This window comes from Cucumis sativus, chromosome 5 (assembly GCF_000004075.3).
Source record: "Cucumis sativus cultivar 9930 chromosome 5, Cucumber_9930_V3, whole genome shotgun sequence".
NCBI lineage: Eukaryota > Viridiplantae > Streptophyta > Magnoliopsida > Cucurbitales > Cucurbitaceae > Cucumis > Cucumis sativus.
The window spans coordinates 26328780-26601216 of record NC_026659.2 but is presented as its reverse complement, the minus strand read 5'-3'; the positions used below and the strand labels follow the sequence as shown (position 1 = coordinate 26601216).

At 33.1% G+C, this 272437-nt stretch overlaps 48 protein-coding genes, 1 long non-coding RNA gene and 3 other non-coding genes across 74 annotated transcripts; 27 read left to right on the top strand and 25 right to left on the bottom strand.

Moving 5' to 3' along the window:
- The first annotated feature begins 800 nt into the window (after positions 1 to 800).
- On the top strand, positions 801 to 4238 carry LOC101214453 (probable WRKY transcription factor 4). Its single transcript, XM_004135108.3, has 4 exons — positions 801 to 1341; positions 2408 to 3132; positions 3238 to 3396; positions 3593 to 4238. Exons 1-4 carry the CDS (start codon positions 1030 to 1032, stop codon positions 3873 to 3875), a joined length of 1479 nt encoding a protein of 492 aa, XP_004135156.1. The 5' UTR covers positions 801 to 1029; the 3' UTR covers positions 3876 to 4238.
- Positions 4239 to 8229: 3991 nt separating this feature from the next.
- On the top strand, positions 8230 to 13411 carry LOC105434394 (probable protein S-acyltransferase 22). The gene is made up of 9 exons (XM_011657397.2): positions 8230 to 9090; positions 9181 to 9294; positions 10018 to 10419; positions 10581 to 10649; positions 10745 to 10816; positions 11245 to 11373; positions 11582 to 11662; positions 11803 to 11991; positions 12094 to 13411. The coding sequence occupies exons 1-9, from the start codon at positions 9049 to 9051 to the stop codon at positions 12874 to 12876; spliced, it is 1881 nt and encodes a 626-aa protein (XP_011655699.1). The 5' UTR covers positions 8230 to 9048; the 3' UTR covers positions 12877 to 13411.
- A 1610-nt stretch (positions 13412 to 15021) lies between these two features.
- LOC101222691 (hypothetical protein) lies at positions 15022 to 17445 on the top strand. The gene has a single exon (XM_004135396.3). It carries the CDS (start codon positions 15428 to 15430, stop codon positions 16511 to 16513), a length of 1086 nt encoding a protein of 361 aa, XP_004135444.2. The 5' UTR covers positions 15022 to 15427; the 3' UTR covers positions 16514 to 17445.
- Positions 17446 to 21356: 3911 nt separating this feature from the next.
- LOC101215335 (protein argonaute 7) lies at positions 21357 to 25250 on the bottom strand. The gene is made up of 3 exons (XM_004135112.3): positions 24478 to 25250; positions 23117 to 24335; positions 21357 to 23002 (listed from the first exon to the last, which is right to left on the bottom strand). The coding sequence occupies exons 1-3, from the start codon at positions 24857 to 24859 to the stop codon at positions 21544 to 21546; spliced, it is 3060 nt and encodes a 1019-aa protein (XP_004135160.1). The 5' UTR covers positions 24860 to 25250; the 3' UTR covers positions 21357 to 21543.
- Positions 25251 to 29056: 3806 nt separating this feature from the next.
- Positions 29057 to 32749, bottom strand: LOC105435575. Its single transcript, XR_004217046.1, has 4 exons — positions 31302 to 32749; positions 30623 to 30812; positions 30404 to 30429; positions 29057 to 29413 (listed from the first exon to the last, which is right to left on the bottom strand). It is a non-coding gene; the product is annotated as an uncharacterized LOC105435575 (long non-coding RNA).
- LOC116404179 lies at positions 32571 to 32733 on the bottom strand. Its single transcript, XR_004217116.1, has one exon. It is a non-coding gene; the product is annotated as a U1 spliceosomal RNA (small nuclear RNA).
- A 677-nt stretch (positions 32750 to 33426) lies between the features above and the next one.
- On the bottom strand, positions 33427 to 40526 carry LOC101222927 (CSC1-like protein At1g69450). 2 transcript variants are annotated; one of them, XM_004135397.3, is made up of 10 exons: positions 39451 to 40526; positions 38802 to 38957; positions 38401 to 38464; positions 37824 to 38033; positions 37437 to 37628; positions 36017 to 36315; positions 35302 to 35578; positions 34356 to 34631; positions 33996 to 34229; positions 33427 to 33910 (listed from the first exon to the last, which is right to left on the bottom strand). In XM_004135397.3, exons 1-10 carry the CDS (start codon positions 39729 to 39731, stop codon positions 33761 to 33763), a joined length of 2139 nt encoding a protein of 712 aa, XP_004135445.1. In that variant the 5' UTR covers positions 39732 to 40526; the 3' UTR covers positions 33427 to 33760. The 2 variants fall into 2 exon arrangements, 1 of the variants encoding a protein (XP_004135445.1); XR_004216828.1 differs by having other exon boundaries at positions 33887 to 33910; positions 33996 to 34545.
- On the bottom strand, positions 40381 to 40542 carry LOC116404177. Its single transcript, XR_004217114.1, has one exon. It is a non-coding gene; the product is annotated as a U1 spliceosomal RNA (small nuclear RNA).
- A 1665-nt stretch (positions 40543 to 42207) lies between these two features.
- On the top strand, positions 42208 to 47863 carry LOC101215575 (integrin-linked protein kinase 1). Its single transcript, XM_004135113.3, has 11 exons — positions 42208 to 42761; positions 43595 to 43669; positions 44096 to 44212; positions 44833 to 44927; positions 45290 to 45410; positions 45503 to 45582; positions 46414 to 46473; positions 46570 to 46691; positions 46780 to 46865; positions 46953 to 47068; positions 47253 to 47863. Exons 1-11 carry the CDS (start codon positions 42420 to 42422, stop codon positions 47377 to 47379), a joined length of 1341 nt encoding a protein of 446 aa, XP_004135161.1. The 5' UTR covers positions 42208 to 42419; the 3' UTR covers positions 47380 to 47863.
- Positions 47864 to 50174: 2311 nt separating this feature from the next.
- LOC101216054 (rhamnogalacturonan I rhamnosyltransferase 1) lies at positions 50175 to 56602 on the top strand. Its single transcript, XM_004135115.3, has 8 exons — positions 50175 to 51012; positions 51652 to 51719; positions 51839 to 51927; positions 52011 to 52173; positions 54536 to 54825; positions 55114 to 55318; positions 55717 to 55874; positions 55989 to 56602. The coding sequence occupies exons 1-8, from the start codon at positions 50748 to 50750 to the stop codon at positions 56260 to 56262; spliced, it is 1512 nt and encodes a 503-aa protein (XP_004135163.1). The 5' UTR covers positions 50175 to 50747; the 3' UTR covers positions 56263 to 56602.
- Positions 56603 to 64386: 7784 nt separating this feature from the next.
- On the top strand, positions 64387 to 70198 carry LOC101215812 (phosphate transporter PHO1 homolog 3). Of its 2 annotated transcripts, XM_011657391.2 has the most exons (14): positions 64387 to 64818; positions 65022 to 65408; positions 65674 to 66058; positions 66452 to 66500; positions 66620 to 66691; positions 67299 to 67428; positions 67530 to 67650; positions 67792 to 68050; positions 68137 to 68241; positions 68330 to 68374; positions 68479 to 68628; positions 68726 to 69007; positions 69099 to 69235; positions 69345 to 70198. In XM_011657391.2, the coding sequence occupies exons 1-14, from the start codon at positions 64548 to 64550 to the stop codon at positions 69442 to 69444; spliced, it is 2493 nt and encodes an 830-aa protein (XP_011655693.1). In that variant the 5' UTR covers positions 64387 to 64547; the 3' UTR covers positions 69445 to 70198. The 2 variants fall into 2 exon arrangements, with proteins under 2 accessions (XP_011655693.1, XP_031741724.1); XM_031885864.1 differs by lacking the exon at positions 64387 to 64818 and having other exon boundaries at positions 65280 to 65395.
- Positions 70199 to 71645: 1447 nt separating this feature from the next.
- LOC105435574 lies at positions 71646 to 72767 on the bottom strand. Its single transcript, XM_011657390.2, has one exon. The coding sequence runs from the start codon at positions 72556 to 72558 to the stop codon at positions 72061 to 72063; it is 498 nt and encodes a 165-aa protein (XP_011655692.1). The 5' UTR covers positions 72559 to 72767; the 3' UTR covers positions 71646 to 72060.
- A 728-nt stretch (positions 72768 to 73495) lies between these two features.
- LOC101223160 (phosphate transporter PHO1 homolog 10) lies at positions 73496 to 79020 on the bottom strand. 2 transcript variants are annotated; one of them, XM_004135398.3, is made up of 13 exons: positions 78005 to 79019; positions 77415 to 77763; positions 77258 to 77306; positions 76861 to 76932; positions 76446 to 76575; positions 76189 to 76309; positions 75831 to 76089; positions 75587 to 75691; positions 75455 to 75499; positions 75202 to 75351; positions 74512 to 74790; positions 74292 to 74428; positions 73496 to 74003 (listed from the first exon to the last, which is right to left on the bottom strand). In XM_004135398.3, exons 1-13 carry the CDS (start codon positions 78546 to 78548, stop codon positions 73901 to 73903), a joined length of 2343 nt encoding a protein of 780 aa, XP_004135446.1. In that variant the 5' UTR covers positions 78549 to 79019; the 3' UTR covers positions 73496 to 73900. The 2 variants fall into 2 exon arrangements, with proteins under 2 accessions (XP_004135446.1, XP_031740834.1); XM_031884974.1 differs by lacking the exon at positions 74512 to 74790 and having other exon boundaries at positions 78005 to 79020.
- Positions 79021 to 79907: 887 nt separating this feature from the next.
- LOC101216290 (hypothetical protein) lies at positions 79908 to 82069 on the bottom strand. Its single transcript, XM_004135116.2, has 3 exons — positions 81713 to 82069; positions 80940 to 81013; positions 79908 to 80249 (listed from the first exon to the last, which is right to left on the bottom strand). Exons 1-3 carry the CDS (start codon positions 81971 to 81973, stop codon positions 80171 to 80173), a joined length of 414 nt encoding a protein of 137 aa, XP_004135164.1. The 5' UTR covers positions 81974 to 82069; the 3' UTR covers positions 79908 to 80170.
- A 1705-nt stretch (positions 82070 to 83774) lies between these two features.
- LOC101216541 (galactoside 2-alpha-L-fucosyltransferase) lies at positions 83775 to 86785 on the top strand. Its single transcript, XM_004135117.3, has 2 exons — positions 83775 to 84425; positions 85138 to 86785. Exons 1-2 carry the CDS (start codon positions 84161 to 84163, stop codon positions 86586 to 86588), a joined length of 1716 nt encoding a protein of 571 aa, XP_004135165.1. The 5' UTR covers positions 83775 to 84160; the 3' UTR covers positions 86589 to 86785.
- Positions 86786 to 87308: 523 nt separating this feature from the next.
- On the top strand, positions 87309 to 89757 carry LOC101217717. 2 transcript variants are annotated; one of them, XM_004135122.3, is made up of 5 exons: positions 87309 to 87460; positions 87660 to 87792; positions 88244 to 88366; positions 89068 to 89170; positions 89248 to 89757. In XM_004135122.3, exons 2-5 carry the CDS (start codon positions 87698 to 87700, stop codon positions 89488 to 89490), a joined length of 564 nt encoding a protein of 187 aa, XP_004135170.1. In that variant the 5' UTR covers positions 87309 to 87460; positions 87660 to 87697; the 3' UTR covers positions 89491 to 89757. The 2 variants fall into 2 exon arrangements, with proteins under 2 accessions (XP_004135170.1, XP_011655691.1); XM_011657389.2 differs by having other exon boundaries at positions 87327 to 87460; positions 87657 to 87792.
- Positions 89758 to 90434: 677 nt separating this feature from the next.
- Positions 90435 to 92470, bottom strand: LOC101217011 (mitochondrial uncoupling protein 3). Its single transcript, XM_004135119.3, has 2 exons — positions 91840 to 92470; positions 90435 to 91282 (listed from the first exon to the last, which is right to left on the bottom strand). The coding sequence occupies exons 1-2, from the start codon at positions 92197 to 92199 to the stop codon at positions 90740 to 90742; spliced, it is 903 nt and encodes a 300-aa protein (XP_004135167.1). The 5' UTR covers positions 92200 to 92470; the 3' UTR covers positions 90435 to 90739.
- Positions 92471 to 93003: 533 nt separating this feature from the next.
- LOC101202892 lies at positions 93004 to 95054 on the top strand. Its single transcript, XM_004135399.3, has one exon. The coding sequence runs from the start codon at positions 93188 to 93190 to the stop codon at positions 94808 to 94810; it is 1623 nt and encodes a 540-aa protein (XP_004135447.1). The 5' UTR covers positions 93004 to 93187; the 3' UTR covers positions 94811 to 95054.
- Positions 95055 to 98555: 3501 nt separating this feature from the next.
- Positions 98556 to 100162, top strand: LOC101217253 (NAC domain-containing protein 1). Its single transcript, XM_004135120.3, has 3 exons — positions 98556 to 98944; positions 99044 to 99324; positions 99425 to 100162. The coding sequence occupies exons 1-3, from the start codon at positions 98779 to 98781 to the stop codon at positions 99848 to 99850; spliced, it is 873 nt and encodes a 290-aa protein (XP_004135168.1). The 5' UTR covers positions 98556 to 98778; the 3' UTR covers positions 99851 to 100162.
- A 2839-nt stretch (positions 100163 to 103001) lies between these two features.
- LOC116404024 (casparian strip membrane protein 1-like) lies at positions 103002 to 104044 on the bottom strand. Of its 2 annotated transcripts, none has more exons than XM_031886170.1 (3): positions 103731 to 104030; positions 103502 to 103625; positions 103002 to 103361 (listed from the first exon to the last, which is right to left on the bottom strand). In XM_031886170.1, the coding sequence occupies exons 1-3, from the start codon at positions 103964 to 103966 to the stop codon at positions 103140 to 103142; spliced, it is 582 nt and encodes a 193-aa protein (XP_031742030.1). In that variant the 5' UTR covers positions 103967 to 104030; the 3' UTR covers positions 103002 to 103139. The 2 variants fall into 2 exon arrangements, with proteins under 2 accessions (XP_031742030.1, XP_031742031.1); XM_031886171.1 differs by having other exon boundaries at positions 103251 to 103404; positions 103731 to 104044.
- Positions 104045 to 105081: 1037 nt separating this feature from the next.
- On the top strand, positions 105082 to 108147 carry LOC101217483. 2 transcript variants are annotated; one of them, XM_004135121.3, is made up of 7 exons: positions 105082 to 105253; positions 106008 to 106202; positions 106649 to 106711; positions 106795 to 106842; positions 106990 to 107046; positions 107583 to 107646; positions 107740 to 108147. In XM_004135121.3, the coding sequence occupies exons 2-7, from the start codon at positions 106056 to 106058 to the stop codon at positions 107838 to 107840; spliced, it is 480 nt and encodes a 159-aa protein (XP_004135169.1). In that variant the 5' UTR covers positions 105082 to 105253; positions 106008 to 106055; the 3' UTR covers positions 107841 to 108147. The 2 variants fall into 2 exon arrangements, with proteins under 2 accessions (XP_004135169.1, XP_011655690.1); XM_011657388.2 differs by having other exon boundaries at positions 106628 to 106711.
- A 241-nt stretch (positions 108148 to 108388) lies between these two features.
- Positions 108389 to 110918, top strand: LOC101216778 (methyltransferase-like protein 7A). Of its 2 annotated transcripts, none has more exons than XM_011657387.2 (6): positions 108389 to 108811; positions 108946 to 109027; positions 109118 to 109336; positions 109759 to 109855; positions 110270 to 110332; positions 110454 to 110918. In XM_011657387.2, exons 1-6 carry the CDS (start codon positions 108606 to 108608, stop codon positions 110645 to 110647), a joined length of 861 nt encoding a protein of 286 aa, XP_011655689.1. In that variant the 5' UTR covers positions 108389 to 108605; the 3' UTR covers positions 110648 to 110918. The 2 variants fall into 2 exon arrangements, with proteins under 2 accessions (XP_011655689.1, XP_004135166.1); XM_004135118.3 differs by having other exon boundaries at positions 108398 to 108811; positions 108932 to 109027.
- A 128-nt stretch (positions 110919 to 111046) lies between these two features.
- Positions 111047 to 114434, top strand: LOC101203371 (methyltransferase-like protein 7A). The gene is made up of 6 exons (XM_004135401.3): positions 111047 to 111483; positions 111590 to 111685; positions 111780 to 111998; positions 113581 to 113677; positions 113818 to 113880; positions 113977 to 114434. The coding sequence occupies exons 1-6, from the start codon at positions 111199 to 111201 to the stop codon at positions 114168 to 114170; spliced, it is 954 nt and encodes a 317-aa protein (XP_004135449.2). The 5' UTR covers positions 111047 to 111198; the 3' UTR covers positions 114171 to 114434.
- A 715-nt stretch (positions 114435 to 115149) lies between these two features.
- Positions 115150 to 118990, top strand: LOC101203618. 3 transcript variants are annotated; one of them, XM_011657385.2, is made up of 4 exons: positions 115150 to 115358; positions 116220 to 116679; positions 117667 to 117707; positions 117794 to 118990. In XM_011657385.2, exons 2-4 carry the CDS (start codon positions 116292 to 116294, stop codon positions 118673 to 118675), a joined length of 1311 nt encoding a protein of 436 aa, XP_011655687.1. In that variant the 5' UTR covers positions 115150 to 115358; positions 116220 to 116291; the 3' UTR covers positions 118676 to 118990. The 3 variants fall into 3 exon arrangements, with proteins under 3 accessions (XP_011655687.1, XP_031741887.1, XP_004135450.1); XM_031886027.1 differs by having other exon boundaries at positions 116192 to 116679; XM_004135402.3 differs by having other exon boundaries at positions 116010 to 116679.
- Positions 118991 to 130983: 11993 nt separating this feature from the next.
- LOC101217956 (expansin-A1) lies at positions 130984 to 132698 on the top strand. The gene is made up of 4 exons (XM_004135123.3): positions 130984 to 131133; positions 131274 to 131405; positions 131519 to 131831; positions 131934 to 132698. The coding sequence occupies exons 2-4, from the start codon at positions 131276 to 131278 to the stop codon at positions 132235 to 132237; spliced, it is 747 nt and encodes a 248-aa protein (XP_004135171.1). The 5' UTR covers positions 130984 to 131133; positions 131274 to 131275; the 3' UTR covers positions 132238 to 132698.
- Positions 132699 to 133247: 549 nt separating this feature from the next.
- Positions 133248 to 137396, bottom strand: LOC101203859 (agamous-like MADS-box protein AGL30). Of its 4 annotated transcripts, XM_004135403.3 has the most exons (11): positions 137096 to 137389; positions 136585 to 136641; positions 136207 to 136225; positions 136050 to 136114; positions 135945 to 135960; positions 135812 to 135873; positions 135623 to 135719; positions 135107 to 135154; positions 134752 to 134879; positions 134253 to 134595; positions 133248 to 133691 (listed from the first exon to the last, which is right to left on the bottom strand). In XM_004135403.3, the coding sequence occupies exons 1-10, from the start codon at positions 137278 to 137280 to the stop codon at positions 134253 to 134255; spliced, it is 1020 nt and encodes a 339-aa protein (XP_004135451.1). In that variant the 5' UTR covers positions 137281 to 137389; the 3' UTR covers positions 133248 to 133691. The 4 variants fall into 4 exon arrangements, with proteins under 4 accessions (XP_004135451.1, XP_031741305.1, XP_031741307.1 ...); XM_031885445.1 differs by lacking the exon at positions 133248 to 133691 and having other exon boundaries at positions 133900 to 134595; positions 135945 to 135957; positions 137096 to 137392; XM_031885447.1 differs by lacking the exons at positions 133248 to 133691; positions 136585 to 136641 and having other exon boundaries at positions 133900 to 134595; positions 135945 to 135957; positions 137096 to 137396.
- Positions 133301 to 141410, top strand: LOC101218193 (transcription termination factor MTEF1, chloroplastic). 2 transcript variants are annotated; one of them, XR_004216682.1, is made up of 3 exons: positions 133301 to 133659; positions 137988 to 139046; positions 139989 to 141410. XR_004216682.1 is itself a non-coding variant. In XM_004135124.3 (3 exons), the coding sequence occupies exon 2, from the start codon at positions 138010 to 138012 to the stop codon at positions 138934 to 138936; it is 927 nt and encodes a 308-aa protein (XP_004135172.1). In that variant the 5' UTR covers positions 133319 to 133659; positions 137988 to 138009; the 3' UTR covers position 138937; positions 139989 to 141410. The 2 variants fall into 2 exon arrangements, 1 of the variants encoding a protein (XP_004135172.1); XM_004135124.3 differs by having other exon boundaries at positions 133319 to 133659; positions 137988 to 138937.
- A 4557-nt stretch (positions 141411 to 145967) lies between these two features.
- LOC105435573 (transcription factor MYB117) lies at positions 145968 to 148687 on the top strand. The gene is made up of 3 exons (XM_011657384.2): positions 145968 to 146719; positions 146800 to 147318; positions 148305 to 148687. The coding sequence occupies exons 1-3, from the start codon at positions 146329 to 146331 to the stop codon at positions 148502 to 148504; spliced, it is 1110 nt and encodes a 369-aa protein (XP_011655686.1). The 5' UTR covers positions 145968 to 146328; the 3' UTR covers positions 148505 to 148687.
- A 2700-nt stretch (positions 148688 to 151387) lies between these two features.
- LOC105435572 (cyclic dof factor 1) lies at positions 151388 to 153388 on the bottom strand. Its single transcript, XM_011657383.2, has 2 exons — positions 153059 to 153388; positions 151388 to 152930 (listed from the first exon to the last, which is right to left on the bottom strand). The coding sequence occupies exons 1-2, from the start codon at positions 153179 to 153181 to the stop codon at positions 151755 to 151757; spliced, it is 1299 nt and encodes a 432-aa protein (XP_011655685.1). The 5' UTR covers positions 153182 to 153388; the 3' UTR covers positions 151388 to 151754.
- Positions 153389 to 160511: 7123 nt separating this feature from the next.
- On the bottom strand, positions 160512 to 161102 carry LOC101204105 (E3 ubiquitin-protein ligase MPSR1). The gene has a single exon (XM_011657382.2). The coding sequence runs from the start codon at positions 161100 to 161102 to the stop codon at positions 160512 to 160514; it is 591 nt and encodes a 196-aa protein (XP_011655684.1).
- Positions 161103 to 163546: 2444 nt separating this feature from the next.
- On the top strand, positions 163547 to 165406 carry LOC101218434 (50S ribosomal protein L18). The gene is made up of 5 exons (XM_004135125.3): positions 163547 to 163768; positions 163951 to 164179; positions 164316 to 164404; positions 164873 to 165025; positions 165110 to 165406. Exons 2-5 carry the CDS (start codon positions 164032 to 164034, stop codon positions 165260 to 165262), a joined length of 543 nt encoding a protein of 180 aa, XP_004135173.1. The 5' UTR covers positions 163547 to 163768; positions 163951 to 164031; the 3' UTR covers positions 165263 to 165406.
- LOC101218666 (beta-1,3-galactosyltransferase GALT1) lies at positions 165398 to 170212 on the bottom strand. 2 transcript variants are annotated; one of them, XM_004135126.3, is made up of 8 exons: positions 170025 to 170212; positions 168616 to 169488; positions 167619 to 167845; positions 167251 to 167532; positions 166744 to 166872; positions 166491 to 166670; positions 166021 to 166128; positions 165398 to 165935 (listed from the first exon to the last, which is right to left on the bottom strand). In XM_004135126.3, exons 2-8 carry the CDS (start codon positions 169364 to 169366, stop codon positions 165720 to 165722), a joined length of 1893 nt encoding a protein of 630 aa, XP_004135174.1. In that variant the 5' UTR covers positions 169367 to 169488; positions 170025 to 170212; the 3' UTR covers positions 165398 to 165719. The 2 variants fall into 2 exon arrangements, with proteins under 2 accessions (XP_004135174.1, XP_031741938.1); XM_031886078.1 differs by lacking the exon at positions 170025 to 170212 and adding an exon at positions 169861 to 169997.
- A 2971-nt stretch (positions 170213 to 173183) lies between these two features.
- Positions 173184 to 175796, bottom strand: LOC116404120 (pentatricopeptide repeat-containing protein At2g02980, chloroplastic). Its single transcript, XM_031886354.1, has one exon. It carries the CDS (start codon positions 175335 to 175337, stop codon positions 173523 to 173525), a length of 1815 nt encoding a protein of 604 aa, XP_031742214.1. The 5' UTR covers positions 175338 to 175796; the 3' UTR covers positions 173184 to 173522.
- An 87-nt stretch (positions 175797 to 175883) lies between these two features.
- Positions 175884 to 176869, bottom strand: LOC101218904 (ribonuclease 3). Its single transcript, XM_004135127.3, has 3 exons — positions 176712 to 176869; positions 176481 to 176639; positions 175884 to 176391 (listed from the first exon to the last, which is right to left on the bottom strand). The coding sequence occupies exons 1-3, from the start codon at positions 176814 to 176816 to the stop codon at positions 175969 to 175971; spliced, it is 687 nt and encodes a 228-aa protein (XP_004135175.1). The 5' UTR covers positions 176817 to 176869; the 3' UTR covers positions 175884 to 175968.
- A 1173-nt stretch (positions 176870 to 178042) lies between these two features.
- LOC101204589 (ribonuclease 1) lies at positions 178043 to 181255 on the bottom strand. The gene is made up of 4 exons (XM_004135406.3): positions 180300 to 181255; positions 180041 to 180196; positions 178571 to 178769; positions 178043 to 178486 (listed from the first exon to the last, which is right to left on the bottom strand). The coding sequence occupies exons 1-4, from the start codon at positions 180441 to 180443 to the stop codon at positions 178263 to 178265; spliced, it is 723 nt and encodes a 240-aa protein (XP_004135454.1). The 5' UTR covers positions 180444 to 181255; the 3' UTR covers positions 178043 to 178262.
- Positions 180855 to 180941, bottom strand: TRNAM-CAU. Its single transcript is given in 2 exon segments — positions 180855 to 180890; positions 180904 to 180941. It is a non-coding gene; the product is annotated as a tRNA-Met (tRNA).
- Positions 181256 to 181624: 369 nt separating the features above from the next.
- Positions 181625 to 183383, bottom strand: LOC101204828 (amino acid transporter AVT1I). Its single transcript, XM_004135407.3, has 3 exons — positions 183212 to 183383; positions 182475 to 183127; positions 181625 to 182371 (listed from the first exon to the last, which is right to left on the bottom strand). The coding sequence occupies exons 1-3, from the start codon at positions 183303 to 183305 to the stop codon at positions 181850 to 181852; spliced, it is 1269 nt and encodes a 422-aa protein (XP_004135455.1). The 5' UTR covers positions 183306 to 183383; the 3' UTR covers positions 181625 to 181849.
- Positions 183384 to 184829: 1446 nt separating this feature from the next.
- Positions 184830 to 188151, bottom strand: LOC101219143 (probable UDP-arabinopyranose mutase 5). Of its 3 annotated transcripts, none has more exons than XM_004135128.3 (3): positions 187877 to 188151; positions 186289 to 186418; positions 184830 to 186027 (listed from the first exon to the last, which is right to left on the bottom strand). In XM_004135128.3, the coding sequence occupies exons 1-3, from the start codon at positions 187988 to 187990 to the stop codon at positions 184976 to 184978; spliced, it is 1296 nt and encodes a 431-aa protein (XP_004135176.1). In that variant the 5' UTR covers positions 187991 to 188151; the 3' UTR covers positions 184830 to 184975. The 3 variants fall into 3 exon arrangements, with proteins under 3 accessions (XP_004135176.1, XP_004135177.1, XP_031741956.1); XM_004135129.3 differs by having other exon boundaries at positions 184830 to 186193; positions 187877 to 188142; XM_031886096.1 differs by having other exon boundaries at positions 184830 to 186193; positions 186289 to 186421; positions 187877 to 188123.
- Positions 188152 to 188887: 736 nt separating this feature from the next.
- LOC101205076 lies at positions 188888 to 192401 on the top strand. Its single transcript, XM_004135408.3, has 7 exons — positions 188888 to 189612; positions 190016 to 190087; positions 190886 to 190953; positions 191109 to 191265; positions 191556 to 191636; positions 191754 to 191843; positions 191941 to 192401. Exons 1-7 carry the CDS (start codon positions 189319 to 189321, stop codon positions 192064 to 192066), a joined length of 888 nt encoding a protein of 295 aa, XP_004135456.1. The 5' UTR covers positions 188888 to 189318; the 3' UTR covers positions 192067 to 192401.
- A 3130-nt stretch (positions 192402 to 195531) lies between these two features.
- LOC101205317 (zinc-finger homeodomain protein 8) lies at positions 195532 to 196762 on the top strand. The gene has a single exon (XM_004135409.3). It carries the CDS (start codon positions 195778 to 195780, stop codon positions 196423 to 196425), a length of 648 nt encoding a protein of 215 aa, XP_004135457.1. The 5' UTR covers positions 195532 to 195777; the 3' UTR covers positions 196426 to 196762.
- Positions 196763 to 198131: 1369 nt separating this feature from the next.
- Positions 198132 to 200782, top strand: LOC105435571. 2 transcript variants are annotated; one of them, XM_011657380.2, is made up of 6 exons: positions 198132 to 198456; positions 198547 to 199400; positions 199612 to 200001; positions 200070 to 200160; positions 200256 to 200296; positions 200386 to 200575. In XM_011657380.2, the coding sequence occupies exons 1-6, from the start codon at positions 198371 to 198373 to the stop codon at positions 200424 to 200426; spliced, it is 1503 nt and encodes a 500-aa protein (XP_011655682.1). In that variant the 5' UTR covers positions 198132 to 198370; the 3' UTR covers positions 200427 to 200575. The 2 variants fall into 2 exon arrangements, with proteins under 2 accessions (XP_011655682.1, XP_011655680.1); XM_011657378.2 differs by having other exon boundaries at positions 200070 to 200296; positions 200386 to 200782.
- A 2081-nt stretch (positions 200783 to 202863) lies between these two features.
- On the bottom strand, positions 202864 to 204762 carry LOC101205554 (protein FEZ). Its single transcript, XM_011657377.2, has 3 exons — positions 204391 to 204762; positions 203997 to 204298; positions 202864 to 203821 (listed from the first exon to the last, which is right to left on the bottom strand). The coding sequence occupies exons 1-3, from the start codon at positions 204569 to 204571 to the stop codon at positions 203132 to 203134; spliced, it is 1173 nt and encodes a 390-aa protein (XP_011655679.1). The 5' UTR covers positions 204572 to 204762; the 3' UTR covers positions 202864 to 203131.
- Positions 204763 to 207795: 3033 nt separating this feature from the next.
- On the bottom strand, positions 207796 to 211479 carry LOC101219539. The gene is made up of 10 exons (XM_004135130.3): positions 211122 to 211479; positions 210818 to 210909; positions 210626 to 210733; positions 210367 to 210449; positions 209974 to 210107; positions 209528 to 209577; positions 209294 to 209386; positions 208555 to 208646; positions 208254 to 208360; positions 207796 to 208148 (listed from the first exon to the last, which is right to left on the bottom strand). Exons 1-10 carry the CDS (start codon positions 211371 to 211373, stop codon positions 208107 to 208109), a joined length of 1053 nt encoding a protein of 350 aa, XP_004135178.1. The 5' UTR covers positions 211374 to 211479; the 3' UTR covers positions 207796 to 208106.
- A 3927-nt stretch (positions 211480 to 215406) lies between these two features.
- On the top strand, positions 215407 to 217013 carry LOC101205784 (protein PHYTOCHROME KINASE SUBSTRATE 1). Its single transcript, XM_004135411.3, has one exon. The coding sequence runs from the start codon at positions 215505 to 215507 to the stop codon at positions 216846 to 216848; it is 1344 nt and encodes a 447-aa protein (XP_004135459.1). The 5' UTR covers positions 215407 to 215504; the 3' UTR covers positions 216849 to 217013.
- A 1982-nt stretch (positions 217014 to 218995) lies between these two features.
- LOC101206018 (sphinganine C4-monooxygenase 2) lies at positions 218996 to 221999 on the bottom strand. The gene is made up of 2 exons (XM_004135412.3): positions 221378 to 221999; positions 218996 to 219836 (listed from the first exon to the last, which is right to left on the bottom strand). Exons 1-2 carry the CDS (start codon positions 221597 to 221599, stop codon positions 219297 to 219299), a joined length of 762 nt encoding a protein of 253 aa, XP_004135460.1. The 5' UTR covers positions 221600 to 221999; the 3' UTR covers positions 218996 to 219296.
- A 267-nt stretch (positions 222000 to 222266) lies between these two features.
- On the top strand, positions 222267 to 226421 carry LOC101219780 (ran guanine nucleotide release factor). The gene is made up of 8 exons (XM_004135131.3): positions 222267 to 222373; positions 222467 to 222564; positions 222678 to 222713; positions 222844 to 222981; positions 223551 to 223637; positions 224480 to 224527; positions 224610 to 224686; positions 225851 to 226421. The coding sequence occupies exons 2-8, from the start codon at positions 222490 to 222492 to the stop codon at positions 225996 to 225998; spliced, it is 609 nt and encodes a 202-aa protein (XP_004135179.1). The 5' UTR covers positions 222267 to 222373; positions 222467 to 222489; the 3' UTR covers positions 225999 to 226421.
- An 8472-nt stretch (positions 226422 to 234893) lies between these two features.
- Positions 234894 to 236826, top strand: LOC101206263 (transcription factor TCP15). The gene has a single exon (XM_011657376.2). It carries the CDS (start codon positions 235262 to 235264, stop codon positions 236363 to 236365), a length of 1104 nt encoding a protein of 367 aa, XP_011655678.1. The 5' UTR covers positions 234894 to 235261; the 3' UTR covers positions 236366 to 236826.
- Positions 236827 to 237232: 406 nt separating this feature from the next.
- Positions 237233 to 239843, top strand: LOC101220261 (HVA22-like protein c). 2 transcript variants are annotated; one of them, XM_011657373.2, is made up of 5 exons: positions 237233 to 238084; positions 238202 to 238228; positions 238370 to 238492; positions 239204 to 239450; positions 239567 to 239843. In XM_011657373.2, the coding sequence occupies exons 1-5, from the start codon at positions 238029 to 238031 to the stop codon at positions 239630 to 239632; spliced, it is 519 nt and encodes a 172-aa protein (XP_011655675.1). In that variant the 5' UTR covers positions 237233 to 238028; the 3' UTR covers positions 239633 to 239843. The 2 variants fall into 2 exon arrangements, with proteins under 2 accessions (XP_011655675.1, XP_004135181.1); XM_004135133.3 differs by having other exon boundaries at positions 237262 to 238084; positions 239564 to 239843.
- A 650-nt stretch (positions 239844 to 240493) lies between these two features.
- Positions 240494 to 242547, top strand: LOC101220020 (40S ribosomal protein S9-2). Its single transcript, XM_004135132.3, has 3 exons — positions 240494 to 240652; positions 241087 to 241468; positions 242045 to 242547. Exons 1-3 carry the CDS (start codon positions 240625 to 240627, stop codon positions 242226 to 242228), a joined length of 594 nt encoding a protein of 197 aa, XP_004135180.1. The 5' UTR covers positions 240494 to 240624; the 3' UTR covers positions 242229 to 242547.
- A 2199-nt stretch (positions 242548 to 244746) lies between these two features.
- Positions 244747 to 247931, top strand: LOC101220492. Of its 2 annotated transcripts, none has more exons than XM_031886215.1 (2): positions 244747 to 246016; positions 247543 to 247931. In XM_031886215.1, the coding sequence occupies exons 1-2, from the start codon at positions 245147 to 245149 to the stop codon at positions 247675 to 247677; spliced, it is 1005 nt and encodes a 334-aa protein (XP_031742075.1). In that variant the 5' UTR covers positions 244747 to 245146; the 3' UTR covers positions 247678 to 247931. The 2 variants fall into 2 exon arrangements, with proteins under 2 accessions (XP_031742075.1, XP_004135183.1); XM_004135135.3 differs by having other exon boundaries at positions 244805 to 245992.
- A 2158-nt stretch (positions 247932 to 250089) lies between these two features.
- Positions 250090 to 250935, bottom strand: LOC105435570 (histone-lysine N-methyltransferase SETD1A). The gene has a single exon (XM_011657372.2). It carries the CDS (start codon positions 250850 to 250852, stop codon positions 250328 to 250330), a length of 525 nt encoding a protein of 174 aa, XP_011655674.1. The 5' UTR covers positions 250853 to 250935; the 3' UTR covers positions 250090 to 250327.
- A 13515-nt stretch (positions 250936 to 264450) lies between these two features.
- Positions 264451 to 268027, bottom strand: LOC101220882 (F-box/kelch-repeat protein SKIP11). 4 transcript variants are annotated; one of them, XM_031885576.1, is made up of 2 exons: positions 267665 to 268027; positions 264451 to 266484 (listed from the first exon to the last, which is right to left on the bottom strand). In XM_031885576.1, exon 2 carries the CDS (start codon positions 266363 to 266365, stop codon positions 265058 to 265060), a length of 1308 nt encoding a protein of 435 aa, XP_031741436.1. In that variant the 5' UTR covers positions 266366 to 266484; positions 267665 to 268027; the 3' UTR covers positions 264451 to 265057. The 4 variants fall into 4 exon arrangements, with proteins under 4 accessions (XP_031741436.1, XP_004135184.1, XP_031741435.1 ...); XM_004135136.3 differs by having other exon boundaries at positions 264451 to 266452; positions 267665 to 268024; XM_031885575.1 differs by lacking the exon at positions 267665 to 268027 and adding an exon at positions 267302 to 267625.
- Positions 268028 to 272437: the final 4410 nt, after the last annotated feature.

Here is a 272437-nt window from a genome sequence, read left to right as displayed (position 1 = left end):
ACCCATTAATTTGGTGCCATCTCATCAATTAAGGCCCCACTTTTGTCCTCCTTTTGAAATTACAAAATCAACCTTCTTCCTACAAAATGGGTGGGTGCTTTGTTTGCTCCTATTTAATATGTTATCAGCTTTGTGTTGTGCTTTGTTGTCCTTTGCCATTTCATCTCACCCACTCCCTCATCCAATTTCCCCATTCCTTAATTATTTGATTTCAGTACTCTCTTCCTAATCTCATTTAAAACATTAATAAATTACTTCAATTTTTATGAATGAATCTGTATGTTGTTCTTTTTCTTTCTATGGTTAAAGAGGAAAACAAATCTGTTCATGTTTTACAATTCTCTTATTGATGTTTAGTTATTAAGAAAGACACTTATGGTGATAAAGGAATCGCCTCTGTAATATCATAAGCCCATGTATGAGGGTTGACGCATGTCCCAAAAGCTGAAGGAAGTTGGTGATCTAATGATAGAGAAACCGACAACCAAGGCCATGATGAATGACACGACTTAAAGATAACGAAATTTCTTGTCTAGTAAGTCACCGCACACATAAAAAGGCGGCATGATGATTATAGTAAGTTTATATTGAATCGGTAAGAATGTGAAAAGTTATAATTACGAAAAGTGTAAGTATTATAATTGAGTACAGTTAAATGTAACAGAGTGAATTTAAAGTTTTAAGAGAGAGAGATTAGATTGAACTTGGTTTGGAGTTATGGCGATGGAGTGTGTGTCTTGAAGGTTAATTTTGTGATATTTGTGGGCTTAACGTGGAGGCCTACATGTATCGGTTAATCAGAGCTATGAGCACAGAGATTATAGAATATGGAAACAAAAAGAGGAAATAAAAATTTCTCTTTTTTCTTCTTTGGATTAATTTAATTACACCCTTTTCTTTTTCGCCCATTGCGGCGTGGACTTTTTGTTGTTTCAGCTCAATTTTCAGATCCCGATATCCAAAAAACCCAACTTTTGGTATATTCCAGAAACCACTGTTTCTGATTTCATTACTTTTCCGTTTGGATTCATGGGTGAGGATGATGAACAGCCGCCGCCGCCGCCGCTGCCCTCGAAATCTAAGTCTTTTCCGTTGAGACCCACTATTAATCTGCCACCACGGACTTCTATGGAGTCCCTCTTCAGCAGTGGCCCGGGTTTGGGATTTGGGTTCAGCCCAGGTCCGATGACTCTTGTCTCCAGCTTCTTCTCTGATTCCGACGACTGCAAGTCTTTTTCTCAGCTCCTCGCCGGAGCTATGGCATCTCCGGTGACTGCCGTTCCTTCGTCGTCGTCTGAGTTTAAGGCTTCTCCCGGTTTGCTCGATTCTCCGGGGCTTCAAGTAATTACTTCAAAAGTTCACTTTGTTGATAATCTTAACGTTCGAATACAGATTTTGCGTTGAATTTAGTGTAGTGTATTAGGACAGAGTAGTTTTAATAGTTTTTGGACAGTTATGAAAAAAATTCGGATCACGTCTTCTTTAACGTTCTTTAATGGCCTTTTTTTAGGACAATTGATTATTAGATTCTTCTTATTAAGCATGTAATGTCATACTCCTCATTTCTCTCAAATGAGTGTTGGTTTCTCCCAAATGGGTGTTGGTTTTTTTGGCATATGTTTTTGTTTCATGCTTATTCATAGTTGAAGAAGCAAAATGATTGTATTAATGAAGACGGTTTGAGTGGATGAGCGAACTATTGACCTTTGGAATAATAATCAGCGTCTTATCTATTTAGCTATGCTCAAATTGGCAAATTTTAGTCTTCATTATGATGTTAGATGGTTGGTCTCTTCCTTTGCAGTTTTGAACTATACTTTCGTTTGAAAATTTCACGGTTTGAATTGTTGTAAAAGAAATAAACCTGAGTTTACAACTGAATGTTGATCTTTGTAGTTTAATCAATGATTAGTTAAGATGTTTAGCTAAGGTTACTCCATAAAGAAATCTGGTCACCTTCTTTTGCAGGCTGAAAATTTTCCTTTCATGTTTAGAACTTTATATTCTTGGAATGCCTTAAATTCATTATGTTGCACTACGAACGAGTTGAGCATAGGTAGTTATTTACGTTTTTAACCCTATAGTTTAGAGGGGTGCAATATATGAACTCTCTAATTTAGAGGTATCACATTATATTATGAAACATTCTTTCTAATAATATTTGTTCTTCATCTACCTGTGGACGTAGCTAACACACGGTTAATAAACAACATATATCTGTCTGTCAATATTTACGTTGTTTGTATTGCTTAATTGTTGATTTCGTGACCTAACTTATTTTACATAGACGTAATAGTAATGGTTTTTGGTAGTGAATGACTTTTCCATACAAAGATATAAATGTTGTTCTATAAGACATAGTAAAGTGTTGGCTCTCACTTTTTTTTCTTCCCACGGCTTGTTATAGGGACCTTTTGGAATGACACATCAGCAGGCTTTGGCTCAGGTTACTATGCACGCTGTAGAAGCCTATTCTCTTAATCAAATGCAAGCCTCGTCTTTTTCTTCATCGGTAGCACCTTCTGCATCCTCCTTGCAGCTTTTGACATCCTTACCGGGAGAGAAGACTAATGATCAGCTGATGCAACTTCCATTCCAGAACTCTACAGTTGCATCCAAGGAGATATCGGAGAACTCTCAATCAGAGCAGAGATTGCAATTGTCTTCGTGTAATGTTGATAGACCTGCTGATGACGGATACAATTGGAGAAAATATGGACAGAAACAAGTGAAGGGCAGTGAATTTCCTCGAAGCTACTATAAGTGCACGCACCCGAATTGTCCTGTCAAGAAAAAGGTTGAAAGATCTTTGGAAGGACAAGTTACTGAAATTATCTACAAGGGTGAGCACAACCATAAACGGCCTCAACCAAATAAGCGAGCAAAGGATGTTGGAAATTCTAATGGATATTCAATTATTCATGGAAATCTTGAGCTATCTTCTCAAGTTCAGAGTGGATATTTGAATAAATTGGACGAGGAGACATCTATCTCTTCCATTAGAAAGAAGGATCAAGAATTAAGTCGTGTCACAAACGATCAGTTCTTGGGCAATAGTGATGGTGAGGGAGGGAGTGAGACAGAAACTGGAGTGAACCGAAAAGATGAAGATGAACCTGCTGCCAAGAGACGGTAAGCATTTTCATGTAGAAGCATCATACCTTTTCAACTTAACGAGTGTGTAGCTAGTTCTTGTTTCTTGATTGATATGCGGAATAATCTACCTCTATTATGCAGGAATATTGAGGTTAGAAATTCTGAGCCAGCATCTTCTCATAGAACTCTAACAGAATCCAGAATCATTGTGCAGACAACAAGTGAAGTTGATCTATTGGACGATGGTTACAGGTGGCGTAAGTACGGGCAGAAAATTGTTAAGGGAAACCCTTACCCAAGGTCAGTCACGACTCAACGAGTGTGCTTTGTATTGAAAAACAGAATGATCTTGGAAATTCAAGCACTTCAAAACTAATATCTTCCTTGGTTGTAATTAGAAAATGCCAAGACTGATTTGACTGATGGCTAATGACTGTTTATTCCTATGTGTGATCGAGATTGTTTTTCTAATTTTATCGAGTGATCTTCATTGCAGGAGCTATTATAAATGCACAACTCCAGGATGCAATGTTCGTAAACATGTAGAGAGAGCTTCAACAGACCCAAAAGCTGTCATCACGACATACGAAGGTAAACACAATCATGATGTTCCACTTGGTAAAACCAGCAGCCACAGTTCAGTCAGCAGTAACATTTCTCAGTTAAAATCACAAAATATAGTTACTGAGAAAAAAAATTCAAGTAACAACACCGATCGTGGGAACTCTCGTCAACAGCCCACCGGACTCTTACGGTTGAAGGAAGAACAAATAACATAGTTTCATCAACTTATGAGCAAAAGAAATCAGAAATCATCATGATAATATAACTTCACTGGCAGTTTCTCTCTGCTTGTTTTATATTTCCCACTTCAAAAGCCATACATTACATCAATACCATTTTGTTCACTTGTTCATATACAGTTAAAAAGGAGAAGAGAACAGAAGAATTTACAATATGAGGAATTAGATTGTAATGGTTATTGTATGTAAGATAGATACCTGAAAGAATATACTGTATCAAATGTACCTTTGCATTCTTTTGTAAATGGAATACAGGTATATGAATCTATATTATTCACTCATGATTCTGATCTGTTCCATCTTAATTATAGTGTGAACAAACTCTCTCTGGTTTTTTTACTTGAAGCTTGCAAAGTTTCCCTTTTGGGTCTTGGAAATTTTAATTTTTGTTTCAAAGATAGATGATCAAGAAATGCATTCATCTCTAGCCTGACTTGCTTGTCTGATTGACTTGATTCAACAAGCAAGCAAGGGAATCCCTCTTTCCTCTACAGTCTGCATTATGGTATGTATTCAAAAGGGGTCAGAGGATCATCTTCATCAAATTCTTGACCACATAGAAATGCAACGTTAGGATTTTGACCATCTTATTTGTTTATTCAGTGAAAAGTCATACTCATTACCTACATTGGTTGCAGAAGGGATCGGGTCAAAATGGTTTGAGTGAGATTAATGAACTGTAATTGGGGTTACATCTCAAATGTTAGAATATTTGCTATTCGTATTTATATCAATTACGATTTTGGCTCTAAGTTTTAGAGAGAAATTATCATATATACTCTTTGGGTATTTGTTGTTTTGATGGGTTAAGATTTCCAGGCTTAAGATTGCTTACCAGCATGTCAATTTATATCATTTGATATTTTCTCTCTAATAAAATTGGATCCCTCCTTCTTGTTGACGCAACTAATACATTAGTCTAATCACATAATTTTTTTACTGTTTATGCTTTCTTACTTTTGTTTAAATTGTCGATTTCATAATATCCAAACTTTCAAATGGATGGTCAAAAGGAAGGTAGAGTTGAAAGTTGTGAAAACATCCAATTTGATTTGCTTAGCTATAAGCTATGGCTAGAAGTTCCAATGTGAAAATGAAAGCCAACATTCTGATTTGTATACATTATGAAGCTGCATGTTATTAATGTTGCCTCAAGGTTGAACACTAAAGCAGAGACATTTCCTTCCAACATAGGTAAATAAATATCTCATTCCTAAGCAACTTGGAACTCATTTCTTTTAAGTATTCTTTTTAAGCATTATTTAAAAAGTTATTTTTGATCGATACCCATACTCATGAGCTACTTGATGGCATATTGGATCTTGAATCTCTAATAATAACATATCATGATTGGATGCCTTTTATTTAGTAAAAGGTATATATTGGGAAGGAGTTAGTGAAAGAGAAAATTACAGAAGAGAGTGAGAAACAGCAGAAAGGGATGTGTTATTGTCAAGAGAAGAAGTGGAAATTGGTGGGGACTTGGTTTGAGGTCCCATTAATGTAATAAAAGCATCACATGCTTGTCCATAAGTTACATAATGAAATACACCCACCCATTTCCCTTTATAGTTTCCATCATTTATAAGGGTGAAAATGTGTCCCTCAACCTTTAAATTTGCCTTGTCCCCACTTTTCCCTTAACCATACATACATCGAAAACCTGTGGCATTCCTTTTGTTAAATAAAGAAGGGATAGGAAGCTTGAATTTTTTTCCTTTTGGGTCAATGGAGAGAAAATATATCACTTCAAATAATAAAACTAAAGTGTGTTTAAATCCACTTTACCCTTTTCTTTGTATGCTATCTTATCTCTAAGTCTCTCCTTGTTCTTAGGGTATAGTTTTTGTTTGTTTTCTTTTAATGTGATTGTGTTGAGTATAGTTTAATATATGAATGCTAAACCAAGACTTAGACCAAATAGTATTAATAAATAAATTCAAATCATAAAAATGCTTTTACAACTTTTAATTTATAAAATAAGTTATTTTAGAAATAACTAAAGTATCTTAAACAATATAAATTTATTGAAAAAACATAGTGGAGTAGGTAGTAGAAAATTTTTACTCCCATGCGAAAATAAGAATATTTTCAAAAATAATAATAAAATATTAAGTATTTACACATTTCCATAGAAAATTAGAAGACTAAATAGCTTGTCCATTTTGCCATTTTATCATTTTTTACAATTCTACATTTTTCTATACTTATAGAAGAAGGGATTATTATCTCTTTATTTTTATGCGAGTTTTCCTTGCTAATAAAATATAAAAATTTACTATATAAACATTATATTAATTGAGTTATACTCATTTTAAAAATACAATACATTTAATATTCTTTTCTACCCTAAATTATTTTCAAACAACAAATTGGCACATGCCAATTTTTGATTAGATGGCTTGGGGGGTTTCTCATTATTATTTTAGAGATAAAGAAAATTGAAAGATGAAGAAAAAATCACTTTGACCTCTTTGCTTAAGATAGTAAATCAATATTATTTGTTTTATAGTGAGAGAAAACAAAATTTGTTTTGGTTTTTGTGAAAATGGCATTCTCTGTTATGAATTAAAAAAACTAATTGGAACAATGTCCACCAAACAAGTCCTTGAAGTGAAGCAGTCTGTCAACTTTTCCAATCACTCACTGCCTCTTGAAAATCCAAATGTTTCTGGCAAACAAAAATAATAATTTGGACTCAAATCACAAGAAAAGGTCCATACCTTTTTCATTTTTCTCAACTTTGCCCCTCATTTTATGTGTTCTTATCAAAATCAAAATACCAAAATCATTAAACAACAATGTGATTCAAAACAATTATATTATATTAGATTACTGTTCTCAATTCCCCCCAACACTTTATTTTGCTCCCCATCCAAGCAAAACCAAAGCAAACCAAACTCTGTTTTCCATTAATTAATTCAATTGTTGTGCTTCTCAACCTCCTTTGACCTTTTCCCTTTTCCCCTTTCAATTATTTTTCATTTCCCATATTAATTATTTGTTTTAGAATCTCGTCCAAAACACTAAATGCCATTCAGAAATTCCCCTTTCTAACTCTTAATTAACTGCACTTATTTTGAGATACTCACTCACCCACCCCTTTTTAATTCTATATATCTATGCTTTCCCTATTTTATATTTTAACAAACCCTACTTTACTACTTCATATTTTCCATTCCTATTCACAATTATGAAAAAAATCCCCTCCCATCTCTACTTATAGATTCAATTTTGCTAGATTAGTGAACTTTAGCAAAATTGAATTAGTCTATCAAAGATAATGATGTGTTAGCTATCATTTCTATATAGAAGAAAGAACGTTTTAAATTCTATGGTCAAAATCGTAAATAACGTAAATAGGGTAAATATGAGTACAATTCAAAGTTTAAACCACTGTGATAGTATATATATTTGATTTACTAAAGGATAGATTTACGCTATTGCAATAATATGCACGAAACACTCCAACTTTTATTTATAACACTTCTCATATCTAATTTTGAAAAGAAAAGGTTAGAAATTTCACTTAGACCATAAATTTAGTATGCATTTCTTGAAGATATTATAATTTATTTAAACTTTCTTTTGTAATTCATATTCACTTTAAATCTAAGTTGGGTGTGATCCTGCTAAATTTTGTATACATAATTTATATTAATTCTATGGACTTTTTTTCTTTTCTCTCTTTTGATAAACATGGAGCCCAATGTCTGACAACGAAATGCCAAAATTCATTTCCAAAACTTTGCTTTTTTTTTTTTTTTTTTAATTTCTTTCTTTCACAAGAGAAAAAGGGAAAAAATTAGTCAGTAATCTCACTGCACAAAACTACACCACAATCCAGAGAGCCATTGACCCACATCTCACGTTTCCTTTATTGTAATGTCATTCTCTACCTTTGTAATATATTCAAGTTCAAGTTATTTTTTCCTTGAGCTCACTTATTTATCAAGTTTCTTTGTTGGATTTTCATCACTCAGATAAGATTTGACTAAGAAAATGGTGTAGGAAGTGTAAAATCAAGACTCCAATGGCATCATTTGTAACTCAAAATCTTGAATTTTTTGCCAAATCAATCTAGTATTCACTGTTTTATACTTGTACTTTCTAGTTTTTGCATATAATTTTTGAAAAACATGAAGAAACAGAATGGAATTGGCAATACAAAAGATGGGTGTCGAATCGTTTTCTAGGTACCAACTACCAATTCAATACAAAAGGACAGATTCGAAATGAAAAAGCAGAAGAACATTTAATGGAGCAGTGGAGTGGTTTTAATGTTTTGGTTCAATTCAATTGCCTTCAAAAATAGTGAAAGTAACAGCAGCTAAGAGGTGTTTGGGCTTTTAGGCTTAAGGGGTCCAATTTCCTATAGTCTACTTTTGTTTGTTTTGTTGGTCGAGAGAGAGAAAGAGAGAGTAAGAGGAAGAAGAAGAAGAGGAAGAAGCCAGAAAGGGAAATGGGTTTTGTTATTTGAGAGATTTTGAAAAGGAGAGAGCTATGAACATCAAGCCGTTGCATTGCTATTTGCAAATGGCAGTGGCTTCTCGTCTGTAACACATGATTTGCCCATGGAAAAAGGGTATCGCTAGAAACAAGAAAGATTAAAGTAAAAGGGGGAGGTTGCGATGTAATTATAGGCTTGAAAAGCAAAACCCAGGCCTGCTTCTTCTATCCCTTTTTTTAGTTTTTCATTTATCTTCTCTCCTTCACGGGTTCACAGATTCCATTTACTTACAGAAGCTTTTACAAGCAACCAAAGAAAACCCAGAGCCAAGCCAAGCCAGACCCCTCTTTCTCTTCTTTCTTCTTTGGCTTCCATGGCTGCTGGATAGCCAGGCCAAATTAACCAGGCAAATCAGACAAATCATCCTTGCTGTCCATTCTTCTAATGCCCACATTCTCTTTTCAGTAATACCCTTATCTTTCCCTTTCTCTTCCTTGTTTCTCTTCTGATTTGAAGCCCAAATATGACTAAACTTCAGTGGCAAATCTTTGTAGTTTCTGTGGGAAATGGAGATAAGGGGGAGTTAATTATCTGAATTTCAGGCTTAAGGAGGAAACCCCGTCTCGTTTCCTTATTATTTTCTTGCTTTCTTCACTTCCTTCATTTTGATTATTCTTTGTATTCTTCTGGGTGTGCCCAATGAGGAAGCATGGATGGCAACTTCCTTACCATCCTCTCCAGGTTTGTAATCCACCCCCCCCCCCCCCCCCCCCCTCTTTCTCCTTTTGTTCATTATACATTCTGAGTGTGATTCTCTTTTTCTTCTTAAAGGTTGTTGCGGTTGCTGTATTTCTAGCTCTGGGGTTTGCTTTCTATGTCTTCTTTGCTCCTTTTGTTGGGAAGAAGATTTTTCAGTATGTTATGATTGGCATTTATACTCCCCTTGTAAGCTTTCTCTCCATTGTCCTTTTATATGTATTGTTCTACCTGCTCGTCTGTTTTATGGTTCGAACGGCTGAGATCTATACCATCTGGGTTTGCTTGTCTCTGATTTAATCTTTTGGTTCCTCGATTTTGATCTTTCCTCACTTATGGAAGATCTATCCTTTTACTAGATCTCCCTTCTTTCAGTCTCATATGATCTGGTTTTGGCTGTCCTTCAAGTCCACATTGAACGATTGCGAGGAAACTTTTTCACTTCTTCCTGAACTCTGAAGCTAATGTCGCTTCTTAGGGAGGGCCAATATTTCTAGCTGAAATGCTCCTGAACTTTACAGGTTCTGGGCAGATGTATATACCAATATTTCTCGTGGTCTTGTACCCTGGAAGAATGGGTTGTTTCTCAAATTTTATGGACTGGTTTCAAACTCTGTTTACTGTAGTGCAGAAGACTGATGGACATGATATTTGGGTTTGGGGATTATGTCTTTGGTGGATGGAATGAGTTTTAGAACTCGAATCCTTTTCATGACGTGTGTATGCTATTTGATGTCTTAAGCATTCAGAGGCGGAAATACAGGGCTTGTGCTGATAATGAATTCCAAAATCTGAAAAATGAATTGAGTCACTTCATTCTGCCTGTTCTTTATCATTGTAATCTTTTTGTGGAATGTGGTCTTCCATTTTGTTCTATTGTGAAAGAGCTCACTAAATCTATTTTGCTTCCAGATTACATCAGTGTTTGGCCTATATATCTGGTGTGCGGCAGCTGACCCTGCAGACTCGGGAGTGTTCAAATCGAAAAAGTATGTCAATATCCCGGATGAAGGGAAATGTTCTCATAAAAAATGTTCTAAACTTGGTGGGGACTCAGTGTCATTCACCCACGATCCAAATGCTGCCTCCGTGGAAGAAAAATCTGTTGATAAAGATACGACCGGTGCAGATGCAAATTCCAAGGACCTTTTGCAGACACAAAAGGATAGTGCACCATCAAAGAAATTATCCTTCCTTTCGTTGGCATGCTTCCCTTGTGCATATGTGTGCAATTGTTTGAGTTCAAAAGAAGAATCTTCCGAGCAACACATGAGTGAAGATGGCATGTTTTACTGCAGTTTGTGTGAAGTTGAGGTGATTGAGCATTCAAAGAGCTCATTGTTTCAGAAAACATGATTTACTGCAGTTTGTGTAGTTGTATTCTCAATCTATTGCAGTTAACCTGGCTGTAGGCATTTTTACTGAATGTTTATTGAGGCGGTCTTTAACTAATATAAGCAAATATTCTGGTTCAGGTTTTCAAGTACAGCAAGCACTGCAGGGTTTGTGATAAATGTGTCGATCGCTTTGATCACCACTGCAGGGTATACAAAATGTTTGAATTTTGCACCTCATTTCCTTCTTCAGTCCAGCTACATGGATAGTTTTTTCACCATTTATGTACTTTGTGGTTCTGCAGTGGCTTAACAACTGTATTGGCCGAAAGAACTATCGACAATTTTTCACCCTCATGGTTACCTCCCTTCTCTTGGTAAGTTTGAGCGTCCTCTCTGTTCTTTATTTCCAAAGCATAGCTTTGTCACGTCTTTTTGACCTTCGCCCTTAGCCTTCTTCTCAGAGACTAACTAATTGGATGGCAGAGAAATGTTTTAATATGCTGAGATTTGAAAGAATTATGCCCCTCAACCATAAATATATCAATTTTTTTTTTTATTATTATAGGAGCTTTTAGGTTTCTAACGTCTTTTCCAATCAACCCTACTATTCACATCCAAAAAAAAAAAAAGACCCCACCTACTACTCTTTAGTTCTGTGATATGACTCTAATCCCTCCTTGCAACATGACAGCACCTCAAGACCATCCCATCAGAGTAAGGATTTATTTTCATGTCTGTTTCATTTTAATTAGTTATTGACAGGTTTATACATGGTTTGTGCACCTTGGGCTTGAGATTGCAGCTTATTGTACAATGGTCGAGTGGAATCCTTGTGCTGATCTGCTGTTTTGTCGAGAAGAAACGGTTTTCTGTGGAGATCTCCTCAAAGTTGGGTAGCAGTTTTTCTTTGGCACCTTTCATTATTGTAGTGGTAAGTGATTCTGACCATTGCCTGGCTTCTGTGTTTGGCTTGACAAGTCACTCTTTACTCTGAGCAACAATGTAGACTGATTCCTTTTTAGCATGATTGGTTCGCTTGATGAAGTTGAAATGCTGTGCAACTTGTATTGTTTTTCTGCAAGAAGCATAAATAACATCAGCATCCTTTGTGTACTGATCATTATAACTTCCATTTTCAGGCGGTTTGTACGATCTTGGCTATGATAGCAACATTGCCACTTGCTCAACTCTTCTTTTTTCACATCCTTCTCATAAAGAAGGCAAGTATAACAAATAACATGTTTCCTTTTCTCTGCTTTCTATTGTGAGGTTTTCAGTTTTCTGAAGGGGGATATATATGGTAGCTTCTTTACTCAGCATTATGATAGATTTATTGCTTACATCAATACATTTTAAACAGGGAATTACAACATATGATTATATCATAGCTCTAAGGGAGCAAGAGCAAGAGCAACAGGGAGTAGGTGGCCAGCAAAGTCCTCAAATGTCTGTTGTCAGCTCGTTAACTGGACTGAGCAGTGCGAGCTCGTTCTCTACCCTCCACCGAGGTGCATGGTGCACTCCGCCACGGTTGTTTCTTGAGGATCAGGTAATGTAAACCAAGTCTATCTTTTGTTGCTTATTGAAGCTTGTTCTTAACTTCGAACAGCAGTCGCATTTGCAGTTACCTTTTTTTCTTCTTTTTCCTCAGTTTGATGTGATTCCACCAGAGACGGGGTCTGTTAGTTCTCTAGGAAAGAGGACTGTTAGTGAAGAAGCAACAAAGAAAAAGAACCCTGCTGCTGTGAGGATCAGCCCATGGACATTGGCTAGACTAAATGCTGAGGAGGTTTCAAAGGCTGCTGCAGAAGCAAGGAAGAAGTCCAAAATTCTGCAGCCCGTGGTTAGATCAGGAACTACTTTTGAACGAGAAACAGACAGTGGTTTCGGCAGTAGTGGTCACCGAATGGTTTCACGACCTGAAAATAATAGAAGGCGGGGGAATAAGCGGGTGCGACTTCCAGCTGATCTACCTATGCAACGCCTGACAAATATTCCAGCAAAAGCTGTTGAAAAAGGCTTCTCTGGCACATCAACCAGCCTTGGCCCTCTTCAGCTTGAAGCACGCAGTGCTTTCCAAACAAGCAGAGCAATGTCGAGCTCCACCATGGTCGCCTCTTCTCCAGAAAGTAGTTTGGACTCTCCTGACATCCATCCATTTCGAATATCCTCCTCCGGAGCTGAAGAGTCTAAGAGACTCACAGGCTTATCTGCAGCTAATGCAGCTGCTCAAAAAGGACTTCCACTATCAAGGTCGACTAGTGATGGATATGAAGCTTCAGGCGGGGAGGACAGCGATCGAGTTCCTTCGAGGATAGTTCAACGACCAATGAGTTGGAACAATGTCTTGTATGGTTCAGATCAGGACGAAAGGCTTGCCCAACTGCAAGCATCATCTTCTAACCAGATTAACAGCAAACATACCCGATTATGAGGTTTCCGAATAGGTTTATCTCAACATCGACGCGGTGCAAAGTTGGTAATTCTTTCATTCTCCATCCAAGGAATTCAAAGCACCAATCAAACAACTTATTCTGTAAAGTGAAATGTAGTCTTGGCTTTGCAATCAGTGAATCAAAGGCATGACAGAAGGTGTGGGAAAATAGAAAACTCGCCGAACTCGGCAGGCAGTCGAATTTATTAGTTTATTACTTGCAACACCCGGATTTACCTTGTTTGATATTAAGTGAATTCCTTGGATTGCTTTTGTTGAACTTGTGTTAGTTTCAACAGATGAATTCTTGTTTATCATCCATCTTTTGTCATGCGCTTCAACCTCAACACTACAGGTTTTTTTTAGCAATGTCGTCAATTCTGTACCCATACATTGACCTATTTGATGAACTTTGACATCACCAACAGTCCAATTCTTAGGAATGGCCAAATTCCACCTTTGTCATTCTACATTTACATTTGTCATTTGTGCCAGTTGTCTTTATATTATGCAATTCCTAAACTTTCAATGTCAAGTTTTAGTCCTCTTTAATAGCTCTTCGATTATTCTATTTTATATTATACCATTCTCTAAATACCACATCGAATATATAAAGAAATTATCACAAGGACAATTATCTCTAATGGTATGAAGTCTTTTAGATGAAACAAAGTTAGGAAGGTTGATACTAAAGTGGTATCCTTAACAAGTTGTATACGATTCAATCTCCTAACTTAGCTACAATAGAATTCTTGAGTGTCAAACAAATAAAGAGAAGCCTGTATAAGATGTATACATGGTGGAGATCAGTGGTTAAATTCTACCGGATTTAGCTGACATGACGATTTGAGGTGAGCAATATTTGAGAAATGCAACCAAAGTACATCAACGAGAGACAATAATTTTATAGGTATTCGGTCTTCTAGGTAGGTTTACATGCAAAATCAAAAGGATTTATGTTCAATATAAACAATATCATACTATTTGGAATATAACTAGAGGTTTCGCCGTATGTTTGTCCGACACTGACGATTTTACCTACCCAACTAGGTCTAGACTATCGATTCATAAAAAGAGATGTTACTACGTCATTTCTTTCAATAATTGAAAGGTGGTAGATCAAACCATTTCCATAAGTTCGAATTGGTTTATTATATATATGGTTGAAACCATAACTAAATCAGAATCAATGCTTACTTGTTGCTTGCAACTTGATTTTTCAATCTTCCTCTACATCTAAATTTGATGCCACCACTTTTGCATATTCTTGTCATGCCAACCCAAGAAGAACCTTTCCTTACTTTTTTAGTTTTGTGCTTATTTGTTCCCCATTTTCTTAAATTACTAATACCTTAAAATTTTAGGAACTATATAGAAAAAATTTAAAGTTTAAAGTTTAAAATTAAAAGATAAATTAATGGAAGTAAATTGGTGAAGATTGTTATTATGATGTAAATCTCATATAATCTCTATTTACACTATTTTAATTCTTTAAATTCCAAATTAAAATTTCGGTTAAGTTAGAATAAAAACATCTTCACTATATTTCTTTAAAAAAGTTTAGTTTAAAAGCACCTATTTGATCCTTACACAGAACACATATATAAAGTCTTATTGTTTTACCTTATAACCATAAACCATATAACTCTTATGATTTAATTTATAAGATTCTTTTTCAGTGATGTTAATTACTACAAAGTTTGTAATGAATTTTTCCTTTTGGAAAAAAATGGTAACAATTTAATTATTATTAAAAGTGGAAAAATGATTATAAATGATAAAATTATTAAAAATATTATAAAATCAAATTCTATCCATTTTTAGTAATGAGGTATTAATTGAAAAATGAATTTGACACTCAGCCCTAATCAATTCATTCATTAATCTACATTTATTACAAAAGAAAAACTTTTACTTTAATATACAATTAATAAGTTTTAAATACTATTAGATCTCTTGGTTTTGACTTTTGATTCTTATATTTTTCAATTTTGATAAATTTGATCCATATATTTTGTTAATAAATGACCATTTTAGTCTTTTATAAGAATGAAAAGGAAAAATGAAAATTGTCATTTTAAAAAAATAGAAATAGCAAAATTAACATTTGAAAATTGTTATTATTAAGAAAAAAAGAAGAAGTATTAATTAGAAGGAAAATAAGATTTGGAGGATCATGTTTGACGCCGATTACTTGTATGAGGAAGACAAAGACTGTCCCTGAAAGAAAGCCAACACGAATGACAGATTATTGAAGAAAGAACGCGGAATTTGACGTCTGTATCCTCAAATCATCCTTCCAAATACCCCTTTTTCTTCTCCATTCTCATTCCCCCATTACCCACAATCCTAAATCCTTCTGTTTTTTCCTTCCCATTTCCCGTAAACTTCTGTTTCCCATAATTCCATCAATGGCGTCCTAATTTCCCTTTTCGTCTCCCCAGATCTGACCTTTCTTTTTTTCCCATTTCTGAATCTTCTTTCCCTTTCATGGGGTTCCTCTTTTTTTAGCTCTAACCCCGATCTTCTCCTCCAATCAGAGTTAACTCCAATGGAATTGTCATCCTCTGTTGATTCCCTTGATACCCACCGGGATTCTCTTCCCATCAACAAAGAATACGATGATTTTCCATTGGTTATTGTGGGGTCAAAACCCTCTGATTTTGGGATCCAACCCGATAACCAGTTCCACTCGATGAGCGCATTGGAGATCTTGAGAGAAAGCGTTCGGATTCTTCGTTACAATTCTACCGCGTTTGTGCTTATTGCCATTTTGCTCATTTGCCCTGTTTCCGCTGTGTTTCTATCCAATGTGTTAGTTGATGAGTCGGTTGTTAAAATGCTGACTATTCGATTGATATTAGTTGCTAAGTCCAGTGGGCTTCCATTGATGCCTATCATTGAACATTCATGTCAGAGATTTGCAGAGTCGATTCTTTCCTCAGCTATGTGTTTTCCTTTGTTTCTTACTCTTTCTTTGGTATCTAAAGCGGCTGTCGTTCATACGGTGGATTGTACATATGCAAAAAGAAGGTTTGAATTAGGCCTGTTTCTTGCTATAGTTCGTAATATATGGAATCGTCTTCTCTCCACGTATGCTTCGGTGTGTCTTGCAATTGTTGGTTGTCTTACAATGTTCTTGGTTCTGCTTGGAGCTGTTTGCAGTACTCTTTATGTATTGGGATTTTCGCCTGATCTAATTGTATCTGCTGCTGTGATTGTGGGGCTTGTCTTCTCTGTTATTTTTGCTAATGCTGTCATCATCTGCAACATAGGTATTGTTATCTGTGTGTTGGAAGATGTTGCGGGACCTGGGGCATTGCTTCGATCTTGTGTTCTTATTAGGGGTCAAACACAAGTGGGTCTTTTGATATTTCTGGGATCTACAATTGGGACAGTGTTTGTGGAGGGATTGTTTGAGCATAGGGTTAAGACATTGAGCTATGGAGATGGGTCTTCCAGGATATGGGAAGGCCCTCTTTTGGTGGTTATGTATTCATTTGTTGTTCTTACTGATTCTATGATGAGTGCAGTTTTTTACTTAAGCTGCAGATCTTCGAGTATGGTGATCTCAAATGGTGAACATGATTCAATTTTGGATATTGCTGTCTCTGGTGGATCAACTGGTATTCTTTGATTTGATAGTTTCATAGGTTGGATTAGACACAAGATCTCTTTCTAGATGATAACAAAGAAGATGATAGCGCCGGTTAGGAATATATACTTCTTAATTGTGTTGCCTTGATTTTCCTTCTGTCAAGTCACAAAGATCTGATATGTTGTGAAAGATTACATGTAGTAGTAAATGGCAGAGTCTATTCTTACATTGTAGATAGATACTTGATACACATGGATATATATATATATATATATATATATATATATATATATATATATAAACATTGCTTCATTGATGAGCATAAGATGTGAAGAAAGCAGAATCTCTTCATAGGTTTGGAGTATCACTAATAAGATGTCACTTTCAGGTTAGTTAGATCGCAGAAACGCTTGGAAAACTTCGATTGAATAGTTTTCTAATGCGAGAGAGCATTATCTGTGACTATTTATGGAAAATGTAAACAATCATTTGGTGGTCAGAATGTTGAATTTGTTCTGAAAAATGAATACGAGAATTGATGTTGTGCAGTAGAAAGTTGAAGAGAGCAAATTTCCTTAAACACTGGATTCAAGTTGGAAGACTGCAAAATGAGTGTAAAGATAAGATGTTCATTTGGAAGAACGCTTCAAGTTTTCAAGGAGATTGTTCATTTTGGACAGCATTTCAACATCTGTTTTCCTCAATTGATACTGTTTGGAAACTTTGAGCGGCATCTAGAATAAGTTATTGATTGATTCTTCGGCACCTGTAACCGGAGGTCCAGCTTTTGAACTTTTCTTCTCTTAAATTGCTTGCTATTTCTTCAGTTTGATCTACTGCACTTGCTCTTCTTCTCACCCATTTTTGGTTTGGTCAATTCTTAAAACAATGGATGATGCGATTTGAGGTTTGATTCAATAACAATAACTTAAAAATCCTTTGAATATCTATGGCTTTCTGAGTACTTTAAACCTTTCATTCCAAGTATGCTCATGAAACTGTGTTTTCATTATCCTATCAATTGAAGTAGCTTGAATTAGCTACTACTTTATTTCTTACTTTGTTTCATCTCAACCATAATTATTAATTCATCATATCAATGTATTTTTCCCCGAATATAATTAGCAACGTAATCTAGCCCACTTGTTTATGACTGATCTCCATCACTCATTGCTTCAATCTCGAAATTGACCAAGGTTCCATCAGGAAAGTATCTTAAACGGGATGAGAAATGCATTTTTGTCATTAGTGTATTTGGTCCAAGGAGTAGAACTCTACTATCGATCAATTTTATATCTTTATCAACTCTATAAATCCAGAGCTGGTTATATTTCAGAACTCATTGGTTAAGATCTATCATAAAATCAAAAGGTCTTGTAACTTGTAAGATAATAACAATTTGGAAGTACACAACTTTAATAACAATCTAAGTAAGAAGAGAACCAAACATGATCTTCTTCTTGGTGTTGTGGTTTGGGCAAACCGAATAGGGGCAGTAGAAAAGCCCACCATCAGTGATCCATAACAACATTCTCTTCAAGCTTAAAGTGGAAGCCCACAATTCAAAGAACCCAAATATCATAATCATCAATCATCAAACAATGGGAAAAATTAAACAAAAGGTGTTCATAAATGCCACTGTACATTGGAACAGAACACAGAGATCACAGAAGAGAGAGAGTGAAGAAATAAGTTTGAGATATTGGCATATCCGTCCCGTCTGATCAAATCAAAAGAACAGACGGAGCAAAAGGACGAACGGGACGGGACCCTTCCTCCTTTTTTCTTGAAAATCGACAATACATTACGCCACCACAACAACAACAACAAAAAAACGTCATGTCGGTATAGAATGAGCTCGTTGTCGTTCCATAAGGATTCTTGGAGATTGAGCCAATTACCTGGACTGGACTGGACTGGACCCTCCTCCTCATCCTCCTCCTCTCTTCTTCAGAATAAGGTTCCATCACCGACACCAACGAATCTTCTTTCCTTTTTCTTATTTACTACTACCACTACTCTCTCTTCCTTTAATTTTGCCTCGATTTTCGATTCTTATTTTGATTTTTTCGTATTAACCTGGATTGAAGCCTGAGCGAAGGTTTTGACCGTTAGTTAGTGGAGGAATTTGGTTTTGATTGAAGAAGAAGATAACCTATAAATCTTCTTCTCTTTCACGAATTTCAATACCATCTTTCCTCAACTCTTACTTTCCTTTCCTTTCCTGAATTATAAGAATTTAATGGGTAAAATTCCAACCTTTTTCTTTTGATATTTACATTTCTTTATTTGAGTTTTCCAACTCCAACCTCGTAGAAGTGGGGCCAACATGACGAACTCAACACCCCCAAATTACCATACACTCCTTACCCCTACTCGTACCGTGCCACCTCACCATACACACACCACACACATTTCTAAGAATTAAATGCTACAGTGAAATTGTTTAAATTAATTCACTCCTCAAAATTAAAATGTAGATTAACATTTAAATTAGAAGTTTATAACTTTAGAGATATAAAGTAATATTTTCTTAGACCTCCTAAAATATTAGTAAATTATAAGAATAAACTATTATAAAGAAAAGGTTTGAGGAGGAGTTTAGTTTTAGTAGAAGAGACAATATAGGTTTGATATTTGAGAGCCCTTTCTATCTCTCTATCACTATCAATTTTCAAACATTGTACCATCCTCATATGTCACAACCAATCAATCTCTTAACAAATTTTATACTTTATTATTTGGTATCTAAACATTTATTCCTTTCAGATTTTGTTTTTTCTTTTTAATTCCATACGTATTATTTTTTTTAAATGCAGAAATTTACTAAATGACACATTTAGAAATTTCATGTGTTATGCTAGAAATTCAATTCACTTTTTTAATATATAATACAGTGTGTAATGTATTATATAAAATTTTCAAGTTAAACAATTAGGATTTAATCTCTCTCCCTCCTAAAAACTATTTATGGAGGTTTTTTTTTTTTTTTTTTTCAAATCATAAGAATTTCTTATATATAAAATTTTATCAAACTATACTCTAACTTCTTCTAAATTATAGGGATAATTTTTCTAAAATATAAATTATATTTCTTAAAAAGGTGAAACTATTTTTATGATTTACAAATATTGAGCATAACATATTTAAACATGATGTTTAAAGTGGGATTCGATTTCAAAATCTACCACATAACATATTTGAAAGCATAACATATAACAATGTTTTTATTAAATTCATTATGAATATTTCCTGTACCATAAAATAATGTAGAATCTAAATACGTTAAGATAAACTCATAGTAAGAACAAAAATGAAAATTTCAAAGTCTATTCAATTATGAACAAATATGCCTAAAGCATGAAAGTTGGTGCAACTGGTAAACATTATCAATTATTAATGTTACTTTCGTAAAACGAATAGAACACTTTCCCCTACTTACTCTTTCTTCACATGTATTTTTTGGGTATATGATGGGCTGAGGTGACTGTTAGAGTTTGCTATTGGAGATATTGGAGACACTGATATAGTTGGTCAAAGTTGGTCACCGCAGTAACTGTCAAAATTGGGGTGTCGAAGAAGGCAGTAGTTCGGGCAGAGTTGAAGGTTGGAGGTTGTCAATGAAGATAATGGTCTTTGTCAGAGGTGGTCATGTTGTTTTTAGAAGTAGTTGTCAAGAGCTTGGAGGTGGTCTCGTCCAAGCATCCTTGAAGAGTGATGGTTGCTGCCAAAGATAGGAAGCAAAGGTAAGTTCTTGAAGCATGGAGAGTCACTAGAAACATTGGACTAGAAAAAGATGTAAATTTTCTTGAGGAATATGCAAAAATTGATGAAATAAAATCATGAAAACCATGTCCTTGAATATTTAAAAACAATAGTTTCAGAAAAATTGGAGAATGGGGAGGGAGTTTGATAAATGCAGAAGAAAGAAGTATGCAAAAACATTAGGGGGGAGAAGGGACCCATAAAGGGGTGATGGGTTCAAGAAATTATAGTCTTTGTGTCGCGTCGGATTCAGAATCCGTGCAGTACTTCAAAGTAAAATCTGACGTAGAGACATTAATGGTTTTGATAAAAAGCTGTAAACACAAACAGCCTTAACAAAAAGGAAAAACCAATTGTAATAATAATTAATTAAAAAGAAAAAGAATTCCCAATTTCCTTTTTCATTTTTCATTTTTCATTTTTTTCCTCTACAGACAAAATGGCAACTTCAAAAGTCAGAACTTCACTTTACTCCTTTCTCTTTGATAAAAAAACCTTTTCTCTCCTTCTTTATTATTTATTCCTCATGGGGTTTTGCTTTGCATTGCATGAATCTGTAATGTCAGCTACAATTTTTATTATGTTAATATTTTTCTTTGTTTTTGCAATTTTGTTTCTCTTTTTCCCAAACTACCCTTCTCTGTTTTCTTCTGCTTTTTGCTGTGTGATCTCTTTCAGTACTTCTGACATTTTGGACTTCTCTGAGGGTCAGTTTGGACATTTTGAATGTGGGAATTGGCTTTCTTTATATGATGATCTAAAGCTGGGGTAGGTTCTGAATTTGCAACAGCAACATTTTGTCTTTTAACTTTATTGCTTTAACAAATATGATATCTTCTTCTAAAAAGTTCTTTTTCTTTTTGTAATTTTTCTCTCATCATTTTTTTTCTTTTTTATTACACACACACACACTCACACCTGATGAACTACTTTTACTTTAGAGCTATAATAATAGGAGAATTATTTAAGTGTAATCATAGAAACTTTGTACTCTGATAAAACCTGGTAGAAAAAGGGAATTACTTGTAAGTTTTTAGTAATCATTTTGATGCCCATTACAAATAATCACTTTAAGGAAACAGTTTCATGGAATAAAGTTAAATGAATTATGTTACTGTTCATCAGAAATATCTACATATTATTCTAGGGTCATAACAGTAGATCTCAAATTTTCAAAGTTGCCATTTATTAGGGAATACAAGCATGTTGATTGGGTGAGGGTAGTTTGGATTAGATGCAGTTTAGATCAATGGCATCAAAGATATACATTGGTTGCATCAGTTGATGAAAGTTACAACAGATTTTCAACAGTAGAACATTAGTTTCCTAACATTTTCTTTAAGTTTCGGTAGAGGCGTTGTTTTTGGAGGGGCAGCTCGAGAGACAGTGGATATTCCTCGAGTATAAGTTGTTGAGTCGGATCGTTCAAGGTAAAGTCTGCCTCTATAAGCAGCAAGATGAGCATAATAAGCTGGAGGTACTAATGAAACAGGCTTTGTGCACCTGTTGTATGTGTAGCATAAGTTGTAAACTAGCTTTTGTAGTTCATCAGAAGTGAATTGATTCTCATCACACAGAATATGATAATGTGTAGGCCTGCTTGTTCCCTTCACCCCCCAATGGCTGCAGAGATAGAAATCGAATTCCTTCGGGTGCGTAATTACGGTATCAACGACTGTCCCGGGAGGAATATTTTCATCGAGAACCTCAGTTTGATTAGAAGATGGATCGACTTTGAATGGGAACAATCTTGTGTGATGTCTCTTCTGAACAACAGCAAAAGTTATAGGAGGTTTATAATTGAGAAACCTAGAACAGGCTGTTTTTATAGCTTGCAATTCCTCTTGAAGCACCTTGTAGAACTGGGTTTCACTTACACCGTCTCTGAAGAATATGATTCGTGATGGCAATTCATTCACTTCTTGATAGAATTCCTCAAGCAGCTCTTCGACCATTGTTCCAAGATCCACAATAATTTCTTGTCTGTGTGTTTGTGATCTCATTCTGGAGACGTACTTGTTTGCTGCTGGCCAATTCATGCTACCAACCACAGCAGCGATGGAGGGGCTAAAATCATCCAAGGGATGAGGATGAGTTACATCTGCACCCATGAAGATCACAGGCTTATCGATTCGGAGCAGTCGAGGTACTTGTGAATGTAACGAATTATATAAAGCAACAGTGCAACCACCAACCTTGGCATTAATCTTAAGAGCCAAATTAGCCAGAAATTGAGAGCTCAACTTGGCAAGATTAGGATAAAGGCAACATTGACTTACAACGCCGATACTGGTCTCGGCAATGCGTTTCAAATCTGCATAGCCTTTGTGTTTTCTCTCCATCACACATATCAAGAGCTGAAGGTTGTTAGATGCAGCTCCATGAATCTTCTTAAGCTTAGATTCCAACAGTGAGACACTGTTGAGTACTTGGGTTGATTCAAATTGAGGTGGTACAACTGTTTTACTGTTGAGAAATATGCCTAATTGGTCACATCTTCTTGAGAGCTGATTTATAAATCTAGGAATGTTTGACCTCTGATCCGGGACACCACCAAAACTTATCAATGCCCATCTCTCAATTCTCGTTCCCTCGAAAACGTGGCAATCGACAAGGTTCCACTGTCGGTCATGGCGGGAGGGAATTAGATCTCGAATCTGGCCACCTTCGCCAAGCTTTAGCTTGGGTGGTTGAAGAACTCTCCCACTTAATTTGGTCATTTCCTTTGAAACTTGGAGGCTGAATTCTCTTCCCTGGACCCCACTGTCAGCCAAAGCAAACAAATGATGTTAGAAAGTGAAAAAATGAATACTTAAGCAAATTGAGAATCAAAATACATTCCAATAGCAAATTGTTTTTGGAACTTTCCAAATTTACCTGGTTGGCCCAACAGGACCTTGCATTACACCATCAATATTAGCTTTTCTTTCCTTTGGCCTCTGGCAACCCATCTTAAGCATTCTTGTAGTCTGTTCATCAGTGAGCTTCCCAAGAAACTTTTGCCCTTCACAAATCATACAAAGCTCCATAGGAAGATAACATGGCTTACTCCTACTAATCTGCAAACAAGGCAAATTCCTGAATTGAATGTCATAGTTATAATGATCCTTGAAGTAACCCACCAATCTTAGATTCTTCCCATTTCTATCAGCAAACCAGAGACTCTCAGTAGGTTCATCTGTCAAGCCATAAACTCTATATCTTTGAACACTCTCTCTGTGACAAACAAATACTCTGATATGCATTAAAGCCTTCTCCACTTCCTTCTTTTCTTCAATGGTTAAACCTCTTGTCTTCCTCTGAGAAAGATCTCTAAGAAAATCAAGACGTTTTTGTAAGTAAGGAATCACTCCAATGCTTTCATGGAAAGCAGTGACAGAACAATCTACATTCATAGCTAAGCCTTGTTGTGTGGGTCTAAGGCTTTGGAAAAAGCCTCTTAAGCCAACAACTCCTCCCCCAATTTCTTTGCCTCCCCACATTGAACTGGAATACAGAGATCTTCCCACAGGTATACATTTCTCATTTGGACCTTCCCTCAATACAACATCTAGGGCATGAAGATAATCCTGAGGAATTGGAATCCAATCATCTCCCTCTTTTGTCATGTATCTATTCAGTTCCATCCCATCAAATTTCGAGACAAGTTTAATACTTATCCTGAAGAGTTTAAAGGCTTGCTTATGTTCAATCTCTCCTTCACTAAATTTCATCCTGCTGGAAGGAATTGGAAGGCTGACATAGAACTCAAGCCTATCTCTTACAAACTCAATTGGGCTGTAAAGATTCTTGCGGCCATCATAAGCAGGAGACGCACCAGAGAGCAAATCTGAGTTATCTTCGACAAGTTTTTGTTTAATCATTCTAGCAACTTCTTTAGAAGGATTGGGAGAAATTTCTACATTGTAATGGTAAATACGTTGTGAAGGGTCAAATTGAACCAAGAAATGGTTAGCTAAAAGAGGAATAACTGGCCCTTCCACACCTCCAGAATCTGGTCTTCTTGCAGCCACTAATACTTCTGGTTTACTTTGACTCACTTTTCCATTTTCTCCTTTAAGTGGCAAACTGCTTTTCAGTCGTAGCCCTTCTGGAGCTGAATAAAAATAAAAATGTCAGAATGATTACAATCCACCGACCTGCTTAAGAAACTGTGGAAATGCAGAGTCAACAAATCCCTAATCAAATAAAACAGAGAAAAACACAAGAAAGAAGAGCGTTCATTCATAGAGCTTTACCTGGAGAAATCTTTATTATTGGGACATGGGTATCAGAGGTGGCAGCTAAAGGAGGGTTACTGAGCTTACAAGAAGGCTTCTGCAAATGGGGCTTTGGTCTAGTGGTTTTACTTGGAGGAAGAGCAAGTTGCAGAGGAATAGGAGAAGGAAGAGGAAGTGGAAGGGGAAGGGGAAGAAGGACAGGACAGCATCTTTGGAAATGATTCTGGTTACAGAAAGCATACTGATTTGAGTACTGCCATAGCTGATGATGCTGATATTGATGATGAAGAAGATGAGGATGGGGATGGGGATGAGGATGATGAGGGTTAATCCTGGCTTTGAAAGTCCCAGTTTTGTTGTTGAATTTGTTGGTAGTCTTAGGCTCATCTGACTCTTCCATATGATATGATTAAGAGAGAAAATGGTTTCATGCGGATGAGAGAAAGTGCAGTGGTGAAATACAACAGTAAGTGAGAAATGGGTTCTGTTTTTTATTTGTTTATATCAACTGCAAGGTATCTCAGTGCCTGCTGAGACTGTAGTTGCAGCTGCAGAGAGAAAGAAAAAGGAGAAAGAAAAGGGAAAAGAGAAAGAGAGAAGGTTTTAGTTTCTTAAGGTTCAATATGCCTGGGCCTGATGGATGTTTATATGCTGGTTTGTATATCTGGAATGGAAAAAAGTGGAAGGTGGGGTAGGAAGTCTGGTTGTAAAGTTGGACACTTGGGATTCATTGGTATCTCTATCTCTCTACTTATTAGCCATTGGAATAGCTTCTTTGCATACTCTCCCAAACCATGTAGACCACAGCTAGGATCTCTTTTGGAAATAATGGAAAGAAAGAAAAAAGCTTCTTTTTTAATCCTTCAATTCCTCAACTAAGTCTTTTGGAACTAATGAAAAATAAAGGTTCCTTTTTATTCCCTCAATTTAATTTTCTAAATATTAACCTAAACGCATATTGGTATACATTTTTTAGTTTTAAATTGATATACTTCCACTTCCTTTTGAGACAACATAAATTACTTTAATTGATGTATATTTTGTTTAGTTTGAAATAATTTTTGAAAATTGTGAAGTTAATTTTAAAATAAAAAAAAATTAGGATTAGAATTAATGAAGTGGCTTCTCACAATGAATTGAGGTTTCCAAAGGGGCATTTTTGTTTGAGATAATCGAATAAAGCCTTTATCTCTTATCCTTTGTTGGAGGTCAATTCATTATGCCTTAATAAGAGTTTGTACTTCTCCCAACTCCACACTTTTCTGATGAAATGATTTGTACCAATTTTTTTTAGTTGCAACTTAATGAGCAAATATGACCCACAATTATTATCGATACTCATTCAATAATTTTTGTCATTTTCATTTAGTATCATCTCTTCATTTTTGTCATGAAAGAGCCAACTATGTTCTTCAATTTTATACATACAAACATACAAACACATTCTTCATCTTAACTCAGTTTTATTTGTAAATATAACATCTCATATAATAAAACTTTAAGAGGTAAAAATGTGATCATATATTGTTTAGGGGCTTCATCGAATCAAAGACTTTCACAAATGGGAAGGTGATGTTACGAAACCAAATCTTGAATTGATCCTATTATACATTCGTGCATTCTTCCTTCCAACTATATATGAAAATGAGTTACTATAAAATAATTGTTTTCAAACACGGAAATAAATTAATATTTTGTGTGATTTCTACTATGATTTTATTCAAAATTTGTGTTAATTGTCTCATGAAATTTGTAATACCCATCCGAAGCATAAATCAATGTATAAAGCACCAATAATCAATTGTTAGAACTGAAAAATATATTTAAGGTTACAAGAATACCATTAATTTCTAAACTTGAACAACTAACAACATAATCTCTAATAAAAGAATCTTGCAAAATTAAGTGTTGGTTTTTATTATGAAAATAACCTATCATACCAAAATCTCTTCAAAATTAGGTTTCAATTTTTATTAAGTAACGACTTAGTCTTGATAGTCTATACTTCGTAAAAATATTGACTTTCGGTCTACACTTATAAGAAATTTTTGTAATATTTTAGATCTTAGTAATATTTTTTACAATAAATATTAATTCATAATAAATTTGTAAATTTGAATAAATTTGTAAATTGTTACAAATTTAAAAGTAGGAGAATAAGAATTAGATAAGTTAAAAGTCCAACAATCTGCAGACGAGAGCCAAACCAAGAATTAAATGAAGAAAAACAAATTGGAAATGGTTTAGTCAAAATTAAAAAAGGGTTTAGATGTAAAAATGGGAAGACAAGAGGTAAAGAAGATGAAAGATCAATAAATTGGCAGTTTCATTGGTCTATTTTGTAGCAGTGTGAAACAGTGAAAAACAAGTAGGAAGGAATTGAAAAGCAACAGAATAATGTGTGAACAATGGAAAAGACAAGCTTGGTACCTGATTTTGACATTCAATTTGTATAATCAAAATATCTTATTTAGATTATCATCGTCCAAACCACCACCAAACAGTCATTATGACAAACGACACTTCTATGTCACAAAAACCATATCTCTTAAAACAAATCTAACACAATTGTCTTGTTATATAGATAACCCGTCCACCAAAATGCAACAATGTACATTATTATTTCCATTTCACTTTACTTTAAACAAAATAGAACTTGATAGGTTAAAGTGAGTTTAACTCAACAATAATTATGTTAAAATGTTTGATTTTCATCACTGCCTAAAAAAGATGAGGAATAGAAATACATACCACAAGCAAGGTGTCATGGAGAATGAGTTCGACCTTTTAGTATTAAAAAGGCACAACAAAAGATGTTTCAATTACCGCGACAACGATAACAACAATTTAATCAACAAAGTTTGATTAGTGCCGTTCAAATCTCTCGCGCCAATCTACGCACATGATTAAGGAAAAGAAAAGGCCAAAATAGAAGTAAGAACAATATAAATTGAAAGAAAAGAAAAAACATGCATCTGCCAAAAAGCCACCTTTTTGTGCTCTTTTTATACATTTTACTCAATAACATGATTGGTGGGAGTGAATGGAGGGTGAACATTAAATGGGATATTGAGCACTTGGGGAAAGGTGAGTCTACTTTTGCCTTTTCTTGTGTTCTCTTTTCTATTTGTTTTCTTAAGAACATTGTATCTATATCTTAGGATAGTGTTTTTTTTCTTGTGGTCAGGTCAAATAGGCAAAATTCAACTCATCACATTCCATTAGTGTCGACAGCTTACAATTTTCATCATTAATATATCAACGCCGTCGACAATTTTATGACTTTCGGTTGGATCGGCCAACATTTTAGGCTTTTCGCTTGACTAGACAAGAATAGTCATTACTAATATAGGTCAATCAAATCAATAGAAAATTTTCATCTAAAGTTGTTTTTGGGAGTAATAATCACTACAAGAACACATAAGAAAAACAACCTATAATAATTGTAGTTGTCTTGACTATAGTAAACAACTTACCTGTAGATTATGATAACTACAAGTGGAAAGTGGTGGCCTATTTAATCATAGTTTTGTGCAATGAAAAGACCAAAGTTGGTTTCGGTGGGATAATGGAAATACTAACAAAAGGAAGAGACTAGACATCTTCCAAATCCAAATATGAATGTGATAGAGTGATGGGTAGTGAAGGAAATAGACATATTATCCTTTTTAACCTCTCAATGCGAGAGGGTAAATAAATGGGGTTGCAACCACTTGGGATTGATCCTCATAATCTTTGCTTGAAGACGAAAATTGAAAGCCAAAAGAAGAAATCTTTGGGAAATGATGATGAATTCTTTGGGTTTCACCAATCAAAAAGAATCCAAAGAAGTGTCAGGAGTAAGATATACTTGCACCAATAATACATACATAGTGGGTGGGCAGCATGATGCCAATTTAGTGGTGTTGCTTATCACAACCATAAGGTTCAACTCAAACTTATTCATACCAATATATATAACTCACAGCAAATTAAAGTCATCTCTCTCAACAAGAAATATTTTTAATGCCTACGCTTAATTTACTGGTCAATCTAAATATTTTGCATTGAGAGAGAATGCCAGGGGACGTTTGGCTCATCTGACACAAGTTAGTTGTTAAACAACTCAACTTCAATGTAAACATTGTCGAGAAGTTTGCATATTGATCAAGAAACACTATCTTACAACTTTTCATCTTATACTTTTTAACTCCAACGTCTTATTTTCACATTTTAAAATGCTTCAAATACCTCCTAAGTTATTAGAAAGATATAGGTATCTTTTAATCTATTGTTTTTCTTTTCCTCTTGAAGAAGTCTATCTTTATCTAAATCAGTAGCCAATAGATTGAAAAAGAAGAAAATATTAGAATCTAAATAGGTAGCCAATGGATTGAGAAAGAAGAAAATATGAGAAGCTTGATCTCACAGGTTTGTGATGAGGGGGGCCAAAGTTTTGATGAATATAGAAGTAGAAACATCCACAAGGGGAAGAGAGAGAAAGAGACTTTCTTCTGTACCTTCTTTTGGAGTTTGAATGAGTAGAATTGAACCTGAGTTAAAGTCAAAACCGTAGATACAAGAAATTGTGGAAGTGGAAAAACCTACCAGCAAAAAGTAAGATACATCAGTTCTACGAATAGATTGTAGTAATAACCAGTAGAGAGGGCCATACAATTATAATCTAATCAAAGGAAGCGCAGGTAACTATCTTGGCAATAAAAAATTCAGATAATAAATAAATAAAACTCAACGCCATTTACTGTGGGGGCCAAAAGAGGACAAAAGTAGAACTCATTAGTGGTGAATTTAGCAATAATGATGTTTTAGACCTATGAAAAGGAATAAAAATAATGACATGTGAACAGTCATATCACTGTGGCCCTTATGAATGACTTGAGCTGGCTCGTCTATTTTACTTTCTGTCAACTTTGTTTTGCTTCCATGGATTCAGAAATTGCTCAAGAAAAAGCATCTGGTTGAATTAAAGAAAATAAGGGAATGAATCAGTTGTTTGAAACTGTATGGTAGACAAGACTACATAAGAACAAACATTGCAAATTTAAGCCTTTGTTTCCTTCACGTTGTCTTATTCTTATTAGTTAATTACAAAGCTATAAGAGGGATGCCTCAATAATGCACTAGTCAATAATACTATTCTAATACGACTGTTTGTTTGGACTACTAAACACTGTACATTGTAAACTACACCTCCATGAATAATTTATATGCCTATTCTAATATTCAAGCATTCGACAATAAGTCAAGAATTTTGAAGATTTTTGCATAGTATCCGAACACCTGCATATAAAATATCCAACAAGATAACCAAAACAGGGCAAATAACTATCCCTGATTTGCCCTGTTCGTGGATCATGGAAATTCATGGCCAAGAAGATGGTATCAGTTTGTGGATTTAAAGCCCGGTCCACAGAAATATTTGAATACTAAAGGAGCCGCATTTTCTCTAATCAATTTTAAATTTACATTAAGAGACTCGCCTAAAATATTCACATGACTCGGGATGAAAGATAATTTTTTTTCCCAATTTATAGCTCTACCATACGCTTTGCACTTACTTGAAAACCAAAATATAAATGGTCTTGAAAGCGCACTTCATCAACTAAAGAACAAGCGAGTTTCTATAACCTGATCACATATGTATGTAGTAATGTACGTCACCAACAGTTACTTCATACATCTATCAATAATTTTTAATCTTCAGCAGTAGAAATTAGTGGGCAGTTAAGACTGACGCCATTTTTTAATACAAAGGGTGTGGAAGGATTGGAACTAAGGACCTAGTTTTCAACATATATGGATGCAAGTTTCAGCACATACTGATGCAAGTTGAGCTAAATGCTAAATTCATTTTGATTTAAAGACTATTGGCACTTGCAGTGAAGCTATGACTGCACTAACAACTGTGATTACTTATGTGGGATTTGATTGTAAGTGGACGAACCTTCTGTAATGTGTTTTTGCATCATTCTGAAAATGGAAGAGAAAAAGAACGCAACATATTAGATTAACTATAATAGCATATTAAGTGCACCAACTGCCGGCTTTCATATGCAACTCCAACATAAGACATGTAGACAAGGAAATGAACTAGTTTTCCTGATATAAGTTTCTTTCTTCATGTGAGAAAAGAAGAGAGGAGAAACATAAGTTTGAAGCTTACCATGAGACCTCGAGGTTTACTTAGGTTGAAGGGTTAATGTGAAGAAATTCTCAACACTGTCACCGATACTTCTCCCCCCAAAAGCAGGAACTGCGCGAACTAAGATGGTAAGCTGATGAAACAGAGGCTTGGATGAACAAAATAGCCGATCATTCTTGAAGAAATATAGTCGTACTCCAGCAGATTTAAACTGCAAAATTAATCGACATCATTCATTAACCGTATAGATTTTCTTGATCTACAATCAAGTTTAGACAGATGCCAAGAGTTATTACATATTGGTTGTGTGTGAAACTACATCCCTCTGTACTACACACTCACTCACGCGTTTAAGAAGCTAAGATAATAGGTTTATTTTAAAAAACGGATCATTCTTTTAAAAGTACAGCTGTTAATCATTCTTTGAATGCACAAATGCTCATGGTTTTCAACATCATGGGATCCTAGGATAGATTGCTAGTCAATTGGCTTCAGAAATATTAAATAAATATCACTGAAGCATATATGCAAAGAGGCACAAATATTTTACTCAATCACCAACATAGTACAGTAAACAGCAGATACGTTGTGATATTTATCTAAAACTCAGAGTAGAAGTTGTAATGATCCACGAGAATGTGAATTCCAGTGATCACTAATCAAGGTAAAATCTTAGAAACAAAATCAGCATATCCCGTACATTTTATCATCGAAGGAAGCTGCTCTTTCCAAGATTAAACCCTGAAGAATGTGAGCAACGCAATGAGTTCCGATTAAGTCAGCACGAACAAGAAAAGAAAATATCAAAACACATTGTGAGAACATGAAATGGCAGCCATGAAAACGAACTTGCATACTCGACAAGAAAACACAATTTTAATAAATGGACAATGTCCATTGCTATATACAGAAATGGTTGCCTGGCTAGACAACAGATATACTTCTAGTATTAATCAAGTAATGTTTTCAGTTGAAATCCTGAAGATAGAGAACCAAAAGTGACCGTTAAAGGATATAAAACAACAAGACAAAAGCAAACCAATGCTTTACCATTGATCTCACTTCCCCACATGTTATTTTCCACCAAAAACCGGTAAGAATGTAGTACAAATAAAACAAACAAAAGATGGAAGTCACCTAATCACACAAATAAGGAACTTCACCCAAATATAACTTCTAAAGGAAAATGCACTTCTTGCTTTGCTTTCAGTTTTTAGCGTAGGCAGGAAGTAAATTAGCTCCTGCATTCATAGTAACTTCTTCGGAGCTTTTTAGCCCAACTGCGAACCTTTTTTAGTTCTGTTCAGTTCAAAGAGAATCAAATCTTAGCATATGCAACTCCCCCACGATAGAAAATGGAAAAGATAAACAATTGCCTGAATGAACTTAGTAACCTGAAAATCATAATTCGCATAAAAATTACCGCATCCAAACCTAACGATAACAAAAGCTCGTTTTCAGAAAGCATCCAAACTTTCTGTCATCAAATTGGTAGAACGTATTAAACCAAACAGAAGTACCGCCACTAAACAAAAACGCCAAAAAATATTAGTGCACTTGTTCTCCAGTAGCAAATACGAACACCAACAGAAAAACAAGTGCGGAATGGAAATTTCTCAACAAGAACGACTCGCAATCGAATGTAATATCGAACTGTCAAAGGTTCAATCTATAGGAATTCGCAGTCCAAAAGTAAAAAGAAAAAAAATGGACCAAATAGCAAAGTAAATGACAGATTAGAATTAGAATTCTTAAACCTCCACGAGAGTCTGGAAAGGCCACAGAAAAGAACGTAATACGAAATCACCCATTAACGGTAGTAACATGAAGACGAAGACTAAAGTAAGGTCAATCAAACATACGAAATGCCCGCGCTCTGGAAATGACTAACGTGTAACAAAATCGTGGAAACCGACTTATTAAAAGTACTAATTAATAATCAGCCGCCAATTTGTTCAACTAGTTTTGGGAAGGGGCCGCGCGAACGCAGGCCCCCACTGCCACAAATTATGACGTAGGCTCTGCCACTTTGGGCAGACCTTAGGCGGGCACCCCTCCTAAAGTGCAATGGAGGTCACCAACCTAGGCCATGAGTCTCCATGATCGCCCATTGACCCCGTCCAGGTAAGTATGTTTCAAAGGCTGAACTTCCTTCATTTATATACTGCTTCTAACTTCTCCTCTTCGATCGTTTTTCCGATGTGGGACACTTTTAATATAGGCTTCCATCCATCCTACCCACAAATGGGCTGTTGGACTTTCTCCTTGTGAAGAGCCGAATGGGCTCATGGAATTGAATCTTGTGGCATTTTCGACTCTTTTTTTATTTAATAATAATAATAATCAAGAAATTTAAATGCAGATTTCTTTTTTCCTTTTTATTATTGTTTTCTAATTCGTATCACTAATATTTTTTCAATAAACCTATTCTCATTAGTTTCTTAACTGACGTAGTATTTCTATAACAATTTTTTCTTGTCTTTTTAGTTTCCTGCTTTTCTTTTGGGAGCTTCCTCTTTAGAGGAAGACGAAATCTTTTCGTGTGGGAATGGTTTGTTTTAAGAGAAATAAGGATACACAGAAATTAATTCAAATTCAGATGTTCATATTATTTTTATAGAGAACAGTTCCAATGTAACAAACAAACAATAATAAATTGAAAGGTTACCAAACTCATTTTTAAAAGAAGAAACATTTTGTTGAACTTTATTGTATACATTAGCTACATATAGAAAATTGTGGTTCTCGATGCTAATGGGAGTATGAGCATTGAACTATAAGTTGAGAATTTCAAGGATTTTTGTGTAGTTTATTGACAGATCATGGAAATTCGAAGCCAAGAAGATGGACTTAGTTCAAGGTTGGGTCATGGGAATTATATGAAAACTAAAGGATAGAGAGCCTCATTTCCTCTAATCAATCATAAATCTGTAGTCTTTTCCATTTACAGTATCTTTACCCTATCATAGACTTTTTATTCAATCTTTCTACTGATATGATATTATGTTACAAAGACTTGAAAACCAAAGCACAAATGGTCCTGAAAGTTAAACTGACACTCTTCATCATTCATCAACTAAACAGCAAGCAACTTCACCTAACCTCATCACACATGTATGTTGCAATATACATCATCACCGGTCAATAAATATATATCCATCAGTACATCAGCGGGCGGTTAAGACTGTCGGCATTTGTAGTGAAGCTTACTGGCATCAAGGCCGGATCACCATATGCGGTGACCAATTTATCAAGAAATTCAGCCATTGTAGGATCATTTTCATCTTCTCTATCCTTCTTTATCAAAGCCTGAAAAACAACAATGTGGGGTGTTAAGATCAGTGTTGGAGGGAGTTGAAGAATAATATTGCAGCCTTGCAGCAAGTAAACTTACTTCTGCAGAATAAGCAGAAAAATTGGGTAGAAACCGTTTCCGACAGTATTCATTAAAAAGAAGAGTTAAAATGGGGAGAGGAAGCAATAAGGTTGAAGCCAGGGGAAGCCCCTTCAGTGTGAATATTCCCACAGCTATAGCATGCATGAGTAACAAAGAAAATATCATGCAACTGTGTGCAATAGGCCAGAACTTCCCAGCAGTTTCATACTTGGGTGCATACACATTTACGAACTGCACGTTATACATAAAGAAAAAAAGTGATTGCCAAGAATACGAGAAATAGCTTCCAGCTTCAGCAAACGAGAAAAATATACTAACCATAAATCAGTAGAACAAAACTAAAATAAGATGACAAACCTGGTTGCGATAGACTATGTACTCCAAACTGAAGTAGACAAGAAGGAAGGGCAAAATAAGTGGAGCTAGGAAGAAATATGTGATACCAAGAAGTACAAAAAAAAGAATATTTGGAATGTCCTTGTGGTAAGGAATGGATGGAACTTCTAATTCGTGGTCCGAGTTTCCACTGAAAGGTCTCGTAACAAGACTGGTAATAAGAGGGAAGAGGTTGATGAGTTCAGATAGTGAGCTCGTCCATCCAGATGTGACAACATAAGCAATAAAAAATGAAGCCTACAATCAAGACAAAGAGTCGGAAGTATAAAACACAGTGCCCCATGATCATATAAAGTTCCCAGCTTTATTTATAAATAAATCCATTATTTCTATAATATCACCAAATTAATCCTTTATTCAAATTTGGATAAATATTTGTAGTCGTAGAGTCTCCTCCAGATTCTCAGGCTCCGGATCAGCCACAGGACACTATGCCTGCCTAAGATTGTAAATTGTATAAACCAATGTAGTCAACTAATGATTCCAGAAACACCCTACCTGGAGTGTGCTATTTATGAAGCCTACCATAGCATGGAAGCAACAAAAAAATTTGAATCACAAATTCATGTCTTTGACCTAATAACTTTTACAGTGATAAGAAATTTGTCCACATGATATGATCCTCAAATAGAAGTGCAAGATGCCAATATATGATTGAAACTAAGTTAAATGGTTGCACTTGTACAACAAAGTTAACACAGCTTACGAATTTAACAACCTTGCCTAGCCAATTTAGACAGACACAAAAATGTGAGAACCAAAGACACTATAGCTAAATCTCATTGAATCATGTGAGTTCAGGCTTGAAAGGATATACAAATGTGACAATGTGACAAAATGGCTCAAAGTATTTTTAGTGATTTGTAAAAGCTTCAAAGAAAGTTATCAAAGGGACACAAGGCTTCACCTGTCCAGGTACAGCCACAGCAAGCTTCGTAGGAATATTTTTTGGCTCAAAAACCAATGATAGTTGAAACAGAGCTGTTCCCGAGAAGACAGTAGCAAAGAAAACATTCCATATAGTGAACCACAATACTTTGAAACATGCACTCTTTTTTATGTCGCTTAAAGAAATATATCCTTGAATGGATGAGAGACATTCCATTATAGGGGGCACCATCTTCATGAACATTTGAAGGATAAGGCTAGGAAGATATCCTGTTATTACTTGACTAATGAATGTTCTGTAATATAATCAGAGGTTCAAACATTAGAACATCAGACAAGCAGGAGAAGGTAAACCATACACGTGAAACATTTAGCATTTATTGAATATCGTCAAACAGAAAAATGATCAACTGTTTGTTGATCAACAAGCAAACAGTTCTCCAAAAGGGGAAAATATATACGTGGCCTTTAATTGGCTTTTTTATGCTTTCTGTGACAACTCCAGAAACCAAGTATTCAAAGAACTAAAATCATTTCATTGGAATTAATCACTCGTGCTTTCTATGACAAATTTATATTAATAGTTATCAGATTCATATAAACATGGACTTCTAAAGATTTTTAACTTCAGTTTTTGGCATTGCTTAAGGAAAATAGTAACTAAATAAATAAAAGGAGGTGGAGGAAAGAAATGCTACTTCTAACAAGAGCTAGGTGAAAGAGTGACCACTTACATGGTAAGAATGCCTTTAAGGAATGGAAACCAAATTTGCAACTGATTAAGGTTAGTCAGTCCTTGCACCAAAACAACTGGTATAAAAAATAGCACAATAAGAAGGAAACATGCAACCGCAACTCCCAGCTTAGATAACCATCTTTGCATAAATGTTGAAGAAAAGAAAGGCCAATATACATCGTGTGGCTCAGGAGCTTGCTCTGTGACCCATTGAATGGGATTATTCGACTGTTGCATATGCATAGCAATGGCAGCACCATAACGTGACTTGAAGGATACAAAAGCTGCTGGAACTTCCTTTTGTAACGAAGAAAAAAATGTTAATTAGTTTGATTCAATCTACCAAGTAGTGTGACCAGGAACACCTTCCATATTAGCTGTACAAGTCACTTAACAATCCTAAATCCTAGAAACTGGCATAACAAGAGATATTGACATGTCAATCTCCACCAGCTTAGAAGTAAATCACGATTCTAAATATAGAAAAATAAACAGAAATTTCTTTAACAGTTTAATGAAAGCATTCCAATTTAGTCTTGATGAACTCCAAAAGAAAACAATAAGTAATAGACTATTTGTTGAAATTCTAACTGGATATCATGGAAATTATCCAACATACTTTTCATAATTGCCAACTCTTACCGATCTATTTATAAATAAACGAAAGGAATAAGTTGATGCTTGAAAACCATAATGACTTAATTTTACAAGATTATGGGATGGACAGTTATTGTTATCATTCGCAGCCAGACTTGGACGTAGGCATCACAAATTTCAGGAGCAGGGGCAATTGCACCAGTTTCATTGTGAAACTTCAGTATTTCATTTAGTCGCAAGATAAATTCCATTTCACAAATAAATTCACTGCATCAAGGCCAGTAAACAGGGCAAAGAATTTCCATGTTGTGAAAGCACCTTCACCTTGGTAAAAGGAAAGCTATGGGTAGAAAATGAAATTCGATTGAGGAAAGAAAAAAAGCCCACAAAAATCTTCCCATTGTATTTATTTCATAATAAATAAGATTTTAAACTTAAGCTTTATTATTGTACCATTTAGAACCATAGAATCATCCTTGAAATTATTGCAATAATCAGTTCTAATTAGACGTGTTATTCTATTGTCAACTAGAAAATTTAAGAAACATATAATAATATGTGTAATGTTTGATTTTCAAGAGTGACACTTGCTGCTCAAGTCTATTGTTAGCTATAATAATTGATTGCTTACCTTTAAGGATTTTAAAATGAATTGCTTACCTTTCAGCATTTTTAGCTATAACCTCCACATTGATGAATGTCAAACTTGGTTGACGACAAACTTACCTTCCATGGTACTAACTATTTTTAACTTGAGATTCAGGAATAGATTAAAAATGCATCAAAAAGAAAGAAAAATAATTCAATAAGGAAGTGCATACTTTTCCTGCCGATGAAACCTCCGATTGTTCTAATCTCAGATGTTGTTCTATGTCCCCTAACCTTTTTCCATATCGATCAACAAGATCGGCCTTCCTTCTGAACAATCCAAAACAACTGCCACGGTTAGAATTTACTTGTGCAGGATTTGATTGTAAGCGAACAAGCTTTCTGTAATGTGTTGTCGCATCATGCTGAGAAAAGAGGAGAAAAAGAGCAACATATTAGGTAACTATAATAACATATTAAGTGCACCAACAGCCGGTGTTCATATGCAACTCCAACATGAGAAATGCAGACTGAGGAAGTGAACCTTGTTTTCCTGATACAAGTTTCTTTCTTCATGTAAGAAAAAAAGACATGAGATGAAACATAAGTCTAAAGCTTACAATGAGGCCTCGAAGTTTGCTTGTCCGACGAACAACTGTATGAGACAGATAGGTTGAAGGGTGATGCTCAGTGAAGAAATTCTCAACAGTGTCGCTGATGTTTCTCCCTGGAGAAGCAGGAATTGCACGAACTAAGATGGTAAACTGATGAAATAGAGGCTTGGATGAACAAAAATATTCGATCCTTTTTGAAGAAATATAGTCATACTCCTGCAGATATAAACTTTGAGATCAACCAACGTTATTAATTAACCGTACAGATTGCCTTGAACTACAATTAAGTTCAGAAAGATGCCAAGAGTTTGTAAATATCATTTATGGGTGAAACAACATCCTCTGTACTGTCACACTTGTGCAGGCATTTAAGAAGCTAAGATAATAGGTTTATTTTCAAAGAAGGATCATTCCTTCCAAAAATACAACTGTTAGTTGTTATTTGAATGCACAATGCTCATGATTTTCACCAGAATAGCATCGGAGGAAAGAATGCTAGTCAAGTGGCTGCAGAAATATTAAATAAATATCACTGAAACATATATACGAAGAAGCACAAATATTTTACTGGCTTGTCACCTACATAGTACAGTAGACAGCATATATACGCGGTGATAAGATACACAGCCGAAAAGTGGATCCATAACCTGCCAACTCGAAGGAACCAATTAGTTTTGTGGTATTTGCCTAAAAATAAGAAAACCAGAAGTTCTCCAGTGATCCACAAGAAAGTGAATTTCATTGATCACTGACCAAGGTATGAATCTTAGGAAAAAAAATTAAAATATCAAAACGCCAAAAAAACTTGCATCACATCGTGTGCTTACATAATATCTGTGGGTAGGTGTCAGAAAGCTGACCATTTGAGCAGAAGATCATTTGAATATCTACTCTCACAATTAACCTACACTTAATCTACACTTAAAAGTATTCAAATTTAAGCATCCATTTGATATTAAATATAAAATCACGATTACAACATACCAGTGTGATCCGTCCTTTACATTGGAGATAGTGAATACATCTAGGGAGTTATTTGAAATATTAGCAATGTCAACATCCGCAAGTTGATCTCCAGAACAGTTGACTGGAAGGAGAACAAAAATTCCAATGATCCCAGCAAATAAAAGCACTTTCAGGCTGCAACGTTTTTCAAACCAAAAAAATAACAATAATTAAAAGACGTTTAAAATATGAGTGGAACAGAATAAATATCAAACAAACCCGGTAGTATAGAAAGTAAAGAACCAAACGGACCATTGTGAAAACATGCAATAACACCCATGATGTTTTTGGTTGAAGGTCTAACAAGAAGTGACAGTTAAAGAACACAAAAGCAATCCAATCCTAACACTGATCTCACTTCCCCACATGTTCTTTTCCTCCAAAAACTGGCAAGAGAGTGAGGAGGGGAAGTCATCTAATCACACAAACAAATAAGTTCTTTCTTTGATTTCAGTTATTAGCCTCAAAAGGAGGTACATTAGCTCCTGATTTCCAACTATTTCCTCGACCTTTTTACTTCCCACTCCACTGTACAATCTAATTCTTACTTAGAACCTTTCTTAGTTCAGTTCAAGGAGAATCAAATCAAATGGAACAGAAAAACAATTTCCTGAATAAACTAAGTTACCTGAAAGTTACAATTCGCATGAACACTACCGCATCCAAACCTGAGGAAGACAAAAGCTCCTCTTCAGAAAGCATCCAAGCTTTTTTCAACCAATTGGCAGAGGGTATTAATCTTTCTAGGTTGAAATCACTTCTCCGTTTAGTCTTTCCTTCAGCCACCAAGCGTGGTATATAGATGCTATAGTAAGCCGGTTGTTTTCTCAATATAGAATATAGCACCAGAAACGAAAAACATATTGCAGAATTTATTCCCACGGACGTTAGAAGTGCAGAAACAAACATCGCCCCGGAACTAAAATTTGAATCCTCAGCAACAGTACACTAACCCCAAACCGCAGATAGCAAACAATAGTATTGCCGCTGAACAAAAACGCCACAGATATCTGTCTACACTTTATCTCCAATTGCAAATACGAGCACTAACATAACAAACAAGTGAGAAATGGAAAATTCTCAACAAGAACAACTCGCGATCGAAAGAAAAATATTAGATGTATTGAACTATCAGAGTTCAATTTACATGAATTTTCAGTCCAGAGACAGAAATACACTTTCAGAAATCGTAGGAAAGATGACCGAGTAGAATAATTGACGGTTTGAGTAGGGAATAGAATCTCAAACCTCCAGCTGAATATGGAGAAGCCTCAACAAAAATGGAATCCGAAATCACTCGTTAAAGAACATATCGTGAAAACGAAGATTCGATTCACTACCCTAAATCCAAGATCAGATGGTTACTTAAACATAACATCACAGTGCCACCAAATGGAGAAGCGCGCGCGATCTGTAGTGACAGCTTCGTTTGAACGTAATTTATTGACCACTTATACATCAAAGCGCACGTTATAGATTTAATTATAAATCACCCATATGTTAATTATAATTCTAATTTATATTAAGGCGAATAATATATAAATTGAACTGTTATTGGGAAGGGGCCGCGCGAACGCAGGCCCCCGCTGCCACAAATTATGACGTAGGCTCTGCCACTTTGGGCAGACCTTAGACGGGCACCCCTCCGGAGTGCAATGGAGGTCACCAACCTAGGCCATGAGCCTTTATGATCGCTCATTGACCCCGTCCAGGTAAGTATGTTTCAACGGTTGCAGTTCATTGCTTTATATACTGAGTTTAACCTCTGTTCTTCTTTAGCTTCTTCGATGTGGGAAGATTTTGGTGCGGTTTCTATTCTATTATGTGGGTTGGGCCACTGGTCTTCCTCCTTGCGGCATTTTCGGCCTCTTTTCTTTACAAACCTAAATGCTATAAAGGCGAAATAACGTTATTAACATGTGTAAGTGCATTATGCAGAAGTGTTTTAAAAATTAGAAGAATGATAATATTTACACGAACAATTAATTGATTTAAATTAGAAGAATGATAATATTTACACGAACAATTAATTGATTTTGTACCGTTATATCCAAAGTAAACAATCTTATACTCTTACACTCAATCTAAATAATATTGTATCTTGTCTAAACGATTTTATCAAATTTAGAAATAGAAAGGAAGTAATAAATTTTGAAATAAATAAATAAATAAATTGTGAAGAAAAAACGGTTGGAATATGAGAAATAATAAGTAATAATGTGAAGAAATAGGTATTCTGATAATAGCGTTATTTTAATAAAATAGTTATTTGTTTTGATATTGTTTGGTATAAGTTAGGTCTTGCACTTAATTTAAAACTCAACCAAGTTCACATTAACCATTAATTCAAATACGATTCAAGATAAGAAGTTTCTTCTTTTCTTCTTTTCATTTATTGAAAGCGATTGGAAGGAGGCCTGAATCTTTCCCCGTTGAATTTTTCAAATGTTGTGTTCATTTGAATAAACTAACGAAATAATTATGTTAGCCAAAATTCTGCACTTCATAAAGTTTATTTTCTTTTAAATAATTAAAAAGTGTTCACACAAACCAAAACTAGATAAGCACAAAACTATGTAAATAAACATGCCACGTCGATAAAATACTTGTTACATATATAACAATTACATTCAAAATATTTATAATTCTAACGATATTTTTTTTTTTTTTTATAAATATAACAAAATATGTTGAAGTTCATTAGTTGTGATAAATCACATGGTAAACATTAGTCTATCACTAATGCACCATAAAGGATTATCTGTCTACTTTGTGTTTGGCTCTAGTATTAAATTAGGATTTCTCATAGCATTATGATAACACGTGTTCTCACTTTCCTTCTTCACTTCTCTCTCTCATTAAGTTCCAAACACTTACCAAAGTAAAAGGCCAAGACAAAGTGGAGATTCCAATAGGAAGTAACTTTGATAAAGATTATTATAACCCCAAATTATTATAATCTTTGATCATTATAAGTTATTCATTGTCCTAAACGTCTCCTAAAAGTTGGAGTAGAAATGTAGCAGACAAATTATATACACTTTGTTGTTATCCATAATTTTATTATAATTACTTTATAATATATTAAAAAGGAATGGTTGAAGACATTTCCCAATATAGTAAAAGTGTAGGCTTAGACTCCAAAATTTATAATTGGTGATGCTATTATTGTATTTTAATAATAATAATTTTGTAAAAGCAAAGAGAAGAAAGAAACGAAATACAGTTGGGATCATAAAATCATAACGACAAAATAAAGCGTAAAAGGTTAGGAAGATGAATGAATGAATGAATGAATGAATTTATTTACAAATGAAAAGGTAAAATCCTTATTAATTACTTTTCTTTTGGTTTCAACTTGTTCAGATTCGGATGAAAGTTATTCCCATTTTGGCATTTCCTTATTGACTTTCCCTTTCTCACTCACATGTTCTTAATTCTTAAATCACAATTTAACTATTCTTCAAATCCATAAATCCAAACAAATATCCAATTCTTCACATTTCAATCCAATTGAATTGCAAGTCAAGCAAGACATTTCGTTCGGTTTCTTTTCCATCTTCCGATCCGATCCAGTAAGATCCGGATTTCTTGGTCATGAGCTTTGAACATTCCGGAACTCCCGCCGGTTCACCGTCGCCGGGGAGCACCGGAGGCAGGGGAAACATATCGTCGTCATCGGCGTCCGGGACGAGTAAGGAGAAGCAAAAGGAGAAAGCAAGAGTGAGTAGGACGTCACTCATATTGTGGCACGCTCATCAGAATGATCCATCTGCTGTTCGTAAGCTTCTGGAGGAGGATCAATCCCTTGTTCATGCTAGAGATTACGACAGCCGCACTCCCCTTCATGTTGCTTCGCTTCATGGTTGGATCGATGTTGCCAAGTGTTTGATTGAACATGGTGCTGATGTTAATGCCCAAGATCGCTGGAAGAACACTGTAAGTTTTATCTACTTGTTCTATATGGAAATGATCGTTTATAGGAACTTTTTCCTCTGGTTATATGGTAGCTCGATTACTATCTTACGTTTCGTTCGTTTTACATTCGCTCTTTTTGTATTTAGTTTCAATTCGAGTTTCTTGAGCGGTATGTTTGGTGTTTCAAGTCAATATGATAATTCAAGCATGTGTATAGAGTTGTTTAGCTTAGGCCAGTGGGCAATCCGCGGTTATCAGCTTACATCCTATGAGCAAAAAAGAACCCGGGAAAGAAGTCCAATTCAATCCTATGTAACATCATGCTCTACGTTTCCCCCACCCCAATTATTTCTTATTTTATATGAAGCTCTTGGAGTTCGAAAATCTCTATCTTCTTTGGATTTGTGTGCACGACTCACGAGATTAAATTTATCAATCAAAACGAGTAGATGCCTGCAGCTCGAGGGCTTTATGATTGTACTACTCTGAGAATGACTTTCCATACCCAATTTTGTTTCCGGTTGGTTCATTGCTGTATGGTTGCTCTTTTTCCTTAAGCGGAGTTAAGCGGCTCTGTACATTTTGCCACTCTATAAGAATGTAGTTTTCCCAACTCTATCGGAATATAAAGTGATCAAAATAAGCTTGCTCTCATATTTACTAGTCATCTACTCTGTTTTGTCATTGTTGTTTTGTGTGAACGTTTAAAGTACTATTTTTGAGTGTAACATTTGTGTAGACCAGTTAGCACCACTGTCCTATTCAACACAATCTAGCTTTTTTTTCTTTTTATTTTGTTCAATACCCAAACATTTCTGGTTGAATTTTCAAGGATCTTGTCTCATCTTTGACAGCCGCTAGCTGATGCCGAAGGAGCTAAAAAGCATGGCATGATTGAGCTGTTAAAATCATATGGTGGCCTTTCCTATGTAAGTGAAGAGCTTCCCTCTGGGTTGTTTGTATTTTTGTCTACTCTATGCATGGACCAATTGGCCTTGTTAGTGTAATTTTATCTTTATACCATTCATTCTTCTTCGCAAGCATACATATTTCCTTGACTAGTGTTTAATTCAGATGCTTCTGTTTACATCCATACCATGTTCCTCAATATCACATATTTCCTTGGATTTTCTACAAGTCTTCCATGTTATTTCTTTGCTATCTTTCTATTTTATTTATGATTTATCTTATATCCTCATCTTACTACTTTACATGTTATTGAGCTGACTGCGTAAGGAATAAGATATTTCATTTCTGTGAATTTTCTTGATAGTCAACAAGAGAAACTGAATATTCTTCATATCAGGATTTGGTTTCTTACTAACTTCTATTTTGAAAATGAAAATATGTTGCAGGGCCAAAATGGAAGCCATTTTGAACCAAAGCCTGTTCCTCCTCCTCTGCCAAATAAATGTGACTGGGAAATTGATCCTTCTGAACTGGATTTTTCAAACTCAGCTATTATAGGCAAGGTAAGAATGATCTTTCTTGAAATTGCCAGCAAGTAAGACTTTTGCAGTCCTTGAATTTGAGATCCGTCTGCATGATGACTGAACTTGGAAGTTGCTTATGCTATTTCAGTTCCTTTTTTCGAATCCATTGGTTCACCAATTTATACTAAAACTCTTCTCTGCTAGTTACTGCATCAAGAAATGAAAGTACAGGTCTGAAGTGTGCTAGTTGGTTGAAAAAATTAGTAACTTTTAGCCAATACTACTGAGGACTTCGAGGTTTAAGTTTCTTGAGACAGAATGCCGAAAAGATTCTTTCAACCAGTTACCTTATATTGTTACTGAAAAAAATCTCTCCCCCATAGTTTTACCTTTTTAACTTGTGTAAAAAACTGAGTTATGGAAGAGACTGTGGTTAGTGTTATCTTTAATTTTAGGAAAAGATGTGACATCTTTAAACTAAAAACCTTTGATTCTGTACAAGTGTTCCAGAAAACATCTTTAATATATTTCCCTCCCAACATGAGTGCTGAAATAATTTAATATTGGGCCTTTTTTTTTTTTGGTTTGAACGCTTTGTTATTATGACTATCAATTCATTTAAGAGAGTGGTTTCACTTATGAATTTCGGTCTTCTGCAGGGGTCCTTCGGGGAAATTTTGAAGGCCTATTGGCGTGGAACCCCTGTAGCTGTCAAACGTATTCTTCCATCACTTTCAGATGATAGACTTGTGATGTAAGATTCAATATCTTTTAGATAGTTCCATCTGATGAAACTGTTCCTTGTCTAGTTACGCTTGATAAAATTTATGTTGAAGGAAAAGTATTTGACTTCTAAAACAATGTACTGTACATATTCCTAAGGTACAACAGAACAGCGAACTTTATGGAAAATCTCCATTTTGGATTTATTTTTCCTGGATACTGGTCCTTTGTATTTATTTCTCCTTTCTCTTAAATTAAAAATTTATTTCTAAAGCCTCTTACCACTATTCTCCATTATTTTTTCCGTATTTCTTTTCATTACAATATCCACCTAAATTTTTACTAAGTTAATGGGATTGGAGTTAATTGTAAGTGTTGGATTTTCTCGTTCAGTCAGGACTTTCGACATGAGGTTAATCTGTTGGTGAAGCTACGCCACCCTAACATTGTCCAATTTCTTGGAGCTGTCACTGAGAAGAAACCACTTATGCTAATCACTGAATACTTGAGAGGGGTAACTGATAGATTTTATTTTTATTTTGATACCTACAAGCTTTTGGTTTCATTATTTTAATTTACTCATGCTCGGTGACATTGGCCCCTTAGGGTGATCTTCACCAGTACCTCAAGGACAAAGGTTCGCTCAGTCCTGCAACGGCCATCAATTTTGCGCTGGACATTGCCCGGTAATACAAATTTGATTCCACAGAACTTTTGTAGAAAAGAAATAAGATGCCCTGCAGAATTTTTTAAATAAGCGAGTAGTTCTAAAGGTTTCTATTATTTTGCACTGGATATTACCAGATAAATGAACGTTACACTAATGTGGCTCCTCACTGCTCTTAGGGAAATGGTAGATCATTCTCCCACAATGTTATTTTTTTTAAAATCTTACTATTTGACTTGTGGTAAAATTGATCTGTTTTTTCTTAAAAATGTTCATCCACGTTCATTTTAATTTAATGTGAAGGAACATGAATTTTTGAAAAGTTTTCCAGTAAGAAACAAGATTATTGAAGATGAAAGAACTGATCAAAAGATTTAGTTCTTTTCCTTTTACTTGGATTCTGTTTCTGCCTGAACTACATCTGGTTTTTTATGCACAGTGAGGGGGGCATTTTACTTGACAAATTGTGACGTTGGATTGCTTTAAACCCCTTATATGATGGATCGACCTAATGAAAAAACTTGATGAAATAAATAGAAAGAAATATTCCTCAGTTTTGCTTTATTTGGAAAATGTTGCTATAAGATTAGTGTTTTTCTTTAAATTTGTTTATATACCCACGATCTAATCTCTAGGCTTTCATTAATGCACAATTTATTTGTGAATAAGGTCATTTGGTTGTTTGAGACATTCTTACTGATATCTTAGTATCTAAAATCTCATCCTACTCGAACTCTAGAAATAAATTTTCATAACAAATTAATTCATCTGATGTTTAATCAAGTCGAACATTTGCTCCTTGGGAGTTTACTCATCGGTTTAATTAGTTTGATAACAATTCTTATTGCAGGGGAATGGCTTATCTCCACAATGAACCAAATGTTATAATTCACCGTGATCTAAAACCAAGGTGAGTTCCAGACTTTTATGAGCATGCAATCCCTCTCTAACTCCAAAATCTTTTGCCACGGACTAACATACGAGACTTGAAAAACCATATCACCAGGAACGTTCTTTTAGTGAATTCTGGTGCGGACCATCTAAAAGTTGGTGATTTCGGTCTAAGCAAGCTCATCAAGGTTCAAAATTCACACGATGTTTACAAAATGACTGGCGAGACCGGGAGTTGTAAGTACCTGTCATACAGTTATTTTCAGTTCTACATAATTCCTTATTGCTTAAATCTTCTTTATCGTGTCGTGCATGTTGAGAAAAGACCGTTATATGGCTCCTGAAGTTTTTAAACACAGAAAATATGACAAGAAGGTGGATGTTTTTTCTTTTGCAATGATATTATACGAGGTAATATTTCCGTTTGCTAGAATGGTCGTAAATTTTTATTGCAAGATACTTCATTTGATTTGACTCACAACATTCCAACTGGTGCAGATGCTTGAGGGAGACCCTCCACTGGCAAATTATGAGCCATATGAAGCTGCTAAGTATGTGGCTGAAGGTCACAGACCGATGTTCCGTGCGAAAGGATACCTTCCTGTTCTGAGAGAGTAAGTCAGTCATTCCTGTTTCGTATTCAACCTAATCATTTAGTTCTTTTTCTCACATTTAGTATCTCCCACTCGAATTTACATTCCCCCAATGTTACTCCCGGCATTACTATTGCATCTTCTCGTGTAAAAAAGAACATTTGCCTTTTAGACCAATTTATGGAGATAGCTTCTCATTTCCCAGGTTGACAGAAGAATGTTGGGCATCTGATATGAACAAGAGACCTTCTTTCCTGGAAATTCTCAAAAGACTTGAAAAGATCAAGGAAAATCTACCAACTGATCATCACTGGAATTTGTTCAATGCATAACGTTATAGTTTCACACGTGAATGCAGTATAGTATATTCCGTTCCCAACATTCAACTTTCTTCTGCTCGATTATATGCCCCTGAAGTTGCAAGTGTTCTCAACTAGCATAGATTGTTTAAGCAAAAAAAAAAAAAAAAAAGGATTTTACAGCTTGCTTTCACTCTGCTCTGCTCAAATGCTGAATTTTGATTGAAAATTCTCATTTTTTTTTCTCTTCAGTCTTCACCATCTCGCTCTTGTAGTATCATCATCCCAAATCCCAGCCCCATTTTCCATGGAGGAATCTCCTCCAGAATGTGACCTTCTTGAATGTCTCTTTATAGGATTGAATTGTTTCTTCTCTCATCTTTCAATTGTAATTTAGTTCTGGTAACGAAGAAAACACAAGCATTATATGTGGTTCTACTTCCATGGCTTCTCTGACTCTTTTCTTTTGGTGTAAAGAATTGATTAGTTTTTCAAGAGTGTGGCTGTTGGTAGAGTACATCATTGTGGTAAGTTTCTGTTAGTAGATTAGGTTTTTTCTTTCAATAAGAAAATAATAATAAACAACCTTTACTACTTTTCTTTTTTGAGTTCACAGGGATATAAAATTCCTTGTGAATTCTTTTGGAATGCTTATACCAACAATTTAAAAAAAAAAAATCTTTTTCAATCCAAAAATTGTTGGATTACCTTCCTGTTGTATTTGTCAAACCATCTACCAACTGTATGCTTAATTGAAGTTAAAACTTTATCCCAATATCTTTCTCAACTTTGCCCATTATAATATTTTTTTTAGGTTGATCTTGGCAAAATATTACCAGTAAAATGAAAGATCCTATGAAGCTAAATATTTTTGTTTCTCATTCTTTCATCTTCTTTCTTATTTTCCTTCCCATTGTTTCTTTGTATTCGTTTGCAATTTTTCTTTTATTTTTAGTTCAAGATCGTATACACAAATATATTATCTCGTTTAGATTTGGGTAGCCAGATCAAATAATAAGAATCGATTTCCAAATATATTACCGGAACCTTTTGTATTTTTTATCGTGGTCTTACGAGTTCTTTTCGTTTTTTTTTTTTATTTCTTATTGTGGGTCTATCCGTTTTTTTTCTATTTGAAATGGTAAAAATTTTGGCATTTATTATATTTTTTAAAATGAAATACCATTTTTATTCTTTTAAATCAAACGATTAAAAGTAATCTTTAGAAAAAAAGTGTAAATATAACGAAAGTTATTAGCATATATATCAAATAGTGAAAAAAACTAAATTATTTTGTACTATTTGTTAATATTGTTATATTTAATACACCATTTTCTTGTAATAAACTTTTAGGGAGATTTGGACAGTATTTAATCATTCTATTTCTCATCAATCAATATCTAATCACTTCCAATTATTCATATCTTCATCATTAGAAATAAATGGGAATAAAAGCATCGATTTATATTTTCTGATTCCACAAGAACTTTTCAGATAAAGTGTCTTCTTCAAACATTAGTTTGAGTTGTTTGTTTATGATTTCCTTTTCTAAAATTATTATAATATGTGTTTTTTCATTCGACTTTCGTTGGTTTTATGAATTACGGAACTATAAAATATGAATGATTATTTTTGGATATTAGGTGCTTACATTAATGCTTCAATTATTTCTCTTATGTTTAAATTATAATCTCTCTCACATAATACTAAAACTTTCTCCAAAATTTGTCTATAATACTTTTGAAGTTGTAAATTATTCTTTCCAAATTAAAAATGAAGGACAAATTTAGAATATTTTTAAAAAATATAAAAAAGATATTTTGTATTTAGTATACCATCTTACCAAATAATAGTTTGAACAATTTTTTTTTAAAAAATAATTGTAATAAGACAATAAAAATAATAAAATAAAGACGCATAAAGAAAGATGAGAAGAAAGATGGTAAAAAAAATGGACAAACATGAAATATTTTTTAAAAATGGTTGAACTTTTTAATGGTGTAACACCGACCATTATATTTATGGTTTGTTATATTTATTTAAATTAACTTTTTTTAAACAAATATTTTCAAATACAATAAAAAAAATTATAAATATTTTTGAGTTAATTTTCATGTATATAACAAATCTACCAAATATTTATTATCTGAATAACAAAATGAAAAAAAATATTCATTATTTTTTTAAAATATTACAGTTTGTCATTTTCATCTTGTTTTTCAAGTTGTTGTTTTAAATACAAAAGCTCAAATTTTAAATTATCGTATACCAAATATATTATGCGCCTCGTTGATAATTAATCACTGGACATATTTTGGTGTGCTATATTTTTTAAAAACCTCTATTTTCAACCCATTTAATTTTTTTTTTTTGGATAAAATATTTTTTAACTATTTTTTTTAATGTTAATCACAAGTAAAAATAATAATGAATGTATGAATATCATAAGTGAAAAAAAAACACATTAATTACTTTGGTTATAACCTGAATTGTTTTGAAGTTAACACAAGAATTAATTAACCCATATAATTTTCATTGATTTAAACTCATCTCATCTTAATTAATTATGTTATGTTAATTAAGTTGTCCATAATTTTCAGGTTATTTGAATAAATATTAAAGATAAAAGTCAATTTGTATATTGATGATTTTGCATTTATGGTGTAAATTAAAATGTAGTCTAAAGCTTAGGTATTTATTTTATTTCGTAAGAAATGTCATTTTCTCCAATAGAAAACAGAATCAATTTCTATAAAAAAATAAGATTACATTTGATCAATTTCTCAAGAAAAATCAATAAAATAAACTTGAACACATAAGTTTTGTAATTGACTTTCGCATATGTTTTGATTCCACATCCAAACATTAGTCAGTATCTTCAACTCCCACGTAAAATTTTCATCGTTCCTCTTCTCTGCTCAAGTTTTGTTTTTCGTAATTTATAAATATATACATCTGGAAAGGGCAGAAATTTGCGGCAAAGTTCAGCGAGAAGGCCATTTATTTAGTTGTTCGGGATTAATTTTCTTCATTTGTAGCTCGTGAATCGCCACCTTCGTTCCGCGCCGCGCTCCCATCATTTTTTTTTATGTTATTTTCACCCATTTCTTGCGAATCTAAATATTCCTTTTAGCTGAAGTTGATTGATTTCCCGATTCAGCTATCTGGGGTTATTGCAGATTGAGATTTAATTCCCCGAGCTGAACCCATTTTGGATGATTGCCGACAATTTGACTTCTTTGTAAGCTGTTCCCTGGTTTTGGGTGTTGAGCGGGCTTCAATCCCTGAACTGTGATGCGAATCTGGAAATTTTAAGGCCCAGAATGGATATTTTGAATGTCGGGGTTGGTTGGGTAGGTGGGTTCTTTGAATGAGGCAGCAATGTGGTGTTTAGCGGAGCAATGGAAGTTAGATCTGAGGGTATACAGGTCAGGTCCGATAAACTCCCAGCTCCTGTAATTCCGAGGACCCGTTTGCAGGTTTGGTTTGTTCGTGTTTGTTCCAGCATTTTGCTTTGGACATTTTTGGTTCAGCTTGTTGCATTCGGGAAGCTATGGCATCCCCCTTTTATATCAAATATAACCAATCGGATTTCGCAAGTTACTGGGATTCCGCTCTCTTTACACGTCGAACAGTCCATTCAATCCACGCCACTTCTACCAACAAGTGGGTTCCCTAGTCTCTATCCGTCTTTCTTTATGGGATGCAATGTGTTTGATTAGTGTAATGAGATATGCATAAGTACGCTTGTTCTAAATTTCCGTGCATTGTGTAATGGCATGTCTTGAGGTATTAACTTGATCACCGTTCTCATTGGATTGTCTTAGTTTGAAAGCGATGCATACAAGGGTAGCCATAACGGAGTTTAGTTTATTTCCTTATTGTTTGTTATTATGTTTCTGGTTTGTGGAATAGAATCACTGAATCGTTCGGCTGCTGGATTTGTTTCGCTTTGGAGGATGCACTATGGAGTTCACTCACACCCCTTAGTTGTTGGTCTTTTTTTATTGTGATTATATATATTTATGAATTGTTGAACCACCAACGTTCTTCTATGTATTACCTGACGTCAAAGTGTGTTATCCAATCAACCAAGCTTATTTCATAGAAGTTCTCATTTTGTTTCAAGCAATGATAGTACTACCCTTTTGAAAAATTATGGAATCAGTTTTCCTTTGCTTTCTTCCATTAAAATAAGCTATGGAACTAATTGGCATCACTGCTGAGCTTCTTGTATAACTCATGCATTCTACTCTGGCTTCCATTTCATTTAACCTCTAAAATTATGACCTCAATTTTCTGCAGGAAACTATTCAAGTAATGGTTATCTTCGGGTGTCCTGCAATGGGGGCTTAAATCAGATGCGTGCTGCGGTATGAACTTCTTTACTTGCTACTTGTTTCCCCCGTGTCTTCCTAATTTATGCCTATATTATTTTCTGCTTTTTCCTTGAAAAGATGATATACTGGACTCATCTAATTAACCATTTCAGATCTGTGATATGGTGACCGTTGCTCGCCTTTTGAACTTGACATTGGTTGTTCCAGAACTTGATAAAACATCTTTTTGGGCGGACCCTAGGTATGCTCCATTTCTTGCAATCTATGATTTGGCTACTTTCTGTTACAAAAATTTCAGTATGTTAACACTGAGCTCTTGTGCAGCAATTTTGATGACATATTTAATGTGAAGCATTTTATTGATTCACTGAGAGACGAAGTTCGCATTGTCAGAAGACTACCCAAAAAGTTCAATAGGAAATATGGGTTTCTACCATTTGCCATGCCCCCAGTTAGCTGGTCAAATGAAAAATATTATTTAGAACAGGTTTGTATTATTTTTTCCCACATGTACTCTAGTTTTCCATATTTCTTATATATATATAGATATATCCACACACACACACACACAACTAATATCAGATGGTAGTGCATGAGAATGTTTATCATTCAATTTGCGGAGATGATGGATTATCATCACCACGCCTAGTTTTTCATATTACTTATTAGATGCAAATCTTGGTTCCTTGGATGGTCAAAGATGAATCTGGGATATTTCCAAATTGTATGTACCAATCAAGTCAGCTTTGAGATTATATCTTGTTGAGAGAATGCTTCATCTAAATTGCATCTTCCCTGATTCAGTGGTTTCACTGGTGCACTAGCCATAAACTACTATCAACTTTTTGTTGCCTTTACTCCAATCTAGTGGGGATACTTGCCCCTCGAACTGGAGTGCAGACTCATTTCTGTTCACACCCAGTGAGATTATACAGCCTTATATAGATCTCTTAGAGGATTGTTATTGCACCAACATCCTCCAAAACTTTTGGAAGTATCATCATCCACACTGTAAGAAGACCGTCCAATTACCAGTTTCTTACTCTTAATAATTGACGTTTAAGGGCAAAAGGTGTTGGGGCAATGTTTAATAGACTGGTAGACCTCTCCATTTCAGTTGTCCCATGGCTGCTAGAGATGGTATATTGCAAACCTACCACAGGGCTGTTTAATCTTTTAACTGAATGATGTGAGTTGTGAGGTTGATGTGAGTTGTGAGGTTTTAAGGAATATTTTATATTTTACGAGTGCATGCAATGTAATTGGATCAAGACATATATATTGTGATGAGAACTGAAAATTATTTTAGACATTCCTGAATTTAGCAGTTTATTTAAGCTGGATTGCTCGATGCATGTGTCCTGTTGTGTCAGAGAAAATGATGGATCTAAAAAAAATGGTTTATTTTCTGCTCTATTAAATGATTAGAAATATTTGTCTATATTAAATAAAGAGCCAAAAGAGTTTTTCAGTTTATTTGCATGGAATTTATGCCCCGAAAGGGTTCTGCTTTCAGTATTTGGGAAGCAGGGAGCCATTTGGGCACGTGAGTGAAAAGGGGAGCCCATGTGATACTTCTAGCTCTTTGCTTACTCTCTGAAAGAATGATTAAAGTTTATCAGCAAAAATAGTTGCAGATCATGTGAGACAAAACATTAATGAACAGAACCGACATGAAACTCTGTTATGGGCAAATGCTATATGACTAGTTCGTCCTAGCATTTACCATGATGAGATGGGAATTGAGCATATTTAGGGTGAGAGAAGAAAAAAGTGATGTAAGAGGGCAGATGAAAATTAGTTTGAGTTGTGCTTGGTGATTGATATGAAAAGGGGCATAGAGTGGAGTAAGTATGGAGACAGCAGAAAGGGTTAGTTGTTAAATAGGAAATGTTCTCTATCAGTCTATTGTTTAGTCAAATAGGCAATTTTCCCTTCTGGTTTGATCAATGGGTTTTCCTCTGTACCATGTGTGTTATTGATTTCTACAAGTGTAAAAAATAGATGTAGCTTCTCGTTCTTATGCTTTTCCAAATTAAAAGAATATCGCTGCAACAGTTATTTTGAAGATTTATCTTGTTTCTTTAAGCTATCTACAATATAATATGAATGTCTTAGAAATACTTTTTGTAGCAAGTCAGTTTGTAGCTTCTCGGTGGTGCACCAAAAATAGGAAATGTTTTTGGAATTACAGCTTGTTCATGATCCAAAGAAACTGGAAAGCTCTACTTTAGCCTCTTTTGGTTGTTCATTTTGAGGGAGAGAGATCTCTTTTCTTCCTTGCCTTTCCTTTTGTCCCCTGGTTTTGTGCTTAATGTACATCATGCTTCTTTTGTAAAAAGCCTTGAATGAGAAAAAAGGTATACCAAAGTATGAATATTAAATAAAAGTAATGCCCATTAAATCTTTGAATATCGTCATTTTTTTTGTCAGTTGTAGTGTTCACTTTTATTAAAAAGTATTATAATTATAAGTACATTTATTTGAAGAAATGTAGTCTTCATGTCTTTCTTCTGTACGTCCTTATTTCTTTTATACGAGTGTATTGTCTTTTGTCTTTCCGAGTTGTGTTTAATGTTTATTTGCATACTTTATGGCTTGTGGTAAAATGTATTGGTGTACTGGCATTTTCTTTCTATTCTTGTTGGTTGCAGTTTTTTGCATCTTAGATAAATCATATTCACTGTGCATGTTGCATTTCTATAGCAGTTTAAAGTTGGAGCTTAAGAAACACAAATTTTAAGAATATTTTTTATGGTTAACTATAGAAACATCTTCTTGTGCTCTTATATGTATCTCTATTTTCCCCTTCTGACCTCTTAATCTAATGCCTTAAAATCCATATGCAGATTCTTCCTCTCATTAAGAAGCATAGAGTGTTACATTTTAATAAAACAGATACACGCTTGGCCAACAATGGAATCCCAGTTTATCTACAGAAACTTAGGTGTCGTGTCAATTTCCAGGCACTTAAATTCTCCCCTCAGATTGAGACATTGGGTTATAAGTTAATTCGTCTACTTCAAGAAAAAGGACCTTTTGTGGTCTTGCATCTGAGATACGAGATGGATATGCTGGCCTTTTCAGGTTGTACACATGGCTGTACAAAGGAAGAAGCTGATGAGCTCAAACAGATGAGGTTCTTAAATTGGATCCAATCACTGAATTTTTTTCACTATTACTGTTCATTCTATGCCTAATAATCCACTACCCATTTCTGGTGAAAAAAAAGGAATATAAAATATTGTATAGTTGGTTTGCAACTGCAAGAGCAATTTTTAGGTGTTTATATTTAATTTCTCTCTCTAAATATTCTGGCTTATATCTAGTTTTTAACTTTCTCTGCAATAATTATGGTTTATACTAAGATGATGATGTGGAGATGCTGGTCAGGTGAAATACTAATCCGTAGTTGAACTTCATCCAGATATGCATTCCCTTGGTGGAGGGAGAAAGAGATCTTGTCTGACCAGAGGAGATCACAAGGTCTGTGTCCTCTGACCCCAGAGGAAGCAGCACTGACATTACAGGCCTTAGGTTTTAACAAGGAGACGCAGATATATATTGCTGCTGGTGAGATTTATGGTAGTGAACGGAGACTTGCAACTCTTAGGGAAGCCTTCCCAATGATTGTGAGTACCATCATAATATCTTCAGCTCAAATTTCTACCTTTTCATGTGAGTTTATCTGAAATATTTCTGTAAGGCAATTGGCTGGAAACTCAATAGTATCATGAAGTCATTTGCATGAATTTTCACCTTCTGGTGCCACTCATTTGGAAAATGTTTGTGTACACAATTATCCAAATCTAATCAGCATCATTTGTTTTTACTTCAAGCTGGAGTTCTTTTTCTCGTTTCCACGAAAAGAAAAAAAAAAAGGAAAAAAAGAAAACTCTCTGTGTCAGGAAAAGTGAAGCTATCGTGTCATTGGACAATGTAGTAACCAAGAAAGTGGCGTTTAAGGTTTACACTACAGTGAATGTTAGTTTTTCCTAGATGCATTACCATTTACCCCATTGCATTGCAGGTGAAAAAGGAAGCATTGCTATCCCCAGAAGAATTGAAGCTATTCCGGAATCATTCATCACAAATGGCAGCGTTAGATTTTATGGTTTCTGTAGCCAGCAACACTTTTGTTCCTACTTATGATGGTAACATGGCAAGAGTTGTTGAAGGTCACCGTAGGTATGCCACATCATCTTACACGATAATCGTTTTCTTCCAGCCGTATTGTTAGGGACATACAATTACAATCTGAGGTTTTGAAAACTCTCCTGATTTAATTCTTACTGCTCACAGATACCTGGGGTTTAAGAGAACAATAACACTGGATAGAAAAAAGCTAGTGGAATTAGTGGATATGCATCAGAATGGCACACTTTCTTGGGATGACTTTGCTGCTGCTGTAAGATTGGCACATGAGAAAAGACAGGGTCAACCAATGCAAAGAAGAGCAATTCCAGACAAGCCGAAGGAAGAAGATTACTTTTATGCAAATCCTCATGAATGCTTCTGTGAGGGAATGAACTGCAACGACTCACTAAGCCATAATAACTCAAGTAAAGTAATTTAACTGCCACTGACCAAATCCAGATCCAACTTTCATGGCGTTCCAAGGGGGAATTCCTCACTTCAATGTTGGTGAGCTAATCTTCTCACTTTCATTGCACACTGCCCACTTATGTCGATACTGAAGCCTGAGAGTTTTTATACAAAGCAATATAAATAAAATCCTTCAAAATTCTCCCTTGGATATCCAATCATTTGTTTATATAATTTTATTTGTTTCATGTAACTCCTATCCTGCCACAAAATTTTATCATTTGTATCAGATGTGAGATGTCAACAATTTTTCCAGATTCTTAAAACAGCCTGTTAAGGTATGAGCTTTGTGCCTGCTTTTGATTCTACACTAACACATTAAACCAGTTTTTTGCTTCTTTTCACTCAAAACTGGAAGCAATTCTTTGCTCTCCACTTTTCTGCTGTAAACTAAAAGTGGCATTTGACAGTTAATAGATAATGGTGAAAAGTAGATTAAAAGGAAAAGATGAAGTTGGTCAGTGAATGTGAAAAGTAGAGATAGAGAGGAATATGAAGTTACTCGAAAAAGAAAATGATGGAAAGATTGAGTTATTCCATAAATGAGCAAACTATTGAAGTTGAATAATTTACATTATGGTATCCCAAAGAACGAATGGAATCTATAGCCATATCTTAAAATTCTAAAGTCTATACAGCTCCATAAAAAATTACCAAAAAGAAGGGAAGGAGGAAATATCTTACAGTTTTGAAGGCATTACCAAATGGTGGTGCTTTATGCTTATATCATGTGCTAAAACAAGAATTCATTTCTTCATGAATAAAATTTTGCTGACTTTCAGTTCATTATTTTATTCTTCTTTCCCTGTAGAAGTAGTAACGGTCTAATTATGTTGTTAGACTTACTAGAAGTTGAATGAGGAGAAAATCTTGAAGCCTATTGGACACGTTTTACTTCTGTTCTCTCTCCCGGAATCAGGTAAATAAAATAACATTACAGGGTAACAAAATTCAAATTTTTACTGTAGCTTGTATGTTGTATGTCATTTTCCAGGAAATTTCTACTTTTGTAGCACGAATGAGCCCACAGTTCATACAAAAAGAAAAGCAGCCATTGGTCTAAGTTCCAACTCTTAACTAATTTCACTGCTCTGTTTCAAAATACAATGTCAATATCTTCTACCAATCAATCAATGAAAAGTATACAGATTTGATCTTACCATTTTTCCCCCGCTGGTCAACATTTTGGCTCTGAAGTTTAGAATGTTGAAAATTTCTGAAAGGGTAACGTAATTCCTTATGAATAAGTCCAGTTTCTGCTATGAAAACAAAAACAAACAGTCATAAGCTCTGTTTTATGTCAATGAATTGGTTGGGATTTGGAGCTGACTAAACCACTCCTAAATTTGGATTGTAATTAGATATATAAACTTTCAATAGTAACAATTATGTCCTAGACTTCTGGAAACCGTAAAAATTGAACTTACATATGATATAAATTAAATTCTCAAACTATCTAATTAATGTAAATAATGTAATTTATACGATTATGATTTAATTTAAAAGATTTAAGGGTATAATTATAACAAATCCCTACTTTTACCATTTGCCTGAAAAGATATGCAGAGACGACTCTTTTTGTATTGGTTTTGTAAGTTGATATTAAATTAACATTAAAGCAGCCAGAAGCTTTGAAATGCTGACCATGGAAAATGCCAGAATGGGAAATCTTTATTTTTTTTTTCCTTTTGAAGACTTAGGTTCAATTCAAAATCCATGCATGCTTACTGTTGTTTTAGTGCTTGAATTATTCCAAATATCTCTAGATTTTATACTTTTTGTTCAAAATATCATCAAATTTATTATTAAGTAATATCTTTTTGTATATATTTTTTCCTTTGAGTACATTTACTTTTTAATTTATTTGTATTTTACCGTTTATCATTTATGCTTTAGTTTAATAAATATGCAAAACACAATTGTTTTAAATCGTTTCTTTTGAAACTAAAAGAATTCAAATACATAGTGGATGAGAATTTTTTTACATTTATTTTTAAAATTTTAGAGATAGCTTTTATTATTTTTAAAATAAAAAAAGGTAATTTAAAAAGTTTTTTAGTATTGTTTAAACCAAAATATAACGTTTGAAGACAATTTTTTAATAATTTAGCAATTTTGGTTGAACATAGAGTTGGAGATTGGGGCCTCATATTTTATTATAGTGTTACTTTGACTAAAAAGTATGCATCATCGACTTGTTTGAAATGGCTCTATTTTCAATATCATTGACCACTTTAGCTTCACGAACTCTTTCTTTTCAAAATATTCTAACTTTACCATAAGATTAAAAGAAATTTGTCTAATAATCTTACCTTATATTATATTATACTTTATAAGATCTGTCTTTATTCTTATTAATCACAGCCACTCCAATCATACACTTATAGATTTTCTCCTATTAACAGAATATAAAAATCATTCCAACGTATTAAATTACAATATTTTCTCCTACACGATGTTTATCCATATTACTATTGATTTAAAAGCTTAAACCGATAGTTAAAGATAAGTTTAATTATATATTATCTAACGTTTTTTCTTTTAATTTAAAATCACCAATATTTAGTTCGATCGTAACTATGTGATAATAAAAAAGATTGAGTTAATTTAATACAAGCCACTTTCAGTATTTTTAAATGGGAGCATAATGAAGACAAAAAAAAATTAAATATGTGAATTCCTCGTGGGTAATGTGGATGTTTAAAAATTATATATATGTTTAAAGAGTAGTGCAGTCTTTAAAGGGGTAATTAATCTAATCTAATGATATTTTCAGTATACCTAATAAGGTATGGAATCTTATATTAAATAATAGCTCATTATGTCATTTATCTTCCCAAAAAATATTTTGTTGTGTCATGATGCATATATTTTAATAGAAAAATAACATGTTTTTCAGTATAGTTTTTATCCTCACTTATATTTACATTTCAAAATTATTTTCATTTAGTATATTTGAATTTTGAATTTTGATTTAATTTAGTTTTCAAATTTCAATATTTACATTTTCAATCTTAACTTTTTACTAAATATTTATTTTCCATCTTCACTGTGGTGTTAATGTATGTTAATAAATTTAAGGGAATTATGATTAACTAAAAGTTCATTTTTTTTCATCACTTTTGAAATTAAATTTAGAACTTTACTTCACGGTTACTTTAAATTAATTAATAAATATTGGGATTGATGTTTGTAAGTGAGTATTTAATAAAAAAATTAAGGTTAAAAAGGTAATATATTGCATTTCGGAGATCAAATTAAACAAAACTCAAATCTTAATACATTTCAATACTTAGAACTAAATTGAAACCAAAATCAAAACGGGAGTACTAAATAAAAACTAGATTCAAAATCTAAAAACGAAAAAGATATTTTCTCCCATATTCTATATGATTTGTATTCCAAAATAGTTTAATTACAATAGTTACTAAAATAAATTACTAGTTAATTTTTTTTTAAATGACAAAATACACAAACTATTTTTACACTTTGTAATAAAATCAAGTTTATGAATTTTTTTTCTTCTCATTTTTCTTACCCTAAAGTGTAAACGGTTTGTATTTTTTCTATTATTATTGAAAAGGTTCATTTAATAAATAATATTAATTTTTTTACTATTTATGATTCTACTTATTTATTTTAAAAATATTATTGAAATAAACATTTTCTAATATAGCAAAATGAACCGAGCTAATTTCAGACTCTAATAGATACTCATAAATATCTACCGATGTCTTTAATATATATATATATATAGTTGAGATATTTGTATATGGATTTAAAACATTTGTAGAATGAGAGGTCCTTACCATGAAGGAAATCATATTTCCACTTAACGTTTTGATGTATATAAAGATAAGAACTTGATGGTTGACGACGACCATAGTGAGAGTCTATTTAAAATTTTGCCATTTTAGAAACAAAAAATGCATGAACTTAAGAAGAGAAGGAAAATTTGTTTATGTCATCTAAGTGTGTAAAGTTATTTTCATCACAGCTATCCAAATTTAATGCTACAAAAGGTGATGTCCTCTTTTTTATCTTCTTATAATTCAATTGATTTGAATTTATTACATAATATTTTTCTAGTATACGTGGATGTAGTTTACCCCTACATTTATAATTATCATTTTATTACTAGAGACGATATACGTTTAGGGTTTAAGAGTGTGATTTAAACCATAGCTATAAAAACTACACAAACCTTATAATATATAGTATTGGAAATATGTTTCAACAGATAATCACGTCTTTTGCTTCTTTAAATTTTTTAAATTTATATCAACCTTTTTGAATAGTCCTATTTTTTCTTCACGTCGATAAGGTGCTAATAGATCCACTACTTTAATTCATGTCAAAAATAGATAATTTTGTATCTAATTATATAAAAATATGGGTGAATCTATGAATAGGAGATGTCGTACGAGTATCTACAGGACCCAAATTATCAATAGACCCTCTCCAAAGCACGTTAAAAATTCGACCGAGAGTCACTTTGCTCGCTAGAACACTTAGAGAAACTCTCATGTCAATCACTTCCATTCCTATCATTAGACTATTATGTAACACTCATAGCATGCTACAACTTTAACTCGATTATTTTCTAACAATTGATGGACTTTACAAGTCACGTTAATTCCTCGACCAACAATATTTTGACCTTTAACTATCAAAGTGTTGTAAACATTAGACATTTTGTTTGAGGAAAAGCTACACATCTATTATCTAACCAATGATTTGAATAATACATCGCAATTTATTTTTTTTTCAAGCGTAGTGACTTTAATACTAGAACTCGTAGGATTTATTCTCGAAATAAAACTAACAATTTTAATTTACATGAATGACTAGAGAACAAAACATGATTTTAGTCTATAAACTAGATTATAGAAGCATATTGCATTGATCTAAAAATTAAAATTTAAACAAACACCTAAGAATGCTATAATTAAGATGAAAATTATTCTTCAAATAATTAACCACATAGAAAAAAAAAAGATCACGTATGTGGTGAAATGAGATATGAGTCATGCATGACGACAAGACAATTTATGTAAAACTAATTTAACATTTAATCATTGATTAATTATATTTTACACAATTAATCAAATGTGATAATCTCTCATAATATGAACGGATCAACACATCTACATTTCAAACAAATTGAAAAAGTTGGATAAAAGTTGTATTGGAATTATTCTTCCAAAGAAAAGGTAATTAGTGCTAATTAAATTTAATTAAGCAACAAAAGATTAGAGAAGTTTATAATATATATATATATATATATATATATATATATACACACACATATTTGGAATGAACTAAAGCAACCTTCAAACTGAAGTATGAAAAGAAAAAAAAAAATATTTCTTGAAAATTTCCAAGGCAAAAATACTATAATTGATTTAATTATTTAGATAGTCATAGAAAGTTAAAAGATTTCAAAGAAAGTGGTTGAAATAAATTATCACAACGCTTTAGCTTTTGGAAAAAACCAAAGAGTCTTTCTATTTGGCACAAAATTGACTTGTGGAAAAAGGATTTGCCCTTTTTTTTTCCTTTCTTTCTTTCTTTCTCTTTTTGTTTCCCTAATGAAATCTCTCTATTCTTTTAATGTAATTTTTGAAAATATGACCTAAATATAGTTTAGTTTGAAAAGTGGTGAAAAAAAAATAGGGACCCTAATATCATACAAATAGAATAGTTTGAAAAGTAAATGACACAGATAAAATGTTTTCTTTTTATTTTTCTATTTTAATAATCGCGTTAAGTTTAGAAAACCAAATTTTAAGAGTGGTAGATTTCTATCGCTAATACACCTTTATATTATCGGTGATCTATCACTGATAGATTATATAAATCTAGCTATTAAAAATAGAAGTCATATCGTTAATAGGCTTTGATATATATATATTTGCAATTGTTTTTTAAAATGTTTCTATACACATAATTATAATCCTTAACCTAAAAAGATTATACAAATATAGAGGGAAAGATATTACTTCGTATGATTGTTTCGTTTAATAATGGTTGATTGTTATGTAATATTCAAAGGTAAAATTGTCAAAAATAGTAAATGTGACAAAATATTTACAACATATAGATACAATTTTATATTTTATTAATAATAAATACTGATAAACAGTAATAAAAGTTTCGGTTTCTATAGAATTCAAATTTTTTGCTATAAATTGTAAATATTTTAATTTATTTTTCTATTTTTATATATATATATATATGTTCGTAACACCAAAAAAGAAAAAAAAAAAGAAGATTATATAGGTTTGGTGTTTTGCTCATTTTATATATGAGTTTAGCATTATTATATATAAAAAGAATTATTATATTTCTTTACAATTTTTCTGACCAACAAAATTGATCAATTAATTAAATAATTCCATTGCTTTTGCTTGGTTGAATTATGAATTATTATATGAAGAATCAAAGACAAAAGGTTTTCGAATTTCGAAGTTTCTCACATCGAACAGTGTTCCCTTTGAAAATCATAATCTCATTGACACTCAGTCAATGTTATATATTTCTTTATAATCTTTTTCCCATTTCCACTCTTCCATTATTGCCAATGTCACATATTAATATAATATGGTTTTCATTAACTTAACAGATCATTTTCCTACCTAAGTTTTAACCATACATGTAAATTAACATTCAAATGTGATGATTTTTTCCCATCAATCTTAAGCCATAATTACATCTATCTACAATTAGTTTGTGGATATATATATATATATATAGATAGATATATAGATACATAGTTACTTTAATTAATAAACATTAACCTAACTATTTGACCAACCTAGAAGGGAATTTGTTACATTTTGAATGAGAAAAGATACCTATGTGAATAGCCGCACTAGGTAAGAGTCTAGTTACTACTTTTCTCTTAAGTCAATCTTTTTTTGGTGAGAGTAATTACAAATTTAATTTTGTTGTAGAGGGGTGTGTAACAGATCTTTAAAGATCGTAAATTTGAATTTACTCGTCATTAAATTTTTAGAAATATTTAATTTTCTTGAATTATAAGAACCATTTAATAAAAAAAACATTTAATTAATACATTCTAAACTTTTAAGGGTTATTTGCGTTTATGACTTGAGAGCGGAGTGAAATGTGTTATTATAGTCCACTCCAAGTCCTTAGACCTAACTAATATTTGTTCTCACTTCTATTTTTCTTCTTTTTCATACCCCTTTCTCACTAAGCTCTAAATATTTACCAAGTAAAAGTAGAAGGCTAAGCCAAGCCAAAAAGCCATTATAAAGAAAGTAACGTCGACAAAAGCTGAGATAATAGTCTACACCTGAAAGGTAAACTACACTAAACCCTAGGTTATTATAAATCATTCATTGCTCTAAACAATTTCTTAATTTTATAATTTTTTTATATGTATATTTATCTACTAAATTTCTTGATATATTTGACAAGTGTGAGCACAAAAATAAATTTTAAGAAAAAATAATTGAATTCTTAATTAAATGCTAGAAGAAAAAAAAAAGCAAAAAATTGAAAATAATATAATTTCAAAATTAAAACTTGATTTGATTTTTGAAAGTGTGAATAGAAATATATAGATAGGAAGAAGAAAAAAACTTAATTAGTATGAATAAACTTATTTCTGAATAAATAATTTCGAACTAGTTTCATTTATACACTTAATTAAAAAAAATTAAAATTATATCACGAATTTACTAAACATAAAGTTTAAGAAAATACAAATTAATATACAAAAAAATTTACACCCTATTATTGATTGTTATTATTATTAGAAAAGTGAAGAGTCTAATCAATTTGTGTTTAATAAATTGGTTAATTAAGAAAAACAGCCCACTAATGAGTTTTAAAAATCTTAAGGTTAAAGCAAAGTATACTAAAAGTATTATTGAGAAAGAAGAATTAATGGAACCGAGTGAGCTTTTCTTTCTATGCCTTAGTGCATGGACGCGTGTTTTCTTTTCGTTTGAAATTTCATTCATGCATTACAATTAAATAATCATGAAATCAATACACCTTTTTGAAATGTCTCTTTCTTATTTGGTATCTTTTCTCTATAAATACTCCACCTTCCTCATACTACAACTCACTATTTTCTCATTCCCATAAATATATATATGATCATCCAACAAATTATAAACATCATCAGCTATTATAATTATATATCTGATCTGTTGCTGGATTGATTATCAGTACTCTCTGTTCTTTTTATGCAAATACCGAAGTGTTTCTTCTTCATCAAATATGAAGTTTGGCAAACAGTTTACTGCTCAAATGGTTCCAGAATGGCAACAAGCTTACATGGATTATGATTTTCTCAAATCCCTCTTGAAGCAAATTGACACTTTCAACAAAACCCATGCTAGAAACCAGCCCTCCAGTCATTCCGGCCAGCTCCGGCGAACCCTCACTCTCTATAGGGCTTTTAGTGGGTTAACGCTCCGTCACAGCCATAGCCATGGTCACGCTCATGGCCATGGTCATGCCCATAACAGCCACCCAGCAAGCCCTGCAGGTTCGTTATTGCTGATTTATATATCTTCATTCGTCAGCAATTATTATTCTATGTTCGAATTTGTGGGATGTTATTTCTTTTCCAATTAATAATTAATATATATTTGTTCGATTATGAATGGTTTTTAACGGTTGCTGAATTAAGTTTTGGCTCTGATTCTATATGTAAGAATTGTCATAACTGTGTGATGCATATGTGTGCAGGTTCACCTCAGGATGGGGTGGAGGAGCAGGCGATATTGGTGAATGCGGTGAACCGGGACGGAACGAAGAAGTATCGGACGACGTTTTTGATGGCGGACGAGGAAGGAGGAGAGTATGAGTTGGTGTATTTCAGGTCATTGGATAGGGAGTTCAATAAAGTGGACAAGTTCTACAAGGCAAAAGTAGAGGAAGTTGTGAAGGAGGCAAGTGTTTTGAATAAGCAAATGAATGCTTTGATTGCTTTCAGAATAAAAGTGGAGAATCCAGAAGGTGTTTGGGATTTCTCCGGTGACCGGCGGGCGGAGGAGATTACAAGGCTGGCCACTGATATTGCTGTTTCAACTGCTGCTTTATCATCTTCTACTCCTTCTGGGGTCAGAGCTAGCAGTAAGTCTTTTAATTAAATTAATTAAGCTAATTAATTAATAATTAGGTTCATGGGTTGAGGAGTGCTTTTAATTACAATCATCAAAATTAAGCATTTTCTAACTCAACTAATCATGTCAGGGTTTATAGATACTTTGGGTATATATACAATGTCTCAGCTCATTTTTGTTTTATATACTGAAGTATGTGTGAATCGAAATGACATATTTTGTAAAGTGCTTTTGAACCAGGATTTGAATTTACGTATTTTGGTTAATTTGTATAGGAAGAGTTCATATAGCGATGGATTCCATAGAAGAAGGGTCGAGCCACAATGAGCGTAGTAGTCATAAACCGAACAATGAATCATCAAAAGACGAGGATGAAGATGAAAATGAAGATGAAAAGAAGAAATCAAAGGGCGGTGAAGATAATAGTGAAGGGAAATCAAGAAAAATGATGGCTAATAGACCACCTCCACTTGAACTTCTTGATCGTGTAACAATGAACACAACTACAGAAACCCCAAGATCCACCATTAAAGGCCTTCTCAATTTCCCAAAAAATTCTGAACTTCAATTCAATAAAGAAAATCTCAACAAAATTGAGAATCAACTCAAAAAGGCCTTTGTTGTGTTTTACCACAAACTCAGACTACTCAAGAGCTTCAGGTATATATATTTCAATTGAATAACTTTTGTCTTGTTTAATTTATTTGATACAATTCTTTAGCCATGGTTTTAACAACCAAACAAAAAAAGTTTTTTTTTTTTTTTGTTTTTGGAATTTAGTTTATAGAATTCAAATCTTTTACTTAACCAAGAGAAAATAGTCCAATTTGACTGAGAAAGTCCTATAAACACATACTTTGTACTAATATATCTCTTTCACAAACAAATAAACTAAAAAATAGCTTTTTTTTTTTTGGAATTTAGTTTAGAATTAAAATCTTTTCCACTTGAAAAAAGCTAAAATTTCAAAAACTAGAAATAAAAAAACAAAATCGTTTGATTTTCTCCTATTAATAGTATAGAATCATCTAAACTTTCATTTTGATGAAACAGCTTCTTGAATACTTTGGCATTTTCAAAGATAATGAAGAAATATGATAAGGTAAATATTCAAGTACTTGAATTATTCTTTATTATATCCAAGAAATGAAGCTTTGAAAATAGCATAAATATATATAATTCTAATTTTTGGATCATATTATTTGACAATAATGGGTGCAGATTACATCAAGAGATGCTGGAAAGTCATATATGAAGATGGTGGATAGCTCTTATCTTGGAAGCTCTGACGAGGTTTCTTGACTTTTCAAAATCCTTTAGCTACCAATTAATTATTTTTAGTTTATCAAACAGTCCTTTCTTATACTCTTTGTTTGTTTATTTATTTCCATAGCAAATCCCATTTTCAAGAAATTAAGACTCAAAATTCTCAACATTTCCACCTACTGCATTATATATATATATTTACAATTTACCATATGATTCTTAAAATTACAACCTCACGTTTTTAAAATGATTTTAAATACCCTATTTGGTCTTTTTCTTTTTTTCTTTTTGTCTTATTACTTTATCTTTATGTTACCATTGCATTATGTGAATATGAAATAGTCCAATTTTACAGAAAGGCAAAAGGCAGAGTCCGTACAAACATGGTTATCAGTTATCACATGCACATGTCTGAATAATTTTGTCTTTGTGTTACTGTTTGACAGAAAGGTGAAAAATAGAGTCTAATGTACAAACACGACTATCACATGTTTGAATAATTTTGCTGACATGAACGTAGTTCAATTTAGTAAAGACATTGGTAACTTTTTTTGTATGATGTGTTGTGTTCTATTAAACATGTATTTGAATATTATGTCCAGTTTTGTTGATGACATTATTGGCATTAAATCAGGTTTCTAAGTTAATGGAGAGGGTGGAAGCTGCGTTTATCAAACATTTTTGCAATGCTAATCGCACTAAAGGAATGAACATCTTGAGACCTAAAGCAAAGAAAGAAAGACATAGAACTACATTTTCAGTTGGTAAATAACTATCACGAATTGCTTTCATTTCCAACTTCTTCCATCAGAGAATTCCCTTCATTGATGTTCAAATTTTTGGTTGGCTCGAACAAATATTTCAGGTTTCTTTGCTGGCTGTGCTATAGCTCTTGTCGTCGCCCTCATTTTTATTACACGAGCGCGACATATAATAAACAAAGAAGGCAGCACTCAGTATATGGAAACCATGTTTCCGCTTTACAGGTAACTTAAAAGACCAGTTTTTCGTTTCTTGTTATACATTGGAAAAATAATTCGGCTCTTAAAATGGAAAGAAAGGAGGGGCGTGAACAATAACTGAAAAAGATTAGTATTTTAATTCAGTCCTCTGTTTGTTTAATGCAGCTTGTTCGGATTTGTTGTCTTGCACTTACTAATGTATGCAGCAAACATATACTTTTGGAGGCGATACCAAGTGAATTATTCCTTCATATTTGGTTTCAAACAAGGCACTGAATTGGCCTATCGAGAGGTTCTTCTTCCCAGTTTTGCTTTGGCAACTCTTGCTTTAGCTTGTGTTCTTTCTAATCTTGACATGGAGATGGACTCTGTTACCCAGTCATATCAAGCAGTGACTGAACTTCTGCCTTTGGTTTTGCTCCTTGTAAGATTGATCTCACAAAAAACTCTCATTTTCCCATAAAGCCATTAACTTGTGGCTAAAATTTTTCTATATTTCCTTGCTTGCAGGTTGTGATTGTAGTCTTCTTATGTCCACTCAACATCTTATATCGCTCTAGTCGCTTCTTCTGTATAAGAACTTTGTACCACTGTATATGTGCTCCTCTCTACACGGTATGCAAAACAAGATAGATTTATACCTTCGACCTATAGGGAAGTTATTGAACTATCCTCTAATTTTGGATACTTTCTTCTTCGACAGGTTATCTTTCCCGATTTCTTCTTAGCAGATCAGTTAACCAGCCAGGTTAGTTACATAAAGGGTTTTTTCTTCTATATGCCGCATGCTTCTTCAGTTCAAGAATTTACCTGTAACTTGGATCCTCAAACAATTATTTCAAATCGGTTCAGGTGCAAGCACTTCGTAGCTTGGAATTCTACATTTGCTATTACGGTTGGGGAGACTATAAGCATAGACAGAATACTTGTGGAACTAACACTGTGTTCAACACTTTCAGCTTTATCATAGCTGTTATTCCATATTCGTCACGTCTCCTTCAGGTTTGAATCTTCCTATCACCCACCTTTTGAGTTCTATTCAAAATGGTAAAAAGTTATTTCACTAAAGCAAACTTTTGTTGGGTTCTCATTCATGCAGTGTCTCAGGAGATTGTATGAGGAGAAAGACGCAATGCAGGGATATAATGGAATCAAGTACTTCTTGACAATTGTAGCTGTGTGCTTAAGGACAGCTTACAGTCTGAACAGAGGAGTAATAGCCTGGAAAGTGCTAGCCGCAATTTTCTCGGCCCTTGCTGCCATTATATGCACGTATTGGGACATCGCCATTGACTGGGGCCTTCTGCAGCGCCACTCGAAGAACCGATGGTTGAGAGACAAGCTACTTGTTGGTCACAATAGTGTATACTATGTTGCAATGGTTAGTTTCTCATAAGGATATTCACTGCAAAAGGCAAGTTAGATCACCATATTATAGTAATCTGAACAAAGTTCGTGTTAATCAAATGCAGGTCTTGAATGTGTTACTGAGGTTTGCTTGGCTGCAAACTGTGTTGGATTTTCAATTCTCCTTCCTGCATACCCAAGGTTTGATTACAATAGTGGCCAGCCTCGAGATCATTCGTCGTGGCATATGGAATTTCTTCAGGTATAACTTTGAAAGTTCAGTTCTTTAGGGGTTTTTCCTCAATCTGCCTGCAAGTCTTTCTAAAATCTTAAATGGTTTATTGACTTATCTACTTACCCTTTTGGTTTAGGTTGGAGAATGAGCATCTGAACAATGTTGGGAAGTATCGTGCATTCAAATCTGTACCGCTACCTTTCAACTATGATGAAGATGATGACAAAGATGATTAAAAAAATTTCATATAGTATTCTTTCAACACATACAGTTTACTTGTCAATAAATGTTAACAATTTTTTTACCGTATATATTCAATAACACACCATTGCAATATCTTTGGCCCTCTCACGATTCCTTTATCAAGCTGTCTATACTACTACAAGGGAGAACTCTGGTAGACAGTCCTATTCATTCTAGAAAGAATATGGAAAAGATTCAAACACAAATTGCAGTAATTATATAAAAGAAAGGAAGTTGGAATAAAGAGATGCTACTAGCACTTTTGCCCGTACCAAGGCTGAAGAGTGATCGGTCTTTACATTAGTAGAGGCTATGTTCTCTGGGACTCAACAATACTATGTTTATGCACACATGAGAACCCTAAAGAGTAAAATGAACATCAGCATGGATGAATGCTGTAAAGGCGTTACTTTCTGAACTTTGAGCCTAAAGGAACCACCACACTTTGAAGAACTCTTCCCAATGTTCTCTTGCTTGGTTTGATTCGGCTCGTTGAGGCTTCTTCTTGGTGTCATCTTTCCAAGTCCTTTGATGTAGTCTCAATTCAAGATATTTATGGTTGTTCGAATGTTCCTAGAACATCATTAAGCTTTGGCTTTCGATTATTAGCTTTGCCCTGCCGATAAGTTATTTAATATTTTTCTTTGTATGTTGCACTTTTGTATCTTTTTGTAATCTCTCTTAGCATCCTTGAGGTTCGGTATATTTACATTATAATGAAAAGTTTTGAATCCTTTTCGAAAGGAAGAAAAAACATGTGGGTTTTGTGCTCCGCAGCTAAAATGATAACCAACTCACACAAGCACAAACATGCATGCTACAACCAACTCGAAGTGTTCAATTGAGTAGCTAAAGAACCTCATCTCACCATTCATCTCAAAATATCCTTAAACGTAGCATAAGATGGACCTAAAGTGTATAGCACCTAGCTTTAGTTTACATCTGAAAAGAAAAACCATTAGTTTGCAATGCATCAAAGCAAACTCCTAATGTAGCACACTTCCGTGTATTTATAGGGTGAGTGAATCGAACTTTTGAGACAATAACACAGGCTTAATATGAACCATCTGATTAATATCAACATGTACATCTCAGGAATTTGTACACAAAAGTTTGAAAAAGAACCATACACTTGACTGATCCATCTCACTCAAATGGCTCCTCTTGCTGACCGTGTACCAGTGTAGATATTTCTGACCGTCATCTTGTAAATGTCAAGTGGGTGGCATTCATGCAATAAACAGTACTGGTTCTATACTAATTGAACATAATTCTTCTTGATATAATTCAGAATGACAGACTAATTGGCAAAAGATCAAATTGTGTAACTAAACATCCAAGATTCAAATCCCAAAACTCCAGTTACCTTTAAAGGAGGACAAGGAAGGGACATGTTCAAGCTTCCATTGATTTTACTTCAAGTTATGTTGTCGTAAGTAGTTTGAAGTATTTTTCCATCAATATTCTGGAATGATACAATAATTTTTCTATGGTCATACCATTTGAAGTTCCAAGGGTACCTTTTCATGCCAGTTTGATAATCACATGCAAGTTTGTAACAAACTCTAACCGATATGTGGTCAATATACAAAACACTTCTGTAACTCGTGAGTTAAACTATTATAGGAAAGGATCTATAAAATCCTGAAAAGGGGGATCTGTAAGCTTCAAACATAAATAAAATTCATAAGCACGACATTTATGACTAAGACAATAAAAGCTACTAAAAATCTGACGGCTCTATCCCACCAGTGTTCCAAGAGTGCTAAGAAGAATAATCAGATCGATCCTATAATAAATTATACACCATATTACAACAGCATTCGGTTTTCTCTTGTCAAAAACTTTGGACCGTTCACAACAAAGGGAGGGTACACACCAATGGCTTAATCTGAAAATGGAAAACGCTAACAGCCTGAACCCTTTTACCCGAGGTATATCTCCAACCTCTTTCTAGATAAGTGGAAGACATCAAGAATAGAAAGAACCAAAATACAGTTACAATTCTAAACCACAACACATTGTTAGCCTTCAAATACACCTCTTTTCAACAGTTTACAAGGCTTAGTTCCCATGCCGCACACAGAAACCAAGAAATCATCAAATTAGTCTCCACAAAGTCCAGATGAAAAGTTAAACCATGCAACTGACATACATACAAACCAGAAAGTTTCTAAAAGGGAGAAAAATCACGTGTTACACAGTTCACAAGTGAAGTTCTTATTAAGAACACGTAGTTCATAAATGAAGTGACAAGTAATGATTTTTGCCAATGTCTCCAACGATAGCAGAAAGGGGGAATTCAGATGGAGCTTTAATCGAGATGACAAAGACACATTAGGGAATATGATTGTGAAAATTGATACTAAACAACAATGGCATGAACAATTATTCAGAAATTTGAATTAAATCAGAAGTGATGTAAGGTAAGATCTCTTCTTTCCTATGATACTTTCAGATAAAGAAATCAGCTTTAGGTGCACTAAGACAAAGAGTTTAAGGAAGATATCTTCCACAGCCTGTTAAAAGATCGACTAGAAACTAAAGAACTCTCAACAAAATGATGATTATCCGCTTCAAGAATCAGATCTAACGAGCAGCAACCAACTTCACTTACCTCCAACAGAGGCCTTCTGTTCATCGGAATTCGTATCTTGCTGGGAAGCACTTGGAGTTGTTTCCTTCTCCAATTCTATAATCGCTTCCTCCTCAGCCATTTTCTCCGCCTTCAGAATCGGTTCGTAATAATCTGGATGAGCTTCCATACATTTCTTCAATGCTCCAGTCACTTCAAAGCATTTCTCCACAATATCCTCCTTGTTCTTCTCCGCCTCCTCGATACACTTCTCCCACGCAATGAAGCTATCTCTGCATCCACCGCCTTTCATAAACAAGCAAAACCCACATTCCCCCTCCTCTTCCTCTTCTATATCTTCTCCTCCTTCATCTCCACCTCCACTCTCGGAAATCTTTCCTGACAGACTTGCTTCCTCGGAAGATTTTTCCTCAGAGTAATTTGGGGTATCCGATTGTGGTTGATCTTCCAGGGTCTTAGTGGCGGCGGCGTTAGATTCTGCGTCTTGGAGTTTGGACTCCGAAGTAGACATCCTAGTCGGTGCAGGAGGAGCAATCGGATTCGAAGATGGCAGTGTCGATGTGGTTAGGTAGCCTGTGGCGGAATGGTTCGTCGTCCCACCGCCGGCGGCTTAAACCCCCAAAAACCCTCAGGAATGAATCAAAGCTCAACAAGAGGTTTCCTTTCCTTTGTCTTCCTTGTTGTTGAAGCTAAAATGGTCAAAGCATGAGGCTTGACTATAATTTTTGTTATAAAAATACGAAAAGCTATCATTTTTTTTCACTCTACTAAAGATGTATGAACTTACTTTGATCCTTAATTGTAGCACCAAGAATTTCAAAATACATAGAACTCATTCTTACATAAATATATATGTTACTAAAATTAAACATTTAAAACTTCTCTCAAGTTAAATTTTAAAAAAATAAATTAATTAACTCAAGTAATAAGATGATACTTTAACATGTAAATAACAAAAATTAATCTATCAATCAAAAATGAGTCATAGATTACTTGCGTATTTAAAGATTGACATCATTATTAAAAACACTATAATTGAAAAATTGATCAAATGCTACCCTGTTTCATTATATCTTTAAAAAGAAAATCAAATTTGTTGATACTTTAGCAACTTTGACATCTTCAAATTAGTCTTTGATATATAAAGATAGCTTTTCGACAATATTCTCTCCAACATTATCAAGAAAGAATATAGTTTTTCTGAAAGTATTCTTTTCTATCATTGTGACAAAAGAGAGGAAAGTACAAGCCTCTTACTTTTGTGACCCTCGGTAGTGAAAATCCCTAATTTCTATTTAAACATGGAGTAGGACTTAAGTGATTGTTGGCTAGCCCAAGTGAAGACCACAAAAGAGGAAATGAAGGTTGCATACCATCAGAGTTCTTTGGGAGTGAAATTGAAAAGAAAATTGCTGTCTCAAAATCTTATACTTCTGGGTCTAAGCATCTACTACTTCAAATCATTCATCAATTACTAAAAAACATCTACATCTCAACAGCTATTATCCTCATCGCAGTTTCACAACAAATTTGTATAATATCCACTGATCTCCTTGCAAAAACCTCGTATAATATAACTGTCATAGTCATAGCAATACTCAAATTGATTAACACGTGTGTCACATAAACTCAAAAAGAAAAAGATATAATTCCCACACTTTTCTGGAAGGTTCCTTCTAATTTTTAAGAAAACCCATTCTACCGTTTGTTAGAGGAAAACGAAATGTAATGAAGTCTCCAACTTCAGTTATAATACAGAGGCTTTGTTGTGCTCCAGGTTGAGAAGTAGACTACAGCAGATGAAGTCAGTCTACAAGCTTTAATTTTCTTTCCTCTGACGTCATTTTCTTTGTTCAATTATCCTTCTCATCATCGTCGTCAGAGTAGCTGAATGGAAGTGGAACCGACTTAAATGATCGATACTTGTTAACGTTGTTCAGATGCTCGTTCTCCAAACTGATCACATATGCAAAATAGTTAAGAGAAAATCAAACTCTCAAAGTTAAAATCAAAACAAAAATATTGTGTTGCTCTGTTGTGGATCTTCCTTTGTGCAAGACCCCCGGACTTTTTGAGTGCTTTTCCACTTAAGAATTGAGAAAATCATTTCAAACGAAACCTTTAGATTTAAGATAATAGAAGAATTTAACACCCATGACTTCAGACAATTTGGGGCAAGATAAGCTATTGCAGCAACATGAACATTTAAAACACTCGTTAGTTATAGAATAGACAAAAGATCACCTGAAGAAGTTCCAAAGACCGCGGCGAATGATTTCCAAGCAAGATATCAATGCAGTCGCAGCAACCTTTTGAAATGAACGCAAGTTGAATGCTAACACCAACTGGATCCAAGCAATTCTCAAAAGAATATTTAATATCTGTTCAAAATCCCACAGAGATATTGGATTAGTAGAAGTCACGGGGGCAAAAGGCACAAACGATTAGTTCAAGATGGCACCACCATCGCTGCAAAATAGACAGACTTGTTGGACACTAAAAGCCGGTCTCTCAAGTACTTATTCTTTGAGTGTTTTCGCAGAAGTCCCCAGTCAACAACAATATCCCAGTATGTATTCACCAACACAGCAACTACGGAACTAATCAAAGCTAACACCATCCAGGTAGCTCCCTTTCTTAATTCACAAGCTGTTCTAATGAGGACCGCAACAATTGTAGAGAGGTACTTAAGAGCATTGTAGCCATGCATCGAATCTTTTTCCTCAAGCAGTCGTCGCATGCACTACACACAATCATATCTTTGACATTAATTGCCTATCCAAGTGCACCACCTTTTTAAAGGTTAATGTATACAAGATAATGATGAATTCAAGATTTAGGATAAGATGTCCAATCTCACTGTTATATTAAAATGTAGAGATAACTATTTGCAACTTGCATGGATATAAACGTAAAGGAAATGTATCCTCTTCCTATAGTATTACATTAAAATAAAGAGTCCCCTTGTATCTCTCTTTTTCACATCGAGAAATTGAAGGTTGACAAATCAAAGTCATTAGTACTAGATATTTTGTTGCGATGAACAGCATTGGAAACAATGGCATACACTGGTCAGCTTAATCTTTTCACTAGCTTTAATAAAAACATCACTGATGAAGTGACTAAAACTAGCAATACAAAACTAGATTCATACTTGTAAGAATCGCATCCAAAATGGTATGACAGCAATGATGAAGGAGAGAGTATTGTAGACACCACGCGTGTGGCACTTGTTTTGCTTCCTTGAGTATTCTCCTAAACCATAGTAGCAAATATACAACACAATACATCGTGAAGCTTGTACCTACAATCATTAGCAGCACACGCCTCAATAACAACAAAGATGAGACTCTCGTCAACAACAAAGTTAACCACCATTTTTCATCATACTGAGAAATCGTTACTACCTGACTAGTAAGCTGATCTGCCAAAAAATAATCTGGAAACTTAACCTGAAAAGAATATTCAAGAGCAGCAAGTACTTAGCAGTGAGTGACAGTCACTCTTCAATTGGTTTGACTGATCATTAATTCTATTACCTTGCACAGAGGAGCAGATATACAGCGTAGGATACAGCGAATGAAGAAAAAACGACTTGACTTGTATAGAATGTTGAATGGGCAAAAGGTGATGAGAAGAATAAGCTGCACAAAGGAAGAAACTACTAAGAGAGAGGATGTTGCATAAAGAGGGATTCTGTTCAGTAGTTGGGCAGAAGGGGAAAAAGGAAACTATATTAATTATTGAAGCAAGCAGTAATTCTTTGTGTTTAAGTGGTCTTACTGCTGTTGTGAATAAAGGAACCTTCTCAGCTTCTGTTCTATACTTCTGAGTGCTAGGATCTCTGTCCAAATATAAGTTTGCCAGGAAACTGGCAGATGCAAGTACCGCAAAACCAGCACTAAGCAGGAAAACTTCTTGCCAACCCAATGCAGTTCCTCTCTTGGAACCAAAGATAAATGGATAGTTAACTCGACAACGTCTCCAGAAGTACAAGTCTGTTGCGTACATGAGCATGTGTAGGACAACAAAGCCAAACAAACTGCAAGATAAACCAATGTATCTCAGAAAAAACTTCTGGGGTAGCTATGTGCCAGTATAGGTAGATGCATGCATAGAAACTATAACAAACTATTCCTACCTGTAAAGTGGAAATATATTTTCCATGTAATGAGTGCCCTCCTCCCTCTCCATCAATTTTTGAGATGCTATTTTCAAAACAGTTGCCACAAATAGTGCCACCGTGCAACCAGATAGGAAGCCTGGAAATAAGATGGGGAAATGAAGCTAATCAGTCTGAGAAATTACCAACCTACCCTTCAAAATGAACTAGTTCAGACTTTTCGTTGAAAACATCTTTTAATTTAAGCAAGAGCCTCCTAAGGAAAATAAAATCACCTGAAGAAAATATCACGCTGTGTTTTTCTCTTTTGGTTTTTGGCCTCAAATGCTTCATGGCTTCTGCATAATTTGAGTTTGAAAAGTTCTTGACGAAATTAATTTCCACCATCTTCATGAGATCGGCAACCTAGTTTAAAAGAAATAAGATTCTACTAATAATTAGTACAACAAAGAAAATGCCGTACTCACTTATTCATATTTTTGTAGAACTGTATCCTATAAATCTACTTGGATAGGTAATTAAAAAGCTGAGGCATTCTGAGGTGCTCCTTGGTTGGATAACAGAAAAGGAAAGAAAGCTTTAAAATTTTCAATATTAATGACGACATATACGATCATTTGCTATCAGAAACTTGTGTCACTAGGTGAGAACTCAGATATATGAAATAATGGGTTAACAGTAAAACATTACCTCATCTGAACTTCCAAGGTACGAATTATCCACAATTTCCATGTATGACTTGGCTGCTGTCTTTGATGAAATCTGTACCCAATAAAAGCAGGAATATAACCATAATTTTAGATAATTTTTAATCTTTTAATCTTCTTTTTGTTTTTCCGATAAGAAACTGATAAGTATACTAAAAAGGTGAAACGAAGAACAACTGGCAAAGGGTCAAGAACCCCTCCCCAGAGGAAATTAAAGGGCGCCTCCAAAAGTTAATAATCATCAAAGGACTATTTTAATGATCTATATTTATCGAAAAATATAGTTCATTAAGATATTGGAAACTTGTGAAATGCTCTATTTCGTAATAGATAATCGAAAAATCAAAATAAATATATTGCCTATTGATTCAATGCCCGACCTTCTCATACTTACTCATGATTCTCGCAAATGCTGACAGGTTCATAAAACTGGTTCATCCAATTTCAAAGGCATGAAAACATGATAAAGGAGAGGTTGAAGATCATAAATAACAGAATATGCTAATTTGGCAATTTTCTTTGAAGCATTCTGCATACCTATATTGCTTCAACGAATGAAGCTTCTGATAAAATTCTGCAAATGCTTTTTTCAACTGTTCTTCAATCTTACTTCGGCCATCTTGATCAACATCCAAGTCATCATCCTTAGAACTCTTGCAAATATCTTTCGATGTAGATTTATGGGAGCTGAACACATCGACGACTTTCACATGCTTAAGAATTTCTTGGGAATATTGGTTGTTTTCCATCGTCGTGACTTCTTCTACATGTTTATTGCCACTTGCTTCTGTGTGAACTTCATCCAATTCTGAACCCCAATGAGACTCTTTTTGTTCATGCTGATAGTTGGCATCCGTTTCAACTGCTGAATCCAAGTGCACGCTTCCTTAAAAATAAAAATAAAGTTACATTAACTTTAAAGGTAAACGGAGGCATTATAAACCTGCAATATATATATATATATATATATGATTGATCCATTCGAAAGTAAATCACATTTATTAGATAAGTTGAGCTCTAATCTCAAAACTAATTGACAATGTCATCTATCATATCATATGAAGATTGTGATGTTCCTTAAGCGATACCCAGAAGAATGTCTCAAGAAACTAAGAGCATGCATATACCTGAAGGACAAGGCGTTTGAAAAGTGGAGCTTAAGGGGATTGTAGAAACTTCAGCATGAGAATCGTGTCTCTCATTCAGAGGGGCGACCTCCATCTTCCTTCGCAATGCAACCAAAGTCTTCATTTGTTTACTTAAAACACTTGCTTCTTCAGTTACAGCCTCTACATTCTCCTTATAGAAAGAATTGACCTTGATGAGTTCTTCATCAAATTTTCTAAGAAAAGCCATCTCAATCTCTGAAATTTCTTGAAACTTGCTGTGAGAACAAGCCTTGGAGAGTTGAAGGTGGTCATTTTGCAGTGATCTGTCAACATCTCCAACTTGATTCTCAATATCCTTAATGATTTGGCATTTTCTTGGCTGAGAGGTTAACTCTCTGCATTTTCCGTTCACTATTGGCTTCTTCTTTGAGCGCCCAAATGATACTCTGGACTGTCTCTCACAGGAAATCTCACGCAATAATCTTTTCAAGCCATCGTAATCAACATAAGCGTCCGCCCATTCAGGCACTATTTGTTTCTTGAATTCATTCTCAAACTTCATCCTTCGTATTACTTCAAAAATCAGTCAAGCTCTTTCTGTTTATAGATTTAGATATAAAACAAGCACTTAAATGGAAAGGAAAGCTCTTTCTTCCCTTCCCCTAAACCCTAACTCCACAGCATTGATTTTGATTCAGATTGCTTTGTCCAAAAGTCAAATTCCTAGAAGAACGCGATTACCGATAGGGATGCCAATCGGCCCGTGGATGTTATCCGCTCCCTGACAAACGATATTCGAGTCCATTGGGCAAGAGCCATATCCAGAAATGGATGACATGTCGACCATGCGGCAGCTCATGCTTAAGTGACGATGCATCGTCACCATTGGCAATCACACGCGTCCTCGTCTGTGGTAATTGAATCAGATGAAGCTTTTTGATTGAGGAAGCAATGGATATGCAAGAAGAGTACGATGATCGTGATATTTTATTTTGAACGCCAATCCATTTATAGGTTGAGATCATGGTTTAAATTTTGTATTTCAACATTTCTATCGATTTGGAAATGTACATAAAAAGGTTTCGTTTTGTCCGAAATTTTGATTCTTCTTTAATTACTTACGTAAAGATTTTTAGTTTTACCCTTCTTATTACAAGTAGTTCAATCATTTCAAGAACATTGTGATAGATTTGTGATTCTTATTTTAGGTTATTTTTATCTAAGTCTAGTAGTCATAATTCAAAGCAACTCTTTTCACACTAACTTGGAAATCTAAGAACTCAATCATATGAATGTAAACAGATGCTCAATTTAATGTGATTTAACAGAATTTTATACTCACTCATAAATACATATAGAATTATATGAAAATTCATGTTCGATTAAAGTAGTATCCAATAAAAGTCTTGAAAAACTATCTAATCTATGGGGTGTTAACTCTCAAAGCACGACTAAGAATGTCTCATAAAAGGAGCGGGGCATTGTTGCCAACCTCTACTGCCTTTGTCCTAGCATTGGCTTGGCCTCAAAGTGGAAAATACAGACGAAAAGATGTTCAAACGATACACTTATTGGTCAATAACCTTTTGTCAGTTGGGCTTAAACTAGGTTCAGTTTGGTAATTATTTTTATCATTTCTTCCTTGTACATTTAGTCGTAGGATATTGTGGTGGTTCCCTGAAGTTTTATTTTCTTTAACGAGAGAACAAATTAATTAGAAAAGAAAAAATTCTCAACTTTCATAAGTTTACTTTTATAGTTGAAGAAATTAAAAAAATATATTCTTTTTTATAGTTGAAGAAATTAAAAAAATATATACATTGAAAATTTGTTTTCGAATATAGCAAAATAAACAAAAAAAAAAAATTATTTACAAAATATAGATCTTTCTTTTAAAAGGCATTTAAGAAAGAAAAACATATGCTAAAAGAGTCCGCATTTCATTTCAGACCTGGAAGAATTGAAGTTTACCGGATAGCACAAAGCAAGGATATGGCTCAACAGCAAGTTAATGGTTATAACATGTTGAAATCGAACAATCTGTCATACAATGAGCAGAAGAACCAAAACTTCAAGAATCTAATAAAGAAGAATTCTCAAAAGGAAACTATAGCTCCCAGGTATGGGGACGATTCTATAACTGAAGACATTGCTTTCAGCCTGCACTTTTTACTCTCCATAGTCTCATGTGGCTGAATTGTCCTGATCCCCCGGTCTTCCACTGCAACAATAGTAGTGAGGCAGCTTCACTTTACCACAAGCCCTGCAGTAACAGAGTCAGCACCAAGAAAATTCATGCAGACTTTAGGCATTTTACATTATCACAAAACTTATGGGCTGAGGCTGAAATGTTAAAGATTACTCTAAGCAATTTATGGTATCAGAAATTTTTCTTATTGTTAACATTTTATGATGCTAGTTTCTTATCCAGTGATTAGGCAAATACTATCAAGGGTTGCAATGAAGTGAAAGAAATTGAAATATTAGCTAGAGTCAATTGGCATCTTTGTCACTGTCACTCTTGACAGTTGACACCAACCGATTCTATTTTTTTCTTTATTAAAAGACTTGTGTGTGAATATCATCTTTCTCTGAAATCTAAAAACTTCGCCTCAATTACTAACTAGTAACTAGAGATGACCCATTGTTTTGAACCTTTGGTTAAATAGAGGGCCTAATGTTCTGTTATAGTTATGGCGACATTCATTTGAGGGTGTTGTGTTGCTTGTATTTGTCAAGATTAGCTACTGACAACTGGAATGCTTTCCAGTTTCCAATACGAAGCACAGAATTACAGTCCTATCGTTGTGAAGAAACAGCTTCCGATTGATGATAAAATAATAAAATAGGTCACATTATCATAGTCAGTGAAATCATATCTGGATTAACTTTCCTAGAAGCTAAGATAAACATTAAACAATAATTTGTTAGGGCAGACCAGGGAGAATCTTACTTGCATCGAACTATAACTGGAATAGGTTTTAGAGCCTTTGGAGCATTTCTTATGCGCCTTTTATGTGGAGAAACCTGCAGAATATAGACTATGAATTGTTTTCTCATATTTCTCAATAAACCCAAACGAACAAGTTTTAGAAAAGGAGCTTTGGAAACCTAAAGGAACGCTTCAAACATGTGTGTGTGTGTGTGTAAGTAAGTATAAACAATGCCATACTCAAATATTGACATTGTCAATACATACGAGAATTTGAACTTAATAGGCATTGTTAAGTAAAGATGAATATATAAGGTCCCATTTAGCATCAATTAATCAATAAACATCTCTTCCACCTCCACATTTTTTGTTTTATTATCTATTTTTTACTAATGTTATAAAAAACCAAGTCCAAGTTTTGAAAACATAGATTATAAGAACTAGTTTTTTCTTCCGCTAAGAATTCAACTTTTCTACCTAAGAAATTGAGAAAAAATAGGCTTAATTTTCAAAAACCAAATGGTTTTGGCTAAATAGTGATCTCATAGAATCATAGCACCATCTGGAATTTCCAGAAGAAGTGAACATAAAAAATGCAACTACAAATGCTCTCTAAAATCTTTGAATTCTTTAAGCTCATTTCTAATACTTCCAGCAACATCTTCCATATCCCACAACTTCAAGCAATGTGAAATTTGAAGTTTCTACTTTATCCATAAGAAATAAACAGGTTAAATTTCTATTCTAAAAGTAGGCGTTTGATTATTTGAAAATAGGAGGAAGAAATTCAATACCTTCTTCTTAGGAACAGCCATAAGCTCCATAGACCCGGAAAAAGATAAGCTAGGGAAACCAAATCCCACAATACTGCAGTTGTTGGTTTTATCATCATCATATTCCTGGTTGAACTCAGGAAGAACAAGCGGGGGCGGGGAATCCTTAGGGCCCATGACCCCAGATATCGGCGAAGAATGGGGTAAACCGTAAGCCATCGCTTTAAGCCCTAGCATTGAACCCATCTGACCCTCGAGCGCCCTCATAATCCTCAACGCCATAGCTGCTAGCAAATCCAAGTGCCAATGCTGATTTCAGTATACCGGCGGTGGAAATCAGACTGAGAAGACGACGGGGTTTAGGAATTAGCAAATGCACCAACCAAGCACCTATTCAACGGCGTCGTTTCGCCTTGAGCTAGCCCAATGGGCTGGTAACTGGCAAGGGTCCATTTGTTCGGCCCAAAAGCCCAAAGCCAGACATGAAAAGAACATCTTCAAAATTAATGACACCATCAAATACTGTCCTATTTATTTAAAAAAAAAAAATCGAGTCCTTTTGATATACTTTGTTGTAGAAACATTTGTAGGACACTCGATATAAAATTGCTTTGAGCTAAAAGCCACTAAAAAGTAAGATGTTATTTGTTGGTATATGTAGTATTTTTTAATTCTTTTTAGTCTTTATTAACTTTACTTTCATGTTGTTGTGATATTTCTTATTCAGATGTGATATCAGTTTAATATGAAAATGAATGTCTTATCCATTGAACTACACGTAACTAGTCGCGACTATCATGTTAGTTATATACACAAAAGTTTCAAAGACACGAATAAAGACAAACGATCAAATCTTAGGGCAAGGTTGCACAAAATTTTCCATCCACTTTTGGCTTTTTGTCATTATAGTAAATAGGCAAAGTAGGAAGAAGCTATTTCATTTTTATAATGTATATTAACAAACTCAATTGTCCCTAACTCTCATGTATGAAACAATTATTGAATTACATGTTGGATTTTAAAAGTTCATATCCACTTAGAGCACCACTTTTAACAAGTCAACAAGAATTTAGAACATGATGATAAAATACTGATTGTTATTAAAAATTGATGATTTGATTTACCACTTGAAAAAAATTGTCTATTTTAGCTATCAAACTCTAAACTCCTAACTCGTGTGGATTGTTTAAGGATTAAAGCATACTAACACTATTTTCACATTTAAAATTCTCATTCTGTAGTTATTACACCAATATTATAAAAAGTGCACTCAATTTTGGAGAAAAAAAAGTTGATAAAATTGTTAGAAATGAAAGTTGAAATTCGATAATTTTTTTTTCAATGAAAAGTATGGGAAGAAATTCAAGAAAATATGTTTTATTTGAAAAACAACTAATAGTTATCCAACATAAATTAAATTATTATGTTTTAATTATTCAAATATCATTGTTTAAGTCATTTCTCGAATTTAAAGAAAACGAGTATATGTTAATCATTAACTTATCATATGTTTTAGACCTATTATTTCAAATTTAAGAAAAATAGAACTTAAACTTCAAATATTGATGTTTTACCCTTAGAGAAACAATGTCATAAACAACATTAAAAAAAATACACCATGAGAAAACAACCCAATAAACCACCTTGGATGAAAAGAAGAAGAAGAGAAGTTGCACACCTATTAAAATCGTATTCACAAGAGAGTGAGCAAGAAAATTGTATCAATGTTTCGAATAAGAGAAGAAAATAGCTTCGAAACTAAAGTGTCATAGACTTCATATTCTCCGTAAAAAAAATGAAACTATCATTGAAAAATGAGTGAACTTTTAAGATTCAACCACGATGTTTTGCATATTAATAAAAAATGTAAATGTACATAGATGAAGTACTTTTATTTTACTACATGTGAAGATGAACTCGAAAGTAATCAACCTAATGGTGAAGATATCTAAAGTTTTTTTTGTAACATGAAACCTAAGTAGGTTTAAGAGGATGCATTTAGAGTGACGATAACCATTGAACATCAATTCCTTTTTCTTTATATATATATATACTGATTTCATTCTTTATTCTCCAAAACAGCAAAGAATTGTCCAAATCGGAAACAACATTTAATCCTAACTCCAAATCTCGACGTCCTCCCTAGAGAACTTTCGTATTAAATCGACTTGAATTACTTGACAAATCAGTGTGGATTTGATTTAAATCATGGGGTTGCTCTCTATTTCGCTTTTATTCCTTTCCACAGTCAATGCTTAATCAATGGCGATACCGACTGCAAATACTAAAAAACAATTGAATCATCTCGCCACGTTTGTTGAACCTCGTAGAAATTTAAACATTTACCTAAAAACCTTCTCTGTTTCGAGCTTGCCCATGAAACCCATTTTGCTTTCTTCTCACTCTGATCGATTCAAGCAAAATATGAAGAAATCCAGGTTTTTTCATATTACCCATTGGAAATTTTGAATGACGAGGGCTTTTAGAAGACGAACTTTGTATTCAAGGCCTATTGATCGCTTCCGATTCCGAGCATCGGCGGACGGTGCTACGAAATCTGGATTCATCAGAGATATGAAGCTGAAGGAGATCTTGACTGCTTTGTTTATTGGTCTTCCGTTGGTTGTTTTTGTTGTTTTGTTGTTTAGGAATTCAACGGTGGATCTTTTTCTGGGTTTTGCTGAAGCCAGAGCATTGGAAAGAGTGGCCAATAATGGCGGTTCTGAGAGTTCAGGTTAATATTTTCATGTGATGGGTATTGATAAACTTTGAATAGTTATCTGTTTTCTTTAGCAATAGATCTTTACAAAATTTTATTAATTAATGTCCATGATTTGTAGTTGCTGGCTCTTTGAAGATTAAGTTGTTGGACTGTTTTTGAAGCTCTGTTGTCTCTGCTGATGTTGTGAATATCATTATTAAACCTCTTTTGGTTGGTTCTGCATATAGATGCATAGAGAATGACATTTTAGTTGTATCTTACATATAATGACTTTCCTTATCTTACATCTTTAAATGAATTTAGTTTTTTCTATCTCAACTGTTAATGGAGCTTCTCATATAATTACATCCTAGAAGAAAACCACTGAGAACCGTTTTTGTCAATATTCCATGAAACTCAACATGAAATCTTTGCTTATTTGTTGTTTTAGTTTCTTTTATCTATGTTGCATATTGCATATTGCATATTATTAAAGTATCAACTTAATTCATTATTTATGAAAGTCCTTTCACTGTGTATACATCCATTCGCTGAGTCATGTTCTGGCATGAGATAGACAAAATCACTCTATTAAGATTTGTGGATTCAACTTCCTATCTGATAACACAGGAGAGGGAACAAAACGTTTGGAATTTGTGCATTTTGAATTATACAAGTTTATAATGAATTTTAGCATTGCTTTTGCTTGCTAGTTCTCTTCATTTTCCATGTTCTCAATTTATAGGTTCAGAAAACAGTTCCTCTCGACTTTCCAATGGAGACAAGCTTATTGGAGGACTTCTAATTCCTGGATTTGATGAAGGATCATGCTTGAGTAGATATCAATCCAGTTTATATCGAAGAACTTCAACCAACAAACCTTCTTCTTACCTCCTCTCGATGCTTAGAGACTACGAAGCACTTCATCAACGGTGTGGCCCCCATACGAAACCATATGATGAGGCAGTAGAGCAACTTAGATCTGGTAATAGTGTTAGTTTGACAGAGTGTAAATATGTTGTGTGGATGTCTTATAGTGGCTTGGGAAACAAGATACTCACTTTGGCTTCTGCATTCCTCTATGCCCTCCTTACCAATCGTGTCTTGCTAGTTGATCCAGGGAAGGATATGGCTGATCTATTTTGTGAGCCCTTCCCAGAAAAATCTTGGTTGCTCCCAAATGACTTCCCCTTGGTGGATCAATTCAGCAACTTCGATTCAAAATCTCCTAACTGTCATGGAAATATGCTTAAGATGAACACTCTAAATACGTCGATAGAATCAGTCCCATCCTATCTATACCTACATTTGACTCATGATTATGATGATCACGACAAGCTGTTTTTCTGTGATCAAGAACAGGCTCTTTTAGGTAGGGTCCCGTGGCTTATACTGAAGACAGATAACTACTTTGTTCCATCTCTCTTCTTGATCCCATCTTTCGAGCAGAAATTGAGTAACTTATTCCCGCAAAAAGACACCATCTTCCATCATCTAGGCCGTTATCTTTTTCACCCATCAAATCATGTTTGGGGTCTAATAACAAGATACTATAAAGCATATCTAGCAAGTGCAGATGAAAGAATAGGAATTCAAGTAAGAGTGTTCAAGAGTGAACCGGGGCCATTCCAACATATAACCGATCAAATTCTAGGCTGTACTCTTAAGGAGAAGCTACTGCCTGAGGTAGACAAGGAAGGCTCCTCCTCCGTGCCTCTGGAACGCCCAAGAGTGAAAGCTGTTTTGATGACATCTTTAAGTTCTGGATACTATGAACAATTGAGAACCTTGTACTGGGAATACCCGACTAAGACCGGAGATGTCATTACAGTTCATCAGCCAAGCTACGAAATGTATCAGCAGACAGAGAAGAAGACTCACAATAGGAAAGCATGGGCAGAAATGTACCTTCTGAGTTTGAGTGATGTATTGGTGACCAGTGCATGGTCAACATTCGGGTATGTGGCTCAAGGGCTCGGCGGATCAAAGCCATGGATTCTCTACAAGGCAGAGAACATGACCACGCCCAATCCACCATGTCGTAGGGCGATGTCAATGGAGCCTTGTTTTCATGCTCCTCCATTCTATGACTGCAAAGCAAAGAAAGGAATAGATACGGGTGAAGTTGTTCCCCATGTAAGACATTGTGAAGACATGAGCTGGGGGCTTAAGCTTGTTCACCATGAGGATTTATAACACCCACTTGGTTTGTAATGAAATTTGTCCCCATGCCTTGATCTGTTTACTTTGAAATGCATTTGTTTTTCCCTTATACATGGAAGTAGTAGAACTATTTAAATGACACGTTAAACTTAAACTTTTTTTCCCTTTAGAAAGAGATCGTTACCTTGTCAAAGTAAAAGGTAAAGTAAAATGCTTTAATTATTTGAGTACTCTATTTTAGTTTGATAAGTAAATAATTGAATATTATAATAAAAAATGATAAATATCAAATAATAAAAACAATACAAATGGAGAGTTTTGAAATAGAGAAATGGGTAAAAAGAAACTCATTAAATTATTAAATTATAAAATCACATCAACGCACCCAAGAATTTCAATTAATATAACATAACAAATCTCAAATATATGAGAATTTAACCAATTTTTTTTTATAAAAGGTAAGATAATATAATCTATGTAGAATTAGAATGAAAATTCAATCAACCCAAGTCAAACTTTTCTCGTGTTAATAACCCATGGATAAATTGAGTTGTTAATTTTAATTTCATAGGTAAAAGTAATTAAATCAAAATTTATGTCTTTTAACTTTCATTTATTTTTTAAGAATTAAAATTTAGATAAATAATTCGAGTAACTCAAACCAATTTATTATGTACATTCAACCGAATTTTTTGCGGTCGAATTGGATTGAGTTCATCTTTTTTAATAAAAGTTATTTGGTTGACAACATTTATGTGAACCGGACCCAACCCAATGGGATCGGTTTTCGGGCGGGTCGATTTCCGGTGGTTTCCTTCCAATAAACCGTTTTGTTCTTGTCCAATTCTCGAAGAAGAAATTAGCTGAAGGATCTCTCCCTAGTTTCATCTTCATCGTATCTTCTGGTACGTTGCTGCCTCTCTTCTTCTTCTTCTTTTTTTTTAAATTTCTGTTCGATTTCTTTACATCTTAGTCATAAACCTAGTTTCTCAATAATCCTGATTTGTTAGTTTCGAACCCTAATGATACCAATGGGGTATTTTTGCTTTGATATATAATATTTGAATTTACTTTTGGGTTTCTCATTTTTATTGTAATCAGTAGATTATTGGATTTAATCACAATCCAAGAAGGAGGGAGCCATGTCCTTCATGAAAGGAGACTTGCTAACTAAGACTAGAAAGCTCGTCAAGGGCTTGGCCAAAGCAGAACCTGTTTGGCTCAAAGCCATGGAGCAGTCAGTTCTTTTTCTATTCCTCATTCCTCGTGTTTTTTTTCTCTCTTTTTAGGAGTATTTCATTCTCTAGGATCTTAGAAATGTTCAATTTTTGTTCTTAAATCGGGGGGAGGGAAGGGTGGATTTCTATATACCTCTTTTGTTTGTAAACCTTGGGGGTTTTGCTTGTCAAATCATTTTTTTTTAGATTAGTGGAATCTTTTGGTATTTTATTAGATTCAAGTTTCTCAATTTATCTTGTATATGGCATACTTTTTGGTGATCTTTTGGCGGTGGGTTTCTCTCCATTTAATTAAATAAATTTTGAACTGCTTATTGAGATGAAAATTTCTTTGGAAGGGCTCAAACTTCTGGATTTTTCTTTATTGCTGTTGCTTCCTGTTCATGAGTTGAGCATTGTTTGAAACAATTAATCAATTATCTTATCTGCATCCATTACCCTCTTGCTCAGGGCGCCACCTCCTTCATTTCCCCGAGTAGATGGAACAATTAAGACAATCACTCTTCCTGAGGATGTATATGTAAAAAAGTTCTTCAAGAAACATCCAGACTCATATTACCATGATGCCATCAAGTATGATACTTCTCTTGTACACAGTTTGTCGCATTTTACTACATCATACATGTTTGGAATGAGGGATTGATTTCGTTGTTTGAGAACAACTTGTCTGCCTTGAAGTGAAATTAGATTCTCAGGTTTTTAGGCTCTTATGAAATTTCTACCTTAAAGGGTTTGAAGTACATATCATGTAGAATACTCTGGTTGGATATTTATGAAATAGAGTTCCATATGCCTACTGCTTAAGAGGCCTTGCAATCGATTGTTAAATTTGAATGTCTGTCTGCATTGTGCATTTAATCACTGTCGACAATGAGCTAATTCTTCTGAGGCCGAATATTTTCCTAACTATAGTGAGGCCATTTTTTCGTCTAATTACACAAAAGTATGTTGTATTTTAAAGAGTTGGCCTGATTCCTATTAAATAGTTTGGTCTTTGGCTTCTAATCAATCAGTAGAGACATGCTTGGTTTAAAATAGATCCGCTGATAAAAAAGTTCCTGATGTCACTTTGCATTTTTGGAAGAATGGTAAATTGAGTTTGCCATTTGTCAAATGCATGCTCTTAGAATCTCTAATATGTATACACACACACACACACACGTTGTAGAGTTTTATCTTGCACTGCATTGGGTGAAATTTTGATGTCCAGAAGATGAAAAACTGTAGAAAAAAAATAGAGATAGTTCCTAAATAATTGGCTTTTGTTGCAACAGGTTCTGTGGTTTTAATCCTCCCCCAGCCCGAATATTTGCCTGGCGAGTGCTTGAACTGAAGGAACAAGGTGTCAATGAGGAGGAAGCCATGACAGTAGCCAACGTATGGATTACAATTCCTTTACCCATATACTTATCTTGAATCTCTACATTTTGTCAACAATGTCTTTTGTCATTCAGATGGAATACCGGGCAGAGAAAAAGATGAAAAAGAATGCGTACTCTCGCTTGAAGCAAATTGCACGTCTTCAAGGGAAGAAACCTCCTCGTAACCCTTATCCAAGTGCTATAAAGGAGATACAAGCCGAGGAAAGGAAATTCGTCCGGGACCGTTTCTTCGATCCCAAGATTAAAGAGATTGCACAAAGGTTGAAGGAGGAGAGAGCAGCTGAAATGCAGGAAAGAACGGGAGGCGGCCGGTGATGGAATATTCCATTCTCCCATCTCTGCTTCTGGAAACTAGCTTTTGCAATAATTTTGACAGTTCAGTAATTGAGAATATTTTTAGATTCAAGCGAACACCATATCTGAAGCATTAGTTCAAGAACATTTAAAAGATTTTTCTTTTGATGTTATTCAATTATTCGATGGCTGACCCTCTCAGAAGGTGGCAATGCCAATCGCCTTGATAAATGTTCGATCAACTTTTAATCATATTGATCCAATTCAATATTCATCAGTTTTTTTCTATATTTCATTTTTTTAACATTGGAACATATTCAATATAGAGATAATTGTATAATAAACCTCAATCTAGAATTTTAAAATGGTTTTTTTTTTCTGTTATGAAACTTACACTCTTGCTTACATTATCAATTCAAAGTTCGAAATTAACCCTCAATTTCCCCCCTTTTTGTTCTTCTCGATTTTCCTTCCTCTAGTTGTGCCGATCATTCTTCTATCTTCTCTTTCTCCATTTGCCCTTCTCTTTCTCCGTAAGTGATTGAAATGTTGCTGATAGAACGCCGGAATGGAGATGAATCTCAATCCCGAAACAGAAGGTAATTGATAAAGAAGAACAAAGAAAGAATTACCCCCTCAGTGCCTCTTCTATCTTTCAAATGATTAATAAAACTTTCATACCCACTAGCGGACCTCTCTTTCACAATTTAAACCTCTCTACCCTAAAACTAACTAACCGTGGGTTGTTGGGTCTCAGCTCTAGCAGCCACACTCCCCATAACGCGCACTCCCCTTATTTCCTCTTCTACTATACTGCCAAATGATTGGTGGCCTAACATTTGGTTTTTATGCAAGATGTACTGGACTGAGAGATCGGAGATCAAGCACGAATGAGAGATGGAAGACCAACAGAGAGCAAGACAGGAAGTGAAGTTCAAGAAAGTGAGAAAAGTGAATGATCAATGTGGGCACGAAGTTTCGTTTTGATAATTTCACAACTAACAAAAAGATACAGTAACAACAAAAATAATAATAATCACAATCCATATATTTCATTTTTTTTCCCAATATTGGATCATACATTAGATGGACCACAATTTTGATATCAAATAAACTTAAAAGCTATTTCTGCTCATGACAAAGCCATTAGCCAATCAATATCCCACCCTTTATCTGCTAATGTTTACTTGGTTTGGCACAAAAAACTCGATGCCAACGAGTTCATAGCATTTGTTTTCTTTAGGCCAACAAGTTCGTAGCAATTGAATAACTAGAAGGAAGATAACCCAGCAAGTTTACGAAACTTCTCATAAGACACCCAGAAGACAAATTGCCAAGGACCAAGCCTGGCCCAAGTAGGAAAAAACCCCTTCCACAAAGCTCTCAATCCTTCAACTTTAACAGTCTTCACAAGACAATCATAAGAGCTGTTATACTTGGTAATTCCTTCCTTGCTAGCAGCTTGATTCATCATTCTTGTCTTTACAACATCAGCTGGACAACTCAAAGCAGTTGCACACAGACCTGAAATTACAGAAGCACAAGTGTGGCCAAAAATATTATCTCCAGCTAATTGATTCTGAATAACAAAACGTTTAGCATGATCGTAGCAGGCTAATTCTCCCATGTTAACCAAAAATGCTCTTTGAACATTTGGAACAACCCCTTTCCAAAGTCCAACAACCCCTTCTCCACGCACTATCTTGGTTAAGGCATCGAAAGGCCCTGAGTATCTAGGTTGCAGACCTTGACTTATTAGACGCCCATCAGCTTGCATCCTCACCTTAACAAGATCAGCAGGACTTGCCACTACCTGAAATGCTAATGGTAAACACAAAAAAGATAATGATATTTAGCAAAGTAGTATCAGCATGTTAAGAACATCAATAACTTTGAAAGTGATAGTTTAACATATGGGTAAACATATATTTTATAACTATCGTCGGTTGTGTATGAAAAGCTTGGATATGATAAAGGGTTAATAAGAGAATGATTCAATCCATGGTAGCTGCCTATCATGGATTTAATATCCAACAAGTGTTCCTGAGATAAGTTAGATGAGTTGTTCCAAGATATTAGTAAAAATAGTTGAGGTGTGTACACTAAAAGCAAAATGTATATGTTGTGCCAATTTTCAAGCTCACAATTGACCGTTCAGATAATGGCTGTAATTTTCAGACTCATCCTAGATTCACAAAATTCAAAGCAATGAAAGAATTCTATAACATCAATCAATTCCATCATGTTACAATTGGGAAGATTGGCACAAATACTAGAGATCATACAGTTCATTGGCAAATATAAATATCTTAAATGTACCATATCGTTAAACAAAGCCTCAATAAAATGATAATGTGGAAAAATTGGAACCTGAGCAATGGAGCCGGAGATTCCACCAACAAGAGCCTTGGAATGGAAGGAAACAGAGCCACCATCGGACGCAAGGAAGAGAGATCGGAGATGTTCGTATCCAACGATTCGTATGGGCGTATAGAAAAGGTGCCTGAGAATCGCGGGAGACAAGCCCTTGTAGAGGGCAAAAGGACCTTGGTCCTTGACAATGGCTGAAGCGAGTCTGAAGGCATTTGTGGAGCGAGAGGAGGAGGAAGACTCGCCGTGGAGCTGAAGCCTGGTCTTAGTGAGGTCTATGGGGAAGGTGGCGGACTCCGCCACCATGGCGGAGAGGCCGGTGAGTACCAATTTGGTGTAGGGATTGTGGGTTGCTTCCATGTTCTTCCCTTGTTTTCATTGACCATTCCCCAAAACCCTATTCAACAGAAGAGAAATTTAGGGCTACCACTCTACTAATCCAAAAAGTTCACCTTTTTCAGCTCTTGTGGCTAATTCTATTAATTTTTTGTGCTCAATTTGGTGTAAATTTTGTTTGAATTCATGTGATTGTTAGTTCATTAGGTCATCATTCAACTTCATTCTACTCTCTCTCTCTCTAATATCATTCTACAATCTAAATTTACATATATTCTACTAATTGAGGTCATCATTCAACTCTATATCGGATTTAGATGCAACATTTCTAGACACACTTTGATCATTTTCTAATTTGTTATTTTGAATTAACTAAAGAATGTGATTGATGGTTGTCATAGTATCCCTATTGTGTTCTTTCCATTTTGAAGTAGAGCTTGGATATCATTTATTCTTTTTTCCTTTTCTAGGCAAGCTACATGGAGTGATGTGCTCTTGTGGAAAAGATGTTTCAATAATACATCTCATATGGGGACTTTAAAGCTTGACTAAAATTATCAAATGAATGTAAAGTTTGGATAGCAATCTAAACTATAGTCTATCTTGGTAGAAAATGAGATATTTTTTTAATACATTTTTATTTCTTTATTATTTTTATTACCCTTCAATTATTTACTTATTTGTTTTCTCAACTCTTTTGGAGAGCTCAACTCATATATTTTCCCAACACATTCTGATCCTATGATAAATGATAGTAATTAATTAGTATATTAATATCGATGAATGGTTTCAAAACAAAGAGAATGGAAGATGAACGGTCCCGAGATATAACCGTTGGACAGTTAAAGGCTTTTTAAAACCATTGGAATCCAAAGGGAAGAGAGAGGGAAAAAGATTCGTAATATGACCGTTACAATCCCACAATTCAAAATTTTCCCAGAAATTACAACGATCATCAAAGACAAGAAGAAAACAACCATTTTCACTTTTTATCTCACCTTCCCAAATAGCAATGGCGGACCAACTACAGCAACAGCAACAACTAAAAGACCCAGAAATGGCGGAAGCAGAAATGCAAATTCTCAGATCTAAAGCTACGGAACTTCTTCTCAGAGAAGAATGGAACGACGCTGTTTGTACCTACACTCAATTCATCACCATCTGCAGAAATCAAACCCCGACTACAAATTTTCATCTTTCCAAGCTTCAGAAATCTCTCTGTTTAGCCCTCTGCAACAGAGCCGAAGCTCGATCCAAGCTCAGAATTTTCGAAGAAGCCTTGAGAGATTGCGAGGAAGCTTTGAAAATCGAGAGCACCCACTTCAAAACTCTTCTTTGTAAAGGTAAGATTCTGCTGAATCTCAACAGGTACTCGTCGGCATTGGAATGCTTCAAAACGGCTTTGTTTGATCCACAGGTAAGTGGAAACTCCGAAAATCTAAATGGGTATGTCGAGAAATGCAAAAAGCTCGAACATTTGTCTAAAACTGGAGCTTTCGATCTCTCTGATTGGGTTCTAAATGGGTTTCGTGGGAAATCCCCAGGTTTGGCTGAATTCATCGGTCCAATACAGATTAAAAGATCTGGGAATAGTGGACGTGGGCTATTCGCAACGAAGAATGTAGACTCTGGAACTTTGCTGCTAGTAACCAAAGCAATCGCTATCGAGAGAGGGATTTTACCAGAAAATTGCGATGAAAATGCCCAACTGGTAATGTGGAAGAATTTCATCGACAAGGTCACAGATTCTGCCACAAAAAGCACCAAAACAAAATATTTAATTGGTTTACTCTCGAGTGGTGAAGGAGAGGAGGATCTCGAGGTTCCCGAAATGAGTGTCTTCAAGCCAGAAACTAAGGATCAGATTAGCCCAAGCGAAATGAGTAACATCCTCAGTGTTTTGGATATCAATTCCCTAGTTGAAGATGCAAATTCTGCTAAAGTTTTGGGCAAAAACAGAGATTACTATGGAGTTGGGCTATGGGTTTTACCTTCATTCATCAACCATTCATGTATCCCCAATGCCAGACGCTTACACATTGGAGATCACATTCTAGTCCACGCATCCAGAGACGTAAAAGCAGGGGAAGAGATCACATTCGCATATTTCGATCCGCTTTCATCATGGAAAGACCGCAAGAGAATGTCGGAGACATGGGGGTTCAATTGCAATTGCAAACGGTGTCGATTCGAGGAAGAAATCAGCAACAAAGAAGAGATGAAGGAGATAGAAATGTCAATGAGAGGGGGAATTGAAATGGGGGCAGCAATTTACAAGTTGGAAGAAGGAATGAGGAGATGGACGGTGAGAGGAAAAGAGAAAGGGTATTTGAGGGCTTCATTTTGGGGAGCATATTTTGAATTGTTTAGTTCAGATAAGGCAATGAAGAAATGGGGAAGAAGAATTCAAGGAATGGAAATGGTGGTGGATAGTGTGGTTGATGCAGTGGGGAGTGATGAGAGAGTGGTGAAGATGATGGTGGAAAGGTTTAAGAGGAATAATAATAACAATGGTGGGGTTATGGAAATGGAGAAGGTTTTGAAGTTGGGCAGAGGTGTTTATGGGAAAGTGATGAAGAAACAAGCTTTGAGGTGTCTTCTTGAACTTGGTAGCAGCCATGAATATGGCCACTAGAGCTTTCATAGCTATTAGTTACTATTTCACCCTTCTTTTTTAATTTTTCTTTTCTGGTTTGTTCTTCCCATTTGCTTCTGTTTTGTGAAGCTTTTAATGGGGCACATAGAGTTGTTTTAATTCTATGGAATCGTTGCCTTTTAAACTGAGAGGAACATGTTCAATCAAGATTCAAACAACTTGTTTTTTTCTTTTTACAAGGTAATTTGTATCGTATGAAGTGTATGAAGTGACGTTTGTACTATATCAAAACTTGATTCTAAAATTAAAGATGGTAGGTCATGAAAATTAAAGAAGTGTTTTAGGACAAAGAATATATTCCACTTTGAAGAGTTGTTAGTCTAGTTTAGTTGGGTTCTAAATTGTAAGATTCTTTTTTTAAAAAAAATAGTGTAAGAAGTTAAAATCATATAAGTGATATTTGCTAACGGTGAGATTTATGAAAAAAAATTAGACCAAACAATAAGGAAAGTTAAACAATTTCGTTTCTTCCTAACTTCTACTTCTTACGCCAAACGTGCCCTAAATGTAGGTATGTGTTTATGTGCATGTGGTGATTTCCCTAATTTGGTAAACATTAGGTATGACATTTGTACTCCCACCTCAAACAAATAAGTACATGTATCACGTGGTCGTATTGACAATTAAAATAAAATTTATACCGAACTAAAGTGAGAATTATTACTTTTTTTAAAAATAAATGAGAATTAATTTAAACAAAGGATAAAATAAGAAAATACAGAATTTTCTTTTTCTTTATTCTTAAGAAATCAATTAAAGTCTAATTAAACTAATTATGTTTAAAACCAAAGGATTGTCTAATCCAACAAGCTTCACCCACCATAATGCTTCATTTTAAAATAATAGTTTGTCACATCCTAATCGTCATTTATAATTTCATCACGTTGGTATTTTAAAAAATTAAAATAAAATAATGATAAAAAAAAAGTTTATAATTTTAAATTTGGTATGTCAAAAGGCAAACCAAAATTAATTACAGCAATCCATATCCTCTTTGGTCCGCATGCAAAGTTTATCTCATCCTATTCGTCACCACTTTTCCCTCTTTTTAATTACCCTCATCTACCAATACTATTCTTTCTTCTTAAACAAATAAAAAGAAATACCACTCTTTAATTAAAATAGTAAATGACTACGTAATACTTTAAACACTATTAAAAAATATATGTCATCTTAACTCAAATCTAATAATTATATTATTACAAATAAACATAATTCATTATTATAAATTTGTAATTATAAAAATTATTATATTAATTAAAGTATTTTCACCAAAACCTAACTCCAAAATTTATTCCATGATTTTTCTTAATATAAGTATAGAAAAGTAGATAGAGTCGAATATATAGAAAGTCAATAAAATTTAATAAGAAGTTGCGGCTATATCATTTCTCAATTTCTATATTTTCTTTAATTTTGATTAGTCATTCATATATGTGACAAAAAAGATTCGACTTTTGAAATTGGACCATTAAAATTATTAGTTAAAAGTTTTAATTAATATCAGAACAGAGTAAAGGTAGGAAGCTTTAAGCATCCTCACATCAAATCCATGAGAGCTATAAAGAAAAATTCAAACATCCAATTTTGACTGGAAAATTCCACGTCAGAGTACGCAAACAACAAATAATAACATAAAGGAAAAGAAATTCCATCTTTCCTCATAGAATATTCTTCTAATTAACATCAAAGAAATGGAATCCTCACCGATCTCAATGCCACGCGTCAATCTCCATCGTCGTTTTGTGGAGAAATTAAAAATGAAAGGAATATAAAATATGCCGACGTGGATGGGTGAGCTGGATGGATAACAACCACAACCACAAGCAATCAATCTTCTCCGCCTAATTCGCTTCCTTTTTAGTGCTTATCCTAATCTTTAAACTCCAAGATTAAGGGACACGAGGCCAATTCTGTTGCTACGTGGCAGCTTCTAATCGTGGTTTTTTCCCCCACCAATCACTAATCAGCTTTTAGTTATAGCGAAATTAGAATCAGCTAATCCCAATTCTCTCCCTATCCTACGTGGTTTTGTCCTTCATGAAACTTCCTTAATTATGGAGGCCGCCCATGTCATGTGACAACATCAAGAAAAATTAAATAATACTTTAGGATAAAGACAATTTTATCTCTTCCTAGTTCTACAGTGATATGTACCTAACCATTTTAATTAATTTGGTTTCACTATACATGTAATTTTATTGGTTAAATATCTTTAAAATCTTCTATACTATTATACTTTTGTTCACATTGGTATTAAATGTTGAAGGATTTTTCAAATTCAAGTTATTGAAAGTTGTTTGTCGTATTAGCTTTAATAGAGGGTTGATTCTTGATCATCATCACTGTGGTAGGATATTTTAACTTTCTTATTATTCAAAGTTAGATTTAAAGAATTTGTCATTTTGTAAAATATTATGTAATTATTATTTTTAAAATGGGTTAATTATTTGATTTTTTTTACTAGGTTATCTCTTTCTCGTCTCTAAATAAAGCTACACTTGACTCTCGTTCTTCTTATCCAAGCATATTATTATTTGTTTTTGTTATTCAATGAACCTACTTTTTTTTTTCTTTTTCGAAATGCTTTTGAATGGTCGTCATTTGTTTAAGCATGTCAATTATTGAATAGTAAGTAACGAAAACTCAAAAAGTGAAAAATAGAAGAGGGGAAGGAAAATTATATTAAGGAATGAAAAAACGAAATGGTAAGAAAAATAAATGAACTATGCACGAGAGTTGAGTATTGACACGTGTGTATTCTAATATAACTTTATAATGATATAAAAAATTTACATGTGAACGGAATTTTACATCATTAAAAGAAAAATTAAATATTGATTAAAAGCAGAATTAAAAAATCGGCCATGCTAATATAGTGAAATTAATGATGAAATTTTAGGTCTAAAAGCGCGGCATTTGACATAATAGGTTATGAACACTTGATTAGAATACTAGAAAATTGCAAAATTTCATTATTCGATGTAGAAAAATGTGTTAGGAATTTTGTTTTGTGTTGGTTTGATTTGATTCGTGGGAATAATAAATTAAATGGGAAAGAATGGAAAAGAAAAGAAGAGTGTGGAGGAATGAAGAAAATCCCAAATGTCAAATATTCAATGAGAAAAAGAAGAAGAAGATAGAAGTGTGAAAGATAAGACCACCACATGGTTTAAAAAAATGGCATCTTCTTCAATGTTCGGATAACCTTATCATGTTCATAAAGTAAAATATATTAATAAAATAAACTCCTAAAAATTAATCCGTTCAAATGACAAAATCAATACTTTATTTAGACATTGGTAAATTCATTAATCACGTGTTAGCTACATCCATTATAAAAAAAAAGTACAATTTATAATCAAAGAGAAAATATTAGATTACAGATCCATAAGCATTTATAAAGTCAGAGAGGTAATATAGTAAAACTATAGTCATAATTAAAGTGAGGAGAGTAAACCCTAATATAACTTAGCAAGATTCCTATGCTTGGTCGTTCAAACACCATATAAATTTCTTTTGTAATTGAATAAAGATAAGTGTAGGATGAGATGCACCTAAATATATTTCAAATTGAGAATTAGAGAGAAAATATTAAACTATATAGATCTAGAGAGGAGGGTGTGGAGAAACCTTAGTAGATAAATTTATTATAAGGTTATTGTAAGATTAGTTGTGATTGGATATATAGGTTTAGTGTATAAAGATAAATGTAACATATGATACTCACCACATTCATCTAAAGCCGCCAAGAAAGGAAGATGAAGTCAAAGAAAAGGCCAATGAGAAACTGCCACTCTACACAAAACGACCAAACCCACCAAACATAAAAGCCCCATTCATCTCCATTCCAACATTTCAAAAACCTTCATTTCTTCCTTCTCTTTTCTCTAAACCTTAAAATACCACATTCATTCTTACATTTAATCCCAAAATTCACTTCACAAATGAAGAAGAAAACCTGCACTGAGCTTCCCCCTGGCTTCAGATTTCACCCAACTGATGAAGAATTGATCATGTTTTACCTTAGAAACCAAGCCACCTCCAAACCATGCCCTGTTTCCATAATCCCTGAAGTTGATATCTACAAATTTGATCCTTGGGATTTGCCTGGTAATTCACTTTTTCCTTGTATAGCTTTACCTTAAGTTTCATCGCTATGTTATGTTCTTTTTCTCATGTTTTTCATCTTTGACAAACTAACTTTTGCAGAGAAGGCTGATTCAGGTGAAAACGAATGGTACTTCTTCAGCCCAAGAGATCGAAAATACCCGAACGGGGTTCGGCCTAATCGCGCCGCAGTATCGGGGTATTGGAAGGCAACCGGAACAGATAAGGCGATTTACAGTGCATCAAAGTATGTTGGAGTAAAGAAAGCTTTGGTTTTTTACAAAGGGAAGCCACCAAAAGGTGTTAAAACTGATTGGATTATGCATGAGTATCGTCTGATTGAATCAAATAAACAATCAATGAAACAATCAGGCTCCATGAGAGTGAGTTTTGTTTTTCCCTCCAAAGTTGGAATTTTCTTGCTTATGTTATTAAAAATCAGTTAAATAATGGGTTGTGTTTATACTTTTGTTGTTGTTTCAGTTGGATGATTGGGTGTTGTGTAGAATATACAAGAAGAGACATTCAAACAAAGGGTTATTAGAGGAGAAAACAGAGGAATTAGCCGCACAAAACGATATGGTAGAAGGGAATGGACAAGGACAACAAATGATGAAATTTCCAAGGACTTTTTCAATAACACATCTATTGGATTTGGATTATTTAGGCCCAATTTCTCAGCTTTTCAATGACAGTTCAAGTATGAACCCAACGCTTGGGTTTCAAAACAACACTGCAGCAGCAGCTTTTACAAGTGTTGGGAAAATAGAGGAAGGAGAATTAATGCCATTAGATTACTCATCTTCTTCAACAGATTTTCAAGTGAATCACAGCAACAATTTCTTTAATCAACCCATATTTGTCAACAATCCTACAAATGATTGGAATGCCCATGGCTTCAGCAGATGAAAGAAGAAAGAAGAATCAAAATCAAACCCCTGATAGAAATTAGATCCAAATATACTTTAGAAAAGAAGAAGAAAAAAATTGTGAATATTGTTTGTTTAAAGTTAGAAGCTGATGATTATCTTTACAGGATGAAATCAGGAAAAGTCATAGTTTTCAATATAGATTCAATGTGCAGAGATTCTGTGTAATTAGTTGATTGATTTGCTACTTCAAATATCAGTCTCGTAGGCACAACAAAAATTACTTGCAAGTGTTTTTTCAGTTTAACAAATGGTATTGATAGGTGGACAATATATATTCAGTTGAAGTATATGTATGGATTTGTTAGATCATGTAACTAAAAAATGGTATGATATAATTTAGATTCGTAGCAACTATTGAGGAAAGATAAAGATTCAATTGAGTTTTTACATTACATATGAAGTAAGAAATGGTTGGATTTAGCAAAATATTAGAAGCAATTCTCTGATATCGGAAATGTTTAAGAATGTGGTGGCTGCAAACATTATAAAAGGCGTCTTTTCTTTAGTTTCAAATCCGTTCAATTTGAACCATTCCACGGTATAATAATAGCTCAATTTGTGTAAGTAGTACATTCAGAAAGTACTTTTCTTTCTTTTTGTAATCGGACATACAGAGATTTTTTGGACTTGGGCTTAGACTTAATCGGTTTACGAAACTAGTCCTCCAGTCTAAATAAACACTTGCAAATATAATAATTAGATTTAAAAAATTTACAAATATACCATAAAAATCTTTCAGGCATAAAACATGTCGTAAATATTGATTTATCACATTAGTAAGTCTGTGATTTTGTTATATTTACTATTTTTATAAAATGTTGCTATATATTTAATTATTATTCTTAACATTGTCATCAATTATAATTATCCTAGATTTTAAGATTTTTTACTTGAATTTAATCGTAAACATTAATACCAAATTGATCCAATCATCAATTTTTCTAATTATGACTTCAATTTTTTAGTGGTATGTGTGTGACTCTTTTTAATTAATACGGATTATAATTGATTGACATTTTAGGAATAATAATTAAAGATATAACAACATTTAAAAAAAATTACTAATATTTACAACATGTCATTGATAGAATTTGATAAATTTTACTATATTTACCATTTTTTTTAAACATTGATATACTTAATTAGTTTGAATCTACCTTTAATTAATCTTAAATTTTAAAAATATGGATGTAACATGATAATTTACAATTATACAAAATATTTCCCTACGGTGTTTTCTGCTGATTATTTTCTATAACAAGAATAGTGGGGAAGATTTTGTTATTTCCCAACAAAGATGATAGAATGTGAACGTAGTAGAAAAAGACAGAAAATTGAATATGAAAACCTCATAGGAATGGGTTCCAAGTTTCAAGATGTAATGTATAAATACATTGAAATTGGCCAATACTCTAAAATTAAAAAAAGAAATTAATTAGTAATTGTTACACGAAAGCCATCCCCATTCGACGACCTGTTGCTTATCCAAAACGACAAGTCGGTTAACACCAAATAGACAGATAATAATAGGAAAGCAATGAAGAAGAAAGAAGTTGGAAATTGGATAACAGGTGTTGTATTACTGCAATTACTACGTCATAAGGTTGAATGGAATTAGTCACATAATTATTAAATTGTTCACTAATCATCGCCTAAACTGGTGGGATTTCAGTTTCATTTGTCACCACATGTGTTATATATATACACTGTGGGCTAAGTTAAGGAAACATGATTAAGCTAAGCTCTTTGGTAATTAGTTTAATTTAATAATAGTTTTTGTTTTTGTTTTATGTTTAAAATGTTGGGTACTCAGTGTGATGACAAATATTTGAAATATAGTAGAGTGAATGTAACCAAAGTTTGGATAACGTGTATATTTGTAAGAGTTTATATCTTTATATATATGTATGACTTTTTTTCATATGAAACAAAGGGTTTTGAGAATGACTTGGACACTTGACCTATTGCGAGACTACTATTTGCAAAAAAGAAAAAGAAAAGACTTCATCTTATCCCACATGAAAAGATTTTCTATTTTGGCCTAGAGGGATATATATATTATTGAGACCTTCTTTTGAGCTTGCAAAATGTGGGGCAGTGGATGTTGTAGGAGTGAAATCCTTCCTCTTACACGTGACACTTTGTTGTTCGTTCGATCATACGAGTTTAAGTAACTGTTTTTTTCGTTTTTGAAATTTAATTAAGATTTATTAATTTTTAAAAACTTAAAATTTAGAAAAAAATAGCTCAAATGGTTATTAAATGAAGCCTATTGCTAAAACTTAGAATGATTTTTGAAAACACATCTAGAAAGTGGACAAAGAAAGTAGAACTTAGGTTGAAAATTATGTTAAACTTAAATTTGAAAAGATTAAAAATTAAATGTCAAATAGTTATGCTAGGTTAATCAATTGTTTTTTGCTTTTAAAAATTAAATTTATAGATACTATTTCTAGTCACAAATTTAGAAAAAAATGCTATTGAATTATAATTTGATATTTATTGGTTGATACTTCTATTCGATTGCAAGGTCCCCTCCAATTTATGAAATTAGATGGACGTTTAACTTTTCTCAAATTTCATTAATTAAATTTTTATTTAGTTAATTTTTGACTCTAAATTAAACATGGTCCAATCTAATTTGATCTTATACTATTCAGCTAATAATTATTGGTTAATTAGGAAGACCATGCAAATTATTACTATTTTATATTTCATGTCAAAAATCACTAAAAGTCTCTGTTTTATTAAGAGCATAAAAATAAACAATGTTAAGAAAACTTGGATCTTTTGTTCTGACTTTTTTAGAACGTGAAAGATTAAAATTCCTCCATATTTAACAACAAAAGGAATAAACATTTTAATATTTTTTTTAGTGGAATCTACATAGGAATTAAAAATTAGATATTTGAAATGAGGTAGGATTCAAACCTAAGATAAGCCTAAGTAATTAAGCAATAATAAGAAAATTAAACTATATAATAATATGCATGATTAATTAGCTAGACTTCTACTAATAAATAAATATCCCATAGATAAGATTGTAGAAGTCAAATAACCTATGGTCTCTCTCTTAGAATATTATTTCTCCTACAAGAAACCTTATTTATATAATCATCCAAGCAAAATATTTGAAAATCTTGATTTTTTCTCACTTTTATATTTATTATTTTTGTCTATTTTTCAAATGTAATGTATCACACTTTAGTATAGTTTCATACATTATTAACTTCTCGTTATTAATGCTTTTTATTGTTGTGTTGTTTTTACGATGAGCGTCTAACCATTGCTACAATCGAAATAATAATAAGAAGCATGAAAGCGAAGACTGCACCAAAAGAGCCAATCAAAGATCCAGAAATGCGTCGACAAAAAGAGTCAAATTGGGTGCAAAATGAAACCCAGTTGGCAGCAACATTGCCTCGATATGCCAAGTAGACTGCAGATGCTGCCGTTGATGCACCAGCTGTTGCAAGCACCATTGCCATCTTTTGTGTATTTAAATATAGCACCGCAAATAACCATCAAACACTCAAGAGGTGGCAAAGGGTAGTGTTTACAATTATTACTCACACAAGATTTAGGGAGAAGTGGTGAAAATTATTAAAAGAAAAGAGAAAGAAGGTACCATGTCAAAGATGAGCAAAATGAGCCTTGGAGTGACTGATGCAACTTCCATGATATGGAAAATGGACAGAGGAAGAGATAGAAAGAGATACCCACAGACTATGGAATTTGCAAGCACAAAGAACCTGTAAAATTCAAATTTAATTTTGCATGAACATACAATATATCTTGCTAGCTAGTAACTAAAATTAAAATTAAACTTTTAAAAAATAATATTGGTAAAAGTTTACATAAACATAGGAAGATCTTTATAGTTGGCTTTGAACTGAGAGGTCTGTGTTGAAAATGGCAAAGTTTGATTGGCTGTACCCATTACTATTGCACTACTTAGAGTAGCCATTGTTGCCATTACTCTCACCACTAAGTCCACTATGGCTAGCCCTCTCTGAGCCCCTTCTCCAATTGGGTTCTCAAATTTTGAACCCAAAATTTGAGTTTCTCCACTCTCTGTCTTTGTCTTTCCCATTTAATTTGATCAAATTCTCAACTTCTCTGTTTAAGTTCAAGCTCTTATTATGTTAGTTCAAGAATTTATGTGTTTGAACAAAGAAAAGGAGAGACTTCCAAAGGGTTAAGTGACAAACTAAAAGTGGATATTAGGTGAATTTGTGATGTGTTTTTGTGATTTTAATATGATCTAAGACATAGATTTTGTGTTGTTGTGCCATTGGATGTTATGGTAGCTTTGGCTGTTTTATATTTGAAGTTATTATTCTACCTGCTCTCTCATTAGCTAAATGTGTATATATCTTGATTGTCTTATTAAACATTTTCAATCCAAGTTACTCTATGTCTTAACTTTTTCTTCATAGTTGTGCATTGTAAGATTACCTAATGTTGTCCTTATCGGAAAAATTAGCACAAAAGGAAAGAGACAATGGAGAGAAATAAACCTTTCATGAAGGAAGTACAAAAATATGAACCCTTTATAAAATCTTTATTTTTTTTATTATCTCAATACTCACGCCTCACCTTTTTTTTGTTTTTTACCGAACTCACTAACCTCTCTTACTTTTCTTTTCGATTTCAGATGATATAAATTATTCTTATGAAAAGTTGACACGTTCGAATTTTTAGGGTTAGACATGTTAGTAAAAAAAAATCTTGTTTTAACTAAGGCTATCAGATATACCGATTTGCTTCAATAAAAATCTTGGCAATACATTTATTTTGAAATACTTATTTACGGTTATCAAAATAAATTTAGGAATAGTTAGAAATATAAAACTTAGATTCAAAAATAATTAAATAAATCGTAACATTTTAAAAAAACTACAAATATCGATCTATAAGTATACTAATAAACTCAGAGTTTATCATGGATATACTTAGCTATATATATATATTTTTTAACTATCGTTATATAATTATTATTATTCGTAAAATTGGTGAACATGATAATTAATTAAATTTAGATGGAATGATAAAAAGTTGGGAGTGTTCCTCAATTCCTGATAGAAACAATTTGGGCCCAAGATTAAGAAAAAGGCCAATAGTAAAAATGGAGGAGCGGGGCAGATGGTTCGGCCCAAGAAACATCGCCACCAACCACGCGCTCTGATCTCATGCAACTAGCGTAACTTCTAGGCTTTCTCTGGTTGGTGCAAACAAGCACTGTTCAATCGGAGTGTGGATTTTTAGGCAGAGGAGAGAAAACAAATCAGTTTACACCCGATTTGCTTTTGATTCGTCCTCGGATCCTCCGCTTCTAATATATTCATCATTTCCGATTGCGATCTGATTCTCCGGTAACGTAAGTAACTCATCTACACCTTCTTCCCCATTTTTTTAAATCCTGAAATAGATCAACAATCGTCAATTTAACGACCCAGAAGCGTTGATTTTTCTTGTATTGGCAATGTTCATTCGTTTCGTTAGGCCTGTGGAAGTTCATTTCTATGTTAAATGTGATCATTGTTTCTTGCTGGTGAAGTTCTTATTGGTTTAGATTTAGCTCCATTAATGAATTGGATTGGTTTTTGTTAGACTTGAGAGGAAAGGATTGTGGGGTGAATTGGGAATTCTTTGAATCTGGACTTTCTTTTTGGATTTGATTAATTACGTGATTGAATTTGCTATGGATGATTGTGGAAAGGAAACTGTACGATTGACAGAGCATCATAAATCGTAAGATTTATTCCAATTTGAGGTACTTTATTTTGGGTCAATAACGATATGAAAGAAAGCTTTCACTTTGTCGTTTTCTCGTCGGTTCCGTATTTGGTTGATATCGGTGACTTTATCACACTTCTCTGTAATGTTCGGCACCTGGACCAATTACATCATTCGGATACTGGAAACCGTAATATTTGAATTGATTTTGACCCGAATGTTTATCTGGGGGTGCTTTTGTTAAAATTTCCATTTTAATCGGTAGTGCTCTCTGTCAAAGTGCAATTTACTTGGGGTTTGTTATTACTGTTAATGTGAGGGGTATTTTCTTTTAGTCCGTGATTGCAGGGTAGTGATTTTTTAGCAACCTTTTTGACTTATTTTATTATTTGCAGTTATATACCGTTCATTTTCAACTATAATTTTTGTAACGAAGGGGAACAATGTCAGAAAAAATTATTGAGGATGTAAAGGAGAAAGTAATTGACGATACTCCTTCTCATAATCAAGACCATTGTGAGAAATCTGAGGAACAAATAACAGGTCCAGATGAGAAAGGGGAAAATCCCATGCCTTCACAGCAACAAGAGGTTTAGTGCTGTTTCTGTATTTGTGGTTTCATCTTTTTGTGTGAGTCTGTCATTGAAGAATATTATAATCCTCTTCTTGAAATGTAATGTTTGGTATGTCCACTTTTCTTAGTGTCATCAAGGTCAATAAAAGGAACTTTTGTGAAAATACTCAGGAAAATCTCTGTTTTTAATGCCAAGATTTGGATTTGTAAGCAGCTTTTACTTGCCTTTGCATAAAGCTGACCATAAAGGGGAAAGATAAATAAAAATAGCCTTGATGAGGCAAGAGATAAAATGTTTCTTTTCCTGTCTCGGTTCCTGTTTTTAAGTTTTAACTGCATGTGTAAAAGAGCATGAATTTGTCTCAACTTTCCCATAAGCTGTTGTGTTGGTAGTCATGTAGTGTGTCACTAAGATTTGCCACATAGATTTTTTGTTTGCAGTCTGATAATGGTTTTAAACAGGAGGAGACCATCAAGAAGAAGTACGGAGGAATAGTGCCAAAGAAGCCTCCTTTGATTTCAAAAGTAACTATTTGTTGTTATCTTTTGGGATGTTAGTTTCATTCAAATCCTCTCTTATGACAATTGCAAATGTTACTTTTGTCTAGGACCATGAACGTGCCTTTTTCGATTCTGCTGATTGGGCACTAGGGAAGGTACTCGTTTATATTTTCCTACGACTTTATACCGCTCATTAGATACTAAAATATGAATATCAGGACTACACATTTTTTATGTTTATTGTATGTCCCAAAGTTTGATACGACTGTCTTGCCTAACTACTCCTGTGACTTCTGTAACAGCAAGGAGGAGCTCAAAAACCTAAAGGACCACTTGAAGCACTCAGGCCAAAGTTGCAGGTGCGTGATGTTTAATAATAGTGGGGTATCTTTGTCTGCTCATTATACTAGACATACTTTTTAAATATATAAATCGGTTAACTTTTGGTTTAGTAGCTGTTAACCAACAGGGGTATCCACCCACTCGCTAAATCTTAGCCAAATTTTTTAATGTGAAGTTATATTCATCTTCCCGAAAACAACTTATAAACTTTGTCAAGATAATGACTAATATAATTCCACTAATTACTGTAGCTGGATTTTGTCTTTCAAACTTTATCTTTCCTCTCTGTGATCTGAAAGATCATCCGGTCGAAAATTTAATTAGGTTAGAAGTTATTTCCTACAGCTTATTACGTCTTTGTTTAGGATTGTTGTGGTTTACTCCATATTGTCTTTTGGGACTTGTTAACTCCCTCTCTCCGAGCACGGTCTTTTCTTTATTTTGCCGTTGCATTTTATGAGTAAAAAGAAAAAAAGAATCATATGTGTGTGTTTTGACGCGATTATGCTCTTTGTACTTTCTGATGCTTTGATTACCATTTTGTCATAATCAGCCAACCCCACATCAGCAAGTCCGTTCAAGACGCTCGGCTTATGCTCCTGCCGATGATAGTGAAGGTATGAGCCACAGATTCTCATTTTTTCGTGCCAATGCTTTTGATTTATAACAGGAAATGATAAACATTTAGCCTCATTTTCCTGACTTGACAGGGACTGATGGCAATATTGACCCCGCTGCTGAGGATCAGCAATCCACATTAGAAAGTGGCTGCAATGACCACGTTTCTGAAGACAAAGTGTGCAAGGAATAACTGTCTGGACGAAATAACTTGATCTACTTAGACCGAGCAGCATTCTGAAGTCCTTGAATGATGCCAATAAGTGATACATGCTGAATTTTAAGCTTCACTTGTTATGATTGATCATTTAATGTGGGACGATGCAATGCATTCTATGCTTTAAAAGTTATGAATCCAATCCTTAGATTGCATTCGAGAATTATTTACAATCTTATAGCTGTCTCTTGCTAGCCCAAGTGCTTTCAATACAAATGTTATACACAAATATACCTTCTGTCTTAAGGCAGAATTTATACCCTCCAGGTTTTCCTGTTCTCCATTTTTTTACACATTTTACCTCTTTCTAGTACCAATACAAAAATAAGTTTACCGTATCCCATCAGTATAAGCTTTTGGGTTCGGTGATGATCCTAAGTGTTGTATTATAATTAATAAGTTGAACTTACTTCTGGTATACTATTACTTGACTATAGTTGCAGTCTACACCACCCTTTTGGAGGCATTTGTTTAACGACGTTGTAGAGGTTTTCACTTCATATATGGTAAATCTTTGAAAAAAAACACTCGCGTATTAAATCCAAACGAATCTGTGGATATGATAAAATTTAGTTTTAATTCTCGAGGAGGTCGTGTTCTTTTTATAAGAAACAACAAATATCGAACATCAAATATCTCTAAGCCGTATCAGCCACCAAAAATGATAAAACAAAACAACAAATTCAAGCAACATGATCCTTTATGCTTCTCCACCAAGTTCAGCCATCTTCTCTATAAGCAATGCTTCTCAACAAGCCAAACCCAGATCATCATCCTCCAACTGCGCGCACCAGAGCATTCCGGAAGCGCCACCGTTCCCACGTTTGTTTTGCCACAACCATTCTTGCCTATGCGGAAGAAGGCGTTTCATTGAAGCAGCAACAGCCACATCTCTGTTCCCTCTATGCCCTTCAATGGCTTCTTCTAATTCACCCTCTGATTACGCTGTGAGGATCTTCTTTCGAATCAGACTGATGGGTTTTTCTTCCTAAATCAATAACCACATTTTACTTATCAAATTTCCCCCCAAACCCATATGTTTAAGTTTATTAGTTTGTTGTGAATAGGCTATTCTGAACAGGGTTCGTTCTCCTAAGCCAGATTGGTACGAGGATTTCTATGCGTCAGTTCTGGCTAATGGCATGAAGTCGTATGAAGAAGAGGTTGGAGCTAATTTAATTTACTGTTTACTGGAATTTGTGAACTGTTGGTTAACATTGTTGCTATGAATGCTATCTTTTCTGTTTGGTCAGATTGCAGTTTACAAGTCCCAGATGTTTGCCAATTTGAGAGGGAAGTCTCAGAAAGTGTTGGAGATTGGAATTGGTGCAGGTCCCAACCTTAAGTATTACGCTGGGAATGAAGGTATGGAGGTTTATGGTGTGGATCCAAATCAAAAAATGGAAAAATATGCTCGGGAAGCAGCAAAAAACGCTGGTTTGCCACCTGAGAGTTTTGAGTTTAAACAAGCAGTATGACACTTTATAGAACTCTGCTGTACGTTATTGAAGTTCATAGAGTTATTGTATGGGGATGTAATTATATAGAATTGGTGCTGTTCCTTCATGTTCTTGTCTTTGTCTTGAATGTGAAAGCACGTCTAGTTTAGGTAAATTTGAACCACGAAGCATTCCAAACTGCTGGTTGAAATGGATTTCTATTTAACATGATTGGTTAGACATGTCTGATGGATAAGTTCACTTTGATAAGTTCATTTAAACATATCAATAAAGTTTTCACTTTTTTACCTATTTTGATTTATAAGAAATGTTAGCGTTTTGAGGTCTTGAAGCTATTGAAAATTGGCGTGGTTATATTTTGCAAGAATATAAAAGAATGAAGTTACTCATTATATGGAAATTTGTACTTAGTTTATTCTTTGATATTTGACTAGGTTGGTGAGGCTATACCGTTGCCTGATGCTTCTGTCGATGCTGTTGTTGGAACACTTGTATTGTGTTCTGTGACCAATGTTGACATGACTCTAAGGGGTAATACCTTCCTTCCATTGTAGTGTAATTTACTAAAGACTTCGGCATCCATTAGTTAGAGAAGCAATGTTTCCCAAACTCAGAACCTTCAAATAGAGACTTTGTGCTGACTTTGTTGACCTTTGTTAGAATATTCTAAGCTCATCCCATTAGCATGAGAATTGACTTGCCTTCTGTTGTTTGGCAGTTTATCGATTGCTTGATTGATGATAGCGTAACATAGCATAATCTATACATCCTTTAGAATTCAAGAAACTCCAAACATTTTGAAGCGCTTAAAAATAGTGACCAATTTGGGAAATATATTACAAATATGCACTTAATCTCAGTATATATTTCCCAAATTACAAATATGCACTCCAAACATTTTGAATTATATTTAACAAAAGGTGGATTTCTTTCGATGGTGTGCAGAGGTGAAGAGGGTTCTTAGGCCTGGTGGATTATACATATTTGTGGAACATGTCGCTGCAAAAGGTATTACGCCAAATCTCACCAACTCATCGGTTCAAAAAAAGTAACTTCTTCTCCAATAATTGTAAGATTTTGGATCTATGAATAAGCAATGGACCATTTTTGTTGTCTTTGTGTTATATAGAAGGAACCGTGCTTCGATTTATACAGGACGTGCTTGATCCTCTACAACAAATTGTTGCTGATGGATGTCACCTTACTCGCCGGACAGGGCAGAATATAATTCAAACAGGGTTTTCAAATGTTGATCTGAACATAGCATCCTTCTCTAACGCCGCCTTCATAAATCCTCAAGTCTATGGAGTTGCTTATAGATAACCAGAAACGGAAGCTTACGTTTTCACTCAGTATACTCTTTCATGTTTGAAGTAGGGAAAACGTATAAATCAACGATGGGCTTGAATATTCCACTAATTATGTTGTACCATAACAAAGGATGATTGCTCCTTCTCAAGGACTTTTTTTTTTTTTTTTGTCAGTGGCAGAGCCTTTGACTATTAGTTTGCTGATTCATGAAATTTGTTAGAGGGCCAAACTCTGAGGAAAACGTCTCTTACTTAAATTGGCAACACAACAAATTACTTTTTCAGCTCCTTTGGAATACAACAACGTTAGACTATTTTCTTTTTAGTACAATAAATCTGAGATAATAATGCAACGTTCTAACCCCTTATAAGACAAGAACAAACTATTATGGATAAATAAAAATGACTTTTTGTAAAATATATTTATTCAAATGTGGATCCAAACAAAACCTCTAGTTAGAAATATTAATATGCTATTAGTAAGGGTATAGGTATCTTTAGAAATATAGTAAGTACCCTTGCTAACTAGGACACTGTCCCTTGCAACAACAAAGTCAGAGCAAAATGAACCTTTACACATCTGCTCCAACTTCAGCCATCTTCCCCAAATTCAATGCTTCTCAACATGTCAGATCTAGATCATCATCATTCTACAAATGCGCTCCTCAGAGCAATCTGGAATCGCCCAAGAGAAGCGATCTAAAGATAGAGCCACCATTCCCACGTTTGCTTTGCCAAAACCATTCTTGCATGTGCGGAAGAAGGCAGTTCATTGAAGCAGCTGCAGCTACATCTCTGCTCCCTCTTTTCCCTTCAATGGCTTCTTCTAATCCATCCTCTGATTACACTGTGATTACCTTCCTTCTAAGTAGACTAATGGGTTTTTCCCCCTAAATCAATAACCACATTTTACTTATAAACACATGATTAAGTTAATTGTTTTTGTTGTGTATAGGATATGTTGAATAGGGTTCACTCTCCTAAGCCAGAATGGTATGAGGATTTCTATGCTTCGTTTCTGGCTAATTCCATGAAATCGTATGAAGAGGAGGTTGGAGCTAAGTTGGAGTTAATGAGTTACTGGAATTTGTGAACTGTTAGTTAACATTGTTGATATGTTTTTGCTATGTTGGTTGTTTGGTTAGATTGCAGATTACAAGTCCCAGATGTTTGCCAATTTGAGTGGGAAGGCTCAGAAAGTGTTGGAGATTGGAATTGGTGCAGGTCCTAACCTTAAGTATTATGCTGGGGATGAAGGTGTGCAGGTTTATGGTGTGGATCCAAATCAAAAAATGGAGAAATATGCTCGAGAAGCAGCACAGAATGCTGGTTTGCCACCTGAGAATTTTGTGTTTAAACAAGCGGTATGACACTTTATAGAACTCTGCTGTTTGTTATTGTACTTCATTTAATTATTGTATGGGAATGCAATGATATAAAAGTAGATCAGTTCATTTATGTCCCTGTCTTTGTCATAGAAATGGGTTTCTATTGTTCAACATGTTGGTCAGAAAAGTCTGATGGACAAAGTCAACTTTTAGGGTTTGTTTTAATTGACTGAATTAAAAAAATGTCATCCAAAAAAGTTATTTTTATTTACTCTTTTGATAAAAAATTTAAATCCATTTTAAAAGTGATTTTGAGTGGTTACTCATAATTATAGAAAACACAATAGAAGAAAGTTATAAAACTATGTGTTTTAGGTGTTGGACCCAAAATCCATTTGTTGTAGGGTTTACAACTTCACAGTTCCCAACTCCTTGGCCCAAAAACCTTCGAGTTCACCGAAGAAAAATGAATCCTGTAATTGTAACTTTGATTGATTACATAGTGGGATGATCAATAGGCCAATTTATACAACTCTTGTTAAGCTTGTAACAGAAGTGAGTTTCTTATCAGTTAGTTAGTTTGTTAAGTCTATTTTTACTTTGCTTCCTTTATTGACACTTGGCTATATACTGTGTACATGATAAATGATTAGTAAAATGAGAGAGAAAATGTGCAAATATATTGGAGAGAAAGAAAGAGTAAAACTATACAACCTATTTACACAGAATTACTCTAACAATATTGGAGAGATTTATGCTGAAGATGACTGTAGTTGTTGAGATTCACAAGCCTCTTCCACTGTCTTATCAGTAAAGTTTTCGGAGGAGTAAAGCTGGATCTAATATTACAAACACAATTACCCAACAAAGTAAATAGAGAGGAGGGATTGAAAAACAAAAGCAAATTGTTAACCTAGTTCGGTGCAACATCACCTATGTCCAATTAAAAAGAAACAAACAATAGAGTTCAAGAAATTTACAAGTATACAACTTATCTAATAGATTTACTGTCTTGAATTACAACAAAACTACACAAGTAGATTGTTTAGGCTCTCCCTAAGTTTGTTGATAACTTGATTTTCTATCCCTTGAGAATTTAGGCTCCCCTGAACAAGTTCACTGCAGTAGATCCTTGAAGTTAGGCTCCCCCTAACTTACTATACTTCATCTTCTCAATAACGTTGAACATCATATCAAACTCCAACACGCATCACAACCAAAGATACTAATATTTTTCTCTTTAAAACCAAAAAGACAATAGAGAACAACTCCACTGATATATGAATATTCAGTAAGATTGCTAGGGTTCTTCACTACCGGCAAGGCTACAAAGACTACTTTTATAGTCAAACTTCAAACGGAAAGAGCCCCAATAACAGTCAGAAGGCCACAAGCAAAACAAGTAAAAAATCCCACAACATAAGGGAGACAACAAAAGGAAAGTCCCTACAAGGTGGACCATTCAAACTGAGAAAAACAATTAATAAAAGAAAATTTTCAAGCCAACCAAAACAGTAACAAGAAAATTGTCATCTTAAGGAGTTGCATTTTCAGAATTAGCCAATTTTTCTTTAGTTACTTCAACATAGTTTAGTTTAAACACTTTATATGTTTTCAGGTTGGTGAGGCTATACCATTACCTGATGCTTCTGTCGATGCTGTTGTTGGAACACTTGTCTTGTGTTCTGTGACCAATGTTGACATGACTCTAAAGGGTAATACTAATACCTTCTGTAGATTGGTAAAATTCATCGTTTAGAAACAACTGCTTTTATTGAGAAGCGTTTCATTAAACTTCAAATGGAAACTATGTGATGAGTTGGTTGAATCTTGCATTTGGTTTGGTGGTGTGCAGAGGTGAAGAGGGTTCTAAGACCTGGTGGGCTATACATATTTGTCGAACATGTTGCTGCAAAAGGTATACACCAACTCATAGGTTATACAAAACAAAACAAAACCACTTGTTTAGAAATGAGATAACCAATTTGATCATTTTCTTGTTGTGTCAATGTAGAAGGAACCATGCTTCGATTTATGCAGAATGTGCTTGATCCTCTGCAACAAATTGCTTTTGATGGATGTCACCTTATTCGGACGACAGGATCAAACATAATGGGAGCAGGGTTTTCAAATGTTGATCTAAACATGACTTCAATCTCTAGTTTTGCCTTCATAAATCCTCAAGTTTATGGAATTGCTTATAGATGATCACAAAGGGAACCCCACATTTTCACTCTCTATCCTCTTTCATTATCCTTTTCTATGTCTTTTTCTTTTTTTCTGATAAAGACATGATCTATTCAAGCATAGTTTCATAAATGTCCAAACATTTGAATGTTTACGTAACTAAAATTTCTCTATTTTCTCTCACCGTTATGCTCTTAACGTCAATAATAAACGTCTTGCTCTATCACAGCCAATTGTAGATAGATTGTACTATTTTGCTATATTATAAAATAATCCTTTGTATTATACCTATTTGTTGTCGTATTCTTTATGATATATTTTTACGTTCATTATATCAATTTGATAGAGAGCGATATTTTACTAAAAAAAAAATCTTTTTCTATTTTCATTTTATGTTGGAGAGCAAAATATGGAATTAATTTGTATGAATAATAATGCCAATTAATTGTTTTCAAACAATGAATGAATTGAAGACAACTTGAAATTTTGATACCCTTCACGAATGATGTATAATGTGGGTCTACAATGCATATTCATCTTGTCTTTGTACATAATTAATTATACTATATGGATTCTATTGATAATAGATGTTGAATACTAATGACAAAGTTGTTGACAATACACATTCAATTTCGTTATGATTAAATATTCATTCAATTATTGGTAGGTCTATGTATTCTTTAGTTCTTACCTTCAATACCCACCAACTAATAAATACAACAATCATAGGTAGAAAAAAGAATCCTTTACCTTACATGTTTCATTAAAATTTATAATCTTTATTTATTTGTAATTACAAAAAAGAAAAACTAAAAAACTAAATCATTTGCTAATAAATGACTTAATGACATTAAATAGGGAAATGATTACTTGAATGGCAAAGCTTAGGATATATTTATTAGTTCCCCAAAGTGATTAAAACAGAAATTGTATATATTCCATTTCTTGAGATTGGAGACTTGTGTGGTGTGAGGACTTGACTGCAAATGTTAGAACTTTAAGGGGTATGTGATGCAATTTCGTACAACTTTGACACTCTGATGCGAAAAGAGCTCCGACCCCTTTTCTGTCTTCACTCATACACACAAACCTCTCGGAGTTCTTTCTTTCTCTCCGTCTCCGACAGACTAGGGTTTTCTTTCCGTTCCGACAGCCGGTCCTTGGTGGAATCGTTGTTGATTATTCTCTCTCCTTTCTGCCCTTAAAAATGTAAGCTTTCTCCCGGCTTTTTTGTTTCTTAAAGCACCGTTTAATTTCCTACTTTGTTCTTCCCTAAATTTTAGGCCTTTTTTTTTTTTTTTTTTCTTTTTCTTCTATGATTGTTTGTGTGTTGTTTTTGAAGTAGGGATACTTTCTTATTATCTTTTCCCTTGACGACCTTGTTGGGTTTTTTTTTTTTTTTTTTTTTTTTTTTTTTTTTTTATATATTATTATTATTATTCCTTTCTTTTCTGCTTGAATAGTTTCTCTTTTCTAGTGCTTTAGTTTTACTCTGGAGGCACTGTGTGTCAAATTGAAATTATTATGGATTTTTGTTTATTTCGCTTTTAATTTTTTTATTTGTTGTGTGTAGTTGCATTTTTAGTAATACCATTTATGATGGTTGTTAATGATATATATGATTTCAGGAATTTAGCTAAGTTGGCTTGGGGACCTCTGATTTTGGCTATTTGACGCTGTTCTTGTTGTTTTCCTTTGAATTTACTATTTTCTTGATTCTTTGCTTGAAATGTATGTTCTTTACCTAATTCAGCTATTTCCAGCAGCTCATTATGAGCTCATTAAATGTGCATATGAACCTTCTTACTGTTGGCTTGATGAGTTTGTGACTTCTTATTGTGACGGTTTTTCTGATGGCAGTTATGTTGTGGTTGGGTCATGGACTAAGAAGGTTTTTGGGGACAAAGATAGAGTCTGTGGTTGTTATGTGTAACGAAGAATTTATGCGAATGTGATAATTTTGAGTTGACATTCAAGGGCTATTTGCTTACCGGAAGTGTGGGTTTTGACTTCCAAATGTTGTGTTGTATTTCATGATGTAGTTTGTAAGAGAGATACTTGTCAATTTAGGTGGGATGATCTCTGGTTCGTGTTTTAAGAGTTGAAAAAAAGCAGTGACAGCCCAAGGAAGTTGATAGCTCAATGGGGTCTCTTTGTTGTGTGGCTGCAAGGCCACACGGATCAAATGCTGCTAGCAGGGACTGGTCTCTGGGTCCTCATGAGCCTTTTTGGCATACAAATACAAGCTTTTCACCACCTCCATCGAGATGGGATATTCAATTCCAATCTGAAGGGTTGCCACATGGTTGGCATGATGCTGTACAACTCTATGGCTCGTCTACATCATCAAACAGTAAAGAAAGTCGAAGCTGGATAAGGGGAAACAACCATCTTTATACTCACAACTCTGCATCTGATGGTGCTGGGTTGTTTTTGAGTAGTCCCTCTGACATCTCACAAGGCCCTCAATGGACTCCTCCAGCAATTCAGGAAATCAATATTGATGGTTATGAGACTGCCACCAAAAGGGGTACTATTACTGTTATTGCATCATCCTTTTCTATAGTCTTATCATAATTTTTCATCGTTGTGACCCTGTGGGTGGATATAAACATTTTCTTATGGCAGTTAAATTATTTTCACGGTTTCATCATTCTATATAAACATTTTCTTAACATGTTTATATGCATACACAAAGATATGGGAGAGAAGTTTTTGTTAAAGATAGTTGTAGGTTTCTGTGTGTGTGTCTTTGTTCTGTTTGTATTTGAGACAGCTTTTTCATTTTATTTAAGTGGATAATTGTGTGATTGTACTACCAATGCCTTTGTGAGAGAATTTTAAACGGATAGCTATCTAACATTCTATGTGTGCGGAAGAAGGGAATATTATTTAATATCTTAAGGGTGTGGACAATGTCCTTGGACTTGCACTTTTTAGTCTTATGGCATCCCCCACCTCCTAAACCAAAGATTGAGGCAAAGATTGTGAAGTATTTTGTAGTGAATCGATTTGAAATTTTTAATTATTTTTCCCTTTTATTTGTTTTTTCTTGTGTGCATTAATAAATGCCTTCATGGGAAGGAATGCCATTTTAAATTAGCGAGCAGTACCCTGTTCATTAGAGTGTTGTTCAAGTAGTTTATCCCTATGTATGCATGTATTCGAGTGAGTTAAGCATGGAAGTGTGGATAGGTACAAAACAGTGGTACGTCCTCTAGCAGCTAGTTTTACCTGTTTAACTTCCTCTGCGTGAACTTATACTTTGAACCAAAAGTTTGTTCTGACAAACAGATATAGCAATTACATGAGAATGTGATGGTTGTTTAAAACCCTATATATGTTGTGAAAGATTAAAAAACAGTGTGTTGTACTTAGATCCTTCTATGTAACTTACATAATCCTAAAATTGAGTATAGGGTTATGTAAAATTCATCAATATTGGAATAGTTTTGTTTCATTGCTGCTATGGTTCGACATTCATTGAACTGTTTTCTTGTCTGTTTTTGCTCCTTAGATCCTTCGTTGAGGACATTTTCCTTTTGGCCTGCGGCAGAGGTAGTACTGAGTTTTGTATCATTGCCCTGTTGTACAATGTTTACCATAATACTTGAAGTTTAATCTGTTTCCATTGAATTTTGCAGGGTAACTCCGAAAATCCGGATAGTGGTAGCTCTACTTTCTCACAGTCAGACAGTAGCGAAACAGAACCCACAGTCAAGTTACGCTCATCCTCTAATTGGAACTTCACAAGCCGTCGTTCTTTCATGTCTAAACCCATTCATCCTTTGGCCATTCCTATGCAGACTTCCTCGGGAGAAGCTTTTGAATCCACTAATTTAGGGTTTGCGGAGTTTGATTCTTCTACTCCCCAAAGAGACAACCAACGATGGAGCAGTGCAAGTAGTAGCATTGATTTTGCTGATGTTTCTGAGCCACTTGAATCTGACTTCTACTTTAAATCATCGTGTAGATCTGATAGTTTCAGATGTGGGCTTTGCGAAAGATTTCTTTCACAGAGATCGCCATGGAGTTCACGCCGGATAGTGAGAAGTACTGATATGCCCGTTGCTGGTGTTCTTTCTTGTCGACATGTTTTTCATGCTGAATGCTTGGATCAGACTACTCCAAAGACATGTAAGAGTGACCCACCATGCCCGCTTTGTTTGAAACATGAGAATGACCGTTCTCCTGAGCAACGAACAAATTCAAGATTGAGGAATGCAAATTCCTTACCAAGGCCTAGACCCTCGACCAGCGAGGACGGACCATCTCGGCCATGGGGTTGTGCTCAGGTAGGAGATTGTGTTGAAGGCGCCTTACATGCACCTCCACGAAATTCAATGCTGTTTGTTAACCGTAACCGCTCAAAGAACCTCTCTTTCAAGGGAAATTCCAGCAAAGAATTTCCAGGAAAGTTGAGAAAAAGTGGCTCGTACTCTTCACGGTTGGTGAGTGCAAGACCATTTGATCAAGAATTTGTTGGCTGTTCAAGAACATCAGCTGGACCCAGTATGAAACGATGATTGAACTATGTAGATAACTCAGGAAAATGAAATCTCAAGAAATTTTCTTCTCGGAATCATCTTCAGCTAGCTTTGTAATTTTTTGCTTATTCGTTCCAAATTCTTCAGCTAGGAAAATTAAAATTTTAGTACTAGATTTTATCTACTGATGTATAGTTGAGTTGTGGGCAATACATGAACTGAAAAATTAGGCTTTCTATTCTTATTTTTCTTTTTGTGATGGATACCAGCAGATAATGAAGAACATTCTAAGGTATGAAACCACCATGAAGAACATGTGCCTTATAATTTCATATTATTTTGTATTTTCTAATATATATTTTTTGTTCTTAGAGATAATATATATTTGGAGAGATGCTTTTAGAAACCATGAGAACCATATCCTTGTGATTTTGTTAATGAGCCACATATCAGAAGATAAAATATAATAGATAGAAAAATGAATCTTATGGAAATTAGACAAATATGGCTAATCAATTTTCATCTCTAGGTTTCAACAAATGTAATATTTTTAGTTTTTTTTCTGAATTTACCCATTGGATATAATGAAAAGATATTTGCAAATTTCATAGAACTCATGTGGTGTTACATTAACTAAAATAATTACTCTAAACCAATTTTGGTTCTTAAACATTTGATTTAATTTTATTATTCTAGGTTCTAAAATTTCAATCTCTTTCGATTTTAGTTTATAGACCTTCAAAATGAAATATATATGTTAGTCACTAAGGTTATACAAAAACATCCATTTTTGGTGTAGCGTGCATATTAAGTCATAAATAAAAGTAGAAATTATTTTTAAATATCGCATAGTATCATAATCCATTTATAATAAACAATAACAAAATAGATTTACTACGTATATATTTATATTGTGATATAAAAAAAATTTAGAAGTTGTATGAATTAAAATAGCATAATTTTTCTCAAATAAATTATTTTTTAAGAAAAAGTTAAAAAGGATTAAATAATCTTTTAAAAAAAATGGATAAAACATAAAAATAGAATCTAAACTTTTTATTGTTTTATTTTTATCGGTTGAATTTTTGGGTTAAAATATTGGAAATGATTGGATGGAAAAGAACAAAAAGTAAACCATAATTAAGTCTCTGTTAAGTTTTAACGAAGGAGAATTAATCATTAATCAACTTTAATAATGGAGTTCAAGTAAGAGTGCACAACTCATTTGTTCTCAAGGGAGGATGTAATTAATTTCATCAAATTCTTCTCTTTCACTGTTGAAAACTTGGGTTAAACAGTGCCCTTCTTTCTTTAAAAAAAATCAAATATTGATTCATTATTAGTATTAGGTTCATTTTCAAATTTAATTCATCATGTTTTGATTTTAGCAACTTTCAAAATTAAAATTTTTAATTTGAAATAATTTTTTATTTTATTTTAATTATGAGTCTATTAAGCACAAATTTAGAAGTTTAGATTTGGTTTAGAAGCAAATTTTGATTATACCTAATGTGTATCAATTTTCAATTTATAAGCTAAATAGTCAAAATTTAATGATCATTTAAATTAAAAGAAAAAAATACTCATCTTCATTAAATTTTTGTAATTTAACCTAAGTTTATTAATATAAGAGCATATTATATATATATATAGTAGTGATCTTACTTTTAAAACCACTTTTCCCCTACCACCATCATTATTTTTACAGAAATAATACTAACTCAAACAAAGAATCAAATCTATAATTACTCTTTCAAATATAACATGAGTAGATATTATTAAACATGTATAAATAGATTATTAACATCATTGGCAGACTACCAAAGTTTATTATATTTATAAGTGATTTTAACAATTTTAATATTTAAAACAATATCTCTAAATTATAACAATACATTTGAAGAGTTAAATCGAAAAAGATTATTTTGAAAATGGGAAAAAAGTATGGATGATTATCATTGGATTCTGGAGAATAAAAAATCAAATTCTTGTTGTTGAGACAGAGCCAGGGCCAGGGCCAGGAGACAATTATTTTCAAGTTGACAATTGAACAAAGGGAATGGTGGAGAAGAACGTTATATTAATGCTTAAACTTTTGTATAGATTAGATACGATATTACTTACTCTCTTGAAAATCTTTGATATGGCTATAATGGTAACAGAAATAATTGATACAATTTCTCCGGAGAAAGGGGATAATCTCTGCAAACAGCCAAAAATAGTAAGAAGAAGAAGAAGAAGAAGAAGAAAAGTGGAAAATGGAAGGTGGGGCTTTAGGTTTAGCAAATGGGGTAAAGCCATGATGTTGTTAACAATTGGACAATGATAACAATAATAAAATTTGATAGTGACAACGAAATTCAATTTTGGGTTTTTACTGTAACCACTACACATTATATATATAGGGTTTGATTAAAGTTGGATCACGAGACTTTGGAATTCTCTAATTTTCACTTTTAAAAGCAATTTTCAAACTTTTCTTCTTTCTAATTCGTACAGTATATTGAGAGTGGAAACTTTTTATTTTCTATTTTACGTATGATTTTATTACTTAAAAGAAGGAAAAGACAATAAATTAGGGGAAGGGGTTAATTATAATCTTGAATTAGATTCAGATTAACAACTAAATCATATAATTACTAAACATCTTCCTAATTCCTTAGAGAAGAATAATATGAACTTTTTCAGATACATTATATGGAGACTATATTAAATTATGTTAAGATAATGCATTATTAGTTGGCAAAAGATCAAGTGGAATGAAATCAAATTTGGAGAGGGGGTTTATGTATAGTGAGTATGTGAATTATATTGGGTTCCAACCAAGTGAAGAAATAAAGAAAGTAGAGGAAGAAGCATGCATGTGTATGATGAGAAGGTTAAGGGCCCCTTTTTCCATTGATGCACTCTCATAATCCTAACCTCAAAATCTAATAAATCATGTGAAGTGTTTCCAATAATATTCATTGAAAAGGAATTTAAAGTTGCTCTTTAGTTTATCCATTCTAATTGGGGGCTTGCGTAAGCCTAACTCTCCCAACTTCAAATAACATTAACCCCCAACCAATTAAGTTCATCCCAATCTTGTTGGTTCACTTTGTTAAATTTATCTAATTCGGTTCGGTTTGATTATGATTGGTTTTTTGTTCGGCTAGTTCCGTTCATTCTTTCAAAAAGTTTGCTTACAAATTCAATGTAGATTTCCTTAATTATTTCAGGTTGGCCATTTTTTTCTCAAAAACAAAGCTTAACCATGGTTCATACATAAACTTATATATTCTTTCTGATTTATATATATATATATTTAGGGTTTGTGAAAAGGCATTAGCAGAGAGGTTAGGTTAGGGGTAATTTGAAAAGAAATTGAAAGTGGGTTTTGGGTCATTCATTGTTGAGTGCCTTACAGCATCATTTGGTTCATACATAAACTTTTGATTTTGTTTTTGCTTTTTGGTATATATACCAAAGAATTTGACAGTTTGTGTTGTGTAGGCTTCTTGTTCTTGTGGTGCAAAACTTTCCAACATGAAAGCTAAGCCTTCCACCACCTTTTCTTTTCTTTTCTTTTTTTTTCTTACTTCCCTTTCTTTTACATATATAGCTTTTATATATGTATTATGGGTCACCTACAAGTCAGCCTTACGCATTTTTTAAATTTTAAAAACCCCTAATTCTTCTTCTGTTACTTTCTTCATTATATATACACATATATAGACCCTTTTTATAAAGTCCTTTTCTTTCATTTTTCATTTTACTACAAACAAAAAAATTGATATTATTTGAACGCAATAATAAAATTATTTACGAAATATAGTAAAATTCAACCAACCCTCTTTAATAAAATTAATGTTTTGGTTATATTTTATAAATAATGATTTCATTTTTTTTCTTTTTATAGCAATCTTTTTTCTTGTTTTATTGTTACTTTTTCTTTTTAATTTAAAAGTTAGCAAAATATTTTAGCCACTACAAATTTTAAATTAAGAAAAATGAATATTTATATTTAAGTCAACAATGTATTGAAATATGTGTAATTGTATTAAACAAGAAAATGAAAGAAGACAAAAACATACTTTCAATATCATTTCTAATTATAAGTGACTGAATTCAACCTTAAAAAATGTCTTTAACGAAAATCAAACAAAATTGAAAAGTTCTCTATTTGTATGTTTACTAGAAAAAGTTGTCAATACGAATATGAATAAACTCACTTCAATATACATTTGTATAAATTTGTGTAAATTTATAAAGTTATCAAAAAGATAAAATAAGTTTATTAAACTAATAAATTTAAAAACAAAAATAAAATTGAGTTATTTTAAAAAGGTTTAAAAACAATATTTATCTCTACCAGAAAAACTACCTAAAAAAATAGGTTACATTTAAAGATAGACTCTCCTAACTTAAATTAGATAAATAATCATATTAATTTCGTTATATTGGTAATGCATAAAAAAATGGTATTATAGCTAATTTTTTTAAAATGTTTTGATCATTTAATGGTATCTAAATCTTGTTAGAGTATATTTGAAAATGAAAATTTGTTTCTTATTTTTATGATTTTTTTGTTAGATAATAATCGTACTTAAAAGTACCATATATATATATTTGTTTTGAAAAAATCAAACAAATTAATAATAATAACATATTGGGTAAATTAAAGCTTGAAAATTGAGTCCACGTTTCAAACACTTTAGCCAAATGGAGAGGGTAGCGTTTGATTGAAGCTGAAAATTAATTGCACATCATTATTTATTTATTATTACTACTACACCCCATGCATCCATTTTTTATATTCACATTCACATTCACATTCATTATTCATTAATTCGACTCCTTATTTTCAAGTTACCTTTTCTTTTCAAAAATATATAGTTTGACTTTTCAATTCATCATCACATATTATGATCCTCAAAGTATATATTATATGGTGTGTTACGTACGGTTTTATAGTCTTTTTTGTTTATAATGAATATTAAAAGCATTACCCAAATTAAAATATACAATTGATAATGTAAACCCAATAGAACCTTATAACTTCTCAAATAATAAAATAACTTGAACAAAAAAAATACTTCACTCTTACTTATCTACTACTTAACTCTCTGGTGCCGTACATAAATGTATAATAAATTAGGGTTTCCAATGTGATTCATATGAGCTTTTAATTTGTTACTATGGTCGGCGCTTTTTGCTATATGTTATATATATATATATATATATATATATATATATATATATATATATATATATATATATATATATATATATATATATATATATATATATATATATATATATATATATATATATATATATATATATATATATATATATATATATATATATAATAGTTTTTTAATATCTTTCCAAATACGTAATTTTAGGGCATAGTTTGGAATTTTGTAATTTTTTAAACAATAATATTACATTTTAAAATAGTTGAGATCATTCATAAGACTTTTCATGTTATGATCAACGTTTTAAATATTATATGTAAGATGAATTAATTCAAACTCTCCTACTTTTTTAAAAGAAATGAAAAATATAGTGTCATTCAATTAAATGCTCATGTTGATTAATTAGTTGAGATTCGTTAAAACACAACAACTTAAAAGTATTGTTTAAATGACCCTAATTAAATCAATTATTAATAATTGAACCAGATGGCCAGTGTTGTTTATAGATTATTATTTATGCAATATATACACTGTCGTTATTCGAAATCAATTCACAATACAAATCAAACTAACTCTGTATTATTTTAACTCATTTTCATTTTAAATCAACTTAAATATTTCAAAAATATCACCCGTTCTCCCAAATTTTCTTGACAAAGAATTATCGATAAATACTGATAAAAGACCACCACTCGTGTCTTGGTAGCAACATTTTTATTCACTAATTTTGCATTATAAAAAAAAAAAGTGTCTACGTATGTATAAAATTATACCCAAATGATTTTCAACTACAATACAAAAGTCAACAAACTGAATCAACTTATAAAATATTGATTATCCTATCATTTTAATAAATTTTAAAATAAAGCTTTGAATGAGTAAAGTATTATTATTATTATAAAAAAAATTCAGCTCATGACATCAATTTTTTTGTCATATTACAAATGCGGTAAAATTAATGATATCAAACGATAATCACAGTATTATTAAAAAATCTATCACTTTTAAATTTACTATTTTTACAAATTTAAAAATGATTTGTTATCATAATTTTTTTTGGCATGAACTAAAAATATGTTAATTAATTATTGAAGTATTATATATATATATATATGTATTGTGGTAATTAGATGGAGAGGGTTGGGCTTGGGGTGGTAATAAAATAATACCACATTTGTCGGCACCATAAAGTTTGATTATAATAAATTTCTTATATATTCTAAGGAAAGTAAAGAAAAGAGGGGGAAAAAAAAACTTGAAGCTACGGGCAGAAGTCTATAACTAATTTAATTAATTACCTACCTGGTCTATTTTTTAATAAAATGAAGAAAGAAAAAGAAAAAGAAAAAACAGCTAGCTCCTCACTCTTACTCCTCTTTATTTCTCTGCCTTCATTATTAATTACAACAATAATTACAACAAACAATAATTAATAACTACTTATACACATATTAAAACACTTCCTACATCCTTTTATTATATTTTCCTCTTTAAACTTTCTTTCTTCTTTTATAATTTTAATTTTGTTAACTTCGAATGGTGATAAATAACCTGGAAATCTTATATTAATTTAAATTGATAAAATAATTGTGAAATTCTTTTAATTTATTTTATAAATATTTTATTCCAACGCATATTATTGTTGAATCCTAATCCCATTATTCTCTTAATTAGTTAAGGAAGTTCTAACGAGAATGATAAAATATAGTTTTAGATTTTTTTTTATTTATAGACTATAACAAATTAAAATCAAAATAGGATCTAAAAATGTTTAATTAATTATAATAAATAGGGTTGTATCTTTCGAATTTGAGCTACAAAATATTTTGAAGATCTTTCTTTCACTAAGAAAGGGTGACCCACCAAATCATAGCAAGGGTTATAGATTGATTTTTTTTTTTAATTATGTAGGTTGAGTATTTGTCTCGATTTATAATTAATGAGCTCTTAATTGTAATTGTAAAAAATGTAAAATTAAAAACATAATAAATAAATAAAAACATTATGGTAGTTGGTTGGTTGGAACTACCTACCTAATAACTCATCACCCTTTGCCACTTAAAACGACGCTGTTTTTGCAACATTACTCATTTTTTCATTTTACATTAATAAAATTTCTCTCAATCCAATTCTTACCGTTATATATAAAATGTTAAAAATGATATAGAATGTTCAATTTTGTTAGGTGCCCTAAAAATGTTTGTTTTGTATTGTCTACTTCAAATTAAGACATTGAATCGATTCTAAAATCGAACTAAATCGTTTTATTTAAATTAAATATATAGGTTTAACTTAGGCGGTAATGTATAAGTATAACTTTGTAGGAATTATTTTGATGAATTTTCAAACTTCAAGGTTCTTGATGGATTTTCAAACTTCAATGTCCGAAACGTACTAATTATTTTAATCTATGTTTGTAACTTTGTAGAATTTTTATTTATGTATAATGTTCGTACATAATTTCAATTCTAACATTTATGCATAAGCGATTCGGTTTCAATTCAGTTTGATACAAATGAACGGTTTGGTTTGGTTTGGTTTTGAATGAGGTTTTTTTTTTGTGTTTGTTGGTTCAGTTAACTTTTAGCTTCAAATCGAACCGAACTGAGCTGTAAACACACATCCCTACTATCTATACATTAAGTATTAAGATAAATGGTCCTTGTTCACACACATATATGATATATTCTTTTCCAATCTCCTTTATTTGGAGCATAGTAACACCATGAAACAACTAACTAAACTAATTGTCTAGGTATAACTAGAAAATTGAGCATATGATTTTTCTTTTGTTTAATTAAATGAAAAGGAGAGAAAATATTGTTGGGGGGTTGTTAGTTAATTAATTAAAGGTGAAGATGTGAATTCCACAAAGTGAAATAGAGAAAGTTGACTAAGATTTCTTTAATTTGATTGTTCTTTTGTTCTTCCCACTTGGAAAATCTCATTAGTGGTTCCAAAAAGGAGTTAACTTTCGCAGCATTCTTCTCTTGTCTTAGACTCTTTTAGTGATGGGAAAAGAAAAAGGGGGCATGTGAATTTTGCAATTCGGTATTGCATTGGGATATGATATATCATATTGGGGGGAGACATCTATTTTTATCAAATCTCTACAAATAGATCTCATCCCCAACATTAACAGTGAAAGAGCCTACAAAAGTTACGAAAAAAACATCTCTCATCCGTCACCATCCAACACCAACACTATTACGTACCTTTCTTTTTTTATCACATTTTTTTTATACCATCGTAACATAACACTCGAAGAAGTAGATATCTTTTAGTATATATATGTCGAGTTGAAATCGTATCAAGATCGAAAAAAAAACACGCTATTTTGAAATACATTTGACAACATACTAATGCATTAATACTTCGATGATATATATTTAATAGCAAAACTTTTCAAATATTCACGATAGCTGGCTATAGATTATCACTAAAATAATGTCCCTTTGATCACTAATATTCATAAAATTAAATTGTTCTTTCTTTGTAGGTTTTTTTTTCCTCTATGCAGTAGGGTGGACCTAAGAAAAATTTAATTTACTATTGAATTATTGTATATAGTTCTATCATATGAATAAATAACCCTACTTAGATTTGCAACACTCTTTGACATGAGAATATATGTTGGGTTTAATTTTAAGAATTTAATTTCAACACCCTATAATGATGTAGTCAAAATTCAAACTTCAAGAAAGTTAATTTAAATATTATGTACAAATAATGAATAAAATTCAAAATTTACTTTGCTCATAAATACATTTGAACCCAAACACTATTTGATCATCCAACTAAGGTAAGCTGCACTATTCATGCATCCAAAACTTTACTATAGAGTAAGCTAAGTTGGATGAGATATATATTTAATTTCTATCAAACTTAATTAGTATATTTTAACCATAATAAAAAAAATTATCGTAATAGATAATAATTTTAGAAAAAAATAATAAAAAATGGTAAAATTTAGTATCCAATTGTACTTGTTTATTTTTGTTTTAAAAATAAAACGTGATATTATATATATAAATTTGAATAGAGGACGAGGATCACAATCATGTTAAATCACCCGTTGACGTGAAAGTTTAAAGTAAGTAAGGAGTAAAAAGGTAAATTGAATTAAGATGTATGTGTGGAATTTATATAAAAGGAAAAGTTGAGAGAAAGATTGAAATGGGAATTGATGTGTGTATTGTGGCGTTTATTGTAAAGAAAAGGGGATGTAATAAAGATGTTTGGAAGAATGTGTAGAGAGTGAAGGATTATATTTAGGGGTAAAATAAAAGCAGAAGACAAAGTTGGATTTGGACTTTGAATATGAAGCCAAAAGAAATGCATGTGCATTTGCTCCACTCGCGGCGTCAAAACATTACATTTCGCTTTCTTCTCTCTTTCTTCTTTGCACACTAAAAAAAGAAAAAAGAAAGAAAGAAAGAAAGAAAAGAAACTTTGTCTTTCTAATATTTGAATTTTAAAAATAGGTGTTCTCAGTGACATATTATTATTATTATCACTTTTTATCTTTCTATATTTTATAAATAGTAAATTAAAAAAAGTTTCTTCATTTTCCCAATTTCAAAATTGCAACAACTTAATTTGTAGGTAGCCAACCCTAAAAATAGTCAAGTCCACACCAAGTTAAACCCAGCAAATTACTCTAAAAGAATAAAATAAACTCAACAAAATAAGTTTGATCTTTTAATTAGGTAAGTAATGTTTTGTCAACTTATTTGTTATTAGTCAACATAAGTGTTTATAATTCACCCATTTAAAGACATTATTATTTAATTAACCATCCCTTAATTCATTAACATATCTTACATAAATCTTAATTTTGAATGTTTAACACTAACTTCTTAACACTATGTAAATAGGTTCTTTTGATGATAATAGACTATATTGAAATGTATATTGATAATTATTTTAGATTCACACATGTCAAAAGATCAAAATATTGGAGAATATGGGCAGAAACTATTAGAAATTTGACTAAGCTATAGGTTGAATAAAAATGCTTCAATATTTTGTACGTATTTGACGAAGAATAATTTGATTATCCAAATGAAAGTTGGTGACAATTGTATAGAAGGGTTGAAATTAAGATTTAAAGTTGAAATGAAATCCATACCCAAAAAAAGAAAAAAAAAGTTGAAATACCATTTTCATTTTTAGTATTTATATCATATGTTAATAAATCTTAAATTTAGTTCCACCAAAATGAAAATGATATTTTCAAAATTTGTACTAAATAGATTATTAAAGTTATCTTTTTAGAAAAATTAAGAGATTAAATTAATTTTTTAAATGAACAATAATAATTTTAAAATACAGGACCAAATAAAATAAAATAGAGATATTTTTAAAATTTTTGTGAGAATATTGGATCAAATTTACTATTTTTGATAATTTTTGAATAAAGTAAAATAATAATGATAAATAAATAAATAAATGACAATAATAAGAAGAAGAAGAAGAAAAAGAATTAGAGAGACACAGTGCCGTAAATCTCGGTTGTGTTTAAGACTGGGATTAGTGAAGAATCTTTCTAATTTGGAAGTCGCTTTCCATGCAGATCTTATTTTCTTCCACATTAATCATGATTATTTTCTTCTTTAATCCACCTAAGTCATCATCTTAATATAATCTAAAAATATCTCTCACAAACCTAATGCCCACACATGTCCCCAATTACTAACATTTACCCACGTGTGAAACCCTTTCTTTTCTCTCTTTTAATTTTCTTACCAAATCTAATCTTTGATCAAAGAAAATAAAAACTAAATTGCAGTAATCAATGCACCTTATCTGGATAGTGGAAATATATGACTTTTTTTTCTTCTTCTTCTTCTTTTTTATTTTTCGGGTAAGTTGAAATTTTGGACTGGAAAGAAGACCAGAAGTTTTAGTCTTAAAAAATGTGGAACGTAACATGAAGAAGAAATGGATAGAAAGTTCATAGTATGAACAAAGTTTCTGACATCTTTCAAAACCCCTAATTTGACTCATCCCCATCTTCTTCCACTTTTCTCTTTTCCATTCTCCCTGTCTCATTGATGGATCCCAAATAAGGGTAAAGATCATCAAGTTGTTTACCCATTTTAACTGGGTGGGTAAATGGGATAGATGGTGAAGAAAAAATTATTATTATTATTTTTTAATTTATTGGTTAAAGGAAGGGAAAAAGGAAAGTGAGGAAATTATTTATTTGGTGGAGGGGGGGAAGATTGAATTTGATTCATTATGATGGGGTTTTATTAGTTGGAAATTGGAAGGTTGGTATAAGACAGCTAAAAGATGTCATCACCCACGTGCTATCCAATATTTGCTTTCTTCTCTTTTTCATTGTTTCAAATTTATAAAATTGATAATATATGAAAAGAAGAAAAGAGGAGGGGGAGAGGGGTCGTATGTTTAGTCAGATTGTATAGCAACCCTTCATGGACCCTCTAACCAAAGAATATACTTCAACTGTATGTGGGCTCCTCCCTTCTCCTTTTTCTTTCTCTTTCTCGATTCAACTTAAATTACATATTTCATGCCTTCCCTTCTGCTTTTCTCTTCTTTCTTGTCAAAATTCTTGGATTAAAATGCATGATTAAAGTTTGTAGTTCAATCTAAAATGTTTATAGAAACGAGAATCGTTTCAAAATCAAAATGATCTTTAAATTCAATGTTAACTTATGAGTAATAGAGTGGAAATAACATTGTAAGGTTTGAACACATGCTGTCTCTAGATGATACCACCTCAAATCATCAATAGGTCTAACAATTTTGAACTACAAGGCATGTAACATTATTCTGTTTTTGATGTCTTGGAAAAAGATTGAAGTGGAAGACATAAAATAAAATCATAATATAGAAATGAGTGAAGGAGACAGTTTGAAGAGAGGGAAAAAAAGAAAGGGAGAATAGGGGCAAAGGGCAAAAAGAGGGGGATGGTGCTTGGTTGCACATGGCTACGAACAATTCATTAGCCAATAGGGCAGAGACCGCCTTACCCCACTTGGATATCTCACTAGCAAACCTCCAAAACCACACGTTTTGGCCCCTCAAAAACCACCCTTCAAAATTTTAATGCTTACAAAACAAACTATATATTCAAAATATAAAATTTATTCAATCTAAGCTATTTTTATTTATTTCTTTTTTTTATAATAACCGTTACAAGTATTTAAAATTATACATTTTACCTTCATAATTACACCCACCCTTTTACCCTCTTCTTAGAATTTCTATATATTGTCCCCTAAACTCTCCTAATTTCTCACTCCCCTGCTCCTTTTTGTTCCTTCATTTCTTACTTCTTTCATTTTGGTAATCATCTTGTCCTCTCTTTTTCTCATACACAAATACACACACATTTTGCTTTACCTCTAATGGAATCATGTTAGTTTGAAAATTGGAAAAGAGAACTAGAGGTTTGCTGGAAGTTTAACTTAAGTTCTCTTTTGCAGGAATGGCTTCTGTCCTTATCTTTTTGGCTGGTTTCTATGCCATAGTTTCCTCTGTTGATGCTTATGGAGGTGGAGGCTGGACTGGGGCTCATGCCACCTTCTATGGTGGGAGTGATGCTTCTGGGACAATGGGTATGCATCAAAACAACTACCATTTTTGGTTCACGACTTCTTTCAGGAACTTTCACAAAGAGTTGGTAAACCAATGTGGGCTGAACTTTTTTGTGTTTGATGAAATTGTGTAGGTGGGGCTTGTGGGTATGGAAACTTATATAGCCAAGGCTATGGAACAAACACTGCTGCTTTGAGTACGGCTCTATTCAACAATGGCTTGAGCTGTGGGTCTTGCTATGAGATTAAGTGTGCCAGTGACCCCAGATGGTGCCTGCCAGGCTCCATTGTGGTCACAGCCACCAATTTCTGCCCTCCGAACAATGCCCTTCCTAACAACGCTGGAGGCTGGTGCAACCCTCCTCTTCAACACTTCGATCTCTCTCAACCTGTATTCCAACACATTGCTCAGTACAGAGCAGGGATTGTGCCTGTTGCTTACAGAAGGTAAAACAAGCAAGCCATTAAAACAGAGTTTTAAAATTCAGGGGATGTATTATACAGAGTCATTTAATTTAACAAGTTTTGGTTGGGGGTTCTCTTTTGTAGGGTACCCTGCAGGAGAAGAGGAGGCATAAGGTTCACCATCAATGGACATTCCTACTTCAACCTGGTCCTCATCACAAACGTGGGTGGTGCTGGTGATGTACACTCAGTTTCCATCAGAGGATCAAGAACTGGTTGGCAAGCAATGTCAAGGAACTGGGGACAGAATTGGCAGAGTAACAGCTACCTTAATGGTCAAAGCCTCTCCTTCAAGGTAACCACCAGCGATGGCCGAACTGTCATCTCCAACAACGCCGTCCCAGCCGGCTGGTCCTTTGGACAGACTTACAGTGGTGCCCAATTCTGATTTATTACCTCCTCTAGCTAAAATAAAGTTTATGGTTATGCATAGTAAAGCAATCTAGTGTGACTTTTTTTTCTTTTTTTTTTTTTTTCTTCTTTACCTTAAAGTATACTAGAGTATTAGATATATAGTATACTATGTGAGTGTTTGAGTCAAAAAAATTAGGAAAGGGCTTATTTTGGGAGGCTCTTTTCTTATCATTTTGATTCAAATTTCAACATTTAATGAGTGCCCTAATGGCAACTTATTGTGATTTTTTACCCTAACTTTTGCTATAAAGCAAAAGTTGGCAGAGGTGGGCTCTAACCACCCGCCTGCATTTTAGTTACTATTGTGAGTTCATTGTAATCATTAATCAGCTTTTCTGCCACTCTACTTGTATTTGTTGTATTATTGGCTGCTGAAAGTGTAAATTTTCAGTTTCCTCAAGTAATGAAAAAAAGCAGACTTTTTATTTAATTGTGCTCTGTTTCTCTGTTTTTGTATTAATGTTTTCAATCTTTTCTGGGGGGCTGCCTCCCTCTTTTATTCTTTCTCCCATCTCTCCCCAAAGTAAAAAGTTTAACTCACACTAAACATATGCAAAATATTATAATTTGGAGTAAAAAGATCATTTGTCAATTCGAATATAATAGTTCAATTCTAAGACACTTGTGAAGGTTTATAACTCAATTCTCCACTGTTGAAACTAAAAAAACAAGCTATCTATATAATTGTCCTTTTTCTAGGTATAGACTTTAAGCTGGAAGCCCAATTATTTAGAATCCAAGCCTAGGGAGTTGGGCTGAAGTATTTAGTAATGTAATTTGTATTATTAATCTAACCCAGCCTTTGGAATTCAGAGGGTTGGTTCAAGGTCTATGTACAGCATAAAGCTAGAAAATTTAATCCAAATATAAAATGATTGTAAACAAGGGTTATTGAAAATACAACTTTTAAAATGATATCACCAAGATTTGGGTGAATTGATAATCTATCAATGGTTGTGGTTGTGCAGAAAAAGAAACACAAAATCAGAAAATTATTTGCTTTTATTCTTAGTCTCTGTCTTATAGGACAGACAAGTTACTAAACATGTTGAATTAGTATCAGCCAACTGAAGAAGACGTTTAACTATAACTTGTGTGCTATGTTGCTACTTTTATTTACAGCTCCATATCAGCGGGAGCAAATCAAAGACAGTGCCTTAGCTGCCAAACAAGACAGTCAGGGATCAAGAAAAAGAAAACAACTCCCTGAAACCTCATTTCATGGAGAGTAAGCGCCGAGTCTCCTTTGCTCGGTGACAGCCACCTCGAGAGGGTGCTTCTGAAATAGTGTTTCTATTAGGCTATCGGCTTCTTGCTGTAAGCTATAGTTGCGTGGTATCGATGAACTTGAACAAGACGAGTTGAACATAGTTCAAAATCATCCTCAAACTGTCAGGTACGCGATCAACTTTTCCCAGAATTACTGTACTGTAGTATGTAAAACATAGGTGCAGTTAGTTGCTGCTAGATATGAACTGCTAGCTTTGACAAAGTTGAAATCTATCAGTCGTTCAGTATTGTATTGGTGTAGAGGAAACATATGAATCAATAGCGAACATAGGGAATGTAAAGATCTGATGTACCGATTTCTGTCATACTCATACATAAGACCAAGTTTGCTAGGACTCCGTAACGGTACACGAAACCTTGAGATAGAACTCAAATGCATTGAAATATAAAAGTAACGGAATTACAATATCATCCTTCTAGGTAGTAATTATTCGAGTTACTCCACTACTTAAGATTAAGCCACTAACCAATTGTCTATCTTCCTCGTTTCCAGTCGCTCTATTTATTATCAAAAAGACAAGAAACTTCCTGACTAATTACTATTGTATCCTCAATACTTCCATAACATCCTTAACAGTATTACTACCACATCGATTTTCCAAAAATATGTGCAAACTTTTATGCACAAGGAGTTTGAATAAAACCATCAAAACATTGCGATGGTCTGACGACAAGAGCAGTTTTCAAAGGCAAACTTACTCAAGGAAACAAGCGATCATCTAACAATGAAACAGCACAAGGGCCAGAAGAAGAAGCCCAATTGTGTTGAGTGGTGTCCAAGTTCCCATTAACATGATAATCTACAGGATTTATTGGCAGGTTCATCTCTGCTGCAGGTTGAAATGTTGGGTCATTAAAAAAATTAACATTATACGACATGTAGGAATTTTGCCCTCCTAGCTGGGGCCTTAGAGCTTCTGTTCTGCTTAGTTCCGGGAGGACACCATTTTCTTGTCCAGAATTTGAAATCTCCGGACTCCGTCCTGTGCCGAAATAACCAGGATAACTAGTAAAGGAGGAACTTGCAGAGCACTCCGCATCCCTAAGCAAGAGAAGTAATTAACACATGAAAATTAGTTTTCTGTAAAATTATCACTTTCCAAGCTCATTTATACAATAATATCAACAACTGTCCAAAACTTTTACATAAGGTCCTGTTAGGAAGTCTATAGTTGTTCATAGTTGATTTCAATCTTACCGATGGAGAACGAAGTTTGGATCATCATGTAAAACTATATTTTGGCTATCATTGGGAATCCAAGAGAAGTGTTGGAGTTGTTGAATTTGTTGCTCAACACTCATATCAAAAGTTAAATGCATTCCATCCTGCATTTGGAATCAAAGAAACTTGACATCTTTGAAGTAATGAAAATATTTGTTAAATTCTCTCCAATCTCAATAGTGTAACTTCTTAGGCCGCAGGGCTTTTATTATATTCTTAATGCTTTTCCCGCTTTAATTGTCAGTGTGGAGATTAAAATGAAATGCCACAAGAGATTATAGTATTCACGGGAGAGATGTAAGTTTAAACCAATATATTAGGACTTCTTTACCTGATTAGTGAACTCTAATGGTACTGGAGGATGCTTCTGCAGATTGTCCTGCCAAAATTAAGAAAATGTTAGTACAATATAAAGCCCAAATCTTTGTCTTATCTCCTAGAAGATTCAAACATACAGAACCCTCAGAAAAGAGGAACTAAATAAAATTCCCAAGACTGTAATCGCTATGTAATGGAACTTTCGCCGGAGCTGCCTTGACAAGAAACTACTTATTTCGATTGGTGAACTGGGAATGCCTGACAATTCAAATTTTATGGTAAACAACAAGGGGCTCGCTCATGTATCCCATGCCAAATTAATGTATTCTGGGCCGCAACAAGGGGTTCATATGAGAGAAGTCCATGTATGGACAATACTGGTGAAAATTCTTAACATTACCACAATCCACTTGGCTGTTTTGCTCATTAAATGTGAAGCAGCATACCAAAAACGAGAAGAAGAAAAAACCCGTTTTGAAACCTTTGTTTTCCAACATTTCAACCACAACAGAAAGGAATAGATTGATACCTTATGCAATCGAACTTGATTAAGTGTTTCTCTCATCGAATCCTCCATTTGGGACAAATGATCCACATTGTTTATCTTGTCAGGGTTTCTCCAACAGCTGCAAAGAAGAAACAAGAAGATACAAAATTTGGGAACAGCAAAAGGACTGCTTAACAAACAAGAATGATCAAAAGATGTGCAGCCATTGACCTTAGTCTCTGATGTACTTCAGAAAGTTGGGTCCTCAATAACTTTGCTTGGCCGGTCAAATCCTGCCATTATGGATTGTCAACGACTAATACAAAGAAACGAAACATACCAAAAAGCTAGTCCCAAGGTGTACCTCAATCGTTTGGCTACTGAAACAAAATGAAAAACGAACAAAAACCGTCAAAAGAGTTGTCTTGCAAATATAAACTTCATGGGGGAGAAACAGTGTAGAGTCTACCTTGTTCCTAGCAAATCGTCTATGTTGACATCGTGGTCTAATTTCTTGAAAGTTTTCCGCAGTGACTAGAAGATTAAAGGATGATTAAGTATGTTAATGAATATGTAAAAGAGAGGAAAGAATGAAGTGAAAATGGAGTGTGAAACTAATTACTTACATCAATGCTTTCCATTTTCCTGCTCCAATCAGTGAGAGCACACGTATCAGTTGCCAATTATTAATCTATTAGTTAAGTTGAAGTTAAACAACCTATTTTCCTCACCACTATCATAAACCATTTATTCATGATCAAACTTCAAACCTTGAGATAGGTATAGATAGTACAAGATTATGGCATTTGAGCTTTGCTCAAGCTAAGTTTGCTAATAGCTTTAGTTTATAGAATGCAAACATTTGATACGTAGAATATGTATCAGATTGATTTGTTCATCATACGTCTTTTATATTATTCATGTTAGTGATATTTTTGTTATAAGTTGTCAATTAGTTTTAGGAATACAATTTAAATTTAAATGCAGAAGGGTTTTGATGATACCTTTTCGTTCTTTCCTGAGGGGTTTGTTGAGCAAATCTAGCGATTACCTCCTCAAAGCTACCAATAAATAAGGAAAAGAAAAAGGATTAACGTTATAATTATTTTATCACTTCATCAACTCATCAAAGTATTAACATTATAATTATTTTATCACTTCATCAAATATACACATCCACCAACCACAATTACTAAACCTTGGCTTTGATCAACCCTAAATACACATACACTAACCACCTTGGTTCTACACCAACACTGCTTAATTACAAAACACAAAATCCAGCCTTTTTATCTCAATTTCTTAAAAGTTTGGCTTTTGATTTTGAAAACAATCATGAACAACAAAACTTAAAAAGCAACAAATGATTATCAAACAAAGAAAGCTTTACATACACAAGTAATGTACTCGGAGTAAAAGCCAAAATTCAAAAATTCAAAAACTAAAAACAAAACGAACATCCAAAACAATGTGTTGTTGCATCGAATATAAATAAGAAAATAGTAAGAAAAAAACCTGCGTTTTTCACAAGAAAGATTGGGCTTTCCAGTAGGTGAAAACATGAGAAGAATGATATCAACATCACATAAAATAGATAATTCCTTAGCCTTCTTCATAATCCCATTCTTTCGTTTAGAATAAGTCGATTGTCTTCCGTTTGTATTCTCTAATCTCTTTATCTTCAATTTTACTCTTCCCATTCTTCTTCTTCTTCTTCTTCTTCTTCTTCTTCTTCTTCTTCAACCATATCTTCTTTTTTTCTCAGTTATTATTATTGTTATTCTCTCTAACCATCCCCTTTTTTTCTGTTTTTCACCCTTTTTTTTCAATTGCATTATACCAAAGTTTCTCTTTTTTTTTTTTTTTTCTTGATGAATTTCGTTTGTGAAAATGCTACGGGCAACTATTAACCATGCGTTAGTAATTTTGCGGTGGAAAATCAAAAGTTATTATCAACCACTAATTATCTACGGTGATGAATTAATTGTTTTTAACAAACTTAACTTAATTTACCGAAAAGTTTGTTCTTTTATGTTTGACCTTTAATTCCTTTACTCACAAAATAATTATAATCTTAAATCCTTTTTATTATCGTTGGATATACCAAAATTTAGATTCTATTAAGATTCTATCGATAATGCCACTAATTTTATTGGAATTATAATTTCATTATATTTTTTGTAAACAATAAGTTTAGTTTAGTCATCTCAAGATTTCTATTCGAGTTTAATAAACATGAAATTGTTATTCACTATTTTTTTTTTTTTTTTGTTAATCTTGTTATATATTTAAAATATATTTAATGTGAGGATTGTAAGATAAAAGAATTTATGCAAAATTTATTGTAAAATATTATTAATTAAAAGAGATATTTTGGTCCAATTTGTTCATCTTCTTCATTGAGCAGCAAAAAGCTTGGGTCTTTGAGGATGATAAGCAGACTCCCACTTCCTCCCTCAAGCTTCTTCTTCTTCTTCTTTCCTCCCTCATTGGCCGGGTCTCTTAAACCTTTGACAAACCCTAGTTTCAGAAAACCTCGTTTCACCCTTTCTCTCGATACCCAATTTTCTGACCGCTTCGACTCCGGCCTACTTTTCCGTGAGAAAATACTCTACCTTGAGAACCACCTCAATGTCGATTCCCGCAAAGCCTTCCGGGAGAATCCCCATTGTCGCTCTGCTACTCTCTCCACTCTCAAATCCGTCGAGGTCTGTCTCTCTTCCATGGGACTTGACCGATCTGCAGTCAGCCGCGTTCTCGATATGCACCCCAAACTCCTGACCTCGAATCCGGACTATGATATTTACCCCATCTTTGATTTTCTTCTTAATGAAGTTGAAATTCCATTTCCCGACATTCGTAAATCTATAATTCGATGCCCTAGAATTCTCGTCTCCGACTTGGACCATCAATTGCGACCTGCTTTGAAGTTCTTGCGTGACCTGGGTTTTGTTGGGTTGAAAGCCATCACGTGCCAGACGACATTGCTACTGGTTTCGAGTGTTGAACATACCCTTTTGCCTAAGATTCAGTACCTTGAGAGCTTGGGCTTATCGCATGAGGATGTGGTTAATATGGTGTTAAGGTCTCCGGGTTTGTTGACTTATAGCATTCAAAACAATTTGGTTCCTAAAGTGAGTTATTTCTTAGGAGACATGAAGGGTGATTTGTTGGAATTGAAACGGTTTCCGCAATATTTTTCGTTTAACTTGGAGAGGAAGATTAAGCTGCGTCATCGTTCACTGGTTGAACATGGTTTGTCACTTCCTTTGTCGAAAATGCTGAAGGCTAGTGACGGGGAGTTCAATGCATGGTTGATAGAAATGCGGTGCAGTTCGTTGATGGCTGATCGTTGAAGTGAGTTGCTTTGCTTCCTGTAGTTTTGTAGTTTCTTTGGATGAGATTATTTAGGATGCTGCTTTTCTCTGTACAGTTCGGCAAATCATTCCCTGTTTTTCCCTCCCTGGTGAGATAAAAAAAAGTATTTCGCTTAATTACATTGTTCATATGATAATTGTGAGAAACAAGAAGTGAGTTTGGCAGGTCTTGTAAAATATGCTAATTGTGGAAGACTACAACTTTGAATCAATGCATTGTTACTTCCTGTCAAAAAGTATGGAAAATTATCGATAATAGCAAGTTCAACAACTGATTCGTGGTGTAGTTATTGAGTGAACTTTCATGTGATATTAGTAAGCTATGCTCATTTACTTCAGCCAGATTATACTCGCAGTTCGTTTCTATGTGGATCCTAGGAGGTGAACATGTGGTTGATTTCTATTTTGATTTTGGACTAAGGGATATCTATCTGAAATCTACTCGTGTTGCACTTTATGATGCAAGATTTTGATTGATGCTACAGCATCTTTATAATTTGTTCACTGTCTAGCTTCCAAGGGATTGAATTCAATCGTTTTATGTTTAGTTTCAATAACTCCAACAAATTTTGTTTTTACCAACAGTTTTGAACATTTTTTAATCGTGGGATTGACTTCGTCTGCTGTACTTAAACTAAAGATAACAGATGCTGCATAGCTCCAAACACACGTGGTTCTTAATATTGTGCTAAAAATTGAAATTCACATCTTGCTATTGAGATAAAAATGGTATTTTTTAGACAAATTACACAATGCTTCACTTGCACTAACGAAAATACATGGATCATTGTATTAGGGGTTATATTATGTTTCTGAGTTATTCTTCACTCAGTGGAGTTCAACATGTTTTGAATGAAAATTCGATGGTTGTGGTCAAGAAGATATGATGGAGAAATTTTTTTCTGTTTTATTTTACATACACCCTGGAACTGGAATCCCCAGCTGTCCCATACACACGTGCTGCTATGTGGAAATCCTGTAGAAACATGGCTGATGTTCGTTTATGTGAACTTTTTCCTTCAATTGTGCAGGAACTGTGGTGGAAATGATTCTACAGCTCGATCGACAAGACCAGGCATTCTACCATATTCATCTTTTAATGCTGACCTTGACTATCTAAATTGGTTGGGCTGGAGGGATTCACACGATTGTTCCCATCTTGAGTGAGATCATCAGTCAGAATGTTTGCTATTTAAACAGAGAATACGTAGAAGACAGAGACTCAACGCTTCCACAATTACCATTTGTTGATGCAATGCCGGCCCTGACTACTGTAATTTGTTGAGAACTTTGGAGACTTGCAAGTTTGGCCCCCATCCCAAATGACTGCATCACATCTGGAAGATTGCTGTCTAAGTAGAAAATATCGTGAAAACTATGCGATTCCCCTTGAACCCCTACCATCAATTGAATTTAATTTCCTATGAGAGGCATTGTAAGAACACTCAACCTGTATATTCTAAATCTTTGACCATTGTTTGAAATTCATCAGAAAGAACATGTGGTTGGGTTTGCAAAAGGCTCAAACTTCAAGGAAGAAGAAAGGGAAAGATAGGGTGAAGTGAACCCCCAAAAGGCCCAAATCATATGATAACTTAAGGCAATGTACACCTCCATTCTGGGGGCTATAAATGCAGTCTACTGAAATCATCAGTAGGACTTGAATTATATTTTTCTGGTGGAAGAAAAGTTAGTGGTGTTGAAAATGAAACTAGATTTTGTCCCACCAAAGTTAGAAACAATGAGAGATTGATTTCATAATGCATGATGATTCATTTTCTTGTTGAAACATGAGCCGAAGGACACGGTTTCTTGCTGCAGAAATGCATCACTGTTCAGTAGTCCAGATTCCAGGGGTACGTTGTCCATTACATTACATGACAAGTTTTGAAGGGTACAGTATGTATGAAAGGCCTTGGGGTCATCTCTGTTTCTCGGGACAACAAATGCAAATGCAAATGCAAAATTTGGGGTCAGCATTCGTCACCTCTGGACCCCTTTACCTTCCTACAATCAATTTGCTCAGACACAGAAAAACAAGAGAGAAGGCATCTGTCCCATTCTTTAATCATTCACCCTCGAAGGATGGGATGAGTTTTTGATTTGAAATTCATGGTCTTCATTTAATTCTGTCTCTCTCTGCTCTACTCTACTCTTAAACAGTATTCTATTTATATTATGGTTGGTTGCTTCTAAGACAGATCTGTCTCACAGGAGAATGAATGTTCTACGTAAGTCAAGTTGGTTTCAACTTTCAATACTTGGATTAATTTTGGTTTATACATTAGATGTTAAGATAGAAATGGTTTTTGATTTGTTGGCATGAGATATTATTGTAAATGCTTATCTCGGATGGAAGAGTAGGCCAAAGAGAATTCATAGACAGTGAAATTATCTGTTATGAGACAGCAATTTCAGAATCCACATGTTATGAATTTATGGTTGTGAAGGAATTTTTGTTTGTCCTTGTGCTTTACGACAATTTTAACTGACCAATATGCTTCAATCTTCACGTCCACCTTAAATCAAAATTATCAATCTTTTCTCATTGTTTCATTTTCATCTTCTCTCTCTTCTTCACAGTTCACACAACACGTTGGAATTCACAAGGAGTGTCATGGGAAAGGATTTTTTTTTTATCTTGATTTGTTCCTCTCGATTACTTTTATCATTGAAACATGAAGAAAATGAGAGATCTTTTAAAACGATATGTTTTTTATATATCGGTATTTACAAATCCCAACATAAAAAGATTCATCTTTGTTTGTTCGCTGCATTGAAGGGTACCCTTCGCCATTGCCTTTAGCTTCCATTCCGTATCCTTCCAAGGGAGCAAACCCAACAGAATCTTTTGGCTCAGCCCTACCATTTATATTGTGGGCCATTTCTTACCAAATTCTTTTATTACATACTCCTTATTCTCAGCCTCCTATCTACCCTTTGCTCCTTTGCTTCCCATTTAGGGTTTAAGAAGGTTAGTTGGCACTGCCATTATAAATGGAGTTTCCTTCTTTTCTCTGTCTTGGAAGAAGCCAAAACAACAGTTGAGTTCTGTTCTGTCAATACATCAATTATTTTGAATAAGAGATAACCCAGCTTTACTTATTAACCTTTTTTTTATTTACTTTGGAGGACATGTGTATATTGTATATGATCCAAAGCATTCATCAACTTTATGCCAAAGTTGCAATAACATGAGTAGATTTATTTTTCTCTAACAAAAGCTAGTAACATCGACAGTGTTTCTAGCATAAATAATAATTTCAACAAGGACCCCAATCTCTGCAGGTGAAAAGCCCTCCCTATTTTGAAGCTTAATGACCTCTAAAGTATCAGATTCTTGCTTTTTCATGGTGAAAAAGAAATAGGGGAGAAAGAGAATGAAGAGGACAAAGAGTTTGCACAAGTGTATGAGAAGAGGATCCTAAGTTTGCTTGTTCAGGTAAGCTGTCAAAAATCATAATAATTCTGCTATTAGGAAGCCAGTCAGAGTCTCAGTTCTGTAGGGCAAGAAATGCCGCACGTGGGATTGGCAGAAGAAAGAAACAAATACAATTTTTTTAAAAAAATAATAACAATAATTTAAAACCCCCAAAAAAAAGTTAATAACTTTTTCTATAATTTTTTTGGGAGATGTAGATCAGACCAAATCAGAAAAGAAGAAAGTTATCAAAGAGGGGGGAAATTTAGGCATTGAACAATACTGTTACACACAGTTTTACTTGTCAACATTAATCCCTCATCTTCTACTTCCTATATATATTGTCCTTTCTTCTGAATACACACTCCACGAAAATACTAACCTTTCCAAATTCATTCTCACTTTTACCAAATTTTATTACATTAATCAATACTAAACTTCTGTGATTATCTCAGTTTATTGGAAGATATTGTCATTAAAGAAAGAGAGTACTTTATAACAGTTTCAATGAAGTGGGGTTTGATTGATTAAAACAAAATTTCCTAATTTTTCTTTCTTGGGCTTGTTACCAAGTAGAACCAAACTGTGAAGAGAAGAGAAAAGGGATTTTTCGATGATTCTAAAAGAAGGAAGGTTGAAAATTACCCTAAAAGGGGATTTGTGTAATGAATAAAGATTAGATTTTGGTAAATGGATTTGGAAGGAAGTTGAGAGAAATTGAAGAGATCTCTGGGGTTCAGGAAAGTATGATAAGTCATTAATGGAGATAGTGTCCTGTTTGGTTGGTGGTTGTTGTTGTTCAAAGCTATCTTTCTTGACCCATGACTGTTCACCCCATTGTCACAGCTGATAGTACATTCCTGATACACTGTGCCAAACAATGAATTGAATGAAACGTCTGATTTTGGGATTCCCAATGAGATAAAAATAAAATTGAATCTAAAGAAAAATAAAAAGAAAAAAAAAATCACTCTCTCTAATTTCAGTTTCAAAGTTTGTTTTGTTTCAGCACTGTTGAAGATGTAAGCCATAAGCCATTCATGTGGTTTTTCAATCCATAAAGTACATTCTTTAAGTTGTAAAAAAATCTAAACTTATTATTATTATTATTACTTTACTGCCTTTCTAGTTAAGGCCCTTCTTTAACCTTCCTTCTCTTAAAGGACAGATATAATATGAACAATACCATGAAACTTTCTTTCTCTACCCCATGTGTTGATTTTCTTTGTTGAATGCTGAACATATATCCACATCCCAACAAACATGATAAGAATTCAAAAGAAAGAGACAAAATATGACTAGAATTTAAAAACTTGACCATGTATGAATAGTTTTAAATCCGATAATATACGATCAATTATTAAAACTAGTGTTATTTGGAATCATGGAAATCGTAAAAAAGAGAGTTAGATTTAAAATGGTGAGAGAACAACATGTTATATTCAAACCTTCCGTGTAAACTTTTGGATTACATTACAAACTCATTGATTAAGTGTTTCTAACTCTTTTGTAATGACGCCTAGATTGGGTTGCTATGGACTATGGACCCAGTTAAGTTTTTAACCTCATAATTAGTTGATAGACTACGATATTCAATTATTAACAAAAATCATTGGTATTCCAAACCCACTTGAGAACTTGCTTGAGAAAGTGATAGAAGAGAGAGAGGGAGATAGAAAGGAGTTTACTGGGGGGACTGTTAAAATATGTTGATAAAAAAGGGCGAAGGAAGGGTTTGTTGGGTCAACCTCAGTTGGTTAAGGGCAGCTATTTCCAAATATAAAAAGGGAAAAACAAATAAACAAAAGTTTTGAAAATTTCATACATTAGATGAGTGTGATTGACAATCTATCTTAGCAGCAGGGCAGAAGGCAGAAGGCAGCAGCAGCCAAGGGGCAGACCTTCTCTGTATTTCTAATAACTAAGGTGTCAAACTCAAAAACTAAAAAAAAAAAAAAACTCTCTTTTTCTATGTCGACCTTTGTTTGTATTGTGAAAGCTGAAATCTGCATTGAAATGAAAGGCGTCAAAGCACTTCAACCATAAGCCTAATATCTGGAAACTGCACACACGAAACAACCCATCATTTTTATTGCCCTTTTAATGCATATTGTAAGGACAGCCAGTACTTAACCAAAACTAAACACACACCCTTAAATTTATACTTAAAATTTCTGAGTTTGAGGCTCAAACATATACTGCTGATTTAACCTTCTCTATTCAAGGTTTCTAGTAACGGTGATAAAAACAGATTGTTGTGTATATCATAGCATATTATAAAGCTTTTGATTTCAATCAAGGTTCAATGGTATGAAGAAGAATATTTGACGAACATATTAATGTCTTACCTCACATTTCATTTAAGTTAAAATTCATTGGTTCAATATGCTACATTTCACGAGACTAATCGTTCCAAATTACCTGACTTTCTTTCTTTCAAGTTGAAAGTTCTATCTCACAAAATTTAATACTATATTTATCTAACATAATTCTTTAAAAATAACACTTATTAGAACACTTACACTAAACTAAACTATGAGTTTGATCCAAAAATCTAATATTATATCATCTTTGTTTTAGGTACATAATATTATAAAAAAAAGTGCAAATACCAGAAAAAGTTAGTAATATATGATGCAATACAGTTACCTTTTAAAGAAAAGTAATACATTTTCAAAAGTGTTGATAGATGATGACATGACATTTTACTCAATACCAAAGTAAATCTTTCTAAGAATCTGCATCTCCAAAACCATCCAACTACAATCTAATTAATTCTCAAACTCCTTTAAAGTTTTAAACAAACATCCACATGGTTGGATTTGGTAATAAAAAGAGTAGAGTTTTAAACTTCAACACCCAAATGAGTTGAAGCTAAAATAAATAATTACACCTTCTGAGTAGAGAAACCCCTTCATCTACCTCCACATTTGAAAAAAAAAATGTAGTAGTTCCATCTCAAATTTATCTTCTAATTTCTAACATTTATGAAATTATTGGGATTGGTTGAAGAAAGATCATAAGATTTGTTTGGTTTGATTTTCTACTAACTTTTGAGAGATTCTTTCTTCTATATTTTATTTTTATGTTAATTCTTATCATCTCCTACTTCAAAATCCCCCACATTTGAGGTTAACTTGAATCTACCAATTTTACCATTTTTTTAGTACAATAGGAGTGCGAGAATGTGAACGAAAAATTATGTTTTAAAATCGACTAATAAATAATAAAGAACGACATATGCGTTTATTATCGGAGATGAAAAAGACTAAATCTATTAACCGAGATTAATATCAAATGAGGTAGATTGCAAATGTGTTAATAGATTTAGAAGGTCTATACGAGAATTAGGTCATTGAGATAAGTTAATCAACATATTTGACAATACCTCTACGTGGTTAACACATTGGATGAGATGTTTCGAATATGTAAAGCATGGTTTGATACTAAACAACGTTAAAAAAGAAGAAATAAGAAAAAATGAGAGGGTAAAGGAAAGGCAAATAAATCCAAACTTGTTAGCTAAGAAGGGGTCAGCCATTGAGGAAGGGTTTCATGTTTGCATTCTTCTCTCCATGAGTCAGTTTGAAAAGAACACTTAACTGTTACTGTTTACCCTCCTCTAAGTTTTCCCTTTCTTTTCTTTCGTACACTGCAATATTCGATTTCTTTCCCAACCCAATCCCATTTCCTTTCTCCCATATTAATATTCAATTCAATTCAATTATTTCTCTCCTTAATTCTTCTCCCCATCTTTCTATTTCAAGTCCCACATTTTTTCCTTTTTCTTCTTTCTCTAAATATTCTGCCTTTTCTTAGAGATGACCTTCAAACAGTTCAACTTTTTGTCATCATCACCATCTCCATTCCAATTCTTTGCCCTATAAATCCCAACCCCATTTGGTGTTAACAAAGAAAAATGCAAACTTTCTTCTAAAAAAAGGACTCGAATGGGGATGTTTATCGATGAAGATGAAGAAAGTTTCAATCTTGATCTCAACTCTGCTGCAATTTTCTCTTCTTCTTCTCAAGAAAGTTGTGAGGAGATCAATGGAAGAGCTTTTTGGAACTTCCCATTTTCTTGTGAATCTGATATTGTCAACAACAACAACAACAACAATAATGGGGGCTCTGAATTCAGTGATGGATTGAATCAAAATGCTGCTAATAACCCAACTTCTTGTTCCAATAACACCCCCAGTAGTAGTACAGGAGCTCAATCTAGACTCTGTGCTAGAGGCCATTGGAGGCCAGCAGAGGACACTAAATTAAGAGAGCTTGTAGCTCTTTATGGCCCTCAAAACTGGAACCTCATAGCAGAGAAGCTAGAAGGAAGATCCGGTAAGACACCCGCTAGTTTGTTTTAAGTAGTCGAGTTGTGCTTTTTCTGTCTTAACCAGTTAGAGTTATGTTTTCATCAGGTAAGAGTTGCAGATTGAGATGGTTTAATCAATTGGATCCAAGGATAAATAGAAGGGCATTTAGTGAAGAGGAAGAAGAGAGGTTAATGCAAGCACATAGAATATATGGAAACAAATGGGCAATGATTGCAAGGCTATTTCCAGGGAGGACTGATAATGCAGTGAAGAATCATTGGCATGTTATAATGGCTAGGAAATACAGAGAACAATCAAGGTGTTATAGAAGGAGGAAATTGAGCCAATCTGTTTACAGAAAAATGGAGGAAGATTTGAGTTTTCTTAATATTCCTAAAGATCATAATCATCATGATACAATTACAACAGCAGCAGCAGCAACAACAATCACAACAACTTCTTCTTCTTCTTTTGGGAATTTTGAGGGTTGCGTTGATTATGGATTTTTAAGACAAATGGTTATTGGTGGTGGAGGAGAAACGTTGTCAAGTAATTATAACACCACTCCCAACAATCCTTACTTCAACTCATGTGCTCATCTTTCAACTCTTAATGTTCTTCCAGGTTTAAATTTTTTCTCATTCTAAAAATTAACTTTTTCTTAGTTTTGTGTGTGTATGTATATATATATATAACACTCCATTTGCAAGCTTTTGAATTTTTTTTCTTTCATAAGTTGGGTTGGTATATGATAAGCATTTTGATTCTTAGTTTTCGAAAATTAAGAGTAAACATTCTTTTCACTTTAATATTTTTGGTTTTGTTATTGACATCTACTTATGTTTTCAAAAATTAAGTTGTGAATAATCTTTTACTTCTTTTTTTTATTTTTTTTTATTTTCTGTTTTTTTGTTAATGCTTTCAAAAACTATATGTATTAAGTTAAATAGTTCAAAAACTTGATCATTTTGGCTCAAACTTCTTCTTTCTTTTTTACTTAAGAAATATGCAAAGCTAGAAATTAAGAACCAATATACGGCTAATTTTCGAAAATCAAAATGAATCTAAATTTATAGTATTTTATCCACTTAAGTTTTTTTTTTGGTTTCAATTATTCAACCTCACTTCTTTAATAATTATTATTGAGAAAATCTTTGTTGGGTTTTGTTCTAATTTTTCATAGTCTTGGTAAATAGGTTGTTGAATTTACAAATGATTAAGATGTTTTTATCTTTTCTAGGCCCAAATGATTAAGAAAATTCTATTTGATAATGATTATTTGCTTTCAAAATTTATTGTTTTATTCTAATAATTACTCTTTTACCTTTGTAAGAAACAAGACTGAATTTCTAACGTAGTTCTAAAAAGTTTCGTTCTTTAGTTTTTGAAAACTTAGATTAAACATAAAAACTTGGGTGTATAATAGTAGTGTTTATATTGAACCATAAATAACTATCACACCATGCTTACACTAACATAATTTATCATATTTTTTTTAACATATTGATGTAAAGATTTTATACTAAACTAAACAAAAAGAAATATAATAATAATATAGATCAGTTTAAATTGATTAAGTTTGGCATTGATTGATTGATTATGGTGTGCAGATCCGAAGAGCAGATTTTGGGAGGGAACAAGCAATGGATTTTTAGTACCACGAAGTCACGGCCACCACCAGTATGAAACGTATAACACGGCGGTGCCACCATCAAACGGCGGCGTTGAGGGATCTTCGTCGGTAACGGTAGAGGGAAGAAAACAATCACCAAGATTTATAGATTTTCTTGGAGTTGGAGCTACCACATGAAAATGTGTATTTAAATTAGAGATTGGTGGAACATAATATGTTCATATTATTATTATTATTATTATTGTTCAGATAATTGACTTGATGATTTTTTTTTTTCTTTTTGGTTTGATTAAGGTTACTTAATTTGTTATCCTATGATTCGTCGACATGTGGCTGTTTGATTCCATTTGTGTCAAGAAACTTCATCTACATACCAACCCTTAGTCATATGGTGATTTGAAATTTGAAGTTTTGGGGTTTAATTAAAGCATATAGGCTAAACATTTTTGGAAATAAATTAAAATATCAAATCTACCACCATCCACTATCTCTTCTATCTTTTGAATGAAAATAATGTAAATTTTATATTCATTATTATTTATTTGAGTGAGTGTTAGCCTTAACAATGATGAGATTTTAAAATGTATTATTATTTTGTTTTTATAGAACTAAAGATTGGGTAATGTAATAAATATGTCTATTTCATTTTAATTATTAAGAATTTCATATGCAAAGCGTTTAATTTTATATTAAAGATATTAACCACCATTTAAAGGTCTTAGGTTTATATTTATGGAGTTTAGGTTGTATAATAATATTCTTTTTTAGTTAGTTTTTAAGTTGTAGTTCGTTAGTTATGAAAATAGGAACTTTGCTTGGTATTGTGGAACTAAGGTAGATCGTTTAATGAATTGTACATCAAACAATAGTTGAAAGTTTGAAACATCATTTTATTTGTTAGGGAGGTATCCATGCAAGGCCAAGAACGTCAAATACAATGAGTTGTGAAGTTGTATTAGATATTCTTTGAATGACTAAAACCATTTGGTGAGTACTTGTTGCTTTATGATTTAGGGTGTTGTGGAAAAGGCTCTTGACAAAGTTATTTTAAGTATGTACATCATTTAACTATTAATTTTTATTTCACTTTTTTCACTAAAAGACTTCACGGGAATAATTACCTTAAAAATAGTCGTTCGTTGTCATTTCATATACACAAACAAAATCCTTAACTAAATTTTCCCAAGATCGAACTTGTGTGTAAATTCACGAAATACACAAGGCTCAAGCTAGACCTCACTAAAACATTTAAGATCAAGTGTTTAGTATACCACTAAAAGGTGACACGTTAGTGCTAATAATAAGATACAAACCTACCTAAGGTTTGTCCATCAACCCATACATCTTTTTTCATGTTTGATTCTAGGATCAAGCATCCAAATAGCTTTAAAACCAATTTGGTGAAGATCATTGGCCAAAGGTTTTGTGGGGGAGACGAAGAAGTACTCTCAAGTGAGTGCTTCAAGATCCTCAACCGCATAACCCTTCACGGGGGAGATGAAGGGAGAAGAACTCTAAAAAGTATGAGGCATGAAAGATAAGAGAAGGAAGGTCTGCATCCAAAAAGGAGGAGGAGGTAGTAAGATAAGTTGTGGATAAATTTAGGGTTTGGAGATTGTACCACCACCGTGCATGGAGAGTGAAGAAGAAAATTGGAGAGAGAAATTGGATTATTTTAATTTTGGTTCGTGTGTTTTTTTGTTGGGCCTCGTGGGCCAAGATTCAAAAGGGAAGGGTGGTTTTCAGGGCTTCTTCACCCTTCTTCTTCGTCATACTCGTTTTCAAAATTATAGAATTTCTATTTAATTTGTGCATTTTTTTTATAAATGTTAATACATTTCTTAAATAAATAACAAGGTTTTTACATTTTTAAATATAAGTTTTATTGGGATGAAGCCATCTTTGGAAATTGGCCCAAGAAACGCAATGGTTTTGGGTTGAGCCCAATCTGTCTACATTTAATGAAGAACATACATAAATGTGCATATTAAATTTGATAATGTATATCACATAGATATGATTAAATTAAAAATAGAAACTCCAAAGTGGTGAGTTTTTGGAGAGGTCCACTAGAGGGGGACACATCAAAATCACAAGTTGTTCCATCTTTTTCCAATCTGCCTTTTTGGGTGGAATCTAAAGTTGCTTTCACTTTTCTAAACTTTGCTTCCAACACACTTTCTCCAAACAAAAACCATGCATTACATTATTATTAATACTTTCTTTTATATATGTTTTTCTTTTTTTTTTGTTGGCATTTCCTCGTTTTCTCAACATTAAAATATAATCCAACCAAGCACTCCTTAAACACATTAAACCTTCTCTTTAATATATATATATATACATATATGTATATGTATACACACACTATAACCTTTTTTTTTACTATTATATTATCTTGACTCATATTTCCAATTCTACAACATATGATTGGGTTTTAGGTTTGACAACCAATTCCTACCATGATTTTGATCTCATCTCCATTCTCACTTTATTTTTGTTTAAAGCTAAATTTGAAAGCAATTTATAGAGACAAGCTCTTATCTTTTAGAAACATAAAAGCTGAATTATTATTATCAAACAACAACAATTTTTAGCAAAAGAAATTGACATATCAAGTAAAGCTAATGATGTAAATCTTGTAATAGTGTACATGAAAATAAAAATGGATATAAAAAAGAACCAAAAGAAAGAGCAAAGGAGAAAGAAGATGGGAACAATGATAATGAAAGTTTTATGGTATCACATGGATTTGGGTCCCTTCCTCAATGGCAATCAATCTTAGCGTAGAAGAAGATGTGGTCTGTAATTGCCAATACCAACATAACCAAATATCAAATAAAATGATCATTCACTCCCTAAATTCAACTAAAAGTAGTTAACATAAATCTTTACGTCAATGCTCTTTTTTGTTTAAATTTTTTTATTTATCTTTGATGGTTGATTTCTTAAGAGTGGGAAAAAGAAAGATTGTGAGAAGATAAGAGAGGTGATGGTGGGTTGTGGTGGCCAAAAACAAGAGAAACTGATCCAAGGGAATTGGTTGCATCCATATCCAAATATCTGCAACTTTTGTTTGTTGAATTAATATCAAAATGAAATATAATATATGGAAGAATGTAGCATCCTTTAAGGCAGAAGAAGTATATATATATCTAACTTGTAATAATAATGTACAAGAAAGCTCGACAAAAACAAATGCCCCAGCCTGCAAACATGGGGTTTTCCACAAAAGTGGAGTCCTTATGTTGGATGTCTGGTCCAGTTTTGTCTTCATTAAAACTAACTGCTTCTACTCCAAAAATAACAATGATTTCCACTCCTATCTCTTTTTTTAGCAGTTGGATTATGATTTGCAAACTCAAAGGTTAAATTTCATTTAAACAACAACAACAACACAACAGTGCCATCGTTTTCACTCTAAAAACTAAACGATCTCTCGGAATTTCAAAGCCCGAGAAAAGGCTGCTGGATTTGCCTGTAAAAGCGACCAACTTTCAATCTGGGTTTCTTCTTTTCCCTTTGTAGATTGTTGTAAAGAGACAAAAAGACTACCGCCATTGATGGTTGTACTTGTACTTCCACCACCAGCTTTTTTATCATTCTTAATTCCTAGTGTTGACCATATACAACTCTTTGCTGCTTCATTTGGATCATCCACTTTCATTGTCCTTGGTATCCCCAAACAGAGTTCTTCATAATTCCTCTGTTTACCAATCTCAGATTCTGTATTTGATGGACTCTTAACCAATTTCCCATCTCTTAAACGTTTCCCCAACACACAGGAATTCGTAGAAGAATTTTGACCGTTGGGATTAATTAGTGTCAAAGACGGCGGCGCTAGGTAGCCCCAGTACGGCTGTGAAGGGTAATACGACACCGGAATCCCCGGCGGGTAGAACGGCGCCGATGGTGGAGGAATTGAAGAATAAGGCAATGAAAGCCCTGTAAATGACTGTAATTGAGGCAGAAAAGGGAAAACGTTTTTCGCTATTGATTGTTGTGAAGCCATTTTAGCTCCTTTCTCTGATGAATTCGAAGCTGTAATTGAAGATTTACTTGAATGATCATCTCCGTTTTCTGTATTAACGAGAAACCCATTTGGATTACAGCTCTGTGAGTTGGAAATTGAAGAATCTGAGGCAAAAGTGAGAAAGGTTCCGTTATTATCTAGAAATTGATGGCGGTGATTTCCGCCGTCGGGAATTATTAACTGACGGAAATGTGAAGATGAGGAGTTTTTGTTCTTTCGTCGGCCGGCACCAACCGGAACGTTTCTCATGGTCCCACCGGCTGTCCAATATCTTTGGCAATTCTTGCAAAAGTGACGAGGTTGATTGACATTGTAATTGTTGAAGTAACAGAATTTGGTGTCCATGCTGTTACATCGAGGGCAAGGAAGGATTTTGTCTGGCTTTTTTGAGGTTTTGTTGTCAGGGGAATTACTTGTTTCACTTTGTTCTTCATTTTTGGAAGCTTTTGGCGATGAGATTTCTCTTTCTTCTAATGGATTCTCACTTACTCCTGATGTTGTTTGATCTGTGATTTGGTTTCCACTGCTATTCCCCCGTTTCTCTAATCCCAATTCTTCACATGAAGTTTCCTGTGGAAGAAAGTTGACAAATTCAAAATCTTTAAGAACAAAGGATCAAACACAAACTAAACCAAAATTCAAAACACATATTTAAAAAAGAAAGAAACACATATCCAATTCTGACAAAAAAGATCTACCTTTTCAGTAGTTTCTGAAGAAGGAAACTTGGAATCCGAAGGCAAATCAAGATGGTTCAATGGCAAAGAAATGGTTTTCCCAAACAACTTTATGATTGGATCTCTAATATCAACTTCAGCCATTTTTCTTCTCGGATTTTGAAAAGAAAAAACCCGAGAATCAATCCTCGAATTGAAATCTCTGTTTAAACGTTGAATCCAAGAGTTTTATTTTATTGGGTTTTGTTGAACCAAACAGAGAAGTTAAAGTGTGAAAATGGCGAAGGGAAGGGTTTTAAGTTCTGAGTTTAAGATGACAAGGTGGGAGACTCCACGTCAGCAATGGAGGGGAAGAAATTTTGTGAACCACAATTTATCATGTGGCCATACAGATCTTTATTATGTTGTTAGATTCCCCACATTGGTTAAAAAGATAGTGTTATGCTGTTTTTTTCCTTTTCTATATTCCATGTCAGCATCGCCACGTTTCTCACTCTTCTCAATTACTCGTCATTTTTTTCTAACTCTCTCCTCTTCGGTCAATTCCTCGCCTTCCTCGTTTACTTTCTTCCTCCCTAATTATCCCTTTTCTTTTGTTATTAAATTCTTTTTTGCCATTCCTTAACATTTCTTCTTAATCAGTGGTTGATATGAAAAGTTGTATTAATTATTTCTTTTTGTTTTAATTTGTGATGGATATATCACTTCCTTTGCTTTTGTCCTTTTTAGAATGTAAAATGTTATTTTGATGTACTTAATATCACTTATCTCTATTACCATTATAGTTATAGTTTTAATAAATTTAATAATTGAAGAAGAAGAAATATGATCCAAACTAGAATGGATAGTTTTTTCATATTATTTTAGATAGCCTCAAGTATTAATAAAATTATTAGAATCAAAGTCCCAATCATAAAATTGTGACAATCAACTCTTCATTTTTATATATTGTATTTGAAAACCACAATCTTTAAGGAATAATACAATACTTTTCCATTTTCAAAAGTTATAAAAGAAATAATATATATTTTGGCAAACCAAACAAACAACACAACTACCACACCCTTCTATACCTAAAATACATTATTAAAGGAGGAATAGTCATATCTCGAAAAATATCGATCAAAGAGCAACCTTGAGAAGAGACAAAAGTTACAAAGTCATGAGGCAATTTTGTTATCAATACAAACAAAATTAACAATGTTTTCAAGAAAAAAAATATTATCAATGAGGACTCGAATCTTAGGGAAAGAAAAGTCTTCCCTATCCAAAAGTTTGACAATCTCTATAGCATAATATTTCACTTCAGTAGAGAGAGTTATTACTTAGCCAACTCATGCTCAATCGTACGTTATAATTCTAATCAATCAAGCATTGGTTTAGCTTTTTAACTTTAACTAAAAAGGAACGGGAAAAGAAAATGGAAAGGCAGAGGGAGAAGTGAAAAAGAGAGAGATAAGCACAGTTGGGTGATTTGAAATGGTTGCTTTTTGATGAAAAGCCATTAAGTTTTGTGGGGTTTTAATGCTTTTCAATGTGCATTTGGACAAAGCATTGTACTATACATCTTTTCTTCTAAACTTACTCAATATGTTAAAGAAAGAAACAATTGTGTTTATTTTCAAATAATTTATCATCCACGTGTCGCCTCAAGATGCGACGGTGCTTGCCTCTTTTTTTTTTTTCCTTTAATTTCTTAATTTTGAAAGATTTTTTTCTATTTAGAAAAATACCTCATGAATGAAATTAAAAAGAAAATATCTCAATGCATAATTGGTATATCATTTTCATGAGGATGTGAAAACAATCTAAAAATCTTTTGCTAGATTTTGACATGAGATTTTTTTCCCTCGTAATTAAAAAATAAATAAAAATTTTATGCCCATGCATAATTATTTAATTTATATATACACACAAAAATCAAAGTTAATACAACAACCCCTTCGTATAGAACATAGGGGTTGACGCTCACTTTTCCAGATGTTTCTCTAATTTTAGTTCATATTTCAATCTTACTAAGTTAATCATTAATGATTTAACTAATATAATATATGAGGATCAACATAAGCTTTCCATGTTAATGAAAAAAAAAGTTGAGAGTATGAATAGTACAAACAGAAATATTAAATGTTAAGTTATGATGAACATATTTGTTCTTCATTTCAAGAGATGTTTCTTGACAATTAACAGTGTTTCCAACATAATATCTTAAAGAATGACAATGATAAAATAACAAAAAACCATAATTGAGTTAAGAGTTTGTGGCAAAAAGAAGTTATATTTGTTAAAACTATATGCATCTCAAATATCTAGTGGTGATTTTTTTTTTCCTTAACGTAGAGTCAAAAGTTTTTATTATCTAAAAATAAGAAAACTATCTCTTACAGTAATAGTAAATTTAAATTTAGTAGATAGAAAAATTTCCTCACCATCTTCAAATGTTATATTAAATTAAAGAAAGAGACTAATATTTTCTTACCATGCTTGTGAAGATTTATTCTAAAAAAACATTATTTTCAAAATAGAAAAACAAATATTTATTAGACAAATATAATGAATAAATAAACTAAAATGGAGGAATTTATGTTTGAAAGGATTTAAATTCGAAAGGCACTCCATGATTTTGAAAATAAAAAGTCAATTAACTAGAGTGCACTTTGTTTGTGAAATGTGATATTAAGTGACATATTGACTTTTATTTTCATTCAAATAGTTTTTAATAAGACTATAATATAATAACATGCTTTCATTTTAATTAATTGTATTTGTGTTAATTAGTTCAACTATTCTACTTCAAATCTTTCAATTTTAAGTTATTTATATAATGTATATTTAAAATTTAAAATAATGCAAATATGAGTAGCTAGTCCCTTTTAAACTCGAGTTAAAGTGTTAGGGTTTTGGACATGTAGAGAGAGGTTTGGTCATAAGTCGGGAAGGAAAAAAACTTGTTATTGAAAGAAATAATATAGCAAACGTAAATAAACTTAAAAGGTTAGAATGAAAATGAAATTTGATGGGAGAAAAAGAAAAAGGAAAAAAAGATGGGATGGGAGTGTTAGTTTGCATAGAGAAGAGAACAAAGGAATAAGTTTGGAGCAGTTGGAGGTGGAGTTTTTGGGGGGAGGAGTCGGGTGTGTGTGTGTGGGATAGCTTAGCTGTAGGAGCTCCCCACTGGCAAAATTAAACACGTGGCGAAAGGTCCACCAGCGTGCCCACTCATTAATAACTGTCTCCGTCCACATCAGCACCGTCTCCAACCAAGAACCCACCAGGGCTGATCTAAACACATCCGAGCCGTCCATATACACTACAAAAAGGTAAATGGGACAGGTGTCGGTAGCAGAAGGAGTGTAAGTTGATGTATACAAATATCTTGTTCTAGTGGCTGTCCTTCCCGTCCAATTACGAGATATATATAATATTTTTTTTTATTTTTCTTTGGTGATGGACACGTGTCCAGTTTAAACAAGTCAGGACATCCAATCATCTCCATTTTTTCCATTCATTTCTTTTTTATAAATAATCTTTAATTTCTTCCTTTCAAACTGACTTTCCCTTTGCTTCCGTGGCCCGTGGGGTTTTTCTTTTAGGGAGCAGCCCTTCCTTTTCAATATTTTAGCACATAATGCACCCCCCCCCCCCCCCCCCCCCCCCCAAAAGTTTTGTTTTTACACAATTACTCCCTCATCATTTCTCAACCAAAACTATGTATATACTACTTACTATTGTTTGGAGCTCAAAATGGGCTAGGCGAGCTAAATTACAGTACAATGATGAACTATGTTGGTTAATGGTTATCTCGAACAAACGCTCGAAATCTACCAAAAGAGTAGCAACTTGGAGGTAACCTACAAGGTCTATAGTTCCCACGATAAAAAAAAAGTAAAACTGTTAGGTTAAACTAGAGAAAATAATCGAGTTGACATAATGCTACCTTGAAGACCATACTAATTCTAGGGAAATTGCATTAGATGACAATTTTTTTTTTAAAAAAAAACAATTCATAACACCTTCGTTTTTCATATTGCAAAATATGACGATAATCAGACAATAATCTAACATTAATTTGTTTTTACATTTGCTATTTTTTATAAATGAAAATGTAAATGACATTGACTCTATTAACGTAACTTTTTTTCTACTTTTGCAAACTCTCCCTAATTCTAATTATTGTAACTTTTTTTCTACTTTTGCAAACTCTCCCTAATTCTAATTATTGTTGCCATTACATGTAACTTTGAACGAAGGTAGGGTCTGCTAGGCAACCTTATATCGATAACTCAATGGAAAATAGATAACTTTAATCTCTTTCGTGCTTAGCTGAGCAAAGTGCTTCTTACAAGTTAGGCATTAAAATGTACTCGAGTTCAGAGAAGCAACTTAAAGTGGTATTAAAGACACTTGTGTGTGAGTTTCCAAATATTGACAATGTTTTGGTTATTACTAGTGTTGTATTAACTTGAATAACTAAAATCAGTATATATTTTGTAATGCTAATTAAAGTATAAATTGGATTCAAGAAAGTTTAAGATTTTGTCTATTTAACGTTATATAAAATTTTTAATAGGTTAACTTTCAAAGGGAATCAATAATTGGTCATGTTGTTGGATTAGTCAAGATCACATCCATTTAATTTCTTTACTTTATTAAGATTTATAATTTGAACCTTAACATTTTCCATTTTTGTATCAAATAAATCTTTACTATCAAGTTTAATACTTACTAACTAGATGTTTAAATATGTATAAAATCAATTTTCACACAATCGATAATAATACACAACAAATGGACAGTCATTTAATTTAAATTTATTTCTATTATGAAGATATGATTTTTATAAAAACAGATAAATAAATAAAATTGAGAAGCCTAATAAACAAAAAGAAAAAAAAATTAAATATAGCATAGAACTTATAATTTAGAATGTATTTGTTTCATAGTATATAACAATATTTTCACATATATATGATAAAAATGATGATGACGAGAAGATATTGAAATGGAAAATCGAACCCTACAGAAATATATGTGTGTGTGTGTGAGAATTAGAAGGATGAAAGCGTGTGGAAATAAATTGATCATCATTGGGGCTTTGAATAAAGTTTTGATAACATAATTAATTAATGTAAAAGTTTGACTTATGAAATAAAACTTTAGCACTACACAACTTGGATTAGGCATCCATCGAGACTTCTAGATCAGTTGATTTTTTGGCACAATAACTAATTAATTAATTGTCTTCCTTTCATAAATTAAATAATATTATAAGAAATTTATTTTCTCTAAATATTTACAAATATATAAATATATTTTACTCTATTTTAAAACTTTATAACCAATAATGACTCGACATTCTTTTGTATAGCCAGTCTCATAATAGGCTCGAAGCTTCTTCTTCTTCTTTTTTAAGGAAAATGATTTATGAGTTTGAAAATAAGAAAAATAATGTTAGAATTTGATAAATAATATTTAAAAAAAAAAAAGAAAAAAACTTAATTATTCATTTGGAGACATTATTATTAAAAATGATATGGGGTTTTGTTAATGTATAAATAGGAGTTTCTAACTTTATGCAACTTTTAAACGTCACCACTCAACTTAATAATTAAGATATGTAATATTTAACTAAGAAATTAATTGAAAATTTAAAAAGAAAAATGTTCAAACAGCATTTTATGTTAAAATTTTAATGTGAGCAGACTTTTCTTCTTCTTTTTTGAATGTTTAGACTAACTCTCTATATCATCTGATACTATAAAGTGGTCACCTTAATCGAGAGTTCAGATCATGAAGGTTATGTCCAACTGACTTTTGTATTACAGAAGCATTTGGATATTTTTTTTCAACATTACCAAAAAAGGGGGATGGTGATTGGTGATGGTATAGAATTATGTAAATAAATAACAAGGAAGCATTCAAATATGAATATAGACAGATAGAGTAAACTATTATTTCAAATAGAAGGAAGTCTCCCCCATATGCAAATATTTGATAATAGAAGTGAAACAAGAATAATATTTCATATAAGCGTCCAAAGTTTAAGAAGAGTTTATGAGTTTGTTTTGGCCGACAAGATGGGATGACAAATTGTAGTCAGTGCTTATATTCGACTGTAAAATTCTCGTTCACAATCCATTACAAGGTTGACCAAAATGGTTTTTCAAATTTGTTCATCATCATTTTTCAGATTTTCCTTCTTCTTCCCACTCAGAATTTCTCACCCATTTCTTGTTTTGTTTTCTATCGTCTCTTTCTCTTCATTCTTAAAATTTGTCAGTAGAATTGACTTCTTTCTCATTCTCCACTAATTAGCTTCCATGGTGGATCAAACTCCATTACTTTTCTTGATTCACTTCTCTTCCCGTATTCCTTTTCAGTCTTCAATCCTTTAGAAACTGGCCTTTAAAAAAGTCATGAAACAAGACAATTTGCTCATCATTTCTGATATTATAACTGCGTTCTAAGAAGTGGGTAAGGTTAGTTTTTTCCCCTTTTGTTAAAAGTCTACTCATTATTTTATCACTTTCTGTAATCCCCACTCACGTTGTGACTTTGAAATCTAAAGAAAAAAAAGTTTAAAAGTTGGGTAATCTTCCAGAAACATTTCTATGTGCTTCAATTCACAAACCCGTTTACCAGTATATATATGAGAGTTATAAGTGGATGAAGATCAAAACTGTGTAATGAAAATGGCAGACCAAACCCAACACTTGGTTATGAGTTTTTTCCTTGTCTCTTTACTGATCATCTTCTTCAATACTGTCTCTGCATCAAGTATACAATCCTCAAACTTTGTTTAGTGAAATTACTTCCTTTAAAATTCTTACCTCATCTTAATAAGTCTCCCTATTCCTTATCCACAGGGGCAACAGTCATGATCCATCTTGGTCAAGACTTTCCAGCTTCCCAAGCTACAAACCAGGTATATATAAATATATATGTACACTCAATTTATAGAAATGATTTAGGCCTGATCGATTTCTTCAATGGCAGAAGAATCAGCCACTGGAGAATTTGTGGAATGGCAGAATGGATTTGCAGTTCAATGACTATCAAATATTTGGAGCTAATCCTCGACATACTCCAAAGCCAACCGGGAAAGTCTGATAGAATAAATGTTCATCAAAATGGCTTATCAATGTGAACTCTTTAACTTAATCGCAGAAATGTCCAATTGGGCAGTTCTAAGTATAGATATTGGAGACCTGAATTGTTCTTATGGCTTAAAGAAGAGAAAGTTGGATGATCCGACTGAAATTTTGTTGAAACCCCCAAAAGAATCACAAATCTATACTGTTTTCGAGCATTGTTTTTACTTAAATTGACTCAGAACTTCATTCCAGAATTGTTCAAAGTATACATGAGTTAGTATTAAGGACCTTCGTGAATTATTTGAAAAGTGGTGTGACTATACACAATCAGAAAAGACAGGAGCAACGAGAAATTAAGAGGAAAAAAATTGTACGACATTTCACTGTACATAAGAATGATCAGATTCAGTAGAAGGGGTTTGAACGGATTCCCCATTTCCAATGCTATGATCAAAAGAAAAACTAACCCAAATCTCTGTTTCTCCCCTACTCTCTGCCCCTTCATCACCAACCTTCTTCCCTTCATCATCACCATCAATTGGCATCTGATATCTACAAACAGGGCAAGACCCATGTAACTCCAACCATTTCTGAATACAGTCACCGTGAAATTTATGGTTACAAGGCATTTGTTTAGCGAGACGACCGACTTCAATCTCGTCCAAACAAATCACACATTCAGTAACTTCAGAAACAGGGAGAGACGGCATAGCTTTAATGGAAGCTTTAGAGGCCGGGGGTTGGCCGTGCTTGGGAGTGGCTTGAACCACCATTAATTGATGGGAAAAGGGGTTGAAGAAGATGAATCGATCAGGCAAAGTAGTGGGTGTAGGATCACTTTCTTGATTTTGAGATGAACGGACCATAGAGGCGAAACCTAAGAAAAGGGGTGCGATGAGAGAGACATCTCTGTTGAGAAGAAGCCTTTCGAGGGCAGAAGCAAGATCAGAAGGGTCTGGTGGGGAAGCCATTGATGAGAAGAGTGAAGGAACTAGAGAGTGGGGGGAAACTGAAGAAGAAGAAGAAGAAGAAGAAGACAGTGAATGAGGTGAAAAGGGAATTGGGAGAGGGGTTTAAGAGGGGAGGTTGAAGAAGGAAGAAGAACATTGGAGAAGAATCTGGAAGTTTTGAAGAACCAATGGTTGAAGGGATCAAAATTTGATAAGAAATTGGACAGTTCGCCTTTTCAGTACAACACATCACCAAGAAGATATTTACGTTTTAAACTTAATAAAATCAAATACATTTTATTTCTAATCCTAATCCTTACAATCTATTATATTATATTATACATTATATTTTGTTTTTATTCCAAAGTTTGTAGACTCAATCGAGCATGTCACACCCCAAACCCTACTATCATAAAACCATTTCATAAAATTTTGGTCTCCTTACCTTGCGTTTCAACCTTTTCGTAAACATCATTTCAAATAAATAACGTCAAATAATTTAATCTCGCATAAACCTTTTTTTTATGTGAAACATATTCATAACATAACAATTTCACATAAACACACGTTAGTTAACATTCATTTCTTTCACCAACAATCCTGAATTACGCTTGGTCTCATTATCTCACTTTTGACTACTGTATCAACAACATCTGAAAACATACAAATTCCTCCTTGTTGCTTAGGCCACTAAACTTTATACGCTCCTTTCAACGCATAAGTCAGCTTCTTTTCACCATGTGATCTGTAAACTCCATGGCGTTTTTTACTCTTTATGTGCACATAAAAGCTAGCATCATCTCAAGGAATCATCAAATCAAGTATAGTAAAGCGGAACCACAAAACACTTAAAAAAAACCACTCACCACACTTCAACAAAAATTCTCCTCTTCCTTCTGTACTCGTGGAGAGAGAAGATACATTTTCTTAATCTAACATGTTAACCTCTGTCGGATTCAATTTGACATTTTCTTAGTCAAACCTTACTTCTCGCCTAACCTCATAATGCAAATAACTTTAACCACAACAATTTTCGCGAATAACCTTATCGCGTAGTTATATATGTTTACAAGAAACCTTCCTCGCGAACTAACCAATTTTGACTCGCTTATAACACATTGCAAATTTAAACTTTAAGGCTTCCTCGCAGACTTCTTCATCGCGAAACTCTTGATTCTTATCGCAAAGACTACCCAAACCCCTAGTCATTTTAAAACTTATGGACTTTCTTTTGAGAGTGTTCAGACTTATAGATTATACTGCAAACCTTTTTTTTTCTCAAAACTACCTCACGAATTAACTTCTTTATAGCAAAACTTATTCTAAAAGATTTTATAGCTTAATCATTTTCGTGCATATATTCAAAGGCCAATTTCTAGAGTAGTTTTAGTCTAAATTTTACTTATTATACTAAAATTAAAAACGGGTCTCACAGAGCATATGCTAACAAGAGGTTTGATTTAAGAGTGTTATTTGTAAAAGCACCGTTGAAAAATATAAAACTAAAAAAAGAAGAAGTGTTAGAGGTATTGATACTTATTGTCATAGATTATGATAATCATACATATATTTGTTTATCACTTCTTTCTTAATTATAATCTAATTTTTAATACTATTATTTACTGAAATTTAAATATAGTTTATTTTTTAGCTACTCACATTTATTACTTACAACTATATTTATACCATCATTTACCTAGTATAAAAATTGTTTTTTGGAAAAATTATTACTGTGAAATGTGAATCGTACAATTTACATGTTCATGATAAGATTGAAGCTGCATTCACAAATAGAACGAGAGCAATTTTGAACCACTAGTAAGTTCTTCTCTCGTTTAAGTTTTATTATATTTAATAAGGCTCTAAAGTGCAACACACGTTTTTTAGTTATCTAGTATTTATAAATATAACAAAGTCTCACATTCTTTTGTTCGTGTCTCTCTTCTTTGTCTTATGATCGAGCTTCTAATCTCAACTTCCAGAACTCAGTTTCATTGCTTTGCATCCTTCTAACTCTTGATCTCATATTTATACCTCTAAAAATTAATTAGACTACTAGTTAATAATGTAACAATCGCTCCATGGGTTAATCCATCCCCATCTGAGTTTATAGAGTTTTTTTTCGAACTCAACCAACTCAACAAGATGACTGAGCAGATGAAAACGAAGATCGCTATGAGTTGAGAGAATAAGTTGATGCGAGACCGATCACACATTAAACATATATATGAACTAAACGGTTAAATGGTAAGATCAACTTTCTTTTACAAATTTAAATATTTAACTGGTACAAATTAATCTATACTTTATATTAAAATATAGAAAAATAAACTAAAATATATTTAAAAATATATCAAAATTTGAAACTTCAAACAAATATAAAATTTGATTCATTTTGAGGTTTATAATAGTTTTTAAAGAAAAATATAATTAATTATTTAAAGGAAAAGTATAAATTAAATGAATTTATGGAGAAGGAAGAAGTTGGAGCAAAATCGCAATTACGTCCGCACACGAACGTGGAGGAGGAAACGTCTTTTCTCCTGCTATCACAAGGAGGCTAAGTCGCCGGCCGGGAGACTTTCAACGCCACCGCTTGATCGGGATTTTAAAGTACGGAATCAAATAGCCTCAACACAACCAAACCACATTCATTCCGGCAGAAAATTGGCTAGGCCAATAGCTTGGTACCGCTTGCTGATGCCTTTTCATCTCTCTTTGCTATTATCGTATCTCCCATGTAGTAAAAACTTCTAGGTTCAAATCTTACGGGGTTTTTTCGTCCATACTTCCATTGGGTTTCTCTATTTATGATCTTTTTTTTCACTATGCTTATTGGGTTTCGATTGACTTTGTGTGTTGGAATTAGCGTGCAAGGTGCTCGACGAAAGTCCTGAATGAGGAAAACCTCGTCGTGTAACGTGTATCGGGCGTAGAAATCATTTCGATAATGTCCTCTCTACTTCTAAATACTTCAAATTTAAAAAAAGTTCATGGTGGAATGGCTTTTCAAAATGTTTCTGGTTTGCTACTGAAGACTTCTATGCCATTCGGGTTGCAGTCAAAACCATTTGACTTTCGCAGCTTGAAAACTAAACGTAAGTGAAGCAGTACATGCATTAGCTCACAATCTGTATGGTATTGATAATCAATAAATCATTTCTTGGATGGAATAAGTACCAAATACGTCAAGCAGTTGCTTTTGCCTTATAATGAGTTATACATTCTGTGTAGATTGCGATGTGAAGCCGTTGACGATCCAAGCAAGAGGAAACTCTAAAACAGAAAGTGCAAAAGTTAGAAATAGGAGGATGCAGAAAAAGGTGCGTAATCATCCTTCACTTCTCCTCAGTTTATTCTCTTGAAGGGGATGGTTTTTGTCGAGGGAGGAGATTGAGGAAGGTTAGGAATTTGATAACGGGGCAGCGCAGGGTATGTAGAGACCAAGAACCAAAAAATCCTATTGCTTCAATTGCAATGAATGCACAGTACGATGTTTGTTTTTTTAAGTACAAGTTGGGATGGGCTTCCGTTGGCTTATGACAGTTGCTTAATACACAATAAAATGTCTTACATAGGTAGAAGTTGCCTAAAAGAAATTAGCAGTTCAGTCTCATAACTTCCAAATTTGTGTCAAATAATTTAATTGTATAAGTTCGAAAGTTTAAATTTTATTGTTAGGAATTCCAATTTCTACAACTATTATAAGTTGAGGGATCCAAATTTAACACTTGTTGCTCATAGTTATAACCAATTTCTCATTACATTTGATGGTTTTCAACGGGAAGCAGTATAATGGCACTCCTACAAGACCAAGGCTTTCAGTGTTTTGTTCCGATAAACAGTTGTATGCAATGTTGGTTGACGATCAGAATAAGAAGTGTTTGTTTTATGGAAGCACCTTACAAAAATCCATGCGTCCAACTCCCTCATGCACCACCATCGTAAGTTTTTATTCTTGAAATCTGACTTGAAATTAAGACCACAAAATCTAAGCTTCCTTTTCTTTTCTTTGTTGGTGATTACAGGAAGCTGCTCAACATGTTGGTGAAGAACTTGTCAAAGTATGCATGGATTTGAATATACACGAAATATCATTGTACGATCGAAATGGGTTTGCTTGCGGAGAGAAGATGCAAGCCTTCGAAATTGCAATTTCGCGCTACGGGTTCTTACAATAGTAGATATACCAAAAAAAAAAAAAAGAATAGTCAAGTTGTAAATGTAAATGTGGAGAATAGGTTGGTTAGGGCAATAGAAATCCGAGATAATCACTAGAAATGTATCATCAATCAAACTTAATTTAACACAAATCATTTTGAGCACAAAAAATGAGTTGTGATTAAGTATGATATTTGGTAAAATTCAATCGATTACCTACCATTACTATGTACTCACTGTACAAACTACAACTCTCTCTCTGTCGCTTTGAAATATACAAAATTTCAAGCAACTCTGTAATTCATATACATCTCTACGGTAACAACACCTAATTACATAGCAATTTGTTAAAAGGGTGTAAGATTTCTCATGTTACCTCTTTTAGGGGGTTAACCCTGGGTGGTTGTTTAGTCTATATCTGTTCGCGATTATCACAACGGCTACTCTATTTTCGGGCTGCTTAGAATACAAGTCCTCTTAGACATCGGAACCACAGCACCTAACACCATTTCCTTCTTGAAGTTTCTGCCATAAACAGAGCATCTCCCGAGGCCCCTGGTAGTGAGCAACTACATAATCATCCTTACAACCTTCAATATGAATTCTCTCATCCTTCTCGTACCGAATTTCAAGGCCCTCTCTCTTTATGTTTTCTATCCAGATTCCCATGGCTACATCTTCTAATTTAAACATCTGAGGATAGAATATAAGATTCTGATTTTAGCATGTTGTTTATGGAATAGTACTTTTTTTAAGTAAGGAAATAAATAACGGATACCTTTAAGCTGCCTTCTTTGTATTTTTTGGATATTGTTTTTGCTATGTCACTAGACACTACATAACCAGGACCATGTGCCCATGTTGGATAATTATCTTCGGGCCATTCCTGCATTGGAGCAATCAATGAAGGTAAGATGGTAGAAAAGAACTGACATTTTATTAAATTAATCAAGTATGCGCTACATGGGTCAACGGAACCAAATTCTGGGGAAGCTTGTTAAAAAATGTGAACAATATTTGACATTGACGTACTCCTTTCCAACAGAAGTATCCGTCAAATTCAATAAAATAGACAAGCTCAAACATGGGGGAACAAACGTTTTGAGTGTTGGTGTATCTTACAGGGTTGTTTCTTTTGTTATTGTAAATGAGAGATTTCAGTAAAGCAAAGTGAATATTTAGCCTTAGATTATCCACCCAATGTTAGATCCTTTGCCCGTATAAGTAAAAACCAATGAGGAGAATTACCTCCATACTAATGTACCACTTGCTCTCAGGGTCTCTGTGAGGTTGAGAATCTGAGTTGATGAGTCCATAAAGCAATCCACTTTGTGCATTGATCCTTTTTAAAGAAGCTAAAACTTCATCCACTCGAACAAAGGCATCATCATCTGTCTTCATGATATACTTTGCTGAAGCAATCTCCGCCTGACGAAGTGGTGAGGTGAGACTAAATCATAATGCTAAATTGACATCATTCAGTGAAAGAGCGAATTTTTACCCCAAAGATGCAGATACCCAACGTTTTCCAAGTAATAAGGCTGTAGTAGTCGACAAAAGGCATCATCTGTATGTCGCCATATGTTCGGGCCTCATCCCACAGTTCCTCATTGACAATTTGGTTCTTATGCTGCAAAAGGAGAACATGCAAACTGATTGTAAACCACTGATAAATGTATCCACAATATAGGGAATTTAGGAGACCTAGATCATGAAAGAAACAAATGCGTTAAAGTACACGTATTATATGAACTGATGAATCATTCCGTTTCAAGCATCCAGATAATTCATTTTTTAAATTATGTACCAGAACTTATGAAACATCTCACTCTCTTTCACTTGTAATTGTAAGCAGACTGAGAAGTGGCCTCGAGACTCAGATAAATTTTGGAAGTAAACTATATGGTTCATGCAACAAATAGCTTAACTACTCCAGGTTCAATATGAATAGGTAGCCTAACTATATGAAGTTTCTTTTCAATCAAAGAAGAGCAGATGTGAAGCTCACCAACCCAACAAAAAAGCGAACTGCAACAGACCCTGCCTGTACTTCAGGATACTGCATCCATGTTCTTCGAACAGCCATCCGATATTTAAAATTGTTCGCTGTGGAAAAAACACCAATGAAAAGTTCTAATGGTCTATCCGGAGAGAGGGGAGTTGACTTCAATGCTTCAATATTAACAATATGATCTGAATCCTCAGATGTGGGCAAACCACTTGCCAGGACAGAAATTAGTTTCAAGTCTCCAGAAATCTTTACTTCACTGACTAGCCATGGCTCCAAAGTCTGGGTAAGAAGCAAGCCAAAACAGCATAAGATTGAGCATTCAGAGATCAATGTAAAGACTATTAATACAAGAATGGTGAGATTACTTCACGGTAAGCAAAAGAAGTAACATGCTTTCCATCAACCGTCATCTGGATCCCATCTACTCCCACTCTAAGTGTAGCAGCAAATGGATGCCCGAGTTTGAAGGGGAAGTACGCTCTTGTTTTAGCTCCTTGCACCATAGATTTTGATTTGTTGAAATTTTTTTTCAACTCAGAAAGCCGAGTTTCGATATTGCCCACTATCTTGTTGCATTTTTCCAATTCATCCACTGGTGTATAAGTTCATGTTAGACCACCCATCATACGCCAGTATAGTAGGAGAAAAAACAGGAAAGAGAAAAAGGACGAGGAGTTGGTTATGTAACCAACTGCAAGTGGGGACCACAAGGAAATGGAGTGCCGACGCACGATCACCATGGCAGGGGAGTGAGGGAGCAAATATAAATAGAGACGAGAAGGAAGGGAGAGGGCAGAGAATTTTGGTGATAAGAATCCTACTGTTATTCCTTGAGAGATAGGAAGGCAGCCGAGGGAGAGAGGGAGTCTTCGACAGGGAGCTTTTATTTTTCTTCTGTATTTTTCATTAGCCACAGTATTTCCTATATTGTATCCTTTTCCATTGCCAACTGAGAAGTCGGGTTCTATCAGTTCAACAACATTAATTTCAAAGTGAGTGGAAATAATGCTCGATTAGACGAGAGAGTGATATATGTGTTCAGTTAAATGTTATGGAGTTAATGGACGCTGTGTTTCCACTTTCCGAGGCCGTTGATAAACAAAATATGTGACAAACTATGTGGCTTGAGTCAACGTTGTTGCTAAGCATGCAAGCATTTTCATAACTAATTCTCCCATCAACAAGCCATACTATAATGTTGCACGCTTTGAAACAAAGTTTCAAAGTAAGTTCACTCGTAAGCAAACTTGAGTTGTTTATGAATGACAACACATTTCAATCGATACTCCCTATTTTAAATACCGAAAATTGACAAGGACTATGCATAGCATTATTCAAAGGAAACATGATAGACTTCCATACCTTTTCCATTCTCGTCAGAACCGGATGGACATCGCTCCTCATCTCCCCAATCACGGGAAACTGTCCAGGTGTTCTGAACAATTACAGGATCCTCAGTTAACTTATCTCCCAAAAGCCTAACATTATAATGCAAAATGATGGGTGGATCCGGCTCCCCAGGCAGTGGTTCCCCTGTTAAGTCAATTCGAAAGTTACCAAGAAGACCATCAGGAATTCCAATAACGGTAATGGAAGAACCCTGAGTAAGGCCACAAGGCATTCTTAGCTTATGGCCATTGTTGTCAAGCTTTGTTGCATTCATTTTGGTTAGAAAATGAGGGCATTGCTTCTCTTTCGCACGACCAGTTTCATTAGTAGAACCAAGCCTTTCGTTTTCAATCGAAGTCTTGAGAACATTCCATACACCTCGTGCTTCCTTAATGGCTTCTACTGAATTAGGCAACCCTCTAGTATAATTAATTATGCTTCTTAAATGATTCCAAGTCTGAAGAGCTCGATTCTCTCCATCAGTAAAATTCCCCCGAGTAAAGAGAGTGGATATTATAGAGTCCGCAGAAATAACTTGATACGCATTTTCAGGATTCAGAACTGAAGGTGGAACTGCAGGATTGAGCCACTGAAGAGGATCAACGGAATTGTAAAAAGGAGCCGCATAATAATTCTCCCGAGTTGAACTTCTCGAAATAACATAAATCATCAACAGCAACATAGACAAAGATGCAACCAAAACCCGTCCATAACTTTTCTTCATTCTGACGACCAAACACTTCACAAATAGGCAACAACTCTAACAATCCCAAACTCCTCCATCATTAAGCATCACGAAAATAAAATGCCAACAGCTGGCTGGAACCTTATTCCTCAACACTAATTCTGAAAAACATGGGAAAAAAAACCGATAACAAAAAACAGATATCTCTCAAAACAAACATAAACTAAATCAGACTTCTCGACATGCACTAATTGCAGAATATAAAATCGATAGTAAGCTAGATAATGTATCATAGAGTAAGGCAAGTAGTTTCAACAATTAATACAAACATAAATAATCCAAAACGTACATCCCGCGTAAATCGCAATAAAATATTTTCCTCAAAAACAAAATCACTAAAACTCGAAACAAAATCAGTAACAGTATCAGAAAGAAAGAAAAACAAACAAGTAAAAGAAATGAAATGAAGTAAAAAGAAACAATAACAACAACAACGAAGAAGAATTCATCCGCAGTTCAGTAGATACAATTACCTCGAACTAGAAACAAGTAGAAAAACAAAAAAAGCAAAACACGGAGTTGTTGAAGTAGAAAATGATTTCAAGATCCAAAGACATTGTGCAGCAGTGGAAAGGTGAAGAGTGAATCGGAGAAGAAGGTGAAGAGGAAAAGTAGAGAAAGAGAGAGGGAAATTAACCTTGAGAATGTGAAGAGGAGGAAGTCCAGGCGGAGTGAAATGCAGAGAGAAATGAAAGGAAAGAGGATGGAGGAAGAAGAAAGGGGAAGTTGGTGTGAGTAATAGATCGCTGTGGTTTCAAGCTTGGAGTCGACGTCAAAGCATAGAAAAAATAAACAATATTGAACAAGTCCCAGATCTTCACCAAAGCCTTCAAATATTCACAAGTTAATTATTCTTTTAATTCTTAGAATAGTTGTCGTTAATGTTAGTATGATACGGTACGATGCCGTTTGGCGTAATTGATAAATCTTTTTTTAAAAAATAAAAGTTAAAGAAAGGGGGGAACCGGGGAAGCGGTCGTTTATCTGTCCGCGACACTCCAATAGCGTAAAGCCATCTTTTATAAAAGAAGTTTAATTACCGTTTCACGTGGCGCGTTCTAGTTGGATACTTTCTGGAAGCAAGAGTCGTTTGTCTTCTCTCTTTCTCTTTACCAAAGAGTCTTATCTTCAAGCCTTCTATTTTAATTTACATTTTGTATTACACCTGACCTTAGACGGCAGTTCAATTTTCCAATAACTTCACCTTAAATATCCACATCAACCCAAACACTACGTCCTTTTTGTTTCTTTTCCTTTAATTACAAGAAATTCTTTTACATTTTTACTTTTCTTAAAACAAAAATAAAATACTTACGTTTTCTCTTAAAATTACAATATATATATATATATAAATATCCATCACGTTTCATAAATATTTAACTACAAATCTATTAGAATTTAGAATAGTGGTGTAATAGTTGGGTTTTTGACAAAATACTATAAGATTTAGATTAGTTTTGTTGACTGATGCTTATGATTTTGGTTTTAAGTCGTTTTAGTTGGAGCGGAGGGAAGTAAGGTTGTAAATTCCGCGACTTATTTGGACAAGGAGTGTGTAGATCACAACTAATTAAAAGATATCAATTTTATGTTCTATGAACTCACCATAAGTTATTGGCTACATGAGTTCATAACTTTTTAGATTCCACCGCTTTACTCATCGTCCCAAATAACCCTTAAATGTACTAATTAGCGTTAAATTCTTTTTACTTACCTTTTAAAGAAAGCAGGATGGAAAGAGAATACACTCGTGACTTCGTATTCATGAGGGAATTTTGTGTGATTTTAGCAGAATTTTTCCTAGTGAATAATTTCTTTTTAGTGGATTGTAGTTTTGCCCTAATAAATTTTGGTATTTCCTTAGTTTCGTTGTTTTCTTTTAGCTTTTCAATTATTATTATTGTGTATTCCTATGGTAGAAGTGAGTGAATTTGTCTTTCTTCCCAACGTTAATAACAGAGAATAGTGTGTGTGTGTGTGTGGCAGATTGATTCCAAATTTCATTTCGAAATTTCCAAACAACTATTTCAAAATCTTAATTATCATCTAACACTTTGATAATATCAAAGAGAATATTGTAACTTCAAGAGAGGATTTAAAACAAATGGTAATTTTTCATTTTTTTTTTCAAACTTCTATAAAAGGTGTGGGGTATGTGAGTTGGGTTGAATAATTGTGGAGTTGTCAGGAGAGAAATTCAATTCATATCATACCTATATCTAAAATAACCATACCATTGTCTAAAAACAAAAAAAAGACAATGAATATTAATATTCAGATGACAAAGCACAATGGTTAAGTTTAATCCTTTTCAAGTATAGAGTAGTTGAATTTTTTTTTAAAAAAGAACAATAATATTCTGTCTAATTGATGACTTACCAGGAATAAAATACTTTCTAAAACATGGAAATAGACCATAATTGAATAAGAATTTGTTGGTGGGTTGGACAAATCTTTGGGTTTACTTTTCATTCAAGATCCCCAGCTGTGTTATGACACACCAACAGTACAAGTTGTAGAAACCAAACTGGGGAAATAAGCAATAAATGACTTCTTAGTATGAAGTCCAATAAGACACAAAGTTAGTGTCATCAATCCTTTTTTAAGAAAAAAATAATTGTGTAATTAATGAAGACATTACTGTGATTTATAAATGATAATTAGGCATGTTGTTTGAGAAAAACGAAAATTTTTAATATTTGGTGTATAAGGTAGTAAAGTTTTGGTAAATGAGTTGGATGGATTCACTTTTTTGGTATGGTTGCTTGAGATAACACTTCTTCAAATATGGAAGCAAGGTAGACCATCACCATAAAACAATTGAAAATAATAATGTTAGAAATCACTTTCGTCCTAAACTTTATAACGATTTAGTCTCTAACATATAAATAATTAGAGTTAAGATTTAATGAGATTTTTTTTTGTATATATAAAATGACAAACTAATTAGAGTTTCATTATCTTTATAAAATACAAAGTCTACATAAAGTAATAAAAATTAACATCTAAGTTGAATGAATTTGTTTACGTTAAAGACTAAATTGCCACAAACTTAGTGGGCTAAATGGTTATGAAACTAAAAACACATGAACTAAATCGTTACAATTCAAAGTTTAGAGGCTAAATTGTTGAGAGACCAAATATGGTATTTGGGGTTGAAGTGTAAGACCACTTTTTTCAATACAATGGATGTGAAGAAATTGAAACCAAATACCTTTAATCAACAAGAAAAAATGTGTGAGTAATGCTCACTTGGATGGATAGGCGAAAATGGTTCAAAGATACACATTAATACACAACCTCAAGCATATGGTTAAAATAGAAAAAGGGAAAACAAAAGTAAACGACTGAAAGTTATTCCTGTTTTAAAAAATGTGTGGGGATGACATGCTTCAAAAAGTACTTGTCAAAGGTAACTACTTTTTATTTTATTGACTTGACCAAAGAATTTTGAAGAATCCCTATTAATTAATTAGGTGTAGCAAATAAATCCCAAATTTTCCACTGCTCACGAGGAACTAGGAAGCAACTGGGGCTGCAAAATTAGTGATGAATAATTTAATAAAGATTCAATAAAAGAAAAATTAATACATAAAACTATAGGTAAAACATCAAATTAAAAATAGTTATAATTGGAGATATGGAAAACAAACTTTACGAGGCTCCAATGTTTAATTTTTTGGACTGCATCTAGAGCTTGGCTACTGCAGTAAATAAGGTTCATCGTTCAATTAGGAGTTTGATGATTTGGCCATAGATAGCGACCAAAATTCATGGTTGACTGTCAAAGGAAGCGTAGAAGACAAGTCAATTGATGGTAATGTTATTTGAAAAGCAAGTCAGTTGATGGTGTAGAAATATGTTCATCCAATCCAAGAATTAATGTGGGGGTATGGAGGTTTTATCATAGAAATGAGTATATATTGACTACCGTATAGTTAAACTCATGTTAACATACGGTGTAATGATGGTAGAAATATGTACATCCTTCAAATCAATCTTGCTCTGAATTCCTTGGTCGATATACAAACATAGAGGTTCCCAATGAAGATATACCAAATGAATCTCAAAACATGGCCATGGCAGGAAAGAAACATCGAACTGCAAGAATAGCCAGGGATTTCTACATATTCTATTACCAGAAATCACCACACGAGCATTTCCCATCTTCAAATCGATGGAATCGTTGAACGTCCCTAATGACGATTTTCCTCCCAAAAATAAAAGATATAAGTTTTGCAGCATTATGACAATCTCCACAAATACGGAGGTTCTTAGCTACCCTTATTGTTGTACCGGGAGGTGTATTTAGGAGCCCAAAAGCCATGGCCAATTTTTCACTGTGATATCTTAGGACAAGTTCTTTCCCTTCCTCTTCCATATCAGCATGATATACTAAAGATGTATCCGGAACATATCCCACCAACTTTATTTCTTTCATTAACTCGTCAAGTGCTCGTCGTAACTCCACCGAAACGCAGTGAACTCCATCTCCAGAGAAGAACTCATGTACAACATTGTTCACCTCCACGGAACTACACCCAGGAACCTTCACCACCCCTCTATCTTTCATCAATTTCCTTAAATGATTCACATCTTCCCATCTTCCTACTCTAGCATACAAGTTTGATAATATAACATAGTCCCCTCCATGGGCGTCATCTAATTCAAAAATTCTTTCAATAACCCGCTTTGCCATTTCGACATTACCATGGGTGCTGCAAGCAGATAAAAGGGTGCGCCAGAGTATAGGTGTGGCCTTAATTTCCAGTTTATCTACAAAGTTATAAGCCTCATCTAAATGACCTGCTCGACCAAGCAAATCCACCATACAACCGTAATGCTTGATCCCTGGAGTTATCCCATAGGTTTTAGACATACTGTAGAAATACCCTCTACCTTGTTCTACTAGCCCAGCATGACTACAAGCATACAAAAGCCCCAAAAAGGTGATCTCATCAGGTCTAACTCCTTCCCTCTTCATCTCTTCAAACATTGAGATAGCTTTCAAGCCATCCCCATGAGTTGCAAAGGCAACTATCATTGCAGACCAAGCTTGTGTATCTCTCACACGCATGCCCTCAAAGATAGAAATAGCATCAGTTAGACTTCCACATTTCGCAAACATATCTATAAGTGCAGTGTTCACCTTCACATATTTGTCAAAACCTTTCTTCTTAACATATTCATGAATCCACTTTCCCAGGTCTAGTGCGCCCAACAGAGCACATGACATAATTACACTAAGCATAGTTACATCAGTTGGCTCAATATTGCTCGCTTGCAATTCTCTAAACAAGGACAAAGCCTCATTGGGCTGACTACTTCGAGCATAACCCGTGATAATTGCATTATAGCTAACTATGCATGGCTGTTCCATTTCATCAAACACTCCACGCGCAGCATTCATGTCATTGCACTCCGCATACATATTTATGAGAGTTGGGCATATGTAAATATTATGATTCAGTCCAAGTTTAACAGCAAAACAATGCAACCCCATACCTTCTCTCAAGGCCTTAGAACTCGCACACGCCTTGAGAAGGGACGAGAATGTGTAGTCATCAGGAAGAAGACCAGAGCACAAGAGTTCACCAAAAAGAGAAAAGGCAAGATAGGGAGAATTAGAGCGAGCATAACCCCGTGCCATTATGTTAAACAGAATAATATCCTTGTCAAGAATTTGATCAAACAGATGGTGGGCATGGTCCATATACGAAGTTGTCGGGTTGAGTGTGCAGAAATTAATGAGCTTGGTGAGAACAGAGATATCACTCTGAAGATTGGTTTTAATGGTATATGCTTGAATTTGCTTGAGCTCGTTGAGAGATGTACATTTGGACAAAAGAGAAAGAGGGTGGAGTTGATTTATTACGAACTCATTCTTGGAAAAGGCGGAGCTTGGTTTTGTGAGAGTGAATTGGCAAGTTGGAATACAGGAGATTGCCATTTCAATACTCAATAATTAAACTCTTACGAGACGCAGTGCATTACAGAGAACAAGAATAGCAAAACAAGAGCAAATTATTTCAACTTCTAAACAATTTCAAAAAACATTCTGCCCATGGAAGAGATAAAGCAAATCCAAAATGAAATTAGTTTAAAATAGGCGGTGTTTCAGAGTGGTAAACGTAGCAGAAACGAGAGCAGGATGAAGCTTAATAGATCCATTGCAGAAGATAATGTTTCAAGCAATGACAAAAAGAAAATTTTCACCTTGAAATTGTGAAAAGGATTGTCCGTTGAAGCGGGGAAGAAAAGAAAGAGCGTCCACCTGCCCGGAAAATTTTCCACCGCCACAAACTTTTCGGAAAACCCAATCTTTATGAAAGAAAATTTTTCTTTTTAAAAATTAGAATTACTGTAAAGAACAAAAAAGTGAAAAATATTTATAAAATATAACCAAAATTTAGAGTAATTTCCATTCTTTTCTCTTTTCACTTCTTTTTCTTAAAATTAATTATGGACTCTAAAGATTTTAGAAGGGAAGGAAATATGAATCAAAGTAATCAATTAATTTTATTAGCAATCAAAGCTGAACATAAACAATAATTAGGGGAATGAAATTACAAGTGATTAAATTAAAACTTAGGGAATTGAATGGTGGAAGCACATTTAGTCCTGGGAAGAATTGGGCATTTGATGAACTCAGAACCCGAAGTATCAACACATAAATAAACTTGGTAAAGTTGAGCATTCCCAGCTGAATCTCTGTTACATTCAATCCCAGGAGTAAATCCAATCCCTTCTTCTATTGCATTTTTCACACTCTCTAAACTATACATCTCATCATTTGCTTCAATTCCTGCACTATTAAGAACCTTAAGGAGATTGGCCTTCTCCTTCAGTTTAATAGCCGCTTCGAAATATTCCTTCTGGTCGAGTTCCGACTCAGAACACGTCCCGTGTTTCTCCCACTCGTGTGACCAAAACCTTAGCCCATTGCTGCTTGGACAACTTAACGATGGCCAGTGTTTGTCCATGCTGCTTAACACTTCTGAGATCTAATAATATGAACATATAAATTAAATTACTAGCATATATATATATAATCACTTGTTGCATATTGTGCTAATTAATTGAATTACATTACCTGAGTTCGATCAAAAACGCTATCGGGATCGCAATTGGATGGATAGGATCCATCTTTGTAATTAGGCCAAAGACCATGGATCCCAAAATCTGCAGCAGGCCTTCCTGTTTCTGGATAGCAACAATGTTGTCTCTTTGTATCACAATATGCTCCCGGCCACTACAAGATTAATATATAGTAATTAATTTTTACAAATTGATAATGAAGCTTACACTAATCTAATTAATATACCTGTTGAACAAAGTAGAAGAAATCGAAGTCTTGAGAAAGGCAAAGGGTTGATAGATGTTGCAAAATGAGAAGATTGAATATGAAAATTGAGTAGTTGAATTTCATGTTTGTTTGTTTGTTTGTTTGGGTTTGAAGAAATGATATAAGATCATGTTCTTTTATAGGCCAAAAGAAGATAGTTGCTTAGAATATGCTTTTTTTGAGGGCTTAGACGAAATCTCACATAACGCTTGCGTCCAGTAATGGACAAGTTACCCCACAATGCTTTTCTAATTAAAAATTTGCTATTCATTTTGAGAAACAAAAGTAACAATTTGATGATAAATATTGGGCTTAGACTTGCTTGCATTAATATTTAAGTGAGGAGAAGATGGTGAGTTTCGTGATTAGGACCAACGTGTAACACTGATTCATATAAATCCTTTTAAGTTCAAATGGGAGACTCTTTATTAAATTAAATGTAAAGAAAAGAAAGTAAAATTTGAATAAATATTTGGGTTTAGAACTTTAGAGGATAGTTAGTTAGTATCTTAAAACTTGGAAGAATGGAATTGGAAATTGGTACATTCGTGCAAGCCAAACTATGTTACGAAGGTAGGCCAACTACACCCATCATTTTAAACTAATAATAAAAGCACTTCCTCCTCCTTTTGCCTTTTCTTATCTATTTTTATTGAACATGTTTTAGTTATGATATGAAAAAGAAGAGAAGGAGAAGTGAAATTTCATTAGCATATTTAATTATCTATACAATTAAACTAGGATTAGATTTATCAATTTTCTTTTTTAATATGGGTATATATATTGTAGATCTATCTACAATTTTTTAAAAATATTACTCTATACTTAATTATTATTCATAAAATTTATTGTTATTATCTATATTAATCCAAACCATAAGGATAAACTTCTCAAAATTGATATCTCTTTGTCAGATAATATAATAATGATAGTAAACATAACTCTATTAAATAATTGGATTGAAAAGGTAAACATGACATTAAATGCATGAGATCCCCTATCATCTAAAATAATAATAATACCCTTGAATTAAGCTATTCATCAAGAAAATGGGAAAATTATGGATCATAGTTGAGACAATTATTATAGAGCACGTTTCATTATTTTAAATTTTGAATAAAAAATTTATGTTTCGAAATCAAACATCATATCATAAATAATAAAAACAGGTTAAATATTTCAAATTTAGCTCGAAAAAACAAATTAAATCTCTTTGTTTCCTTGAATAATTTAATTTAGGTCTTCAAAAATATAAAAAATAGCGATACTATTACTTCACCATGAAAAAATTTCACTTGATCGATCAACCATTAGATGATTTTAACATAGATAACAGCTTTCTTCAATAATATTTTAACCCAAATTGGTAGAGCAACAGTTACACTTTTCCATGAAAACTAAAAGAAATTAGATCTCTAAAAAGTGAAGCAATTTTAGTAACAACATGAACCATAATCACAAAGGAAACAGAAATGTAAAAGCAAAACAAGTAGAGAGAAAAAAGAACACAAACAAGAGATCATTAGATCTCTAAAATTTGGGGAACTCGAGAGAAGAAGCACAATTTGAATTTGGGAAAATTGGGCAGTCAATGAAGTTGGAAGCAGACGAATCGACACACAAATAAATCTCATACAATTGACTGTTGCCTGACTCATCAACATTGCAACTGATTCCAGGGCTCAGCTTAATTCCTTCTTCAATTGCACTCTTAATCTTATCTAAACTGTAGTAACTTCCATCTGGGTTTATACCTGTATTAACAAAAAACATACAACACCATTATATATATATATTGAATATGGGGTTCATTTTTATTATGAGTTTGGATTAATTACCTGCTGTTTGAAGAGCTTGGAGGATGTTGGCTTGTTGTTTAAGGTTGAGAGTAGTCTCAAAATAACTGTGTTGGTCTAGAACGGATTCGGAACAAGTTCCATGTTTGTTCCACTCGTGTGACCAGAACTTTGTGTTATCACTGCTTGGACAGGCAAGTGATGGCCAGTTCTTCTCCATACTGCTCACCAAATCTGATATCTATATCATACAAAGTCAGGAATATGCTGAATTTTAGAGATGGACAAGATTGCTCAAAATTGAAAAATAACCACTTTACCTTCTGATACTGCTTTCTATATTCTATGAAAAATTTTATAGACTAAAACTTTTTTATTTATTGTTATTATTTGAATTTGACTCAAAACTTTGATGTTAATATATAGGGGTGTTAAAAATATTGATGATCCTATGGGTTGGGTTGTGTGGACTAAAAATACAAATGGGTTGTGTTGTTAATTTACTTGGGTTTTGCTGAATTTAAATACTGTTTAATGTGTTGGATTAGTTCATGGGTTCATCATCCAAAATAAACAAAACAAAACCAAATTTATTATTAATATATATATGCATTGACTTTAGTTTTATCTACATTTTCTCTAACAATTCCTATAAATACTTATTGGTACTTTTGTAAGAAAAAGTTGTTAATCTTAATTCAATAAAAATATGTATTTTATTTAATTTCTTAAGATAATTAAAATAAATGATCCAAGAGTAATGGAAGGCTATTCAACCATCCAATATTTTATTTTTTTCTCCAAGATAATTTGGATTGTAAAGACTTTTGATGTCTAAAAAAACATTTCCATCCAACTCATCTATATTAATAAATCTAAAAAACAAACGTAATTTTTAAAAAATAAATTATCATTTCACACTTGTTTAGTTTTTAGTTTTAACGTTTGAAAATACTATTTTATCTCTACTTTTTTTTGTTTTATCTATTTTCAATCAATGTAAAACAGAGTAAAAAGATGAAACTAGAAAAAGTAATATTGAAAAATAATCTTTTTTGGTTTTAGATTTTATTTTTTTTTAAATTAAATAGATTAAATCTATTCTAAAAATAGAAACAAAATAGAAAATTCTTCAAAAATAGAAAAAATTTAAGTTAATTTTGTTTTTAGTGATTTTTCCTATAAAAGGTAACCATTTTTTTATGTTTGAAAAAAAAAACCCAAGAAAATATGCTTAATTAATTAAAACAAAAACAACAAGAGTTTAAAATAGTTGCAAAACAAAACCCAAACAATTACCATTTCGGTTCATTTCTTACAAAATCAAAAGATCTTTTAAAATAAAAACATAAAAAGTAGCATATTTTGACAAACAATGATCATATTGGGTGTAATATACCAATTACATGGTGTAGAACAGTTTTTCATAGAATTCTACCAATCTGGACAATGATACAAATATTGTCAAATTATTGAACACATCTTAACATATGTCATATACTTAAAATATACCTGGGTTCGATCGAAGGGGTTGGATGAATCACAATTAGAAGGGTAAGTTCCATCGTTATAATTAGGCCAAAGTCCATGAATTTTGAAGTCACCACTTGGCTTTCCTGTCTTTGGATAGCAGCAACTTCTTCCTGTGTCACAATAAGAGCCAGGCCACTACCCAAAACAACACAAACCAATTAAAAAGAAAGAAAAAGAAGTTGATCTTTTATCATATCACAACGTTACTGAGTAATGTAAAAGTATACCAAACACTCACACTTTGAACAAAGTAGAAGAAATCGAAATCTTGAGCAAAAGAGAGGAGTGAAAAGCATTGGAAAATGACAATGATGTTGATGAGAACAAAGCGAGAAGTGAAGAAGAAACCCATATTGGTGGTGGACGGCTTTGGCAATCTCATTATTGGTGCTTTCTTTCTATTTTTATAGAGACGTAAATGGAAGGAACAGGCAAAATTAATTGGGCGATTTTAAATATAGGGAAGAATATCCGCTGGATACAAACAAACTTATTGCCATTTTTTATGGGATTTATTTAAGATGTAACGTTCATATTACCATTTATATATTTTCTCCATGTCGGTCAATTTTTTTCTTCTCTTCTTTTTGGTGTGAAATATAACAATTTTAAATACTTAACTTTGTACCCAATCGATGCCTGACGTTTGGAGATGGGAGATGGGTCTGTCTCCATGCATTGACCTTCTTGTACATTGGAATTCAAAAGGTTCACACCAATATATGCTTTCACACTTTATTCAACAATTATTAATCCCCAGCGGATTTCACATTACTTGGAGTAGAAAAAAATATGGGGTGAGAGAGGCTCGAACTCTCGACCTCAGGATAACTCGTTTTAGCTATGAGACCTACGCGCTAGCCAACTGCGCCACCACCCCTTGGTTGGAACAAACCAACAAAATATTATTTTACCAAAATCATGATTTCTTTTTAAAGGGATTTGTTATATTTTTGTTCGGATTCTTAGAAAAATAAAATAAACCGACAAAATATTTAAAATAATTTTGAAGACGAAAAAAGTACACTGAAAAATGCAAAAAATGCCATAGTTAACTCGTGATTACTCGACCACATGCGCACATGTAATTCTACTTTTAAATGATCATGATAAGCGTATAGACAATTATGCACAATCACGTAGAAAATGATACCCGATTATGTAGTTTTTTTTTTTTTTTGTAACAAGCAAAAATAGATGAAGAAATTGATATTTTAACGATCTTAGTATTTAAAAAATTGAAGAAATTTGATAGAGAGGATGAATTATTCGCAAGGAAAAAGAAAAAAAAGGTAAAATTTGAAATTTATGAAAATTTCTATCGAATTAATGATCTTTTTGATTTGGTTATGTTAATTTATGAAAATTAATCCATTTTTTCTTTTAATTTGTCCACTTATTTACACAATATTTTCTTTTTATCAGTTTATTATTTCAAACTCTATAAACCGTATTAAAAAAAATATTGTTAAAGAATGGTATGAATTGAGAAAAAAAAATTATTTCAAAATTTCTTATTCAACAAGTAATTTAATGAGGGTGGATAAAAATAATAATGGGTGATTGAATAATGGATGAAAATTGAAAACATTGAAGAGTTTAAAAGTGGAACACAACAGAAATGGAAGTTCGTTGATCATTTTGCTCTTACAAAAAGTCCTAGAAACATTGTTTTAAAAAATGGATCACCAACAAACAATCACACACACTATCAAATTCTAATACAATTAATCTTAACTTAGCCCAATTACAATTATATTTACCTGAAAATTACACATGATCAATTGATCATGACAGACGTTTTACAATTTGATTTACAGAAGAACAGGTACCAAAGACACCAATAAAAATCCCCAAAACTAAAATTGTTAGAATGAGAATCAATTCCCATCCAAATTCACGAGCAGATTTGTTGATCTTGAGATAGCATAAACAAGGGATAAGAATGGAAGTGGTGACACTTAAAAAGGAACCTGTAAAAGCCATAACATAAGCAAAAAATGGAATGAATAAAGCAAGAATAAGGGTTGTAATGAGAAGTAAAGTTCTTATGAGAATGGCTATTTTTTTAGTAATGAAGAAATTAGGAGATAGTGAATCTTCAATGGCAATAGCAATTGGGTTTGTTATGGCTGCATATTTGGTAATCGGATTTATTAGGGTTGTGTAAATTGCTAGTTTTGTGCTGATTTTGTTTAATGGAAGGTTTAATGTTACTTGTGATTTTATGTTATCTCCATACATGCAGTAACCTAAAATACCCATCGAACCATAACTCAACGTGCTTGCCACAAAGCAAACCATTAGAACCTGCAATGAACATGAAAGAAAAATATTTTCATTTTTGACACATGTAGATAAAGTCATGAATCAAACCAGATCGATACTATAGGTTTTAACTAATTAGTTTTACCTTGGAAAATTGGGTTCTGTTCTTCATGGAATTGCAAAGCATAGGAAACACAGAATGTCCACAATAACAAAACACAAACAAACTTATAGTTGTAGGCAATCCATGCAAGTTCAAAACTCGATGATGATCGTTATCTGATCTTTGGTTAAACCCAAACCCATCAGTTGCACCGATCCAACCAACACACAAAACCAAAACAATAGAAGCCAAAACACCACCAAAAGAAACATAAGCCAATGATCCCAAATTCTTCACCCATGTTGTTGGTAATATCAAAACAGCACTCAATATCATATACATCTTCTTGTAATTCATCATCCCTTCATCAACTTTTAAACTCCCAATTTTCAAACCAAATAATGGACTACTACTTGGAAATAGCTTCTCAAGATTGTCACCTTCTAATATCAAGAACTCAACTGCCACCAAATATAACTCCAAGTAAACAAATACCGACACCAATATTCTTCCTTTGTACCCAAAAGCTAATCCTCCAATATCAGTATAAGTCCTCACCATTAATGGATTTGCATCCATGCAATGCTTTAAAAGTGAAGCTGTGTAGCAACAAATAATTGCTACCATCAATAGAAGAATCAAGCTAACCCAACCTCCTTGAGAAATGGCAAAAGGAATCGATAATATTCCCACACCTATAAAAAAAAAAAGAGTTAATTATTCATCAAATATATATACAATTAAAGAGTGATTTAGGGCGAAAATTAAATTAAAATTACCTGATAATGCATTGATTCCATTGATACAAGTTCTTAAGAAGGTGGTGCCTTTAGCCAAAAATTGTGTAGATGGAAGCTGGTTTTGGCTCTCCATTTTTGAACTTGGCCTAATAAATCATATGGTATTATTGTTATTACTATAGAAATCATTTAGCTTTTATAGTGGAAATTATTTTTCTATAGTTGTGTATAATAATGGTTATGTGGACTCAATATCTATATGTATCCTAATGACTATCAGTTACACATTTAAGGAAAACTGAGATCACAGAGATACATTATATATGACAACCTTTTCCTTTAATAAATTATAGCTTGGAACCCTAAAAGGATTGTTAAGAAGATGACTGTTGTTATTATTATGATTATTATGCTAAATTACAAATTATCAATAAGACAGGTTCCTTTGGAGGTATTCATTGCCTAATTAATTGTCACCCAATTCTGTATTAAGTCTAATCAAAGCCTTTTTTTATCGAATACTCTAACATGTGTTAACGATAAAAATAAATTCTTATCGTATGTAAAAGACAAACTTTTATTGGGAAGAACTTCACGCATTCTTGAACATGGCGGATGGCGTTAAGGATGATGAATGTGTCAATCTAGAGACTGAAGGTCTGAACTCCATTGTATGCAAGATTTTAAGAGTTGAATTAATCCATGTGGATAGTTTTAGAATGAAGATGGCTGAGAGAGATATGGAGGAATGTCCTAGTCCTGGGTTCACATTTTCATAACATCTTATCTGCAATAGGCAAATTCTGATAGGATGGAGGAAATAGATGAAAAGGGAAAAGGTGTTGGAGAAAATCACCTTCAGATCAAAATTTTGATAGATGCAACAAAACTGTTAGATATGAGATATTCTGATCAAGAATGGATTCACGGGCGAAGAACAATGGATTCTCGTCTCTCATGGAAAGCTATTGGATTTTTATTAGAACGGCAAAATTTATCGTTTGTGATAGAATGGTATAATATGGGTTTGTTGAATTCCAAATTTATAGTATAATAAGAATGTAAGTTTTATAGGATACAAAAATGTATGAACTTAATATATATTGAAGTTAACTAAATCAAAATTGGTAAACTTATTTTATAGGAATGATGGAAAAAAAATATATGAAACTTTTAAGGGCAAAACTATAAATCGTTACGTTTCTAGAAGTTTATATATTAACTTCAATTTACAAAATTGCCAACAAATTTGTTTAGATTTCTTTTAATGTACACTTTTAAGATTTAATGTAGTTTCTAACTTTTATAGATGGAGAAACAGATATTAATTAAGAACCATGTGTATCCAAGACACTAAATTGAAAAATATTACCCAGAAAGTGAATATTTCAAATTTGCATCTCTTATTAAGAATATGAAAGTTTCAAAATTCACCTCAAATAGGTATTACGAGGAAACCTCAAGTAGTGCTCTGCACAAGAGGTCACTACTTATTCAAGCAAATGCCAAAACAAAGACAATTCGTAAAATAGACAGATAATAATAATGAAACACAAGCATTTAGATAAAACAAGCATGTCATATGAAACATACATGTGCAAAGCCAATCAAACAACAGAATGTGCATTGTGTCTTCAGTGTGCTGAGGTATTAAACATGTTAAACAAAAACTGTGAAACAGTACGTTTAGTCATTAAGAATTTCAATAGTTCTCTGAGTCATTGTTACAGCAAGAAATAGAAGGAGCTTTCTGTTATTAATTGAATTAGGGGGAAAGAGACCAAACTCACTCATGAATCCCTCCTAATTGTCGTCAGGCAAAGGACCCGATCCAACCTTCTTCCAAATCTCAACCCATTCTACCATGGCTTCAGCAACACGAGCAAACATTGGATTGGACCGGCCAAGCTGCTCCCTTACTACCTTTGCAATCTCGAGAAAACAGGCATCAGCTGTAACTGCTGCTTCTGGTAGCCTAAGAGTTTGAAAGAATGGAACAACTTCTTCCATCAGCTTCACCCCTTCCCACTCTTTCTTCAGGCTCTCTATTGCATTTCCTCTTTCATTTCTCCAAACATATGGCAGCCCACTTTTCACACCAAGCTTTAGATGATCACATGTTACCTTAACACATAACCCACACCATATATCCTCCATGGTTTCCCACCGAAACTTTCCTTCCCCAGCCAATCTCAGTGCTGGACATAAAGCAGGTCCGACCACCTCTCGATCAAATGCAATGTTGATTCCACTCACAGGCAGCATGGCCCCGACTGGAATAGTGAGGACTGCATCAACAATGCGAGTGTTCCTCAGACTTGGCTTGAGGGCTTGTGTTGGTGCATCATAATCTGCTAGATTCAGCCACAGTCCACATGACAGACTACAAGCAACCCCACTTCTCAAGCTAAATGGGTAACCACGCACAAAATCTGCTCCTTTCCTAAATGGATCATACAGTGTGTTGAAGAAGAAAGGAGTGGCCGGAGTTGAAAGGTTCAATAAGTGCTGCTCTACAATATCTATTAACAAGCCCTTATCATCTTTGGCTGGAACACAGTCATCATCAACTGAGATAACATACTTTTTTCTGGACACGAGGTAGCCAAAGTATCGACAAGAGTAACCAGAGAATTTAATTGAATTTGAAGTACCAACAATTCTATTTATGTCTTGTAGAGTGTAGACGTCCAGGTCAAAGCCATCTGGAATTTCAAGATCCTCCTTGAGTTCAGGATCCTTGACAATAATCAAGTGGAATCGGGTGAAAACAGGCCTCCATTCATTCATAAACGAGGTCAGATCAGAGTGGAATGCTCCGATCACAATGTCGACCTCATTGTCCTTAATATGGAGCTGGGACATCTTTCAAACGTTTATAGAAAATAAAAACAATGATTTGTGATATAGTTTTAAAAAGTGAAAAAGATTGGCAAGTCTCCTTAAAAGAAGCAGCTGAAAGTTAATGCTCTAAAATGCAATCACACCATATCACTGAATCCTAGAACTTTTCTGAGCACCCTGCATCAAATATTCAGTGTAAGGAAGAGAAATGGATAAACCAACCACAAAATCAATGGAGTAGCAGAATATTGGTATATCAAGATTTTTCTTACTGGTAGGAAGAACAGGGGTGACAATTTGCTGGATTTTAAATTCCCCAATGAGCGAAAGAACTTCATCTTTTCCACTTGCCACAAACAACTTTAAAACCCTCTCGTTTAATTTTCCAGCCTTTAAAGTTTCCTGCTTCATAAAAGTATTTCATCTACTCAGTAACTCGAGAATACCAGCCAGTAAAGAAGGCCCAATATAAAATGTAGTAAAATAAGATATTTAGCGGTGAAGCAACAATTTCAGCTTCCTGTACTGTTACAAAATAACATTAAGCAACTATTGATACACTCAAAATGTGAAAAATTGCTAGCTAACAGATATTTCCAGTATAGGTTCGAGTAATTTGTCTAAAATTTATATTTCTATTTAATGATAATGTAAACAATTTGTAAAAATGGAATTCCAACCATTTCCTAATTTTAACATTATACACAAATGTTTAACCACAGAAACCAATGGGGTCACATCCATCTCAATCCCTTGGCCTTCATTTCCACATGCAATAGTTACAACATACAGATCCCTTCTTCTATAGTTGGAAATGGTTCCTGGTTCTACCTTTTGAAAGATGAGAACCTTCAAAGATTTTACTTCCACCCAAAAAGAAAACCAAGACAAAGGGGTTACAATAATTTGTTCCAACTTTTCGAGAAATGAAAATTTCTAGGAACAGAACAGTATTTTCTGGATACAGGAGTATCGTTGAGGAGGTATAGAAATAGACTAGGTAATTTGGATGCTTAACAACCCTATATACCAAACGACTCTGCAGCCCCCCATCTAATTGGTTTTTTTGCTAGTTGGAAAGAATTTTTCCAACCTCACTAGCCTGAACCTAAGTTTAACTTCCACTTACCCATCCCCTCTATTTTCAGAGCTTTCTCTTCAGTCCAATTGTTTAGCCACTGAGGATTCCATTTTGGGGGAAACGAATATCAAATTCCAAATTCCAAATTCCAAAGCAATAAGTAATAAGTAATATCGTAGTGTAAAGACAAGTCCATATAAAAGATTAAGCAAAATATAATACAATTTAACAACTACACAACACCAAAATTACCCATCGCCAATGTCACAGCAACACCAACATAACCTTCTTCTGGCTTGAAAGTGTAAAACAAAGAACAGGGCACGATAAACAATCAAAGTCTAGCAAGCATAAAAATCACATAAAGACGATTCTAAATTCATTAATTAATTGTAAAAACACATAACAATTGATTTTGAAGCTTATATAACGCACATACAAGTTACAACTTCATCTTCCCGAATAAATGTTTGTTAACATTATTAACTGATGAGAAAGAAACAAATAACTGATTTTCAATATGAACAATAACGGAAGTGAAGTAGTGTAGAAATCAACAGAATTCATCCAAACTTCCATTGGCATTTCTACAAAACAAAACTTGACCCACCACCCAATCAGTTTTTTTCGTCATAAATCTTGACGAAACCATAAGATTGTAGATAGCGTTGACCAAATGTAATAAAATAAACAATAAAAAAACGAGTAATTGGGAAATGAATTGAAAAGAAAAAGGAAGAAGAAGAAGAAGATGATGATGATATAAAAAAGAGAGGTACCAGGAATAGATGGAGAACGATGTGATCAGGGAGAAAAGAGAGATCAGAGATAGAAGAGAGATTAAGGATGGCAGAATGAATAGTGAGAGACAAGAGAGATGGAGGGGTTGTCATTCAAAATATATATAGAGAAATACAGATCCCCTTTTGCTCTCCTCTCTCCTCTCTCCTCTCTCGTCTCTCTCTCAACAAAGCCCATAGGCCAAAGAAGGAGTGAAGGACAAGGGAATCGGTCTATGCTTTGTCCCGAGATTGCTGTGTGTTCTCCGTCGACCGACGTTTGCTAGACTTTTTCTTTCTTTCTCCTTCCCCTATGCCACCTCCTCTATTGGGTTGGGCCTCTTATATCTATATGACGCCCCTTCCCTCATGGCCCAACCCAGCCCAGCCCAATAACACGACACTTTCTTTTTTTTATTTTGGAAGCTCAAGCCATTGTTGGAGGACTCCAAAGCTGGATTCTTTTCAACCTTATGCTTTTCTCTTTTCACCTATGTTGAATAGGATACCAATCACATTATTTTGGTGTTTGAACCCTGAGGATGAGTATTTCGATTTCTAAAGTTAAAAGTCCTATGGGTTTTTTTAAACCATTCTTCGATTTCTTTTCTTTTTGGTGGTTTTTATGGACTTGAATCTAGTTGGTTCATGAATAAGATACCCACGTATATTTGGGTCATATCTCAATTCGATTTTAACTCAACTAAATAATATTTAATTTGACCAAAATAATTAAACTTGATCTAACGGTCGTGACATCATCATAACTAACCAATTTATATTTTTAATTTAGGACACATGTTAACTTTTAATTAGTCCAAAATTCAATTATTAGTACTCTACCTAATTCAAGTTGAACTTCCATGTAAAAAAGGTTGGAAATAAAACAAGCACTGGTCGAATAATGAAAAGAAATAGTTGGAGTTATGTAAGGTTTGGGATGCTTGCATTATATAAATAGAGGAGATTTGATTTGATGGGGAAGAAAGGAAGCAAAGCAAGAGGTAGGGTTGAAAGCGGGGCCGGTCATTATGGCGCCAACAAATAAATTAGGAAGCGACTAAATTATATCCACCTGGGTCCTTATTCACAATTCATAACGAACATTTTACAATTCCCGTTATTAGATTCTTTATGGGAATAACTCCCGTTTTTGACGCTCAATCCGACGAACCCATCCCCGATTTCATAGCATTACCACACGCATCTTCTAATAACGGGAATTGTAAAATGTTCGATTTCATCCAAACCCACTTTCATTCGATTAAATCCCCTCCTTTTTCTTCCTCTTCTCTTCAACTCTCCTCTGGAATCCCTCCGGTCCGCTGCCTTCTCAGCGCGATCACTGGGGATTCTGGTTCTTCTCCCATTTCTACTACTACTACGCCTCTTGAGCTTTGTTTTTTTGCCCACTTTGGTGTTTCATTTTTGTTTGCGGAGCTATGAGCGATCATCTCGTTCTGTATGTGGACCGATTAGCTCGGCCGCCACCCCTTGATTCCATCCCCAACCCACCTGAGGCTGTTCCTCTCTTGCCGGTTGATGGGGATTTGGACAGCGACTCACCTTTGTCTTCTCCAACCTCTGCTTCCAGTGTTGAGGAGAGGGGAGAAGAAAATGAGGGTTCGGATGGAGAAGATGATTCTTTGATTCAGACAGCGGAGTGCCGCATTTGTCAGGATGAGGATGTAATTAGGAAGCTGGAAACTCCTTGTGCCTGTAGTGGCAGCCTTAAGGTATAAGTGATTTTTCAATTTAAGTATTGTAAAACTTTCTACTTTCTTTGTAAATGTTTCGGCTTTACGGGATTACATTAGTGATCATTAAGTAATTTGAAGCATAAATATATAGGGATTATTTAGCATCTTATTTGTTTTTGTAGCTCAAGTTGCAGTCATTGGCCGGCCATTGTGGTTGGCTAATTAAGTCGGTGTTTATGTCAAATTTACAAAAACTAGTTGTATATGCTTAAGTGAATGCCATAAATCTAAGAATGTTCGGTAGGAAAGTTTTATCGTAGGGTCAAATGTCTGTTTATGTTTATCTTGTTTTGTTTGTCTCAAATATATCCAATGAGACATTCGTTGGTTGTGTTGCATTACGATTTAGATGAGATGTTAACAACGATTGCTTTCTCAGTATGCTCATCGGAAGTGTATACAGCTTTGGTGCAATGAGAAAGGGGATATTATTTGTGAGATTTGTCATCAGGTATGTTCACTTTTTTTTATTGTACTTTGTTATTTTAAGTTCGTGGAATCATGTGTGCATTTGACATCAAAGATTCAAAGTTGTTCTAGAAGAGATGTTGTTGGACTTGCACCCCCTTTTGGGATATAGCAACGGTTTTTCTGCTGGTGTAGAGTGTTTGGGTTGAAAGAAATATTAGAATTTTTAGAAATGTCAATTGACCTTGGTTTGATATGCCCTATAATGTTAGATCTAAAACTTCGTTGTGGCTACTACTTCTCAGGCTTTGTGAAATTATTAGCTTGTTTGATTCTTTTGGACCAGAGTCCCTCTCTTTGGATGAACACCCTTTGTTGGGAGGTCGTTTTTGTATTGCCCTTTGTTTTTCCATAAGCTGGGTTCTTGTCAATATATCTATATATGAGTTCGTGAGAGCTCGTCTGACTTCTTAAGTGGACACGTATTATTCCATTCAATATTTTGTGTATGGGCCATGACACTATCTGGGGAAAGCATCTTGAAAGAAAAACATGTTTAACGTAATGGTATTTCCATTGGAAAATGAAGTCAAGAAATGGTATATGACCTTACTTGAACGGGATATGTTCTATAGGTTGTACATCTGGGTCCTTGAGTTCTAGGGAGACAAGAAATGGTACAGGCTGACTATTGAAAGATAAAACAATTTAAATAATGATGAGTGTAGACGCGTGTATATATATATATATATATATATGGAAACAATTCAGCTACATTGAATGCCATATTTTTTAGAGGTTTCAACTTACCTGAATTTATATGCTTGCATATGACGCACAGCCTTACCAACCTGATTATACAGCTCCGCCACCTCCCCCTCGCATTGAAGAAACATCTATTGACATCGGGTACCTTACATGCTTCAAATTTCCTTACTTTAGAAAGTTTTGAGATATTTTATGAAATCTTTTTGTTTATTTGAAAAATTGTGCTGTACTTCTTTTCTCGATATTTTGCATTTGAGATGTTAAGCTAAACATGTCCTATTCTTTGCTTTCTGCAGGGGAGGGTGGACCATCACTGGCACCCCTTTGAATTTACACGATCCTCGCTTTTTGGCTATTGCTGAGGCTGAGCATAATATATTGGAAGCCGAGTATGATGAATATGCTGCTTCAGATGCCAGTGGAGCTGCATTTTGTCGAGCAGCTGCTCTTATTGTAAGTTTGTTGTTCGATAATTGATACCACACGTAAAAAATCTCAGTAGTATAATCAAGAAACTTAGTATTGTCATACACATTTTATAAACTGATGTCACGATTAATTAGTGGGCTAATACCTCACATTTGAAGGCGTTTTCACACTTCTCTTTGAATTACTCTCATACAAAGTTGACATTGCAGTTTCATATTCTCATGGAAAATGTATGAACTAATGACCTGTTTGCTGATGTTCTTTTTATTCAATTGGGATAAAATGACATCATTTGTTTAATTTCAATATGGCAGCTCATGATCCTACTTTTCTTACGTCACGCACTTGAAGTCACAGATCCTGATGGTGACGATTACTTGTCTGCTTTCTTCTCTGTAAGTTAGAGTTCATTGTTTCAATCTGGAATGGACAACAATCTCCAGCAGTTTTCCTTTCTCACAGATCTTTGACATTCCTCATCTTCTGGACATTTTTTTAACCATACCATCCAGATTTTCTTGCTTCGAGCAGCTGGTTTTCTCTTGCCCTGTTACATTATGGCTTGTGCAGTCAACATCTTGCAACGTCGACAACGACGACAGGTGGGCATTACCTCCCACATTATCCTTAACTAATAATTCAAGGATAAATTTTTTTACCTAACGTTTCGTTTTCCTTTTATGTTTTGCCTAATTTGAGGAACGGGAGGCTGCAGCCTTGGGTGCAGCACAAGTTGCTTTTGTGCTACAATCAGGACGGCACAGGGGGCTGCAATTTGCAATAGCACCAGGACCTCAAATGACTCCCCACCAGGAGACTGTTTAACTTACATAGGCACAAAATGTATGACCTCTTCATTTTTTCCCCAATGGTTTTAGCACAAAAACGGAAAATCTAGATCTGCCTTGAAATCTGTCCATATTTGTAATCTGTCTTACATTCATTTTGGAAAGCCCGAGTGTAATTCTTCTCAAGAATGCTATAGCTTTTCATGATCTTCAATCTCCTGCCCCTTGAGTAATGTAGCAACGGAAAACTTAAAACCAAAATTTCAGTAGTTGAATGGTGTACACGAAACAGAGTTTGTATAAATTGTTTAAAGATCTTTGTTTCGAATCTTACATATAAAAGGAAGAACTATGTCTGGTTTGTCTTGTAAATTACCTTGTCAATTTTTTGAAGTAGAGAACCAATCTCTTGTCGATTTTTAAATTGGAGAACCAATTTGCTGAGAGTGTGATCAAAGTTTCCATTCGATCATGGTTATATCTCTATTAGTACGAGATCTTTTGGGTGAGATTAAAGCAAAATTATGAAAACTTATATTCAAAGTAGACAATATCACTTCATTATAAGGGTATATAATTAAGTCACATTCCAAACTTAATCAATTATTGATAGAATCTTTCATTGTGCTATATACCAATACATTGGATACATTTGCAACCATTGGTAACAAAAAATCCACACATTTTTCTTCATGCATTAAATGATAGGCTGATAGTTAAAGGAAAGTGGAGATTTGTCTGATAAGTTAGCCTGTTGTTTGTTTGAGAATTCAGAAATAATGTGTTTTAGTTCATTGCTTCAGACTTGCATAGGGTCCATAGCAGGTGCACCAAATTCAAAGGGCCATCAACCTTTTGTCCACTTGCCCTCTTCACCCATCACAAACATCCAACCCTTCTCAAGTCAAAAAGACACATCTAGTCTCTCTTCATAAATTTGAATTCATACATTCTCCCTTTTTCAATAATTTAATCTTGATGTTTGTAGAAGATAACAAATAAAATAAGGTAAAAAGTAAAATGAAATACAAAAGATTGTCCTTCTTTTTTTGGGTAAAGATGAGTAGTTAGGAAATGGAGTGCATGTTGTCAAATGGGGTGTGTGTACCTCACAAAAACCTCAATTATTGCACATCAAATAAAATTGTCCCTGTACTTACTGCCACGTTCTTTCTTTTGTTGACTACTCTCATTCCTATTCCCATTTTCATTCCCATTTAATTTCCTCAATTCATTCCTTGTATTCATCTTATCTTCTAATTAGATTAAACCCATAAGAAAGCTCTCTCTAAATTGCTAAGATATCACTTCATCAAGACCAAGTTTGGATTCACACATATCACATCAATGCAATTCCAACTAGCTATTATCTATCTATATATATATAATTTTCTTGAAATAGACTATTTACATTTGAAAAGCTTCGGCCGAGATAAATTTAACGGTACAATAATTGATATGAATTTTTTTTAATTTCATACTAAAACATATTTAAAAAGTTTTAATTTAGCCTATAGAGTGTAGTTAAATCTCATCCAATCATTCTTATTTTTTTCGAATTCAAATTTAATTTACATGGACCATATTAGAAAGGAAAACAATAACAAACAAAGAATCCAACCAAAAAAAAAAATGTTGAGCAACAAATAAGCATGATTTATTAAAGAGAAATGGTTCAATTATTTATACAATAATAGAAGAAATGGAGGAACATGAAGATCATCATATAAGCAAATCCCGCAGGCACATGAAGATCATTATATTGGCAAATCCCATAGGCCTATCACTACGGTGGCACCGCACACCAATGCGAGCCATTTAATCTTAGCACGCCTTTGTTTGTTTGTTTGTTTTTCTTTTTTTGTTTTCATAATGTCATTTCAAACTCACATTACAAAAAGCTATGGCCTAAGCCGTAAAGTTATGCATTTGTAATTAATTAAATGATTTAATGTCACAACTCACCAAATTATCATATGATATCAGACAAACAATCCTGTCCTGTCATCAACCTTAGTTATCTTCCTTTTCTATATATATTTTCCTCCCTAATATTAATTCCCTTAATTATGTTTCTTAATGGTTTTCATTACGCCACTAACCCCAAAATATACACACATGCCGATGTCCCCCATTCTCCTTCCCTCTCTTTCTGACACCTGTCCACCACCACAATCTCATTTACTTTTCTATATTCTTATCCCTTTTCTTGTTTTTGGATAACTATCATTATTTATTTAACACACTTTATCATATTATACCACTTTACTTCCTTATAATAAATCTTATATTTTAATTCATAATATTTATTTCAATCCACCCTAATTTTCATAAATATAACAAAAACACCAAAATATTTATCGTCCGTCCGTGTAATAAATATGATGTCGTTATAATACTTCTAGATTTTTTCTTAAGTAGTATCCATGATTCGTATTTTTCTTCCTTTTCTCGAAGCTACCTCATCTTTTTCATATTCGAGAATTCAATATCGTTTAAATATTATTTTGACATGATCTAAACTATCGTTTACCGTAGTCAACACGATCGTTTAATTTTGAAACTATTTTCTTTTATTGTTTAAAAAGAACTACACAATCGTATGAATATGATATAAACAATTCAATACCATCGTTTAGCATGATCAATACTCATCATTAAAAAGAATTACACAGTTGTGCATCATGACTTAGACCCTAAACGGTCATGGATAAATCGTTTAGATAGTAGTAAACGATTATTTGTAAGAAGACTAATCACGCTCGTGTGTTTGACTGAGATATTTTGTCTGTTTTTCCTGGTGGACCTTGTGAATGTGTTAACAGTTTAGTATGTAAAAAAACCTTTTAATAAATTTAATTTAAAGTTTTTTTTGAATGGAAAGAGATCAAATAAGTATATGAAATTCCAACAAATGTTAAGCTTTTTTAGAATTTAGTTATTAAAAGTATAGAATCTAGATATTTTAATTTTAGAAAAAGTAAATTAGTAGTTGGGTTAATAAAGTTGCAAAAGTTGGAGGTATTTAATTTAAACACAAAACCTTATGATATAATTTAATGAAGTTCAAAAGGGAATATAATTTAAAATTAGTAGTAGAAAAGAAGATGTAAATGTTTGTTTAAGAGACACGTATTAGAAGGGGGAACAAATGGCGGAGTGACCGACCACATGAGGTTATGGACAATAGTATTAATTAAAACACCTTATTCAACAACAACACACATATATATCTAATTAATCAACAAATAGCAATTAATTGTTGGGTACATATCAAATCAAATTTCAAAGGATTTACATCCTCCTAATTTGAATCAAGTACCCTAAATTTCTTTTTCCATTAACCAGTGGTTATCAAGTTTCCCACCTTCTTCCTCTTCCTTTCTCCTCCTCTCCATTTTAAAAATAATAATTATGATATTAAGTTTAGATTATGTTAATCTCTCTCAATTTCATTATTATTATGCATCAAATTGGTCAAAATGTAGTTCCTAATCATCATTGTCGTCACATTCACGTCGTTTCATTATTCTTCATCGTCATCATTATCGTCTAATGCAAAATTGGATTCCATAATCCCCATTTTCGAGTCATTGTATTGTATGAGTGGAAAAGAAAACAAAAAAAAAAAAAGCAACTCAAATTATATATGTCCACACCATAAATTGAGATCACCCAATTTCCAAATTTTCCCACATCCCTTAATTACGTTACCTCAAATTCAAATTCCAATTCCAATTCCAATTCTATGCTCATCTCTTACAAAGAATGTCTCAAGAATCACGCCGCCGCCGTCGGCGGCCATGCCCTCGACGGTTGCGGCGAGTTTATGCCTTCCATTACCTCCACACCCACCGATCCCACTTCTTTAAATTGCGCCGCTTGTGGTTGTCATCGGAATTTCCACCGCCGTGAATCGGATGATCCTTGGCCTAACCGTCGTTACTACCCATATCGTCTCTGTGCACCGCCGTCGCCGAGGTTGAGCAGAATCAAATCGCAAAGTCCTTCCTCACCGATTCCTTTACCGATTTCGCATATCCCCCCGCCAGTTCAATTCTCGGGGGCCCATATGTTGATGGCATTGAGCAGCGGAGCGGGGGAGGAGGATGAATTGAGGCGGAAAGAGAGGAAGAGAAAGAGGACGAAATTCAGCGGGGAGCAGAAGGAGAAGATGCAATTGTTTTCGGAGAAAATGGGATGGAGAATTGGGAAAAGTGAAGAAAGATTAGTGGAGGAATTTTGTAGAGAAATTGGAATAGGAAAGCGGGTGCTGAGAGTTTGGATGCACAATAACAAATACATGGGAGGAAAAACAGAGAAAAACAGAGCCTCTCAGACTCATAGTAGTGAAGAAAATGGTGGAAATGGAAATGAGTCAAAACAGAGCACATAGAATTGATTAATTGTTCCTTACAATCGCCATATTCATCTGAAGAAGAGGGATTGATAAAATATGATAAAGAAACTTCTTCTTCTTCTTCTGTTTAGTAAGATAAGTGAATGATATGAAGGTATCAATTTTCTTTGTGTGTTGGACATAATTAATGTTTGGATTATGGAAAGAGATCAGGGAGATTTGTTAGGAGGATATACAATCTGAAATTTTATTAGGACATGCATAAACATAGTTGTTGTCTCTAAAAAATCTTGTGCTCTATTCACTATTTCTTTTAATACAAGGCCTATTCTCTGCTGTTATATTTTGTTGAGTTTGGTATACTTCAAGCCAATAAAAGGAGCCCATCAAACTATTACATTTTAATCTTTTATGGACTGATTCAAATTAAATTCTATGAGGGTGAAGAAGGATGTGAGAAGTGAAACTTTTTATGAAAAAGGGTGTGAGCAGTGGCTCGAATTTAATGATTTTGTAAGTGAGGATGACGAGTGAAAAATATCGTGTGTGATAGTAATAATTTTCCATTCCATGTCATTTAACGCAAGGGTCCATTATTATAGTCCTAGATGGTCCATTATTATAGTCCTAGATTACAATAGTTTGTGTTGAGAGGTTTTTTAAAAAATAAAAAAATTGATAAACTATTTATGCCGTAGAAAACTATTACACTTTATAAACTATTTACAAAATAGTTCTAGATTATAATAGTTTGTGGAGCCCAAACCATTGGAACCATCAAAATCTCTTTTTTTTTTCTTTTTCGATATTTAATTAAGTGTATAACCATATTTAAAAAAAAACTATAAATATAACAAAGTTTATTTATATCTCATATGATTTATCAATAATAAACTAATAGTTACTGTATGGTTTAGCAAAGTGTATAACATATGAGTTTATCATATGGCTAATAGACTCTAACAAATTTTGATTTATTTATAATTTTTTTAAATATTGTTATATATATCAATACTTTAAATCTAATTACTATATTACGAATTTTCAAAAAATTAAAATCTTCGGTCGGAATCTAAAAAAAGTAGCTTTTAATTTTAGTTATTTTATAACCGCTGAATTGTTTACAAGGAAATCTCAAAACCACAATGAAGAAATTATAAGAAAAGGAGGGATAGTTTTCAAAATTAAAATCCAAAGTTTGATTATACCAAACAAACAGTTGACTTTTAAAAAATTCATGAACTACGAAACAAAATTGAAAGTTTCAACCTTAGATTTGTTTCTTTAGTTGAAAGATATGCAATATATAAGCTCTTGGCCAATAACATGTTTATGTTTGAATTTGATTGGATACGGTGTATTCTTGATAAACTTTATAACAAATTTACTCTTTTACAACGTTGATATACTTGACTCATGTTTTTAATAAACATAACAATAATGCTCTTAACAAAGTTGATATACTCTATAATGGTCGCTTACTTCCGTTGGCCACTACACATATGTTTGTCATTCATTGCTTTCGTCTAAGACAAATACCGATTAGAAAAAAATTAAAAATTTAAATTTGAAAATTGTCATATTTACACTTTAAATATTAAATTTTGACCAATTAAGTTTATGCAATTTTTACGATTACCTAAGTTGGGATAGTTGAATTTGTAAATGAGAGGGTTAGGAATTTTTATTTTAAAAAAAATGGAGGGTATAAGTGAGGCTAAAAGAAACTATAGGAAAAGAAATTGAGATTCAAACTTGGCGGAAACGTCCATCGTCTTCCCTTCATTTTAGTTGAAGATTAGAGGCAGCGTCTCCATCTCAGTTTCTCTGTCTCTATAACTTCGCTTTTAATCAAACACTAATTCTCCATGGATTTCCTTAATTTCATTATGATGATACCTTCAAGCATACTTGCTCCCTTTAACCTACTTCTTCGTTTCTTCCTCAAACGTTATTACACAAAACAATTTCTCTCTGCAATATGCTTCCCGTCCTTCTGCCCTTCAGAATTTTTCTTCACAAATTCCTCTTTTTTGCCTTCCGATTAGTTCAACAATACGTTTTCAGGTTCGCTTTTTTTATTTAGCTTTTTAATGGTATGCATTTTTCCTTCTCATGTTTTTAATTGGTTCTTCTCTCTGTTTTGTTTCTCTAAAGATTTCAGAAGGATGATCAAAGAAATGAGTTTCTGGACAAAAATCGAGTCCTTTCTAAACCTTCTGGATTTCAGGAGAAGGGGAGTAGTGAAATGGAAATGGATTGTGAGAACAGTGGGAAAACGAGGAATTCTGTTTTATGCTCTGTTTCTGTGGAAACTATCTCGTCTTTTACTTGTGGGAGGGAAAATTTTGAAATGTGTAATGCTGATTCTGCTATTTCTCGTATTCAACCCACAGCTTTGGCTATAGTTTCTAAGGGAAGAAATTCTGGTGGCTTGAAATGTAGTGGCGAAGTTCTTGATGTTGGTTCAGAAAACAATGGTTCCGACGTGTTTGATTCATTGCCTGAACCAGAAGTTCAAGTGTTTTGGGAAGATTGTCCCGTTCCATCTGATTCAGAATCTGTAGGGGACTCCACCAATGGCTCTCCAAAGATCAATCATGATCAGGTTGATGATTCGTCATGCAAAGAGATCAATGCCGAGGAAAACAAGCAACTTGAATCTCTCAATAATTTGACTCAGAAAGAGGAAGAAACTGTCAACTTTTCAAAGAAATCAACAAAAATGAATTTTCTGGAGAAAGGCTTCATTTCAAAATTTGATCATATGTCTGAGCTAAATTATCTACCAGATCATCAGGATATAGTACGTCAGCTTGAAATGGAGCTGAAAAATTCAAGAACTGGAGGACTTCCAACAATTTTTGAAGAGGAAACTGAGTCAGCAGAAACAATTTATGAAAAATTGAAGTATGAAGAAGTGATGGGAGAGATACAAAAGGTCTACAAGACTTATGCAGAGAAAATGTGGAACCTCGATGTCTTAAACAATCAGTGTATGCATGCCATTGGTGAGTACTCATCACCATCTATATACTTCGAAAAAGTTCTTACATTTTCCTTTTTGTCTACTTAATATTTGAATTAATATTTTGTTATATTTCCATGAACAAGACTTGCAATTTTTGATAATGTAGTACCACACGTACTAACACCATGTTCAATGAAGTATAGTTCAATTTCTTGATACTTTTAACATTGCATTATATTTCATTTCTATAGGTTTGCTGCAGCTACAATATCCACTGCAACCAGTTTCATCACAGAACTCACAGAATCCGTCATTATGGTTCGGAAAAGCTCGGAGGCTGGGAGCTGACACGAGACTTGAATTCATAGGAGATTTACTTAGGGACATAGAACTAGTGTACGTAGGACAAGTTTGTCTTTCCTGGGAAATTCTGCAATGGCAGCTTAGGAAATCCATTGACCTGCAACGATATGACTCGCAAAGCATTCATCGTTATAACCAAGTCGCTAGTGAGTTCCAACTTTTTCAAGTTATGCTGAAAAGATTCATGGAGGAAGAAAGATTTCAGGGCAACAGAGTTGAAAACTATGTCCAAAACCGCTGCATATTTCGTTCTCTTCTGCTAGTTCCACCCATCAAAGGTAGAATATTCACCACATTTAGCAACTTTTGAGGTTGAGATAGTGATACCTACGTAATTGTTCTTCAGATGATGGTTTTGCTGAAGCTGAAGGAAGAGAATGGGAAGATGAGGATGGGTATTCCAGTAATTTTGTAACAGAAACCATAGAGAAATCAATGTGCGTTTTCTATGAATTTCTTCTTTCTGATAAAGATGATGTTAAAAGTATCCTAAAACTGAACAGAAAGCATCAAATTGAATTTCAAAATACAGATCAGCTTTTATTGGCCAGCATACAAGCTCAGTTTCAGAAGGTTGCCTTACTAATTTGTTGTTCATCAATAGCCTAGCAATAGCTTTATCGCATCCCGTACCTAACAAATTCTGTTTTCTGGTGATGTAGGCAGAGAGAAAGCTGAAGAACCTTATGAGATGCCGCCATAGATGTTCTGCGGAGAAGTTGAGAAAGCTACAAGAAGCTGGACTGCGTTATTCATTAATACTTCTCATTCTTCAGGTTGACCTCAAATTGATTTCAAGAGTGCTGAGAATGACAAGATTGACTACCAACCAACTATTATGGTGCAACCAAAAACTGGATCAACTTATATTAATAAACAGAAAGATCCACTTGGAACCCTCACTTCTGCTTTTTCCCTTTTAACAGTCTACTTTTGACAGTTCAGAACAGAAAACAGTATCGAAACGTCTTTTTTCGTTCAAATGTAAAGTTCCCAAACATTATTACACTTTCTAGAATGAAATATACGTTGAATAGATCAAATGTTCCCTAATAAAAATCCACTGCAAACCCTCGTCTTGGTATGAATTGTCTAGAAAGCGATACTTCATACAAAATTAAAACAAATCTTAACTTGTTGACACTACTAACTTATGTTTCTTAACTTTGTTGTCCAGTGTTTTCAAAACCAAACCTATTCGTTTTTTCAAAACAAAAAGATTTGGTTCTTAAAACTTGTTTTTGTTGGTAGAATTTGACTACAAATTCAACACCTGTCTACTTTTAAAAAATGAAAAATGAAATGTTAATCAAGCCGGGTTTTATTTATCGTGCGTTTTGACCCTTATGGAGGTATGAATTACTGAAATAAATAACATGACTGGTGAAACACCTTCCCGAAGGATTTTTGGCACACATATTTATACATTCATGCATTCATTCGTAATTTATTAACCAACATATAGTCCTAAAGTAACGAACTCCATTATGATCCCTTCATAATATATTCATATGGTTATCTTTAGGCTTTAGAACGATCTTTTCTTTCAGTTTCTGCACCATTTTATGTTGAGGAGGAACAGTTTCCTTAATCAGAGGATGTTCCTTCAAAGCATCCACCCATGAGCAAAAATCTGGGTTTCTTTTTGAATGAATTACATCTCCAACCACCTCACGCAGTGCCAAATAGTTGCAAACATTAGGCCCAACAACTACATCAAGTAATCCCAAGCTTTTTCCATGGTAGAATGGAAATTTTCCAGGAAAATCTTTCTTCATTCCATCTTCAAATACCCTTGTCAATTTTGAAAGCTCTTCAACAGCTCTCTCTCTTTCTTCTCCTATGGATTTGAGGATAGGCAAGGCACCTAAGAGAATCTGAAATATCATAAAAACAGAGCATTCCTCTTAATTGTGATGACAAATAATAAAGAGGGGAAAAAAGAGATTGATTAAGATCAAACAAGCGAAGTTTGGCTCTTTCGTAAGGATGGTCGGGAAGAATTTTGGGATGGTGGTTCCATTGTTCTTCTATGTATTCAAGAATGACAGAGGATTCTGCAATCTTATCTGGCTGATGTTTGAGGGAGGATTATAATTTATAGGTTTATCAGTAGGATTATTGGTTTGAAGTTTTATGAAAAGTAGTAATAATTTACTCCTTAAGACTTTAATATTATTAGTTCCTACTGTGAAAAAGTTATGAATTCGAATTGTTTGTTTTGATTGTGCAAAGATTTTAATTATCTTTTATAATTTATAAACATGTTTAACACTGAATCGATTTTATAATCTAAATGTATAAGAAGCATTCATTTATCTTAGTGTAGTATTTTCATGATAGCAAAGGACTACATTGTTATTCAAATTGTAAGGTAGAGTTAAAGTAATTCTTACTAAATTGTTACCGAACTAAGGTTCGATGTATAAGAACTAATTAAATTGTTGCAGAAAAGTGTTACTTTCGTTGAAGTTTAATTTGGTCCAGGAAGTTTGGTGAGTCAATATATCCATTTATTCAAAGTCATATATATGTTTATATAAGGTATATGATTGGAGAAAGTAAGAGTCAGCCCATTTGAAAATAAAATTTTAAAATCTTCCACCCTATGAAAGTTGATGTTTGATGTTTGTTATATTTTGTTATTTTAAAAAAGTCTACTTTAATCACTAAAATTTGTATATTTTAGTGTTTTCGAGAATTTAAAGAAAAAAAATCTAAAATCTTTATCCTTACTTTTCAATTAAAAGATTATTACAAAATACACCATCTTTTAATTAACGTCTATGATATTTGGATATATCATATGTGTCCATATCCTTGCTATAAATATGCGGATTAGACACATGCACATTTAAATCTTTAAGTTAATGCAATTAATTTGTAACAAAAAGTAAACGTAAGGACTAAAATAGTTAATTTTTAAAAGTTAAGAAATAAATAAAAGAGCATAACTTCAATTGCCATATAGAGATAGGCCGTTAATGATGTAATTCGAATGTAAGTAAAAGCAAAATTATAAAAATTAACAATATTATATCATTTAATTGTGGAGATGACAATAGTTTCTTTTGTTAATTACAAGTCAAATAAAATATTGTAAAAGGTATAGTTGTGTGTATAAGTGATAGAAGAGATTGTTAAAAATATACTCATCAACATAGATATTTTGGACAAATTTTTATAAAAACACTATAAGTGAGTTTACAAAAATAAACATTATCCCATATGATACAAGAGCTTTTACAAATAAACTCAAGACCATTTTCCCTACCATATTAATTAAAACTAAGCCCTAATTAAGCTATTTGTAGCTTCTACAACAATTAAGGACCCTAAATTGAAAAAAAAAAAAAAAAGTTAAAAGCACTTAAGATTATTCTACATACTCAACTACTTACTCCATCATCAAGTGTAGCAATTAGTTGTAGACAAACTTGTTGAAACTTCACTAGGGCATGAAGAAGAAGAATCCCATATAAAATTTGGCTTCCCCAAATCACTAATATTCAAAGGATAAGATCCAATAACATTGGATCTTATGGCTCCAACAAACTGGTCACTAGCAGCTCCTTGCATTTGATCATGTGAAAATGTTTGTGGATAATTGTTCATGAACTGTTGATGTTGAGCATGCAAATCTACAGTGTCATTAGGCTTCATAATCCCAAAATCTCCAAGCACTGATGATGACATGTTGAGCAAAATTGAAGAAAGATCAACTCTACATTTTTCTTGGTCAGTGGTGTTGGATGGTGGTGGTGGTGGTTCAGCCAAAATTGGGAGATGAGAGAATGATCTATTATTGGAAATTATTTGAGAGTTGAATGGCTTACATGAGGCAACAAAGTCAAAGTTAGGGTAAGTAATATTATTGTTGGAAATGGAAGAATATTGGTGGGATTCAAAGGAGGGTAGTAGAGTGGGAAATTTTGTGGGGAAATTATTATAAGGATTATGATGATGATTATTATTATTATCATCAGATGTGTTGGTTTCAGATAATAATGGTGGGATCATATTGTTAGATGAAAGAGATAAAGCTCTTTGAGCTGTGGAATTGGTTTTCTTGAATATCCTACATATTGCCCATGAGTCCTGCACACACACACAAAACACAACATTTTGTAAATTAGTTTTTTGTAACAACATTATTACTCAAACACAGTCTTTGCTCTATAATATTAGGTTAACACATTGCATAACAGGAACTGAACTAGTTGTTCTGATGAAACAAAAATGAAAAAAGGGAAGATGGGTTTAGAAGAATTACATTGGGAGGAATGGGCTTGTCAATGAGTCTTTTAGTTGGAAGTGGATCATTGAGAGAAGGTAGACGAAACTCATGCATCATCCAATCAGTTTTGACACCTTTAGCAGCTCTCCCTTTATAGAAAACAAGTGATTTCTTGAGTCCAATGCACTTGGTTCCATCAGAAGAGTAAATAGGACGGTCGGTTCCTGTGGCCTTCCAAAACCCAGCTCCAGTTACTCGGTTTGGCCTTGCACTATTCCTATATTTTCTATCTCTTGGACAATAGAAATACCATTCTTTTTCTCCAGTACCACCCAACTCTAAACACACCAAAAGAAACAAAAGATATATATCAGTAGCCTGCATGACACATGACGATGTGTTTGAAAGGATGAAACAAAATTTTACTTACTTGGGAGATCCCACGGATCATATTTGTAGATGTCAATTTGTTTGATGAGTTCAATAAGAAGAGGTTTCTGTTGAATCTTTCTCTTTAGGTAAAACCCAACAAGTTCTTCATCGGTTGGATGAAAACGAAACCCTGGCAACATTACCTCTTCTACTTTGTCACTATCATTTCTCTCCTCCATAAATAATATATATAACAAACCCTAAAAAGAGGGGTGTGAGAGATTGAAAAAAAAGGAAAAAAACCCTAAAGTTGTGAACTTGCTTTGTAAGTAAGAAAACCCTAAAAAGAGGGTGAAGAGTAGTGAAAAGGAAGAAGATAACTAAAAATTGCAGAAGCAAAAAGAAGAGAGAGAGGTTGTTGGTAATTAAAATTTAGAGAAGAGTGTGAAGAAAGTTGAGTTGAATTGAAGGCAATATATGGTTCCTTTGAAGAGGGTTTCCCTCCGAGGGATCAGCCGCTATTTGTGGTGACTCTTAAAGAAATAAAAGCCCTCTTTTCTATAGTACCAATTTAATTAACAAAACATATACCAAGAAAGAAAGAAAAATATGTATTCTTTTTTTTCTTTTTCAATTTTAAGTTCATAACTTGAAAAAAGATGAGATTTTTAAGAACCCCACATGATAATAAGATTAAAATTGAAACTTTATTAGTTTTAGAAAAAGAAATTTCTTGATTATATATAATGATTCTGATTATGGAAATGGGGGAATCTGGAGATTTGGGAAGAGGAAGAGGAAGAGGGAGAGGGAGATTTTTCTTGGATTCTTTTTCTTTAATTTAGAATTTCAATTAATTAAGATAAGGGTTAATAATTAGGATTTAATATGGAGGGTAATGAAGAAGAGGTTTAGAGTTTTTCAAAGGTGTGACTCTCTCAAATTAAAAAAAGGATTAATATTTGAAATCAAGACATGGAAACATGGACCTAAAAAACGATTTTCGATACTCATTTACTTAAATCCCAATAATAATATTAATACCCTATCATATATTAATATATAGGTAGAGATGTCAATGAGATTAATTATGAAGATTTAATTTTTAACTTTTATGAGTGATGAATTCCTCGGAGTCCCAAAATTCAGCTTCTATTCCATTCCCACAGTTTCTATTCCACTGCATTTGTCAGAATTCAAATTAATATATTATAAGATTTGAGAAATCCAAAATTGAGAAATTTGTGTTTACTATATAATTAATAAAAGGCTAAAATGGGTATTTCCTTTTTTTAAATTATGGGTCAAGCTTTTGACTCATTTATGATAATCTCACCGTCACACACACTTCCTAAAACTCCTCTCTTTCAACACACACCTGCCTTGCTTTTAGGGTTTTGTGACCTTTCTTAATCAAAATATATGCTCTTTATTTCAAATAAATTTTGCTTAGAAAGATGTAAATGGGTTGTACTTTGTTGTAAAAATTAAATAATTTTACTTCTTAACTATCATAATTATTCATTTTTATTTTTATTTTTATTTTCTCTCCCTTCAAAATTGTCTTTTTATAAATCACTAATTATTTTAAATTATATAATATCAATCAAATCAAAACTAATAGTTAAAGTGAGTATAGATCAATTAAGATACAAATATCTTAACAACTCAACATGATTTGTTGTTTGAATTCACTATCTTTAACGTAAAAAAGTAACAAAATTGAAAAAAAAAAAAACCGAAAATATTAAAATTAATATTTGAGGTTAGTCGTTGAAAATGTAGTGTACTGTGTTGCTTGTAATTATCACTTGACTGAAACATGGTGTTTAAAATATTAAGCAGTAAGTTTGATTTAGAAGCAATATAACATGCATCCATAACTTCAATTTTGTACCTTTTATTTTCTTAATTAAAATCTATTAAGTAAATACAAACATTAAATGCATGTACTTAATGTATATTGTATAATACACACATGAAAAATGCACTATATCCTATGCATTCATTCACTAGAATGGTTAATATATATGAGCTTAAGACAAAATGTTAACTATGATTCACCCCTAAGCTTATACTTTACAAAGAGTACATATAGTATAAAATGCATCATATATGACGTGCGTGTGCGTGTGACATCAATCCTTCTAACCAAACATGAACTTTTAAAGGTTGACTCCTTACTCTCAAATATTGTTAAACTAAAAAGAAAAAAAGATTGGTTGTCCAACTTGTGAAATGAAAAGAAAAGTTCACGTGATAAAGGCACATGCTTATATAAACCATACACCACCTTTCAAATGGCCATCAATATCTTTATATGGCATCTTCTTCACATAGGATGTTTTGAATTTTAGAAAGAGATTTCCTCCCTTCATATACTTTGGTCTTATTTTGTTGATCTTCTGTCTTTATTTACATGATGTTTTTCAATAAAAAGAAAGTCAAACATGGTTGTACATAATTGATATATATTAAGAGAGGGAGGTGAAAGAAAGAAAGAAAGAAAGAGATGTATAGAGGAAAATGTGAATTAAGGGGCAGCAAATCCAATATAATGTAGTTGAGTGAGCTAAAAATGTCTGCTGTTGGTGCAGCAAAACCAACAAGCCAAGTGCCCATAAGATAAATAAAAGAAAGAAAAGGGTTCACAGAGTCAAATGGGAAATTAAAGTTTGGGAGTCGGAAATCAAATTCAGTGAAAGTCCCAAAAATGTAGCCCTCGGTTCGAACCCTTTTTGTCTCTAACTCCTTGACCTTGGATTTACTTCCCCATGCGTGCAACCCACTTTATTTTCTTCTTTTTTTAATCACACTGTTGCACTATTTTTCATGCATGTCTCTTTTTATTACATTAAATAATTCATAACTCTTAATCAAACTCTTATGTATTTAATTTCCATATTATCATCAAGTGTGTTAAGAAAAAAATAAATAAACAAAACGTTGTATTGAAGACTTCCTTGACGTTTTCTTTGCTTTGCCTTTTCTTTTCAATGGCCAAAGACAACTGTATTAATTAATTTGATGTAATAATAGTTAGTTTGAAATTTTGAATCATCTATTGCACCTTAAAAGGGTTTGACTTTCCAAATAGAGTTCTTGATATACTTACCAACTTATTTACTGGTTGTAATAATTTAAAAAAGATTCTTGATTTTGAAATGGATTTTGTATTTCACCAGTTGGATTTCAATTTTTAAGGAAATCAATTTATGGTCTTTACTTAAATTGTGAAAAAGATGTTGGGAATGATTATATATTTATGATCTTCATTCACATAGGACTTATAAACTTTATAAGGTGACAACCAAAATAAAGTTGTGAGAAATTATGTTAAAAGTAGACTAGATATGTTTTGAGGATTGTTGCTACTAACACAAGATCTCGACCAAACCAATCTATTGCACCGCTAACTTTGATTTTTCTAAGAATTTGGTTATAATAGGAAAGAGGCAAAGTATAATTCAAGAATAGCTTAATTAGTAGATTTGATACCAGTTACCATTTGAAAAGTTGATACTTCGATCTTTACATTACAATTATTTCACCTCTTACGAGAGTGGAAAAAAACAATAATAAGCTCATTTTATCAACTAGTTTACACAAAGATATGATCATCTTCAAAAAGGAAAATGTAGCTTTTGACAACCTATTCACTGTTCTATCAGGATTTGATGCCAATATAATAGGAACAAAGCAAAAAGAAAATATCTAAATGGAGGATTGGCTGCACATGTGAATTGATTTTAACAGAAGAAACCTCAAATTCCATCATGTTGTCTGCAGCAATTCCTTGATGTCGTAACCTTGGAGCTATATGCAAAAGAAAGGCAGGGGAAATAACAGTTAGATTAGAACATTTTGTACTATGAATTTGAAGCATAAGATTATACTTCCACTTTGAGATTAATGTTTTACCGAAAGGAAGGTAAGAAGCAAAATGACACCAGAATTCCACAAAGCATGTATGGTGATAGGGGTCAAGAGGTTGCGAGTTTGAGCATACGAAAATCCCAGAGCAGTTCCTACATGATTTTTTGCCACAAGGAAGCATATTATGTGTATGCCCTCGAAATAAAGTCAGTTCAGTTATTACTGACAGGTGGCTCCTAACCTAAAGTGTCAGTCCATAAGGATTTTAGGTGGTATTTCAAGTCACATGTAGAAAGTGTCGAGAAAAGTCATAGTTTCAAGAGAACTTAAAGTTGATTAACATTACCAAGCACAAACAGCTGGGGAAACTCTCCAGGGGTTAGATGAGCAAGTGCAAATACAGCTGCACTAATCAGAACGGCAACTGGCGTGGGAGTCCTGGAGGAAGGAGAGAAAGTAAGGATAAACATGCTAGTTTATTACACATAAATGGTAATTTCAGAAGTTAAATCCAAGAAAGTACCAAGATAATTGAAGGACAAGAGACAATAATGTTCACATAATGTCCTAAATTTGTACTAGACAGATACAATAATCACAGTCAGGACAAAACAACTTATTTTTAAACATGTTCTCTTGAACAATCACTTTCAACAAACTTAAGTCATTTGTGTTCGTCATAGTGTGCGTCAAGATAAGTAAAGAAACAGAGGCCATATTAGAAATTTAATATCGACCGTGCAAGCCCTCACCTAACAACATCCCATCCTTTCCTTCACGGATGCATGCAGCTTCATGAAACTATGTAATAACTATTTTCTCAATTTTATATCACCCAATTCTATGTTGCCAGACGTTCTTTTTCAAGATATCTTAATGCATGTCTCAGATGCAGTACTCTCTTTTTTACTGTGCAAACAGTAAGTGTTCTCATACAAGTTTAATTTTTGTTCTATGTAAAAAACATGGAATTGTCTTTTTTTTATAAGAAAAGCTAAACTTAATTGAGGATATCACCACGGTTTCATGTGTAAAGAAGTGGAACATATCTTAGGCTCATAATAACCACTAATAAGAGACCATACCACTTGGTAAGAGACACCATAAGAAATCCTCGGAATACAGTCTCTTCAAGCACTGGCGCAAGGACCCCTGTGATGCCCACCAGACAAGCAGTGCTGAAATGGAAACATGTGTGCTGATTTCACTTGCTTATTTCTAAATTAATTGATCACCTATAGTATATTGAACCCCTAAATGATGATCCGTAGGACTAGACATTTAGAAAGCCCAAATATATGCAAATTAGAAAAAGTAACCTGATGCTGGAAGATCCAATTAGTGGAAGCAAGCGGACAAGAGCATCTGTCTGAAACCAAAATAAAAAGAGAACTTACGAGTCTTTGTAGTGAAAAATCCCAGAGCCAGGAAGGAAAATGATACTCTCAAAATAATGAAGCAAGCTCATTCATACTTCATAAACATCATAAACAATATGTAGCACAGTTTTTAGTTTTTTTAAAAAAAAATTCCTTCAATCACAAGGAAAACTTAATTGAGCAAAACTGATCTTGAACTACCAACTATCTCTAAGTGCTGTGTAGTTATAAAAGAAAAAAAAAGAATTTAAGTGCTCTGTAGTATAAAGCTATCAAGAAGTCGAGAACTGCAGGGGCTGTAGCTGTGGTGTAGAGCTATGTACTCTCCAGTTCCAGCTTAAAATAACCAGTGGAAAGTATGGAAAAGATCATTTATCGTTTCTAACCTCTCTTTGAGTACTCCCACCGTTAAATGAAGACAAAACGGCTCCTGTCACGGCAATAGAAGCCAGGGCACCAACCAGACCAACTGCTGCCCATAAGAGCCAGCCCCTCTGCAGATTCAAGGGGTCCCTAATATCTGAATAATGCAAAATCATCAATATGTAGAGCCTGATCAAGTCACCAAAAGACTATTAATAACATGAAATGATGTTTTTCCACTCTGAAATAAAAAAAGAACAAAGGGTTTTGGAGTCATGATACATAGTTTATCAGGAGGAATTGTGAAACAAATAATAATAATGAAGAAACATGAACATATATTAAATGATCAAATACTCTTTTCCCAAGGAAAAAAAGAGATTAAGGACTCTAAAATACTTTTTAGTTGAGAATACCATATCGGTACAAGTCATCAGGAAGTGGTTGGAAAGTGTTGGCAATGCTGTATAAGATCCCAAGCACTGTCACAGTTGTAATGCTGCCAAAACAACCAAAGAATAATTAAGTCTCATTTTGGGTTCTCAAAAATAAATGTAAAGTGGTAGGAGACTCCTCATCAGAATATCACATCACAAATCTTAGGTACTTCAGAAATGATTAAAGGGCAGGTCTGAATTTGAAAAACTAGACGTTCTATCTAAAATCAAGACATACCCTTGGTCCAGGAAAAGTATTTCAGCCTTCTCGTCTAAGCTTAGCTCTTCAATGCGAATACCAAGATATGGTATGGCAGCAGATTCAACCAATCCTGTGACAATGAAACTGTCTGGGAAAACATTAACTTTAATCCATCTAGCAAATTGGGAAAGCAATCACACTTGAACAAAAGAAGTTATAAGAAGCCACCTTAATCCACAAGCTAATGAAGTTAATGAAACCGTTGGCCATTCCCATGGCACGTCCCACCGCCTCAAGATAGGCCATCCCGCCCCATTTTCCTGCAACAATGTTTCTAAGTTCTCTTAAACCCAAAACAAACCATTTTCCTTTTTTTTTTTTTTTTTCCAACAAATCAAAAGTTAAGAATTTTGCAAACAAAATTCCTCAACATTAGTTACAACACTAACTTTTCTTTTCAGTAACCCAGCATATGTACTTCAATGGAAAGTACGCTGAAAATTAATGGGGAATTAAATGAGGAGGAGCATACCTTCTGCTGAAAATCGCCGCCGGATTCATCTTTAGCATTGAAGAAGCAAAGAGGACGAAAGCCACTTTGGGACAGGGAATTGGAACGTAGAGGTGACAATCGCAGGGACAAATTGCGGTAGCCAAAGAGTAGAATCTTGGGAGTTCGTTTCCCAATGGGTTTCATTGAAGACAATGGCTTCCATGGGTCAGAAAGACAGTGGATTGAAGATTCAGCTAAAGTTGTGAAGGTAGTTGAACAAGAAATCGTCATTTGTTAAGCAATTCTTTATGAAATCTGTGAACTAGAGTCCAAGTTTAAAATTTTGGTTATCACCGAAGAGGATAATGCAACGAATTTGGAAAAGAAAAAAAAAAAAAAGAGTAAGAAAGTTCGGCGAGTAGAGAAATTTTGCAGAAGTTCAAGTTCGACGGTCGATAGAGTGAGCCGAACCGAACCGAACCGAAGCCATCGAAGCCATTGATTTGGCAATCGGTCTTTTTTCCCAACCCATTTTAACGTTGAGCCAAGTCAAGACTGTCCGTCCTTGGGCCCGAGCCCAAAGCAGGTTCATCAACAACTTACTTCGTCTTCCCTTTCCTTCTCATATCAAATAGTGAAAGACTTTAAATTGGGTGCTCCTGATTTCCACGTTCTTCTAATTATCCCTTGGTTGAGGTAGGCCTTTCGCCTCTCTCTAGTTAGACTTTAAATCATGTTGTTTTTAAATTGTTGTCTTTCTTCTTGATCAAGTTCGTTACCAAACTTGACCATTAAACTGTAGTATCATTGAATTTTAGTTTAGTAAATATTTAACTCAACTTACACTCAAATTCACCTATATGTCCCATTAGTATCAAGATGCACATCCCAAAAAGGAAAAATAGATTGTATAGTATTGAAATGTCATATACACAATAATGAAAGTTTAAATAGTATCATAATCATACTCTCTAATATCACTTGAAAAGAGTATATTAGACACACCCAAATTAAACAAGAAATGAAGATTGAAGAAGGATGATGTAAAACAAGATTGAAGTTAACTTCAATTATTAGTTCATTGAGAGGGTTGATTATATGTCCCTTCAAGTGACTTTTCTCAAAGCTTCACACGTCAATATAATTAATCATATAAAATTGATGATTTTAAATAATTGTAGGGACATATAAACTCATTGAACCCCAAATGTTTACCCTTATCTTTAAATGGATGAGTAGTAAAACAACCTTACTCTCAATTAATTCTCTAACTTGAGTTTCCACAATAACAAACCACCATCACGTTGCACCACTGATTCATTACTTATCAAGCCATTGTCGCATTCACAATTTTTCGTAAAGCCTTTGACACATATTAACGAAGCTCCTCCTCAAATATTTTTAACTTTTAGTTGCATTAAATCCAAAGTACTATTCAATAGATCATCAAATGGATTAAAAAAGCCAAACCCAACTAGGTGGAACCAACAGATTGGTTTGTTTTTTGTGCTCAAAATGTGGCCAACTAGTTGACCCCTCTCATCTTTTAATTCCCATGTATAAATATATATGGTATATTTTACAACTTCCAAAACTTCAATTTGATGTATCAAAAATATGAACCTATAAATGTGAGACATCCATGCATTTTTATGTTCCAACTCAAGCAGGAGACACTTAAATTATTTTGTAATCATATACAAAATAATAATATCATGGCAATGGGGGCCTCCACCCACCTTCTTTCTTCCATCAAACAGCCAGAATACATAATTAATAACACCTAGACAAACAAAACCACGACGCAAAAAAACAACACCTAATTTAACAACAACAGTTGTGTCTTGAGAGCAATCAACGTGACAAATTAATTACTCGACCTTTCCTCCATCTCTCTATATTTTGACACATCTTCAAGTTATAAACTTACTTCATTAATTTTCATCATCATTCCTCTAAAACAATAACGGAAATAGTTATTACAAAATTTAAAATTTATAAAGATAAATCTATTTATAACGTACTTAATTAACTAAACTTACAAACCCCACATCATTTATTCACTTAACTAACTTTTAAGTTGGTAATTGGTTCATATATAACATACACACAAAAATTCATAAACGAGTGCACTTGATGAGGGTGGCTTAAGGTTTATCAATATCTCATCATAACTTCGTTTGAATTAAATATATATTTATACATTTCAAAATAATAATTAATAATAATATTATATCTTTTTTTTCCAATTTTATTTTAAATAGTTTGATCATATTGATTAATTTGGAATGGTGTAAATTTGACATAAAAGGCATCTTTATCCAAATGATCATTGGGTGGTTGTACTTCTTCATTTCTTATACTTTAAAAAGAAAATATGTTATGGTTTTTCTAATACATCATATAAAATATTTTTAGACATTTTTAAATATAACAAAAATAATTCACTTCATCTTCCACCCTTCTATAAGATCGATCTCTAGATTGTTGATAGAACAATTTTTTTTAAAAAAAAACATATCTTAATTAGTTCTCTTCTTTATTATTATTTTCTTAGTTAAAACATAATTAGTTAGTGGTATTTTTAGTGGTTCCCGTGTCATAAAGAATACCTACTATATTATTTTAAAAACAACATTTGGAGTTTGAAAGTTGAACTTTTGATTAGATTGTACAAACACTACAACCTTTTAGTTATAATAATTAAGAGAAAAACACGTTGTTGAAAGCTAAAAGAACACCATTGCAAGTCTTATATACATTACACTATATATATTTGTTACTTTCACATTACGTTGGACATAATTGAATTTAGTTTGAAAAGAAAGAGTTAACTAAAAGTAAAGTTGAAATAATAGAAAAGGGTAGCAAGTGAGGAAAGAATGGAGGCTTATATTGGTAAGAAGAGATGTCGACATAAATGCATGTACGTGTATGAATTGGAACCTTGTTTTAAATGTGGTTTAAAAGAGCATAGAGTGTATTGAAATATATAAATGAAGCTAAGATATGATTATGGAAAAATGTAAAATCATAGGATCATAGGAGAAAAGAGAAAGAAAGACAAAAAGAGCCCACTTGAACTGATAGTACATTATGCTGTCTCTCTCCCCCCTTCACTTCATTTGTCTTTGTGTGTAAAGAAAGAAAGTTTTATGTTTTTAACTCAACCATTTATTTAATGCATTCCCCAGGACCCCTCTCAGGTACACCATTCAACCATCTTGATAACTTTTGATATGAAATTTTGAATTTATCTTTTTTCTTTTCTTTCCTTTATTGGGTGAAAATGAATTCTTAAATATTTCTCGTATATCAGAGAAGGAGGAAGTAACATTACACAAAAATGTTAAATCTCCATTAAAGCTTTTTTTAAGAAAAAAATTCATTCTACGGACCAAACTAGCTAGAGTTTAATACAACACACTCCTCACGAAAAATAGTGGAGAACCATCTAAGAATAACTACGTTAATCTCACCCCAATCTTTAAGCCAACAAAAGAACAAAAAACGCCATGCGCAATTGCCACATGAGCTAGACAGTTCACCATCTTGTTAGTCTCTACAAAGCACCAAACAACTGAGGAGACATTTGTACGAATGGACAAGTAGTAAATCTCATCAACAAAGGAGCCAAACTCAGTCAAGTCGGAAGCTCTATGGATATTTTAAGCAAGTAAGTGAAGGTAAATTTAATATAATTAATTTATCATCTAACAACTCCTTTTTAATATATTTAATTATACATTATTCAACTCACATTTCTCTATTCATATATTTATGTTATTTTACGTAATTTATGACTTTAGTATAGGGTTTAGAGAAATGTGAGTTGAATAATGTATAATTAAATTCGTAACTTATGTCTTTGGTAGCTTAAGTTTATGAGTGAAGGTGATCTTAATTATATACGCTTGAACGCACGACTTTTTAGACCACATTACTCTCTTGATCCAATAACTCAAGCTGTCGAACAAAGTTAAATTAATTTAATTATATATATCATACTATCATAGAGACACTTTAATATGAAATTTGACATCTTTTTTTAATATATGTATATATATATATATATTTTTTTTGCTACTTATAGACATAGCTAACACATATTGATATTGAACAAGCTAAGTGTTAGTATCAAACTTTTTGTTGATAATTTCATATGTTGAAAAAACTAAAATAATGAATTATTTCTTTCGTGGCTAGTTTTGAGATTGATCATACTTACTATCAAATATCTCCACGTCAATGCATGGCTGAATGAACCTCTATTAAAGAAAGCCTTTTTCCTCTGCTTTCCATATCCATCTAGGAGACATAGCTTCTGTCCTTCTCAAGAATCATTAGATTCTTCTTCCATTTGTGTCATCTTAGTTTTACCTTTTTGGTGTCTCTATTTCCATTATCCATTATCCATTATCCATGGGAAGAGTTAGCTTGCCACCACCTGTTTGTGATACAAATCTCTCTCAAAGACTATCTTTTGAGAACAACAACAATAATAACAATTACCATCTTCGTGAAGCTTCTTTTTCTTCCTATTTGAACCATGCAGAGAAAGAATTTGTTCGTAAACTTGCTGAATCAACAAGGGATCATCATCGCTCAAATTCCACTAAAACTCAAGAAGATGATGGAGATATTGAAGTTTTTGGAGCAGAGAAATATTTCAATGGAGCCATATTTGAAACCACCCCTAAGCCCCTCAAATTCCGCCCCAAAAAGCAACAACAGAAGATGATGAATATCCTTCACACCAACCACCCAAAAACTCCAAGTCTCCGTTCTGAATCCAGTTGGAATAGCCAAAATCCATTGTTGCAGGGTAGTACTGTTGTAGGTACAAACTCTAATTCTTCCAACCCAACAAAGAAGAAGAAGAATTCCTCACAATTGGCTAAAGACTTTCTTTATAATTGCTATTGCTGGGACAACAAATCGGTGGAATCTATGAATCACAATGCCAAAGGCAAATCAAAGCCAAAGCCAAAGCCAAAACAGAAACAACAACAGACCAAAACAGGGATAAATTTTACGTTTCAAAGCTCAATCCCAGCTGAAGCAGCCAAGAAAATGCAAATTCAAGTAGAAGAACAACAAGGGAGAGAATCAATTGAGGTTTTTGGATCTTCTTTAATGGGGAAGCCATCAAATAATCTGGATGCTCTGAACTTGAACAATTTCGAGAAGAAGCTTTCGACGATGACATGGAATGACATCGTTCCAAGAGTGAAGGATTCTTCAAATTCAAATATTTCCCCCACTGATAATTCCAATTTAATCTACAACGACGATGTTGAAAGCGATTCAAGTTCGGATCTTTTCGAGATTGAGAGCATAACAAAGAACCCCAATTCGTTTCTCACACGACAAGGCTCTGATTCAACGGATTGTTGTGTGACACCCACTACTTGTTATGCACCGAGTGAGGCTAGCATTGAGTGGAGTGTCGTCACCACCAGTGCTGCCGATTTCTCCGTCGTGTCGGATTACGATGAACGCCGTCTCTCCATCAACAGCCCTGTCAGAAACGTGACACCTGCCGCTGCTGCCTCCTACATTCAGAGGCGGCGTTCGAATCTTCTAATGGGTTGCAAGAATCAGAAGGCGGTGATGGTGGCCGGAGATAAGTATAGTTCTGCCACGGAAGTTCACCGGAGATCGGAGTCGTTCGGAAGAATGACGAGGTTGGAAACTCAGAGGCTTGCTACGAATTCACTTCCTCGTCTGTATTCGCCTCAAATCTCTAGTATTTTGTATGTTTAGCTTTTGATTTTGAGTTTATTCGTCCTATGTTGGATTTTTCTTTGCAATTTAATCATCGGGTAATAGAGTTTTAATACGAATCTTGATTCAAATGAATTGAGATAATTAATGTAAAATATTTTCATCGGTATAATGCTTGAGATATGAAAATTTCAACTTCACTAATGTTCACTCTTCAATCTTAATATGAAAATAGCACGAATATTGTTCACCCTTTGTTAACTCAACATCTTAATACGAAAATAGCATAATACAAAAATTACAGCAAACAGCCAAATTTAGGAAATAAAGGAAACGGAAGTTAACAAAATATTTGCAAAATTTTGAAATTGGGAAAAATGGCAAAGTTGAATAGCAAAATTTTAAAATTTTATTAATAGATATTAACAGTTATTGAAATGATTGATTGATAGAAAGGTTGATTAGAGTCCAAATATTTGTTATAATTTATTTTGCTATTTTTGAAATGCTTGATTGATAGAAAGGTTGATTAGAGTCCAAAAATTTGTTATAATTTATTTTGCTATTTTTAAAAATACCTATATGTATGGATGTATATAGCAAAATTATATATATATACATACATATATACAACAATGAGAAAATATTTACAAAAATAGCAGATGTTAAAAAAATAAAATAAAATGTCAATTTTAATAATGGGTAACACATTTCTTAAATTGAAAATTATTATTGATAACATTTGTCAATAATAGTTGCTTATAAAATCTTATCAATATTGTTACGGATAGCTTTCAATTTGAGAAGATTGAAAATTAGAACTCTAATTATGATAAATAGAAAATTACTTGAGAGATAGCACTTCATAATAACTATTAATAATATATTTTAATTTTAATTTGAGAAATTCTCAAAAAAAAAAAAAAAAAAGTATTTTAGTCTTAATCATTATCAATAATTAATAGAAATGGAAATCAGTTTTTTCATTTAGACAATACCGTTATTTTAAAGAAAATTAAAGATGATACCAACTAGGACTTTTGCTTTTCAATATTCCACCAAAATTGACAAGATTAGATCTTACATTCTTGCAAATAAAAAAAAAAATCATTTATTATTATAATTTACTGCTTTTCAGGAATGAACTTTTTCTTTTTTTAAAAAAAAAATCTTTATGAAATTTTTTAAAGGAATTTATCAACTTTTATGTTTATCTCAAAAGATATTCCTACAGTCAAATATGGTATTTTTCTATAAAAAGATACCATCTTTTTCTTCTCTATTCCTCTCTCCTTTTTAATATTCATGATCATCATCCAACTCATTTAATTTTAATCATTAATTTGTTTCTCAATGGTACAACTTTAATTCAAAACATTTATTACCAATTATTTGCTTTTATCTTCTCCCCTTGGTACTTCTTAATTCATTATGGAATAATGCAGCAACATACAAAAAAAGGGGGGAAAAGCATTAAAAATACAAGAGATGGAGGAAGATATTGTTTTTAATACTCAAAAGTATATTATATAAATAAATGTGGGTGATTGTGATTTGTTACTTTGATATTATTTTAATAATTAGTTTCCTAAAATGAGATGATAGTTGTTGAGACATGCAAGCATTTTCAAAATTAGCCCTGAGGTTTTAAATTGATAAAAACCCCTAAAGCCTAAGGGCATTTCCCTTCTGTGAAGGAATCTAGTTCCAATATATTAATTTGAGAAAAACTTTTGTCAGAAACAAGGAAGTTACATTTCCCAATATATATATATAGATGGGCATTGCAAATTCCAGATCATATAGAGACATAAGACACCAAAGTATTATATTCCTGCAATTAACTGGCAATAGCTAAAGTCAAGCTGTCTAATGTGATCTGATGTTTGACCGACAGTTGTTGCCAAGCTTGCTTAGTTTCAATGAAGCAACTGGGTCCTAAAATATACTGCATTAATATATGCTTATTGTTCAATTCATAAAGTTATATCATTTCACTTGTATCTTTATTTAAGAAATGATATCTATTAATCATACCATGTGAAACTAAATAAAATGAGCCTAACCTATCCACATGCACATTCTCTCCTTACGTGTCAAAATTTAGATGAAAATCGCTCATCCCCCAAGCCACATAACAATGTTTGGCCTACATTTGCTTCTTTACCAGATCGGATCAATCTAAATTAGCACAAGAAAGATATACTTCACAATGTCATTAAGTACCGGTTACCCCAATTTGAAAAAGGAAAAAAGTCAAGGGGGTTATCTGTTCAAAAGGATTAGGTACAAGAAAAGAAAAAAAAAAAAAAAGGAAAATGGTTCAAATCACAACATGATTCAGCTATGGAACTTCGAGGAAATGATAGTAACAAAAGTGTAAGACACAAGAATAGGTGTATGATACAAATTTAGCACTATGGTGGTTGGCTAACAGGGAGAGAAAAAATTAACACGGACGCAAATAATATATGATTGCTATTTGAACTAATCTTCCTTAACTCGTGCTTCGAAACCACCCCCTGCTCTCTTCTCTAATGAGTAAGGCATATAGGTGCCAAATATTCTATCCCACGTAACAAAAAATGGCTGTGAGAAGTTATACTTACTGCCATATAGCTGGTGATGAACATCATGATATGCAGAATTGTTTCTGAAGAACACGTGGAAAAGGTTCCCAGGAAGCCATAATCCACAATGGTCATCCACTGTCTTGATGGTGGCAAAGGAAAAGAAAAAGATGGCAACTCGAGGTGACATCCCAGAAACGAGAAAAGATAAAGCCCCACCAATTGTGTCAAGGAGAAGACCCTCCAACGGATGATTGTATAAAGCTCCAAATGCATAAGGTACAACCAAACGGTGATGCTGGGAATGAACGTGCTTGTACAGAAACTTGTTCTGATGCATGTATCTGTGAATGAAATATTGCCAAGTGTCCAACACTAGCATAGCAACAATAAACTGAACTACAATTGTTAGCCAAGATTTTGGACCTGTAGCAACCTCCCCATCAGTTTCAGTTACCTACATATTCAGAACAAAAGCAGTTGTCAGCATACAGGCAATGATCAAATCAACTTTCCCATGTCAAATCCACTCAGCCATAGAAAATATAACGTAACAAATGAGAGCTGCCCAATCATTAGCCATGTTATGAATCTAAGTTTTAGTGAATTAATTACACCTCCATTGCATTAGATGCAGGACAAACTGATAAACTAATGAAACACGTAATGTTCAGCATGAAAAGAGAAATGATTAGATCCAGCATATCAGAAATTAATTGCAGGATCTACAGAATAATGCTTAACCAATATAACATTGCAATTTTGGCCCCTTGAAAATAAGTTCTTTAATCCCTTCATTTTCACGAATGTGCAGGTTTTCCACATCACAAAAACTGACTTCAACAGAACAAACCAATTTTTGTTTCTTAATCATATTGAATAATGGCTAGTTGACATTTACAGCCAGTACTCGAATGGTGAGTAAACAAATATATGTGAAGGAAATCAGACACTGAAAAAGACTGCAGAGACGTGTATATAAGAAATGTGGCCCAATATGCTTCACTATTGAAACTCATATTAAGGACAGCAGAACCCAAAAAAAGATGCTATCAATGTAGAAAGTTACAATTGAAGCACAGCTGAGTAATCTCAGATGTAGACCAGGAATAAAAAAAAAGGTGCGCAGCCTATCAACCTAGATTAATTGTGTCCCTTACTTTTCCTTAACCCCTAAATCCCAAGACATATGGGGGGAAAGTGATTGAGACTTATGCACCATTCACCACTAGTTGCAGTAGAGTAAATCTGGTGGCATCCATGAGACAACTCAAGGATTAATTTTCATTTGAGATGCACACACCAAAGAAAAAGCAAACAAAAGTTTCATAAAAAACCAGTGGAAAAACATGTTCTTTCAATAGAAGATGTTTATACACACGACTAACTAATCAAAACTAAAATACAGTGACATTTTGGGATACTACTTTTCTCTCCTTTATTAACTCTTTATTTTGCAGGGGAGACAACAATTTTGAAGCAGAGTAGTTCAAGAATCACGGATGAAAGTTTTTCAAGGAAAGTGACCTAACCAGAAGAAATAAGTGATTCAGCGCAAACAAAATGAATCTTCAGAAAAAAAATATATTGATCAATCTTGGTCTGGAAGACTAGGAAGTACAAAGGTCCAACACTCCACAACTGATGCTGGTAATATATAGTTCATAAAATTTAACAAGAACCAAGCAAGTCAACCAGTAATAAATTTCGCAGTACTGATCAGTAATCACTAGTACAATTACTTCTCAACAAACAGTCCAGACTTAATGCTATATCTAGTGTCCACAAACCCACGAGAGGGGGACCGGGCAGAGATAAAATTCACATCAAGTGATTCTTACACTTTCCATATAACTCATTGCCACCTCTTTCAACTATTAATACCCTATTGATATTTGATCCCGACTTCATACAAAGGTTGACAAAGTCACAAAGTATGATGAAAAGCATACACTCATAGAAATTAATGAACTTTAGTGGAGATTATTCAATGCATACCTTAAACAAGAGGATTGCAACGATTGCCTGAATAATCTGTTGAAGGAAAACGCCTCTAACCACAGTGCTTTTAGACACTAAGTTCTTCTCCAGCTCATCTTTCTTAGAGTGTAACCGGTAGTTCTCAAATGAGCCAAGAAGAATGTAAAGCCCAGAATATAGCCAATAAACCACAATTGGTACAAAAGTACCCAAAATTTGATCAGAGATTACAATACCCATGTTGGAAAAGGAACTAGAAAAGATCAAATACTAAACCCCAAAAGCAGCCGGAATTGCATTAGGAACCAAAAACCCAAATCTCAGCTCACGTACAGTTTTCCGGCAGGTTAAGAAAGAGCAGGAAGGGAATCCCAAATCCAATTCCTATGATGGGAAAGGAGAACAGGGGATCACCTTCCTACACTAGCCTTTCTACAAGAAGGAAAAGAAACGGAACAAATGAACACCCAGAAATCAAAATCAACGGAAGAAGAGGAAAATGAAAAAGGATTCGAGCTAGGGTTTACAGAAAAAACAAAGAAAAATCTGTGGGAGTGGTACGAATCATGGAAGAGAGAGGATGGAGATCGAGAAGAATCAAACTACGTCGTTTTTTTTTTAAAAGAAAAAATAATTATTCCATTTCCAACGATGAAAATGTCATCGTGGAGAAGAAAAGGTTTGATTCGGAGCTCGTCATACACGTGGCAACCTCCCAAAGAGTCAAAACAAGGCCCAGCCTGATGTAGGGCTGTGATTGAATACTACATAACTCAAATCGAACCGAACCGAACCGAATCGTTATTTACAAACCATTCATGCTTCCGTGGTTCTGGTTTTGACGAACCAACGGCTCGGTCCAGTGTTTTTTCCGGTTGGGTGTGAAGCATAGTTTTGAAGCAAACGTGGCGGTATGCGTTGAATGGACGCACTTGCTGGGGTCTCCTATATAAACCGGCCGCGGCTTTCAGAAACTTCCACATCAACGGTGAAGTTTCGTATTTCGATACTAAGGTACAATCAGTTATTCTTTTTGAAAACAAGAATATTTGTCTTCTCTTTGATTGTTTTCAAATCATTCTTCGTTATCTTCTTCTAATGTTGTAGGAGACTTTTGGGTTTTGGTTAAAATGTCGGCTGATTTCTCTACAGAGCGTGCTCTGTTCGGGGGAGCTATAGTTAGCACATTTCCTCTTAGATTCCAGGTTTGTCTTCTTTAATTGCGATTCTGTCTCTTTCCTTTTTGTTGTATCACTTTTTGTATCTTTATTTAATTCTTTAAATTCATATATTTAATTCTTTATTGTTGTAACTCCAGGATGTGAGCAACGTTCGACAAGTTCCTGATCATCAGGTTGGTAGCCATTTGATTCTTCTATGAAGATAGTTAAGGTTATTTTTTAGTTAAAGCTACTGACTTTGGAAAGTTGCTAATGTTTTTTTCTTCCCCTTCTTTTTTGAATATGTTTGTGGCGGATTTATAGGAAGTGTTTGTGGATCCATCTCGGGATGAAAGCTTGATCTTTGAGCTTCTAGATTTTAAGCATGATGTTGGTGACAATGGAAGTGCTGTTTGGTTCCTTCAAGACCTTGCCACTGAGCAGGATGCTGAGGGAAGCGTGGTAAATCTTACTTTTACTTTATGATATACATTTTCTCATCTTTGCTTACTGCCTGCTCTCTCTGCTGTCAGTTTAACATCCAAGTATTAACTAGTAAGCAACAATTTGAGATGGGTTTGCTTGTTTTGTCCATTAAGTACTTAGTTAGAGAGTGTGTGATGTTTTATGGGGGTGATCAGAGATGTTTGAAGAAGTAATTATTTATCTAGTAATATCAGTTTCACTCATCACAAAAGAACTTCCATCTTTCTTCTTTTACAAACTTTGGAAATATGAGAAACAGGACCCTGTGTGTGGATAGTGTAGTCTTCTAAGTTTAATTTCAAGAGATTGATGTCACATTTTATGCAGTCAGATGTTATGGGCTAACTCAAAGCACAGTCATGTTATGTTAGTATTTTGCCTTCTGTTCCAATTAGTTTTTATCTATAAATAAATGTTTGCTTCATTGTTTCATCTTCTTGCAATCCGCACCATCACATTGTCTTATGATATTCTGAACTTGAGCTCTTGATGTAATTTCATGGAATCATGTCGTTTGTTTTACTTATCATGCAATACTTCTTCAGGTGATTGAGCAATCTGGGGTGATCGAGGCACCTGAACTGTGTTATGGAAATATACCTTCTGTAGCTACAACTGCCGTTGGCCAGATGGTATGTGCTGCTGCTGTGTGTGCTGGTTTATCAATTACATAGCTGGTTGGATATTTTAGCTTCAAAACACATCCTTCTTTTCATTTTACTTTATTTAGTAACTTTTTTGTTTCTCGTACCATTTTTGTTTATAATACTAAGTTTACTTCCTCTAGAAAATTTGCATGCTTGCTATTGTTTAACATAGCCTTCAACTCCAACCATTAGCAATCAAATTAGAGATGTCATGTTACTTTGAATTTGTTGTAATTTTAGAAATTTGGCCTTTTTGTATGTCTTGGGTTAGCTACTTCGGATTTAGTTTGTTCTGTTTTTATATGCATTGTGTGAATCACTATATTTAGAACTGTTCAGCTGAGACGCATATCTCATGAACAAAATGAAAGACAGAAGTAGAGGCACATGCTCGATGCCTCTCTATCATAATTACAAAGTTAATAATAATAACAGTGCACTAACAAAAGGATGACATTGATTGGTACTACTACTGTTTCACTTAACTGACACAGATCTCTATAGCAAATTCTTTCTTAGTCATGCTCAAAGTGATGCCAGCATTACTAATCAATTTCGTTGTTTCTATTTTTTGTTATATCTGGCATGGTTCTTTGGTTTAAATTTGTTGGTTTGGATGCATCTGCTAAATGTACCAGGCCTGTCAAGACTTTGTTTTTAATTTATTCATGAGAATCATTGGATGTCAGTTGAACTTCGACTTTTCCATGAATTTTTATCCAGTTTTCCTGCTCAGTTGTTGGCAGTTGTTATGGTTGCTAACCGCCATGACTTTGTCACACTTTTTCTTCCCCTTTTTTAAATGGGTCTTGTTTCTGTCCGTTTAGGCAATTTCAAAGGGCCGGCAAGGAAGAGAAGCTCAAAATATTGTCAGGGTAACCTCTCTTATTTTCTTTACCCTAGTGTGGTGGTTCCCAATGTCTTGTAGGATTAAAATCTGTTTATTGCTTTATGCAGGTTTATTTGGCAAATCTGCGACTTAAGGGAGTTGGTACAGATGTGCTAATCTCTGCATATGAACCCATTGTCATAAAGTGAGTAATTACTCTCAAACAAAAGGAAACAAACAATTAGTAGAATTCTAAGTGAAATAGTTAGTTAAGTCATAGTCTACTTAGATGCATGATATTACTATTGACATCACCACTCCGGCACCTACTCCCTTGACAAACTTATTTAAGGGGCTCACATTCCCCTCACTGCAAAAAATACCCTCCATGATACCACAAATTTGACCTGGTCCTCATGTTTATTCCTCCTTGTGTTTTTTCCTATCACTGCCCCTTGCCCACACTTTCACTTTGGCCAACCTCAACTGTGAAATATAAAATAGTAGTGTCAGGAACTTCCTGGTGATAGGCATCCTTACCAACTCTCTTAGATATAGGTTTTAGGACCATACTAATGTAAGATGTGTGTTTTCATTCCCCTTATTGCCACTGGCCTCTGTCTGTGAAATATGAATAAATATACAAGTTCATCGATTGTTTTACATTGCTAGCTCTCTTCATGCAGTCTACTTGAATGAGTATTTCATATTTATTCATATCACTCCAGATGTACACTCCCGTAATAGGGTCCACCGTCCTCACTACAATGATCTACCAGGCGGATAACTAATTTGAAAGCTAAATAACTAATTATTACCCTCTGTTTTCCTTCTTGTACATGAAGCATATGGAGAATCTTACTTGTTCAGTTTGTATTTTTTTGCGTGTTCTTAATTTGAAATTTAGGATTAGTTACCATCTGTCATATTGCCAATAATCATAACTCAAGCTGTTTTGCTTTACATCGTAGAATAATGCATACAACGCTTTCTTCTTTACAATGTTGATTGGTTTCCTTTACACCAGGGCTAACAGCCAGATTGAACTGTTATGGTCTAGTATAAGAAAACATGATACTGAGAAACTCAAGAACGTAGAGATGCATCCCGAAAGGATGGCACTATCTCAATCATTTTGTAGGGTGATAAGGGCCCAAACAGAACCATCTATTTTAATTGGCCAACTTGGCTAAGTTACATTTTTATATCTGGCCCAGTCTGAAGCAAAGCCCATTTTCTTACGTCTTCATAAATTACAACCCAAATAGGATTCAAACGTGCAACTAGCATAGCATATCTTTCTTCTTGTACCTGTCACTTGCAACGCAACACTATTGCTTATAATTGTGCTACATTGCTGTGGTTGCAGTCCTTTGAGCGAAAGTGCTAGCTCTGTCGGCTCTGGTTTGGCCACTCCTGCCTCACACTCAGGTTACATGCCAATGCCTGAGGTATTCAAGCTTGCAGTCTCTAGCTTTAAAGTCTGTGACTGGAGCCTTTTTGGTGCGCCTGCCTAATCTAGGAGATAGGATCAGCGTTTGTTCATTATTATTTCATTAGTATGTTATGTTACATTGGGAATGTTCCCTGCTGCTCTCTTGAGTTAGAAATCGTTTGTAGAGGTTTTAGAGCTGTTCGTTGTTGTTGGGTGTTGATTTTTAATCAACGGAAAAGTTGAAAATATGAAGTAATGGCATATGTAAATGGTAGAAGTGCCCTTTAAGGTGGACAAAGTAGAACAAGTATTAGCTGTTTGTAGTAGGACCCCATATTTTTGCATCAGTCAATCACGTGGCAAACAAAAGGTTTGAATATTAAACCGTGACTGACTGGCCATATTATGTAGTCTAGTTTGTGTTTTCACACATGCAATGGTGACCTTTTCTTGGGGGGAAAAAAAGAAAGAAAGAAATTATTGGTGGGCGTTTTACATCAAATTACATCAAATTATTGTCTAATCTTCTAATAATTGCGGAAGGCACAACTACTACCCTCTTTGAAATTACCTTTTTTCTAATTGTTTTTTTTTCAAAGTTTTCTTTTAGATAAGAATCTTGACTTTTGATGACCAGTTTCATATAATTTAATTGATGTTTTATTTATATATCATTAGTTGGAATACTTTTCTTAGAAATGGAATAAGCAAAAGATTAGATTAGAGAGAGAATGAAAGTTTAGAAAGGCATAATTGTTATGATTACAGCACTTATCAGCACCTTCATGGGAAGAGAGAAAGTGCGGTGGCAATGTGAGTTTTTGTTTTTTTGAAGTTTTTGACAAAGTCACTTTGAGTTATGGATGAAAAAAGGGAGAAGAAGAGTCCTGGTCCAGGACGACATTCCATTTAAAGCGGAAGATGGGAGATGGGGCCAATGCCAATTTGCCAACAGGGTTCGATTAGTCGAATTATAACTGTAGCCATGTGGGTTGCCCCTCCCTCACAAGTCCGTTCATGGCTCCGTGCTCTCCAACTCCACTTTTTGAGCTCCCTTTCCTCGGACAGTTTTTGTAACAACCAATTCAGTTTGTTAAGTAAAAGAGTGGCAGAGCCGATATCAAATCAGCAACCTTCCTATAGTATATTATGCAGCATGGTCTGGTTTTAGTTAAAGAGTCAAAAGACAGTATTTCATGTGCTTCATTTTCTGAACTTGAGGTTGCTTTTGATTTAACCGTTTCTTTGGAACTCAAACATTGTCTCGTAAATATGGAGATTAAATTCGAGTAAATGAACTTTTTCATTAGACCTCCATGACATCCACACAATGCTTAGAAGGATGTTAAAAAATTGATCAACTAGAGATTTATTTTGTGGGAGAGATTTGTTCAAATGTCTGCAAGGCAAGACTATTAAGTACGGGTGTGATGTTTAACTACACACTTTAACTCTTAAATTAGTCTCAAATTACAAAACCTTTGATTTAATTGAATGGATTGCCACACCATTATTACTGTGTTGGATGCTTTAGTGCATAGTCTATCCAAATTCTGGTCAACGTCAATTACTCTGAGGTCTTTCATAGGTCCTTTGAACTTCTTTAGGTTCGTAGGTCTTATGAGCTCTCCTAAGCTCTCTCCATGACTTCTCTAGGATTAGGTCCTTCTAAGCTTGACTTCTCTAAGCTTAAAGCCCTCGTGAACTTTTTTATGCTCAAGTCCTCCTAGGCTCTCCATGTATGAGCTTCTCTAGGCTTAGGTCCTCTTAGACTTCTTATTCGGAAACTCAAACCCTCCTAGGCTTCTTATGCCCTCATACCTAGGCGCCTTCAAGCTCTCCTAGGCTTCTCTAGGCTCATGCTCTCCTTAGCTTTCTTAAGCTAACTCTAGGCTCTTGTGAGCTTTTTTTAGGTTTCTTGAGCTCTCTTGGGCTTGTTTTTTTTAGTCTCGTTGTTATTCTATGATCTTCTATCCATTGAAGTAATTAGAGAGATAAAGTCGAGAGATATGAAGGTGAAAGAAATAAAAAGGAAAAAAAATGTTCAACTAAACACTAAAGAAGTAAGGTTTCGACTCTCCTTTAGCAAGATTACTTACTCTTCCATTTGGAATGGTCAAATAAGGCTATTTATAGATCATTCCTCTAACAATCATTTCTAGTTACATGTAACATCGCAATTCTAGTTCAACCGAGTTTCTTGCTAATCGTTGTATATTCATCAGCTTAGTTGGTCAACTTAAATCTTGAGGCATTGATATTTCTTTTCTAGGACATACGCGCTCCATTGTGCTTCCTCTCGATATCCTATGAGCTTGGATCTGTTCTTAGACTTTAGACTTTGTCTTGGAAAACCCTCTACCTATATAAGTTGATCCCTATATGTTTCTAAGCTATTAAATTTTGCACATTATTTTTCATAAAATATTAAACTTAAATGTTTACCTAACATTCGTTTTTTTAATAAAATATTAGAAATCTAAGTGAGAAACTCCCCTTTTTGAGTTCAATTTATGAAAGGTCAATTTACTCACTCTCCCATCTACATTTTCTTAATCATCTTTCTTTCTTTTCCTTCTTCTGTCAAAGTCGTCTTTGATTTTTCTTTTTCTTTTAAAGCAAGTCATATCTAAAATTTATGTTAAATAAGTTAATTAATACACTTCAATAGTTTTATATGGTCTCCTATTTCATATTGGGATGGCAATGCATAAATATGTTTAGTACTAAGCCAACTGTACATACATACATACATACATACATGTACATGTACATGTCCTACTTAACCATCCATGTAATGAATGAATGGTAATTAACAATTCAAAGTCAAATATAAAATACTACGATATAATTTGTTCTTTTTAGATTACTTGAGAGAGTCTAATCGAAAGAGAGATTCTTGAAACCTCATTTTAATTAATATTAGCTTTTGTTTATAATTGACCTAATTAGTACTAATTCGTCTTTAATTTTCTTTTTCCCCCTTTGACGATGATGATGGAGTAAAGATTTTTTTTATTATTAATATCCTTTTAACACTTTTTTTTTATTAATATTAGCTTTTCTTTTCTTTTCTTTTTTCCTTCTAAAATTAATATTTGAACCGTCACTCCCAAGTGTTAAAAAATACAATAGTAATTAATAATGAAATTTGAAGTTAGAAATAATCCAGCCTATAAATAGTTGACAACACAATTAATGAAATTTGTTAGATAGTGGAAAGTCAATTTCATAAACCATTGAAGATATATTTATATATATAGATAGATATGTATAGATATGAGTTTGCATGGTGCTGCTTCAAACACACCTTTACTACTAAAACGATTTTTCCTTCAACAATTTTCTTCGTTTGTTCCTTAGTCTATTTTTGCTTCTTCCCAAGTTGACATTAATTTTCATTCACACACTTATTTATATTCATTTCACCATTTGAATTATTTTATATAAATATATACATTAAACGATAGTTTCCTCCAAAAATCTCAACTTAATTATTGGACCAAAAAAATCTTATTTCGAAACCCTCTATTTATTATATAACATGTAGAAACGATTCAAAAAACATATAGCTCACTGTAATTTCATTTCCTTTCAAATTTATATAAATAAAGAAGAAATCAAATCTCAAACTTGTGGATTTAGATGCCATGAAAGTCATTAATTTTATTAATAGAAAGAGGATATCTCGTTAACTAAGATTAGAGTTCATAATGATGTGTTATTTTTCCAGCTAATATATATATATATATATATATATATTCACACTCCTGCTTATTGGTGAAGCAAATTTGGCATCCTTAGATTAAGGATTTTTTTTTTCTATAATATTATCTCTTTGATTGCAATGAGATGATTAAGGAGTAGTTGGTTGTGTGGTATTTATTGTTTTATTAAAATAATAAAAATGACAATAATAATATTTGACTATATATACATAAATTAAGCATCTATTTTCACATTGACTTATTATTTATGTAAATTAGAAAGTAGAAAGAGAAAGGTGTTTGAAAATTTTCTTTGAATTTTCTCAACTACAAAAAGATACCATCACCGGCGAAGGTTCGTCGGCTGCAACCGGCGCCACAAATATTCAACATTTATATTTTATTTTTTTAGAAAAAAAGGAAAATTAGACAATACAATAATATATATATATATATATATATATATAATGTAATGAATTAAATTAATGAAAGAATGATGTTGATATCCATAAAGAAAAAGAAAAAGAAAAAGAAAAGGAGAGAAAAAAAAATAAAAAATAAAAACAAGGTGTGAATCTCTTTACGTTTGTGGCCCTCGTTAGGGTGCCAGGCTGTCATTCCAATTTGTGTCGTGATAATATTAATATAAATCTAAGAAAGCAATAATAATCATAAGCTAAATATTCTGCTAATCATAGTAACGAATTTCTAAACTGATACATGACTATCCTTTCATATTTAAATACTCCTACAAAACAAGAAATTAGAACACTAAGATTTTGGATTTTCTTATATAAATAGAAATAAATAAATCAATCAAAAGATTGGAAGGAGTTAATGGAATTGACTAAAAACAGTACGAAAAATGATATATTTATGGCCTGTTAACCACCAACATTCCCACAAATTTTAAATTATAAATAATAGAGAAAAACATTAAGTTATTTTATTTTTATTTATGGTGATGCATTTATATAATGCATATGTCAGGTAAGCCATCGTGTTCAACATATTTAGATTTGCAACATGGCACGTGATTTTCTTTCCAAATTCAATTTTCATCTTATAAGTAATTCTAATCCACACATCAAACACTCTATTTCCCAACTCTCTCATCCATTTCTCTCTTCCCTCTCAACTTTACTATTACACATTATTATTATTATTATTATTATCATCTCTCTTTCCCTTTTTATTTTCTTATTTCTATCTCTCTATAGGATGGTATTGTAAAAAAAAAAAAAAAAAACAAAGTTATTAAACTTATCAGATTAAGTTGAGTTTGTTATTGTATTTGTAATATGTATTTAGGTGCAAACAATTTTAGAACGAATTAATAATAGTTTATGATACTTGAACTGGTAGAGATGATTTTAGCATGAACAAAAAATAATAAATAGTATATAATAAAGAATATATAGAAAAGAGGATTGGTAGGACATAATAAGCACTACAACGAATAACAAAGTGGAATTATAAAAGTAATTTTGTAGTTAATGGTAAGTTATAATAGTTTAAAATACCAACTATTATAATTAAACTCTAAATAGGAAAGAAGCTCAACACATTCAAGGTTGTGCCACAAATACCCTTAAAAACTTTTGGGAGATATGTATGTTTTTTTAGATCCAATTTAACACTTATTTAAGTTTGATGGTTTAATTTTTACCATTGAAAGTATGTTAATCCTACCTACTTTAGTTGATTATTAAAAGAACATCCAACTTGAGAATAGAACTAAAACTTAACACACCATATTTATAGGTTTTTTTTTTTTTTCATTTGACCCTTTTTTTCCCTAATTGTAACATTCTCTCGCAAAGTAAACTTTAGAATTGGGTATAATGAAAAAATTCAATGACCACTACCTAATTAATTATCAAACTTTTTCCCTAGCTAAAATTAAAAGGATCAAGTTTCATAAATCTGAATTGATTTTACAGATATTTAATCTCAATTGATTGAAATTTTTATACCACTGGAGAGAGACTATAATGAATATCAATTCCTGAAATTGATATAAATTAAAATTAAGAATTAAGAAGAAGAAGAAAAATGAAATGATGTGTAGCAGAAGGGCAGCTTTATGAAAAAAGGGGGAAAAAAAGAAAGAAAAAAAGAAACGTCTTCTCAACCACGATTCTAAAAATAAATATATGAAAGAGGAGGTAGATGGTTATTTCAGAGACAACATGATTGTGATGAGTCCTTTTTAGGTTTGTATCCATAGCCAACGTGATTATGTCTTTGCCTATAGTGACAATGCATGAGACAAAGCCTTTTCCTATTACCTCACCCCTAATTGGTTATATATACACATATGAGTTTTAAATCTTTATGACCCTAAGTTTTTTGCATTTCTAACCACATTAATTAATTAACATAGTTAATTAGTTAGTACAAAACAAAAATGAAACAAACCCCCTTGCTTATCAACTTAATTAATTTATGTGGGCTTATCAATTTGTACTTCCTTATATGTCTTGCTTAATAATAATGGAAATATTGTTCCTTTATTAATCTCTTATATATGATTAGTTTTGTGTAAACTTGACTCCAAAATTAATAATAAATCACTCATCATTGGGTTGGGGGGGGCACATGATTAATTAATTGCTAGTTGTTGGAATGTTATATTACCAATGTCACTTCATGATCATCTATCTTTCTCTCTCGTTTAGCTCTTTTATATGTGTCTCCTTTCTAACTTACATTTGAGAATATTAGGCACATGGGACTTTGCCTTCTCTATGTTGGGAGTTGGATCGCATTTTGGGTCATTTCTAACACACACACAATGAGACTTTTTCCCCTTTTTTTCCTTTTAAACATCATTTTAAATTCATTGGAATCTTGGTAGGATACATTTTCTTGAGATTGGTTTTGGACTAAAGGGCATAGTTAACATCAACCAAAGAACAAAAACGACAAAACCAAAATAAATAACACCTTACAACTAAATTAGCCTAGAAAAAGGGTTTCGCCTAAGCCAATATGCATGTTCAACCTTGGGTAAAGTTGAAAATTTAAACAATGAGAATCACCCAAGTACTTAAAATGGATCTAAGGAAATAAGACAAATGTACCCCTCACAATACCTAACCTAATGAGTTGAAGGATGGGATCACACCAATACAATTTTGAAAATCTAATCGGAATGATTTTAGAGTATCTCTACACCTATAAATACACCATAATAGTTTCATAAAGAGCTTGTTTAATTAGCAAGCACCATGTCAATATGCAAATCTTTCTATTTTTGTAAAACACATTCTTACTAAATTACAAATTTATTATGATCCATCATCACATGAGATCATGTACATTTGTCATAACTCTCACTCATGTTTGAATCTTGGCTCGTATTCCAATGGGCTCATATATGTGATCAAATAATGCAAACTAAAAAAGTTTTAATAATGTTTTTGTATAGTATTGAAAAAATATATATATAATGTCATGATCAGATCTAAGCAAAGATAGTATTTGAATAAATAAAAAAATGAAAAAGCTGACGATGAAACTGAAGAAATTCAAAGGTATATATATAGTGAGAAGTGAGAAGAGTATTATATTTGTTATGATTCCCACATATCCCCATATCCAAAGCTGCAAATCAAAATGGCATACTAAAAATATGTGTTAGTGAGAAAAAAGAAAAGAGAAGAAGCGTTCTGCCCAAGAACTGTGCTGACTTTGGTATAATTTTTTCAAACTCAAACATATATTATTCATTAATCAAACGTAAATAACACAAGAATCAAAATTGAAAAAATAATGCACCTTCATTGAAAAGGTAAAGTAATAAAAACTTAACATTTTGCACGTAAAGCATTGAAGATATTTTTGAGGACCACATAACAATAACTTCCTCACACAGTGCCTCGCTTGCAAAGATAAAGACTTCTTTTATATATATATATATATATATATATATAATTTAATGAAATATTTCTCAAACAAACAATAATGATTAAGGCTTCATTAATTTTGTCGAATGGATCAAAATAGGAATTAATTAATTGAAAACTATAAATAGTTAATAACAAATAAATAAATAAAAAGTACAGATGAAAACAGTGGAGAGACTGGAAAAACCCCTTTGAATCACTGAAAAAGGAGAAGGCAAATTGGATGGTGGAGAGATGGCTGAGGGGAGAAAAAAGGCCACTTTGGGGTATGGATTATTAAAAGTAAAAGAGAAATTTGAGAAAGAGAGAGCTATAGGATTATCCTGTCCCATCCCCTTTTGATTCTACTGCCATGCACTTTGTTTGATTCCCCTTACAATGTTACTGCCACTTGTTTAATCTATATGAATTTATATCAATTATATATATATATATACACACACACACATATACTCCCCTAAAAAACTTTACATCAACTTAAAAGCTTTTAGATTTAGTTGTCATTCATTCGTATTTCAATGATGTTCGATAGACTAATACAACCTAAAATTGAAAGAAAAAAAAAATGAAAAGCAATAATCTCTCTCATTCAAAACTTTAATCATGAAACTATACATTTCTCTCTCGGTTCTTTAAAACAAATCACTTTTATTAAAAGTGATGTGTTTTTAACTTCACATCTAATTGATAGAAGAAGAGAATTTAGGAGCAGCTAGCCAGCCATAACTTTAATTAATTAACAGCTAGCTTTTTAGTTAATATTAACAATACACTTCACTTCATATGTTTTTTCCTTTAAATTAAACTCCACCAAAATTGAGTAGTGAGTAAGTGAGTAAGTAAGTAAGTTGATGACACATTTACATATTCATATTTGACGGTGGGAGTAAAACAAAAAAAGAGAGTTAAAAAGAAAAAGACTTTCAATTAGGGGGGGAGTGTGAGATGTCTTTTGGGGATCAGGAAAAGGAAGAGGGCAAGAGGGAGAATTTCGAGAAAGCTGAAGCCCTTGAGAGGCAAAGGGAAAAGGGAAAAAGGGTATAGAACGCAAATTTCATCAATGATGATAGGAATGATATGGGAGCCACATGCATCATGTTTATTTTATTTTATTTTATTTTGTAATTTGTATAATTTGTATAATTTGTATAATTCATGATCTTCCTTTTACTACTCAGTCCCTCTCTATTATTATTATTTTTTGACTTGGCTGTTTGGGACCTACCCCACCCCACTCTATATCTTTATGCCTTCAAATTAACATCTAGCAATAAAAATAAAACTTTAAAACAAACACACATATACCTAATCCCTCTAATCTTTTCCAATTATACAAACAACTAAAAGAAAGAAAAAAAAAAAAAAGTCCACATATATTCAGACAAAACCCTAATTTCAGACCTTTCTTTTTTATAAAAAAGATAAATTCTTGTTTTGGGTTATTGAGAAAAATCCCACTCATTATTTTTGTTGCTTAAAGCTTGCCCACTTCTTCCTCTTATCTTGTGTGTGTGTGTGTGTGGATATGAAAAGGAGAAAAGTTTAGAGAGACAGAGAGGTAATGGCAACTCCCATCTGAAAGGAAATTCCATATATATGAGAGAGAGAAGAAAGAGACCCACTATGTGATACAATCCAAGGGTCAGCTACTACAGATTATGTACTACTACTAGCAAATCAAAAAAAAAGGGGGAAAAAAAAAAAGACAAAAGATTGTGTCTACACATATGATCATGGATGGTGAAAATGGGATCCGAAGACCTAATTTTCCATTACAATTGTTGGAGAAGAAAAAGGAAGAAGAAGAAGAACAACAACAACACCCATGTTCCTCCTCCGCAAACAACGGAGGAACAAAAACAACAACGACAATAACAACAACTCCAAATTCAAATCTTCAATCTTCTTCTTCACCTAAGAAGCCACCTCCCAAAAGAGCCACCACCAAAGACCGTCACACCAAAGTCGATGGCCGTGGTCGTCGGATTCGGATGCCTGCTCTTTGTGCTGCTAGGGTTTTTCAACTCACTCGAGAGCTTGGTCACAAGTCCGACGGTGAAACTATTGAGTGGCTTCTACAACAGGCTGAGCCTGCCGTTATCGCTGCGACTGGTACTGGTACTATTCCAGCTAATTTTACTTCACTTAATATCTCTCTTCGTAGCTCTGGCTCCACTATCTCCGCTCCTTCTCATCTTCGGACGAGCTATTTCAGTCCCACCCAATTCGCCGTTAGAACGAGATCGGATCTTTGGGATAGAACCAACAATCATAATCATAATCTCGTTGATGATTCGTCTACATTCTTGAATTTCAATTCTTCTAATTACGTGAACGTGTTCAAGCAAGATCAAGGTGGGATTGATGTAGTCGAGACGGGGAAAAAACGGCGGTCGGAGCAATCGGAATCTTCGTCAGAGAATTATATGGTTCAAACGAGTACCGGTTCGATTCCGGCGAGTCAAAGCAGTCAATTGCCGGCGACATTTTGGATGGTGACGAATCCTACCAATCAAGGGAGTGATCAGATGTGGACATTTCCGTCGGTGGGAAACAGCAGTATGTTAAGAGGGGCGGGTGGCGGTGGTGGTGGTGGCGGCGGCGGAGGGTTTCATTTCATGAATCTGCCACCACCAATGGCACTTTTGCCAAGTGGGCAACAGTTGGGGACAGGGATCGGAGGTGGTGGTGGTGGTCCGGCGACGGACAGCCACTTGGGGATGTTGGCGGCTCTAAGTGCTTATAGAACAACGATGCCGGGATTGTCAGTATCAGAATCTCCGACAAGAGGAGTCGGCGGCGTTACTTCTAATAATCCTGATCAATCATAGACCCAACAAAACACATCTCAACAATCTGTATGCTTTGCTGCTTTTCCAATCCTAATATTATACTTTCTTTTTTTTTTCTACTCATTCATTTTCTCACTAAATATACATATCATATTAAATATGAGTTATGCAATTTTACCACAATAGGATTTAGAGGTATGTATTGAGAAGAGAAGAAGAAGAAGAAAAGTGTGATTTTTATATATTTTTTTTTATTGCGGTTTGTGTATTGAGTTTTCATTTAAAACTGCAATTTTTTTTAGTGTTATATAGTAGCAGCGATGGATTTGGTAAGTAATTAAAGCTTTTGAGAAGCAAAAAACATGAAGAAAGGCTTGGGTTTGGCTTTGTATTTTCCCTCAAGTGAGTGAGCCAGCAGGGCAACTGGCCATGTTTTTCAACATTATATATAAATGAATGTCAATGAACTTGCATTGCTTTCAGTTTTTTAATCTTCTATATATACATATGATTTGGGTTGCAAACATCAAAGTGAATATTTGAATAAGATGTAAACATTTGAATGCTTCCAGTTGTTTAGTTTCTCTATTCTTTTTTTTTTTTTCTCATAATTATTGATGAACTAAAGTCTTGTAGAATATAGAAATTGTGCTCACATCAACATATATTGTTGTAACCAATTGAATTATATATCCGATTCGAGTCGAGTCAATTACTACATGGTGGTAATTCTTTGATATCAAGAAAAGAGTGGATGATGATCTATATGGCATATAAAGTAAATATATATTTCTATTGGTTTTGAGCTTATTTAAGCAACCTTAAAGCTGTAAAGTGGAGGGAGGGGGGGCTACTACAAATTATTGTACTCGATGCAAAAGAAATTGTAAGAAGTTGTTTTTCTTTCTCATAAACTCTTCTCTACCCTTCTTTTAGATGATTACCATTTTGGCTAAAACTTGCTCAAAAGCTTGATTAAATGTGAGATAATATCACGTCATCAAAGAACAGTATAAAACAGTATAAAAGAAGTTGGATTTGACGAGTTTCACGAATTCAATAATTGTTTGATTTAATTTTTATATAATCTTATTTAATTATCTCTAAATATGTATCATAGAAAATGATAATTATTGAATTGAATGATAATGTAGGGTACTAAAATAGAATCTTGAAATAGTATTAAGTAGAGGCAAATATAAGGTTTACGTTTTGCCAAACTTAGGCCATCATTAGTATTATTCCCTAATGTAATGCATTGGGTTGTCTCTAGCTAGATTATTCTATAAGGAACATTTGGTTATGCATATTTGGAGTCACCATCACCACAAATTCTTTATCATTATATATGGTTGACCATTGACCAGATAAGATATTTAGCAAATTTGATATATAGACCATATTATTATTTGCATAGAGAATTTAATTAAACATTTATTCACCAACAAAACCATATGACCAATTTACCAATTATTAAAAAAAGAAAGAAGGTGGAGGGTATTGAGTTGTACATTGCTGTAGGAGATTAGAAGCCACTAAAAATCGGTGCCTCTTTTCTCGTGTACCTTAATTCTCGGACAATTAGCCAATAGCCACTCCTCGTGGTTAAAAATTCCTTTTTGACAAACTTTGCTCTTCTTCCCCCTCTTCTCTTTTTTTTTTTTCTTACCACACACAGGTTGAATAATTTGAATTTTAAGTTATGGGTTCGGGGAATTTTCTTCAAGTCGTCGCCAATAACTTCGATGTTCTTGCTTTGTAATACCTTTAGTATATAGTTTCTTCCATTATGCTAATTTGATTTATGAAACGCATTACCAACTCTCTACTGATTTTCTTTTCTTTTGAATTTTGATTTGATATTTTTGTTTGTAGGCCTGTGGTTTCTCTGGTGTATCCTCTGTAAGTGAGAAATAATGTTAGATTAGATTGTTGAATATTTAAAGAGTAATTATTATGTGTTTTAATTATTGTCACGTTTATTTATTTGGGGTTTTTAGTTTCATTTTTGTGTTTGAAAATGATGTATTGTATATTGTATAGTTATGCTTCCATCAAAGCTATAGAGACGAAGTCAATAGTGGACGACCAGCAATGGCTTACTTACTGGGTTTTGTACTCTCTCATGACTCTTTTTGAGCTCACCTTTGCCAAAATACTTGAAGTGTAAGTCATCATCTCATCTTCCTTTCTCTTCAACTATATGTAGGGGAGCATGTTAGTATTGAAAAATTGAACCGATTGTTTAAAGTCGACGTAGAAAAAGTGTCAATTTGGTCTATTTCTACTCTTTTATAATCAAATTTTATCTAAACATTTATTAAACTAACCATAATTGATTCGGTGTCGATTAAGTGGTTTTATAAACTTAATTTTAAAAGAAAGATAGGTAAACAGACTAAATTTAAATTCGCTTAACACTCCGTTCTTGGTTTTATAATTAGGATAGCATGTCTTATATAATTAAATTTACAAAAGTTGATTAGCTTAATCTTTCCCATTGTTTTATTATTTAACACAATGTCAACATATATATGAGGTTTTATATTTGAACTTCAAAATCTGATCGCTAATATTGAATTTACTAGTCCTTTTAAAACCTTAAAAGTGTTCAAGTATATGTTGATATAGTTATATTCGTTTTACAAATCAACTTAAACAATTGATTTGAATACTGATAAAATAAAATATCATAGTCTATTTAAATTATTACAACTACAAGATTATCTAACATGAAATAACTTATTGACAACGTGTAGACAAAATGTAGCTATGTCGACGATTTTTGTTGCATTGGCAGAAAAAACTATCAAGAAAGTAAAATTTGTTTGGTGTAGCGTATTTAATTTGATGTTTATGCAAATATATATTTTGCAGGGTTGCGGTTTGGCCATATGTGAAACTAATAATAATGAGTTGGTTAGTTCTACCACACTTCAATGGGGCATCGCATGTTTACAAAAACTTCATTAGGCCACATTATATGAACCCTCAAACCTCTACACTATGGTACATTCCTCGTAAGACCAAACTTATTTTCAGTACCCAAGATGATGTTTTAACAGCTGCAGAGAAGTACATGGAAGAGCATGGGACTGAGGCTTTCGAAAGGCTTATGTATAAGGTTTGTCTTCTAAATTAAATGAACAGCAATACTAATATTGAATGATCGATCATATTATATAGATATGTATAGTCCATATGATCTTGATATAATTTATTGTTTGTGAACCTTAGCAGGCTGAAAGAGAGAGATCGAGAAGGAACAACAATTGCATGATTTTCGATGATGATTATGCCTATTGAAATCTCGAATCTATATTTATATATGTAATTTATTACTAAAATAATTGCATCTAATTTTGGTTATAGTGTATTAAGTGAGTCCATTCAACAAGACGTGTTAAAGTCTAGTCACTTTTTTGTATGGGAATATGTACTCTAACCATTGTTGGCTATGCATAAGATTGGAAGGACCAGTATTGGCCTAGTTTTATGATTTGTGATTTTATATTCTTCCACCACCGATCATTATATTTTAAAAAAGTCATACAAATAAAGTTAAATTGAGAGTTTATATTTGAACTTTACAAGTAGTCAAATTGAGAGGTGAAAATCGATTCAATTTTCACTAACATATCTTCTAAAATATCAAAATACAACTCAAACTTATTTGTACAAGGATTTCTTGCCATGTCGAACATTCCATGAATAAGGATCAATTATAATAGCTAGTGTTTCAAACAATTAAATTATATAATTAACTATAGTATTATTAATTAAAATAACTAATTTATTATTTATAACATCCTTCATTGTTTCTATTAAATCTTCCATTCCATTTCATATTAGAATGTTTTCCTTACTCAAACACAAAATATTATAATAAAAAAATTATAATCCAACAAGTAAGTGTCCCAAATTATAATTTTTATAAGTGAACTCATGTGAAAAGCATACACCCTTTTTAAATTTAAAATTTTGATTTTCTTATAGAACAAACATAAATATTTAAGTATTTATATATCAATTGCAAGTGTTAAAAGGGCCGAAACAGACTAATAATGGGCTTTCTTTCTGCAAAGCCCATTATGTTAATTGGGCCGTCACTCTCAATCCAGAAGGGCGCCTAGGGTTCAGCCTCACCAATCACCACTATGTTCAGGCAAGAGTCTTTAAGAACCCATATAAATGCACCACAAACCCTCCCTCCACTTCGGCGCTTCTTTGTTTTTAGGGCTTCCGATCGAGAGCGCGGCGGGCAAGGCAGGGAGTGAAGCCGTACCAGAGAACCAAACATGGTGCACGTCTCCTTCTATCGTAATTGTGAGTATACTCAACTCAGCTGCTTTCTGAAACTGCATATCCATCGTTTTCTACTTTGGCAACCACAAGATCTGCTTTGCACTTACCTTAGTTTCCTATCAATGCTTTCAGTTTTTTAAATCACTATTTATACTGTGATTTTCTTCCGGTTGTATTGTTTCAATATAATAGGCTATTTCGTTAATACTAGGTTAGATGGATCCAAGGGGGGTCACCTGTTTATGTTTACATGGTGGTTATGTTAGGAATTATAGAGCCTCAGATTCATAGGAATAAATGTATAATGCTGGAGAATCTCCATTGTTTTTACTTCTTTTCTTTTGATCATTTGTTCAGTTCATTTTGTGGAGTTTAATATGTGACGTAGTAGCTCTTACAACAATATGTTTTCTTAGAACCTTGATTATTGAGTAGTGGGTTCTGTCATTTTATAGATGGAAAGACTTTTAAGAAGCCTCGACGTCCTTATGAGAAGGAGCGTTTGGATGCGGAACTTAAGCTTGTAGGTGAATATGGGCTTCGTTGTAAAAGAGAGCTGTGGAGGGTTCAATATGCATTGAGCCGAATCCGTAATAATGCAAGGATGCTTTTAACTCTTGATGAAAAGAATCCGCGTAGGATTTTTGAGGGTGAGGCCCTGCTTAGGAGGATGAATAGGTATGGTCTTTTGGATGAGAGTCAAAACAAGCTCGATTATGTCTTGGCTCTTACTGTTGAGAATTTCCTCGAGCGTCGTCTCCAAACTCTTGTGTTCAAGTCTGGAATGGCTAAATCTATTCACCATGCTAGAGTGCTCATCAGACAAAAGCATATAAGGTACGGTTGCTTAATTATCTTGTTCTCAGAAGAATTATACTTCATTGTTTCATCGTGATCACTTTATATAGACAACATTCTTTTGTAGATATATTATATAACATACGTGTAAAGAGCTTAGCTGGTTTCAACTGTGCTCTCACAATTTCAAGAGTTGAATTTTAACTGTTATGCTTGTATTTTGTGAAATTTCTGTAATTACTTTCCTGTAATTTATGACCAAAGTATTTGGGATTTTCCCAAAAATCAGTGTTGGAAATTCAAGGTTGGTCTTGGAAATGATGGATAGCCAGAAGCTTACACTCATTTTATGGCTCATCAAGTGAGCTACTATGTACGTTAACGCATTCAAACATATGATGCAGGACACAATTGAGACCAACCCTAGTGTTTAAGTTATATTTTAGATTACATAGCATCGACTTTCTTTCTTTTCCCAATAGCTGTTTGAAGTGCATTTGCCCATATTGAGATTCAAGATGATAGCAGTCTCTACATATTTGTCTTTATGCTCTTAAAACATTTATTGGTCAATGTTGTCATCTGTGTTAACATTTGAGTACTGTGAATTTTTAGGGTTGGGAGGCAAGTGGTTAACATCCCTTCTTTCATGGTGAGAGTTGATTCACAAAAGCACATAGACTTCTCTCTTACCAGTCCATTTGGAGGTGGACGCCCCGGAAGGGTGAAGAGAAAGAACCAGAAAGCAGCTGCCAAGAAGGCTGCTGGTGGAGATGGAGATGAAGAAGACGAGGATTGAGTTACTGACTAGAAACTCATCATTAGAGAATGGTAAAAGATTAGCCAAGGGTCTCAGGTAACTGAGATTAACCTCAACAACCTATTTCCTGCAGCTAGACTTTTTCTTGTATTGCATTGATGAGAATGTTACATCTCTTAGAAGTTTTGCGTTAATTTTTTTGTTTCCCATTTAGAGCTGTTTTTATGGTGGATGGAACTAGCTTTCAATTTTGGACAAGCGTCTGTTTGAACTTAGTTTCCATAGTTTTGTTGCCATGATTGGACCTCGTTACTCATAACTCCTCCACATCTTGAATGTATTGAGTTTATTTGATCTATTTCTTTGGCTGCTCGGCTTTCAAGGTTTTAGAGAATTTTATTTCCTAGACAGTTGGGTTTTTGAAATTAAGATTTCTTTGAGAGAGATAAGGTAGATGTGGTTAATATCATTTAAATTGAGGGATTTGATCTCAAAATGATGCTTCGACTAGCCACCAAAGTTTAATTCTCATTTTAGAAACATTAGAGCCAAAGCAAAGTTTATGGAGGTTTTGCACTTATTTTAACTTAATTGGAAAAAGGAATGATCGATAAAGGATAGTTTAGTTCCTTTTGAGAACCGAAATCAAACGTGATTTTTAGTGTCGAAAAGATAATTTCTGGAGCTGGAAGTTTTATTGGTTTGCATCCTAAAGATAATTCTCATACCAAAGTTGTAGATATATAACGTAACAGAGAGTTATTAGTTTATTGGTTTAATTTATATTTTTTTCCTTAGAAGTTTTAAAATTGTTTGTTTATAAACTGTGCTAAAAATATTAAGTTGTTGTACGGGAATGATCATTTTACCTAATTTTGTTGTTTTATCCATCCCGAATAAAGAACCTATGAAACTATGACATTATATATGGTAGTTTAAACTTGTTCGAACACTTGGCAATAAGAAATCGATTCCTTTTAGGTTAGTGCATTGAATCAAAGTTTAGAATATAATTCAACCAAACAATTGAGTGAGAATATTCAACTCAATGAATGAGAAACGTTTTGCATGCAAAGCACACGTTTATTTAACAATTTTCGTTTTAATCCTTTACTCAATGAATGACAAAAACTGTTTAGTTTCTTCTCTCCCACTATCTATGCTATCTTGATTATGAGAGAAAATTGCTTTGAATTTAATTTAAAGTACTAACAATTTTAGGGTTGAAGTTTTGAATTTAATGGCAAAAAAAAGAAAAAGAAAAAAAAGGACTTAAAATAATAGCATAGCATAAGGATAAAATAATGATATATATAGACCACAACAAATAGCAAAAGACTAAAATAATACTCCCATTCAACCGTCATTTTAGGCATTTGTTGTCGAACTTTTCAAATTAAAAACTAGCGCCGATAACATCTATCACTTATAATTGCTTTTAGTGATGTATGATATCTTTATAATTGCTTTTAGTGATATGTGCTATGACTCATAGCTTTCAATTTGAGAAATGATTATTTCACCCTTCTTCTTAGGTTTTTACGTTGAAAGCTATCACGAATGGATACAATTAGTGAATAACAATGATAGCTATTAACGGTTGTTATCACTGATAGCTACTATCGATAAGAACTTGTCATCACTACAATTTTTTTTTTCTTAAATTGAAAGCTACCATCTATAGCAATTGATATTCCTAATAGCTACTATAATTATTTTTTCTATTTTTCTATCAACGTAAAATGATATCACTAACATTATCTATCAATGATTGCATTAGATGGATATCACTAATTGTAACTATAAAGGATATCATCAAAAGAATATTTGTTTATAAGTGATATTTCCTTGACAAACATATCAATTTTGAATTGATGAGGTAATTAAGCTATCAGTCAATTTTTTTAAAGCTACTAATAATGGATATGACTCATAGCATCTATAAATAATATCCCTAACAAACTACAATATATCAATGATATCAAGATAATGCTACTATAATGTGATATTGTGGTTGTTTGTTGTTAGCATAAATGGACAAAGAAAAGAGATCGGATTAGCATGATATATGTAATAGCTTTTTATCACAAATAACATATTATCCATATGATAGCTTCTATCCCTAATACTATAAATGAAATTGATATGTTTGGGACTTTTGTTAAAATAAATATTGATTTCAGGTTATGCTATCAACATTTATATTCTATCCATAATTGAGAGTGATGAAATTTTTACCCACTAATGTTCTATCTCAAATAAGAAAAACTAATGAAGTTGAGTAGTTTGGGTGATAGATAAGTAGGTTTTGAAAGAGATGTTGTTGAATCTTCGTAGGATCTTTTACGTCTGTTTATGTTGAATCAAAATAAGGCAACCGTCTTCAAAATGGCTTACATCTTTTAACGAATTTCACAAAAATTAGTTGCTTGAATTCAATTTAGAGATTCTTTATAGCTAATTCTTACGCAAATTAAATTGTGTCGACATTCAATTAACTACTTCATTTCAGCTATTTAGAGTTTAGACGGCGGCGGTGGCCATGGCGGCGGCGGTGAGTTCATCCAAACGGCCAAAACAATTTTGCATTTTTCTTTCCTTTTGTCTTTTTGTCCACCACCTCTTGTTTTCACTTCAAATTCAATCAAACCCATTACGCCATTATCCAAATCCCCTGTTCTCAACTCCACCATTGCTTCCTCTGTGCCTTTTGTTTTTTTTGATACTCTGCCGTCGAATTCGAAGATTCCACGAAGTTGGGTCAGATTAGATTCGGGGGTTCATCGGTTTTCTTATACTCTCAGTGGGTTGAATCTTCTTTTGACTTATTTTCCTTCCGTTTCTGTTGGGGTCAAACCATTTCTGTGTTCTGGCTTCTCAAAGTGTATAACCTATTTCTTCTGCTTTTCCTTTTTTTGTTTCCGTTTGTGGGTTGAGGAGCTTGTGTGCTGGCCGCCATGGGAGGAGCAGTGGGTGCTGAGTTTCAGGATTGGGAGTTACTGCTCCATGATTTGAACTCCGAAACTGCCCTGACTGCGGCTGAGTTTTCTGGAGAGAAATCGACCCATTTTGGTGGAATTGAAGGTGAGTCCGGTTCCGATAGCATAATCAAATCCGACTATTTTTCTCTTGATAATCAGGGGGGGCGAGGGAAAACTGAACCTGAGCGTGATCTTAGCGAAGAGGAGGGTTCAGTTGAAGCGGATGATCCGAGTTCGGATAATAGGTATGATCGGGTAAATTCGGACGAATCATGGTCTGATTCTAGTATTGATAGGTCGGATGAGCGTAAAGCTAACGAACTCAATTCAAAGACTGAGTCTAGAATCGCAGAATTTCTGCAAGGTGATAAGGAATTGAATGGTAGTATAGAGTCCCATGAGGGCAACACCAGTGGTTCTGATCCCAATATTGAATTAGCTTTTGAAGAATTGGATGAAATCCAACCCCAAAGCAAGGATTTGAACAATTTCTGGTGTGAGTCTAGTGGGGATTTTGATCTAAGTGGCTCAAAAGTAGTGAAATTGGAAGAAGGGAAAGAGCAGTTGGAAGAGAGCAAGAATGTCCAAGTTGAAGAAACAAAAGTCAATACAGAATCTGGGAGTGAGGTTGGAGATAAGAGGAAAGTACTTTGGTGGAAGGTTCCGTTTGAGGTCTTTAAGTACTGCTTGTTTAAGGCAAGCCCTGTCTGGTCATTCTCTGTAGCAGCTGCTTTGATGGGTTTCATTATTCTAGGAAGGAAGCTCTATAAGATGAAGAGGAAGAGCCAGAGCTTGCACTTGAAGGTTATCTTGGATGAGAAGGTAAATTCAGTAAGAATACATACGGTAAAGATCTTTTGAACTGTTTGTTTAAATTTGTTTGTTCTCTTTTGCCTGATGTTATTTTTTTGTTTTACTGAACTTTTTTCGAAGTAACAATTGGGTATTACAAACTGTGAGGAAATTCTGAAAGTTGTTCCTTCTTGGGTTTATTGTGCTGCATATCTGTGGTTCTCTTACTTGGTAATGGTAACAATTTATAATGTGACATGTGAATCGAGTTTAGCAGAACGTTGCCCAGGCTGTTGTTAGAGTATGTGAGGGGTGATTTAGTTGTTTGCAGTGGTCGGGCATCTGATAGGAATGTCACTAGTGGGGTATTAAAGGTACATTAGTGATTAGTTGAGTAGTTTGTTAGGGAGGTTTTCTTTATAAATAGAGGTGGAAGGGAATGGAGAAGGTAGGCTATATGTTAATGAGTGAATTAGAGCTTGAGTATGATCTCAAGATTGGAGAGTCCAAGTATCTCAAATCACTTGGTTTATCTTATATTTTTGTTATCATTGATATTCAATATATCCAGGTTCTATCAGGATCAAACCGTTGATGTTTACTCCTTACATTTATGTGCGAAAATGTGAATCAAGTTTGATACACTATGCTGTTAGTTGACTTTCTGTCAACCTTTTCTTTTTGGAGATTGCTTTGTTTTGTTCTGTTTGTTTTTTTATTTTTTAAACTTTGTTGTGTAGCTTAGTTTTGAGGGATATATTAGCTTCTCCCTTCTCCATTTGTTCAAGTTTAGCATTCAATTTGGATTAAAATGATGTCTTAAGAAACTTAGGCTGGAGCCTGGATTCACTCATCTTTTTTTGAGTACAAATTGCTACACACTGAAGAAATTCAGGGAGTTGTTACTTGTTGGGTTTGTTGGGCTACTGCGTATTTGTGATCCCCTTACTTGGTATAGCAATTTGTGTGAAAATCGAGTATTTTTCTTTACAATGAGACGTGTGAATCAAGTTTAATATAGTCTCGCCCAAACCAGTTGTTTGTTTACATGGGTGGTGATTCAGTTCGTTAGGGTTGAAAGGTTCGGTAACTCAGGCATCAAGCTATCGGTATCAACTCCTCATTGTTGTGCCAAAATGTGAATCAAGTTTAGTACATTATACTGTTAGTTGACTTGTGTTAGGTACTTAAGCACCTTGGAAAACCACACCTTTAAAGCCAGCTGTTGGGGTGGGTGGGAGAGCCAAGCCACTTAAGTACCACAATGGTCGTCCCATTTTAACCAATGTGGAACAAAGGCATCCCATAACTACCTTGGTTCCTGTGAACTTTTTCTTTTTGGAGATTTATAGTTGGGGAATTTATTCTTTGGTTTCTTCTCTTGGAACTTTGTAGTGTAGCTTGGTTTGAGGCAGATATTAGCTTCTCTATGTGTTCAAGTTTAGCATTCAATTTTGATCAAAATCACACCTTAAGAAAACTTAGGCAGGAGCCAATCCTCCTTCCTTGAGTACTCTCTTAGGTTTCCATTTGAAGTTTAGAAGATATTTATTGACCCCCGAATGAATTACTACTTGCAGAAGGGATCTTCTCCATTCATGAGCCGAGCTGCTCGTCTGAACGAAGCCTTTTCGGTTGTGAGGCGTGTTTCAATTGTTCGACCTGCTCTTCCTGCTGCTGGGATAAACCCATGGCCTGCAATGAGCTTGAGTTGAGGGTGCTCCCATGCCCAACTGATGCAGATGAAGTTAAACCCAACAGTATGTTCTTTTGTCTATGTATATACATAAAGAATGTAGTATTCTACAGGTTCCCACCCGATTTCTACATACTCTGAGTGATGATTTCTTTTTTGTTATTCCTTTTCATATCGACATTCACTATCTTTGTCTTTTACACAAGATTTTACTTTTTAAACTTCATGATATTGTCAATCCATAAAACTTTCAAATAAGTTATTTGTTTTATATTTTAGTCATTTTAAACAGAAAAATAGTTTGTCTATTACAATGAAGGATATGGATAGAGAGTTGTTCAATTGAGCCATGTTCGATTTTGCTCAAATAAAAAAAAAAATGTTGAAATTTCAAACAAAATAATCTTTATTTGCGACCACTCAAATATAAAAGAATTAAATGAACAAATAAATACATAAATTTTATTGTGGAGGATACTATAAATGCATAAGATATTTTCTTGACCATTTATTCTTTTAAACATAGACCAATAATTTAGTTTTCAACATTATCACTTTATTCATTGGTTTATAAAACTTAATAGAACAAAATGGGGAGGTTTTTGAATGTTCAATCTGATGCAAAATTATAAATATCTTTGACCTTTCAACAAAATAATGCTCACCACCACAACTAAAGTTTAGTGGACAACATAAAACTTGTGGGCAAATTATACGATAGTTTTTTGTTTTTTATTTTGTTTGAAGCACTCGGAAGGAAAGATTAAGACATCAACGTGAATGGAAATATCTTGATCTTAATTTTAATGAAAAAATTTCGATTTCAATCCATATTTATAGAAAACAAGTTAATATGTTATTATTTATACTATATTTACATGAGTGATATTCTTATAAGATATAATAAAAAAAAAAGAGTAGAAATAGGAATAGAAAGATGAAAATTTGAATGATGAAACATTGATAATATGGTTAGGAGAAGTCACCCACCAATAACACCATTGAAAGCTGCAATGATTTAAGGTGTCTGAAAATGGATTAATAATTTATTTCCACAATAATTCATCAGTAGAAACTATAAAGTGATAATTGTAGTAATTTTTTTTTTTTTTGTCAAAAAAAGGGAAATAATTGACTCATTGCATTTTTACTTTTATGGACACAGAGATGGCTTCAAAAGCACTCCAATATTATGGAATTGACTTTTGACTAAAATTAAAAATACCATATAACTAAATTTCTTTTTCATTTCACATTTCTATTGTGCTATATGAATTGTTTCTAATATATATAATCCTATTACGTTATTTTCATTCTTTGATTAATTGTCTAAGACATTAGGATAGAAGCCACAATAAATAAATTAAAGCAATCAATCAATTTTAGTGTTATGGTTCATTTGAGAAAAGAAAAAAAAAGAGAAAAATGGTTCCAAGTTGTTTGAATATATTGGTTGGTAATTTGTACTCATTTTCCATTCATTTTCTGTTGGGTTTCCTCTTCTTCTTTTATTCATACATTATTGGATTCGGTCATTTATTTTTAAAAGTAAAATTCGATTTCAAAGTCTTTCCCTAAATTTTGAAACATTGATGGGTCAATTCACTATCATTTTATTTTTCTCCATATGAAAGCATTATTTTTTAAATTATAACCATTTTATTTTCTTTTATTCATATCTAAATTAGCTTTAAGTATTTTTAAATTATTTTGGGGGAATTCTCATTAATAAAGCAAAAGTTTGGTACAACCAAAATTTCTCATTTAAAATAGGTAACTACTACTCTCACAAAATTAAATTAAATTAAACATTATTTCCATCTATTTATATTTTTCATTATGGAAACTAAAAAAAATTGTTTTAAAAGTTTTGCTAAAAATTCAAATATTTAGTAAAAAAAAAAAAAAAAGAAGAGATCATGTTTAGTTAAATAAGTTGTAAGAAAAAAAAAAACTTGAGTATGTAAAAATCAAATTAGGTTTAAGTCAGACGAAATGGATTTAAAAAAAAAAAAAAAAGCCTCTTTTTCTCTAAAAAAAAAAATATATAGATTTTCATGAAAGTAATTATTTCTTATCTAATTTGGGGTTAGAGAAAAATGTGAGATTGGAAATTTTTTAACACTATAAGCATTTTCAAAATTAACAAACTAAACTAAACATGTACTTTTTAACCAAAATTTAATTACAAATACATCAAATTGAGTAACCTAATTTATTTTTTTTTCTTGTAGATCTCATCCATAGGACATATGAGTGACCAAACTTAAGAAAGAATAATAAATAATAATAATAACAATAGAGCCCTATCTTATATTATATTTCTCTTTTAATTTTCATCTCATGACAACTTGTTTTTGTTAATTAAAACATATTGAAATGATTTATTTGTAATGAAGGGGTTGATAAAGAAGAGGAAGAAAGAAGCAAATTGTTGTTGAAACTGTTGGTTTCATTCTAAGATGATTGAAATTCAGACTACTCTTCCCATTTGCTTAGAAGAACAGAGATGATGAGCTTTTTTAACCCTTCTTTCAATCAATATAATAATCCTCTCTTTTTCTTTTTCTTTTTGTTCTTTTGAATTGTTCTTCTAACACTGAATAATTTACTCCTACAATATGATTCCATAATTAATAGGAAAAAAAAAAAAAAGAAGAAGAAGAAGGCTACATAAAAAGCTGAGATTGAAAAAGAGTATAGTAATTAGCAGCTTCATCTTCCAATTCCCACAAAGCATCACACAAAGCCACTCCATCAACTCCATTATCACCCACAAAAAACTCTCCATTTGGAATCCCAAGTTCATCATCTGAAGCTTCCAGAAGGTGTCTCATGACTTTTTCTCTTTCACCCTCTTCTTCTAACTCCTCCTTGTTGATAATACATTTAGGAGAATTAGCTACAGAAGAAGAAGAAGAAGAAGAAGATGATGATGATGAAGAAGAATAATCTTGTAGAGAAAGAGAGTGTGTAAGTCCAGTCTGTGTTGTTTGTGTTTGGATGATTGGAGAAGAGATTTCTTGTTGGAGGGTGGTGATAATTGAGGATAAATCTTCAATTTCTTCTTCTTGTTCTTCTTGTTCTTCTAAAAGGGATAGGATTTGATTGTATGATTTTTGGCGTTTGAGTTCTTCTCCCTCCCTCAGCTCCTCGGTTATTTCTGCATCGCTTCTCTGGCGTTTTGATGCCATTGTTTTGTTTTTGTTATTGGTCTTGTAAAAGAGAGAGAGGATTTGAATAGAGAAAAAAAAGATGAGGAGAGAGAGTGGAGGATGAGAAGGGTTAAATAGACCCCAAGAATTTTAGGTCAAATTCTAAATTTTTAATTTAATTAAATAGAAGAACCTCTAGATATTTTATTCAATTTCATTATGGCCAACAGAACAACAAAAGATGCCCATTTTATTTTCTTTTCTTTTCTTTTTATGACTAATTAAAAAAGCAATATTTGCTTCGGAATTAATTAATTAGAGGAAAAGTATATGTTGTTTGGTCTTTATGTTTGAGTTTTACGTTTTAATCTTTACTTAATTCTCCTTTTTCTTTGAATTTAGTTGTACATTCACATTTTTAATCTCCAACTCTTGAAAGTTTCCACAGTTACCAACAACCAACTCTACACAAATTTTTTAACTTCAACTCAGGACTCCAGAACACCTAAAACATTTTATTATTTCCATCCGTACTAAAAAGAAAATATAATTTTCATATCATAATTATATAATGGAGGATTAGCAGATATGATTAGGTTAATTTTGTTGATATGAGTGGTGAAAAGAAATTTGGAAAGAGAGAATGAGAGAGATATAGTAAACATAGGATATTGCGGAGCTCGTGAGTTGTTGGGCGCTTTTTGCAGTGGGACTGACTCAATTTGTTTTCTTACTTACAACATCTCATTTTAAATTGGCATATGGATATGGACTCAACATTACATAAAGTCTTTCGTGTTTCTTTTTTTTCTCTATTTTTTTTAAAAAATATATATATATATATATACTTTTTAACACTTTACTATTTACAAGTCCTGACAGAAGCAAATACCCAAAAATAAATTCATAAAAATATAAACAAACAAAACGACAACAACTACTCTTAAATGCTTTTTTCTTTTTTTTTTTCTTTCAAGAAGAAGAGAAAGAGTGTGTTCGGAGCTCTACTGTGTTTGGCTGTTCATCATCCAGAATCCTGCCACCCCAATTGCTAGAATCTTTTTCTAACCACCCATTTCATATCTTTTTATTTTTTTTAATTTGTTTATTTATGAAACTTAGCTAATTATATGAATTCAATTCAAAAAGAAAAGGGCGGAGATTTTTTATTTTACGTGTGGTCGCTATCTGTTCTCAGTGAACAACCCCCTTCCCTCCCTCCCTCCTTCTCTCTCTTTTAAAGGTGTCGGTGATCATGGAGACCTATTTACTACTTCCATTTTTTACTTTTCTTTTAATTCATTCTCTATTTCTTCCTTTTTCATTCTTGTTTTCTCTTCAATCACATTCTCGTTTTTCTTTTTTTTCTTTATTATCTTCTTTTAACTCCTTTTGCTTTTCTCATATTTAGTAAGAATTAACACGAAAAATTAGACTCACCAAATCGAACGCAATTGATTTTATATGAGATCGTGTGTTCCCTCGTGTTGGTTTGAAAATTTTACATTCTATATATAACAAAGATCAAATTTATTAGAATTAATTTTTCTACATACGGTTAAATATTAATTATATCTTTGAAAAAATTAACCGGAAAGAGACGAAAATAATATTTGAAAATGAATTAAAATGGGTGGAGAAGGGTTTGGGACACATAATATTTGTTGCTTAATGTGTTGTACGAATTTGTTGGCTGTCATTCACTAAACCCTTTTTTTCACACAGAGATAGAGGGGAAGAAGACGTACTTTTGTTTTGTTTCGAAATAAAAATAAAAACAACTCATGATCTTTTGTGTAGTAATGACAATGACAAAAGAGGGAACGATAAAGCCTTTTTCTTTTTTAATTTTTCAAAGTAAAAAGAGCGAGAGAGAGAGAATTTTATTGATGAAGGGTATGATTTTTGTACCAACTTTTCTGTATTTCTTGCTTGATTTTGATTTTTTAAAGTAATTAAACAGTAGTTTTCTATTTTAGAGTATAGAACAAATTTAGATTTTAACTTCCACCACCACCACCACCCACCTTCAAGCTATTCATTACCAAATATGAATTTAGTTGTCATGTCACCATCTTTCTAATAATCACCTCTCATCTATTACCATTAATTTAATCTCATTTATTTACACTAATCATAATTTAAATTTTCAATTGCAAAATATTTACATGTACACATAATAATAGTAATTAATTTGGTTTACAATCCCTTTTTAATAGAATGGAACGTTCACTTCATATATATATGTGTAGAATCACTTAAAGTGTAGTGTAAGTGAACAACTTGTGATTGTATATATATAGTTACTAAAACATGGAGAAGCTTATTTTTATGTTTCGTGACAGAAACATGGAAAAGACTATATAAAATTGCACTTCTTATAAATATACAATTACTCCATTAATAATTGAAATGCATTCGATAAATAGTTAAATAGACAACCGATAATGGAGGTAAAGGATAAGGTTCTATCAAAAACAATTATTTATTTCTATTTAAGTATATATGTCTCTAACTTATCCCAAAAAAAGAGTACATATCACTTAGAAGAAAAAGGATATTGAAACATATCTATATATTCTGAAAAAGACCCTTGAAAAAAAAACCCACTTTAATCATGATATATAGTTTCATGAAGGAAAAAAAGGGTTATTGTAATAACAATAATTTGATGAGAGTATTACATGATTTTCTCATCGTGATTATTAAGAAAAAAAAGATTAGTATATAAAATCATTTTCTTAAATTTTACTCCATGTTAAGTGTGAGTCCATTATTATTACTATATTATTATATAATAAAAATAAAAATAAATAAAATAAATATTAAAGGGAAAATGTGAATGGAATTGCAAGTTTCAATCCCACTTTGGGTTTGACCAAATGCTTTCATAAAATTAATTGAATTGAACACAGAATTTGGAGTTTTATGCTTAATTAATATCAAATCTAAAAAATCGAGCTAATTAATTAGATCCAAAGGATGCACTTAAAGATTAAATTAGTGTTTAATTCACATGGGCAATAAGACAATTGGCAGCATGCGTGGGGAAGCTTGTTTCTTTGTTTTCTTTAATTTGTATGACTCTCTATGTTCTACATAATAATTAATATTGACTAAACTTACAAAACAGTACAAAACAAAAATCATTTCAATAACAAAAGAAAATTAAATTAGAAAGTTTTGTACAAATTTTGTTATACATTATTGTGTGTGTCAGTTTCTCTAAGAGACAAAGACAGACAGGAAAATTTTAAAAATAATACATTTACATATTTAATAATGAAGAATATGCAATAGGGCCAGCTAAAGTACACATCAATTATGTTAATTATTGGTCACACGAAACTTCCTGAGATAGTTCAAATTTTGATTATTGCATTTATTAATTAATTATGATTATGTTAATTAAAGAATTATCAAGTTGAGGTTGGAGAGTAGTAGATAGAAAGATCTAGAGCTTATAATTTAAAATTATTAATCCATATTTTATGATCAGTGTGTTAATTTGAATATTAATAAACTAAACCATGTTCTTCGATTATGGGTCTCATTCTTTTTATGCTAAATGTTTATGTAATCAAGGGGGGAAGATTCATGCCACACAAGAATTGGTATTAAACTATACATACACAAATATTAATAATCAAAACCAAACTTAAATAAAATAGGGACATCCATTATTATATATTGATGTGTGTGTTTGGATCTTGGAGAGTGCATGTAGTGTAGCAAAGACTTCAAATATAAAAGAGTTTATGAATTATTCAGAAAAAAAAAAAAAATCGATCAAACACTCAACCCAACTTATACGGGTTGGGTCGGATTACAAACATATTTGGTTCAAATAACTAAAGATTTTATAAATTGAATTAACGTTTGTATTCATTGAACCGACTAGAATTACTACATCATTATTATAAAATATTAAACCAATACTTTTTTACCATTTGAAAGTTAGTAGATTTAAACAATGAAACCTCTTTGATATAGATGACAATTAGACTTAGTTCTTGATGACCTCATCTATTTAACTATGAAAGTTTGTGCATTTCTTAAATAATTAAATCTTCACATTTTTTTTCTATTTTTTACATATTTATTGGTAAACTTACGTATTGATAACTTTATTTATATTTCAACACAAACTTACTCACTCCAATGTATTATTATTATCGATAGTATTATTAATCAAAATTGTTGGTAATTAGAAGATTGCTGGGATTATGTCAGATTGTGCCGAATCTGTATTATTAGTTTTATAATTTCGAGAACTTTAGGTATAGAGAAAGAAAGCAATTGGTTTAGAACCAACTTCCACTATATACCACCTTTCACTTTCTTATCTCTTTAGAACCATCCGAACCCTAATTTAGGGTTAAAACCCTTTGAGATCATTATAATAATCCTATTATTATATTTTAGATCACTACAACTTAGTACTTAATGACTCTACTTGGACCATTTTTATTAATATATAGTTTTAAGACTACAAAAAGAAGAGTTCATTATTATTATTATTTTAATCCAATATATATATGTGAAATTAAACCAAACATATTCTTGATTTAAGAATCCTATATTGTTCATAGCTCGAGGTATTATTGTTATGACTTTTAATTCCAATAAATCTATCAACTTGTGTCTATGTTCTTTTTATATACACCCATTATGCTTAATGTTGATATAAAAGTTAATTTTGTAACTTTCCTCCTTTAGATCTCTAGTTGCCATTAAAAATTAATAATCTATTTAGAATATTTTGATTTGAATAAAAGTTTTTATTAATAACTTTTAATAGATCATTGTTGATGGGTGAAGTATATTGATCAACTTTTGTAGTGGTGTAGTTTCTATTTTGTCACTAAATTTTAAAATATTATGCACACTCTTAATTCTTTGGTTTTGTGTTTTATGTTTTAATTCAGTCATTACTTTTTGAAAATGTTATAATTTCAACATGTAAGTTCACTAAATACTCAAGTGATAATGGCCATAAAGTAATTAAAAGAATTAAAATCAATAAAGTTCAACCATATACTATAAAAATTAAATTCAAAATTCTACTGCATCACTACCATAAAAGTAATCAATAAATATTAATGTAAAACAATGACAATTTCAAAATATTTGTTGATGGGAGGTAAGACTCAAACCCCAGATCTATGGAGGAATATTTCAAAGTTTGATAAGGAGTATTTAGTGAAAATTTGACATTTTAAAAATTAGAGACCAAATATAAACTAATCTAAAATCAAAGAGATAAAAAAAAAAATTGTAATTATTCCTAATATATAAGTTATAATTATAGTATTAAATACTATTTTATATCTTCCACATCTTTTCCTCTTTCCTATATTATGAAATTATATGTATTAATATTACAAACGACTGAACCATGAAGCAATGATCTAAATTAAATGTAAAACTATATCTTAATTGTGATAAGCTCAAAGGATGATAAATTGAAAAGAAATTAAAATTAAAATTATAGCATATGGGATTTGTATGACATTTAACATTTTCATTATTATTTTTAAAAGAAAACAAATCTCTCGCAACAAAGAATGTCATTGGGACCAGAATATATATGAAAGAAAAAAGAAAGTATGATGAAGCTAAGTAGGAGTAGACAATAAAGCTTGACCCACAAGTTTGTAGCAAAAAAATAATATGATTTTCCACTATAAGGATGGATCTAGATCTCTCTCTCTATGTATATATATAAACATAACCATTATAATTTAATAAATATTGATTAATCAAGGACATGGGGAGGGGCCAAATTTCAATTATGCATGCAAACTCATTTTGCTCCCAATTTAAATAGTCATTTTATAATTATTTTGTACTTTGTTTTATATTTTAAAATGTTTTTCCTTGTCATGGGATCTAATTTCATTTCATACCAAAATTTATTTTATTTTTTAAAAAACTCATCGATAAATTTCAAGTAGGGAAGTTTGGAAATTAATGGCCTCCTTCACATTTTAATTTTGAAAATTAGTCCATTTATAAAAATAGATAGATTTCGGAACCTTTTATAGGTCAAAAGTCAGAAATGTCCTTATTAAATTCTTTGATAACTTTTCTAAAAGATTAATTTTGGATTTCTTTTCAAATTTTATTCCAGATTATGTTTTCTCTCTTTGCTTTAATTAAAATAATTTATGAAAGAAAGAAAGAAATATTGATTTATTTTATAAAAGAAAAACGAAGTTAAAAAATATGTAATTCTGTTTTCTTAAAATAGTGTTATTGACAAAATTTGAAGATGTTGTTATATATTTTAAATATTTTCTCAATTTTTTCTATTTTTACGATTCTTTTTATTTAAATATATAAACTTTTTTATTAAACAAATTAGATAAAGTATTTTCTGAAATGATTTTTTAAGAGATTCTTATCATTTTTTTGGAAAAATCTTATAAAAGAATTTACAAGCTGAACACGTGAAAAAAAAAATGATTTCTTTTATATTTAATCTTGACCGAAGTAGAAAAAAAAATTGAAAATCATTTTTCGTAAAAGTAATAATCTACTCTGTAAACTTTGAATTATAGTTATTAAGTTCTTAAATTTTCAACTTTGTAATGATTTATTTAAATTTAATTAACTATGATGTAACAATCAAGATCTTATATCTTAAAATTTGTACGGATTGTATCCTAGAGCTTAATGTAAAAATTGTAAAAAAGGTGAAAGTTGAAGAAGGTAAAAGTATAAATGTAACCATCTACCTTCTTCCTCAGTATTGGGTAATTGTAATTAGAAACAAAAATGGAAAGAACATATTTTTATCAATAATTGTTCTACATATATATATATATATAAAGGAAGAAGTTTGTTAAAGCAAACAATTTTAATTATTTTCATTACAAAAGAAAAAATAATAATAATAATAAAGAAAGAAAAAAAAATTGGTATCAAATAGAATTAATCGATTTTGCTTTTCATCGAAAATAACTTTTCAAATTGGCCTAAAGTTGACAAGTTGTATGTTTGCAACATACCACTCCATATTTTAATTAAATGGATGCTTTATTACCATATTGCTTTAACTTTATGCTAAAATGGCACATGAGATTAATATATATCTCTCAAAATGTAATCATTTCAATTTTAGGATAAACAAAACATTGGGTATTCCAATATCATTTCAAATCATAATTTTTTTCATTTCCTATATATATATATATATATATAATATGAATATGGAAGTATAATTAAGTTGCAAGAGAGAGATGTGTGTGACATGTGGTGCCAGCAAAGTATAGAGTGTATTATGATGATTTTAATTTTGGATATGAAAATGTGAGAAAATTTGGTTGCTAAGTTTTCATAATGTGGTGTACCTCAACCACTTGGCAGGTGGACCATTCAATTGTTTGTGGATATCTATATACATATATATATATATATGGGATGCCCCTCTTTACTTTACTTTACTTTACCCACTTTTATTCAACTAATTTGGCTTCCCTTCCACATCATTATTTTTTTTTCATAAATCATCTTTCAATCATTTTTTTTTTCAATTATCAATCTCTTCGTATCTCTTCTCATTATTTTTATTTTGACCATCCATTTCATTTATATATATTTATCATCCAACAAAACAAGAGGATTACACATTTAAAAATGAAACAAAATAAGTAAACGTAATAAAGCAATTCAATTATATTTTGGAAATGAATAGGTCGTTACGGTTATGAGAAAAAAAATTAAAATCTTAACATCTAAGTAGTGTTCAACACAATATGAAACTATGTTGACAAATCTTAAAATATTGATAAAATTTGGTGAGAAATTAAGAGGGTAGTAGTAGTGGTCAAGAAATTGGAAAAAGCAAAGTCAAGTCGCCTTGATCATGAAGTTCCTTTGCAACTTACTAATTATATAGTTAAAGGTATAGAGTCCAAAAGATATGAAATATAATAAATTGATGGCAATTAGATATATAATAAGTTCATCCAATATTAATTTTAGTAAATGATATATATTCTCTTGGGAATAATAAACTTGGTTTGGTTAAAGCTTTGAATTGATTCTATGCCCATCTTTATAATTTCATAAAACAGAAGCTTTGAATAGTTAAAAATAAATACTTATATATATAATAAGATAAGAAAAAGGGTTTTATGAATATTGAATAATAAAAACATATATATAGTTGAGAATTGGATCCAAGATTATATGTCAAAATGACTTTAGGTTCCTTTTAGGCAATAGTTATAATGTTCTCAACCACTTATGTCTGTCCTAATTTTGATTCCCATTGTGCAATTTGAGTGGTTATCAATATATAGGTTTAATTAATGATAATGATTGTGAAAGAGGAAGCAAAATACTTAATTAATACCCAAAAAACTTATCATATCTTATGAGGATCTTAAAAGCCAAAGTGGTAAAAGAGAAAAAGGCATATATACATTAGAGTGTTACTTATGTGTAAACGCATTATACATTATAATTGATCATAACATATATGGAAAAATAAATATATTTTGATCATTAAATTAAAATATTATGTTTGGATTTGGTTGGAGAATCAAACTAAGAAGCATATTTAATTTACATAGGAATAGGATTGGTTAGCCCATTAATTTTGAGGCAACATACAATGGTCTCCAATGTGGGGGGTTCAAATTCAACTAACAGATATTTCATTTCCTCTTTTCTTAATTTTCAATCACAATCAACTACTAATCCATTCAACTTTTTAAATATTATAAACTCTAACATCTTTCACACATTCAACTAAGCACAAAAAGATAATTAGGTTTGAGTTTTCTTTGTCAAATTAGACTATTTATAATATCTTCTCTATGATAATCTCTCGTGTTTATGTCTAATGTCAAGGATATATCATGCTAGTTATAGCCCTCGAGGTTGAGAGAGCACCAAAGTTAGGTGCAATTATAGTTATTTCTTAACTAGAATAAATCTCTAAGCTTAACTAATTAGTCGGTCAAAAACTAAAAGTCTAATAACTTATCCTTTCAAGAGGTACGTTCTCTTATACCGCCTCTCAATATTTTTTTGAATGTAAATCAACCTATAGGTTTTGAGAGTTGCATAAAGCAACACTCACAAAATGTCATATTAACCATTTGTAATTGAACAAGCTAATGAACTAGAAAAGAAAAAAGACAATAACAATAATATATCACCTAAAGATTCACTAAAATACTTTCCCAACAACTTTGTTGACCTTGTAATAATCGAGGTGAATCATGCTAATATTAGTGATGCAAAGTTTGAACAAACCGACCAATCAATTTTGGTTGGGGTAGTATAGTGTTTATATATATATGAAAAGAAAAAGAAATGACAGTAAAGCAAATGAAAATGAAATAATGATGTTTAATGGTGAAAAATGGGGACATCTATGTATCATACCCATTTATAGAAGATGGATTATTATGATCCACTAGAGAGAGGCACCCACAGGCCACACCACCCCCCATTGAAAGCTCAGTTTGTTGGTATTTTGCACTTTATGCTCCCAATGGACCACCCAATAAAGCTAACCCCCTTCATCCACTTCTTCTTTTCTTTTCTTCTTTTTCCCAACTATACCAATCTATAACCTTTTATTTCTCTCACTACCACCCAAACAAAAGTGTCTAATCTGTTGGTTGAAGAAGATCAGAAGCTTTCATATATATCAAGATCAGAAAAGTAGCAGAATGTTATTGATTTTTTATCGACATTATATTTTATTGATCTGTGCTGGTTGAAATTAAAACAAAGTATATAGACACCTCCAACCCATCCTATCATATTATTTGTTTTAGGTGAATAACCTTTCACATTCCAACAATTCTTTTTTTACATTATTACTAAACTCTTTCTCTCAAATACTCATCCATACATGTATATTTATTCTTCAACTGCTGCTTTAACCATGCAAACTCCTCTTTATCGAACTCGTTTTGTGTTTAATTGGGTCAATCGTTTATGTCATCGAGGTACACTAACACGTCTAACTGCAAGCAGCATGTCATGGTATCGCTCACTTTAAACATAATCTTTCGATGGAAGATTGACCTTTCAGCCTATAAGAATGGAAGTAGTGTCAATGTCACTGAGCAAAACTCACTTTTAACCCATAGTCTAGTTAACGCTGCTATGGATTAAACTTATATATTGTACCTAACGTGGGACTAAATTAAAGCTAAAAAACTTTCACACACCCAGCTGGGCATTTGCTTCATCCAAGCTTATAATTTCAAAACCATATTCAAAATGGATTGATATTTGGAATTTGCTAATTACTAAAAGTTGAACTAAAAACTCAACTCTCTTCTAAGTATCGTTATTAATTATGTAGGTCATAGGTGGTCCTCTTGGTAACACCTATGTTATAAAGGATACCATACCATTGATATGTATGTGAGAAACCTACTGTACTGTTATAACTTAAAAACAAATAAAGGAAAATTATTAGATAATTTAGTGCTTATTTTAGATTAATTGGTATTCTAAAACTAATCAGTTATTAATTATCTTATTTTTCTTGAACTTTTAGAATATCATATTAAAATATAACTTACCTTGTTAATCTAGAGAGTCTCTCTCAAGCCCAGGATGTACTTTTCTTGTTTCACACTGGACATGGATCTATTACTTTCACCCAAACTAACTTTACTATCAAGATTGTTTCCTCCCAAAATTGTGTTATGCTACCTTGAGTATGTTTCATTCAAGACTAAAGTTAATCTATAATATATAAATAGAGGTTTATGAGAATTAAGAGCTTAGTTAACTTCAATTAATTTATGTTGGTATAACTTTCTTGAGGGACATTTGTGAATAAGTTTACAATAGTAACATTGACAAGTCTTAAATCATCGATTAATTATTGATTGTTCCAAAAGTTTAAACGATTAGACAAGGTAAATTTAATGATAGTAATTCTTAACTACAATAATGGAAGAATATATATATATATATAAATGGAAATTAAATTTCATTATTGTTAGAAGGGATCTTCAATGCCAATGCCAATACCAATATAAGGAATAAATGAAAAAGGAGAAGTTATTGTGGGTGGATTGAGCATAGAACCTTGATTGATAGACCTCAGTGGTATTCTCTATTTTTAAAAAGTATATATATATATATATATATATATATATATATGCTTTACAATTTGCCTTTTTAAAAAAATCTTATCAAGATTTTGACAAATAATGGTTGATGCCTAGTTGGGCAGCTATATATTTTTTTCACAGCTAGTAAAAGCTAGATAAAATTTATAAAGAATTTTCCATGTGATGCACATAATAAATTAAGTCTTCGAAGCCAAAAGATAAGTTGAATGGGAATGAGTTGATGTCATTAAAACTGCAATGTGATCGAAATCAATAAATTATATTAAACAGAAATATATATATATAGATCATACGGAACACCAAACACCATTCATTTTCACATCAATTTTGTTTTTCAAAATCAGAATAGTCAACATCCATATCAGAAAGATTAAGTTAAAAGATTGGATAATCAAAAGTTAGGAATTAAAACATTATGACTCACAAGTCAAAAAGTAGCGGATGAAAATGAGTTTCGCGTATGAAACACCTAAAATTTGATGATGAAATCTCAAATGTGATTCGGTTTTTAGAAGGAAAAAAAAATGTCAAATGACTGTTCGCTAAAATCAAATTCGAGCAAAATTATCAAAATAACACTCTCGCGTAGGTAGAAAAAGTAGTCTCACTCAAAACTTATGTCACTCTTATCAAAATTGGTGCACTCTCGATCATTCTCACTTAAAATCTTATTGTTGTTCATGAAGCTCCCCTCTTTACCGGAATTGCGTTGCTCAGGTGGACTGAATGTGACAGAGAAGATAACGTAGAGTATAAAAAGATGGAGAAAGAAGCGTTGAGAGAGTGGAACTAGAAAAAGTAAGATAGAGTTCACGAAACGAGCATTTGTTGAGAAGGAAGTTGTTTGCAATATTGGGTGTTGATGAGAAAATGAGATGTCAAAATTAAAAAAGTAAATAAATAGGTAAAAAATGAATAATTAAAAAGAAACTCCCATCTCTCCGTCTCTCCATCGGTGAGAAACTGGGAAGGTTATTCTTCATAACTACAGAGCCAACACTCATTTTGGGCTGCTCTATAATTGGGCCCAAAATGATCATAACATGAATCTATCATCTTCTTTTTATCTCTTGTTATTGCAAAATACTCATAACGTAGTGTTTTTGCTTCTTCACGCGTTAGATATGTACCTAAGGTTGCTTCTATTTTGTGTGGCATGGACTCACGGACACATCTTTCCAACGCTTCCACTAGTACCGGGAAGAATGGTGGACTCTGAGATTATACTTCATGTTCTGACATATATATCTACACTTTGCCTAACTAAAGAATGTTTCTATCCGATTCCTTGTAGAGGAGATACTTGGGTTGAGTAGGTGTATATTGATTATTTACTTAATATCTCTTTTGAGTAAATTACTTTTGTTCCGTTACCATTGTCATTACCATACCACTATTGAAATCTATACAATTAGTTTTCTATAAAAAGAAAATGTATTATTGTACAAATGGCACCAAAAATCCGTTCACAATAACAAGAAACTTAAGGGTGAAGTCTACAAACTATGGAGACTCAAAATTTTGTAAGCTGCACAAAATAAATGAAATTTAAGTAATGCCTAAAGTGAATGTATAGTAGTGGGCATAGCCTTCCCCAAGAGGAATGAAGCTAAGATTCTTAATCCCATAGTTATTGTAACATATATATAAATGTATGAGAGAGAGAGAGAGAGAAGTAAATATATCCATCATCCACCATAGACCCTAAACTTTCCAACTCAAAATTATGGTGATCCAATCCAAACATTGACCAAATCAGTCTAAAAGTGTAAGCTATGTAAAAATGGGTGGACAAAGACATAGACATAGACATAGACATTAGGTAAAAGTGTTAGCTATGTCAAAGATGACTATTATTATAGAGGCTCAAAAGGAATCTAATTATAGCCTACAAACCAGTTTTTACGCTAAATCAAAAAAAGACGACAGCAATAAAGTTGAACCCCTACTTCTAAAAAAACAAAAAAAAGCATACTTCAAATTGCCTTAACACAATAATGACCAACAAATAAAAGATAAAAGAACACAAAACAAGAGGAGAACCAACATTGAAACTACGAGGAAATGAAATGAAGGGAGTGATCACTTTTGCCATCATTTTCCTATACTTCACAAATCGGCATTGCTTCGGTATAAATATGAATAGAATTCCAACAGTTACACCAAACTAGTTCTTAAAAGCTAAGCAAACTTAACCTTTCTACGATTACAATTGGTCCATCAAATTCAAAATTTAGGCTTCTCTTTTCACTTCAACCATATTTTCCTTAGACTCAACAACAAACTCCCCTCACCTCATGCCTCTTTTTCTTCTTTCCATTTCTAAACATAAAATTTCCTTCCAAAACTTGTTTTCTTTAACATAACCACTCATCAATAGTCCATTCATCACAACCAAAAAGTAAGGAAGATATAACTCTTTAACCCAACAACAAATCACTTATAAAAACTTAAAAGAGACAAAAGAACTCATCGGTTGTGAATTGTCAAGATAACGAATATAGAGAAGAAGTTCAATTCAAAGAAGCAAACACCTATAACTTATTTCATTTCTTGAAGACACATATATGATCAAAAGCTAAATGTAGAGCACATAAAACAGTACTTGGTGAGCTATGAATTTTCTATTGTACTCAAATTATTGTTGAGAACTATAGCTGTCCTAACAAGAAAATCAATCTTTGTAATATCTCAAACCAAGAATTGGGGGTGAGGGAAATTGGGAGATGCAATATCAATGGAAGAAGAAGAAGAAGAAGAAGAAGCAAATAAAAATGAGTCTTTGAGAGAGAATAAATGATATATTTATATAATCTTTTTTCTTTTTAAGATCTGCTTCCATGGAAAGTTTTTCTATAAAATCTTGAGTAAAATCAATTCCTCCCCACGCCTCCCTGCGCAGTTGGTTGAAAATATCTGAAGAGAGTATGGGAAATAACTCATCAGCTAAAATCATGTGTAGAAGAAGAAAGAAAACAAACCCATCTTCAGCAATTCATCTTGGAAGTTGGAAGTGTGAGACCACCATCAATGGAGAGCATAGCACAAACACTTTGGTTTTTTCTTTTCTTTTCTTTTCTTTTTTTTTTTTCTTTTTTTTTTTTTCTTTTTTCCTTTTTAAGTTTCAGCATCCCATGACAGCACAGTTATACACAAAATTTGCAGATGGTTTCCTTGCAAGCAAATCCCATCTTGGAGGTCCTTCACTTGGAACCCATGAATTAAGTTCTATATAACCTTCCCCCATTGCCCTTGGTCCACCAATAACAATAAGCCTATCTCCACAAGCTCTAAACGCAAGCCCCCAACCATTTGTTGAAACTGCTCGTTCAGGCAATCTCCCAATCGTATTCCATTCCCTTCTTTGCTTATCATATTTCCTCACCTCCATATCAGTATGATCTGCAGCATATAGCTCATTATTCACCACAGCAAGAAGAGGGGGTGCTTCAGCTGCAGCCCGCATTTCAGGGTCCCTAGCTGCAGCGCTACGGCCAGGTGACATATTGGGAATTTCAGTCCATTTTCGAGTTTCTAAATCGTACTCTTCACCACATGTAAGAACATTAGCTTCACTTCCTCCAACTCCACCAATAACATAGAATTTTTTGTCCATGAACACCCCAGAACAAAGCTTCCTTGGTTTGATCATATTAGGAAGAGTCACCCATGTTTTAGTCTCGGAATTGTAAAGCTCAGCAGTGTTGAGAATGTTGCCATTAGAATCACAACCACCAGCCAAAATTGCTATCTCCCCTTTACTAGCAGACCCAAATAAACATCTGGGATCATTCATACTCACTCCAGGACACCAGGAATTTGTCAAAATACTATATCTATAAGTAACATGGGAATTTAAATCCTTACCAAAAACAAGAAGATCAGTCCCTACTCCCAAGGATTCCTTATCCGAACACATGAAACATTCATTTGAATCCATCCTTGGCAAATGCATCCACCTTCGTTGAATTGGATCAAAAGCCTCCCATTCCAGAAGATGGCAAGAGAAGTAAACCCAGTGTTCAATCACGTCGTTCAAACGCCTCAGCTTGTAAAGCTCCCCGTTACGAATTAACTTACGGAAACTTCGATTCAAGGATGCAATAGAACCATAATCGGACCTGGAGCAGCGAATTAAGCAATTAATAGAGTTGTCCCGACCAATGGAAGAGATTAGAGAGCCGGAATCAGAACTATCCCCTGAATCAGACTCATCATTTGGATGATGATCCGTTGAAGATCGAGGTCTGACGTTTCTACCATAAGAACTAGAGGTTTTAACAAAATCCTCGCCATCATGATCTGACGGGCGTTTCCCATTGCCCATTCCAACCTCGAGTCGATATGTTAAATTAAAGCAAGCCCACTGATTTTCTTGGTGGCAAGAGCTTGAGAACACCCTGGACGCCAGAAAGGAGCGATCCTCCAACATATCTCTCTCAGATGCAACCAATATAAAGCCCGAAATTTTCACAATTCCAATCCGATCCGATGTTTCTTTCTTTCTTCCTTCTCTTTCCTAGTCAAAAAATAAATAAAAGAATCCCACAGCTAGAAAGAATCAATAAATCAAAGCTCAAGATCCACTCAAAAACTTGAGGGTGGGGGTTGAGAAATACAGAAACAAGTCGATATAATCAAAACCCAATGCAGCTTTTTTACTAAAACTATAAATTTTTTATATAAAAAGATGAAAGCCACAGATTTAGAAACCTAACTTTTTCTATCACCAAATCGTGAAATACCCGAGAAACAGCTATTGCTAGTGAGGAGGGGAAAGAAAAGCAAGGTATCTAGAAAAATTCCAGGAACTTTTGAAGTAATTAATAAAAAAAGAATTGAGAAAAAAAATCTCGCACTGAATTCCCCAAACCAATCATCTCCCTTCGGAGTTTAAAATCTAAAAATGGAGAGTAATATAATTAAAAACACAATGCCGCAAAACTAATCCTAGAAAGAAAAAAAACCATCAACAATTGAAAAGAAAAAAACAAACAGAAACAGAGAGGATGAAATTAAAAGCTACCCCAGCAACTGCCTTTCCCTTCCAATCAAATAGAAAAAGAAAAAACAAGGGCAAAATGAAAACGGATCTCAAAATCTAGATAAAACCCACAAAAATCCAATAACAGATAAAGAAACCATCAAAATCAAGAAATCAAAATCAAAGCCATCTTCCCAATATGGAAGAGCAATCGAAAGATCTGATAACGATAAGGGTATAATCAGAAATAAATTAAGAATGAACTGAATTAAGAAAGAACGAGAAAACAAAATAGTACAGGGGAAGAGAGAGAAGTAAAAATAGGAATAAAAAGAAAGAAAGAAAAACCAATAATAATCAGAAGAATGAGAAAGGGGGACTTACTTAATAATGGATAAGAGAAGAAATAGGGTGTTGATTGGAATATTTGAAAGAGAAGGGAAAAAAAAAAAACTTAACGAACTGAGTGTGTTGTATTGTCTCTCTGTTCTTGCAGACACAAAAAAAGAAAAAAGAAAGGAAAAAAAAGAAAACTGTGGTATTTCTGATGTTGGGTCTCTGCGTCCTTTGGATTCTCTCTGCAAATCAGAGGAAGAGAGAGAGAGAGAGAGAGAAAGAATTGGGAGATGGAAATGGAGGCTTTGGATTTTGGCTTTCGAGCTCTAAAATTCCTTTGTGGTCCGCTCTTTATTATCTTTCTCTCTTTAAAATAAATTTATAAAAAAAAAGTTAAAATCAAACAAATACCTGTTTATGTTTATTTCTCCTCCTCCACTTCTTCTTCTTCTTCTTCCTCTTCCTTCTTCTTCTTCTTCTTATTCTTCTTGTTGTTGTTCTTCTTCTTTGTTTCTGATCTTAAATTATTGCAAATTACACTTTGTGTTATCCCGCGTGACTCTCTCTGTTCTCTCCTCTGACTCTCACTTAGATTTGATCCTAAAAGAAAAAGGACCCAAAAAAAGAAAGAAAAAATAAAAAAATAAATAAAAAAAATTACTCGGGGGAAAAGACGGTCGGGGGACCCACATCCTTCCCCGTCGACTTTTCTTCCTTGTTTCCTAATTCCAGAAGTCGGCAGGGTATTCCGTCCAAAGGCGGGGGGCGGGGGGCGGAGAGTCTGTTTCTCCGTTTGGTCCAAAATGTTGGCACATCGAAAAAAAAAAGAAGAGATAATTCTCCGGTACTCTGCCACCGAGGCGGCGTTGAGTTGTCAAGTAAAAATTAAAAAAAAAAAAAGAAAAAAAGAAAATGTTCAAGAAGTCAAATTTAACGGACCTCCCGGTAAATTTGGGTTTATAAGGAGGTTTTATTCACTACTCACATTCTCACTCTCCTCCCCCTGCACTCCCCTTTCTTATTCGTCACAATCACTCATATTCTCCACCACTCACACTCCCTATTCTTTTATTTTTAATTCTATTTCACTACTCAAACCCTTCTCTCCCTTCTTAATTACACACTACTGATTAACACATTCCTCTAAACTCATCAACTCATCAACTCAACACCTAAACCCTTATTATTATTATTATTATTATTATTATTACTTTTTTTTCTTTTTTTGGTTTCATAACTAATAAATTTAATTGAATTTAAATTACCTGAGTTTAAAAGAAAATGTTTTAAAAAGTCAACTCTCCACCTATTGTTGAAAGGAATGCCATTTACTTTACTTTTATACCATTTATTCATTTAAATGCACGAAGAATTCTTTCTTTTTTTTTTCTTTTTTTTTTTTACAATGGCACTTGAGATTTAACTCCACTTTATACTTTTTGTCCTTTTTTTTAAATAAAAAAAAATGAATAAAACCATATTTCGAGGATTTAAAGGGAAAGGGAATAAAAATTTAAAAAAAAAAAACGTGTAAGAATGGAAAATAGGAAAAGAAGAGAGGGGGAGGGGGAGGGGATTGGGAGGTTGGAAGGTGGAAGTGGTAAACCTTAGGGTAATGTAATTAAGGAGGAAATTTGGGAATAAAAAAGATGCTTTGTTATTTTAAACCAACCAAGCCCTATATAATTGACTAAACAATAACATTCAAATTAGACAACATGAGTGGACATCTACAGAACTGGGTGTGGGACCCTTTCTCATTTCCTATTTTATTTTTCCTTAATCACCATTCTACCCCCCTCCTCCTCAATTCAATTGTAAGAACCAAATTACAAGGTTTTTCAGAAATAAGATTAGATAGATAGATCCATACATACATAGTCTTGGAGTATATATGAAAAGTAGAGTTGGTTATGAATAAGTTTTTTTTTTCTTTTTTTTTTTAAAGAAAAATAAAAGAAATGAATAAAAAGGGATATGATGATCTAGACGTTAGATGTGATAATCCCTATGGTGTAAACAAAATTGATTGGTGGATTTAGAAGGGAAGGTGTATAGATTACAGAAAGAAACAAAACAAAAAAACTGAGCTATTAGTCAAAATCAATATGCGGATAAAAGTTAAACCACGTATATGACTTCGCCATCCCAAAATTCCCAAATTACCCATGCCTTATAAAACCAACCCCGCGTGCTTTACATGGTCATACTTGGGATTTCAACCAAGAAAGAAGGAAACATACTTAGTTTAATTCATTTTGAATTTAGAGGTTATCTAAAAGATCTTAGGTGGCAAAGGCCAAAGGCAAAGGTGCAATAACACGCTTCGGCTTTGTAGTTTTGGCGTTTGGGGTTTTAGTCCACACCCACTTTTCTGTTCCGTTACGGCTCTCATGAAACCCCCACCCCCCGTTCACATCATCTTTTTACCCTTTCCTTTCACTCTTCCAAATCCATTCTCCATCCATTCCAACTCTCGCTTTCCTTTTATGTTTTCTTTCTTTCTTTCTTCAACCCCTTCCCTAACTTTTTCAATTTCAATTCTTCTTAATTACATTAATTACTACTTTTTATTTTATCAAACAAAATACTCTATTAATACACTTTTTTATATTATTTACTAAACATAACACCCTTATGATCTTTATGTATGGGCTCTTTTCAAAAATAAAACAATTTTCTCACATCAACAATTTTAAAAACAAAATATATATATATATATATATATATCACAAACCTAGAATGAAAAATTTTAGAAATGTCTCGATTAATTAACATTCAATCTAATATATTGGAATGTTTAGATTTGAGCAGTCAAATCTAAATTGCTTTTTAAATATTCTTTCGAGTTTAAATTCGGCTAATCATTTAGATTTTGCTATCAAATATCCAATGGTTTTTTTTTTGTCACACGATCTAATTTTTTTTTTAAATATTGTATATTTGGTACACAATTAGAAATTGGAGAATAATAAAAAAAGATAATGAAAATTGAGACGAAGATGAAGAATCGGAATTGAAAAATCGTTATAAACCAATAAGGACAAATGTGGAATTTTGAAAAAATAATCAACCTTAATGGACTCTTCTTAAATTATTCTATGGACGGTAAATAAAAACTAACCTTTATATATTGCATTTATTTATACCTTCATATTCATCGTTTAAAGTTCAAAATAACAAATTTGAATGTCTACAAATTTGAATGTTTCATATTCAATTATGGAACATTTTATATATCAATATCATAAATTATGTTCAAATTGTTACCAAAAGATAAAAATTAATAAAGTAAAGTATTGATAATCAATCAAATTGTTATAGTATGTTGTTATAGATCCCAATACTAGTCTATCTGTCACAGCTAGTGATATATTGTTATATTTAAGGTAATTTTGTTTATTTATAAGATAAATTGACGATGTAAAGATAGAAAGTTGCATGGTGTACTTTACATATTTCCTCATCAAAATGTATGACATATCACTCTAAACCCCTATTGTTCTATATCTTCTTCTAGTTACAAATCACGGTATTTAGAAAGCTGAAAAGCAATCAAAATTATTGGAAACTATAATGGTGTTGGATTGCATGTCAAATTAAGAGTATAACAAAAATACAATCATAAAAAAGTGAAAATGATATATATATATATAAAAAAAAAAGAGTTTAATTAAAACGATTGAAATAAAATAAGTTTGAGTAATATTACCGTTCAAATTCAAAACACTAACACCAACATATGAATTTAAACTTACATTACAATGTATTTCAATTCCATTACGGATGTCCAAACAACCCCAAATGAACTCAAAATTAATGAATAATTAATGTTATTGTAAATTGTATATAATGTCTAGAAAAATTAACTTAGTTGTTTAATTTGCCTTTTTTAAATAGGCTCATTATTTAATTTTTCTTATTTTGTTACTTAAAAGTTGAACGAATTGAATAATGTATTTCATGATGACCAAACAACATGCATGTGTTAATTGAGTTATCCTCTTTTTAATATCCATCAGATGTAATGCTATTTTGTTAAAAAAAATACAAAAGTAAGACATCAAACTAATTGTATAAATAAATTAATCTTTTGTCTTATACAATTAGCCAGTTTAAAATATATTAAAAATTTTAAATCTCATCACTCTCGAATATTGATAGATTTCTATCGACATAAATGCATGCCACCTATAAAAATATACAAGCATCGATCAAATATTTGTTATTGATTGAATTTGAAATTTTGTTATAGCTGGTAAATATTCGTCAAATTTAATATTTTTCACAATTTCTATTTTACTTTTTACTTACTCTAAATTTTGTTATACCTTGTGTCAATTGAGCTAAGCTCATGTTTGACATTTTTGTTTTTTTTTCTTATCTATTTTTGTTTTTTTTTTTAAAATTTGTCAAATTTTTTTCTCTCTTGTATTCATTAATTACTTTACTTCTATGTGTAAAGTTAAAAGTTTTTTTTTCTCACTCAAGTTAAAAATAATTATGAGCTTCACATTTTTTTTTGTGAAAAATAAAAAAAAATAAGAAAACAAAAAAACAAAAAGGTTTGTGTCTTAAAATGTGAAGTCCTAACCATTAGTTTTTTTTCTTTTCAATTTTGTTTTTATCCTTTTAGGTTTGCAAACTCTTTAATATTTTTGCTCCTGTTATTACTATTTCATTTTATTTAAAGATTTTTTTGTATTTATTTGGGTGGATAGTTGGTGTGAACTTGATATATGAATCTTTTTAAAAAGTTTTGAAATCTTAAGAATGACACCGTCGGTAGATAATTTTAAACGTAAGAAACTCAAAATAAATATTATATTTTGATTAAAACGAAAATTTTAAATAGATCAAAAATACATTTTCATAAGTGTTTAATTTAAAAAATAATTATTTTAAAATATTTGGCAACAGGTATTGAGCTCTATTTTAAACTTTTATTCAACAAAAATAAGTTTTTTTTAAAAAAAAACACTTTTTGCCTAAAATTATAGTTATAAGTTTGTATTATCTAAAAAATTAGAAAAAAGAATTGTCTGATAAAATAGATAAATTATTTATGTCTTGGTGTAAAATGAAGTGAATTTTTTGATAAGGCTAAATAGTTTGTATTTTTTTATTATTCTTAAAAAAACTCAAAAAAAACATTATACCATTTCCATAAAATAAAATAATTAA

Coding starts and splice junctions, on each gene's coding strand:
- LOC101215335 (XM_004135112.3), bottom strand. CDS start 24,859: ATGGAAGAGTCAGATGAGCCTAAGACTACCAACAAATTCAACAACAAA. Junction 24,336..24,477: donor AATAATAAAGATTTCTCCAG/GTAAAGCTCTAT, acceptor ATTTTTATTCAG/CTCCAGAAGGGCTACGACTG. Junction 23,003..23,116: donor GGTCCTGTTGGGCCAACCAG/GTAAATTTGGAA, acceptor TTTGGCTGACAG/TGGGGTCCAGGGAAGAGAAT.
- LOC101203859 (XM_004135403.3), bottom strand. CDS start 137,280: ATGGGAAGAGTAAAATTGAAGATAAAGAGATTAGAGAATACAAACGGA. Junction 135,155..135,622: donor ATCAAGTTCGATTGCATAAG/GTATCAATCTAT, acceptor TAATTTTGGCAG/GACAATCTGCAGAAGCATCC. Junction 134,880..135,106: donor CATTAGAGTTCACTAATCAG/GTAAAGAAGTCC, acceptor TTCCAAATGCAG/GATGGAATGCATTTAACTTT.
- LOC105434394 (XM_011657397.2), top strand. CDS start 9,049: ATGAGGAAGCATGGATGGCAACTTCCTTACCATCCTCTCCAG. Junction 9,091..9,180: donor TTCCTTACCATCCTCTCCAG/GTTTGTAATCCA, acceptor TTCTTCTTAAAG/GTTGTTGCGGTTGCTGTATT. Junction 11,992..12,093: donor GGTTGTTTCTTGAGGATCAG/GTAATGTAAACC, acceptor CTTTTTCCTCAG/TTTGATGTGATTCCACCAGA.
- LOC101217717 (XM_004135122.3), top strand. CDS start 87,698: ATGTCCTTCATGAAAGGAGACTTGCTAACTAAGACTAGAAAGCTCGTC. Junction 87,793..88,243: donor TGGCTCAAAGCCATGGAGCA/GTCAGTTCTTTT, acceptor CCTCTTGCTCAG/GGCGCCACCTCCTTCATTTC. Junction 88,367..89,067: donor TATTACCATGATGCCATCAA/GTATGATACTTC, acceptor TTGTTGCAACAG/GTTCTGTGGTTTTAATCCTC.
- LOC101205317 (XM_004135409.3), top strand. CDS start 195,778: ATGCTCATCTCTTACAAAGAATGTCTCAAGAATCACGCCGCCGCCGTC.
- LOC101215812 (XM_011657391.2), top strand. CDS start 64,548: ATGAAGTTTGGCAAACAGTTTACTGCTCAAATGGTTCCAGAATGGCAA. Junction 68,242..68,329: donor TATGTGCTCCTCTCTACACG/GTATGCAAAACA, acceptor CTTCTTCGACAG/GTTATCTTTCCCGATTTCTT. Junction 69,008..69,098: donor GTGTATACTATGTTGCAATG/GTTAGTTTCTCA, acceptor AATCAAATGCAG/GTCTTGAATGTGTTACTGAG.
- LOC101217483 (XM_011657388.2), top strand. CDS start 106,056: ATGTCAGAAAAAATTATTGAGGATGTAAAGGAGAAAGTAATTGACGAT. Junction 107,047..107,582: donor CACTCAGGCCAAAGTTGCAG/GTGCGTGATGTT, acceptor TGTCATAATCAG/CCAACCCCACATCAGCAAGT. Junction 107,647..107,739: donor TCCTGCCGATGATAGTGAAG/GTATGAGCCACA, acceptor CTGACTTGACAG/GGACTGATGGCAATATTGAC.
- LOC101206263 (XM_011657376.2), top strand. CDS start 235,262: ATGATCATGGATGGTGAAAATGGGATCCGAAGACCTAATTTTCCATTA.
- LOC101219143 (XM_004135128.3), bottom strand. CDS start 187,990: ATGACAACCCCTCCATCTCTCTTGTCTCTCACTATTCATTCTGCCATC. Junction 186,419..187,876: donor TCGTTCTCCATCTATTCCTG/GTACCTCTCTTT, acceptor TTTATGAAGCAG/GAAACTTTAAAGGCTGGAAA. Junction 186,028..186,288: donor CACCCCTGTTCTTCCTACCA/GTAAGAAAAATC, acceptor AGATGTCCCAGC/TCCATATTAAGGACAATGAG.
- LOC101206018 (XM_004135412.3), bottom strand. CDS start 221,599: ATGGGTATTGTAATCTCTGATCAAATTTTGGGTACTTTTGTACCAATT. Junction 219,837..221,377: donor TTGCAATCCTCTTGTTTAAG/GTATGCATTGAA, acceptor CTGAATATGTAG/GTAACTGAAACTGATGGGGA.
- LOC101204105 (XM_011657382.2), bottom strand. CDS start 161,102: ATGGCTTCCCCACCAGACCCTTCTGATCTTGCTTCTGCCCTCGAAAGG.
- LOC101216054 (XM_004135115.3), top strand. CDS start 50,748: ATGGAAGTTAGATCTGAGGGTATACAGGTCAGGTCCGATAAACTCCCA. Junction 51,720..51,838: donor TAAATCAGATGCGTGCTGCG/GTATGAACTTCT, acceptor TAACCATTTCAG/ATCTGTGATATGGTGACCGT. Junction 55,319..55,716: donor GGGAAGCCTTCCCAATGATT/GTGAGTACCATC, acceptor ATTGCATTGCAG/GTGAAAAAGGAAGCATTGCT.
- LOC101216778 (XM_004135118.3), top strand. CDS start 108,557: ATGATCCTTTATGCTTCTCCACCAAGTTCAGCCATCTTCTCTATAAGC. Junction 109,337..109,758: donor GTTTTGAGTTTAAACAAGCA/GTATGACACTTT, acceptor ATATTTGACTAG/GTTGGTGAGGCTATACCGTT. Junction 109,856..110,269: donor TGTTGACATGACTCTAAGGG/GTAATACCTTCC, acceptor GATGGTGTGCAG/AGGTGAAGAGGGTTCTTAGG.
- LOC101219780 (XM_004135131.3), top strand. CDS start 222,490: ATGTCGGCTGATTTCTCTACAGAGCGTGCTCTGTTCGGGGGAGCTATA. Junction 223,638..224,479: donor CAACTGCCGTTGGCCAGATG/GTATGTGCTGCT, acceptor CTGTCCGTTTAG/GCAATTTCAAAGGGCCGGCA. Junction 224,687..225,850: donor TATGAACCCATTGTCATAAA/GTGAGTAATTAC, acceptor CTGTGGTTGCAG/TCCTTTGAGCGAAAGTGCTA.
- LOC101204828 (XM_004135407.3), bottom strand. CDS start 183,305: ATGGAGAGCCAAAACCAGCTTCCATCTACACAATTTTTGGCTAAAGGC. Junction 183,128..183,211: donor TGGAATCAATGCATTATCAG/GTAATTTTAATT, acceptor TTTTTTTTATAG/GTGTGGGAATATTATCGATT. Junction 182,372..182,474: donor ACAGAACCCAATTTTCCAAG/GTAAAACTAATT, acceptor TGTTCATTGCAG/GTTCTAATGGTTTGCTTTGT.
- LOC101205784 (XM_004135411.3), top strand. CDS start 215,505: ATGGGAAGAGTTAGCTTGCCACCACCTGTTTGTGATACAAATCTCTCT.
- LOC101205554 (XM_011657377.2), bottom strand. CDS start 204,571: ATGGAGGAGAGAAATGATAGTGACAAAGTAGAAGAGGTAATGTTGCCA. Junction 204,299..204,390: donor TGATCCGTGGGATCTCCCAA/GTAAGTAAAATT, acceptor TGGTGTGTTTAG/AGTTGGGTGGTACTGGAGAA. Junction 203,822..203,996: donor ACAAGCCCATTCCTCCCAAT/GTAATTCTTCTA, acceptor GTGTGTGTGCAG/GACTCATGGGCAATATGTAG.
- LOC101203371 (XM_004135401.3), top strand. CDS start 111,199: ATGAACCTTTACACATCTGCTCCAACTTCAGCCATCTTCCCCAAATTC. Junction 111,484..111,589: donor ATCCATCCTCTGATTACACT/GTGATTACCTTC, acceptor TGTTGTGTATAG/GATATGTTGAATAGGGTTCA. Junction 111,686..111,779: donor TGAAATCGTATGAAGAGGAG/GTTGGAGCTAAG, acceptor TTGTTTGGTTAG/ATTGCAGATTACAAGTCCCA.
- LOC101220020 (XM_004135132.3), top strand. CDS start 240,625: ATGGTGCACGTCTCCTTCTATCGTAATT. Junction 240,653..241,086: donor CGTCTCCTTCTATCGTAATT/GTGAGTATACTC, acceptor GTCATTTTATAG/ATGGAAAGACTTTTAAGAAG. Junction 241,469..242,044: donor ATCAGACAAAAGCATATAAG/GTACGGTTGCTT, acceptor GTGAATTTTTAG/GGTTGGGAGGCAAGTGGTTA.
- LOC105435574 (XM_011657390.2), bottom strand. CDS start 72,558: ATGTCTACTTCGGAGTCCAAACTCCAAGACGCAGAATCTAACGCCGCC.
- LOC105435573 (XM_011657384.2), top strand. CDS start 146,329: ATGGGGATGTTTATCGATGAAGATGAAGAAAGTTTCAATCTTGATCTC. Junction 146,720..146,799: donor GAAGCTAGAAGGAAGATCCG/GTAAGACACCCG, acceptor TGTTTTCATCAG/GTAAGAGTTGCAGATTGAGA. Junction 147,319..148,304: donor AACTCTTAATGTTCTTCCAG/GTTTAAATTTTT, acceptor TATGGTGTGCAG/ATCCGAAGAGCAGATTTTGG.
- LOC101219539 (XM_004135130.3), bottom strand. CDS start 211,373: ATGACGATTTCTTGTTCAACTACCTTCACAACTTTAGCTGAATCTTCA. Junction 210,910..211,121: donor GCGGCGATTTTCAGCAGAAG/GTATGCTCCTCC, acceptor ACATTGTTGCAG/GAAAATGGGGCGGGATGGCC. Junction 208,361..208,554: donor TCCCCAGCTGTTTGTGCTTG/GTAATGTTAATC, acceptor AAAATCATGTAG/GAACTGCTCTGGGATTTTCG.
- LOC101217011 (XM_004135119.3), bottom strand. CDS start 92,199: ATGGAAGCAACCCACAATCCCTACACCAAATTGGTACTCACCGGCCTC. Junction 91,283..91,839: donor TCTCCGGCTCCATTGCTCAG/GTTCCAATTTTT, acceptor TTAGCATTTCAG/GTAGTGGCAAGTCCTGCTGA.
- LOC101217956 (XM_004135123.3), top strand. CDS start 131,276: ATGGCTTCTGTCCTTATCTTTTTGGCTGGTTTCTATGCCATAGTTTCC. Junction 131,406..131,518: donor TGATGCTTCTGGGACAATGG/GTATGCATCAAA, acceptor GAAATTGTGTAG/GTGGGGCTTGTGGGTATGGA. Junction 131,832..131,933: donor GTGCCTGTTGCTTACAGAAG/GTAAAACAAGCA, acceptor TCTCTTTTGTAG/GGTACCCTGCAGGAGAAGAG.
- LOC101214453 (XM_004135108.3), top strand. CDS start 1,030: ATGGGTGAGGATGATGAACAGCCGCCGCCGCCGCCGCTGCCCTCGAAA. Junction 1,342..2,407: donor TCGATTCTCCGGGGCTTCAA/GTAATTACTTCA, acceptor GGCTTGTTATAG/GGACCTTTTGGAATGACACA. Junction 3,397..3,592: donor AAGGGAAACCCTTACCCAAG/GTCAGTCACGAC, acceptor TCTTCATTGCAG/GAGCTATTATAAATGCACAA.
- LOC101218434 (XM_004135125.3), top strand. CDS start 164,032: ATGTCCTCTCTACTTCTAAATACTTCAAATTTAAAAAAAGTTCATGGT. Junction 164,180..164,315: donor TCGCAGCTTGAAAACTAAAC/GTAAGTGAAGCA, acceptor CATTCTGTGTAG/ATTGCGATGTGAAGCCGTTG. Junction 165,026..165,109: donor CTCCCTCATGCACCACCATC/GTAAGTTTTTAT, acceptor TGGTGATTACAG/GAAGCTGCTCAACATGTTGG.
- LOC101204589 (XM_004135406.3), bottom strand. CDS start 180,443: ATGAGATTGCCAAAGCCGTCCACCACCAATATGGGTTTCTTCTTCACT. Junction 178,770..180,040: donor ACCCCTTCGATCGAACCCAG/GTATATTTTAAG, acceptor TGTATGATATAG/ATATCAGATTTGGTGAGCAG. Junction 178,487..178,570: donor CCAAGCTCTTCAAACAGCAG/GTAATTAATCCA, acceptor TTGTTAATACAG/GTATAAACCCAGATGGAAGT.
- LOC101220261 (XM_004135133.3), top strand. CDS start 238,029: ATGGGTTCGGGGAATTTTCTTCAAGTCGTCGCCAATAACTTCGATGTT. Junction 238,229..238,369: donor GTTTCTCTGGTGTATCCTCT/GTAAGTGAGAAA, acceptor TATATTGTATAG/TTATGCTTCCATCAAAGCTA. Junction 238,493..239,203: donor TTTGCCAAAATACTTGAAGT/GTAAGTCATCAT, acceptor TATATTTTGCAG/GGTTGCGGTTTGGCCATATG.
- LOC105435571 (XM_011657378.2), top strand. CDS start 198,371: ATGCTTCCCGTCCTTCTGCCCTTCAGAATTTTTCTTCACAAATTCCTC. Junction 198,457..198,546: donor GTTCAACAATACGTTTTCAG/GTTCGCTTTTTT, acceptor GTTTCTCTAAAG/ATTTCAGAAGGATGATCAAA. Junction 200,002..200,069: donor GCTAGTTCCACCCATCAAAG/GTAGAATATTCA, acceptor ATTGTTCTTCAG/ATGATGGTTTTGCTGAAGCT.
- LOC101220492 (XM_031886215.1), top strand. CDS start 245,147: ATGGGAGGAGCAGTGGGTGCTGAGTTTCAGGATTGGGAGTTACTGCTC. Junction 246,017..247,542: donor ATTCAGTAAGAATACATACG/GTAAAGATCTTT, acceptor TACTACTTGCAG/AAGGGATCTTCTCCATTCAT.
- LOC101222927 (XM_004135397.3), bottom strand. CDS start 39,731: ATGTTTGTTTCTGCACTTCTAACGTCCGTGGGAATAAATTCTGCAATA. Junction 38,958..39,450: donor ATGCGAATTGTAACTTTCAG/GTAACTTAGTTT, acceptor AAAACGTTGCAG/CCTGAAAGTGCTTTTATTTG. Junction 37,629..37,823: donor GCAAACTTCGAGGCCTCATT/GTAAGCTTTAGA, acceptor CTCTTTTCTCAG/CATGATGCGACAACACATTA.
- LOC101216290 (XM_004135116.2), bottom strand. CDS start 81,973: ATGGCGTTGAGGATTATGAGGGCGCTCGAGGGTCAGATGGGTTCAATG. Junction 81,014..81,712: donor TGGCTGTTCCTAAGAAGAAG/GTATTGAATTTC, acceptor TATATTCTGCAG/GTTTCTCCACATAAAAGGCG. Junction 80,250..80,939: donor CCAGTTATAGTTCGATGCAA/GTAAGATTCTCC, acceptor CTGTTACTGCAG/GGCTTGTGGTAAAGTGAAGC.
- LOC116404024 (XM_031886170.1), bottom strand. CDS start 103,966: ATGGGAAAGACAAAGACAGAGAGTGGAGAAACTCAAATTTTGGGTTCA. Junction 103,626..103,730: donor AAAGATCTTCCTATGTTTAT/GTAAACTTTTAC, acceptor TGAATTTTACAG/GTTCTTTGTGCTTGCAAATT. Junction 103,362..103,501: donor TTTTGCTCATCTTTGACATG/GTACCTTCTTTC, acceptor AATACACAAAAG/ATGGCAATGGTGCTTGCAAC.
- LOC101218904 (XM_004135127.3), bottom strand. CDS start 176,816: ATGAAATTCAACTACTCAATTTTCATATTCAATCTTCTCATTTTGCAA. Junction 176,640..176,711: donor TCTTCTACTTTGTTCAACAG/GTATATTAATTA, acceptor TTAATCTTGTAG/TGGCCGGGAGCATATTGTGA. Junction 176,392..176,480: donor GCGTTTTTGATCGAACTCAG/GTAATGTAATTC, acceptor TCATATTATTAG/ATCTCAGAAGTGTTAAGCAG.
- LOC101202892 (XM_004135399.3), top strand. CDS start 93,188: ATGGCGGACCAACTACAGCAACAGCAACAACTAAAAGACCCAGAAATG.
- LOC101216541 (XM_004135117.3), top strand. CDS start 84,161: ATGACGAGGGCTTTTAGAAGACGAACTTTGTATTCAAGGCCTATTGAT. Junction 84,426..85,137: donor TGGCGGTTCTGAGAGTTCAG/GTTAATATTTTC, acceptor CTCAATTTATAG/GTTCAGAAAACAGTTCCTCT.
- LOC101218193 (XM_004135124.3), top strand. CDS start 138,010: ATGATAAGCAGACTCCCACTTCCTCCCTCAAGCTTCTTCTTCTTCTTC.
- LOC105435572 (XM_011657383.2), bottom strand. CDS start 153,181: ATGGCTGAAGTTGATATTAGAGATCCAATCATAAAGTTGTTTGGGAAA. Junction 152,931..153,058: donor CTTCAGAAACTACTGAAAAG/GTAGATCTTTTT, acceptor TTTCTTCCACAG/GAAACTTCATGTGAAGAATT.
- LOC101217253 (XM_004135120.3), top strand. CDS start 98,779: ATGAAGAAGAAAACCTGCACTGAGCTTCCCCCTGGCTTCAGATTTCAC. Junction 98,945..99,043: donor TGATCCTTGGGATTTGCCTG/GTAATTCACTTT, acceptor TAACTTTTGCAG/AGAAGGCTGATTCAGGTGAA. Junction 99,325..99,424: donor AACAATCAGGCTCCATGAGA/GTGAGTTTTGTT, acceptor TTGTTGTTTCAG/TTGGATGATTGGGTGTTGTG.
- LOC101222691 (XM_004135396.3), top strand. CDS start 15,428: ATGGAATTGTCATCCTCTGTTGATTCCCTTGATACCCACCGGGATTCT.
- LOC101220882 (XM_031885576.1), bottom strand. CDS start 266,365: ATGTTGGAGGATCGCTCCTTTCTGGCGTCCAGGGTGTTCTCAAGCTCT.
- LOC101215575 (XM_004135113.3), top strand. CDS start 42,420: ATGAGCTTTGAACATTCCGGAACTCCCGCCGGTTCACCGTCGCCGGGG. Junction 44,928..45,289: donor TCAGATGATAGACTTGTGAT/GTAAGATTCAAT, acceptor TTTCTCGTTCAG/TCAGGACTTTCGACATGAGG. Junction 47,069..47,252: donor TACCTTCCTGTTCTGAGAGA/GTAAGTCAGTCA, acceptor CTCATTTCCCAG/GTTGACAGAAGAATGTTGGG.
- LOC116404120 (XM_031886354.1), bottom strand. CDS start 175,337: ATGGCAATCTCCTGTATTCCAACTTGCCAATTCACTCTCACAAAACCA.
- LOC101203618 (XM_011657385.2), top strand. CDS start 116,292: ATGGGGTCTCTTTGTTGTGTGGCTGCAAGGCCACACGGATCAAATGCT. Junction 116,680..117,666: donor TGAGACTGCCACCAAAAGGG/GTACTATTACTG, acceptor TTTGCTCCTTAG/ATCCTTCGTTGAGGACATTT. Junction 117,708..117,793: donor CCTTTTGGCCTGCGGCAGAG/GTAGTACTGAGT, acceptor TGAATTTTGCAG/GGTAACTCCGAAAATCCGGA.
- LOC101223160 (XM_004135398.3), bottom strand. CDS start 78,548: ATGAAGTTTGAGAATGAATTCAAGAAACAAATAGTGCCTGAATGGGCG. Junction 77,764..78,004: donor TCAAACGCCTTGTCCTTCAG/GTATATGCATGC, acceptor TTTATTTTTAAG/GAAGCGTGCACTTGGATTCA. Junction 76,576..76,860: donor ACCTTGGAAGTTCAGATGAG/GTAATGTTTTAC, acceptor CTTTTAAACTAG/GTTGCCGATCTCATGAAGAT.
- LOC105435570 (XM_011657372.2), bottom strand. CDS start 250,852: ATGGCATCAAAACGCCAGAGAAGCGATGCAGAAATAACCGAGGAGCTG.
- LOC101218666 (XM_004135126.3), bottom strand. CDS start 169,366: ATGAAGAAAAGTTATGGACGGGTTTTGGTTGCATCTTTGTCTATGTTG. Junction 166,873..167,250: donor TTCGCTTTTTTGTTGGGTTG/GTGAGCTTCACA, acceptor CTCCTTTTGCAG/CATAAGAACCAAATTGTCAA. Junction 165,936..166,020: donor ACAAAGAAGGCAGCTTAAAG/GTATCCGTTATT, acceptor TTCTATCCTCAG/ATGTTTAAATTAGAAGATGT.
- LOC101205076 (XM_004135408.3), top strand. CDS start 189,319: ATGAGCGATCATCTCGTTCTGTATGTGGACCGATTAGCTCGGCCGCCA. Junction 190,088..190,885: donor TTTGTGAGATTTGTCATCAG/GTATGTTCACTT, acceptor TATGACGCACAG/CCTTACCAACCTGATTATAC. Junction 191,637..191,753: donor ACTTGTCTGCTTTCTTCTCT/GTAAGTTAGAGT, acceptor CATACCATCCAG/ATTTTCTTGCTTCGAGCAGC.